This window comes from Histomonas meleagridis (assembly GCF_020186115.1).
Source record: "Histomonas meleagridis strain 2922-C6/04-10x chromosome Unknown contig_1, whole genome shotgun sequence".
Lineage (NCBI taxonomy): Eukaryota > Parabasalia > Tritrichomonadida > Dientamoebidae > Histomonas > Histomonas meleagridis.
In genome coordinates, this window is record NW_027150746.1 from 894,616 (window position 1) to 1,124,191 (window position 229,576).

The window sequence follows — 229,576 nt, forward strand, 5'->3', positions numbered from 1 at the left end:
CAAAATTTTCGTTATCTCAATTTTAAGATCGCTAATTTTCGGGAACACTAATTTCCTACCATCCTTACTTTTACCGTACCAAAGAGCCCAAAGTCGCATGGTGCTAGATCGGGAAATAGGCTGGATGATCTAATTTTAAGAAGTTTGTGGTTAATATCAACTTTTTTTACTTTTTTTGCAGTATGAGGCCTTGCATTATTATAATGAACACTCCATTTTAAACCGTTGGAAAGATAGGTGTCACCAAGACTGCTAGATGCAACAAAAGCAAAATCTGTAACAATAAGATTGCTGTTATTTTTTATTAAGGAATTTCATTTGTTACAGATTTAAATCAACAATCTATACATTATTTCATTTTTAATTATATTTAATATTCTTTTTCTTACTATTATTAAATATTTTTATAAGAATTATTTAATTTATAACAGAAGTAAACAAAATTTCAAATATATATTTTTGATTTCGATGATTATATTTTTTGTTAATACAAAGCAATTATATGAAGCAGAGACAAAAACACTTACAATATCTGATTTCAATGATCTTTCAAAAGAGTATATGAATGTTACAGAACGTGTTATAATTATTAATGTTGGAAAGCTTGAAAATAATGCATTCAGAAAATGGCCTTCATTAACATCAGTAATAAAAGGAGAGTCAGTTGAAACTATAAATAGTGGACCATTTGCATCATGTAAAAAATTAGAATATGTACAATTTCCAGAAAAATTAATGAGTGGTTTTGGAGATTGTGCATTTTATGAATGTATTTCATTAATTAACATTACAATTCGTTGTAATAGCATTGGTGGTAATGCATATTAGAAATGTACAGGAATTGAAACAATAACTTTAGATGTAGGCGTACGAAGTATTGGATCTGATGCATTGAGAGGATGTACAAACCTTGTGAATATTTATATACCAAGTTCTGTTTATTCGATTGGAAATGCATTTTTAGCATGTACAAAACTTCAATTTATTAATGTTTCATATGAAAATATTGAATATTCGAATTATGAAAATGATGGCGTTTTATATAATAAAGAAATTACACAAATTATTAGTTATCCAAATATGAAAAGTAAAACATTTACAATTCCTAATTCAGTCACTTCTATTATGAATGATGCATTTGCTTATTGTCTTAATTTAGAAACAATTTTTATTGGTGAAAATGTTAATTATATTAATTCTTGTGCATTTATTAATTGTATATCACTTAAATGTATTCATTTTAATGGAAAAATTCACCAGAAATACAAAATGACGCATTTGTTAATATAAATGCGACAACAGTTATGACATTAGAAACATATCAAAATGAAACATTTGGAAATATGAATGTTACTAAGGGAACAATACTTGACGAATGTATCCGGCCAACACTCACATCCACACAAAGTAATGCATTCACTAAGTCGAACACTTTCACTGCATCAGTTACTTATTCATCAGATGTAACTTTATCTTTAACACATTCGTTCACTTTAACTCAGTCATTATCTATTACCATTTCGATTACATTTTATAGTAAATATATAAATAGAATTTCATTGTTAACATTTGAATCCACTTATAGTTATTATATGTTACACCAAAAGATAATTCGATATCAAATGAATTGTTAATTGGTATTATATGCCGCGCTATTGTGAAAGTTTTGATAATTATCGACATCATAATTTTTATGATTAAATAACAAAATAAGAAGCGAAAACAAAATGAAGAAGAAATGAATATTTCAGATGAAAATAATATTAAAATTAATGAAATAGATAATACATTTTCAGTTATTAATAATTCAAATATTGAAGAAGATCCATTTGCAGACGATTTCAAAGAAGAAACATTTTTTAGTCAGATATAAATAAACATATTTTAAGAACAAAATAATTTTTCATTTATTTATTAATTTAATAAATACAAATTTTTTTGTTATTTGGCGAATATTATGTTTTCTTCAAAATCTTTCGCAAATGAACCTTATTCAATATGAAGGAATTAATAACATTTTCTGTATTAATATTTATTGATATCATTATCATTTTCTTGATAACTTAAAATCGATTTCGTTTAATTTGACAATGGTTGCGCACCTTATTAATTAATAAATATATTAATTTCTTAAATTTTCTTATTCTGAAAAATGAAATGAATTTCGAACTTGTACAGATGAAAATGATTTAAATATATTTTTATTTCTATTTATTAGCTTTGTAAAGGTTCTTCAAGTAATTCAATCGATGCCAATGCGCTTATTCTCATCTGCTCATTTTCACAATTTGTGTACTCCAAAAGGATATCATGAACACCGAAATCTGCGATGACGCCCAAAATTTCATCTTTCATATTACCAATTAAAAAATTAATTGTTTGAAGGAATGCATTCGAGAATTGAATTGAGCAACAAGAACTCACGAAAGATATCATACCATCAAAAATAGGCAAAAACAAGTTAGAGTTCATCACAGTTTTTTCCTTATCGAAGAATATTATCCTACAAAAGAAAATATAAAAGTCGTCCATCAATTTGAATGGCATTCCATCGTACTCATTCAAAAATTGAATGTGATAATTTTTTTCAATGATATAACCGCTGTATTCGGGAAGAAACGAAAAGTTTGCAATGACTCGATACGCATATTGCCTTATGTTTGGGTTTGACGGACATGAAAAGACCCAATCAATGACGTAAAGATGGTTCACATAGAAGTAATTATCTTTTAACAAAATTTGATTAATAAAGATAAGCTCAGTTGAAAATGGATCAATTTGGATTTCTATTAAGTAATGAAGCATTGCTGGAGTTATGATGATTGCAAGCTGATTGGTCGCAAGCGGTATAAATCGATTAAAACATAAAAGAGAAATTTTAAATGAATTTTCATCTTTGAAAAAAAATGCTGTTTGAAGAAGTTGCATCACTGTGAGCTCGTTGTTGATGATGTGATCAGGAGAACAACTTAAAAGAACATATTTGAGGACTTTAAGAACATTGTTAACGTGATTTGAAGGTAATTTTGCAAAATTGAGAAAATCATAATCATAGATAAGGGAATCTGCAACAGAGGAATCAAGGCCAATTAAGGTAGAAATAATCTCAGCGGACGCATTTGACGTTATGTCATTGTGAAGATGAACAATGAAGGGATCAAGATATTTTTCTAAGGGTAACAAAGGTAAATCACTATCTCTATGTACGATAGCTAGAATACGAATAATTAGTGTGGAATCTTTTTCATTTGAATCCATTAATAGAGATCCTAAAGAATTAATGAAAGGATATTTTTGTGGATCTAAGCAATTAATGATATGTGGATGGTCTTTAACCATTTCATATATTGAATTTAAAACATGATATTTTGTGGTGGAACTCGATAGTTGAGTGAATAAATTTACAATTTTTGAGATTAATGTCATATCTAATTCAGGCGGATTAATTTTTTTTGGTCGCCGAGCCTGTTTTGGTGGTTTAGATAATTTATCAATTCTTTTAAGTTCAATATTTTTTTTATAGTTACATTGCATAAGCTGGCTGTAATATTTTTACTCAATTTTTTTTGACATAAATCATCCAGCCAGGCATATTGAAAAAGCCATGACGAAACTCAATACACATGTCAGTTCAACTTAAGGGGCCCCAAAATCCATCCATTCAATCTCATGAGATATTGCACAAAACTTCAATAAACATTGTTTGTTTTTAGTGCTCCTATTTTTACTACTTTACGTCGCCAATAAAGGATGACATATTATATTCATCATTATGATTTCAAAAGTTTTTGAAAAACAAAAAACGCAATACTAAAAATGATTTACCTTTAGAACATACTATATTTTAATATTTATTTATCTTAGTTACATTTGCACAATGAATTTATCTTCTTTGAAGTCATCTGCAAATGGATCTTCTTCAATATTTGAGATAGATATTCCTGTGGTGAATGTGTTTGTACTTTGGTTATTATCATTTTGTTGTTCTGATATTTCATTTTCTGCAATTTCTTCTTTTTTATTTTTAATTCGTAGCAATAATATAATTAGTATTGAAATTATAATAATAATAATAATAATAACAACAATAATAACGCAAACGATTATTATGATAATTGTCGTTTTGTTGTCATTTGTTTGAAATTCATTACTATATATAAATGTAAAGAAGTTCGAATAATAATTATAATATGTAGAATAAATAATAACTGTGTAATCATAATATATAAATTCCGTTTCAATGTAAATATACGACGAATTAATCGCAATTAGTGAAAGTGATTTTGTTTGTATTTCATAATAAGTAAATGATTGCGTAAATGATAATGTGACTGTTAATAGATATGAAAAAGATTTCGTTAAATCATTTTGAAATGATTCAGTAAATGTATTTGACTGTGAATATGTATTATTACTACTGAATGAATACGGCGCTGAAAATGTATTTGAATTAGAATATGCATTACTTCGACTGAATGTATTTGACTGCGAATATGTATTACTAAATGTATGTGATGCTGAAAATGAATGTGTTGGAATTGGATTGCAGGTCCCTTCTGCGTTTTCTTTGGTAACACCTAAATGTCCAAATTTACTTCCTTTATATGTTGGATATGTGATAACACTTGTTGAAACATTATAAAATGCACCTTCACCAATTTCTGGTTCTGTTTCACCATAATAATAAATGCATTCAAGTTGATAACAATTACCAAATGCTGAACCTCCAATTTCTCTGATTCCATATCCAAGTATTAATAATGTTAAATTAGAACAGAATGAAAATGCTCCACCGCCAATCGTTGTAACATTTCCTCCAAATATAATCGTTTCTAAATTAGAACATGACGAAAAAACATAAATTCCAATATCTGATATAGAATTACCAAAATTTACTGAAACAACTGATGGCCATTCTGAAAATGCACCACTTGGAATTGAATAAATTCCTTCACTAATATATATAAATTTCGTGATGTCTTTATATTGGTCTATATCATCAAAATCATTTAAATTTGTTATTATTAACGTTAAATTATTACCAGAAAATATTTGATAAGAATTTATGAAAAATACAACAAAAATCAAAACATTTTTATGTTTTTTCCTTTCGTTTGTTTTCAATTCGTAGTTGGTCAAAGAAAATTTCTGTGGAAAAAGTGGTTTTTTCTGAAAAAAATTGACATAAACCACCACAATCATCATTGAAAATATAGCGGTTAAACGAACATAAGCATTGAATTTAAATGGTCGGACTTGTTTATCGTTTGGCATCAATGCAAAACAAAGAAACTCATACTGGATTAAAGATATATTCCCATAATGCATCTTTAAAGCTTGTGTTGATATATTGTTTTCAATAATCATAATGGTTGTAAAGAATTTATTTTGTGAAATTGTAAAATATGATGGTAGGAATTTTATTTTGTCATAAAAGAATTGAAGTATTTCTGATGTACACTTACTGTCAGTCAAGAAATTTAAAAATATGCTTGTTTTAAAGAAAGCAGAATTATTATTAAATATATCAAAATTTGCATACGTAATTCCAAAGATTGGGACTTCTACATTGTGTGTATAAGAGTGCCCTTCTTTGCTTAAGTTCTTTTTCATATTTGATATTTTTGTGGTTGTAAAAAATGGTATACCTGGTATTATGTCGGTTGTAAAATGCTTTGTTAAGGCCGAAATGAACAACAAATGAAGAATTTTCATGCTTCAAGATCTAATATAGCTTGAAGGCCTTTGCCAAATACACATCGGCCAATACAAAAGTTAAAAATCATACGGTTAACATGAAAAAAATTTGTTTCTTTTTTGAAGTTTTTCAATTTAACCTTAAATTTGTTTTTTTCAATATTTAAAGACGCCACAATAGATAATACATTAAAATGCTTGCAAAAGCACTTTTAAATAATATAATGAATGAATGTGTTAGAGCGGAGTTTGCTGATTAAAATGATATATATTTGTTGTTGTTGAGCACTTTTTATAGTATTGAATTTCATGATTTTTGAGAGATATGTGTTTTATCCTAATTATGTAACTTTATTTTGTGCGATACAAGTTATGTGAATAAACTAAACACATCCTAAAATAGAAAAGAGATATTTTGTATAATTAAGTGATATAATGTAAGAAAAACATATCATTGTATGTTAATAAATTGTAAATAAAGTTATATCACAAACTTCATATCTTATTGCTTCTATATTAATGGCGATTGTTAATCGATTGATTGTAATTATCTTTATATATAATGTTTTGCAATATGAATGCTTTTCATTTAAATAATTTAGTTTTCCATTAATGTTTTGTACAGTAACTTAATGATTCATATCATTTACATTTAACATCTAATACTTTACGAAAAATTTCTATTGTAAACTATAAATCATTTGTAAATAAATAATATCTGATTCTATTTGATCTTTAGAAAGTTTCATCAAAACAATATTCAACATTTACGATGTTTTCATTGTTAATTATAGCAAAGTGAAAATCGATTAATATTTCTCATTGCGAATCACTTCATAATATTTATTTAAATTAAAATATATCAATTAAAAATATATTTTTATTTTACATTAAATCATAGCCAATTGTCTTCATCTTCTTTAACAATATCTTCAACTAAAGTATTGACATCTTCAATTTGGTTTAAACTTGATGTAGTCGAATCCTTAAATTGTAATGTCGATGTCGATTTTCCTTTTTTATTATTACTTTTGATTAAGAATATAACAATTCCAACAATTATTAATACTGATGCAATTGATCCGCAAACAATTCCAATCAATGCATTAGTTGTAAGTCCATTTGTGTGTAAAATGTTGGTGTGAAGCATTGTAATGAAATTTGAATAATAATTAAAATGTGTTGAATACATAATAACTGTGTAATCATAATAAAGAAATTCTGTTTCGACATAAGAAAATGTTGAATTAAATATGGATAATGAAAGTGATCTTGTTTGCGTTTCATAATAAGTAAATGAATAAGCAATTGTGAGCGTAAGTGTTAATGTATATGAAAATGATAATGTTAAATCGCTTTGAAACGATTCTGTGAATGTATTTGACTGCGAATATGTATTACTAAATGTATGTGATGCTGAAAATGAATGTGTTGGAATTGGATTGCAGGTCCCTTCTGCGTTTTCTTTGGTAACACCTAAATGTCCAAATTTACTTCCTTTATATGTTGGATATGTGATAACACTTGTTGAAACATTATAAAATGCACCTTCACCAATTTCTGGTTCTGTTTCACCATAATAATAAATGCATTCAAGTTGATAACAATTACCAAATGCTGAACCTCCAATTTCTCTGATTCCATATCCAAGTATTAATAATGTTAAATTAGAACAGAATGAAAATGCTCCACCGCCAATCGTTGTAACATTTCCTCCAAATATAATCGTTTCTAAATTAGAACATGACGAAAAAACATAAATTCCAATATCTGATATAGAATTACCAAAATTTACTGAAACAACTGATGGCCATTCTGAAAATGCACCACTTGGAATTGAATAAATTCCTTCACTAATATATATAAATTTCGTGATGTCTTTATATTGGTCTATATCATCAAAATCATTTAAATTTGTTATTATTAATGTTAGATTATCACCACAAAATAATTGATAAGAATTTATGAAAAATATAACAAAAATCAAAACATTTTTATGTTTTTTCCTTTCGTTTGTTTTCAGTTTGTTCATTAAAAATTTAATTTCGAAAAATAATAAAAATACCAAAAGAAAAAAGTTATTCATTAGAAATTGAATAGTTTCAATGGATTTGAACATTTTCTTTATGAAAATATTATTCATTAAAAATGTTAAGTGTTCTTTTAATGTAAAATGATTAAGTACTAATGAAAAGAATTTGAAATAATATTTAACATATGAAATTGGTAATTCTAATAAAGGGAATTGCCAATGATATTTATATGCACTGATATTAAATGGATAGGATTCATTATCTTTGAGAATAATAAAATTTGTTACTTTAATGGATACATTCGCTTTTTCATGGGATGAGGATGTAAGGTATGTATCCTCTTTGGATTTTGAAGTAAGGCAAGTGTAGTGTTTGAAAGTTCGAGAAATATATAATTGAACGCCAAAAATCTTAAAACCTGAATTTTGTGGAGAGATTTGTAACGAACAAAAGAAATGCATGGGGAAAGCCAAGAAGAAATAACACATTCGTGAGAAAACTTGAGAAACTTATTGATAAATCGATCAAAAACGATACAGAGATCTTCAACCGCTTCGCCTTTTAGTTATTTCATTCGTTAAACTTTTGCTGATACATGTTTTATAGGTTTTGCAATCGGAAGTTGTTCACAATACTAAAACGCAATGTTTCTTAGAAGAAACGTGTGGTGGTTTCTTATAAAAAGTGACAGAATGTTCCATAATTAAATTGTATAAAATTTCTGTTATAAATAAAAGAAATAAGAAGACATCGTTCGCAACCAAGAAATTAAAAACGTACAAAAAGTTTATTTCAACATTTTAACAGATCTATCACCATTTCTATTAACAGATAAATCACACTGAATTTTGAATGCAGTATTCTCCAAACAACGGTTTGATTTTAAACCTGTTGAAAAATTGATCGTTCGAAACCATAGCACTTTTAAAAAATATGGCATTTCTTATTTTCTCTGAATTATTTCGTCAATGTTTGGAATCACCGAAATTGAGAGTACTACCATCGAAAAACCAAAAACATGATCGTAAGGTTAATGAAAAATTGAACAACGAACTGAAAAAATATTTTGTAAAGTAAAGAAAATTGACTGAATTTGGTTTTGTTCACCAAAAAAACCGATGAAGAAAATACAGTTTAAACGTACACCCTACGGTCAACTTCAAGAAATTCCAGTGAAAATACAAAAGAAAATTGTGTCAGCATAAGAATCTGCATAGAAAACAAAAAAGAATTAAATAACAATTTATTAACTAAGAAACAATTCATAACGGCTTAAAAAAACTTCTTTTGATGAACAAAAGAAAATACAAGACACCGAAAGTGACTATGGGTGTTTTTGGTTTTGTTGTGTCTTCGGTTCAAAAAAATGAAGATTAATTGGTGTGGTTGATGGACTTAAAAGAGGGTGTGAAATATTGGTTTCTGGGGTGCTTGATTCAGTGTCACTGGTTTTGGGCTTGTTTTTGCATTGAAAAAATTGTTTGAGGTATTTTCTATGGCATTTAATTGTTCCTTCCACCTTTCTAAAAAATCTGTCTTTTATCATCGTTGCCTCTTTGGCAAGACGTGGGTCTATAAATATTTTAAAGCTTCTTTCGAATTCATCTTCGTCAAAATCGTTTCCATGAATTCTTTTGAATGCTTTGAGGTACTTTGCTTTGTCAACATTTTTAAAAATAGGAAAACATTCCTTTGGCTTCATGTCAATTGGTGATGGTTCTTTTTCAGAAGGAAATGGAACAATTAACAAATGTGATCCATCCAAAATGCCATAAAAAGCGAATGTGAAAGCTGGTAGGACTGCTGCAGAATTATATATAATCTTGCAAGGAAAAGGAATTTTATTTTCGATTACTTTTATTGGATCAAGAGACATTACATTTACAATAGCTTCTTTGTTGTCATAGTGAAGGTGTAATTTGATTTCTTTGTTTTCATTTTGAAATAGAGCGTGATTGCTCATGAAATGAAACTTTTGGCGTTTCAATTGGAAACGATTGTACGATCAGTTTTGATTTCTTTATGGAAAGATCGTTTTTCAATTTTGAGTGACTCTTCAAATTTCTGGGTGATGCTGCACAATTTTATTATCGTTTTTTGAGATGTGCGTTCAAAATTCTTTGTAATACACAAATTTAGTTTTTTTCGAATTTTATCCCGAACGTGATTGATCGCACCAGGAAGAAGGGCAGTGCCAATGCGTATTCATGTTAACATATATGCTTGAGCAATAATGACTCAAAGGCAACTTGTTAAGCCTTGTTAAATCACATTACATTTTAAAAAAATCAAATATTATCCCAAACAAGATATTTCTGTCAACCATTTTGATGGTGCTTCTTGATTGAAATCTTTTACTTTAAAGAAAAAAAAATTGATTTTGAAAAAGATGTACATTTTATTATTTTCATAATTTGACTTAGGTTTATCTAAACCAGAAGCAAAGTACTTTCCTTTCCTAATTGTAAATGAATAAATAAATAACATTAATGTTTGTAATTTTGAAGTTCAACACCGAATTTTAAACCGTTTCCTTTTAAAAAAAGTGACAGGCAGTATGGGAGAAGAAGAGAACAAATTCGAAATTGAGTTTACAAGGCACGTTCTTTCATTATTTGGGACCTTGTACGATCAAATGGCATGTCCATATCTTGGTCCTATTAAAGAATACAATGATATTGTTGATGATTCAGATGACATTCCATCATTTGATTCTCATATCTGCGATCTACGCCTTCGTCAAATCTATTCTCAACTTGATCCTGAAGCCACTCGTGATCAATATTTCCAAAACCTAGAAGAGAAAGTTGAAATGCTTGAAGAAAAATCCCATGAGAAAGATCTCGGTGAAATTGTAATTGGCGAGAAACTCGCACCACGCACATCTAGTGGCAAAGTACTCGACAAGGAGATCACTCAACGCCGTAAAGAGACCGAAGAAAAAAGTCGCAAAGCTCAATTCATGCGGAAGACCATCGACAGAGAAAACAGAAGAATGCAACAGAGACAAGAGGTTTCAGCTGACCATAGGTATCTTAAAGACCTTAACAAACAAGCGCGCAAGAATCATGAAGAAGAGGTCAGCATCAATCGCGCATTTGTTCAGGCGAAACGCGAAGAAGCGCATATGAAGAAACAGTACGTGCAAAAGCGTCGGCAAGAAGAACTTCGCCGACAGGAAAAGGCAGAAAAGATGATGAAGGAAGTCCTATCGCGAAACCAAAGAACAAAAAGAAATGAAGAAGACCTAAGAGCAAGAAAGCAAAAAGATGTTCGACGTAAATCTTAGCTCTAAAGAAAAATTATGAATTTTTTTTTTATTGTTTTAAAGATCACAGGAGTAATGGATTTCAATAACATTTATTGTGTTTTTGTTGGAAATCATTAAATATGAAATTTCTTTAAGTTAATAATGAAGAAGATTGTAGTTAGAATTTTAAAATTTATCTTTGACTTTTATATTCTTACGTTTACATTATGAAGGAAAATGAAACAATCATGTTTATTAAATTTGTTGGATTTTTTCAATATTGATTAAGCTGAAAATTGTGATTACTAGTATATAAAAGTTATTTTTGAAAAATAAATTTTTTTTAGGATTATTCATATAACAAATATTCATTATTTTGATTCATTTGGAGTTTGTAAAATACAGTTATTTGATTAAAAAAGGTTCTTACTGATAATTTAAAGGATAAAACAAAACAAGAGATGGAAAAACTAAAGAAATTAAGGAAATAGTTTTTTCAAACTTAGAAAGTATTTTAAAAATGTAATTATGTTTGCAAACAGAAACATCTGAACAAATATTAAAATAAAAAATCTCAAAAATAATTACATGGCGTTGACTGAACCCAAAACCAAATAGAATAGCCATTAACGTAAAATGACAAATGGAAAACATGTTTTCTTTCATTATCCCAAAATAGGAAGACACTGCATTCGAATAACCAGTTCATAGACTTACTGATTCATTTTCGTTTTGAGTTGCACAAGCAGATCACTTTTAAAATATGAATATGAATTTTTGAAAAAAATGGATTTTATTAAAATTTGACACTATGTGATTTTTCACACGAAATGGTGAAGGCCACCCTCAAATATCAAGTGTTTCTATGAAGTAAGAACACATTCTCACCTTATTTTTTAAAGACTGTCCATCGGCTTCAATTGAAATTTCTTTTCATCTAGACGGTTTATACTCAGAAAATTCAGAAATGAACGTTCATTTCACGTTTAACAAAGGTTAAAGAAGCTTCTTGGCAAAATGGATTTTTTTCGCGATGAAGAAATCCAAAAATTAAAAGCAATAAATAATGAACTAAGAATCAGATCTGCAATGAATTCTTACAAAATCCTTGAAAACGTAAAAAAACAAAATAGGGAGATTCAATCAAAAATATCATATCTAGCAAGAAATTCATATACACTCCCTTTTGCATGTTCAAAAAGAACACAAAGCTTTTGTAAATATCAAAAAAAAGATATATTAAAATCTCTTGGTCAACAACCTGACGAAATATTTTTTCATTTCAGTACAGTCGATTCCCAAATATTTTCAAGTCATATTTCCTTTGTGTTTAATAAGTCAGAAGAGTTTGCACGCAAGTTATACGAATATTTTCAGATCAAAAAACAAAACATTTATTCTTTTTCGTCAATAACATTTCCTTCATTTTTTTGCTATTTTTCTTCGTTCGAGTTTTGTTGCAATGCTGCTTCTATGTTACTTGAATTTATTAATTTATCGAAAGACAATTTTTACCCGTTAGTGAAATCATTTCTTCTTTCACAGTATACATTTTTTGATACTCTTTGGACCAACTTTAGCAAAAAAGTATCAAATCTTAATGAATTAACAAATGTTCAGATCTTCAAATTTCTCTCAGAGTCCCTTCAAAACTCTGTTAAACTTATTGAGTTACCTTTCCAACGGATAATTATCGCTGTTTCGCAGATTGACCCTGCATCTAAATCGATCTCATTTCTTATTCGGGTTTTAGTTTATAAGACAGCCAAACTTTATCTGAAATATTCTCCTCTCTTCGTCAAGTTTCGCCACAAAAACACTGTTCTAAGTGTTTTTAAGCGTTATGGAAAGGAGCCAGTAACACTTGAAGCAAATCACATATTAAGTATTTTTCTTTCGGCATCGGATTTATTCATAGAAACACTTCCAACCCTTATAGATGGTATTCATAATGATCATCTTCCTCTACTGATCTCTGAATATGATACAATTGAATATTCACGAATTGCAATTCCTCCTCAAACCCAAAGGCTGATGTTCCTTTCTTATTCGAAAGACATTAGTGAAATTCGAAAGTCGATTTTTTCACTTTTTAATATTGAACTTTATGTGAATAGACGTTTTAGATCTAGTTTCAAAACTTGTATAGTTCCTAAGATCAACGTTGATTGCTATGCTTCAAAGTTTCCTGAGGACAAGCTCAAAGGCCTTGAAGCTGAGTATCAACAAAACAAAGAAAAAGACCAAGCATCGCCCTATCGTTCCAAATATTCAGAGGTTTACTCACTTTACAAATCGTCGGTTGAAATGAATGAAAAAATTGACATCTTAAATCAATCGATTGAACTTTCATTCCAATATCATCTTATGCAACGCTATTTAGAATCACTCAATAGTTATTATTTTTTAGTTCTTTCACATTTTTTGGATAAATTTGAAACACTACCTATCGGCTCCTATAAAGGAGTACGATATGTTCGAGATGAACTTAAATATTTAATATCTATTAAAGGTAATAATACACATTTAGTAATACCATATTTAATTCATGTTTTAAATCAATTTAATTGTGATTTATCCAATTGGGCCACCCCGGAAATTTCAAAGCGTTACATCGAACTCACCTCTAAAAAAACGTTAAAAGAATTCAGTGGATTTCTATCGTCGAAAAGTTTAGACTCGATTCTATCAAATTTAATTTTCGATAAAAGCTTAAGATTAGGAGATCGTATGTTATTATTACTTCAATATTTAAAGGATAGTAATTCTTTCTTTTTGGAAATGAAAGATAAAATTACAGACATTTCACAATTTCATTGTTATATGTTAATCTCATCACATAATGGATTATTACCAGGAACGATAATGATGTTAGAGAATTTAGTGTTTCAAGACTTATTGTTCACAAATAACTTTGATTTTCAGACCAGAGAACAATGGTGTGTAATGTTACAATCATTGTTAAATGTTCTTATGGATGATACCGAACTTTTGATGATGTGCTCTTCAATTCACATCGATTGGGAAAATGTATAAATAAAATTTTGTTATGTTTTTAATTTAAAAAAAATATCAAAATTACAAATTTTATTCATTCTATTTAACGATAATGCCTCGTCAATGCGTCTTTCATCTGATTGAGCCTAAACGGTTTCAGGTAAAATGCGTTTATTCCTGCTTCGATACATTTTTTCTCCATGTCTGCGTTGGAGCACACCGCTACAATAGGAATTGACGCGTAGTGTTTCGGTGACTTCCGAATGATTTTTGCCATTGCAATTCCATCTAAATCTGATTTCCAATAATCCACGAAAACTAAATCGAAGTTTTCGTTGTCTAAATGTTTAATAGCTTCTTCGGCGTTCCTAGCAGTGATCATATTACAGCCAAGCTCTTTCATCACTTTTGTTTGCATATCGCAATTACCTGAAAATAGTAACAAAACATTTCTTTTGATGATTTCGTGATGTGTTATAGGCTTAAACATATCGGAAGATATTGTACCTTTTTGCATTAATTGTAAAATGTTTCTTCTGACTTGTGCTGATACAAAAGGTTTTAATAAAAGTGTTGGACAAGAATTAATTTTTGAGATATCATTTGATACAATGAATAAGATATGGGTGACATTATTTTCTTCAATTTGTGATTTAATAATTTCGAAATTTTCATTTTCATCTTCGACGAATATTAAAGGTTTATGTAATGCGTCGAAGTTAATTTGTTTTATGTCATTAAATTCATAAATATTAATTTTCAATTTCTTTAATTCTTGGATTATTTGATGTTTAATTGTAACGTCACCAACTGAGATATAAGCGTTATAATCCTTAAGTTCGAATTTTTCGCTATTCTTTTTCTCCGCTGATATACAAACGGTCAAAGATTTTTCATTTATGTTAAATGTAAACCATTTATTTTGTGTGCTATCGTTACACAAATTCATTGCGGTTCTTGCCAGCACTGAATTCACTGGTTTATTTGTCAACGTTAATGGTCTTCTAATTTTAAGTCTTGCTAAAGTTTTATGTATTGAAGTTTGACTTGTTACTTTATTGTTAATATTAAAGTTACTTCCAGAAATATTATTGTTTTTTTTGTTAATTCTTTTCTTATTTTTCTTATCTTTAAATGTTTCATTTTCATTTGAAATACCACCAAATAACAACATGAAATCCTTTAAGTCTTTTTGATTAATTTTATCCGAAAAAATCGAAATTTGGATATAAGTAATATGCCATTGAATTGATATGAATATCTTTTTTGGCATTTCATTAATAATCTTTGAGATAACCAAAGAAAGTAAAATGTGTAAATCATATGCATTCATATTAATAACATCTGGGAAATTCCCATAAACTCCAAGTGAAAAGTCGATACCTTTAGACAAACAATACGTCTTAAAAGGTCTAAAAATAGGTTCAATCTTTTCGAAGAAGTTTATATTTAAATCACATCTTTGTTGTTTATAAGGGTATAGCGGCGTTGTAAAGTTGTGAAACAGCAAATGTGAAATGTGATTTAAAATGTGCACGTAAAATTGATGTGATTTTGTTGTTGAACGTAAAGAGAGTAAATCGATACATTCAAACACGTCTTGAAATATTTCACGATAATTCATATTCATTCCTTCAACTCTCGTTTTGACTAAACCTTTTTCTTTAAATAATTCATTTAAGTCGAAACATATTCCATTAACTTTCGATACACCACTAATTTTCCCTTGTAACAATAAGTTCATTGAAGGATTTGTTTCTAATGTTACCAACATATTAAAGTCCGAATTGATACGTAATGCTTGATTCATCTTTTTAGTGAATTCATTACGTTGATTTGGTTTAATATATTTATTAACAAATGTCCAATTCATTTTAAGGATATTTTCTATTCCTGGTTCGAATTTAAAATCAATTTGTTTCTTATTATCTTCGAATTCCCATAACATACATTTACCTATTTGGAATATTTCATTTTGTTTCTTAAATATTTGTAATGCGTTTTTAAGTTTCTCTTTTCGTTTTTGTACATCAATTGCTAAACAGAATAACCAATTTGTATTTGTTCGTGCCATAATTAATCGATACCAACGATATTCACCGCCGACTTTAATTATTTTGATTTGATCTGTCCAGAAATATATTATACCTTTTAATAAATATGAATAATTTGTGATAAATACTTTCTTGTAATCTGCATGTACATAATTCACGAATTTAGAAAATTCCATGTTTTTATCGGTCATTAAAAAGTCCCAAATCGTCGGACAATTAAATACCGAATGTACACTTTCATTCTTAGGATCAACTTCCCATATAAAGAACTTTGATGAGAAAACTTCCATATTATCTTTAACTGGTGAATGTAATTCCATTAAATCATTAATACAAAACAAAAAGCCAACATGTCCATTCGATGTACCACTAAATAATATTAATTTACCATCATTCGACATTAATCGAATATTAACTTTTTGGGAATTCCGTAATAAGTCAAAGATTAATAAGTCTTGTTCATATATGATTTTGTTTAACTCTAAAATTGGTGTTACATAACCTAAATATTTAGATAATGAATCATTCTCTAATATGAATTTATTATCTTCAATATGGAACTTATAATAACCAAATTCTTTCATTAAAAAGTCAAAATCTGAAAGTGTTTCAATTAACTCATTTTCTTTGTTCTTTATTTGTGAGATATCTTCAAGAATTACAGTAATGATCGATTGATTTAATGCACATTTATCAGAATATAACGCATAACCTGTATACCAATGTTGATCATTAGTTTGAAATACTAATTGATTAATCGAGCCTTTGTTCTTTGATATTTTTTGTAATTCTTTATAAAAGATATTAAACTTAGAAAAGAATTCATTTGGATTAATTGAACTATTATTAAAGTTATATGTTAATGGTTCACAATCAATGAAATGTTTAAAATCAGATGTAAATTCAGTGAATATAAATGATTTTAATGTTTTGATCAATTTTGAAAAATGTAAAAATATTAAATTTTGTTGATGAGCTTTAAATAATGTATAAACAACTATACAACATTTTATCATAATAGAAATCATTATCATTACAACTGGACTTGTTTCTTTGAAATAATCAAAGACAATTACACATGTTAATGAACAAAATAATGTCGATGTTCGATAATAAAATGCAATTGAGTTTTCATATGGTACTTTATGTTTAACATGGAAATCAGGACCAGAAATATGTTTCTTGATTTCATTAAATGAATTTTCATCAAATTTCTTAACATTGTCTGATTCTTTGCATAAAAATAATTTGTTGTTCTCCTCAAAAAATAAAACATGTGACCCATCTAAGATTTGACAAAATACTGATACAACATTCGATAAATTGTCCTTCGAAATAGGATTACGTAATAATGTGTTTGACATCCCAAACATGACCATATAAAACTTGACAACAATTTCCCCAAATGGTTTATAGACAGTGATAATTTCTTCTGGGATATAAATCGTAGCTTTACTATTATCAATAAAGGTATAATGTAATGAATATGGACAAAAGTCTCTGAAGTCACGATATCGTAATTTAGGTGTTCCTTTAAGTTGTAAATATGGATCATCAGATTCAAATTTTATGTTGAAATTACATTCGGATGTCTTGGATCGCTCCTCCCAGACATATATGAGATAAAATGGTTCCGAATTCGTGCTCAATTTAAAGGAACAACACCGTTTAAATGATACTGATTTCTTATTTCGTTTCATTTGGATAACGGATGATGATAAATTTTTCTCAAAGCCATTCCTGGCATAGTTGAAGATGCTTTCTATCTTTTTCTTTTCTAATTTTGTAAATTGTTGATATTCTTCAATGTTAGAATTTTGATGAGCAAACGCAACTGAATCAATCATAAGAGGAATTTTGATTCGGTGAGCATGTATTAGTGATACAGTGACTAAAAAAACTGTGAGTATTAATAAAAATAATATTTTATGTGGATTGAGAGTTTTCGTATGACAATAAAGACATATAACTTCCCGGTACCTGCTGGAATAAACATAATATTGAATGGTTAGATTATAAGATATTTTAGATAAATTCGAAAAGGAAATTCTGTACTTGGCACTCGCTTTATCTGAAAGAACCGTACTATAATTCATTTTGGTGAAATAATTAAGCAAGTAAAGTGATCCATTTAAGTTTGGAGAAACCACAATATCTATTGGAGAAGTAGGATCATCATCAACCAAATAAACATCAGGATACTTCGTTTTGTAAATACATTGGAGTGACATGCTGCGAGGAATTCGGTTGTAATATTGATTTATTGATGAAACTTCAATTAAATAAATATCATATCGCCCATTGGCATTACCTCCATTATTGCTGGTAGTTCCGAGCACAGAAACTGAAAGAGAATAGATTGTTCGTAATAAGAATACGAGCATTACTGTGCTTTTAAGTTGCCTTCTGGATCGAAAATTCAATGGATTGAATGTAAATTTGAACGTTACTAACAAAATAAATGTAAATGTCACAATTTTTGAATTGTCAAATTTGACCTCTTTGATTATTATCAATTTTGAATGTGGTTAGTTAAATTCATAAAGGTGTTATAAAAAAATCGAAATGTTCCAAACAAACAAAGATATTGTGCTAGAAGTTAAAAAAAATGGAATTGTCATATAATACAAGATATCACTTCTTTTAGTGAATAAATTTTTAGCTAAATATATTATGTTTTGCAAAATAATGAAGGAATATTGCAAAAGATATCTGACAGAACTGCTTGGATATAAAGCATTGAAAAGTAATTTTTATCACAAATGTGAATTCTTGAAACGTTTTCACTTTTCAAATAATAGTTCGTTTGAAAAACCTGGGCGACCCTGGAACGAAAAAACATCAATTAATGCATAGGAATGTTCCTAAGGAACTAATCAGGCCGTCACAAATCTAATCCTAATGAGGTTCTCCCATCCATGAGTCTCATTTTAATATAATCTGAATTTTTAAATTAAATTATCGTATCAATCATTTTCATTTCTCATAATAAAAACCTGTGTTATGCACAATATTTTTGTTCGCTAGTAAGAATTTTTTTTCTATTTCAAGAATTGGTTTAAATGATTTTGTTTTTGAAAGTTTTGTGATAAACGGTCGTTTTTTGAATTTGCCACGGAAAAACATTACTTTTTGTTTGCATATTTGGTCACTGTAACGTTTTTTGATTAGTTTATCTCAAAAATGACAATATTTAAAAATGAATGCAGATCAAGTGGTATGTTCTATAAATAATCGCCACCAAGCTCGAACATTCCTTAACAACATCACATTTGATAAAAATCCTATTGATAGGCTCGCATCATGGATGATCTTTCTTGATATCTTCAATCCAGACAAAGAGAAATTTAGTGATTGCTTAAAGAGAATTAAAGAAGATTATACAAATCTTCTTAACAAGAAGTTAGGAAATGATTGGAATAACCATGCAAAAAATGTACCTGAAAAAGATCTAATGACCATTAAAGCAGATATCGAACGAAGCATGAAATGGTTCATTGAAAAGGCTGGCTCTGTTGGCATTAAAGACATTGACTCCGAGGAAGCAGAAAAATTATTCAAACGAGTTCTTGATATGCTTTATCATTATGACAGTTATTATTCATATTATCAAAGTTATGACCGCTATGTCTATATCACATATCTTATTACGCTTCAATCGAACTTTAATGATCAACTTCTTCAAGAATCCATTACATTTTATTTAACACAAAGGATCCTTAAAATCATTGCACTTCCCGAACTTTTTGAGCGAATCAAAAGCAATGAAGAACCATTATTTAGTCAAATCGACAAAAACTTGAACAAAATATTACCAGATAAATATCGCAAAATTTCGGAAGCTGGTGGCAATGCATTTCAATATTCGTTGAAATGGCGCATCTTAATATTCTCTGAGGAGCATACCGTTGGGCAGATATACTTAATATGGGACAATGTTTTCACCCGATTAAATGATTTCGCTGAATATTTCGCATGTTTAACATACGCACATTTAGCGCAGGTCGACTTGGATGACGACGAACAATCGCCGATCGAAATAATACAAAAGAACGAAAAATGGGACGGGAAAAGTTTGGTGAAGTACGCAACAAATAAATACAATGAAATAGTCGGAAACAGAAGGAAAAGGACATACATAGCGTTGGCAATGTTGGGCTTGGTCATAGCCGCATTTTACGCAATGCTGTTCAGGAGGGGTTTGAATAAGTAAATTGATATCTCATTTATGTGTTTTGCGTAAGAGACAAATGATTGAGATTACGAATTCATTGCCAAACATAACGAATATCAAAAATAGATTTAAATAATGTTTAAGGAATTTTTATCATATCAATTAATGAGAAAACTTATTTAAAAACCTATAGCGATATAAATTTTTTATATTGATAAATAATTTTAGAGTTATCAATTTTCTTTTTTTTTATGTTAATAATGATAATGTTGTAATTATTAAAATCATATGTGGTATGAGAATCTTTGATGAAAATTTGTTTGTTTTGGATATAATAATCTCGTTTGCTTCTGTTTTTTGTTGGTTGGATATTTTGATTTCTGCTTTGATAATTTTTCCAATAGACCTAGACTTAAGGGTATTCTGATAAAGTGACTGAATTCTTTCTTGTTAGATAGCTTATATGTTTCGTTTAATCTTTGTTATATATAACATATTAATTTCTACAATAATTTTATTTTTATCCAATAAACCAACATTTTTCTAATTGTTTCACAATTTATTCTGATTTTTATTACAAACAAAAGCCCAACAATTAGTAATGGTTTAGACGTAATCAAAAAAACATGCTATTTCTCTTTAGCAAACTAAAAGGGTGAGGTTTTCATTCGAAAGCTGTATATTTGATTATGCCATTATAAAATATTTTATAAAATTATTAAACAATTTAATGTATGATTTTGAATTCTGTATCAATAGGCAAATTTGATAAAATTATATTTTTTTGCATATGCGGACATATTTAAATAAAATATTCCAAAATTTAATTTATTTTTATTAATTCTATAACTTTATTTTACATCATTTACTACCTCATCTAAATCAAGTGACAAAATTTTATCGATTACATTTTGATACTTTTCTTTCTTTTTCTTATTTGGCCATATTTTTACATATTTACTATTTTCCAGTGCATATTTTCTTCTTTCTTTTATTTCGCTAATAATTTGTTGGTTTTCTGTTATGAATTTATTCCACAAAGATCTTGTCCAACACCATTTTCGAGATAAAATACAATTTTGGATGGTTTCATAAGGCCCTGCGATCCTTATCGCGTCTTGTATCATTTCGACTTTCATACGTCGTTCAACTCCGCGATAATATTCAAGAGATGGACGATAATTAACTTCCAAAATGTGCGGTTTTAAATTTTCGTCAAGTAAAATATCAAATCCCAAAATTTGGAAGCACCGTGAAAAAGAATTTGTTGGAAGTTCTTCATCTACCGCCTGCTTAAGATATTTGTATGATGATATTATTGTTAAAAGTACAATATCATCAATTTCGGACCAGATTGATGAGACATCAACACCATTTGAAGATAATTCAGGAAAAACATCGGAGATAAGTCGTGAAGTATCTTCGATTTTGGTGCCATTAGCATTACGATTTAACGCAACATTGGTAATTCGAGAATATCGAGATTTTAAATTAGACTTAAGAGAACAAAATCTACATAAACCATCGCGATAAATATACACGCGAAGTGGTGTAATAGAGGCAATAAGAACATAAATACGTAAATCAAATTTAGTATTATTAATTAAGAAAGATTTGATGTACTCTTGTGCTACAGAGCTGGTAGTGGTTGGGTAGACTTTGGATTTGGAATTTACAATTCGAATTCCATTACCAAATGAACCTGCATCAGGTTTGATGAGAAAATCAGAAGTAGTGGATTTAAGAACTGTCATAAACTGTTTTTCGTCACGAGGTAGAATAAAAGTTTGAGGATAAAAACTATATAATTCTGGAAAATGTGATTTTGCTATATTGAGAAGAATTGAGAGTGGTACTTTTTTGCACAAAACATTGATTTTTGGTATTCTGTTAATGATTTTCCATGGCGTCAGCTTTTTAATATATTCAGGATTTGGTGGAATGATGGAATCAGTCCATATCAAAACTGCTGTTGCATCACCAGCCTTGAACTTCAATCCAAGATTTTCCATTGCTTCTAGAACTGATTTAAAGTGTATGAATCTCGAATCGATGCAAAGACGAGATTCCATGGTCGGATTACTTTTCCATTTTCTTAACGTAAAATAATTCAATGGATATGTGTCCAAGCAAACACAGTCAAATCCACCAATGAATGAGGATGTTGAAGCTCTTTTTAATGCAATAAAAGAAAAACGATTTGATGATGCAGATAGACTCCTTGAATCTGGTGTTGATACTCGCATAACTGATGATAAAGGATTAACACCAGTTGATTATGCACAATTATCAGGGAATGTCGATTTCTTCAAAAAAATTAGTTTCATAAATCGCCGTATAAATGTACACATGATGACAGAAAAATTCCCACAGCTTTGCCAACATTTTTTATCAATTCCAGATTTTCAGATGAAGTTTAAATGGCAAGTTTATTCATGGATTCCTTTTATATCAGCGTTTTGTCCATCGGATACATGGCTTATTTCTAAAGTAGGAAGTAAATTAAGGATTGACACCACACTTGCAAATTGGAATAATTATAGATTTACACGTGGTTCTACATCTGTTTTTTTTGATGCCAATTCGCCAGACATGCTTGATTCCTTTATTGTTATTGATAATGTTTCAGGACAACGATTTTCAGTACTACGTGAAATCATCGAAAGTAATGAGATTGAAAATGACATTGACAACTTAATGAAAATGGATCTTCTTAAAGGTTCGATCAATCCTGAGACCATTCATCATAAGCCATCTAAGAACTTCTTTGGATGGAGGATACGAGATTCTCTTCATCAAAATCGATATCAAGTAACGCCATCGGACCTGTCAAATGTCAAGGTGAAGTTCACTCATTTTCTATGCGATGATTTTGGAAAAGAAAACATTCGGCCATTGTTCCATGAGAAGACTTATAGTGGAAGGTTTTGGTGTAGTAGAGAATTCCCAGTACAGCCATCAATGTTAATCCCTTTCTTTGAAGCATTATCACCATTCAAAGATACATGTCGAAATATCTTAATGTTGTTAGGGATGTTTGAAGATGGAATGCCATTAAAAGCGATAATTAATGTGTTTCCAACTGTTAAACTTTCATTTGAATTTATAGATTTTGAAGATAACACAGAACTGTATCATGATTACGTTAATTTACCTATGAATGAATAAATAAATAAAACATGTTTCAACTTAATAAATCGTTATATATTACCTCGAATTCTTCGATATAATTACTTATTTGTTCATAAGTTTCTTCATTTAAAGAATGATAAGTGTTTAAAAGTTGTTGGATTTTTTCATTTTCTTCATATTGTACAAATAAGTGCTGTTGTTGTTGTATTAAATAAAGTAAAATTTTGGATAATGATTCGATTTCTTCTTCACTAGAAACAAATTCATCGGCAATATCCAAAAAGATCGAAAACAGAATGTTATCCCATTCAATCGAAGGTAATACCAATGAAATCGTTTCGATTATTTTCTTTTCGGTTTTAAATGACCAATTTTTAAATGTCATAAAAAGATAATGAACAAAATCTTGATCCAAATCATCCAAATAAGGAAAAGCAGCATCAAGAAGTGAACAACAGCTATAAACAAATTCTGAATTACATACATCAATTAACTCATTCCATTGAATCGAGTTTGAAACAGAATTTGATACTTTATAACAATTTTGATCAATTGTTATGATCGATGTCAATAAATCTAACAAACAAATTTGAGTGTAATCGTTTCCTTTTTTGATGCAAAGCTCAAACAATTTGTCTGGAAGAGCAATATCACAAAATTTTAAAAAGATTTCGGGATTCATCTGACAAAAAATGACACCTAATTTACAGAGGATACAAAATTCATCCGATTGATTAACTTTGTTCCCATAATTTTTGAATATTTGAAGTATTGGTTCAACTTGTTCGATCGAAGTAAATTGGAAATTCATAAGAATTACATCTAAAAGTTTAAGCATTTGATATGGACAACCATTGTTTCCTTTGGGATTCATGTAAAGAACTGGAATTGCAGTGATAATTTCTTGAATTAAAACTTCATTATCAGGAATAATTGGACTTTGAATTAGTGATTCCAACAAAACCAAAGATGGCATTTGAGTTTGGTCTTTTCGTGTAGAGTTTTGCTTCTGTATTGCATGATTTAATAAATTTATGATAAATTCTTTATTAGTATAAAACTCATTACGCACATTTAATGAACTTTGGTTGATGATCCATTTGTTTATCAGATCAACACCTATTTTATATATGGCAGGTGTTTTTGCTTCATTAACTAAATTAATTAATTTTATTTGAATCTGATGTTTTTGAAGAACTATGAAATCACTTTCAGTAGCATTTATTATAATTTGGTGGAAATGCTTGTATATATCGATTTGATCATTCATTGAATGATTGGATAAATTATCAAGATCCTCATAAAGTTGTTTGGCACTTTCTTCATTCAAAAGATCTTTGTGCTCCCGAAGCCTTTGACTTTTGTCCTTGTACGGCACCGGTGGAGATTTGTAACCCATTTGTGCACAAACATCAATTGAATCAATTTTGATCGGGATATATTGTGGGATTTTTTATAACAAATGAATTTACTTAAATTAAGAATCATTTCTCCAAAATAAGAGTGCATTTTTGCATGTTTTTTAAAAATGTATATTTGATTGGTGATGATAAATTTGTACAAGAAAATCAAATAATACCAAATTCAAAAAATTGAAAAAGCTTTGTATTTATCAGCGAAATATCTTTTTTCTTTGGTATTAAAAAATTAACAAATTGACATCGAAGTGTTAACCACGCTTGGAATAAATTGAATAAAATTTCGATTCGTAAAAGTGCCATTTTGGGCGGTTGCACCGGAACAAAAATCACAAAATTCTCCAAAAATGAGTAAAAACAAAATATTAATGATGTCAGGAGGAGACAATGTTGTTTCATCAGTTTCTTTTGCTTTTTTTCTTAAAGCTATTTTTTCATCTTTACCACCTCCAGATGAAACATTCGAAGTTGATCTTTCACCAGAAGATGTTGACAAACTTTATCTTTGCATGATGCTTTCGAAAATGGTATACGTTGATCCAAATGAACGAGAACTTCCATATCAACTTGGCAGTATAGTCATTGAATCTCAAGTCTCTAAACTTTACGTTATACCATATTTTATCATGAACAGTGAAATTACAGATACAATTTATGTAACGTGTCGTGGCTCTTATTGTTTCAATGATTTTCTTGTTGATTTCATGGCCAAAGCTGTTAAATATAATGGTGGTTATGTTCACGAAGGTGTTTATCTTACTGCAAAGAATTTATATGATGAGATTAAACCCATTATAATCACTCTATCAAAAACAAATAATAATCGAAAAGTTATTATAACAGGTCATTCTCTTGGCGGTGGTGTAGCAGCCACTGTTGTTTCCATGTTTCAAAACGATTTTCCAACACTTGATGTCAGCGGCATCATCTTTGCCCCCTGTGCATCATTCACCAAAAACCTTTGGTTAAACTCAACGAATCGTATCAAATCATACATAGTCGATGGTGACTTTGTACCTTTTCTGTCTTTCCATAACGCATCTGCGATTCCCGAAAATTCACTTCCATTTCCAATCCACGAAGCGATGTTGAAAGTCATTAAGAAGCGAATGAGTATAATACCCTACACGCCACCTGTCGAGAACCTCTATCGAAATCCCTTCGAAATTCCACCTCCTGCGATCGAATCGATTTTGGACAATTCGATCGACTTCTATCTGAAGCCAATGCCATTGTATCCGCCCGGAGATTTGTTCTTGATCACTTTGGTGGATAACAAGAACGGAACTGTCCAGATAAGGAAAATTCGGGACTGCGAATACTTCGGACATTTCGTGAATAACTTAAACGAGTTAAGACATATGATGGGGCTGTACAGAGAATGGATAGAACAGTTTTGTAAAATATATATAGAAAAGCCACCGCCAGTACTTGATTAATTTGTAAAATATTTGATTAATTTTAAAATGTAATCGATTTACGAAATTATTTAAAATTATTTAAAAAGCATAATAAGACATTAGAGTTTAGATGTTTAAAGAATTTTTATATTCAGAACAAATCACTGTATTTAATTTCAACAAAAGTAATATTTACAATGTTGTTCATGAACAAATAAGAAAGAAATATAAATTTAGGAAATATATTTTATGAATGCTGATGTAATGATAATATTATATAAAATAGTTATAATTTTCAGAAATATTATCAAAGAAAAATACATTATCTAAATGCAGATAATTATAATCTATTTTTGAAATTCATTTCATAAATTGACGAGTAATTAAATAAACTTATTTTTTATATGTCGACTTTTTCACAAAAAATATATTATAAAAGATCATAATCAAAATCAAACTTGAGGAATTATTATTCCAAATTATCAATAATAATTATTATATTCTGATATTATATAGGATTTAACTCTATATAAAAGGGTATTATATTTTGATATTTTATATTTTCATTGATTTTATTCAAAATTATCACATGCTTTGATGTTTTATTACTTAAAATATAGTTATTTATTAATTCACTTTTTGGATTAAATAAATAAAAAATTTAAAATATATGCTTCATTTCCATTTTTTATTAAAAACGAAGATTTGATTTTTTTTTAAGTTTTTTAATTAGAATTTTCGTTCGTTCCTATTTTAAGAAGTAAATTTACTATTTTTGTGTATCCTTTTTGTTCTGCAATTTGAATTGCAGTCAAATATTGTTAAAACATATTCCAAATTATGAAAACATATTTGAAATTAATAAAACGTATATAAAATTATTCAAATGAATATTTTTTTCATTAACATCAATTCCTTCTTTATCTAAAAGTAATTTTACTATTATTATATTATTATTTTCAACTGCTATATGAAGTGCTGTTTCAAATTATTAAAACATATTCTAAATTAATAAAGCATATTTCAAATTATTAAAACGTATATAAAATTATTCAAATGAATATATTTTGCATTAACATCAATTCCTTCTTTGTCTAAAAGTAATTTTACTATTTCTATATTATTATTTCTAACTGCTATATGAAGTGCTGTTTCAAATTATTAAAACATATATAAAATTATGAAAACATATTTGAAATTAATAAAACGTATATAAAATTATTCAAATGAATATTTTTTTCATTAACATCAATTCCTTCTTTATCTAAAAGTAATTTTACTATTTCGATATTATTATTTCTAACTGCTATATGAAGTGCTGTTTCAAATTATTAAAACATATTCTAAATTATTAAAACATATTCTAAATTATTAAAACATATTCTAAATTAATAAAGCATATTTCAAATTATTAAAACATATTCTAAATTAATAAAGCATATTTCAAATTATTAAAACATATTCTAAATTATTTAAACATATTATAAATCATTAAAACATATTTCAAATTATTAAAACATATTCCAAATTATTAAAACATATTTCAAATTATTAAAACATATTCCAAATTATTAAAACATATTATAAATGATGAAAACATATATAAAATTATTAAAACACATTCTAAATTATTAAAACATATTAAAAATTATTCAAATGAATATTTTTTGCATTAACATCAATTCCTTCTTTGTCTAAAAGTAATTTTACTATTTCTATATTATTATTTCTAACTGCTATATGAAGTGCTGTTTCAAATTATTAAAACATATATAAAATTATGAAAACATATTTGAAATTAATAAAACGTATATAAAATTATTCAAATGAATATTTTTTTCATTAACATCAATTCCTTCTTTATCTAAAAGTAATTTTACTATTTCGATATTATTATTTCTAACTGCTATATGAAGTGCTGTTTCAAATTATTAAAACATATTCTAAATTATTAAAACATATTCTAAATTATTAAAACATATTCTAAATTATTTAAACATATTATAAATCATTAAAACATATTATAAATTATTAAAACATATTCTAAATTATTTAAACATATTCCAAATTATTAAAACATATTTCAAATTATTAAAACATATTCCAAATTATTAAAACATATTATAAATGATGAAAACATATATAAAATTATTAAAACACATTCTAAATTATTAAAACATATTAAAAATTATTCAAATGAATATTTTTTGCATTAACATCAATTCCTTCTTTGTCTAAAAGTAATTTTACTATTTCTATATTATTATTTCTAACTGCTATATGAAGTGCTGTTTCAAATTATTAAAACATATATAAAATTATGAAAACATATTTGAAATTAATAAAACGTATATGAAATTATTCAAATGAATATTTTTTTCATTAACATCAATTCCTTCTTTATCTAAAAGTAATTTTACTATTTCGATATTATTATTTCTAACTGCTATATGAAGTGCTGTTTCAAATTATTAAAACATATTCTAAATTAATAAAGCATATTTCAAATTATTAAAACATATTCTAAATTATTTAAACATATTATAAATCATTAAAACATATTTCAAATTATTAAAACATATTCCAAATTATTAAAACATATTCCAAATTATTAAAACATATTTCAAATTATTAAAACATATTCCAAATTATTAAAACATATTCTAAATTATTTAAACATATTCCAAATTATTAAAACATATTTCAAATTATTCAAATGAATAGTTATTGCATTAACATCAATTCCTTTATCTAAAAGTAATTTTACTATTTCGATATTATTATTTCTAACTGCTATATGAAGTGCTGTTTCAAATTATTAAAACATATTTTAAATTATTAAAACATATTATAAATTATTAAAACATATTCTAAATTATTTAAACATATTATAAATCATTAAAACATATTTCAAATTATTAAAACATATTCCAAATTATTAAAACATATTATAAATGATGAAAACATATATAAAATTATTAAAACACATTCTAAATTATTAAAACATATTAAAAATTATTCAAATGAATATTTTTTGCATTAACATCAATTCCTTTATCTAAAATTAATTTTACTATTTCTATATTATTATTTTTAACTGCTATATAAAGTGATGTTTCAAATTATTAAAACATATTGGAAATTATTAAAACATATTGGAAATTATTCAAATGAATATTTGTTGCATTAATATCAATTCCTTTTTGTTCTAAAACATATTTCACAAGTTCAACATTTCCTGATTCTGAAGCAAATGGCAAAATATCTTTTGGTATCTGATTATTTTGAAGGAAATATTTAACAAGATATAAATTTCCATTTCTTGCTGATTCATTTATATTATTGATATTAACAATTTCTTTTTCTGCCAAAAATGCTAAAATTTCATAATTATCATTTTTAATACAAAAACTTACCAAATCATTTGTATCTTCAGACATTTTCGGTATTGATTGTATTTTTTCTATTTTATTCTCAAAAATATATTTAAAGATATCATTTTGATGAAATTGAATTGCTGTTTCATATGCATCTTCAAATGTTGAATTATTTTGTTCACATAAATGAATAATTTCTTCATTTCCACCTGCAACTGCATATTTACCTGTATTATTTACATTTGCTCCATTCATAAGTAAATATTTAAAACATTTAACTGAAGAAAAAAATGCTGCATAATCTATTAATGTAACATTCTTTTGATTAATAAATGAACATCTTTCATAAAGTGATGGCTCAATTTCTTGATTAAAATCAAAATTACTTTGTGATGATATTTCTTGAAGTTTTTCTATTTCATCATTTCGAATTATTTTTGCTGTTTCATTTGGATTATGTCCTTCTTTAATATATTTCTTATGAAGCTCCCAATCATTCTTTGAAAGTTCTTCATAATGATCTTTAAAGTATCTTTCTATTGGATCATTTCTATTAGACCCATATGAAAAATGGTTTCGGTTTTGGTTTTCATCTTTTGCTTTATAATGTGCAAAATATTTTGAATCAATGTTTTGAGTGATATTTTTATCAATTAAATTTTGTTCAATCATTTTTTCGATTAAATAATATGATTCTTGTGTGTTCTTTGTGGATATACGTTTGATAAATATTGGTATTAATTTAACGATATTTTGATTAATTTCTTCTTCTTTCATTTCAAATGCTTTTAAAAAATTTAAGTAAATATCGAATACTTGTTTTCGTGATGAAAATGCACTATAAACGATGTTACTTATAATGGCATTAAATGTATTTGGATAATTTAGATCAAAAAATCCCAATGCTTTTTTAAGAGAAGACTGGATGCTTTCTTCAGTCAAATTAAAAATAGTTTTCTCAAGCTCAATTAGGGATTTCAAGCATGTTGATAAATGATTCAAATTTTGATCTCCTGTGTTTATGGTAGTAATATCATCATTATGTGTGTGATTTGACATTGAAGAATTCTTCTGAATTATATGAATAAACGGTTCCCACTTTCAGTGGTGCCGGGCACCCCAAATATCACTTGAGCTTCGAAGAGAACATGGGACAAAAAAAATGGCTTTGAAAATCTATTTATAAATTTAAAATAATACTTTATAATATGATATTTATCTATCAAAAATTCATATCTAAGGATTTTCCGCATAACATTTTGTGATATTTATATTTGAAAAATTGTTGAAAACACGTTACTTTGTTGTTTATTGAAGTAAATTTCATCGTCAAAATCTTAACCCGTTATTTCATTTATCAATAATTTTTCGCCTCCGTGTACAAGAGGATTCCAAAACAGGAATTCACCAGTCTGTAATTCAATTGAGGCCAATTTAAAAGCAAAGAAAAATGAGCAATTGAAAAAAGTTATAAAGATGAACTTCAGCAAAAATCAACTTTAAATAAAAAAAGACAACAATAATAACAATGTAATTAAATCGTTGGAAAATTATCCTTCTATGAACCAACATGTTTTGTCATTGTCTCCGAAAAGATATGGCAAATCAATTAGAAGCGACTACATATTAATGTCAATGATCGGCAAATCAATGTGGGGATTTTTTGTATAAAAAATGGGATTTCCAAGTTACAAAACAGTTAAAAGATTGACAGCAGGAAAATTTACTCGTATAGGTTCATATATGGATTTATTTAATGGTTTTTTACAAAATATTCAAAAGTTATTCATATATTTCATTAACAATGATTTTAAGAATGTCAAAATCGTTATAGCAGTAGATGCTGCTGGGTAAAACCAAATGTAGTGATTAATAAAAAGTAAATAAATTGATGGTTTATTAGATGAAGTGGAAATTGAGCCAGATGAAATAACAGGATCAAAAAAATCACTTGAAGCCTTCAATGCTTTCATCGAAGCAAACAAAACCGATATTATTTATTATTATTTTGTATTTTATGCATGTCCAATTGATTCTAAAAAAGGAGGATTTCCAATTCTTATAAAACCCAAAAACAATGGTTCTGCAGATACTGATCTAGTTGGCGATTCTGAAAAAATTTATTCAAAATGTAGAGAATTGCAAATCGACATCATAGGTCTCGCATTCGATGAAGATTCTAAATATTTAAAATATGTTAAAGGAATTTGTCAAAGTTTAAACCAAATTGATTTATCCACATCCTTACCAAAGTTATTATTAAATATTGACATGCCATCAATATTTAAAGATTCACTCCATCTCGTAAAATGTATTCGTTATCAAATGGTTTCGGGTTCTGGAATATGCATTTTTCACGATAGAGATGATGTTCTTAAAAAAAACGAATTTCAATCAATTAAAATTCCAACTTGGGAATTGGATAACAGCAGTGCAAAAAAAATGGATGATTAACTCTTTTTAATGATGTATCATAGACAAAATCTCTATGATACAATCCTAAAATTAAATCTAAGTTTAGTAATTGCGTTATTGCCTTCAGTTTTATCAATTGATTCAGTATTTAATGAAGATTTTGAAAAAAAAATCGATTAGATTGTCTCTCTTTGTGCTTTGCTATGTGTTATATATATCGAGAATATTATAAATTAAAATCTCAATTAAAATTGCAGCAAACATTCAGTAAAATGAAGGGTAACAATCAACATATGTCGATATACGATCTGAATATGTTGGATAAAATGATTTCACTTTCTCATTCTTTATCAGTAATTATATCGAAGGGTTTTTCATGCCATCTTGGGTCATTTGGAACCCATTGGCTTGAGCATTTTTTTGGTGGTAATATCAGAAGATTCAGCAAAGACAGTGATACACCGGAAATGTTCGAGCATTCAGTTTTAACTCTCATTTACAAAAAATTGATGAAAAGCAGTGTTCTTGATAAAAAAGTCAATGGAAGATCCGACAGTGGAACTTATTTGGAATCAATTGAAACAAAAGATTCAAGTTATATCGAAATTAAACAATTTGGGAGTTATCTCCATGAAGCAACAATCCTTTTGATAGAAGATGTAAATCAATTGTACTTGATAGATAATCCTAACAACTCTCTTTTAAAAATCATGGGATGTTCAATTTTTGAAGCAAGAGATTTTCTTTCTCCAGGTGGGTTGATGGAATTTCTCAGCAAAAGCTTCAACATCCCTGAATATGCAAGTACTACCCAAGCAAGAATGACTGATTCATGTGGATATTCAACGATTAAAAGGAATGTCGAATCTAGTCAAATCTAATATGTAAAAAAATATTTGACTCATAATCATCCAAAATTGTAGATGTTTTTTTAAAACTCGAAATACCATCAATTAACTCAAAAGATCTTAAGATTTGAATTATTTATCTCAACATTTAAATAATTATTTTGCAAAACGTTATGCACGAATTTCCTCAATATTTGAAATTATAATAGTAGAAATTTTGGTATATATATGATTATAAAAATAAAAAAAAAATTGTAGATAAATTCTTGAATTATAGATTGTATTTTTTGCATCCCCTATTTCTTTCACCATTTTTCTGAATTGTAAAATATAAACATTTGTAAATTGATATAAGCCGAAAATAAATCACAGAATAATAAATCAACAATTCTAACACGAATATGAACTTATACATCATTAAAAATTATAATATAGAGTCTCCTAGGCATATTCAATATGATACATAAATTAATTTTGTTGACAAATCGGACTTTAAAAAGTTCCAAATTTAGAAAAAAATAAACGGTCGATGTCCCATGTTCTCTTCGAAGCTCAATAATTTTTGATGATTAGTGACAAGCTATAATTTTTTGTTTATCTCTAGCTCATTTTGCATCTTCTTAAAATTCTTAAAAACAAATTCAAGTATGCTGTTGTGCTTTGGGGATACTTGTTTGTTTGAATTTCATAAATTTTTGAATTCTAATTAGAATTTCGAGATCTCACAGAAAATCACAGAAAATATTGAAAGATCCAGACCGTTTATCTGCTAGCCATTTGAAAAACAAAATTTATGATATCATTACCAATTGATATAAAACAAGAAAATGATACATATATTCCAATTCAAGACGATGGTGTTATGGCTATTAATTTCGAACCAGATTTTGATATTAATTCAATGAGTCCACATGTTGGTGATATATTTCGTTTTTATATTCCGACCAAATATTTTTTAAATTCATACCAACCATTAATCGAACGGAAAGTTTATGGTTTTACGCATTATTCTCCAAATTCAGATATTGCAGTTATGGCAGCACATTTTGGATGCTTATTTCAAAAACATACAAGAAAAATGCAATCCAAAGCGAATTTTAATAGTGTCCGAAATGCATTTGAGATATTACATTGCACAGAAACAGAATATCAAAAACGAGAAGAAATCATTTCATTTCCACAAGATTCTTTTATTCAAGGTGTATTAGTCACTGTTTGTATTGATGAGCCACTTACGCATTATATTTCATTTAATCGTAATGGAATTCGATCACGAGATCTTTCAACGCCCACAAATTTTTCACTTCGAATTTCACATTTTTACTTATTGACAATTTTCGATGAGATTCCAAATTGTGTTTCACCCGAATCATTTATTCGTGGGAGATATATTGTTCCAAAAATTTTATCAACTGAAACATATTATGTTACGATTTCATATGATGCAATTTTTCTTCAAAATTTTATCACTCGAATGAACATTGCACAAGGTTTATTTAATACATATCGAATAGTTTTTACTAATACTAAACGTCAACGAGAACTTTCATTAGTATCTGATAATATTTTAAAAATTAACGAAATTGATTTAACTAAATATAAATATTTGGATATGAGTCGAAAAATTGATAATCAAGGAGAAGAAATCATCGAATTTGATTTTAATCAACTTAAATTTATCGATAAAGGATTACGAATTGGAAACGAACATTTTGAATCAATAACAACAATTATTTTAATAAATATTATAAAAAATAATAAAAGAGGTAAAAAAGATCAAATTTATGAACATTAACAAAAAATCATATTTTTTTATGTAAAAACTTTATAATAAAATATTTTTTTTTTTTTATTTTTAAAAATGCGTCCATTTCATATTATTAAAAAATTTTTGTTTTTGTTTGTATATAAATATTGCAAAAATAATTAAAAAATATCAACATTTACTTACTTAATTCATTGTATTTTTCAAATAACTCATACTGAAGGAAGACGATATAAATATCTTATTGAACAATACAGATAACGATAATCTTACAAACTAAACATATTTTAATATTTAGTTATATAAATTTCCTTTAACTTATAAATTAAAAAATAAAGAACTCAATGGAGAGATATTTAATATTTTTTTATAATATAATTAATTTTTACACATTCACTAATATGTAATTATTTATTCCAAAAACATGAATATCAAACTACAATTTTTTTTAATACAACAATAGAACAGTCTATAATAAGAAATTTAGTGTGACTATTTCAAAATGAATTTCATTTAAAACTAGGAATCTTGTTTATTTATAAAAAATTTATTCGAAAATATTATAACTATAACATTATATTTTATACAATAATTTCAAATTAAGAGATTCCAATAATATATTCACTATTAAACATAATAAATTATTTAGAGGTAATTTTGGATAATATTATTAGAAAAAAACAACAAAATCAAAGGCGCAGTGTACCATTTTTTCCAGGATAAAACCGTTACTTTCCGCCTTTGATTAAGTGACATGTGATATTAAAATAGAACCAATGTCTGAACTGAAGACATTTTGGTCATATACAATAGCTGATGGATCAAATTTAATGCTTGAGCAGCCACAAGATTGTAATGTTGTTATCACCCAAGTTTCTTTACTAAATCCACAAATTTCACAAAGAGTTATTCTATCTGCTTCAATTGAAGCTCTCAGACCAGATAAACCCCCTGTTAATGGAGAACTTGATGCTGATGATCGCGATTTTGTTATTACATCATTTTGCCCAAATGATTCACCAACAAAATTTCTCAACATTGCTTTTACACCCATGGAAATTTGTTATCTAAGTGCTACTGGTGGCGACGTCATTGTGTCAGGATATATAATGAAGAGCACAGTTAAATTTACACGTTTTTCTATTGAATAAATTTTCTTAATTTTTTTTCTGAAAGAATGTAAATATCTTCATCAACATTAATGTTCCCAGTTTAGTAATTTAAGTTCAACAAATTTATTAAATAATTTGAAAAATACAATGATGATGAAAAAAGTTTGCGCTGTAATTGTTACCACTGCCTCAAACTAGGAAACATTTTACTGTGAAATATTTTCCCACTAAAAAAAATGAATAATTGATTCAATTATAATAATATAATTTCATTTTTTCAAAAAAAGCGGAGTACGAATGAGCCCCACGCGTAAAAAAAGTTAACAGCAAAATACAATTCGTTAGCCACTAAAACTTTTTACTTTAAATTTGAGAGAGTTGGCCATTCCTTGTCATCATTTAATGTGCTCTTTGATTTCTGGGAATTTGTTTGCTTCGTATTACCCCATGCTGCGTTTGCCGCTGGTGCATTTGATTCTTTTGCAAGAAGATCAGCAAATGCTGTCTTTGGTTTATTGGCTGGTTTTCCCCAAGTAAAGTTATTTGATGTATTTGCTGGTTTTGTGTGTTGTTGTGGCTTCTTGGATGCATCATTAGTCCATGCTGCAGTTAATGATGAGAATTCAACTTGTTGAGGTTGTTGAGTTGGAGCTGGTTGTGATGGAGTATCACTCTTTACGGTGCACCAGGTGGCAATTTGTTTATCTGCAAATGCAGGTGCGACTTCAACAGGTGCAAAAACGGGTTTGGCTTTCACATTCTTTGCGTTTCTTTGTGGTTTCCTTTGCTGTTGGCCTTTGAATTCAAACCTGTGACCACGGGGCTGAGTGTTTTCTGTCTTGTGTGGCTGGAATGGTGCAAGATCAGCAACACCTTCTGGTTTATTTGGACCAATTGGTTGAAGGCATTCTTCTGAACCAAAAATACCAAAGTCAGCAATGTTTTCTGGTGCTTCAGTTACCTTGAACAATGAGTAAAATTCTTCGAGTGAAATTACAACCTTTTCTTCGGCCATTAAACTCAGAGGCCGAAAATTGTGTATCTCTGTTTGTTTTGGGCGGTTACATCCGTTTAACACAAAGCAAAAAAATGAAAAATAAAAGAAGGGAACTAAACTTAACTCATTAGCCATGATTTCATGTGGACACAGTGGGGTGTTTTTCTATTTATTATATAAAAAGGAAAAAATGAATATTAATAAATTATTGTTTTCAAAGTCTAATTTTTATAAGTTCAAATAGGCGCCATTACAATATTGTAAAATTGTTATCCATTTGATGTAGAAGTGGTTTATTAATCATCTATCTAAAGAAATTTCGTTCGGCCTTTTCCCATTTAAAAAGTGGGGATTTTGGAACGATCCGTAAAATTTATGCAGGTCGACCAGTCAAAACAAGGTTCAGCAGAGATTGGACCATACATTCTTTCTAGAACTCTTGGCGAAGGAATAACATCGAAGGTCAAACTTGCTCGCCATAAAGAAACAGGACAACAAGTTGCAATTAAAATTATATCAAAAAATCTTTTCCTTGAAAACGAAGATTTCAGACTTAAAGTAAAGAGAGAAGTAGCGTTAATGAGGCTTGTACAACATCCTAACATCATGAAATTATATGATGTTTTGGAATCAAATAGACACCTTTACATTATTCTCGAATACGAAGAACAGGGAGAACTTTTCGATTATTTAGTTTCAAACCAGTACTTCCAAGAAGAAGTTGCCATGGAATTATTCAGACAGATTGTATTTGCTGTTGGTTATCTACACTCACTAGGAATTTGTCATCGCGACCTAAAGCCTGAAAATATTTTGCTTGATGCCAACAAACGAATCAAGCTTGCTGATTTTGGATTTGCAAGATGGGTTAAAGAAAATACACAGACAGATACATCATGTGGATCTCCACATTACACTTCCCCTGAAGTCATTAGTGGTCAGCCATACGATGGTCGAATCTCTGATATTTGGAGTCTTGGTGTAATATTATTTGCGTTACTTGCCGTATGTTTTTTGGGCCTCCAGTTTCTTTTTGGAGGTCCGGTAAGAAAAATTCTAACACATAGGGATATTTACCTTTTGATGATTCATCTTTCAGAAATCTTCTTAGTAAGGTAAAAAGAGGGGTATTTTATATGCCAGCTTCTTTTTCACGAAGCGTTCGTGACTTAATTCAACGAATGCTTACTGTTGATGTTTCAAGACGTATAACAATTGAAGAAATAATTGAACATCCGGCATTTAGAATTGGCCTTATGCCATCTTATATACCATCATCTCCTATTCCATTCCCGAAGTTTTATAAAGTTATTGATGTGAATAATATTCCACCAGCAGTAATCGAAATACTAAGTCAAATTGGAATCACAAGTAATGACTTGTACACAGATCTTAATTCCCCTGAGAACAACATGACTAAAGTCTTTTTTGTGATGCTTACCAACCCATTTGTCGACTTAGAACAACTTCCCTGGGAATGTTCCCATTCGGGGCCCCCCAAGCCGGTTATCAGATCTTCACAGTTCGACGCGACCGTTAATTTATCTGGTGGAACATCTTCTTCATCTCATAACGCACGTCATTTATTTAAAAGAGAAGGACATACTCCAGTGCATACACAATCACTTGAAATGTATTCATATGCACGTCAAAGTGACATTAACGTTATAAATGAAGAAACAAGTGTTACTGAATCCATCGAAAAAATATCATTTAATGTAATGTGTACAACTAATTGGAATATTTTTGGTGATATTCAAGAATTATTAGGTGAACAATTATTGCAATGGTTTCATCCGGATCCATTAACGATGTATATTCGAATGGAAGATGCATCGTTTTATATGAGTATAAACGCTGAATATATTACAACATCCGAAATATCACTAACTCTTTTATTGCACAAAGGAGATATCGAACAATTTCACACATTGGCAGATCAAATAAAGGATAAATTCATATAAAATAAAAATAAAATAAAATCATTTTCGTGTTTTTTCATAAAAGTTTACAGTAATGTTTTCGTTTTTGTTTTTGTTTGGGTTTTTCCTTAGAATCTAAAATTTCGATTATTTTGTTAAATAACTCTTCTATACCTTCATTCGTTTTTGCACTGACTTCATAAAAATTTGCATTAATTTCTATTCCCATCGAAATTCCTGCTTCTTCTGTTACTTCCCTTGAGTTAATATTATCTTTTTTATTTCCAACTAAGAACAGTTCAAAAGGTGTTTGAATAATTGTATTTAAATAATCTAAGTAATTTCGAACACACTTAAATGATTTTATATCATCAATAGCATAAACAATAATGATGGCAAATGTATTTTCAAAATATTTATCAAGAAATCTTCTGTGAGCATTTTTTCCTGGCGTGTCCCATATTTGAAATAATGTTGTTCCAGTTTTATTTATGTTTTTTATTTCGAGAGAAGTGAATTTAGGAAATTTAGTGGGTTCAATCTGACTACTAAAGTGCATGTGTGATGCACTCTGAATGAGACAGGTTTTTCCTACGTTTGAACAACCGACAATGACGATCTTTGTCATGCTTAAAACCAAAAATCAAATTTGAAAACATACAGTATTTTTATGTATAAAACAAAAGCTATAAAAATAATTATTTTATTTACACTAAAAAAAATTCAGGAAATGAAGAATATAATTTTTTATGAAATTATAAGTGTTCTTACATCAACATCTTCAAATTGATTATTGGGAAGATATCTCCGAATAATTAGAGGACATTGGTTTTGGTTAAGTTCTAATTCTGCAATGATAATTGGATCTGTAGCACCTTGGGGATCAATCTTTATTGGGGCTCCCATAGAAATCTGTAAAGCTCTTGTTCCAAGGATTCGAGCTCTCTCATATTTAGTTAGATATGGAGTTGTTTTAATTGGATGCAAAAGTTCTGGCTCTTGTTGTTCATCTTCACTCATTTTTTGGGCGAAAATTGTGTGGCCTTATTTTTGTCATTTTATTTCAGAGGAAATAATAAAGTCAAAATATATTTTTCTTGTTTTAAAAGATTAATATTTTTAATAATTTTAAAAAACTAATACAATACTCAGCGATACACTCTTTTTTTTGATTAAACATTATACATAAATAAAACTAAGAAAATTAATTTAATGCAAAAAATTATTATAATTTTTTTTCCAAATTATGCTTGAGCTTTACTTAAGAAGACCAAACAAATATTTTTTAATTCCCAATAAGTTTATATATATAAGGCATTGTAAACAATTAGGATTTGTTATTTATTCATAAATCTAATTTCTGGCGTAACTACAATTGAAATACACAACAGCTATTTCCTATTCAGAAGCTTCTGGCACATTTTTCGGAACATTTGAAATAATCATCTGATCAGATTTCTTTTTGCATTCTTGTTCTACGTGGAATCTAAACATTTGCGTATCCAACAGTGCGTTACAGAACTCTCTTTCTGATGGATCGAATCTTCCCAAAAATAATTCTTTCATGAAAACAGAGTTAACACGAACAGGGTCAGTAAAGTTTGTCATAATACATACTTGAATAGCTTTTTCCATTTTTGACACGTAGTCATTGCAAAATTTCAGTATTTCTGTTGGTGTGTTTTCTTTTCCCCAACAGTGGTTGATATTGTGAACAAAGTCTTTCAAAAACGGCGGTTTGAAGTAATTTGGGAGGTTAAACGATGTTTTGATGAAGTTCAAGTACACACTATCTGGTTCAGGAGAGCCCTTAAACAATGTACCTATGATTAGTGGATTAGGTGAGTTCATGAAGTCTTCAAAATCAGCAGGAAGACATGAAATTGAACCACTGACCCATCTCATAGGCCTAAGAAGAAAATGAAGCGCAAGAACAATCCAACAAATAACATCAATTTCATTAGAATATACTATTATTGTCCTCTCAAGAAATAAGTTGAAGAATAATGAGATGAAATGTTTTGGATTAACAATCTTAGCTAAAAGATATTTCACAGAGTTTTCAGCAATGGACGTAAAACTACCAAGAACACCGTCTTTCTCATCAGGACGCTTCCAATGGAATTCAGGCACATTAACAACAGGATGTTGGATATCAATACACTCTCCTTGGTTTGGGAAAACAAGTCCTTGTAGTTTCTTAAGGACATCCAAAGAATATTTCCTTTGCGTTTCAGCCCATTTACATTGTGAGAAATCTGGTTTTGAATTATAATTAAATATTTCATAAATTTGTACTCTGGATAGAAGTTCAGTCCTCATGAACCATTCGAAAAATAGATCGAACATTTTGTAATATGGTATTTTGGTTTTGAATGCAATACAAATTTTGGTCTTAAGAATTTTGTGGCTTTCAATTGTATTATAAAGTTCGCTAAAAGACTTATTATGCGCAAAGGTGGGGAATGTTAAGGGAGTTACATCAAAATGAAAACAAAAAAGATATGGAGCTTCATAATTTTCAGGTAAATATAATGGAACAAATTCTTTCGAAATAATATCAGTATCATCAATTACATGCTTAGCAAGAAATTCATTGGATGAAAAGGAAATTTTTCTTGGGTGACATGATTGATTATAAGGAAAACATATTTTTGCAAGAGTAGCTTCTTCGTCAAAAGGCTGAGCTGGATATCGGAATAAAATTTTTGGTGTGTGGTCTTTTTCCCATGGATAACACCCGATTACATAAATTGCATTAAAAATTTTTGTAAAAACATCAGCATCAGGAAGTAATTCAACAGCATCATCAGAACGACTGAGTAATATTCCTGCTTTGATCCGCTCTTGGAACTTTCTTGTTAATGTGTCTTTTCGGGGTTTGTGCTTCATCACTGTTTACAAAACCGTAGAAATCCAACAAATTAAAATTGAACGGTTTATGTTATTACTTTTTCAAATGTTATTAACGTTCACGTTTAGGTTCAATTGGCTGGTACTAAAAGAGAAAATGAAAAACTCAATTTTATATTAAGAAGACATGATGTATTAATTTAGTCAAGTGCAATAAATACATTTATGGATCAAATCAAAAATATTGTACAATAGAGAATTTTTCAATAATTAACCATTATTATATTTTTTTTATAAAAACCCGAGTGGAACAATCACACCGCAATGTATTTTTTAAAAAGATTTTTTATTCAAGAAAAAACATAAAATCCAAATTGTTAAATCAATTTTTAATTACAACCACTTAATTAAAAAATTATGGGAACCAGTACTGGTTACCTCAACAATAAATAATTGCTTAGTCAACAAATACAAGTTTATGTTTTGGCTTTTGGTCGAAGATCCATTTTCTCGGAGGATCATCAAAACACACATTATGCCGCATGCTCTTCCTGTAGAGTGCATCAGTATCAACTGTTAGATATGGTTGCTCTGCAATATGAGGTATGTTATTGATAAACGTAATTGTTTGAGGAGCTTTTAAGTCATTAACAACATCTGAAAAACTTAAGATTGGGTCATTTTCAGGAGGTTGACGTAGTGTCCAGAGTTTCAAGTCAATATTTGGATCAAAAGAATGTATAATTGCTCTCTTATCATTTACATCCCATTGAATACATTTTGCCCATGCCTTAAAAAGAAATGATATTGTATTATTTTTAATGTTGAAGATTTGTGATAAGAAAGTGAGATTCAAAGCAATACATTGCCTATAAAAAATAATACCACAGTCATAAAGGAGTTGTGCTTTATTTGTCCCTTTTTCGACAACAATTTCAACAATGTGATAAATATAATTATATAATAGTTGTGCTGCTTTGTCTTTGTTTTCAAGAGAAACCTTGTCTTGAAAACTACTTCTTATGGCAGCTAGAATTTGTTCGTCGGTTGCACCTTCTTCGATTGTGATTTTGTCAATTTCTTCTAAGTTCAGATCCATCCAACTTATTGTTAACGGTCTTTGAGGTGTCCCATTTCATTCACATAACATTTCATAGGACCAAATAATCTCAACGAATGGTTCTCACAAGATATAACACAACTAGTTCATACACACTCCGTAGCACAATGGACGAAATCCTTATCAAACAATTTGCAGCCGTAAAGATATATCGAAGTCGTTTACTTACTATTCTTATCGGATTGCTCAAGATCATTAATGCAGTTGCTTTATTACTCCTTTATGCATGGCATGTTGATTGGGAACGCAAACTTCCAATTTGTATCTTTTTCGTTATCCTTTCTTGTGGAGTTTATGCATTTGAGTTCCTTTTATCAACAGTCTGGTGGCCAAATTTCATTGGACTTTTCTCTAAGGAAAATAGTAATCAAAAGTTTATTGTTTGTAGTGGTACTCCATTTTATTCTGGAAAATATCAAATCAAAATCTATCAAACACAATCTGGCTCATATTTCCAGCGATTACCAGAACCAGTTGTTGATCAAACCTTTGAGTTCACAGATTATTTCACTAAAAGCGGATATATGATTGAAAGCGAATGGAGACATAAATGTGATGAACTCATCAAGAAAGCCCAAATACATTCACATGCAAACTAATGCAAAATAAGTAAACACAACTTTTGGTTTTTATTAGAAGTTTTCGGCTGTCGACATGAGGAAAACATTAATAGGATAGAGATTATCAGAACACTTCATCAATAATTTTCTAAGGTTACTATCTAAAATCATGTTTTTCGAATGTATATGAGTTTGTGTAAAATTCCATTGAATTGCACACATTCTGCAATTTTAGGTAAAAAATTATATATTACAAGTATTCCTGAAATACAATTGTACTTGAATTAATTTTTAAATATTTCAAAATGATCCAATATAAAAGATAATAAATAATTTCCATATGAAATTTTATGTAAAAGCTATTCATAAAAAATTTGTATAAATATGATATTATAATTTTATAAATTTTTATAAGACTTATTTTATATTTCTTCAATTTTAAATGTCGAAATTAAAATTAAGATTATACAAAATTTAACAAAATCCAAAATATAATGAAGATGAATTTAAAAATTAATAAAGATATAAAAGCAAAACGAATAATTTATAAAAGTTTGGATTTATTTGATTCATTTAATTCATATTTCTCATTCTTTTTTATCACATTTAATAATTCTTTGAATCTCATTTATTCATTTGTAGTTAATGTCTTTCAATTAATTGTTGTTTGTGCCTCACTTAGTCATTGTATAGAACCTTTTTATTCTTATTATAAGAAAAATTATAGAGCTAATATTATAATTTTTTCTTAATAATGAAACCCTTAATCTTTTAATTACAAAGTTATCGTTCTGAATAACCGTAATTATAACACAAAATTCCCTATCGTCTCTTATATCCTTTGATTTTGCAGATAAAATAGAGGAACATGAATAAATACCCCGACAACACGATCTGTAACAATTTAATTAGTGTTCCAAAAAAAATGTTTCAATTTTATTGTTAATTTTCTGGAACTGGATTTGTAATGGAACTATTCTTATTTTAAGTGCAATTTGTGAAATTCCATTAAACAAAGAAATAAATCTCAGGATGTATAATTTGCTTCAAGTTACAATTGATGGTGTATTATGCAAAAATTTCAAGAAAAATCCTTAGTGCATGCTTTCATTTGGAAATATTGAACTTTCAAAATGGCATGAGTTTAAAAAAACAATTGGAAATAGTGCATTTTCTTCAACAATCAATGCAGAAACCTAGGCGTTTTAAATAACAAATTAGATACATACTTACAAATATTTATTAAAAATACAAAAAAATAATCATCCGCTAAATTTCATTACAGAATTTTCTTCTAATATTTCCAGCTTCGCAATGCTTTCTGCATATTCTTTAGCCTCATTCAATATTTTCTGTGCACGTTCTCTATCGGCATCTGTCAAAACGTATTTTTCTCCGCTTTCATTTTCTTTTGGGACGATCAATTGCACTAATTGGCTTGTATTTAATGGTGCGATATCAACAGGTGAACATAACCCTAAGTCAACAAGTCTTCGTGCAATGTCTTTGGTCATAGATGGTAATGTCATTAAATTTAATAATTCAGTGCGTGCAGCAAAATTTAAACGTTGACGAAATCTATTTAATGTTGTAGCTAAAAGACAAGCGCCTACAAGTTCACAAAATTTGGATATTTGGCCAGCAAATGACGAACATTGAGTTTGTAACGATTGGATTGTACCTCGTTCTACCCGGAATTTCCTTGTTAGCTCTGTCATTGGGCGTTCATTTATGAGCTCCTTAAGGAGAACAGATAAGTAGATTTTGTCCATGTTAAGATCAATTTTAGAATTAACACGTCCAAGACCTCCATAGATATTTGGAAAGTCTTGAATACGATCAATTTGATTGTTGTCCATTCCAGTTATAAGTTGAATAACATGTTTATGATGCGCTATTATATATTGCCACATCTTACTGTTATATGGTTCTGGCTTAATGGTACCTATAACTTGCGTTGGAATGCAAAGATATAAAAGATGAACTTCATCAAGTAAACAAAGATCATATTGAACTTTTTGTATTGTATTAAACAAAGAAATACCTTCATCAATATCAAGTGATGATCCAGCAATAGCTTTACCTAAAACAGTTGCATCTTTTTTATTCGGGTCAATAAGTTTTAAATTTATCATTCTCTGTATAGCATCACCAATAATTTCTTGATTTGGTTCATATTTAAACGTATTCTGCATAAACTTCTGAAATCCATCTTTTGGATTCAAAAGTTTTGTGGATAAACATTGAAGAAAAAACTTTTCAACATTTCCTGCTTCTCGAAGCCTTGGAACAATGTCTGGAATATTATGTTGTGAAAGAAGTAATATATTTTCAATTTCAGAATCAAGCGTTGAATGTGCAAATATAAAAGCCTCTCCTGATCGATTTGATGTTCGACCAGCTCTACCAACCATTTGCGTATATTGTGAAGGAGGAATTATAGCATTACCATTAGGAGTCCATCTATAAATATTTAAAATTAGAACTCTTGCAACTGAATGAATATTAATTCCAGCACTTAATGTTGTTGTTGCAACTAATATTGAAAGCACTTTTTGTCGCGCAGCATTTTCTATAAGTTTTCTTTCTTCAAGTAAAAGGCCTGCATGATGAATCCCAATTCCATTAATAAGACATTTTTTAAGAGATTCTTCTAATACACCAGATGCTTGCGCAAGCTTTTGGACGAGTAAACGTCTTTCTTGTAGCACTTTTTCAGATGGATGTGGCACTTTTGGAATATTGATGGAAGGGTCGAAAAGTTTAGATGAAATCATCATTGCTGTTTGAAGTGTTTCACTTCGAGTATTAACAAAAATAAGAACTGTCGAGTCCGGTGAATGAGACAATAAACGCCTAATAGGGTCTAATATGTGTAGTGAATCTCCTGGAATGGTTGGTAATGTAGAGATTTTACCTTTGAGTTCTCCATTTGATATTGTATAAAGTCCACCATCATGTTTTATGAGATATTGCTTTACTGCAGATGGACGTGTATCTGAAACAAATGCAAATCCATTGATCCATTTTGCAATTGTTTGGGCATCTCGAGTATTGATTGTAGCTGTGAGTCCTATAACACGTGGAGAATGTTCCATTAGCTTAAGTTTAAGAATAAGAGCTTCAATTACTGCACCTCTATGTTCATCACTCATCACATGAATTTCATCAATAATGACAAGTTTGATAGAATCTGAATACCTTCCAATTTGCGCAGCATTTAGGATTGTGTGAGCTTTTTCATATGTACAAACAGCTATGTTACCTCGGCGAAAATCCGATCCACCAATATTTTGATAAAAAGGACGAACACTAAAACCAGAAAACCTTCTTTTAAATTCATTATATTTTTCATTTGCAAGGGCAACAAAAGGAAGAGCATAAATTGCTTTTGCATGAGGATCTGCTTCTAATAATTGAGCAATTGCAACATCAGATGCAACTGTTTTACCACCGGATGTTGGAACAGATATCATAGCAGACATTCCATTCATCCATTCTTGTCTTGAAAATAAATCAGTCTGCCATTGTCGAAATTTGGTAATTTTTGGAGGAGGAATACCATTTAAATAAGAATACTGAAGAAAATTTGGGATATTGAGGTCATCCATTGTAAGTTCTTCCTGTGATTTAAGTTTAATTTTTTGAGGACCAGTATCATTAATATTTGGGGGTGATGATTTATCTTTACCAAGAATTAGGGAGAAACCAATACTATCTTTTTCATTATAAATTGATGGATCGCTACTTAAATCATACTTTATCATTAATTATAAACGTCCAGGTGACTTAATTTGATGTAAAGTAGCGAAAAATAGAAACCGTTTAAATATGCGCGCAGTCATAGATTATTGCACAGCATTTTTATTGATATCTTCTTCTGCAAGTAAATAAATAATTTGAGAATTTTTATTTTTAGTTGCACATGTTAGTGCTGTTTTCTGTATTTTAAATGATTACCTAATATTGTTATTTAATATTCTGAAAATAAAATAAACCACATTTTATCTTCTGCATTTTATCAATCCCTTTTTGCTCTAGAAGTAATATTGCTATATTTGTATGACCTCTATCACATGTATAAATTAATGCTGTTTTAATTTATTTTTATTAAAATCAAATATTACTTTGAAACACTAAAAAACTGAAATAAGCGCGTAATATGTAAAATATATATCTTTAGCATTGATATCAATTCCTTCTTATTCAATAAGTAATTCAACTATTTCTATATTACCTTGCCTAGATGCAAAAATAAGTGCTATTTTAAATAATTTAAATAATTTCCAAATATTATTTTGAAATGTCAAATTATTAAAATAAATATTATCTTTTGCATTAATATCAATTCCTTCTTGTTCAAGAAGTAATTTAACTATTTCTGTGTGACCATTTTCAGATGCTTTCATAAATGCTGTTTCAAATATTTTGAACAATTAGTGTATTGTTAATATGTGAATTTGCAAATTCAATGTCCTTTACCAAATAATTCGCCGTTATAGAGAGCAACAAATTGGTGAACTTCAAAATATGCATTCGCAAAGTCAATTTTATGATAGTCATCCGGGAATGAGTACATTCGAGAACCCATATGCTATACCACAAAACAACGTGAACCAAGGTAATCCTTATGTTCGAATGACTCCACCTTCGGGAAACACATTTTACTTTTAAACAGCACTTTACGTAAAAGCGCAATATTTTAAATATATTTAAGATATTGTTGAAAATGTTGAGTTAATTTGATAATTAAATTTTTCAAATCAATTTATCTCTTCAGGATGTAAAAAAATAGGTTGATAACAAACAAAATTTATTTTAGGCAAACAAAATAAAACAAGGACCCGTTTTGGTTAGACGAATTTGATCAGCACCACTTGATATAGGGCTCATATTTAACGCTTGCAGATCATTAGTTGGTTCAATTTGAGATAATATATCAAAAATCATTGATTCTCTTTCGAATCCAGGCTGAAGGCTTAGCCAATTAAAAAATGTTAATTGATTTCCAGGAGGCAAAGTAAGAGAGCTTACTCTATTATACACTCTAACCATATTGAACCGACTTCCTTCAAAATATCTTTTTACGTAATAATCTAATTTTCCGTATTTATGTGAAAAAAAAATAAAATCATCAAATGTCATTCCCATAACAATGTCCAAGCATGATCCGATGCCAATGACTTCTGATGGTAATATTCCTTTAAAATTATAATTTGAAATAATTTTAAAATGGATTTTCCAATTTGGGCAATTTTTTTGCTCGCATTGATCCTCACAATATAGAAATGGATAGCAGTGTTTGATTTGAATGGATTCGATTAGATCGCCCATTCCCAGTTTTGGCAGAAGCTTCTGGATAAATAGTTCGGATTTCTGAACGGTTATTAAAGTAAATTCCATTTTCGGGGCACCCCAAGCGATCAGAACCCAAAAACAATTTTCCTAAAATCATAAAAAATTATTTTAATTTATTTCAATTTCAAAAATGAAATCAGCATTAATCATGTTTTGAAGTATGTTTTATTAAAGAGAATTTTACGAATATAAATTTTTTAACAAATTTGTATCTTCGATCACTGCATTATCCTAATTTAGGAATTTATGCAATACATTTCACTACAAAAGAAAAATTATTCGATAAATTTTTATTATAAACCTGTTTTTCTTTCTATTTCATTCTGTATCATTTTCATCAGTTCGCTCAACATTTCGTCCACGCCATCGAACTGGCCGACTACAATTGCGTTTGCCTCATTTTCACATTTCAAAACATTTTTCTCTTCGATTTCGTACACATTTATAGTCTCATTAGTATTTCCCCATTTCCCTGTGACCGCTTCGACCAACTCATTTTTAGAGAATTTCGAAGCGAACTCGAAGAATTTCTTAAACATATCTCTCACATTCTCAGATTTAACATTAATATAATTAATCACATTGTCATCGATATCATTACAAACACAAATGTTCTCGCGAAATTGTAAAACATTCATTTCAAAACTATTTTCATTCACTCCGGAGACAGCACAAAAGATTTTTCGGAGATTTGATTTCGAATTTAAATAACATATTTTCTGACATAATCCAAAATCAAGTTCAATTTTTTGCGGATTACCAAATATTAATCCATAAATTGCAGCTTTTTCATGTTTCTTCATATTATTAATATTTTGTATTAAATCATCAAAATTATAATCATTATATTTAGGATACAAACTCCTAAATTGTATAAGCCGATCTTCAAAACTTAATAATTTATAGTTATTATTTAACAAATGAATATTACTGAAAATTGTTCTGTTTGAATTTTGCGATAACCGCCGAAGTAAACTATTGTAAAACAACAAAACTTTGTATTCAAAAATTGAGGAAAGCGGATTACTTTTGTATGTATCTATTGAAATTTGATCGGGCTCAAAACTGCACAGTAATTCAATTGAGTACAACGGTTTCCATTCAAATACTTGCTTCTTAATTTGATTTGAAATTTTTTCTTCGTTAGCGATAAAAGTACGATAAGAAAATTGAGCTCTTTTAACGTCATAATTATTTGAATTTGGCTTTACGTATATTGAATACGGAGGAAGTATCACAAATGAATTCAATTTTATTTTACAAATTAATTTGCAAAAAGTTGGATCGTTTGATATATCAAATTCATAATTTTCTGTAGTTGTTGTGTCATTAATCGACAAAAATATAAATTCATTTTCATTTTGAGGTGAATTTTGGAAGTTAACAATTTTTTGATTAATTGGAACAATATAAGAAACAAAAGAAGTTGCTTCAAGGTAATTAATAAGATAATTTTTTAATGGGAAATTATTTAATGAAGAATTCAAATAGAAATAAATTTCATCATTATCATAATTAATATTTTGATGATAAATATTGGGATAATTTTTAATAAACCATTCATTATTTTGATCGTTTCCGTTATTAACGTTCTTCGGTAATAAACCGTTTATCAAATTTTTGAGTGAATTGAAATTTGAATTTTCGACAATTTTCTTAATAATTTCTAATTTTTCATAAAATATCTTTGAATCATTACATATATATAACAAGATAGTAATTGTTGATTTAATATTTTCCAAATATAATTCATTTGTTTTTATATGATTTATTAAATGATTAATAAAATCGATAAAAACATTTTCATCATTTCGAATATATAATAAAATTTCTTTAATGAAATTATAAATTTGTAATTTCTTTGTGTTTATATCCTTTAAGTTAATTATTTCTTCATTTATATTTAATTTATTCATTAAACATAACAAATATTTACAAAAGTTATTTAAGTTCTCGACAAAAATTTTTGGATTCTTTGTATAATATGTTAAAATTTTCTCTTTAAAATAAGAAGAAAGTTGTAACTCTGTAATTTCGATATATTTATTTCGATATAATTTCGATATAACATTTGGCATGAATTCAATTCCTTCTTTAATTAATTCGACATTTTTATATTTATTTAAATTATCGATTTCCAAAATTTCATTAATTTTAATATTATAATTTCCAAATGTTTTGGAAGTAATTTCTAAATAGAAATATATCATTTCACATTCGGAATTAATTTTTATTATGTTTTCATTATTTATATTTATAACTTTTAGTTTAGAATTAATGTTTAAGATAAATTCATTTGATATTTCAAATTTAATCGATTTATAACAACAATTTTTAGTTAATTGATTAACAATTAAATATAATTTCCCACATTGTAATTTAATGTTTAATAATAAATCATTATAAGGATGAATTGGAGTTGAATATGTTTCAATGTTTTCCATAAATGATATTATTTCTCCATTGATATCATTCGTTTTAATACTTCCATTTGAATTTGGTACTTTATAATTAAATGAAAATGTTGGAATTTTGATAAATGATATTAAATATGAATTAGTGAAACGTTTTAATATATTAAAAAACTCAAAATTAGTATAATATAATTCATTAATATTAATAATATTTGAATTATTATTTATAAAATTCGTTCGAAATGTTTCATCTTTAATAAATTCATATAAACTTGAATATTTAAATGATGAATTATTTGAGTTATTAAATATATTATAAATTTCAGTATAATATTTCTTTAAATATTTCGCTTCGAATTTGTTCTTTTGGATAATTTTAATGTTAGAAATGTTTTGTATATTAAATGTTTCTTTATTATTATATAATTTAAATTGCGTTGAAGTAATTTCTTTGATTTTACCTTTAACATTAAATCCATTATATAAAAATTTAATGTTTATAAATGGACGGAATACATCAATATGATTATTAGTTATAGCATAAAATGTCATAATGAATTCATTTGTTGGATTATTTAATAACTTTTCGAAATATTCCAAAAATTTCAAATTTTGTTCAATGATTTTATTCTTAAGGAAATTAATTAATAAAAATATACATTGATAATGTATAATATTATTATCTTTTTGTAAGAAATAATTTGTTTTTCGATTTAAATAATTTCCGATTAAATTAATTATAAATGTATAAATTTCTTCATTAAATTCTTCTAAATTTAATACTTTTAATAAATAATATATAACATTATAATCACCAGTTCTAATACAAGAAATATAAAAATTATTTTCAATTTTAACTATTTTAGTAGCAGAAGATATATAAATTTTTAAGATTTTTTTGATTAATTTTTCACGTAATTTATGACCAAATATTTCAAATGAATCGAATTTGATTTCCATTTTGTTTTTATATTTTATTTTTCTTGATATTAAAAACAAATTCTTATAACAAAGTTTTAATTGTTGTAAGTTTAATCCTTTAATTTGTTGTTTAAATCCTGGGTTTTCTATATAAAATATTTCAGGTATAAAACTTTTTAATGGAAATGTTCGAACTAATTTTTGATAATAAATTGTTGGAAGTAATATAAAATATTTTATATTATTCTTAAACTTTTTATATAATAATGATAATATAATTTTTGTTGAATTTTTCATGTTATTATCACATAACATATCAATTAATTTTATTGTAATACATTTATTAGGATCTGTAATTAAATTAAATTTGATTTCATTCATTAAATATTTATATACATTGATAAATAATTGTGGTTTAATTTCATTGACTTTTTTACATTTTTTAATTAATTTCTCTTTTGTAATTTTATTAGAACGATAATAATTAAATAAATTATTCATTAATTCATTAATGTTTAAATCATTTATATAATGATTTTGTATAGTTTCAATTATAATATCTTTTAATTCTTTATCAATTCCAATATCTTTAATATTTATTTCATTAATGTTCATATTTAAAATATAATTCATATTATTAAAATGATAAAAATTATTATCATTTTTCATTAAATGAAATGCTAATAAAAATGATAAATATATTGACTTTGTTAAAAGTATAATTTCATTATTCGAATTATTATTTTTCTTATTATTATTCACATCGAAATTCCCAACATTATAAAAATATGATATTAATTCATATGAATATTTCGTCTTTTTATAATAATGTCGTAATAAATGTACAATCTCTGAAAACGTTTTATATGAAACTGATGAAATAAATCGTTGATAACTCCAATTATCATTTTCATATTGCTTAAAATCAGATTCAAATTGACGGTATAAATAGTCCATAAAGATAATGAATACATTTGAATTAAGTCCTTCTTCACTATTAATATATTGGAAAATTATTTCACGTAATAATGTTAATGCTTCATCATCATGTTCAAATGATGTCTTTAATGCTATAGAACATAAATTATTAATCGATTTCTCAGTTAAAACTTTAACTAAACATCGTGACTTAGGTAAAAACTTGAAAATCATGTTTTCCATGTTTTCTTTCTTTTCATCTTTTTTCATCTTCTCGGAATTCCGTTTCTCTTCTTCATATAGACATGATAATGCAAAGATCTTCTCGAGAATTATTGATGTGAGTTCTTTATCGCCACTACAAAACGCATCTAATGATGATAATATAGTATATGATATTTCATTGATATAAAAACTATAACGTTCATCAGAGAAATAAAGATTAAACTTCTCTAAGAGATCTTGAAGACCATATTTGCCTTGGAAATTATGATTTGAGATGTCAAGACTTTTTAGATAATTATCTAAAAATATGATGATTGCTTGAGATGTGTTCCGATTGTCTCTTTCGATAAACCCGCATAGTATTTTGATCGAATCTTTGTCTAATGGCGTCCATTGATCAGAATGAGTTAATGGTAATTTGGATTCTGAGCCGATGAAACGTGAGGCTAAAACAGCTAATGCTTTACTATAGACATTAACTACGTCATCATAGGTACTTAGTGATGGTTTATCAAAATCTTCTTCTGGAGTTGAAAATCCAACCATCCAAGGTGGTAAAGTAAATAATGAATCCATCATTACAAACTGTTGGTCATAAATTAGGCAATGTGATGGAATAGTCTTATCAAAAAACCATGATTTTAAATTTGGAGCATTTGATAAAACTACATCATGTTGATGAACACCAGTACTAACTAAAAAGATTCTACATATTGTAATATTCTCGGATGTTAATATAAAACTTATATAAGTCCCATTTGTTGCTATTAGAGCCTTGTTCTTAAACCGTTGAGGAAGTAGTTCGGTAAACGGTCGTTGTAGTTTGTTTTTGCCAGGCTTCAAATAAACGTTCTTCACAAACAAGATGCAATCAAGCTCAAGTTTGAATACCTTAAGTTTTGGACTATCGCTAAATAAAACAGAATAAAAAAAACGACCATCATCAACTACAGGAGGTGTAAACTTATCGGCCATATTCATAATATGACCTGCATGTGATATTGGTGTGGAATATGCAAAATTAGATGAATGATCAATTAAAAGTGCAGGAACAGAATCAGAACAAAGAATAAGAGAACCATTTTGGATGGTTAACGAATATGGTTCATCAGGAAAATTAGGTTCTGGTGGAAGAGTTATTTGTCTAATTTCATTAATTTCACGTTGTTGAAGTGGTATGGCATAAATGGTTGGACCTCTACAGCCAATGTAAACCGTTGTTTCGGTAGTAACAATTGCTGTTGTTGAAACTGGAATAATATTATCAATTTTAATTTTTTGTGATTTGGTGGGTGAGTAAACTTCAACATCTGTAAGGGGTATAGAAACCCTTGGAACCACCTCAAAGTTAGGATAAAATAAAGGTGGAAGTTCGGAATTAAGTAATAGCTTAATAGCTTGTAAAGAAAGCTGCTTTTCTTCTCTTGTAAGTTTAGCGCTCCGAGGAGGTGGGTCACTTAATAACTTCAATATCCATGAAAGTGTCATGATATATGTGCAAAAACATAATTTCAATCCATATTGATTATTTGAGAAAACAGTTTGTGTTTGTGCTGAAACAAGATACATTGGGATCATTACAGGTGTAATATTTTGAAGTTTCAAAAAAAATCGTTTTAATTCATCTTTTGAATTTAATGTTTGTATTCTATACGTATTACCTCCCGTCTTACTTAAATTGAGGTTGTCTTGTTCAGAGTTTGTATTTGATGACTTTTCTTTTTGATTATGTTGTAACAAAGAATTAGATGCTTGAAGATTCGATTCGTTATCAAATTTTACAAGAATTTCATAAGCTTTTTTAATGTCGTCGTCGCTTGCTAGTTTTGGAATATTTTCCAATATGAAATCCTCATTTTCTTCGGTCATTTCTTGGTATCAAAGAAAACTGCCAAAACCGTAGATCAATATTCATTTCCATTGACTTTTGCATATAAACGGTTTTTAATATTTCAATAATTTATCCAAAAGTAGGATTATTTAATTCTGATATCTTTTTAAATGCCTTCAAATTCACATTGTAAATGTATAATTCAACAATTAGAATATGTAATATATAAACTGATTTATACGTTGACAAATACTTTCGCTTCGATGATTATACCGATAAAAGATTAACATAAGCATTAACATATTATACATCTGTTCAGTATTGATAATTAAATGATTCATAAATGAAACATTATTTTTTATAATATGATTTATAGATCAAGAAATATTTTTTCTTTAAATGCGAAAATAATTAATATAAGAAATCATTTATTAACATGCATTTATTAAATGACGAAAAAAAATCAATGAATATCTATATGAAGAAATTAATCATGTTTATAAGAAGTTAATTCTGATGTAGAACAACATCGAATTATTTAAAAATTTTACATCATGATGTTCAAATTTGAATTTCATGAAATTCAATATTTTCTTTTGAATTGTTAACAAATTTTTGCGCATAAAAAATAAAGTACGCAAATTTACAAAAATGACATTTAGATATATTTACAAATGACAGAACTGAAGGGATCGAGAACAGAGAAGAACTTAGCAATTTCATACGCTGGAGAATCAATGGCAAGAAATAGGTATACCTTTTTTGCGAGTATTGCAAAAAAACAAGGTTATGAACATATTGCAGCAATTTTCATTGAAACAGCTGAAAATGAAAAAGAGCATGCAAAGCGTTTCTTAAAGTTTCTCAAAGGAACAGGTGCACCAATTCATGTTCAATGTGAAATTCCAGGATCATTTTTTGGATCAACTCTTGAAAACTTGAAACAAGCTGCAGATGGAGAAAAAGAAGAGCACATGCAAGGGTATCCTCATATGGCTGCAATTGCAGAGCAAGAAGGTTTTCATGAAATTGCCGATCTTTTTAGAAAAATTGCAGCTGTTGAACGCGAACACGAAAAAAGGTTTAGAATTCTCATACAACAGTTTGAGGAGGGAACTGTTTTCAGAAGAGATCGTGAGGTTGAGTGGAAATGTAGAAATTGTGGATACATATTTAGAGGATTTGAAGCACCAGAAGAATGCCCTGCTTGCGGGCACAAGCAAGGGTTTTTCGAGGTGAGGGAAGTTCTCGAGTAAACAATCAATGAATTGGGCTTGTCTTTTGATAAGACAAGGAAATAATAAAAACAATAAAAGGAATAAAAGGAAAGTATTATTTAGATAATATTATGTTTTAGTGCTCAACTATTGAGACAGCCAAAAATAATTTAAACGTTCATTTCTTGTCGGTTTAGTTGTGAAGAAAGACTTTTTAGCCCATAATTCATCTCTCGGTAAAGCAAAAATAGTCAAACAAAAAAAAATGTTACAAAATTGTATTTGCTATAAATATATTCAAAGAAATTCTTGTAAGAAAATATCAATGAGATCTAAACGCATATTCAATGATTCCCAACATAATCGAAACTTTATGATGTCTCACAAGAATGTTCATTACGTATTCTAAAAAAATGAAATTAATTTCAAATGTATGCAATTTAATCTTAATGGCGAGATAAAAAGAAAAATACTTTTATACAAAAGTACCACATGATAAGCAAAACAAAAAGCTTGTTTATTTCTAAATCACATCGTCCTGTTGTTAAGGTTAAACAAAATAATCGTTAATATCTTTTTCATTTCCAGGCAGTTGTGACATTGTAACTGCATCTCCGACTTTTGTGAACCATTAAATCCAATTTCAAAGCATTGTGCTTTGTTGTTCTCAATTGATTTTGCATATAAAATTTTACTATATGGGAACACGGTTACATCAGTTGGAGATTTTCCGGTACTGAAAGATACACCACCTGGTGAAGCAGAACAGTCAATACTTTTTGTACGAAGTCCACCTTTATTTTTGAAAGATGCTTCGTATGAGATGAAAGATATTCCTTCCTTGACAAGGCTAGCCCAACTCTCCTTTCCCTTTTGAAGCGAATCATAAAAATCAATAATATCAAAATGGTTATTTGTTGTGAATTTATATTCCATTCCACCTGAATATGAATTCATTTTGATAAGAATACAAGTACCTGTGTTTTCATTTATAGGCATTGGTTTAATTTCAGCAAAGCCTAGATGAATAATTAATAATGGATCTTCTGTTGATTTTTGTGAGATTTCAAGCCAGTAGTCTTTCACCACAGCCCATCTTAAAGTTTGTTTTGTCTTTTTTGATTCACCACTCATATATAGATACCAACCCAACATTGTTGTGGTTTCCATCTCTCAATTGAGTTGTCAAAAAAAAAAAATTGCACTTTTTGAGTAGCGCATCGTGTTAAACAGTTATCAAAAGTGTGGGAAACGTCTAAAATCACATAAAATTCAGATTGATCGGTTTCGTCGTTTTTTGGCTATGTGTTGCAATCTGAAGTTTGCAAGTTTTTTTTTTGGTGTTCATCGTTTCTTGTACTAGGAACACCATATAAGAAAAACTTACACTGGAGCTTCAAATCTATAATGAAGATTCATTGATAATATTTGTTATTTATTAAAATTGATAACCTTATCAAAAGTTTATAAGGTTGACTGTGTTGAAAGAATTGTGTATCCAAATGTCTTCCTGTTGCTCCTATTTTTACGTACAAAGTAAACAATAACTCCCGCTATAACCAATATTGCAACAATTAAAATAAATATTCCAAAACCTGATCCCTTCGAAGGTGGATCATTAAATTTTATGAACCCTTTGAAAGGCATTGATGGTTGTCTGATTTCATTTCCACCTCTTGTTTGAGATGATCCTCTAAGCGAAACATAGTTAGAATCACCAGGATTAGTTATGGAAAGAAGAAGTTTACCTGTTTCCGATGTTTTAGACTCGGCGCTACCTGTGATTGTTTTTGATCCAACTGATAATGAATTTCCATCTTGAAGTTCTACGTTATAGTAGATTGAAAATCTACTTGGTATTGCAAACATTATGAGTGTGTCTTGCTTTTTGTTAAGTTGGTATTCTTTTGGTGAATCCTTTGAAAAAGTTATTGATTCACCTGGAATATTTGTAACCCAACATCGATTGACAATATCTGTTGGAACGCATACTGCCCAAAATGATAAAGATGTTACATCGTCGCCATGAAATTCAATTTGAGCAAAATTCTTTATGAAAATATAAGGAAGCTTGTCAGTTATAGTCCAGGTAGTTGATGGTTCATCTCCCATATTATTCATTTGTGATATAGTTATCTTCATTCCGACGTAAGTTCTGAAAACAACTAATAGATTGGGAGATTCCGATTGAATAACGAGAGGGTCTTGCGGGTCAAACCCTTCTGTGTAGAGTTTCGGAGATAAATCAACATTTAGTATTTGTGAGTAGCAAAGTACAGACAAAAGCAAAAACATTTCTGGTTAAGTCGGTTTTGCCATTTGAAACGCGTCAAATTATTCTATCGTTGTATATAGAACATTGTAACTTTGTATTACCCAAAAAACAAAAATAATTTTCTATGTTATATGTAACATTTCTTTTATTAAAAGTTTTTTTCATCAAGAAGTAATGTTCGGACCTACAAGCATATGCTTTTGTTCTTCTTTGCGTTTCTTCTTGTAATAGTACTATTCTCTACCTTATCTGAAGATGTGAGAACAATTATGTTAACATCTATTAACTGTCAAGCTGTTACTAAATTTCAGATATGTTAATTGTAATAACATTATCAATAAGATTTTTTTGCTTAAATTTTTAAAGAAAAAGAAAATTTCATTAAAAAAACATTCTAATTTTTAATATTATCCATCAAAAAACAGTTTGCAGGCATCCCGTTCATTATGGGGTACACCGTTTACATATTCAAGTATGGTGGCCGCCGATGGCCGGGCACTTTATGGAAGCTGATGAAAAGGGGTTCGAATTTACGGCATCTTTTCTTCCAAAATCTCCAAAGTTACAAAAAGCAATTCGTTTCCCCATCAAGGCAGCTCTCCACCCATTTAATTCAGAAGTAAAACCATTAAATCAAAAATTAGATCTTTGTCCAAGATGTAGATCTTTTTTGTTTAGAGATATAGAAAGACCTAGGATCTGCCCTTTTTGCGAACTTACGATTAATGATTCAAATCAACCAACAAATTCAATATATACTATATCTGAATGGAATGCTTCAGAACCAGATCCTCCTAAAAAAATAATTTTAATTGATGCTTCTCCTGTTTCAGTTGCATGTGGTTTTTATGAGGCGGTTATAAATAATTTATCAAAATCAATTCCTCATGATTTTACCAATTTCGTTATCGGTTCATATTCACAAGATATTGCTATCTTGGATAACAAAGGAAATGTTTTAATATTCCCAACATTTGATGAAATTGAATTTCCACCAGCTGCATTTCATTCCCATGTTCCAAGTGATTTTTCACCACTCCTATCTTTCAAACATCAAAAAACATCAGACCACTTAAGTATGCTTAATTTTGCTCAAAATATTGTTGGGATTCATGGGAAGATTATTCTTCTTTTATCATCATTTCCCAATGGGCATAATCCAATTTCAACAACCCTTGAACTTACTAAAGTTGAAACCACTAATCTCACTCCAGAGTGGTTGAATCTTCAAGACTCATTAGCAGACAAATTTATTCAACTTGACATTCTTGCTCACCCACCTTTTGGTGGATCCATAGACACCATTCTCTTCCACAATCTTGTTAAACCATTAAATGGGAACTTCACTTACATCGAAAGTGCCACAAATATTTTAAACGTACTGCGCAACTTTTTCAATACGTTTGTTGTAGCGGTTAAATTCATCTGCCCCAACTTTATACAAATTGATGGTGGCGAGTCACATGGGTATGTATCCAAGAAAACATTTACCGCTAATTCACAGCGCCTAAATGTTATCTCAATGGAGATTGTAAGTGAGACAAAGCTTCAAGTTGCTCCATTTCAAGCGATTGTTAGTTATCGTAACTTTAATGGTGTTGTTTCAATCCGAGTTTTTACCAAAGTTGTATGCCTTTCAGATGATGTACATGTCCTAACTCAATCAATGAATCAAAATGTAATTATGAGATCAATTGCATATGATCTTTTAGATTGTTATATGACCAAAAACTTAACAATTGTTGACATCAAAGAAAGAGCAGTTACAGCTCTTGCTTCAATGTTTAAAGGATACAAAGAAAAAGGAAAGAAAAAACATTTATTAATTCCAAAATCACTTCAAAAATTACCAATGCTATGTTTAGGCATATTGAAATCGTCTATCTTTTGTTATGGAGTACAAATGTATGAAAGAATTGGATTAATTAGCAAAATGGAAAAAATGTCAGTTGATGAAATAACTGAAATTTGCATTCCGCAGTTATATGAAGTGACCGATTATGTATTGAAAAAATCGGAGTGCCCCAAAAAGTGCCAACTTTCAAAACAAGTACTAAAATCAACAGATATCTTCTTAATGTATGATGGCTTTATAACTTGGGTATGGGTTGGGAAAAATATAGAACAAAATTTATGTCAAAAGTTATTTGATTGTGACGAATCTTTTTTAATTGAAGAATTAAACAAATTAGAAAATGAAGAATCAAAAAGACTCTTCGAATTGATAAAAGGTACAATAAATTTATGCGTAGAAGATAGGTTTGGGCATAGTTCGTTCTTGAATCATTTGATTGAAGATGAAACCGTCGACCAACCGTCGTATCGGCGATTTCTCATTGACATCGGATCGAAACTAAATTTATAGATATATTGTTTGAATAAATACGTATACTAAATCAATGTGTTATTAATTTTTAATGAAAATTTTCAACATTTTTATTCATTTTAATATCATACAAATTTAGAGATTTTTCTCTTTTCTTAATGTATTCCATGAAATCATCAGAAATTAATCACTTTAAACTTCGTATTACCTTCTTCCATGAGAAAAACATTTTCTTTTTATTCACTTCATTATAATATTTTTATAGTTATTATATTTGATACCAAATAGTTATGATGACATCCATTTTAGCGATCATGGCCAACGATCACTTAGCAAACAAAATCTCGTAACGTGCTCAATCTTTTGAATTAATTTTGATCGGCATTTAAAATGGGAATGATTTTAATAGAGGTACCGCGGCAGAAAACGGTTATTGACATTTTGGCCTCATGGCTAGTTAACATGATAAATTATATAAGCTTTATTTGATAAAAACATGCTTTTTCCCGAAATTCGTCCTGACAATTTTGTGATATTTTTATTTTAATACTTGATACGATAAAATAGAAAATTGAACGCATTTTTCGGTTATAAAATTAGAAGCTCTAGTAATGTCAAATTACTAAGGAAGCTCTAATTATCAAAAAAACAAGTAAAATATTAAAAATACTATGTTTTTTACTATTGACTAAATGCTATTAATTTGTATAATATTTGATTACCAGATAAAATTTCAGGAATATTAAAAGTTTTACTGGGATCTTTTAATATTATTTGTGATATAATGCTTATAATCCATATTAATCCAAATTTTAATTCATTATTGTTTTTGAATTCATCAAAACTATGAACCTTTGCAAGAATTTCGAGACTGTTGGCAATTTGCCATAATGATACTTGTGAATCATCAGTTATTTCTTCAATACTATGATGGCTAATTGATGTTCCAGCAATATTCATTCTTGTTTTGATTGAAGTATTTAAATCATTCATGAATGTTACTGATATCGAACTTTTTGCAATATGAGATTTTATTCTGTTATAATCATCATTTCCACACACCCTACTAACATTTCCAAAAAAGTAGTCTAATGGATGTGATGAATGCCTTTCTGTTGCAAAATGATCTAAGCCTTGTTCAAGTAACCAACGAAAAGAAACTAAGGTATTTAATAATTTCATCGAATAATATAGGGTGGCCGATAAGTAACCGGAATTTTGATGTGTGTTGAATTTCGAAAAAAGTATATAAATAAAAAATTATTGTTTATTGAATGTAGTTTCCATTATTATTAGCGATACAGGCTTCAAGTCGACGTATCCATTCAAAAAACGAAGATTTATAAAAATCTTCACTTTTCGAGGCGAAAAATTCTTTAATGGCTTCTGTTAGATCATCTTCTGTTTCAAATTCATTTCCAGCATAAGAATTCTTCATAGTTCCGAACAGGTTAAAATCGCATATAGCTAGATCGGGTGAATATGAAGGATGAGACAGAATAATGAGGCCCGAATGTCTGAGATACTCTATAACGGTCTTCGCCGAATGACAGGGTGCATTATCGTAGTGCGCCTAGAGCTTGTGTTTCATATTTCTTGATTTCTTCATAAGTTCAGAACCTTCGATATTCATTAAAATGTTATTTATAAAATAATTGGCGTCAATTTTAACGTGTGTTGGTTTGACGTCAATTAATTGTACCCCCTTTCCATTGACAAAAATTGTAAACATCGTCTTTTTTGAAAAATGGGTTTCTTCGACCCTTTCTTCTAGATTATCTACATCGACTACCCACTTACTTTTATATTGGTAGCGATAAATGAACCATGATTCATCCCCTGTTAATAAGAATTCGAAGACTGTTGCTTCTTCTTGTTTAATAATTGGGATAAGAATCTTCGCCAATTTTACTCTGCAACTTTTTTGTTCGGGGGTTAAAAAGTGCGGAACCCATCGAAGATTCATACATTTATATCCCAATGTTTGAGTAAGATGCCTTAATATTGTATCATGTGTTACATGTAACTCAAGTGCAATCTTACGAGATGAATAGAATGGCTCCTTTTTGAGATGATCCTGGATTGAGACGATTAATTGTTCGTCTATCGGTCTTCCTTCCTTAGGCAGATTATTTAAATCTTTTCTGCCCATCTTTATTTCTTTAACCCAAAAATACACTTGGGTTTTTGAGAGGGCTTCGTCCCCATATACATCTTTGAGTTCCTTGACTATATCAAGAATCCTCATGTTTTTGCGTAGAAGATACATGATGACGTACCTTTGTTCCATCTGCTTAACGTACAATTTTTAACGTACAGTGGCCGTTTTTAGATTTTTCTCTATGATCTAAAGGAATTAAATTCTCAAACTCATAACAATAAAAATAATTTATACAAGCTATTTATATATATATTTATTTTGTTGATAAGTATTATGTGGGGGGAAATTCCGGTTACTTATCGGCCACCCTATATTTCTATAAATATAAAAACACCTAAACATAAAATGCTCCACTGTATTGTTCATACATTAATAATTGACAAAAATTTTGACGAGTAAATACCCAAGTGGATATGCATCTTTCATTTCACTTATAGGAGAAGAATCTGTTAAAACTTTTCCCAAATTTAAATATTTTTCAAATTCATTTAAAGAAACAGTATCGACAGTATTATTTGGATCCATCGCAACAAAACGTTTTCATAATCTCGCTCTTGCGGTTTTGACTGCATGAAGCATATTAAGAACCCAAAAATCTTTTTTATGATTAGAAATTGCATCCAATATTTCACTTATTGATTCAATTATTCCAAATCTTATAAGTTATTAAATGATATGAATTATATTTCAGTTCTCAATCAGCAATAAAAAATTTTATTTGGATTCCATTATTTTCACATTGAAAAATTATGTATTGTAGTGTTTTTATGATTTCATCGATAGGATGCCCATCTTTCGAAAAACATATATGTAAAACCTTAGTTTTATAATGTTTTTTGTAGGGATTTAACATTATTGCAAAGAAATTTGTATTGATTTTGAATCATATTCTTCTTTTATTGGAATCTCCTCGTTGTTTTTTATACACTCTTCATATAATGCTTCAAAATTTTTGAAAATTTCTTGGATATTTTTGCCATTTTCTTTGATATCTGGTGTCAAGATCATTGAATGAAAAAGCTTTACAGCAGCAGCATCATTACTTATACTTGAAATAATAAGTGGAATTTTTTTTATTCCATTTTGATAAAAAAAATTCATTTATTTTATTATCAATTTTATTCTTATCAACAAGATCATTAATTTCATTCTCAAGCATACCTTTAAAATGTTCTCTTAATGATGTTTGAGACGGAAGAGGAACAACTTGTCTCATGTGATTATAAGCATCTGGCGATAAGGAATTTAAAATATATGCAAATTTATATATGTCAATGTCATAACTTTAGAAATTTATTTATATAGATTTGAATGACAGATGGAGAGAAAATGTTGAAAAAATTCAAAATTTTTAACATTTGGTTTCGATGGAATAGGTTTTTTAAATTGGTTCAAGTTGTTTTGTATCTTTTCTATATATGCACATAATAATTCATATTTGGACTTTAATAAGTTATTTTTTTGTACAAGATATAATAATTGCTTTTTTAAAATTGTATTTTTATGTCTTTCAATTCCTATAATTTGTTCCAGTTTTGATATTTCTCTTTAGTGTTGCGCCTTTAATGATCCAATAAATAAATTAAAGTTGTTTTTTTTCTCCGAATTCAAAAAAAGATGGCGCAAAAAACCGTTTTAAAGGCAAATTAATACAAACAGACACTGTGAAAAAAATGCTTGAATTCGTATCTAAAGAAATCAAAATTTTGGAAAATTGTCAGGATCATTTTTCGCGAAACCAAAATAAATCAAAATAATTGCTATTTTGGTCTATGATGTTAGATTCTTGAATTCTGCAGTCAATTTTTACGGCAGAAATACATGATGCAATATGTATGTCAAAAAAATAATTTTGATAAATTATCTCAATCACTAATTAATTTTTTCCATTTTACTTAGCACAGTGATAGAGTCCAATTATAGAATGATTTATTTCATTAAAAAAAATTCACTTTTAATGAGATTTCAAAAAATTGATCAAAATCATTATTTCTTTAAAATTTCATCAAAATTTGAATTTATGGTATACATATATATTATCATTATTTTATTTAAGATAAGTTTATTTTATAATTTATATCTTGAGATATTTATATTTTAAACATACATGGTCCAACCCACCAAAGGACTTGGAAAGTAAAAAAGAACATGCAATATCTCACCTAGTACCTCAGTATGTTAGATAGTTATGTTGATATCATAGATGACAACGTTGGTTTGGAAGATAATAAATCGCAATTTGTCTATTTTTTTTTATTTATTCTTCAACTTCCAATTCATATTCTAATTCTGTTTATAAAGAGCATTATTCCTGTTATCGTGTCTTTGTTACTCAAACAAGTGAAAACATGCTTGATTTTCCCGATTCATAATTTAAACGGTCGTTTATTATTCGTTTCTGGTAGGTGTGGTTGTCTCAAAAAACAAATTTTCTTCCAACCTTACTGATTATTGTTCTTTGGTATCCTCATCTCCATAGTCTGCATCATTTATAGGCTCATGTTTGCAAAATGAAATGAGTCTGGCTAAGATTGTACAATTGCTGATTAGACTTCCTTGATAGGTTACTTCCAACCTAACACCTGCCGCCTTCCACTGAGCATGAATTCTATTCAACCACATTACAAACTCTGCCAGGTCAGGGCATAACTCAATAGCAGTTTCAAATAATATATCTTCACTTCCAGCTTGTCTCTCCATGACGACATTGACAGCCTCAAACACTTGTTCCATAGTTAGTACTTGGGGTGGCTCCTCAAATACATTGCCCTGCTCTTCAGTAAGTTTCACTCCACCTACATTCATCCTGGTTCTTATGTTGATCTTTCGAGCTATCACAGTTGTCAAATCATCCATTAAGGTGAGACGTGAAAATGCACTCATAATCTTTTCCCAGCTGTGTTTGTTATGACACATAATACGTATTAAACCAAACTGACATTCAACATTATGTGTTCCAAATCTTTCCAGACACAGATCATCAGACCTTGCTCTTAACTCTCTCAAAACACCAATCAATGTGTTCATAATTCGAATGCATTGATTGAGTGAACAACAATATTGCGTACCATGATTACGTTTCACTTGTTGTACATTTGGTGTTAGCCTGTCTAAGTTTTTTGCATGATATGCAAAAATATCAAGTGAAGAACAAAGATAATCCAGTCGTGTTTGAGGTGACAGCGATGAATTACGAATAGCATGTGACCATAGAGCATACGGAAGTATGTAAAACGCCATGTTAATGTGACTAGAATGTAACAATTGGAAGAAGTTTTCCATAGTAAAGATCTTCAAACAATAATGATCCTTCATCCTTCCTTTTGGTGACGTGTCTGGTAATTGAACTCCAAGCTGTAGTACTTTTTCCATATCAAGCGCGGTGAAGGCTAGCTTACCGTTTGTACATATTGAGATTTGTCCATTCAATATCCTGCTTCTAGCATTGTTCAATAGATGTAAGAAGTCGCCAATTATCAATCTATCATTCTGCAGAATCCCAAGTGCATTCTCAATTCCCTTATTTCTAAAAATAGGCCACCACTGGTTGAATCGTTCGCGATGAATTATAGAGTATCCGAAATCACCGTCACTTGCTATACAGCAAACATTGAAACCATTTGCATCTAAAAAATCAGCAGATATCTTAGCCGAATTCTGACATCTTAATCTGCATTGTCCTTTATGTATGGTAACACATGTAAAGGAAGCCATTTATACTTGCATGATAAAGGTTGTAAATGTATTAAAAATGCATTATTGTCCCCTCTCTTTGCATCATAAATTTCTTTTGTAATAGGTTCCATTGACATAGCATCTATACCCAAAACAATATCCACTTTCTCAAAATACTGAATGTTATGTCTTCTTCTAAATAGGTTGATAATGCGGATTGTTTCCGAACATATGGTTAAACACTCCTTCCACGAATTTTGAATATGGCTAAAGTGATTGTACAGCGTCTGTTTACATGGCAATGTTATGACGGAGCGAAGATAGTCATAACACTTACTCCTGAGAGTTCTTAATATGAAACAAAAATATAATTACATTGGGACTCCATTGCCGAGATTTAGGAAAACGATTGGAATTGTTCTGTGATTCAAATGATAATTGTTCCCCAAAAGGTATGGGTTTGTATACGGGCTCGTCAACCGATTTTTATTTCCTCAAATATTCTTCATAGAACTCCCTTTGACCCTTAAAAGATCTTGGTGGAAGTAATGTGGGATCATGATCTTCTATTATTTTCTCGAGTATCTGGGTTCTTTTCTTGTAGTACCCCAATGATTGTTCAAGATTAGAAATATCCTTTTTTAGCCTACCAATTTGCCTGGAAAGGGTTGCTTTCTCTGTTTTTTTTGCTCATTAAATTTGTCAAAATTGATTCAACATGATCATTATGAATTGAAAAACTTATCGTTCATACGTTAAGAAGCAGTGAAAAGAAAAGCTTTTGCACCTATCTCCTTCACTTGCCACTACGCTTATAACATATAAAAGATCAAAGAGTGATGGTGTATCATTCTATGTAATTTTATTGCATAAAAAGCACAGTGTTTGATTGTTAATTTTTATTACCGTGAATTGACCTTCCTAGAATATATAAACAGGAAACCTCACACTTATGCTAAAAGATATTTAATTGCATGCAATTAATTATAAAAAATATAGAAGTTTTATTCTTTTTACATATTAGAATGCATGATGAAATGATTTTGTTATTAGTTTTCTTGATATTGGACGTTGAAAACATTACAACATTGATATATAGTTTAGACTTAGGTTTATAGTTTACGTTGATAGGTGTGGCTAAGCGATTTGTAGTGGTACATCTTTTTCTATAAGTAAATCAAGTTGATCTATTGATTTTTCATGAAAGGAGAGAAAGAATCATGTTAATGCTTGATATATAGAATGACTAGCTACATAGAAATGTTGTTCTTACAGATAATTGAAAATGAACATTTTGAGATTACAGATGCGCATCTGCCAGCATGGAATGATCAAAATTTTAAATTCGATTTTTTGAATGATTTATACTCTACACATAATAGAAGCAATATCACTAAATTTTTACTATACACCTATGGATCGTTTTCGAGATATTTTCGTTTTAAATTTTCTTGGACCACTTATTTTTAAACTAATATACGGTTTTGACATTCTGCCGCGTTACCTCTATTTTAATTATTTTTATATATATTTTTATTTATCTCATTACGCATTCTGTGTTAAAAACATTGCTTTATCCCTGAGCACAGGCAATACATGCTTAGCATCAGATGCCTTTTGATCAACATAAAACGGCTTAAACATTTGTATTACGAATTGTTTTTGCTTCAGCAAAGGCAACTCAAAGTTCACTTTGTCTTCGCTTTCACCATGTTTCTGATAGTTTTTTATTATTTCAAGTTTTTGGAGAGATGTCGGAGTGAACTTTTGGTTTTCAATTTCAAATGTGATGGTATCATTTTGATTTGGTCGAAAAATTATATATCTGATCCTTACGTAGTTAGATTTCCTTCTCCCCATCAGTCAATATGGAGAAATTGGCATTTTTTATGCTTCACTCAAAATTTGGTAAATTTACCATTTAGGCAATTCATTTCACTAAATTTTGGCATTTTTAGAAAATAAAAAGGTGAAAAATCATGAAGAACGTTTTCTTTTGATTTTTGTGAATGAGTTTGTAGAAAACTGAAACGGAAGTGAATTGTTGAGAGGAGCTATGCAACTTGTGAATGAGCTTATAATTTAAAGTTATTGAAGTTCTAAAAATTGTTTAATTAAACAAATCATAAAGATATTTTAAACGACATAAAGATTCTTTTGTTCATATTGCAATATGAAATCATTCTGTTAATGTTAAATTGTCAATAAAAAAGATATATCTAGTTATTATTATTCATTTGTGTAAAATTTGAATCGATATACTTCAGTAAATTTATAATGAATGGTGTGAAAGTACATTTTTGAAACAAATATTTCATATACATATGAAAGCATTTAAATATTTGTGTTCCCTTAAGTAATAATAATTGCTGTATCGGTGTTAATTTGAAGATAATGAAATTTCATTATATTTAAATTGAAGTTCAATACCAATGAAACAAATAACCAAAATTTTGATGTGCTGTAACACACTATATTCTAAATATTAGTTGCGTAACTATTTCCTAAGAAGAAGATAGTTTAATCCATTCGTCAGTTTACATATCGGTTATAGGGCACCCCGCCACAGGTCAATGGAAACAGAAACAAACAACCTTAATGGCTTGGATCCATTGGAAACAACACCATTTCTTGGAAATGGTTCAACTCAACAACCCGATGAAGCTCAACCAAAAAAAGCATGGAATAGATTTATTGGAATCATTATTTCAATTATAATTGGCTTATATGCAGGATATATTTGTCGAACGATGCAAGAAGCATGGGTTTACTCAGCATTGTTCTGTTGTGAAGCAATTATATGCACATTTATATCATCTTTCTTTAAAACATATAATATCAGAAAAACAGTGAGTCAGTTTGCTTTGTACTTCTTACTGTCTGCGATTTCCACTGTAATCTGCTGCTATTTTTGGATTAAATATAATTAAAGTATTATTCTCCTTTAATTTGATTTTCTCGAAAACTTAAACAATCAATCTTTTTTAGGCTTTTTTAATATTGAGATCGTTCATGAAATTATTTTTTTTTTAATTAAAAAATGTTCTTCCATTTTAACGTTCTCCAACAACAAACGTCAAAACCGCATAAGCCCGGATGTCTGCTGTTTACATACTTGATAACAAAGGCCGCGTCCTTATTAATTTTGATTATCGAGGTGAAGTTGACTTATCCATTCCAGATAAGTTCATGACTTATATTCAAATGAATGACAAGATCCTTCCAAATCCTGTCTTTCGCATTGATGACTGGTGTTTTGCATATATTGACCGAGCTGGTATGTACTTCTTCACAGTTACTCGTAATAATAGTAATGTTACTCTTCTTCTTACTTTTCTTTCATCTCTTGCCAAACTTTTTGAAGATTATCTCGGCACATTAACACCAGAAGCTATTATTGACAACTTTTCTCTCATCTATGAACTTCTTGACGAAGTCATGGATTATGGTTATCCCCAAACTCTTGATTCAGAAGCACTAAGTGAATATATCCTTCGAAACAAGCCCAAAGCTCTTAGTGACCAACCCACCAATGTTCCAGTCAATGCCACTGGGCTTGTTACATGGCGCAAACCGAATATTGAATATTCTGTTAATGAAGTATTTTGCGATGTGATCGAGAAAGTCAATATGTTAGTCGCTAAGAATGGCACAGTCATCCACAACGAGATCACAGGCGAGATTAACATGGCCGCATACTTATCTGGTATGCCTGAAATTCGCATTGGATTAAATGACAAAATTTTATTTGACAAAGATGATCAAAACCAGCACCAAACCGATGTATCTCGCCGAGTCTTTGAGCTTGAAGACATTAAATTCCATCCATGTGTTCGGCTATCACAATTTGAGCGAGATCGTTCCATCACATTCATACCTCCCGACCGTGAATTCACACTTATGACGTATCGCTTGTCAGCTGCTATTAAGCCCATCATCCATATCGATTCTACGATTGAAAGATACAAGAATTCAAGAGTCGAAATGTTAATTCGAGCACGCGCACAATACCGACCGCAATCAGTGGCACAAAATGTGCAAATAAAGATACCAGTTCCGCCAGATGTTGATACACCTAAAGCGCAATGCACCGCTGGTCGAATGCGATATAGTCCAAACGAAAACGCATTGATTTGGACTATAAAACAATTCCCCGGCCGAAAGCAGTTCTCGTTAAGAGCTCATTTTGGATTGCCAAGCGTAGAAAGTGAAGAAGAAGAAGCAAAGAGGCCAATTGTGGTATCGTTTGAAATTCCATTCTTCACCGTGTCAGGGTTAAGGGTACAGTACTTGAAGGTGTTCGAGAAAAGTGGTTATCAAACAGTAAATTGGGTGAGGTACCTGACCAAGGATGGAACATATGAATTCAGAACATAAATAAGTAAACAAAAAACTTTTGAATAATAATTGTAGTTAACAATTTGTTTTGTTCGTGAATGGTATTAACAAAAATGATTTATGTTATCATTATAATGAATTCAAATGAGAGAATTTTAAAGAAGATAAAGAATTATAATAAAAAATTTAGCTTCAATTTTTGATGAAGTGAAATGACATTTTTATTATTATTTAACGGTCGTGAATACACAAAATTAAGGTGCCCCAAAATTAACTCCATTGGAATGGAAATGAATGGTATCGAGCACGCTATATTCGAAATCGAAACAGGGCCATCAAAACTTGAAAAAGCTATGAAAAAATTATCTGAAGTTAACTATACAGACGTACCTATTTTGATTGATCTATTATTTTTGATTTTTATGTATGGAATTTACTTCAAGTATAGGCATAGCCTTGTTATATCCTCATTACAGTTTTTCTTTTTATGCACTTTAATATATTATTCACCTTTAATAAATGACTTTTTTCAGGAAAATTGGCAAGATTACAAATTTTCTGCAAATTATTTTGATTCTGAAGGTTTATTTATGTTCATGTTCTTATCTCTTCCATTTTCATTTATTTGTATTTTATTAATTTTTGCATTGTTTCTTGACTTGTGTAAATCAATTGCTGTTCATAGATATTTTGCATCAATCATTTCAAAGGATATCAAAGGGAAAGCTCAAAAAACTCAAGAACCCGTAAAAGAACAACCATTAGAAGAATAATAATTTGTAATATAAATAAATGTCAAAATAAATTTATTCTTTTTCCCAAATGAACAATCTTTTCAAAATTTCCATACTTCTATGCATGTATGAAGCTGGTTCTTCTTCAAGTGTTTTTGTTTGCATGATGTTATGGTGTAGGTACTTCATAATCGAGTTTCAAGTACTGCAATTCACATTTCTTTAAGTGTCTTATAGGAACAGTTAATACGTGAATGTAACGTTTTTGTCTTCGAAATAATATTATTTATTTTTTATACATAATGCTTTTTCGTACTAGAAGTAGATGACTTGAGAACGTTTATTTTGTTTGTTGTTATTGACTTTACTTAATTTAATTTTCAAACAGTAATTGGTCGGAACTCTGCCAAAGCCTAATTAGATGCAATGATCTATAAAGGAAGTTCGGTAAAAACTATTGATTTTCTTGGTGACCTTCAAAGCAGTGTTGATATGTCCCAACCTTTCAAAGATGATGATACTGATGATCAAATAATATCTTTGTTTTTTTACAATTTTTCACAATTTCTTATGAATTTGGATTTACAAAATATAGATGTGATGGTTAATGAATTTTCTAAATTTCGTACTAGAAAGTATTTTACAGAATTTGAAGAAAACAATTTGCCTTATTTGTTAATGCACACCATAACAACACAAGACGACCCAATTTTGTTGCTTAGGTTATATGAATTTATCAAAAATTTATTTATCCAAAATTTCAATTATTGTATTATATTGATCGACTCAGATTTTATTGGTATTTCATGGAATGTTTTTAATGAAGTTTCATGTCTCGATTGTCAAATTCATGTACTAAAGTGTATCACATTGATTGCACGACATTCATTTGAATTGAGAGATATAATTCTACGAGTATTCACTTGTCAATCTATGATTGGTTCGATTATTCAACATGGTGAGCGTAAGGAACTTATTCCAGAAATCTTTTTACTGTTTAATACTTATCTAGAACAACCTTGTCAAGAAGAAACCTATTGTCAAATCATAGATATAGTTATTAAATTGATTCCTTTTGCCAACAAAGTCAACGCATCCAGCTTTGTTTTTACTTTCTATATGCTTTCTCAAAACGGGAAAGTATTTTCTGAATATTACAAAAAGTGCCCGGCACTTTCCCACTTTTTAAATAGCTTTAAAAACTTCCAAAAGAACGACTTACCCATAGATTTATATATTTTAAGTTGTGTTTATGAAAATCTTCCACTATTAGATGAAGATCTTTTTGTTAGAGTCTGTAAATTTTTATATGATGAAAATGATGAATCAATTCTTCTTCATGCATCAGAATTATTATGTGAATTTTTTAAGAAGGAAGAAAGTCAAATTAATACGAATTACATTCTTGGCATCATAGAAAGACTTGTTTCTATCGAAAAGTCACATCGTACAGTAACAAAAATTTCGGCGTCATTAACGTTAATAACTATTTTAATAAGATTTCCAGAATTTATTGATAAGATTCCTCCTCAAGAACTGATGGAACTCTTAATCGATATGCTCGAGATAGAAAATACAAACGTGACTTATAGCGCAATTTATTTGCTGTTACAAATTTTGGATCAAGAAAATAAAATTGGCGAATCTGAGATGTTCGACCTGTTTATGAGTTTGGATGGAATGGACAATGTGTTGTCTTTGGCTGAGGGCGAGAATGAAGAAATTGCTGAATATGCAAAATCAATTTTGATCTTTACAAGTCAAGAAAAAATTGTTTATTTTGATGAATAAAATGTTTTTATATAATTATTCAAAGTGGCCGTGCGCTGTAAGCTAATTTTTTTTTTTATGAAGTGCAAATAAATATTTCCGAAAATGTTGAGTAAAAAGACGAAAATAAACTTTTCAATTCGATCAAGTTTTTACTCATTGAATGATGGAAATTGTGGAAAAAATTCTTGACAAAGAAGTAATGCATTTTCCAAAAACCTGATACTAAGTGAAAATTCTTTTTCTTCGAGAGCTTCCCCTTATTCCATATTGATGCAAAAATGTTTGGGATCCTGATAACTTGAAAACAAAAAAAAAGCCACCGGCGGGACTCGAACCCGCAACCCCAAGATTAAGAGTCTTATGCTCTAGCCGATTGAGCTACGATGGCAACCTATCTAATTTTAGAAATGCTGTACTACCTCCTGAATTTGTCCAATTTTATTTGCATTTTGGTCAAAACGATTTGGAAATGGTATGTATATTACCATATGTGTGTGATTTGCTATTTTGTTTATTGATGTATTTCTTGGTTGAAACAAATATGTATTTATAATGTCGAAATATTAGTCACTTTGTTCTCTGTTCATTGCTTCTCTTTGTTTTTGTAACCTTAGTTGTTGCACGGCGTCCTCGTGAAGTTGGTTCATTAATGCAATTTGTTCTTCTCTTGTTAAGTTATTTTTTTTCCTTTCTTCGTTCTCTAACCTTCGAGCAGAATTTTCTTTCTCGATACTTTTGCTCTTTTCTTGTGCTTTTTCCATTAATGTTTTAAAATCTAATTTTTCAAGTGCTGTCAAAACGTGTTTTTCGCTCATTGTACTCTTGTTTTGTTGAGCACATTCTGTAGCTGCTGTTTGAACAAGCAATTCCATAAACTATTCGTTAGAAAAAAAAATATACTTCATTTGCACAAATACCAAGTGCAACAAGTGCATGGCCTCTTGCTTTTGCATTAGGGAATTTCGTTTTTAATAGTTTTTTCATACTTGGTGTGAAATTTAAAGTTGGAGCTTCAGACATTGATTTTTTTTTTTTTTTGTGGGGAATACTAACAAACTTTGTGAAAATGCATTTGGGGCATCCCTATTAATATCGATAAATGACCAATAATTTTATTGTTGTATACAAAGAAAAAATTAATATATTCTCAGCGGATGAATTTACTGATAAAAATTGCGTTTACTTTTTAAGAAAGTTACTGGAAATTTACAATGATATTAATGGTGATATTTATTATTGTGATTCAAACTTTTCATTTCCGATTATTCCTCGAACTAAACCTCTTAAATCATGTCCACAATTAATTACAAAAATTCCTGATGCTAATTTAATTAAAAATCTTCAAGCAACTCCTAGACTCGAAATCATCTCAAAAGATTCTCCTAAGTTTGGATGTGTTTGTGTTGCTTTTTATCAAAAAACAAATCCAGACAATAATGTTATAATACGATGCCCATTACCAAATGAATCCACAAAACTTGATGAATTAATATCAATGTTTGGAATGTGTTCGAAAAGGTTTACATGGAAGAATTTAACAAATGAAATCGGGAAATCTGTACATGTTTCACCACAGAAGATAAGTATTTATTCTCAAATTGATGGAGTTGAAGTTACTCATTCACAATCAAAACCTGTTTCATTCAAGGACATTCATTTATTTAATGAAGATGGTTCTTTTGTTTTTACAGGAAAATTTTATTATGATATCATTGAAACTCCGATAAGTTCCGAAAGTAAAGCAACTTCACAAGCACCGACCAAAAGCGATTATACTTTTGTTGATACAGTTTCTTCACGTGAAGCATTTTATGAAAGCATTCCAAATTTAATGAAAACTCAAATTTCTCTTTTCCAAGAAGATATAATTTCTTACTTTTCATCTGGTGATTTATCCCAATTTTTTATATTGATATTAACACGTATTACTCGAGAATTTTGTTTTGATTCAAATGACTCGATTTTGATCGTTGCATTGAAATATTTCCTATCGTCATCGTTATCAAGTATTTTTTCAAATTTAGTTAAACTTGATTCTAGTAATCAAATTCGTACATGGAAAGAAATGAACCATGCATTTTTATCATGCAAAAGTAATCCCGTCACAATTTCTAATCAAAAGAAGTCATTAACATCCAAAGAATTTCTGACCAAAGTCAATACATTTTATGCATTATCATTAACATGTTTTGTTGAGCGTATAGTTGATGTCTCATATAAAATCTCGAAATATTTTAACACTAAAACGTATGAAAATGAATATGAATTTTTTGGTCCCATTATATATCATTCCAACATATACATTGATAATGAAATTTATTTATTAATATTAACACGTGGATTTATATTTATAATTGAAGGGAAATCCAAATCGCAAAAGAACTTTGAGATATTACCAACGAAATTTGAGTTTGAGCTTAATAATAATAACAATAATAATTATATTACATTACCATTAGAATCATGGAATATATTATCATTACCTACAAACACAAGTATGTTATGTATCTTATGTGGTCCTAAACAACAATTTACTTTTAGTTTCTCAAGTTCTGAACAAATGTTAGATTTTACTATTTGTTTTCATATGTGTAAAAACGTTTTAGAAATTTCTACAATTAATCCGATAATACCTTTAAACACATCGATGACATTACAATTTAATCAAAACATGATTATTTCGAATGTTACGATGGGTAATTATCATTGGAATATATCATTTGATACTAAAAAAGTATTACAACAAGTACAAAATCTTTCAAATGATAAAAACTCTTTGTTATTAGTTCCAACATTACAAAGTTGTCATATACCATTTTCTAAAAACCAAAAATGTTCTTTAATCGGTTGTAACATTAGTCTTAAGAAAGTAAATAAGTTATTAAATAATAATATAAATTATAATTATAATAGCGAAAATTCATTGGCACGTTCAATCATTTGGGATTTAATATTTTCTTATTCGAAAAGAGCACGATTTGAAGGTTTATATTTGTTTAAGATTAGTGACTTTTCGATTTCATTAACATTTAATTCATCTTTATTACTTAAGTCATTAATTAATTATTTCCCCAATTTCATTTCTGATTTTAAGATCGATGAAATTCCATTTTTACATTATTCATGTAAGAATTCGGATAATTTATTAATAATACAAATATTATGTAAATATGTTCCAATAAACAAATTAGATAAAAATGGAGAAAATGCACTTTTTTATGCAATTTCAAACCCGAATTTACAAGTAATGAAAATTCTAATTGATAATAATATAAATATAAATCAATCGAATAAAAATGGTATTACACCATTAATCAAATGTATCATTAATAAAGATCTCGAAAAAATCGAATTTTTATTGAAGAATGGCGCAAAAGTTAATGATTACTTTAATGGATGTAATAGTGCACTTGAATATGTAATTAAAACTAAAGACATAAAAATGATAAAAATACTTTTGTCGTATGTTAAAGAACAAATTAATATCCCAAACATTAATGGCGCTTATATCCTTCATCAATGTATCATTAATGATTTCCCTGATGCAATTTACTTGATACAAAATTATTGTAATGATTTATTAGAACCGAATTTGTATTCTTATAATTATCCGCATCCTTTATGCTTCTTATTTAATGAATATAAAGAACAAAACATTAAACTTTTAATCGCGTTATTATATATTAAGAAATTAAGAGTAAATGTAAAAATTAATAAAAATAATTTGTTGATTAAAGCAATCGAAAATGGTTACGATGATTATGTGCGAATTTTGGCTGAAGATATTCGATGCGATTTAGATGATTATAATGATAATGGTTTAAGTGCTTTATATATAGCGGTGAAAGAAAATAAAAAAAATGTCGTGAAAATTTTGATTCAAAATGGGGTTCTAATAGATCAGCCAACAGCTAAAGGTAAAACAGCAGTGATGAAGGCAATAAAATCAGAAAATGAGGAAATTCTTGAAATGCTACTGAAAAATGGCGCAAATGTAAACCAATGGTTTTTGGGTGGAAAATTGCCCGTAAGTATTGCATCAAAAAATATATTGAATTTGATTAAGAAACATCAACCAAACTTAAAGTTGTTATCATTTGAAGATGGAAAATAAAATTTTACATTAAAAGTGCAAAACATAAGGTATTTCGGTGTGACCGTTTCCTAGAATCATGCACTTAAAAGTAATTTATATTTATTTACGTTTTCTCGATATATGAATAAAAAATATTAGCAATTTTGGTGTAACTCAATATCAAGAATAAATACTTATCGGAATGAAAAATTTGATTTTGTTGTAATATCCTTGATTTGAGAATTCTCTTTTTATTTCAATTTTCTGAACTTATATGGCTGCTGACCGTCAGTCGAACAATGAATTTTATCGCATGTTCAACCCCCAGTCCCTTATATTCAATTTTCAATGTATGATAAAATGAAATTGACAAGTAGTTTGAACATATGAGATGTGAAATTCAATGCATTGAATTTGTCACAAATCCTATCTAATGATTTTGCTGTTCCCATGTCTATCACTCTCATTAATCGAAATTTCTGTTAATAAAAACATTCATGTAATCGGTGACAACATGAGCCAAGCATATCAAAATGCATTGGTTATCAATCAATCAACAGATTTTTCAGATATTGAAATAATTAATGGTGAAATCATATTTGCAGAAAACGAATATGATGTGTGGATCAAAATACATAGCTTTTCGATTTCAGATAAAGTAATTGCCAATATTGATGATTTATCCAAAATTTTTTCATACTATATGCAAAATGTTTAAAACGTTTCTATAGACATTCCTATAGAAAGTACTTTGAAGTTAAAATTTGAATATTGTATAAATTTGAAACATATTTCATTTGCAAATGTTTCTCGATTTGAATACAACACGTTTTTTAAATGCCCTCAGCTGCTAACGATTGATGCTCCTACTGTAAAATATGTTGGTATATATTCGATAGATATGTGTATAAATATTGAATCACTTTCATTTCCACAAGTTACTGAAATTGATATTTATTCATTTGCGAGTTGTTCTCTATTAAAGTATGTCTCCCTTCCAAAACTTAAGCATGCTGGAAGATTTTCATTTGCATTTTGTCCACTCATATCAATAAGTTTTCCTGAACTCGAAGAAGTTGCGCCATATATGTTTGCTGGTTGTTGCCAACTCGAATCTGCTAGTTTACCAAGTGCCACATCGATTGGTAATTGGAGTTTTTATATTTGTTACTTTCTTACTGATATCTATATTCCAAAAGTTGTTTACATTTATAGCCAAGCATTTGAATATGCATATCGATTAAAAACACTTGACTTACCTTCACTTGAAGATGCTGAAGGTCCATTTATTAAGTCATGCTTTAATTTGCGTAACATTTCAATGCCTAAATTACGTCGTATTCCTGATTCATTATTTTATAATTTCAGACAATTATACATTCCATACATGCCAAATGTGGAAATAATTGGGAAACATGCATTTGAAAACTGTGTTCTTTTAGAAAACATTTTTGAAAATCTTAAAATCAAACAAATCGATGATTATGCATTTGCAAATATGCAAATTAGAGGATATGAAATTTCGTTTAAATATTGTGAACATGTTGGTAATTATGCATTTGATGGATCAACCATAATGAATATATCATTACCAAATCTAAGGTCTTGTGGTGATTATTCATTTAGTCATCTTAATGTTCAAAATTTATATTTTCCTCTTATAGAAAAATGCGGATATTTTTCATTTTCTTTTAACTCGAATTTAGTTAATGTAACATTACCATTGATTTCTCAAATGGGTGATGGACCTTTTGAAGGTTGTACAAAATTACATATAGTAAATTTACCAAATTTAACAGAAGTAAATAATTATTTCATATCACACATCGATATGAAAAATTTCGAATTTTTAAATTTGAAGTATATTGGTTCATATACATTTTATAGTGCTTTTGATATTGTTGAAACTATTAATTTTCCAAATGTTATAAAAATTGGAGATTATTTTATGGAAAACTGTCGTAAAGTTCAATCTATTGAATTACCAAATCTTGAAGAAATTGGTTCATATGCATTTTTAAATTGTAATAATTTATTTAATGTATCATTACCAAAACTTAAATATTTTAAATCTGAATTATTTTGTCATTGTAATTTAATTAAAACAATATATTTACCTGAACTACAAGAAATTGGAAATAATTTTTTATGTAATTGTTATAATATTGATAATGTAAGTTTACCAAATGTTAAAACTATTGTAAATACTGCATTTGTTAATTGTAGTTCATTAAAAGAACTTATTCTAAATAATATTAGTAAAGTTTTATCAGGTCCAATATCAAAAGATTGTAATTCATTAAAAAGAATTCAAATGAATTCACTTATTAAATCACCACCATATTTATTTAGTAATATAAAGAGTTTAGAATATGTTTCATTACTAAGATTAACTGATTCCAAATGTTATCTTTTTTATAATTGTATAAATCTGAAAACTATAATTATGCCGAGACTTAATGCTATGAATGTAACTTATTCAGGTTATGAATTTTCTAATTGTGCATCACTTGAATCGCTTCAATTTCCTTATTTAAGAGAAATATATGGAACTAATACATTTGAATATTGTATATCATTAAAACATATTAATTTTCCACGATTAAATAAAATTGGTGAATATTCGTTTTTAAATTGTATAAATTTATTTAATGTTACATTAAATAGAATAAATGTAATTCCTTCATATTGTTTTCAAAATTGTACATCATTAAAAAATATATCTTTCGAAAATGTTGATACATTTGATGGTGATGGACATTTTTCTGGTTGTGTTAATTTAGAATATATTTATTTACCGAAGTTAGAAACAGTTTCGGAAAATTCAACAAAAATATTTGAAAATTGTAAAAAATTAAATATTATTCGTTTATCTAATAACCCTCCAATAAAATTTAATGATGAAATATTTTCTTCAGCATCTTTAGGAAATTTAAGTCTTTGTTTACCAGAAGATAAATCATATAAAAATTATGCTAATGATTGTAATAGTTCAGAGTGCAAAAAAAATTATTGGAAAGGAATATTTATCCAAACTAATAAAAATTTAATAAATAAATGTAAAGGATACACTGTATTTCCAAAAATTAAATCGACTACAATTATAATTATTTGCACTATTATTGTGTCTTTAATAATAGTTATATTAGGATTTTCTTTATTGTTTTATTTATATAAAAAATATAAAAAAGAAAAAGAAAATTTGGAGAGTTTGCCTCATTTAAGTATTTCTATTGTAGACAATGTAATTTAAATATTCGAAAAATAAATAAACCTTTGTTTGTTAATTTTATAAAGCCTTTGTTTGCTTTCTGATCATATAATTTTATTAAATAATATTTTTTATATTAAGGTTTGATATGCTGATATTTCCATTTGTTTAATCATTTTATTAATGAATATTTTTAGAAAATACTTTTTCTTCAGAGTTTTATTTAAATAAAGTTTCAATTTTTTATTGAATCATTTTCGCATATATGCATATACATTATAATTTAGTAAAGTTTTTGAGTAGATTGTATTTTATGTCTTGTTTTACTGTTTAATGAAATTGGTACAGGTTCGTCTTATTTGCAAACATGTATTTTATTTAAAAATTAAAGCAGACTAAAATATTGTTTAACTTATAATATCCTGAATTGTGAAAGGTATATTTAGTTTATGAAAACCTTATACTTTTTCATCCTATTCATATGAATTTATTATTTTTTACCGTTCATTTTAATTAATAATCAAGTACTAATCTCATTGATTGATTTGATAATATTGGAATGAATCTTTTTTTTGTTCAACTCCTTTAAAAAAATACCAAATGAATAATATTTTATTTAAAAAATATCAGTATTACGTCGTATTTAATTTGATTTATAGTTTTCCAACTCATTCCATTCAGCAGGTGATATTTGTCCTGTTACATTCATTGCGCACACAGGGCTTTCATTAAAGTAAGGGTGCATCAGAGCCTCTTTTGCCGAAATTCTTTCGTTTGGAAATATCTTTAACATTCGCAACAACAAATCGACAGCGGAAGGCGGCTTATCTGCAAACATATCATCGAATGCAGGTTTCCTTGGGTACATCACGCTCTTTAGTTTGTCTCTGTATTTATATTCCATGGGACAACGATTGTATTCAATCGCGCCCATAACTTCAATGATTTTATTAAGTTGATTCGAATTAAATTCGGTCGGATCTTTCTCTTGGATTTTATTAGTGGTCTGAAATAACACTTTGCCTTGAATGAGCTCCGCAAAGATACAACCAGCGGCCCAAATGTCGATCTTTTGATCATAATATGGATCACCTAATAAAAGTTCTGGAGCCCGATACCAAACTGTAACAACACCAAAGTTCCGTTGTTCCTTGGAATTGTCAATAATTCGTGATAGACCAAAATCTATGAGCTTTACAATGCCTGGCATATCTTCAGAGTTGGGTGACATTAATAAAATATTAGATGGAGTAATGTCACAATGTGTAATTGAGCGTTGATGAAGATAATCAAGGGCTAAAAGCAATTGAAAAAGAATGGATTTGGCTACAACTGGACTCATTCGAACATTAGATCGATTGCTATAATATTCAATAACACGTTGAACATTAATAGCACCATATTCATATACAAAGGAAAGCGTTTTCCTGTTCTTGTCTAAAAATATGTCTTTTGAAAACGGATGAATAATATGTGGATAATTGATTTCACTAAGAAAAACTAATTCGCGAAAGATAGATGGGGAAATTTTCCGCTCGTCGCTGTTTATGCTTGATTGTTTTACACTATATTTTTTTTTATCATTTGAATTTTTCCGCTCTGCAAGAAATACTTGTCCATATGTTCCACCACCAATATTTTTTTTGACATCAAAAGAATCTTCAAAACTGGGCTGTTGGAATTGATTCTGATTCTTTATCATTTTAAGCAAAGAAACAGATTTCTTAACGTTCAATTAACAAAGAAGAACAACAAACTAAAAAAATAAAAAGATTTATATATTTCAAAAAGAGTTAGACAACTAAACTACAGTCTTGCCAACAACGATATTTTATGCATTTTACAAAATATTAAGAAGTGTTTAAAGTCGAGAATTTCGAAATCAAACAATATGAGAAAATTGACAAAAAACTACCAACAATTTTATACCATGCTACAACGTGTTCGAATTTTTTTAAAAAATGATTTTATCGAAATTAACTATATTATGATGAATTTATAAAAATAAGTTACTTTTAAAAAAATCATTTTCATACTTAATGAAACAAAAATTACTTGAATACATGCAATGGTAATAACAAGCAGGCTTGAATACCAATTTGAAGCATCCCAATAAACGTTCACAATGATAACAAATTCAATACTTTAAATGGTCGAATACATAATTTGAATCAATAAATGCTCAACCAAAAAATGCCTTCATAATATCATTTTTTTATTATGTCAGCTATAGGTATTGATTTAGGTACAACATACAGTTGCGTTGGTGTTTTCAGACACAATCGTGTTGATATTATAGCAAATGATATGGGTAATCGTACAACACCATCTTATGTTGCATTTACAGAAGATGAAAGACTTGTTGGTGATGCTGCAAAGAACCAAGCAGCCATGAATCCAACAAATACAGTATTTGATGCCAAGCGTATGATTGGTCGTAAATTTAGTGATCCAGTGGTTCAAAAAGATATGCAACATTGGCCATTCAAAGTTGTTCGTGGTGAAGCAGATCGTCCAAGAATTCAAGTCCAATGGAAAGGCGAAACCAAACAATTCTACCCAGAAGAAATCTCAGCTATGGTTTTAGGTAAAATGAAGGAAATCGCCGAAAGCCAACTTTCCAACAAAGTTACTGATGCTGTTGTTACAGTTCCAGCATATTTCAATGATGGTCAACGTCAAGCCACAAAAGATGCCGGTGTTATTGCCGGATTAAATGTTCTTCGTATAATCAACGAGCCAACAGCGGCTGCAATTGCATTTGGTCTTAACGAGAAATCCGATAAAGAGCGTCACGTTCTTATCTTCGATCTTGGCGGTGGTACATTTGATGTTTCATTACTTGATATCGATGGCGGCATGTTCGAAGTGCGTGCCACAGCAGGCGATACACATCTTGGCGGCGAAGACTTCGATAATCGTATGGTTAATTACTTTGCAGATCGATTCCAAAAGAAGTTCAAATGTGATTTAAGACAATCGCCACGTGCATTACGTACATTACGAACAGCATGCGAACGAGCTAAGCGAACATTATCCACAGCCACATCCGCATCAATTGTTTGCGATTCATTATATGAAGGTCACGACTTTATGGATAACATTTCACGTGCAATGTTCGAGAACTTAAATGATGAACTTTTCAGATCGACGATGACACCAGTTGCACAAGTATTAAGGGATGCGAACATGTCCAAGTCCGATGTCACCGATATAGTTTTAGTTGGAGGTTCATCACGTATTCCACGTGTCCAACAATTGTTACAAGACTTCTTCAATGGTAAGCAGCCATGCCGTGGTGTTGATCCAGATGAAGCAGTTGCATATGGCGCAGCAGTACAAGCAGCAATTATCAAAGGCGATACATCAGATACAGTTAAAGATATTTTATTGTTAGATGTTGCACCACTTTCATTAGGTATCGAAACAGCTGGCGGAATGATGACAGTGCTCATTCCACGTAACACAACAATTCCAGCGAAGAAATCAAATGTCTTCACAACATTCTCAGATAATCAGCCCGCAGTTACAATCAAAGTTTATGAAGGAGAACGTTCACGAACATGCGACAACAACTTACTCGGTACATTTGATTTAACAGGCATTCCGCCAGCACCACGTGGCGTACCACAGATTGAAGTCACATTCGATGTTAATGCAGATGGTATTATGAACGTTTCGGCACAAGATAAGTCGACAGGTAACGTGAAGAAGATCACGATTAAGAATGAGAAAGGACGTCTTTCACAAGCAGATATCGACAAAATGGTTGCAGACGCAGAGAAGTACAAAGCACAAGATGAAGAAATACGTAAGAAAGTGGAAGCGAAGAACGCACTCGAAGGATACTGCTTCGGCGTACGCAACTCATTAAATCAAGAGCAGTTTGCTAACGCATTGTCACAATCAGATAAGGACACAATCAACAAGGAAATCAACGACACGCTCGCATGGATCGAGTCTAACCAAGACGCAGACGTCGCGACATTCGAAGCGAAGCAGAAGGAACTCGAAGGCAAACTGATGCCAATTATGCAATCGGCTTATCAACATGCAGCAGGCGGCGCACAGGGCGGAATGCCAGGCGCGAACATGCAAGGAGGAAGTGGAGCATCAGCAAATAATGGACATTCATCAGGACCACGCGTTGAAGAAGTTGATTAAATGAATAAAATGTAATACAATGAATAATTTTGCCTAATTTGAATTTATTAACAACATTAATTAAGTGTATACGAAATCAATAAAATTTGTTTTTAAGATTATAAAAAATAATAAAGTCCTTTCCTTAAAAATACAATGGATAATTTATGTTAATTAAAAGTGAATTTATTGTTGATGATAATACAAAACTTTGATCAGGTTTGGAAGTCATATAAATCTAAATTTTGTTTTTGAGCTGACGATAAAAAATTTATTAAACTTCTTTTGTATGCTGGGCTAGTTAAATTACTTCAAATGCAAAAATGTTTAGATATTTCAGGAATTAATAATATGTTTTGCTTGCAAGAGATGATTTTTCATTATTTCAGGAAATTTGTGTGAAGAAGTCATAAAAATAAAAAATTAGAGTATCAGAATATGCCTTTTATCATATGATGTTTCTTCATTAACTTTATGATTCATAAACTTATTCTTGAAGGAGATTTTTGAAGTATCAATTATGTTTTTCAATGGTTTACGTTATTTGGATGGATAAAAAAAGAAATAATCCACAAAAAAAAGTTTTTGAAAGTTCAAGCGAAACAACAACCGATTACTCAAGTGAAAGCTTAACAAGCCAAAGCAATAGTCCTGCAAATTCATCCTCATCTAATTCAGATACATCGAATAGCAAAGATAGTTCAGATTCTAGTAGCTCTAAATCGCATAACTCAAGTGAATATGAAGAACAAAGTGAAGGAAATTATTCAACTGATAATGATAACTCAAGCCTCAAAAGTGATGAATCTACAAATTCAAATAGTTCAAATAAAAATCAATCAAATAAATCACAAACAAGCGGAAGCTTAATTTCAGATAGAGAACCAGATGCGTTTGTTGACCAACAAAATAATTCATCTGATAATACAAATCATAGTTCTGAAGAGAGTACCACAAGCTCCAAAAGCAATGAAAACTCTTCAGATAACGAATCGGCAAGTTCATCATCAAATAAATACAGTGAAAATTCGGAATCTCAAGAAAGCTCAAAATCAGATTCTCTCTTTTTAGGCGATTCTTTAAATGATGAAGAAGATTCATTGGTTATTTCCATCGGTCCCAAAAAAGCTGATTCTTGCAATGAGGCGAAATTTGTTTGTGCGCCTGTCAAAAACGAAAAAGTTATTGATGGGGTTTTAATTCCAGACTTATCAGATTCCTCATTAATTGATGAAGAATCAAAGGAAGAAACATTTGAAATTAATTATGCTCTTCCGCAATTCAACTTGCCAATGATTGCTCCTATCAATGATGATCCAATCATTAATCAATACCTCGAAAGATATTCTCCTCGTGTAATTATGGAAAAAATCAAACAGACCATTCAAATCTAAACGAACTTTTTGTTTTCAAAATAAACTATTTAATGTCACTTCACATACGATCGTTTTAAATTGAAATTAAGTGTGTTCGTTTTTAGATTTTCCCGGATGCTAAAAGCTGTTGATATAAGCAGAGGCTGCATAGAGTCTTAGAGTCTGGTGCAATCTTCCAAATATCTTCAAATGGAACAAGTCTCAAAATAATTTGTTCATGGGCATCTTCACCTCCAATTTTTCCTTCAAGTTCTTGAACTTTTTCATGTGGGAGAGTGAGGTTCCATAAGAAATATCTTATGTATTCATCAAGTAGTCCTTGTGACGAATAAACACCTGGATACTTCCCTTCATAAGCAAGTTGCGTCATATCAACCAGATCTTCTGGCTTGGCTGTTAGCCCACATTCCTCTTCAAGCTCTCTAATTGCAACGCCTCTCAAATTTCCATTTCCATCAGTCATTCCTGCTGGAATTTCGCGGAGAACTGTACTAGCTGGAACGCGTGGTTGTTCTGTGAGGATTGAGTATTTCTTTTTTGTTTCGGCATCGGTGATAATAACAAGCATAGCAACAGCAGATCCTCTAAGAACAACAATACCAGGGACTTCGATTCCATTACGAAGTATTTTGCAAATCATTTTGATAAATCCTACTCTTCCAGTCCTAAATTTATCAACAGATTGGATTTCTATAGACTTAAGTTCAAAAGAAGAATCAAGAGCGTTCAACCAATCCTTAAAGAGTGACGTTTCAAGTGCATCTGCAGCATTTGCTTGAGGTGCAACTGTGACTGGGATTTTTTCTCCACGGAACCCTATTTCCATTAGCCAAATTAGATACGTTTTTTAAACGATAGAATATTCCGAAGCGGTTAGATAAACAGTTGACCCTTTGAAGGGTTCCCCATTGAAAAAGTTATCATTTGAATTGATATTGATCGGATATGATCACCTACCAGGGCAACTAAGCATTCAAAAACATTTTTCAATACTTTACACAACATGATTTGCTGAAATAAAAAGGTAATCATAAATAAATAGCAGCAGTGTATTACATAGAGACATATGAATCGTATACGAGCAACTAACTGGTTGCAGTAAGAGTTGCTAAGTTTCTTGTAATATTTAAAAACGAAACGATGTTATATATCCGCATTGATATCAAAACATTACTTGAAAAAAGTTTAGTTGTGAAAGTCAAAAATTAGATAAAAAGTGTTGTTTTTAGACAACAGAGATTGTACCCCTCCTACGACCAGTACGACGAGCTGCAACAAGACCAACCTTTTGACCTGGACGAGCGTTACGAGAAACTGTTGATGGCTTACCGATGTGTTGATGTGAACCACCACCATATGGGTGATCGACTGGGTTCATAGCTGTACCACGGACAACTGGCCATGCCTTTCTCTTTGCAGCGTATTTGTGTGCAACTGTACCGGCCTTAAGAAGTGGCTTTTCGAGACGACCACCACCAGATACAACACCAAGGCATGCGCGGCAATTGCTGGAAACAACGACTTTACGTCCTGATGGAAGTTGAACACGTGTGTAGCCATCATCGTTGTGTGTGATAACACGGCATGAATCGCCTGAGCAACGGCCATAGCGACCACCATCTCCTGGATGATGTTCAACATTGCAAACTTCAGCACCCTCTGGGATTTGGCCAAGTGGGAGAATGTTGCCAACGTGAAGGGAAGCTGTTGAACCGACTTGGATTAATTGACCTGTGTGAATACCTTCTGGGGCAATAACAAGATGCCTTTCAAGACCTGCCTTACCAGACTTTTGGAAAACAAGTTGGGCAAGTGGTGCACCTCTTCCTGGATCATGAATGATGTCTTTAACAACACCAACAATTTGTGCAGATCTTTGAGCAGCAGTTAATGGCATAAACTTAGCAGCACCTTTTCTGTGGTGTGTGTGGGCACGGAAAACATTACCATTACCTTTACGTTGTGCACGGATTATATGACCCATCTAAAAAAAGGGATGGCCAAAACCGGAACAACCGCAAGGAGAACGTTATTTATTTAAAGTAACCGCAGAATGGGTCTGGCCAAACAAACCTTGTGAATTGCCAATTTGAGGTTTCCCATGATGTATGCTTTTGTTGCTATCATTCTGTAAAACCACAGACAATATTGGAGATTCGGATTCGAAGTTAATCGTATTTTCATTCGTTAAAGTTCTCCAAAAAATTTTTTTAATCGTCAATTTTTTTTTTAATTTGTTAAAATAATTGTTATTATGAGTTATTTTTATTCTAGTTAAACCTTATAATGACACGATTATGTTTACAGATACCAATGAGTTCATTTGTTGATGGATTTGTGGTAGTAATTCTATATGAAATTTTCCGAGGAGCTACTTTCGTTATTGTAGCTTTTGTTAGAATTGTATCATCAATATAAGCTGGTGCAATATGATCAAGATCAACAAATGCTCCAACAGAACTATGGTTTTTGTCAAGGGCACTTTCAAGCCAATCAGATGACACCAACTCAGAGAAACGCACAAGATCTGATGTTGATAATACATCATCTCCTTGTATTCCAGTTGGATTGTATGTTCTTTTTGGAATTATCATAAATTTGCGTTCCAAAGTTTCTCCAACTTTAAATATTTTGGTGAGATCCATTGTTGGTCGTAAACGAAATCTTTGGAATGAAATTTTGGTGAGCATCTCAATATTTTAGATCACATTTCTTTATACGCCTGTTATGGATCATGACACTTTTTGAGTATACATGACCGTTTAGAGGTACTTCAACTCCCAAAAAACAGATTTTTTTTCTTTTTTTTCATTCCATATGTAAGCATTCCATGAATTCTACGATAACTTATATTTTAATTCAAAAAATTTTATAAACTCATGAAATATATTTTTTAATCGATTTTTTTAAAAATTTATTTTTTATATCATTCATGATTAATTTATGATGAATTTTATATTTTATTTATTTAAGTTATACATTGAACGTGTATGATTTTTTAAGATTGCTTCTTCATAACATTCAACAGACCTTTGAATAAGACTCGTGCTCTTCCCAATATATTCATAATATTCTCCTAATGAACATAATGCATCAGGATTCTTAGTTTTGGCTGATTCAACTAAAATTCTTCCACATTTCCCTAAATCTGGTGGAATCTCTTGCAAATCTTTTTTTTATTAAATAGTTTACATATAGGACTTCAGAATGTTGTGTGATGTGATGTGATGCTTCAAAATTTACCCAAACCGTTAAAAACAATGAAAAAGCCGATACATACCGTTAGTAAAGTCGGACCATAAATAAAATGAAGAAGCAAAAACTATTAAATGATATCGAAGTTCATCAATCAATAATGCAAACCCTCTTTAGGTTGGCTAAAACAAATATCATAGAATCAGCAAATTCAATAATTGACATTTTCGATGAAAATCATCCTATTTCATTCAATTTTATATTAGCCCAAACAATATACACAATTTCCATGTTTAGAATGAATGACTTTGATATTTATTCAAAATTTTTAAAACAAATTGAAATATTTGAAGAGAACAACAAAATTAATTCAAAAATTTTTGATGTATTTGAAGGTATACTTCTTTCTAAATATTCAGAAGAATCAAAGTATATTCTTTATTATCTTTTTGAAAAAAAATTTCTTCAGAGTCCAAAGGTTGATTATAAAAGAACCAATGAATGTTTTGCATATCACATGACGCAAGAAGAAATTAATGAATATTATTGCTATGGAATTAAACAGTATATAAAAAAACATTATGAAGAACTTTCAAAGAATGATTTGGAACTTCATAAAAAATATATTGAGGAAGGACATAATCCAAATGAAATAACAAAAATAATTCGAAATGATGAAATAGAAAAATCTCAAGAAATAACATCACAAAATGATTTTGACTTTAATCAAATAATTGAACCATCACTTTATGAAAGATATTCATTTATTAATCATAAAAAATGTTACATTAATTGACTATGCAGCATTTTTTTCTTCAATTAAATGTTTTAAATATTTACTTATGAATGGAGCAAAATTAGATAACACAGGTAAATATGCAGTTGCAGGTGGAAACATTGAAATTATTCATTTATGTGAACAAAATCATCCATCTTTTCAAAATGCATATGAAACAGCAATTAAATTTCATGATGATTTCATGATATTCAAAATAATATTTGGAAATTATTTAAATTATTTGAAACAGCACTTATAAATGCATCTTATAATGGTCATATAGAAATAGTTAAATTACTTCTTGAACAAGAAGGAATTGATATTAATGATAAAGATATTTGTTTGTTTTATTTGAAATTTATTTTAATAATTTTATATTTCAAAATAATATTTGGAAATCATTTAAATTATTTGAAACAGCACTTATTTGGGCATCTTATAATGGTTATACAGAAATAGTTAAATTACTAAATGAAAAAGGAGATAATTAAAAGAAATTGCAATAAAGCGCGATCCCAATAAAGTGATGACAAAGTGGGCAATCTAATTAGATTTGTTTCAATCACACGAGGATAATTAAGATTTGAAGAAAAAGAAAATAGTCATTAAATAAAAAATTTTGAAAAATATGTTTTCTCGGAAATTTGTATCATCAATCAATAATGAAAATGAAGTCTTTTTATTACACTTTTTGATAATCAATTAAATTATTTACAAATGAATTTCATTAAATTCGTCAGTCCATCCTAAAGCATCAATTATTTGTTTGCATATTTCTTCGCAATCGCCCTGAAGGAAAATATCTCTTCGATTTGTAACATGACCAAACTTAAACAGTTCTTTATGACTATTCTCAGCTAAATCGACCAAAACATTTCGTCTTTCGTCGACGCTGACTTTTTCTTCATATGTCGCAACAGGTTCTTTATTAATAAAGAAAAAACTCGAAGACAATCTTTTCGACAATATCCAGGAAGTAATGAGCATGGAGTAACTTTTAGTGACGTACCAATAAAAATAAGAAGGTCCGCAGATGCAAAGTCATTTGGATAAAGATGATAAAATCGGAAAACAAGAAGAAACAGGGGTGGGTTATATAACCGCTTATTATAACAAAATTAAAAATGATAATATCTATGGATTATGCAGATATATTTTAATAAGACATAAAATTCAATATTACCTACTTGAATATAATAATAAAATTAGATTTAAAAGTATTTATCGATGAATTTATCAGAAATAATGAAAAATCGAAAAAGAGTTTGTTTTCATCTTCTCATTTAATTTTTAACAAAAACAACTAGGTATTTTAAAGTAACAGCAAAGTAGATTATAGTCATGAAGCGCAATTCGTAATAATTTTAACATTGCATTAAAAAATCAAAAAATTCGAAAAAATCACACCTCAATTTGTCACTTCACCTTATTTTGAAACAAAAATTTCTTATTTTTAACAATTTAAATAATGCTGATATATATGTACTTATGAAAAAAATATCACTTATATTAATGCATTAAAAATAAAATCACATCGCCACTCGAAATATAAAGATTCATTTGAATTAACATTGAAATGTTTGATTTTTTCACATATTTTCACTTTTTCTCCAAATAATGAATAAAAACCAAGAAAAAATTTATGATATTTACATTGGAGACCTTGAAGGGTTTTATTATTCCAAAGAATTTTTGAAAATTTTAGAAAAAAGAAAAAAATTGATCAGATCGAGATCTCAAAATTCAGCAGTTGAAATTGCCTAAAAATTTATATTTGAACTCAATACCAGAAGTTGCCCATACATTTTGATTTTCAACGAAAAATTATTGAGGAATTTAAAGTTGAAGTATCTCTGACCGTTTATATCTTTGCCATAAGGAGTTTACTCAATGAGTAAAGAAGAAGTCCACAAAGCAGCAGAAGATGCAAAAAAGACCTACATGGCAAATGGTGATCCTGATCTTCCACAGCAAGCTGTTTTTACAGAATTTGGAGTTCTTGGACATGCAGTTGGTAAAAATGCTGAAAAACTTGGAAACGGAATAGTTCGTATTCTCAAAAATCCTCAAAATGGTCGTTACAGAATTGTCATGAGAGATAAAAATGATCTTAATAACATTTTTATAAATCATTTTATTTTACCAGAATCAGCTCTTCTCCCAAAACCACTTGAAAATGGTAAAATTGTTTATAACACTACCAACTACCCCAATCCTAGTGTTGATAAAATTGGAAAGAAAGAACAATTCAATCTCCGCTTTATTACTCCAGAATTAAATCAAGAGTTCATTGCTAAGTATCAAGAAGCATTAGAAGAAAATAAGAAACTTCTTAAATAAAGAAAATTATTCAACTTTTTTTTTCACTTTATTAAATCCAATCACATCTTTTTTTAAGAAATCAAATATAATTATTATTTTAAGCGATATCATATAAAAAATAATTTTTATTTAATAAAATAATTTGATGCTGTTCAAACAATTCAAATTTAATCATGTGCAAAACCAAAAACCATGGATTACCCTAGTGAATAAATGGCTTTTCTTTAATGGCATTATTACCAGGAAAAAATAAAACCCGAAACATGTCAATATATAGAGCTGATTTGGAAGTAAAGCCCACGACGCAAACAAGAAAAGTGACAACCGCAAAAGTTTTGTTGATTTTTCGGGGCACCCCCAATTAAACCAATCGTTGAGGAAGAATTCGATGGTTGCGATTTCGCCAGTCATCGAAGAACGGCGCCTTGAAGGTTTTTTCCCTCTCTCTATCTTTTTCCATAGGTTAAATAATAAAATAGCAGAAATTCCTAAACATGTTAACGGTAAAAATGGTATAAACTGTAAACTAAATGAAAGTGTAGTAATGAATATAAGAATCCGTAGCTTGGCATGTATGTCAAAATGAAGATTATTGCAATAATCAAGAAATGACTTAATGTATGAAATGGTTGTAGGGTGCCTCGAATGTGAAAAAGATTTCCTTCGAGATCGTTTTTTAACTTTTCTGTTTTCAGTTTCTTTCTGTTCATTTGTACATTTTGGAAATTCACATTCAATAGAGGAAAAAGGAGTTTCATCAAAAGTTTCTGCGGAAGCAAGCTTCGATATTGAACTTTTGAATTGGTCTTGATCTAGTCTTGTAATTTCTGATAATGATCTTAATAAATTAAAGCACTTATATAAAGAAAGTTCTGTTGGAAATTGGAAAATAACAATAGAAGATTCTGTACTTCGGATTGCGATTTCTAGATCAGTTCGTGATCCACTAATGCTATGAATTTTATCAAAAGTTGCTTGAACAAAACTTGGATGTGGAAATGTATTTTTTGGTAAAAACGCCAACCTTTTTGTTGTGAGGTAGAAAGATCCATCAATTATATCTGTGCTCTCTCCATTTATAATCAGAAGTTGAACTTTTTGAAAAACTTGAAGTAACCATTCCTTCTTAGAGTTTCCTCTGAAAACAACAACTGCTTGGCGAAGTGGTTCATTTTCAGGTAAAGTCCACCTATCTCGTACAGCTTTAGGAATTTCCATACTCTTGGATTTAAACGTTCTTTTCACTATGCCATTTTTGAACAGTTTACATACGATGGAATTATTAACATAGTTTGTTTGGATAAAATGCCTCTTGACGAATGCTTTCCAAAAATTGATATTCCAAACTCTCATAAATTGTTTGGAATTGGTGTTTTACTTTCACTCCTTTATGGTATCTATCAGCTTATCATTACATCTCGACAATCTATTTGGAAAGTAAAGTTAGCGATAATATTTGGAGTTTTTATTACTTTTATATATATTACTTTCTTATTAAAACTTTATATCGGAGATTACAGATGTTCAACTGTTCCCAACTCTGTATCTGGTCATACTTTTGTTAATGTATATTTCTTATTAGTATGGTCATTCAATTATTTTCGATCAGGAAAACATAAAAACTTTCTTCACAAAATATATTATTATCTACTAAGCATTTTACTTTGTGTTAATTGCATATTTACATATTTAGGCGGATATCATACCCCGCGCCAGATGATATATGGAGTATTGACAGCTATTGCTGGGGCGTCAATGACTTGGGTTCTCACATCTTTTGTTGGTTCTAAGCTAAGCCTTCTCATGTTATTAATTGCAAATGTTCCAATTGTTCTTTTAGCAAAAGTATTTTGCAAAGTTCCAATTAACATATATAAGTGGAATACAATTTGGATTCTCGTTGATATATACGTTTTCTTCCAAAGAAAGGATATTAAATAAATAAATATTCACATTACCTTTAGCGCTTAAAAATGTTTAGTTGCATAACTCTTTTATTGATTTTTTTTGTTTTTATCCATTTAACTATTTCTTTTCATGTTTTAAATTAATGTATTTAGTTTTTACAAACTTTTCATGTTTTAATGTTTTGAATGTGACAATTAATATTGTAATGAATATTTAACATGATGATTTCATTCTTCTTTTCATGGATAATATTATTTAGCACCTATGTTAAAAAATTTGGTCAAATTCTACTCCTTCATGAAAAACAAAATTATTATTAACAAATTTAATATCTTGTGGACATGATATAAACTTTTACACTTATTGGATATAAATTTGGTGGAAAAAAACTAAACTTATGACTGGTATTAAATCATTGATTTCATAGCAAATACAAGGTTCAAAATTTCTTGAAATCAGAAAATAATTTTTTTAATTTTTCAAATCCATAATTTTATTATTCTAAAAATTGAACATTAACAATCGAAAGCTTTTTTGTAATGACGAATATAATTTTAAAACAAAATTCTAAATAAAAATTTAGACATCTATGATAATAACAGTTCCATCATCGCTTCCTGTTGCTATTTTCCTTGGATTAATAGGATTAGGCTTTGCACAGTTTATATCTCCGATGTGTTTTGTTTTAACTTCTCTTACAACTTTCGTACATTCGGGATCAACAAAATAAAGAATTCGATCAGCTCCGGCAGCAACCCAATAGCCATCAACGAAGACAATAGAATAGAGCGGATCTAATTCCTCTTGAAGTGATATTTGATTGAGTTTCGAATAATTTTCTCCATCAGTACGATAGAGTGTCACTTTTCCGTCTTCACCAATTGTTGCTAAATCAGAGTTTTCTGGATTAAATGCAAGGCTCCAAACAGTACCTTTGTGGTCACAAAATGTTTGAAGTGATCCAAGTTCTGAACTTGGATCCCAAATTTTCGTTGACCCATCAAATGAAACCGAAGCAAATAATAAACCAGAAGGTGAAAATGCTGCATCTTTAACGTCAGCAGTATGTTCACTATTGATTGTAGTAAAATCTAGATCTTTGAATGACCATACCCATGCTGATTTATCTCTTCCACATGTAACAAGATAGTTACCATCAGAAGACCACCTTACTGTCTTTATCTCGTTTTCTTGCCCTTCAAGATTACCAATGTTTTTAAATTGTAAATTTTCTTGAGAAAATTCAAAAATTGTTGCTTTCCCATCAAAGCATGCAATTGCGAGGTGTTGACCATTTGGTGACCATTCACATCTTCTAAGTGACCGACTTTTTTTGAATTGGAAAATTTTTGTGAATTTCTCATTTTCGCATGAAAACACATGCAAAATTCCATCACTTCCAACAGTAGCGATAAAGTTTCCAGAAGGATGCCATGAAAGATCTAGAATTAAAGAATCTCTTTCCTCGACTAAAGCCATCCAAAGTTGCCTAAAACCGCAAATATTTTATCGTTTTTTTCTTTCCATAAAATATTTTCTTCAGAAGAAGCTTTGAATAATAATTTATTTTTACTAACACACAAAGAAGTAAAACAGAAAAAAATTTCTTTGAATTCTAAAAAAAAAAAAATTGATATTGCATTTGCATATGATCAATTTTTTACCGAAATAAAAATGAAACATAAACATGTTCTGATTATTCGCCCATCACAGCAGCGTATAATTTTTTTTAATAAGAGCTAGAGATCATAAAAAAAAAAAATTTATTCATTTATTAATTTTCTAAATATATAAATTCAAACTTAAATGCACTAATTTGCTTGATACACCAAACATTTCCATTGGATGAATGATCAAAATATTCATATTTTGCAATATGATAGTCTGGAGTTACTTCTACAGGTTCTGTAAGTCTATGATACCAATTTTGTTGTTTTGTATGAAATACCCAATCACGTTTCTTGAGTTCTTTTCCAGCAAAAAACTGAAATTGTGTTCCTGGAAAATAATAAAATATGTAAAACAGAGTTAAATTATCAAAATTACTCATGAACTCTGGTTGCAGTAATTTCATATTTGGAATTTGTGGGAAATAATTCGGAACATTTATGGGATTTTGCGGTTGATAATCAGCTAAATCATAAGGAACATTAGGAATAATATCTATTCCTGCGAATAGAGCACGTTCATATTTTTGTTTTAGAATATCAGCTTGTGTTGGAATATTTGGTAAATTGGTTGGGAAAATATCATTTGGAATTACTTGAGGAACAAAGCAAGGGTCTTTTTGAAATGAAGAAAGATTTGGAAGTTCTTCTTCTTTATTTGCGTTTTCATCAATTTTTTGTTGAGTTTGTTTATTCATTTTGATCAAAACCCTTATCTAAAAAGTGACACTGCTTTTCTTTTAGTATAAAAGTTTTCGATTAAAATTCATATAGCATCTAAATATCAAAAATGAATAAAACCTCATTTTGATCAAAACAACCATGAATTTTTTTAGTATTAATCACTTGCAGTATTCATTAATCTGGAAAAATGTGAAATTTTGTAAAATGTTTCTTTTCTTAATGTTTAAAAAAGCTTTAGCAAATTATACCAATGGAACAAAAACAAATAATTCAGATATTCTTTTAGTTATATTAATGATGTAAAAATCATTTTAACGGTCACCGGCATCAAAATCGCATCAAAAATAAAATAAAAATCCACAAAATTTCTTGTTGATTCCAAAAACAACTCAATGGAATCCAAGATTTCCGAAACCAAACTGAGCCATCAACGGTATATTTTGGGCAGGTGGTTGATATCTCTTTAATTGTCTATTTTGAGGTCTTAATTTAGGCAATGGGAAATTATCCGTTGGTCTTGAATTCGTCAAATATCTTTCAACAGGTTGTTCATTAATTGTTGGAGGAGGAGGAGGAAGATTCACTTTGGAAGGAGGAGGTGGCAAATTCGAAGGTGGAGGTGGGATATTCACTTTATTTGCAAATTTAGGAGGTGGAGGGATATTAATATTTGAAGAAGCATTCTTAGTTACACTTACAGGAGGTGGCGGAATATTAATTTTAGACTTAATAGGTGGAGGAGGAATATTCAAATTACCATTTTTAATAGGTGGTGGAGGAATATTTAGATTACCACCTTTAATTGGAGGAGGAGGAGGAATATTTATATTATTATTTTTAACTGTTGAAGGTGGAGGAGGCTTTTGATTTAATAACTTATTAAAGATTGATGATTGTGGTGGAGGTATATCACCATGATGTTGATTCTTATTATCTGTTGGCATTGGCGGAAATTGCATATTATCATCAATTGGTGGAGGTGGAAGATCTATATCAAATGTACTTGGCCTAAGTGTACTATCGATATTTATAGACATTGGTGGAGGTGGAGGTAATTCACTTGATTGTTGATCGAATTTAGGCAAATCTGCTAATGAAAACTTAGGTGCGATATTACCTTTTTGTTTGTTTGATTTCTTATTACCATTAAATCCATCAAATGATAATCCTGTAGAATTAGGTACATATTCATCATCTTTATCAATAGATTGGATCTCATTAGTCATAATCGCTGGTGGTGGTGGTAAATCGATTTTTTCACCTATTGGTAAATCGCCACTACTCATCATAATTGGTGGCGGAGGTAAATCGCCACTACTCATCATCATTGGTGGTGGTGGTAAATCGCCACTACTCATCATAATTGGTGGTGGTGGTAAATCCATTCGACCATCTGAAGGAGGTGGAGGAGGTAAATCATTATTCATTCCCATTGGTGGTGGTGGTAATTCTATTCGTCCTTCTGATGGTGGTGGTAAAGGTAAATCATTATTTACCATTTTAGGTGGCGGAGGTAAATCGATTTTATTTTGTGATGGCGGTAATGGTAAATCATTATTAGTCATTGTTGGCGGTGGTGGTAAATCGATTTTATTTTGAGTTGGAGGTAGTGGTAAATCATTATTTAACATTGTAGGCGGAGGCGGTAAAATACTCATATTACCTTGTGTAGGTATTGGCGGTAAATCATTAATTTCAATTGGTGGTGGAATAGGTGATGATGAACGTTGTACTGTTTCTTCTGGTTCACTCGCAATTATCGATGGAGGTGGTAAATTAAAGTTCATTCCTGGTGGCGGTGGTAAGTCATTAATACTATTCCGACTTTGAGGAGTTGGCAAATCAATGCCTGCTTGTGGCGGAGGTGGTAAATCAAAGTTCATTCCGGGTGGCGGCGGTAAGTCACTAATGCCACTCCTATTCGGTGGTGGTGGTAAGTCACTAATTGCTGTTTGAGGTGGCGGTGGTAAATCTAAGCTCATCATTGTAGGAGGTGGTGGTAAATCGTCGATACTACTTCCTCTGATTGGTGGAGGCGGTAAATCACTGCTACCGCTGCCTCTAATTGGAGGTGGCGGAGGTAGATCTTTAATACTGCTGCCTCTGGTTGGCGGAGGAGGCAAATCCAAATTCATCATTCCGGGTGGTGGTGGTAAATCACTGATACTACTTCCTCTACTTTGTGGTGGTGGAGGCAAATCACTAATACCTGTTTTAGGAGGTGGTGGTAAATCCAAATTCATCATTTTCGGTGGTGGCGGTAAATCACTAATGCTATTGCCTCTACTTGGTGGCGGTGGTAAATCTAAGTTCATCATTCCAGGTGGCGGTGGTAAATCGCTGATGCTACTTCCTCTACTTGGTGGAGGAGGAGGCAAATTACCAATACCTGTTTGAGGAGGCGGTGGTAAATCTAAATTCATCATTTTCGGTGGTGGTGGCAAATCATTAATACCTGTTTGAGGAGGCGGTGGTAAGTCTAAGTTCATTTTTCCAGGTGGAGGCGGTAAATCACTTATATTACTTCCTCTGCTTGGTGGCGGAGGTAAGTCTAAGTTCATTTTTCCAGGCGGTGGCGGTAAATCATGAATACCTGTTTGAGGCGGCGGTGGTAAGTCTAAGTTCATTTTTCCAGGTGGAGGCGGTAAATCACTTATATTACTTCCTCTGCTTGGTGGCGGAGGTAAGTCTAAGTTCATTTTTCCAGGCGGTGGCGGTAAATCATGAATACCTGTTTGAGGCGGCGGTGGTAAGTCTAAGTTCATTTTTCCAGGTGGAGGCGGTAAATCACTTATATTACTTCCTCTGCTTGGTGGCGGAGGTAAGTCGATACCTGTTTGAGGTGGCGGCGGCAAGTCCAAGTTCATCATTCCAGGAGGCGGTGGCAAATTGTTAATTCCATTCGGAGCAGGAGGCAAATCCAAACTCATGCCAGGTACAGATGGTAAATCACCAAATTCAATTGGTGACTTAGGAACATTTCTATTCGAGAATTGATTTTGTTGCATATTTTTATGATCGAACGAAGCAGTTTTTCTTCTATTGTCATCATCATTCATTTGATTAGTTTCATTTTGTAATGAAGTTCTTTTTGGTGGTGGTGGGGGAGTTACCAAAGGGGGTGGTAATATACCTGGGCGAGCAATTTGTTGTTGTTGCTGTTGCTGTTGTTGTTGAGGTGAAGAAGGCGGTGAATTCATTGGTCTGTTATTTCTATTTTTAGCAAGTTCGGGATATAATTGTTCGACTAGTTCAGAAGGTAATTTCGACACATTATTTTCAGGTTTATATTCGCCATGAGTTCTTGTGTCATCTCTATGTGACACATCGACATATATATATTTTGGCTGAGGCGGTAATGAATTATTTTGTATATTAGTGGTTTGAGGTGGCGGCGGCGGTAAATTCACTGGTCGATTCGCATTATAATTCAAACCACTTTTGCCCACTTTTTCTACAGTCGCAGCTGCTAAAGGAATTTCACCATTTTCATCAGCGAAAACAGTTGACTTGAATGGCGGCTTAATGTTTTTGTTACCTTTAATTACTATATCATATGCCTCTTTTAAGTCCTTCATATCATTAGGGTCTATTCTACCTAATGCCTTAATAGTACTTTCAGGCCAATCAATTTGTAACTTAATACCTCTATCTACTAATGATTGGAAGAAGTACAAAATCGATTTAATACTTTCAGCGCCTAAGAAGTTATAATTTAAAGTAGTAATACGTCGATTAGCTAACAACACTTCGCCCATATCTCTAATGATTTCATCATCAAAACGTTGTCCTTTAAATGATACTGTTACCAATGAATAATTACGTTTTAATGAACTGATAATTGATTTAGCATCGGCACTTTTAATTACATAATCATCGTCTTCATCGATAATTAATTCCCTTAATTTCGTTGCTTTCTCGATGAAGTTTGTGAGTCGTGGAATTATACGTCGATCATCTTTCAAACATTCATTAAATATCACTGTATTTAACGCAGGTAAACTATTCAACCAAAAGAATAAACGTTGATCAAGTGGATTATCTGTCCAATTAAATGAACTTAGACATGTATTAACTTGTTTCGATAATCCTTCGAAGAACTTATTCCATGTACCCGTATGAAAACTTGCATTAGCTATCGAAATTGAATACCCGGTACCGGCTGGCTCATGTCCAATTAAAGCTTTGAATATTTCCAAAAAGATTTCAAATTGCCAATCAACTTCATCTAACTTTATATTAGAAAGTGACGCCGGTAGTGATTGAAAGTGAGTGAATTTGATTTTGCCAGAGTTGAACGATAGATCGATGCTTTCAATTTTGTTTACGTGAAAAGTGACAAGCGCCTCTAATACTTGTGATACTTCTAAGTCACAACTTTTAAGTTTTAGATGACGGATTTTACCAATTAATGGGAATAGCTTCTCAACATCAATGCCATCTGTCGATGTTAAGTCTAATGATTGAATGTCTTTGAATCGACTATTTGTATCTAATTTGTTGAAAAATTGACGGCAATAATCACCTTTAAGACAACGCTTTAATTGAAGAGTATGAAGTGTTTGTACAGAAAGAATTTGGACAATGGAATTGATTGTGTTTTCATCAATTTTGAAATCGCGTATTTTAAGTGAATCAATTGGCGATGGTGGTTCTCTTGAAAAGGCAGCAGCTATTGACGAAGTATCGCCTTTAATTGGCGCTGCGAAAATCAATTCTGTGAACGTTGTATTTAATCTGATCAAATTTGCTAATGAACTTGCAATTGCATTTGTAGTTTCGACGTCGATAATAAGAACTTTGATCGAAGGTGCAACGGAAACTGCGTTTAAGAGAAGATCTAAGTAAGGCAGAAAAGATTTGAAATAAGATGCGATAAATGCTTTCGGCGATTTGGCAAAGTATTCATGAAGAAGATCGATGTCATTATGCGAAATGACTTGAAGATCATTGAACTTTTTTGCTAAGAATCGAAGGCCTGGGCTTAGTTGAACATTTGGATTTTCTTTGTTCGGGAAATCAAAGTCTGGTAACTCATTTACCTTGAGAAATGTGCATAGATGTCTTCGTAGCGCATTACCTATTTCATCTACATCGCATTTTGTGAGAGAAAATTTTTCATCATCACATTTGAAATCTAAACTTTTCTTCGGTATAAGAGTAAGCCCTCGGATCGAAAAGTAATTCATCCGCTTGTTGAGTTCGTATTTCTTTCCGAGCTTTGCTTTCGCATAAAAAGAAAAAGAGACTTCTGTCATAAGAAATATTCGTTTGCTTTTGTGCTTTTTATGCCCAATTTTCGTGACTTTGCAGCACGCAATGGGCTTCTCGATGTAAAAGTCGATGTTGTCTTTGAATTGGGAAAGCAATGCTTTGTCTACCAGAGACATTTCTCAATGATGATAACCGTTTGGGGCGGTTTTTGAACAGAAAAACTTTTGTTTTGATGCGAACAGAGTTCCTCAATCTGAGAGTTGCAGATTCTGGGATAAGGAATTTGATGTTATCGAATTTGATTTTATTTTATGTATAACTTATGTGGATTTGGATGCGCTTTGAGTCGGCGATGAATTGTGTTATTGTTCGGATGATTTGTGTTGCGCTGTCTGTGGTGTATTGATGGATTTTCCGGAGATTTTCATTTGAATGCGGCTGTTTGAAATTATTTTAATTTTTGAGAAATTGGAGAAGAGAATTGATTGAATATGTATCGGTTTTTTCTGGATATCAAAATTTCACAAAAAAGTGATTCACATTTGAATAAAATTTTCATCTGAAGTCATTTTATACATTCGAGTAAATCAAATTCATGTTAAATCAGAATGCTTAAATGCATTTGTTTCCTTAAATATAAATTGTAAGCGATAAGTTATGTCGCTTTCGCTTATGATTATATTTTATAATAATATTTGGAATTTATGTAGATTATTTCAAGCAGCACTTATAAAAGCATCTGAAAGAGTTCATATAGATGTGGTTATTTTACTTTAAGAACGAGAAAAAACTGATATTAATGTTAGAGATATTTATTGGTTTCATCTGAAATTTATTTCAGTAATTTGATATTTTAGAACAATATTTGATAATTATTTGATATATGTCAAACCTCACTTATAAGTGCATTAGAAAAAGATATTTCTGATTTAGTTAAATAGATAAATGAGAAAAAGGAGATTAATAAACAATGTACTTAAATGTGAATAAATATTCAAAAATACAATTAAACAAAATTTTATTAATGTATACATATTTTTTAATAATAATAAATGTTTATATAAGTGATAAAAAAACAGACATGAATAATATTATTTGTTATTTTTGATTTAGTGAATAAAACAGGGTTAGAAAATGTATTCGAATAAATGTAACATTTATTTCTTAAAATATCATAAATATTGACATTTAATAACGCAAATATTTACACATCAATTAGTTTTTAATCTAAAATTAAACAAATCCATTTTTATTATACTATATTTTACACTCTCGAAAGCAAAGCTTTTTCGGATACATACAAATTTTCATTATATCGAAGTCTTCTTACAACGACAAGAATCACCACTATTATAATAATAAGGGCGACAGCGCCGAAAGTTATTGCCACAATCAAAATTTTCTTATTATTTTTTCCATTATCAGTAATCACGTTGTTATCTGGGCATCCATTAATTATTTTACCTTTTGTTACATTTATACCACAAAATGTGTTCGAAACATAAACATTTCGAACCATTACATTCGAAACATTTGTATACTCGAACAAAGAAACATTAAAATTCGGCTCATTTATACCATAAAAATAAACACATTTTAAGTTATCACATTTATAAAACGAATATTTTTCGATTTTAATTACATTTCTTCCAATAACAATTGACATTAAATTAGATGAAAAAGAAAATGAAAATTCGGAAATTATATTAACAGAATCCGAAATTTCATAAATTTCATTTTTATTTGCTGATGGATAACGAATAATTTTCGAAAAGTTTTTATTGTAAAGAACTCCGTCTTCATTATAATTGGAAAAATATAAATTATTTTCGGAAACTGAAATATAACTTAAATTATAACAATAATCAAAAACAGAGTTTCCAATGAATCGAACTGTTGTTGGTATTGTAATGTTCAACAAATTTTCGCAATAACAAAAAACATAATTTTCAATAATTTCAACATTTTCTCCAATGATAACTTCTGTTAAAGCTGTACATCTATAAAATGAATATGAACCAATGACATTAACTGAATTTGGAATTAAAATTTTACGTAATTTCGAACATGTACTAAATGTTTCTAATTCAATAATTGAAATTGAATTTGATAATTTAACATCTGTTAATTGCTTACATTTATAAAATGATGAATTTCCTATAGAGAGAACTGAGTTTGGGATGATTATTTCCTTTAATAAAAGACAACTTTGAAATGAACGATCAGAAATAGATTGGAGACCGTTATTTAATTCCACTTTTTGTAAGTTTTTACACTCTCTGAAAGCTGAAGATTCAATGGATTTGACTGAATTTGGAAGTTTTATCTCTGAAATGTTTGATGACGAAAAACAAAATGAATTTACACTCGAAATTTTGCTGTCTTTAAAGATAATTGTTGTTAAATGTTTGCAATGTGAAAAGACACTAGACCCTATGAATGTTACGGAGCTTGGAATTATGATTTGTGTTAATTCATTACAATATGTAAATGATTTGTCGCCTATTGTTTGAAGATTTTCACTTAAAACTACCGTTTCAAGTAAAAGACAAAAAGAAAAACATTCAGAACCAAGTGAAGTAACTGATAATAAATCAACGCTGATTAAACTTGTACATGATTCAAAACAATTGTCACAAATTATGAGTTTGCCAGGACAAAATGTTATTTTTTCTAAGCTTTCACAAAGGCTAAAGGCTGAATTTCCTATTGTCGTGACGGAACTGGGAATTGTGATACTTGAAATGATAGCACTTGAAAAAGAAAATGAGCCAATGGTTTGAACACGTTCACCAATGGCTATGTAACTTAGGTTATAACAGTTGAAAAATGAGGAATTTCCAATTGATGTGATCGTTAATCCGATTGTAACTGATTTCAGAAATGTCCATTCGGAAAATGCATTGGCAGGAATTGTGGTAACATCATCTGTAAATTCGATTATGTTTGTAACATTTTGATACTTTTTATAATTTGTATTCTCAAGATCAGCTTTGCTAAGAATAAGTGTTCCATTTTCTTCAACAAAAGTTTGAGAAGAAATTGAAAAGTAAATTGCAAAAAGAAATGCTAAAAACATTTTGAGTGTTTCAACCTGAAAAAAAATGAATTAAACGGTCGATTAAAAGAAATTTTTCATTTTTCCCTATATAATCAATTATAATTCCTACTACAACATCCAAAAGCATGGAATCCATTTTGTTAATTTTCGGAAAGTATCCTTATTTATTGTAATTGATATCATCAATATATTGAATTATCTGTGTTAAACTCTTCTTGTGTGTAACTAACTTTCCTATTATTTGGAGGTAATATTTCCTAAATATAAAATTCATACATAAAAGAGTTTTATCATTTTTTTTAGTAACTATATTTCCATGGTTTACTTGTTTCATGTTGGAGTGCGTTTAAAAAGTGACGGGATAAACCGCCAAATGGAGACACAAAGGGATTGGTCTCGCAGGCATCGAATCGAATCATGGAATATCCTATACAAATATGCGCAAATAACAAACCAAAAATTTGGTCGTGATATTGTTTCAATGTCACCTTTTCTTACAACAGCCTTTTTATATTTAGCCAAATATTATTCAAATTCAGATATTATCCAAAACAGGTTGGATAGAATAACAGTTCTTTTTGCATCTGTATTTGTTACATCCAAGCAGTTTAAAATAAATATAAAATTTGAACAACATCATATGATTTTTTGCAAAATCATGGATAGACTATCAGAAGAACAAAAAGAATTTTTTGGTAGTACATGTGACATAATAACGCCCAAAGAACAAAACGAAGAAGAATTTCAAAGGTTTAAATCAATTGGAATCCAAGCCGAACTCGACTTCCTCACAACCATTAAATGGGAATTTATTACCGAAACGCCATTCAAATGGTTCAACGAATGGCACCTTCTTATGCGTAATCCTATTCGTCCGAATGATCCAACATTAAGAGATTTCAGAGCAATGCGTGACATTGCGGTTCACAACTTAATTTTATTTCTTGTTGTCAGTGATGACATAGAATCTTTGCCTTTAGATATTGTTTCTGTTGCTGTGTTTCAAGATGCTCTGATGAAACGTCAAATTAAGCAATATTCTCCAGACAAAGATTCGGAATTTTTTTGGATGAAAAGAATCAAAATCGAAATGGACTTTGAAGAAGTAATGTCTTTTGTACAAGAGCTTCATAATTTAGAGATAATGTTCGCTGAGGTTAAAGTTCATTGCATATAGAACGATATGTGGTTTCAATACAACGATACTAATTTTCAATAGAAAACGATTTTTTATTATTGAAATCTTTTTGATGGAGAACTTCTTTGTTTTTTGGCATTTGATCCAATCCGGTTTATAAACAATCTATTTATAAATTATTTGGTAATCAATAGTTTCATGTGACTTCAAAAAAAAAAGAATTTTGCTTTAAAAAAATCATGTGTTTTTATTTGGAAAAATCTTTTATCAAGAATGCACTTGAGTTAGTTAAGTATGATGTTTGTGATAAATGTTGATTTTTTTCCTTGATATCGTGAAATTTTGAAAGACATGTTGAACTTAAATTTTTATATAATTTATTTGAAAATTGAAATTGAAATTGATATTAATCAATTGTTTTGGGAACTTCATGCATTATCGAATGAATTTTCTTCGATTTATCATTGGAGAAAAAACTTATTGTTGAACGAAGTTAGTCAAAATAAAAAATGAACCAAAATCAAGCATTTTTCTCTGTTTTAACAAGAATCATTGAGATGGTTTCAACAAATGAACAAGACCGCAGACAGCTACAAATCAATCTACAAGCATTAAGAGATGATTTAATTTCAATTAATAGACAGGATTCTCATAATTCAGCATTTGATTTACATGGAATTGTAGCATCGGAAAAAGGACAATACATCCAAGAGCTTCAAGAAAACATGACTAATCAAGATGCATGTAATTATCTCCAAAAAATTTTGCCTGATAATCTTTCACGCTCAAACAAATTAACAGAGGTTGCCAAAGCTCTTTCTTCAATGTCAAATGTTCCATATAGTTCTGATCAATTTACTACGTTTCAAGGAATTTACAGCTGGATAGATTCAAATTGGGAAGTTCTTGAGCCTTACACTGGGGAGCTTATGATTATTGATTGTTCTGCTTAAGTTTTGTTCATAATTAAAATAAAAAAGTTATTTTAATAAAAATTCTTATTAGAAGATATTATTTATATTTTGTAGTGTTAACACTAATGGGATAGCTTTTGTAAATTCAATAAAAAAAAATATTTGATAAATGATTAAAATATTAACTCATATATATTTTCTTTGAGAGTTTCAGAACACATTAGAACTTCAAGAAAGAGTGTAATTATTGCTTTTGGATGGTGTTTTTGTGAAATTGTTCTTTGTTTCATTCATTGCGGTTTTGACACAATGGGCGAAGAAGAGAACCTGAAAGAATTCATCAATATTCTTGCCATTCAAGAAGCTGCACTTGATGAGATTGAGAATGGATATAACCAGTGTAGTAAAAATTATGAAGAAATCAATAAAAAAATTGAAATGGTCAAACAACAGATTCAAAATTCAACTCTTTCAAAGCAACTAGAAATGATCTGTGAAAACAAAATAAATGCTGATGGTATAAAACTAACAGAATCAACAAGAAAATATTCAAATGATCAGATCATTGAACTATTTCAACAAATCAATGAATTAACACAGAAACTTAATGAGTCCCATGAAAACGGAATTCAAAGTTTAATTGAAGATTTAAATAATGAAGAAAATCAACCAAGTCATACCAAATCTGAATATTCACAAGAAAAAGAATACGCATCAATTCTCAAAGAGCTTGGAATTGATGTGGATGATTTCTAATATGTTGATTTGTAAACAATATTTAAATATTTACGTAAACAATATCTTTTTTTTTGAAGTTTTTACAAATTAATGTAAAAGTGTCACTAAAAGAAATGTGATGTAACATGTACCAATAAACGGTCAAGATCAGAGTACCCTATTTATTCGTTCTCTTTGAACAAAAGTGTCAACATTTTAATAACTTTATAAATACTTTTTCCAATTTGCAACTTGAGAATCATCTAAATTTTCAGGGTATATTTCTCGTGGTACTAAGAAAGAAACACAAAATAAGAACTGCAGTTGTGATATGTTTTATTTAAAATTACGTTTCCAAATAATGAAAGATGTTTTAATATAAAAAATCATTCCTTTTTGACTTTTGGTGAATTAGTTTTGGCTTTTGCTGCTAGAAGTGACTTAATAAATCTAATGATTAAATAAAATGTTATTTGAAATGTAAAGATAAGAAGAGCAAAATAAATATATGATTTGTTTTTGTATATGAATTCATCCACCATACGAACAAACCTCATTGATGGAAGCATGTTAACATCTTGTTTGTTGTTCATTTTATCAAATAGTGGATCAATCTTTGTTTCCTTGATTGGTTCAGAAGCAAATGCAACATACTGTCCGATTACATTTTTCACGTCGCTTACTGTTATTTCAATAATTTTTTCTGAAATAAAAATAATTTTGAAAATGTAATTGGAATATAAAAAACGAGTTGAGTATTGTGAAAAATCATCTGTTGCAAAAGAAAAGCTGGTTAGTTTTTCATCCGTTTTTGCAATGAAAATTCCAGAATTCTCTGAAGTATATGAAATTTCAAATTGTCCAAAACATGAATCAGTCTTCTTGTTGAAATTAATTTTTGCCTTTTCGTTGCTTTTCCATATTGTTATTATTGTTTTACCAGAAGTCTTGTTTAAATGAAATTCGAAAGAATAAAGAATTTCATTTTGATGTTCACGAGATGTTCCTTCATATACATCCCACTCTTTTACCAATACATTTTGTGCATCAAAACAAAGAATTGCTTGGATAATACTGAAAAACAGCATTAAATAACCGAAAAGTATTGCGGTTTTCTTTAGTTTCTTCCGAACCTTAAAGGATTATGTAATCCATACAGCTAAACCATTGTTTTAAATATAGATAAGTTATTTAAAAATTACTTTAATTATAAAAAAATTAACAGTGAAGCTTTTTCAAATTGTTGTTTACTTTAAGTTTCTTTATTTTTTATGTCATTTACTTTCATATTTAGAAGTTCACATATTTCTGTGTAACCATATTTAGCTGCAATAATATATGCTGTATAAAATAAATTAAATAATTTCCAAATATTATTTTGAAATATTAAATTATTAAAATAAATTTTATCTTTAGCATTAATATCAATTCCTTTTTGTTTAAGAAGTAATTTAAGATTTCTGTATGACCATTTCTAGATGCAAAGATAAGTGCTGTATTAAAAAAATTAAATAATTTCCAAATATTATTTTGGGGTGTTGTGAAATTATTAAAATAAATTATATCTTTAGCATTGATATCAATTACTTCTTGAACAAGAAGTAATTTAACTATTTTTTGTATGACCTCTTGAAGATGCCAAAAAAAGTGCTGTTTGAAATAATATAAATAATTTCCAAATGTTATTTTGAATTAAGAAATTATTAAAATAAATTATATCTTTAGCATTGATATCAATTCCTTCTTGTTCAAGAAGTAATTTAACTATTTCTGTATAACCCTTTTCAGATGCGTACATAAGTGCTGTCCAAAATAATATAAATAATTTCCGAATTAATAAAAAAAAAAATTTCTTTTAGCATTAATATCAATTCCTTTTTGTTCAAGAAGCAATTTAACGATTTCTATATATCCACCTGCTGATGCTAAAGAAAGTGCTGTACAAAATGTTTTAAATAATTTCCAAATATTATTTTAAATTATCAAATTATTAACATTAATTTCGAATAAAACGAATGAATATCTTTAGCATTAATATCAATTCCTTTTTGCTCCAAAATATATTGTACAAGTTCAATATTTCCTGATCCTGAAGAAAATACCAAAATGTTTTTTGGAATTTGATTTGTTTCAAGAGAATACTTAGTATATGGATGAACTCGCCGGTTGACATGATATAGGGAAAAAATGGCCATCGCGAAGCGCTGGCGAAATTTTTTTCCTATATCATGTCAACTCACAGGAGAGAAAAGGAAAAAAGTGGGTAAGTAAATCATTAAATTATTAATAGATGAAATGTCAAAAACACAAAAATAAGAATATTGAAACAAAAATATCATAATTTATAAAAACATCATTTTTTATTAAAGATACACATATTAATAATTATTTTAAAATTGTAATCACTGTAATTTTGTCTATATATGTTTTTTTGGAAGCCTACTTTTCATTTTATATAATATACAAGTATCCCCGAAGTACAATAGTACTTGAGGTGTTTATAATAATTCAAGGAGAAATAAAAAGATAATAAAAAATACATATATGAAAGCTATCAGTAAAAAACTTGGTATAATTGAATAAATAATTAATTAAAAAAGATAATAAGCAAAGCTAATTTATTTTTTTTTCGATTTGATTTTTGCCGAATACAAAAATCGATTCCCAGGTTAAAAAAAGAAAGTTAATCTTCAATTAATTCATATATATGAACTATAGTTCAAGAACCAAGAGGTTATAGTCAAATTTGAATAGTAGGACGAATAAAAATCACACAATTATCTTACATCGTTTCCGATAACGAAATCGTCAATTAGGGGATATTGATTTATTCTAGGGAAATATGTAAAATTGATCATTCTATATGAACTACAAATAATTTCTGTTGTCGATTATAAAATATTTGAAATCTGAATTAAAGACATGAATCAAAAATTACAAAATTCGAAATGAGGAATATTGAAAAAAAAATCGATAAACGTATCTCAAGTCAGTATTCAAGATAATGTGCAAATTGCATTTGTATCGATATTTATTCAATAAAATTTTGCTAAGATAGGAAAATAAAAATAAATAAAAAAAATCAGATAAATTCAATGATCAAGAATCGTTTTTTTTTTTTTCAGAAAAAAATATATGGTTTGTATCAAGATATTTCAAGAATGGATTTATACAGAAACTATTTTATTGATTATAAATTATTAATCAGGTTAAATAAGTACATCATTAAGGTGTTACGAAAATTATCATATCATTCATTTTTTCATTGAATTTATAAATTCAAAAAAAATCAAGATTTCATATAATTATTCGGAGTAAATAACAAATCACAATTCTATGATAAAATTTCAATATTTCTATTTCTTAACAAACCAAGAATCTTTTAATTTGATTGTTTACAAATGACAATGATAGAAACAAACAAACAACCTATCTGATCGAATAAAGGGTAAAATTTTGATAATATTTACCATCATTCAAATTCGCTCCTATCGTCACTTATCGTTGTTGATATCGTTTGATATAAACCATGCAAAAGTCGATTTTTGTCACTTTTTGGAATGAAAGAATAAATTTATCTCGTGCTAATCATAATATAATTCTTAGATTTATATTAATCATAGATGCAACCATGTATATATATTATATATTTATGATATCAAGATCGTAGGATGATCACTATATACGATGGGTGGAAATCGCAAGTCTAGTTTAATATATAGTATTCATTGTGAAACAATTAGAAAAATGTTGGTTTATTGAATAAAAATAAAATTATTGTAGAAATTAATGTGTTATATAAGGTGTACTCAATAGATTTCCATTAAACTTTAAGAGTAAATAATACTATGAATAATAATTAATTTTTTGTTGTTTTGAATTTTTCATCTTTTTTTTCAGTAAAAATTATCATCAAATTATATGAAAATCATACAATGAAATATGATATAAAATATTCTATTTATCAAATTTTGATTCATATAAAAATATTGATCAAATTTCATGTGTTAATGATAATATATGAAAACAAACTGAATTTAGGAAATGTTTATTTCAATATTTAAATATTTCCTCTTTTATCCTTGAGAATCTTTTATTTTTATGATGTCGTCACATTTATGATGTTGAATTTTTTCTGCAAATAATCGAATAATTTCTGCATTTTTCTTTTCTGATGATATCATAAGCGCTGTTTTATATGTTTATAAGTAATCCAAAATGTTTATATGAAATTTCATATTTTTTCAAAATATTTTAAATAAAACAAAAAAACATCTTTAGCGTCTATATCAATATTCTCTTGTTCAAGAAGCAATTTAACTATTTCTGTACGACCATTTTCAGATGCATACATAAGTGCTGTATTAAATAATTTAAATAATTTCCAAATATTATTTTGAAATATTAAATTATTAAAATAAACAAAAAATAAAACAAATAAATATCTTTAGCATTAATATCAATTCCTTCTTGTTCTAGAAGTAATTTAACTATTTCTGTATAACCATTATAAGATGCTAAAATAAGTGCTGTCCAAAATATTTTGAATAATTTCCAAATATTATTTTGAAAAATCAAATTATTAAAATAAATTTCAAATAAAACAAAAAAATATCTTTAGCATTAATATCAATTCCTTCTTGTTCAAGAAGTAATTGAACAATTTCTGTATAATCAAATTGAGATGCTCTCATAAGCGCTGTAAAAAATAATTTAAATAATTTCCAAATATTATTTTGAAAAATCAAATTATTAAAATAAATTTCAAATAAAACAAAAAAATATCTTTAGCATTAATATCAATTCCTTTTTGTTCAAGAAGTAATAGAACAATTTCTGTATAATCAAATTGAGATGCTCTCATAAGTGCTGTTTCAAATAATTTAAATGATTTCCAAATATTATTTTGAAATATTAAATTATTAAAATAAATTTCAAATAAAACAGAAAAATATCTTTAGCATTAATATCAATTCCTTCTTGTTCAAGAAGTAATTTAACTATTTCTGTATGACCATATTCAGATGCTAAAATAAGTGCTGTATCAAATAATTTAAATAATTTCCAAATATTATTTTGAAATATCAAATTATTAAAATAAATTTCATTTTTATCATTAATATCAATTCCTTCTTTTTCAAGAAGTAATTTAACTATTTCTGTATAACCATTTTTTGAAGCATTTGTTAGTGCTAAAAATATTTAAAAAAAAAATTAAAAATTCTTATGAAACGATGAAATATTTTAATAAAAATCTAATGAAATAAGCAAACAATCTTGCTAAAATCAATGTATCTATTGTTAATTAAATAGTTATAAAGTTCCACATTTCCAGAAAAACCCGAAATTTTCAAAAAATCAATAGGAATATGATTACTTTCGAGAAAATATTGAGTAATATATAAATTCCCTGTTATGATTGAAGCAATGAGAATATTTTCATTTATTTCCATTCCTTCTTTAAGTAAAAATGATAAAAGTTCATAATTATCATGTAAAACACATTTTGTTCCTAATTCTTCTAAATTCTTAATTTCTTTTAACTTATTATCATAAAAATATTTAAAGATATCATTTCGATGAAATTCTATTGCTGCTTCATATGCATCTTCAAATGTTGAATGATTTTGTTCACATAAATGAATTATTTCTTCATTTCCACCTGCAACTGCATATTTACCTGTATTGTATAATTTTGCTCCATTCATAAGTAAATATTTAAAACATTTAACTGAAGAAAAAAATGCTGCATAATCAATTAATGTAACATTTTTATGATTAATAAATGAATATCTTTCATAAAGTGATGGCTCAATTGTTTGATTAAAATCGAAGTTTGCTTGTGATGATATTTCTTGAAGTTTTTCTATTTCATCATTCCGAATTATTTTCGCAATTTCATTCTGATTTATTCCTTCTTTAACATATTTCTGATGAAGTTCCCAATTATTCGCTTTAAGTTTTTCAAGGTTTTTGGAGAAATATTCAGAAAATTGATAACAATAATTTAAAACGAAATGTGCTTTAAAATGTGAAAAAAATAAATTTTTCATATTTATAGTAATCGATGAGTTAATTAAACCTTTTTCTATCAACTTTCCGATAAGATAATTAGATTCTTGTGAGTTATTTTTCCGAAGGAATTGAGAAAAGACGTCAATTATTTTAACTTGATTTTTATTTTCATCTTGTTCAATTAAATTCAAAAACTCAATAATTATATCTATATTTTTCAGTCTAGTTACAAACAAAGTGTAAATGAAACGGCAGATGATCAAGTTGAATGAATACGTTCGTGAATTATCATAAAATTTGCGTAATGAAGAAACAGATGTATCAAGATTGTTTGTATTTATGTTATAAATTATTTCTGTAAGTGCAATTAAGTCTGGAAAGGAATTTATCTTTGATGTGCTCATTCCAATGCTGTTAAATAACACTGAAAAAAATTTTTAATGGACATGTGATATGAATTTTTATATAAAATTATAATAAATAAAAACATAGAATGAACTTCATGATGAAATCCATTCACACATTTAATTTTATTTGGAATGCTTAAATTTGAATCAGGTTAATAGGTAATATATGCCCGAATGTGCATTCACATATCGAAAATAACTTATATACAACAATTACATGAATATGCAATCAATATATTTGAATTTTTTTGAGTTTATTAATCTTTTCGATAGGTTTGAAAAATATTTAATATCAGGATTTTATATAATTATATAAAATAAATGATATTTCATCATTGCCCAAATAATTTCTGAATTTTTTATTTCTTAATAATTTAAGATATTATTCCTAGTTTTTTATTAATCATAGATGCAACTATGTATTTATATATCATATATCCATAATACAGTCCCGGACAGCAGAAAATGTCCACAGAAAAAACCGCCATAATTAAAAACGTTCATAAACCAGTCATTTTGATTATCGGCCAGAAAAAGCTAGCCAACGTATTTTTCCACTTTTACGGTTTTGTCATAAAACTGTCCATTGGCCAGAAAAAATGTACATTCCTAAAAAGTGCTAAATAGAAGTGTAAAGATTTGTTGTGAAACAACTGATTAAAATGGAATCTTATAAATATAATGCACGATTTCTCAAAGAAATATAAAAATAACAATGAATATTAATTTTATAATCATTTTTGCATTTATAAAAAACATTCTTTGCAAAGATATGAATTCAACGTATATCTGTCCACTGAAATCATTACAACTTTCTATTATTCCTTAGCATAGATAAGCTTTTAATATGTGAAATAATTATATGCATACGTTTTATTTAATATGTGTTTTATATTATATATGATTTATAATGATAATATTATAATGATTAAACAAATTTATATCCAAAAACGAAAAATACAGCATTGCAATATTTTTTTTGATTCAAACAAAAATATCACAGGAGATGAAAAATAAGTATTGACTGTACCAACAAAACTTTGAATGAATTCATAGAATATAAAATTGATTACACAAATGTAAATTCTGATTCTAGAATAAAGACGATCAGAAAATTCAATGATCAAGAATCGTTTTTTTTTCAAAAAAAAATGTATCGTTCGTACCAAGATATAACAAGAATGGATTTATCCAGAAACTATTTTATTGATTATAAATTATTAATCAGGTTAAATAAGTACATCATTAAGGTGTTACGAAAATTATCATATCATTCATTTTTTCAATAAATTCATAATCTAAAAAAAATCAAGTCATATAATTAAATAATTATTTAAAATTCGTAACAAATCACGATTTCATGATAAAATTCCAATATTTTTATTTCTCAACAACCCAATAATCATTTAGTTTGGCTGTTTACAAATTACATTGATAGAAACAAATAAATAACATATTTTTTCAAAAAAAAAAGTGAAATTTTGATAATATTTACCATCATTCAAATTCGCTCCTATCGTCACTTATCGTTGTTGATATCGTTTGATATAAACCATGCAAAAGTCGATTTTTGTCACTTTTTGGAATGAAAGAATAAATTTATCTCGTGCTAAATATAATATAATTCTTAGATTTATATTAATCATAGATGCAACCATGTATATATATTATATATTTATGATATCAAGATCGTAGGATGATCACTATATACGATGGGTGGAAATAGCAAGTCTAGTTTAATGCTTTGTATTAATAGAATCGCTTTTCGGAAGCAGATAAAAAGTGACAAAAATTGATTGATTTGTTCATTCAAATGGGGCCCTTCAATCGTTTTTCATTCTTAGGATCAAAAATGATATAAGAATTTCGTTTCATAAATTATAATCCGATACATGTTATTTATAATTTATCTACTACTTATAAACAAAAAATTAAAGTCATTGCTATATATGTGGGAGAGGTTCCCATATTGTACCTCGATGTTCAAAAAACATTCCAACTACTTAATAAAAACTTAATATATTCAATTATATAAATTAGAGATGTGATTATTCTTTTGTTTAATACTTCATGTGAATATCATAAAGTACATAGGAATCAGGAAATGAGATTATCACTTAAACTTTTTGAATTCATTATTCGGCTTCAATTTCTTACAAAAGTAATAAATTCTGAGAGAATAAGCAACCAAATAACAATTCAATAACAAAAATTCTTTCATGAAAGAAAAGACATTCAACGTATCCGTCTTATCTAATTTATTGGATGCTATTTACAAAAGCGAAGAAACCGAGTTTTATCCACAATTTTCAAACCCAAGAGAAATTGAATTTTATTCTTCTTCTTCATTTATTCCTTGTGGTATAAAACTTAGCGAAATGAATCAAAGGTCTTTATTCCCAATCGACAGCATCACAAATGTGGAACCTTTTCAAACTGAAAACTTGCAATTTACAAATATTTTTCTTACAGAATTACAAAAACAGGAAAAACTTACAGAAGAGTCATTTGAAAAATTACAGAAGGAACCACAGTTAACACCGAGTGATGCTTATCCACACTCGAAATCAAAACATCAAATAAAATCAGTTCGTGCTCCAGTTTCATTTGACCATCATTCCTCAACGCTAGAAATGCTTTCGCGAAGGAGTAAATCACAGAGATCTTTTGAAGGGTCAATCATTGGATCTCAGCAAATAAATGATACAACATCATAACTCGAAAAACAAACTTTGCTCTTTCACACTTACGAGGTGCGATGATTAAGACCCATTTTTGGATTAGTAACTTTTCCAAAATAACGGTTTTCTTTTGTGATCACAAAAGAAACAAATGATATTAAGTAAACTAAATGTCTTTTTCTATTATTAGTAATGAATGAAATCTTTTATATTATGTAAAATTATTATACTATCAGATAAAATAATTATTTATGGAGGTAAAGGTTATCAACTAACAAACTAAAAGTTATAAATTTTAGTTCTAAATTTCAATTAAATGTTCAGTTTAAATTTCATGTTTTAATATATTGGTTGTCAGGAGTATCAATGTTATCCTGATAAAAATTTAAAGGTAGCCAAATTAGTTTATTTTTTTTCCATGCGTAACTCTGTTGGAGTATTAAAATTTTGGGGATACCTACAGTTTAAGATTAAAAAATTATTTGCACATGCTTATTCACATGATACAAACATACCCATTTCCAATAAAAAAAGATCATGCTTAAATAACCCCTAACATTGAATAACTTGAAAGGAAACTAAATAGTTCTTGTTCTGACTTATGGATTTAAAAAAAATTCATTGATGTATAAAATTCATCAATTCTTTCAAACTACATATCACTGGAACAATCGTTTCACCTATGGAACCTAAGAACATTTAATAAATATGAATAAATTGAAGATCCAAAACCACAAATTAATAAATTTGATAGTTTTTTATAGTGGTACGTAATTGTGCTTTTTCATTTTCGGTTGATTTCTCAAGTTATGTTCAAACATTTTAATTTTTAATTCATATCATCAAACAAAGAAGAAGATCACATTACAGTAATCAAACGCATTAACAAATATGAATTATCATATACAGTAAAAATAATTTCAGCTTTTTGCTTTTAGTCATCAAAAAAATAAAAACTTATTCATTTTTTTATTGATCAATTAAGCTTAATTTCTTTGTGATTAAATCAACAATTTCAAAGTTCCCTTTCTGTGTTGCAACCTTAAGTGCTGTATTCAATATTTTAATGAAACATCAAATATTTTTTCTAAATATAAAATAATTTATATAAATATAAAGTACATTTAACAAATATCTTTGGCATTAATATCAACTCCTTCTTGTTCAAGAAGTAATTTAATAATTCCTAACTGTGAATATTCAGTTGCAACAATGAGAACAGTTTTAAATAATTTCATTAAACTCCAAATATTAATTAAATTCATTAAATTTATAAAACAAAAATTATAATTAAATAAAAAATATCTCTGGCATTTATATCCAAATTCTTTTTAGTAAGAAATAGTTTCATAATATCAATGTTTCCATTTACAGCTACTTTCATAAATGCTGTTTTGAAAGAATCAAAAAAATACCAAATAAAAATTTTAAATATCTAATTAATTATCCAAACTTGAAACATTAAAATCATATGTCTTTAGCATTAATATCAATTCCTTCATGTTCAAGAAGTAATTTAACTACTTCCTTATGATTACAATACGATGCTTGCATAAGTGGTGTCCAAAATGATTTGAACAATTTCCAAATATTATTTTGAAATATAACATTATTATATCAAAATTTGAATATAAATCAAAAACATCTGTATCATTTATGCCAATTCCTTCTTTATGAAGAAGTAATTTTGTTAATTCTGTTAACCCATATTTTGCTGCATTTAAGAGTATTGTATCATATAATTTATTTAAATTCCGAAAATTACTTTGAAACATAATATCATTTTTACAAACTTTGAATAAAATAAATTAACATCTTTAATATTTACTTCAATTCCATCTTGCTCAAGGAGTAATTTAATTATCTTAGTTCCATTAGAGTATGGAACTAGCAATAATGCTGTATTAAATAATTTAATCAAACTCCAAATATCATTTATAAAATAAAAATATTTTAATGTAACATTATACATAATAAACAAAAATCTTGTTCATTGATTTTAATTCCATCTTGTTTAAGAAGTAGTTCAACTATTTCAGTATTTCCTTTTTTAGATGCAAACATAAGTGCGTTCAGAAATAATTCATATAAATTTTAAATAAAAATAATATATATCAATTAATTAAAGCATATAATATTTACATCATTAATATTAAATTTATATTGATCAATAAATATTTTTACAATTTCAATGTTTCCTCCTTCAGCTGCAAACATAAATGCTGTTGTAAACACTTTGAATAAAATCCATTTATTTTTAATAAACAAAAAATAAAATTTATATATCCTAAAAAATTAAATTAAATATCTTTATCATAAATGTTAATTTCCTCTTGCTGAAGTAAATATTTAAATACTTCTACGTTACCACGTTTTGCTGCTTTCATAAGTGCTGTTTGAAATGATTTAAATATATTTGCAAAAATATTTTATAAAAGAAATAAATCAAGTAAATTCATATTTGTGGAATTTACATCAACATGTTTTTCTTCAAGAAGATATTTAACGAGTTCAATATTTCCTGATTTAGAAGCATAAACTAAAATATCACTTGGAATATCATTTTTAAGGAAATGTTTTACAAGAAATATATTACCTATTTTTGCTGACAGATTAATAATATTTTTATCAGTTTTCATCTTTTTGCTTTCTAAAAATGAAATAAATAAATTATTATCATGTTTAATCGAACAAACTCCAAGATCAGCAAATTTTTTGATTCTTGAAATCTTTTTATTATAAAGATACTGGAAAATTTCATCACGATGAAATTCAATTGCTATTTCATATGAACCTTCAAAAGATATTTGCTTTTGTTCACATAAATGAAATATTTCAAGATTCCCACCAGCAACAGCATATTTACCTGTATTTGTTAAATCAGAATTTTTCATAAGTAAATATTTAAAACATTTAACTGATCCAAAAAATGCTGCATAATCAATTAATGAAACATTTTCTTTATTTATAAATGAACAGATTTCATAAAGTGATGGCTCAATTGTTTGATTAAAATCAAAATTTATTTGTGATGTTATTTCTTGAAGTTTATCTACTTCATCATTTCGAATTATTTTCGCAAATTCATTCGGATTATGTCCTTCTTTAACATATTCTTTATGTAGTTCCCAATCATTCTTTGAAAGCTCTTCATAATTATCATAAAAATATTTTCCTAATGGAGATTCAGGTCTTAACCCAAATATTTCATCAGTTGTTTTATAATGTGCAAAAAATAAAGTGCTTCTGTTTTTGGCTATATTGGATGGAATAATATTTGCTTCAGTCATCATTTCAATAAAATAATTTGATTCATTTGTTTTTAAATGAAGAAGAAAATGTAAAAAAATATCGATTATTTTGTAATTTGATTTCATGTCATCTTCTTTTTGATTCAACACTTTAATAAACTGAATACAAATACTGATGTCTTTCATTTGACTCTTAAAAAATTTATAAAGTAATCTTGAAATTGAAAGATTAAAAGAATAAAAAAAATTTTCATCAAATGATTCCAATAAGGATTCTATTGACATTTCAATGTTAAATTCATTTAAAGCAAAAATAACTTCTTCAATATGCTGTATTCCTTGGAGATACTTATTTTTATTCAGGCTTGCTTTGGGAACCATGGTTGACATCGAAAAAATAAATTGAGTAATAAATGATCGTTTATTGCAGCTATGACACGTAGCCGGGTGCTCCAGTGCTTTAAATTTTTTATTGAATGCCAATTAGTAGATGAAACTTGTAACACAAGTTGTATATTACTTCTCACAATGAGCTAATGCATATGTGTTCTAGCCTTTTTTTTCCATCTTGGTTTTTTGTGTTAAATTAAATTATTTCAAAAATTAATGCGATATGATAAATTGCTTAAAAATAATTAATAACTAGGATTTGTTTCGTTAAGTTATCTTACTTAAAATAATGATTTTGGTAAATTCTCTTGCAAAGAAGTAAATGCAAATAGCTGTATTAATTTCAAAAGATCCATCAATAATTGTAATTAAAATGGAATAAGGAGGCCAATATTACAATATTAATAAGTTCATTTTCAAAATCATTAACACAAATGATTATTTAAAGTTTTTATTCAAAAGTAACTGGCTTAGAGATGCGTCCAGAGAGAGTTATAATTGCTTTCTTTTCTGGCTCTTTGACTTCAACAACTTTCTTTGGCTTTTTCTCAGGACGAAGTATCTTCTTTCTTTTGACAGTCTTTTCTGGCGCAATTGAGTTTAATCCTTTATGCGTAAATGTGTAGGAATCCTTTTTTGCTTTCAATAACTTCTTTTCTTTGAGCGATTCAAGAGCCTTCTTTGTTCTTTTAGGTATAACTGTATATAATCCTTTGTCCATATAATCAAGCAAATACTGTTTAACCTTTGTAGAGCTAACATATTGTTTTTCTTCAGTTTTAAGATTGAATATTGCTTCAGCGACCCATTGTTCATAAAGATTTACCTTTATTGCTTTTGAATCCTTCTTGATAACCTTTTTCACTTTCTTTTCCTTTGTTTGAACTTTCTTAACTGGCTTTTTGGATTTGGTATCTGACTTCTTGATGACTTTCTTTGTTGTTTTTGTAACTTTTTTGACAATCCTCTTTGTGGTTCCTGCTTTTTTTGAACTTGATTTCTTTGTTTTTGTATCTTTCTTTGGAAGTTTCTTATCAGCCGTTAATTTTTCTTTTTTTGGGCTAACTCTTGATTTTTTTGTTTTTCCTGTGGCTTCCTTCTTTCCCTTTTGTTCCTTTTCTTCTTTCTTGGCTTTATTCTTTTCTTCTGGCATGAATGTATGAACTGAAATTTGCCGCCATTTTTGAACGCGTTCAATTAACCCGGCAAAAACCACTTTTATAAGAATTTTCTGAAATATATACAATATTGTAAGCGCCGATTTTGTGGGCTCTCAAATCGAGATTATCATTTATGCTTGTTGACACTTATAAAATATTATATTAATAAAAAATGAAAACATAAATTCCTTTTTCTTATACAGTCGAAAAAAAGTTGAATATTAATCATTTGCTTATAGCTGAAGTTTTTTTATAAAAAAAAAGATTTATATCAAATTTATATTTAAACAAATTATCGAATTTTATATTCTTGTATGAAATCATATCCATCAACATTATACTTAATAGTAACATCTTGGTCTCTGAAATTTTTTTCATTTGGTTTCATCATAAATCTTCCTTCAATTATGGTATCTGTTGTTAATTTAACAGGTCGTTCAAGATAAAAAATAGTTTGTGACCAATGTGTTGGCTCTTCAAATGGTGATGTTGATAACATAATTGTTTCTTCTTTACCTTCAAACAATACATCAAACCAAACAACAAAGCCATAAAGTGAAGTGGATTCGAGCGAAGTTAGTGAAAAAGTCGCATCAATTGAAAGATCATTTTCAGAGACTTTGTTTAAATCAAACTCAATGAGCTTTGAGTCATCAGTCACAATTTGTTTCTCAGGACATACCTCAATAACGGGCTCGTGGACAGCCCACTGCTTGACAGGTTCAAGGTTAAAACCGCAGAAATCTTCCCAATATAGGAATTTACGATGGTAAAAAATCTTATCTTCGATACCAGTAATAAACATACTAGCTCGTGTTGGGTACATAGTTCCTCCCTCTTTTAAATATTTATCACGTGCAAAAATAACAGAATTGAGCATAGATTCATAGAGGAGACAATAACCCATCCATTCGCTAATTATGACATCAACCTTTTCTGGGATAGAAGCTTCTTCGATTGTGGTTTGAAGAAGAATAATTTGATTTGAATAACCATTTTTTTCTATAATCTTTTTTGCATAATTTCCGATTGTTGATTTTTCAACTGCATAAACTTTCTTTGCACCACATTTTGCTGCAAATAGTGAAAGAATTCCTGTTCCACATCCAACATCAAGAATAACTTTATCTTTGAACATTGCTGGATTATCTAAAATTGCTTTTTGATAAGAAATTGTTCGAACCTTGTCACTGAGCATTTCTCTGTGTATTCCAAAATGTGCATAACTATCAAAATAATATGAATCCTTTTCTTGTTCCATCCAACTGGAAATGTCAAGTGAAATTTTCCCTGTCACTTTTAAAAATTCATAGGAAAACGTTAACCTTCGAAACAAGAAAAATTAAAACCCAAATTTAAATGAACTTACATAACTATAAAAAATCACAACTCAAATCACGTTTTACAAAAACAAAGGTAGAGGACAATGAGGTAGAAGTACTTGATCAAAATTTAGAATTTCAAATATTTTCTTTTGTCTCTGATTTTATTAAAGCATATGAATCATCTAAAATTAACCTTGAAACACTCACTACAAAAGAGTTTCTCAACAATTTAAACAATTCAAACATGTCAATTCCATTCATTCAAAAAATTGCTGACTCCAATTTTTTTCAATATTGCATAGATACCATTAAGCGACACCCAGATTCACATCTTGTTGATTTAGTTATTCGGACTTTTTCAATATTTTGTGATTCTTGTTCCAAATATTTACAAATTTTATCCAACCATGGTTTTTATGATGTTATTATTTCTACACTTCGCAACCCCCAATATTCTCTTTTTTGTATTCAGCATTCTATTTTTATTTTGAGGAAATTTCTTGAATTTTCATTAAACATTTCTCAACTCACCAAATTTAACATTTCACTTTTTGAACCCATTCTTAAACGGTGTTTAAATCCACGATCTCCTGAGAAAGATAGCTTAGAATGTGTTGATGAAATACTTAGTTTTTTATCAAAGTATTCAGAAAATAAACTTAACGCAGACGTTTCTTCTCTTTGTATTCGTTTTCTAACAGCAGGACTTCATTTTAATAATGAAAATATTCACAGAAAAGTTTCAACAATTTTAAAAAACTTAATTCAACATAGTAATTTCGATATAAATTTTTTTTATGAATCTGGTCTTAATCAATTTGTTGAACAAAAATTTCTAATATTTCCAACTGATTTATTTATATTTTTCGTCGAGTTAAAAACGAAATTTCCAGATTTTATTATAAGTTTTCCAATTGATAATTTATTTGACTTTATTTATGATAATCCAAACTCAGATGAATCACTTTATTCTTTATATACATTAAATATTATTTTAAGAAATGATCAATCAATTCTTAATCATCCAAAAATGGAAAATATTCCAATTTGTATTGTCGATAATTTTCCGATTTCTTCGTTAAGATTTAAAAGAATTTCATTGCTTTTGTTATGTGATATTATTAAATTTAAGCCTGATGTTGTTTTTAATTATGTTGACTTATATTCTTTTACTTCTTTAACAATTGATATGTTGGATAATTGCGGTACAAACGAATTAATCAAATGCGCTTTGTCGGCAATGATTTCAATTCTCGAATATATGCAAAATATTGGAATGCCACATGAAACAATAGAAGAATTTGTTGCTACTGAATGTATACAAACAAGTTACCAAAATTGCTTACAAGAAACAAATCCAATGAATAATTCGATTGACGATTTATTTGTTTCAAAGTTCGCACAATATTTTCAAAGTTAAACTTATCCTCTCAAAAAGTGGACGTTTCTGATCTTTATTAATTTTCTTATCGTACAATAGAAAACGGTCGTTCGAACAAAATGTGAAATGAAATGTTAACTTTTTGCGTGAACGAACGTTAAAATAATGGAAGAGGCCAAAACTCCATACCAAACTTTTGATGAGAAGTGGAAAACTGATGATGAAGGAGTTGAAACATTAACGACAATTTCACAAAAATCAAATGAAAGCTCGATTTTATCATATCTTGAAAAGAAAAGAATAATATTAAAAGAACAGCACATTAAATATGCTAAAAAGATATATTCACGCACTGAAAAGTCAAGTGGATCGAGTGAAACTTTTAGTCTTTGGAAGGCACCATACACTCTTTTTCCTCTTCGCATTCTTCAATATGATGGAGAAGATATGCCACAAATTCTCTCTTCAATAACCAACTATCTAAGATCTCACATTGATATTGATGGAGACTTTTCAGGTATGTATTATGATAATTCACATTTAGTTACAAATTATGGCGTTACCATGGCTATTGCTCTCATTGGAACCGAGGAAGCATACGAGCTTGTGGATAGGCAGAAAACTTATGATGTTTTGCTTTCTCTTAAGCTTCCCAATGGATCTTTCCGAACAACTAAAGGAATGGAAAGTGACATCAGGTCCACATTTACAGCACTTCTTATTGCTTATTCGTATAATATTCTTACACCAGAACTTATTGAAGGTGTTGAAGAATTCATTTTGAGCTGTAAAAATTTTGATGGTGGCTTTTCTCCATGTCCTAATTATGAATCACATGGAGGGTATCTTCATTGCGGAGTTGGCGCCATGAAAATCCTCGGCAAACTTGATAAGCTGAATTTGCCTGCCATCATCAGGTGGATCACCGATAGACAAGTCACTTTTAGTGGCGGTTTTCAGGGGCGCCCCAATAAATTGGTCGATAGCTGTTATTCATGGTGGGTTGGCACTGCAGCTCGTATCATTGCAGATCACCTTGGAATCGAACCATTTTGGAATGAGAGTGCTATGACTGATTATGTAACAATGTCAGCGCAATCTATTTTTGGAGGTTTCTTGGATCATAGACCTTCAACGACTGATCCATTCCACACAATGTATGGCTTCGCTGGGTTGTGCGTTTGTGGGCTTAGAAGTATTGGAGAAGGAGAAGAAAGGGTTGATCTTCCTGAAGTTGATACAATGTTATGTTGTCCAAAAGATCTTGTTGAAAAGATGCATAAGTACTTCTATTCGAAGCCATTCGTCCCTAAAAGTAATCAATAAACTTTTGTTGTTTCAATTATTCTTCATGTTATAATGTGAATTTCCAAATTTGATATCAAAAATTTGTTGAAGTATGGAATCAATTCATATAGGAATACTAAATATTCCTAATGAGCACTATCTAATTAAAATAAATAACTTCTTATACGTTCATAAAACTTTTTTTAGTTTCAAAAGACTCATCAAGTTGGTATATAAAATGATTGAAGTAATGTATCAAATTTTAAAAAACGATTGAATATTTATTCATTTACTGAATTGATTTATGCGCTTCTGTTGGATCGTAAAGCTTTGATACCATTTCAATAACATTTGTGTTGGCAACACCATTTCCAAAATAAAAATTACAAAAATCAGTCTGGCGAACATCAAAAACAAACCCTGGCCAACGCAGGGAGCGCATCTGTATTTCATCATTTTCACCTGTGAATGAAAATGACCATTCTGTCAAATCGATAAGCTGATCTAAAAAATCTGTTGCGGGGTTGGAAAGAGACTTTTCAAGTGGTGTCATTTCCTTCTTTCGTGGACGCCAGTGACGGAAATTCTTGAGATTGTGGACATCTTTGATTTGGATTCCATTCCAAAGAGGATTTAGAAGAACATTGTCAAGAGCTGTTTGTATAACATATCCACGTGGAATCAGAAAACAATTTTCAAATATATCAGAAACAATTGAAGAGAGACGGATTTCTTCGTTTATAATACGACCTGATGATAATGTAAACTCGCTGATAAGCGAACCTGTAAGAGGGGTTTTAAGTTCGATGGCTTCGTTTTTTGTTTCAATATCAACCCCACATAATGAAAACCATGTAATTGTATCTTGAGAACAATAAAAGATGGAAGGAATGTAATTATTAACTTCTGTTGAAAAAGCAATATAATAATCTTTGTCTAAAGCAAGGATTTTACCCAAGAAAAACATTGAATCACTTTTCATTTGATTTTGTAAAAGACGAAGCGAGCACATAATTCGAATGGCTTCAACTTGTGATAGTGTCATCCCTTGATTAGGGATTTCTTCAATGAAATCAGCTAAACGCCCAATTTCCATCTTTAGATAACGTATTAAAGTCACTTTTCATGTTTTCTGGGTGCCCCAAATCTTGAAACCAGTTTCGGCGGTTTTATAAAAAATGTGTGAATTTTTCGCTGCAGGAGATAATACTTATGGGCAACTATGGAATCCAAAATACAAGCTTTGTCCAATTTTTGTTCAATGCACATCTTTTCCATTAAAACCTTCTGAAGAAATTACACAAATTTCAATTTTTAATCAAACACTTGCTGTTCTAATAAATAAGTCAAAAGTTCTTTTTAAGCATGAGGATCAGGAAATTATCTATTTTAATGGTTCTTTCACATCAATAGCATGTTTAGATAATACTGTTTTTGCACTAACAGACGACGGGAAAATAATAAATTTAACAACAAAAGAATGCTATGATAGCTCTAAGTTTGTTTCATTTGCTGTATCACCAACCTACATTGTTGCAATTGATGAAGATCATAATGCAATTCTTTTAAATCAGGATTCCGAACCAAGTAAAATTGCAGAAGATGCAATTGTTGTTGGATGTACTACAGATATCATATTTATTGCCACAAGTGAATCTCTTCTTAAGTATGAAGATGGTGAAATCACTAGCATTAAATCAAACCAAATTGCTGCTATAGCATGTTCAGAGGATGATGTCCTCTTTCTTGACACTGAAGGCACTGTCTGGAAATATGAACTCAATAATCTTATCCAAATGTATGCGCTTCCACCAATCGTTTCTATCTCACTTGGGCCTCAACATGCCGCAGCACTTTCTGTTGATGGCCGCCTTTATACATGGGGATTTAATCCTTCTGGTCAGTTAGGTATCGGGACAGATTTACCTACGAATTACCCATCAATGGTCATTGAAAATGTTATTCAGGTTGCATGTGGAACACATCATACTCTTGCGTTATGCTCTAAAACAAAGAGACCTCTTATTCCTGAGCATATGAAAACAAACCAAAAAATATTTGAGAACTTTACACGACCCTCGACTAAAACAGTCGGAAAAATAACAAGAGCAGAACTCCTTTTTTGATGCAGTAAATGTTATATTTGAAATTTTTTGTAAAAAATGAGACCCCTCAGGAATAAAAGTACATTTTATGTTGGATAAATCCAATTGTTGAGAAGCGAACAAAACCTGAGAATGTGTTTTTTTAAGTTTTTCTGAGTCATTTGAATGCAAGCCCTCATTTCACTTGCAACTAAAACTTGAATTTTGGTTACTCACGTTAAAACAGCTTCTGTAATTGTTAAATAATTGAATGTTTAATATTTAGTAAAATAATCAAAAAGATGTTAAGTCATTTCAGGAAGACTCTTTTGTCTTGCATTAAAAGCAAACATATAAATATTCCAAGCATTAATATCAATTCCTTTTTGTGAAAGAAGTAATTAACTATGAATGTACCCATAAAAAGATGCTAACATAAGTGGTATATAAAATATCTTAAATATCTTTCGCACTAATAACAATATCTTCTTGTTCAAGAAGGTTTTTACCTGTTTCAATATGATCCAAACAAACAGCTTCAAATAATGCTGTCGAAAATTACATGTGTAAATGTACCAAAAATCAAAAAAAAAATTAAGTTATTGAAAAAAACATCAAACTTCTATAACAAAACTCAAGCAAAACAAATATACATCTTTAGCATTGACATCAATTCCTTTTTGCTCACATCAGCACAGACATAAATAATTTAAATGATTCAGTCATCGCACACTGTCAGAAGCCTCATTCGACATTTTGCTTTGAGATAATAAGTATTCAAAAAGTTACTTATCTTTAATAAAAATTGCTAATTATTGTGGCGTAGAAGCAGATTTGGCGATGTAGTCATCGATTTTCTTCATAGCTGCCTCAGCGCCTATGCACGCCACTTTAATGACGTTTGATTGATTCTCTAAGGGCTTCAGTTCGTTATATGCCGTCAGCACTTGTGTCTTCATCATCGTAATCGAGGGAATCATCATTGGGTTTGGCGCCATGTTCGTCATCATTTCGATCGAAGGGAACATCGCGTTTAAGTTGGGAACAGTCCTCGTTTCCGCATTAACAACTTCTGGTGAAACTGCAGGTGCAGCAGGCGGCGTAGGTGGTGCAGCAGGCGGCGCTGTTGGCGCAGCATTATATAATGCAGCTGGAGATGTTGGAACGGTTGGGGTGATGGGGGTGGTTGGGGCGGTTGCTGGGGGACCGTTACTGTTCATGAGTTGGTTTGCATCGTTCATTAACTTAACGAACTCCGGATTTCTCTTCAGCTCATCAATATCACCAGTGAACCTGTTGACTTGATCGTTGAAAGCTTCGAGCGCGCTCTTGAGGCCCACCCTGTAAGCAGCGGACAAATTGGAGTTATTGGTGGCCACTGCTGCTTCCAAATCGCTCATAGCTCTTTTGACGTTCTGAGCGTTGACCTTCATGAAGTCTTGTATTTCGATGTACTTCTTCTCTTTATGTGTTTGCTGAATTATTTCCGAAATTTCATCGATGAGTTTCTGTCTGTTTCCAGTGATGTCCATGTCATCCAAACCTTTCATATCTTTCTTCAGGTTACGTCGACTCGTCTTAAACAATTTGATGTCTTGTTGCTTACGAGCGTTTTCTAGTTCTTTCTTATGCTTCTTGACACTCTTTTCGATCTTATCAAGTTTTTCATCAATGACATCTGTAATAACTTCGACGATTGTATTTGCTTTACGTTCCAATACTTTCTTATAGACATCTTCAAACCATAACTTCTTCGATTTAATTAATTCGCGATGTTTCGGTGGCTGAAATTCTTCACAAATCCATAATAGTCGATTATATGTATTATTCGCTTCACTTTCGGAGATGTAATGTGGATATGCTTTGTATATCAATTTGAGCGTAATGTCTAAAATTTTGTCTAAAAAGTTCGAAATAGCATCAAGTTTTTGTTGGTAATAAAATGAAAAGTCAAGAAGCAATGGTATTGGCTTGGAACCTGGACGATGAATCGCACGATATCCAATGTCCCAAAATTGTTGGAGTTTGAGGCCTAAATCACAATACATATCAGTGACTTGGAAGAAATATATATCTGATTCATATGAGGGAAAACTTTGTCGAATAATATAATTACCACTGTTTTCATCATCTTCATCACATGGTGGTAATATTTCACGCCACTTATGCCCCGTTTCGTTAGCATACTCATTGGCATTATAAACAATTTCGAATTTACATATTTTGTCGGCTATCTCAGTGAAAACTGCTTCGAATCGATCTTCAAGATAAGGGAATAATGTACATACTTCTAAGAATGGATCAATTTCTGATGGCCGAACATTGGAACTGAACTGATCATAAAGTCGTTTAAGATGAATATCGATTACATCACATTGTGTGATAAAAACAAATTCATCTTTAGAAATAATATCATAATCTGCCTTCCAGTCATTATAAAATCCGTAATCTTTCATGAATTTCTGTCCGTCTTCATCGAAAAGATAAGCTACTCCCCAACCATCTTTAGATGGTTTAACATAAGAATCCGCATACCCCCTCCATGTGTAATCATAGAGATGTTCAATATCCTTCATGTATGCTTGAAATTCTTCAAAACATGGGATTCCAGCTTCAAGTTTCGGCCATATGCGCTTAAGTCCATCAAAGAAGCTATTCATAAAATTACAGAATTTTCTATGACTACTAAGAGCACTTGTAATGTGAGATGGATCAGTCAATGTTTTTTGTCCCATCAATGTTTTGCCTAAAACTTTAAGAGCTTTTCCAATATCATTTCTATCATCGTCGACTTTTCTCATTGCTGAATCGAAATAAGGATATGTGTTGAATCGAGGAAAATTTAGCATTAGAAATGAAAGTGAGATGTAAAATAAGCTCAGAAAAAGTGAAAACGATGTTAATAAATTACAACGGTTACTTAATCAGTCAAAAAAATAACGTGCTGATTTGAACGGATAATCGTAACAGTGTAAAAAATAAATCACAGAATTGAAGGTTGTAAAACATCTGCTTTCAACGTTAATACAAAAAGTTTATGTAATTTGTGTTCAAAACTTTAACGGTCATAGAAAACAAACATGTCTGGCCAATCCAAAACGATCATTTCCAAAAGGAAAACTCGAAAACTTGAAAAAATGGAAAATGTTTGATTTTTCGATTTTTGATTAATTGAAGCAATCCCACAAGAAGTTTTCTGCTAATTTTCATATAAGTTTGAAAATAGCATGATGTTTATGTAAAATGTTCAAGTTGAAATTGCTGTGTTTCAGAAATTTCTGTCTCAGATAAAAAACAGAATGTCAAAGTATGAATTTCTTATTATGTTAATTCAGAAGAATACTTTGTTCTGTAAAATAATAATATCTAATTCAATTTCTTCATGATTGAATTCACTTTACTGCAACATGTTGATACAATACATATATGATTGGTTTTCATGAATAAAGAAATGATTTGGCGACATAAAATATTTTTCGGTAAATCATTCAAAACAAATTGAATTTTAATAATTTGAATTTTTTATAAGCAAAATGTAAAGTACCTAAATTAATTACAATTTCGATATTATTCACTGAATCAGTAAATTGGAGTAGCGATACATTGAGAAACATTATTTATGAAATTATTCTGTATTGTTATTGATAATATTTCAATCGAATACATATACCCCTATTGATTGGCGATATGTCTATTATAGGATGCTTTAAATACACTAATGTATATTTTTTTCCGAAACAAATTTCGAATGAGTTATATTTTTTATTATTAACCAGAAAATTTTTTTGGGATTTTTATGTTTTGCTTTTGATTGACACTTTTGGAAACACTGTCACTTTTTGGAATTAAGTTACCAAACTGCTATGATAAAAATTAGGTTGCATCGGCTCATAATATTTAATTGTTTTACAGAAAGTGATCAAAACGATATGACACTTTTCGAACATTCAATATTGATGTATTATATTATTTTAAACTGCTAGAGCTACTCTAGTTTATCAAAAGTTCTATATTTTGATTGCGAGCATAGCCACACAAATAAAATAAACTTCATTACGCCATTACTAGTTTATTCAAAAAGAATTAAATCCGTCATAAATATCATCAAGATCGAAACCATATTGCGATGGAAGTTCAATTGAATCAAGTGTTGAAGCACCTATATGTTTTCGTTCTTTTTTGGAAGAGAGTTGAATGGATCTATTTCTAGCTTGTAGAGGAGTACGATGATCAAGATATGGAACAATGTGAGACCACCCACTTGGATTTGTTTTAAGCATTTCAGTAAGGATATTGTCTTCTTCATCTGTCCATGGTCCCTTATTTATTGATGGATCAAGAGTATTTTTCCAATGTTCACGGCACTGCTTTGAATTTCGTGTTTTAACCATTTTGGAGACCTTTTTCCAGTCTTTTCCGTGTATATTAATCGCTTCTCTCATTCGATCATTTTCATCTGGAGTCCACAATCCATTATTTGTTTTATGGATCTCCCAATTTGAGATAGTAGTATTAATTGTAGTGTTACAAAGGGAACATGAGGAAATTTTATCAAAGTTTTCCGTGCGTTCCATGTATTTTTGTGATGTGATTTTGAAGGCAGTTCAATTCAAATTTTCATTCAAAATAAAAAACATAGTTATTTCTAGAAATCTGAATTTCTTGAATATTGTTTTAGGCGTTGAGGAATTAATAGCTTTCCTGATATATTTTAAATGTAAATATAATTAATATATGGTAATGATTAAAAATGACAGCTTTTGCCCACAAGAAAATTTCGTAAAAAGCGTGCACGCTTTAACACACTGTGTTAAATTGAATAATTGATTCAAAATTTCAATTAACATTCCGAGACATTCTCAATATTGGAGTATTCAATGAACATTCAAATTGAACTTAATAGCATTCAAAAGTGTTTCAACTCGAAGCTATGAAAAAAGGTATCGGCAATGGAACGATCAATAAAGCATACATTCATTGGAGGTTTCTATCGTTGTTGTATTATAAAAAAAATGATTTTTGTTGTGGTTTTGTTTGGATATAATTCTTGTTGACAAAACTTGAACCTCTACGAAAATAATATGTCATCTTAATCAACTAATTTCTTGGTTAATTACTAATGTTAATATCAACAAAACATTATCTTTATTTTCAACTAACTTTTATTATACGTTCTAATTTTTGCAGCTTATTTTGGTTTGCACCTTTGCACTCGTTTTTGCGTATTCAATATCTTTGTTAATCTGTGTTATCAGACCATTGATATCTTTAAAAACTAGCATAGGTCGAATTTTTTCCATAAGCTCAACTGTTATTTTTTGATCGTAAATATCATCTCTGAAGTTAAGAATGTGTACTTCAAATGTTGGCTTCTTATTATCAAATGTTGGGTTTTTTCCGATTGATATAACACCTGCTTTTGTTGGATATCCTTCCACGTCTACTGTTCCACAATATACTCCATATTCAGCTTCTGTAATTTCTTGCCAATAATCTGTTGATATGTTAGCGGTTGGGAATCCAAGTAGAGAATGGCCGCGTCCGAAGCCGTGTATTACAATACCTGAAACAGTGTACGGTAGCTTAAGTGTCATTGAAAAATATGAAGGCTAAAATGGCAGTTTTGATCGAGCGGCCGATATTTATCGGAATTTTCGAACATTTTTCACATCACATGGCATGAAATAAATTCTGGTCAAAAAATTACTTATTCAAAACAATAATTTGATGAATAATCATTCTTGACATATTTATTATATAAAATGCCAATAAATGATGCAATCTTTGTATGTATTTAATACAAAATTAAATCATGCACAGACAAAGATATCTTAATTTTATAAAAAGTTAAGTGAAAATTTCCAAATTTATCGAAAAAATTCAAATCACAAATACTTCTTTTATTCATTTTTTAAGATGTTTTGATAACCCGTTAGACGTTTCACAGTTTCTTTTTAGTTTTCATGTAAAAAAAGTCTGTAAAATATTTTTTTTAAATATTCAATTTGATCTCTTAAAATAGAATAATATCTTAGGACTTTGTTTTCTCCAGAAAATATGAAAAATATATTAGGATGTGTATGTGAAAACCATGATTGTTCGCTTAAATACAAAGGCGATGTAACATGGAGATTTAATAAACCATCCATTCTTAACTACAATTGACTTGTATAATTTAAACACTTAGATAATTTTACCACCAGCTCTACATATATAAAATATATATTTAGTATCAAACCTGGAAACAAAGTTATGTATTATTTAAGATGTTCTTTATACATATATAAGATGTTTATAAGACGATATATTTAAACTTGGAGCTATTAGATAATACAGATTAATGAATTTAACATATCTTATTTAAGAATGAGTAATATAAGAAATAATATAATCACTATTGAAGAATAAGAAATATATAAAAGTGTATATTTAACTATTCAAGAATTTTAAGGGAACTTTAACGCAAGAATATTTAGAACAACTAATTAAAAAAGGAAACCACTTTTTGAATATATTTTCCTGTATTTTAAGTTGCTTTTGATCGTTTAGGTCATCACCCAACCACCGTTTAATAAATCTGCCAAAAATTGCTCATGTCAAAACTGCCAAAAAATTAGGGATGAACAAAAGCTCCATCCACTTGGACTCTAACTTTGAATACTATCGCAGGCAAGAGAAGTTCATTGACTGTGTTCTTCTTTCTGGAGGCAAACGCTACCCAGCTCATCGTGTCATTTTAGCAAAGTTTTGTAGTTGGTTCAAGAAATACTTTATCGAACATCCAAAACAAGGCAATGCACCATTGGAAGTTGAACTCCCAGTGGATCCAACCGATCAATCTCTTGACCAATTTCTCGATATAATTTATCGTGGACGCGCACATATTGATGTCATGAACATACCACCTCTCCTAAAGATGGCCGATTTTTATGATGTTCCAGTTCTTAGAGAGATTATGCGACGTTCTTATACAGCAGCCAATAATGATTCCACACTCATTCATTTTGTCACCGAATTTATCAAACTTGATCTTACCGATGATGCCATTCGTCTTGCCCCATCATTAGCCCGTAACTTTAAGAAAGTATTAGATGGTGAAAAATTAGTCATCTTCACAAAAGAACAATTCTTCAATGCCGTCTCACCCAAAGTTCTTGCTGCTGTTCTTAATGATCAATGCTTCAGTAACAAGACACAATATCCTGATACACTTAAAGTCGAGTTAATTGATGAATTTGTTGGCGACACCAAGATCACTGATATCACTGATCAACGTGCCTTAGCCTCCTGCATTGATTGGACCGAGCCCAACTCGAAGTATCATCTTGTCAATTATCGATGTGATTGGTTACCAAGTGACATTGCATTTCCATTATATGAGTCCTTATTGGTCACACGTAATCGGTCCATCATCAAATTCAACAAATCCATCAAAAGTTCGAAAGATAAATTATCACGTTGGTATCTCTTTGCATGGGCCACCAAGATCCATGACTCACATCCCATCAACACTGATGATCCCGAGTTTGATACCATCAGTTTCATTCGTACATTAGGCGGTACCACGCAACCATTTAATCCACAGCCGTATGGCCTCATTAAGACATTTATCTCGGCCAAACCCATTGCAGATCCACAGTTTGGTCCATCCAATGTGCTCAAGGATGACACAAGTTACTTCATGGCGCAAGCAGATCAGAACGGTCCACCAATGGTCGGCTTAGACTTCGGCGACTGTGCCGAATTGGAGCTTAACGAAGTCAGAGTCGACACTACAACATTACCACGCAAGTACCGACCGAAGAAGATCATCGGCAACCAGTACTACCCGAAGTGCGGCATCAAGCCATTCGCTGAGAAGTTGGGAATATCAGTCGGAATGAGCGAGGACGAGTGCAGGAAGTCCAACCCATTAAACGCGCAGTCTAAAGACGGTAAGTTCAAGGTAAGCTACGAAGGTAAGGGAAAGAAGTGCAGGTGCATATCGGTGATGATGACCGAGCCAAGCTTCGGCGGCGGTAACATCTTAAGAATATCAGGAATCGAAGTGAACGGAGCATTCAAATAAATAAAAAGTGATTCCTTAAACACATTTTGAAGTTTTGGAAATGATAACACGAGAACGAGTGATGATTACGTGCGTCAATGAAATAGAATTTGTTGATGGAGTTAATGTCAAACTCTTAAGAATAATATTATTATTATTTTTATCTAATTTGAACTGTATGTGAAATGGATGCCAAATCGATGGTTTTTATCATGTTAATATGTGTGAACACGTGCATTTTATATAAATAATTTAATAAGTGTCTGGTGTTTTCATAGATAAGTCATTTATCTTTGGACGATTATCGTTAGCTGGATACATAAGTACTGTATCATAATTTAACAATTTACAAATATTATTAAAGATTAAATTATAAAATCAATAAATCTCTATTAATAACATCAATTCCTTACCTTATTTAATCACTTTATGAGAATTTAATCAGTATTAAAAAATCATACAATTAATAATAACAAAATCTATATAAATTCATTAATAATTTAAATGTTTTCAAATAATATTTGTCATTAAAGATCAAATATAAATTTGTTTTTATAATAAAAAATTGCATTTCATTTACGTCCAAAACTTTAGGTGCGGAATGATTAGCATATTATCATAACAAATGAATAGATACAAAAGATAACAATTTTACCAAAAATAAGTAAAAGAATATTTTGGTTTATATAACAATTTTAGTTGATAGGGACAAATTGCAGTTTTTTGGTCCACGATGCTTCATTTAATGGCCATGAAAGAGTTTTCGATGTTATGAAAACTGATTTTTCTGGTTGAGATACACGGAAAGCACGCACAAATATTTCAAGTTCATTAGAAATAATTATGTATTGTGATTTTGGCTTTTGAGAAAGTAAAACGCATAATTCCATAAAACTAAATTTAACAGCATCTTGACCAACAAACAATTTTGTGTTACACATTCTCATTATAGTTTGAAGAGGCATTGAAAATTCTTTTGGTTCTGGTTGTAAAATTAATACATTTGTTGGTTTTATTCCATTTGTTATCTTCATTATTGATTTCCAAATTGTAGTAGGTGACTTTGTTTCAGCACGGCAATCCCATAAAACTATGATCTCTGTCATTAGGAAATTCTAAATATTAAACGTACATTGATTTCACATAACATGTCTGGTTTTATCCAAATGTCACTTTTTTATTTTTGGATGTAATGAGTTCATCCTCCACTTTCCATGTGAATGTAGCAATTCCTGGATATACAATATTAGAACTTTTGGACGAAACCTTAGATTCAATAAATGTTTTAGCTCAATCAAACAAAACAAAAAAGTTATTTTCCATACGAATTTTTAATAATGATGAATCATCTCAAGGACTTATAAAACAAATGATTCGTTGGAATAAAAACATCCAAGAAAAAGATAAAGATGAAAATGGAAAAATTAGATCACCACAAGTTAATCGTTTTTTAAAATATGAAATATTTCAAGATGATTCATCAGAACATTATTTTGCATGTAGGACATTTGTGCCGAGGACAATTGAATTTTTTTGTTCATTTGGTGATGATCTTTTTAATGATGAAAAACATGCAATTTGTCTTCAACTTGCACAAATATATAAATGTCTTAAAAACTCAGATGAACTTTATCCTATTTTCCCATCTCGTCTAGTTCTTCATGATGATTTATTTTTACAACTAACAGATTTTTATGATCCTAATCCTATTGATGAAGAAGCATATAAACTTGGCTGGTTTAACCCAGGCGCAACAAACAAGCAATTTTTTATTAAGATTATCAAATGGATTTGGCACATCAAAAGTAACGAAGCATCAAAACGGTTAAAACTATACAAAAATTTGGATTCAAATTTTCTCGGCTGGGGCGCCCTGTTTATTAGGGCACACCGTCACAGCTCCGATACGAGCGGTTTACCGCCATTAATTTCATTTGATATTAATCGAGCCAAGTCTCTATTAAACGATGCGCCATGTATTTGTTATGCGCTTACCAAAATGACCAATGTAATTGATGGGTTGACAAAACAAATGATTATTGAACGTGCATTATCTGTAGCATTAGAACTAATGACCATTGATATTGACATCATACAAGCTAATGTATTATTATTTGTTATTAAAATCATCGAAAGAATCGGTTTTATATCGAGTGATCAAGAATCACGAAATCTTGATTTAAATCGTTTCACCAAATTTCTTGATAATGTTGCATCATCTAATCATAAATCTGCGCGATTTACATTATATTGTTCACTTCCACACATTGTCAAACTATTGCCGATCGCCGATAGTAAAAATTTAATTGTTTATCTTGTAATATCAGCTGAAAAACACGAATCGTTTATATTCTGCACGCAATTTACGGAAACAATAAATTCATTAAAAGAAATAATTCCAATCGAACAATTTTATGAACTTAAATCATTTGTCTGTCAAATGATTGACTTACTTAAAAAAAATGAATTTCTTTCTGATCCACTTTTACATTCATTAGCGTCACTTAATTCTTCGCTATATAATGTCGACACAGTCCTTTTAAGTATGCCGGAACAACTTCTGACTGTTCCTTCATTGCGTTACTTAATTTCTGTTGTTCGCTATGCTTCGCCGCCATTACGTTTTAGGTTCAACTTAATGTCGATATTAATGCCTGCACAATTATGTACGCTCGCATTAAAATATATCGAAATACTTAAGGAAATTACACCGAAAACAGATTTCGATGCACTAATTCCACCAAATTTAATGGACATAACATTCCAAATTCCGGATGCTCCAACACCAAAAGATTTACGGAAATTAGAATTAATTAAACCTTTAATTACTTCAACAGTTATCCAATTTAAACCTTCATTACCAAAGCAAATATCAATAATTCCACTTTCAACACATATAGTTTTACATATTACAAATTTAAAAGATTTTTCGTTGACATTTGATGGGAAATATTTTGCCTTTTGTACAGGAGATAGCGTCAAAATATATAATTCAAATTTAATATTCTCGTTCAAATTCACTGAATTCGAACAAGTAAAGCTTCCAAAGTCCACTTTTGTATACTCTATTTCAACGTTAAATGACAAAATATTATTTACGGCAAAAGAAGGAAATTATTATTCTCTTTATGAACATATTATTGGAGATACATCACGACCAAAACGAATAGTAAATTATACACAAGAAATATCATTTATCTCAAGTTTCGAAGAAGCCCTAATCTTATTTATAATTTTTTGTAATGGCGATGTATATTATCGAAAAGGTAATTCATTGCCGTATTATTTCTTTAACATCCCAACAGATAAATATGGAACAATTATATCCGTGATAACATTACCAAATACGTCAAGATGTATCTTTGGTACTAATAAAGGATATATTTTCTTATACGATTTAAGATACAGATGTCCGCTTAGACAAACCCGACCATCGAATCGTCCCGCGTATCTTGCAGCAAATGATTCACATTCGTTTTGGGTAACATGTGGACCATTTGTCGCGAAAATTAATGTCGAAATGACAAAAATAATTTTATCGATTTCATATTTGCCGACACATATAATTCGATGCTGTTGCGTAAAAGGATTTTTAATGCTGTTCCATTCCGATTATTCGGTTCACGCAATGTCTGAGAACTCATTAATCGATATGAATACAATGAATAATAATTTGAAATGCGCAAAAGTTGATAATAATTATATAAACATCGAACAACATGATACAAATCATTATCATAAAGAAAATATAATAATAGCAAAAGGTTCACATGGAACTTCTTCGGCTGTGTCTTATGATGAAAGCGGAAGATTGGTGATTTGGCCAAACCCGGGTTACGCGAAATATAAATAATACATATTCTGTTTCTGTTTTTTAAATTATGTGATAATTTTATATATCCGAATAAATATTTTCTTTCAATAAATCCATATAAATATTTTCCTTTAAAGTTCTATAATAACCTTTTATGATTCAATAAAAATGAAATTAAAGAAATATCAATTAACAATTTATTTTTAGAGTTGGCTTAAACAAAAGACAAGTCAACAATTTAATTGACAACTTGTTCTAAATGATAATAACTTAAATTCGGCGTTTTGTTCTCACCAAATGAAAAAGAAATTCAGGCAATGTTGAACAACAGGAAACTTCCAAGAAATTTATCAACACTTGGATGGACTAAATTTGGACAACTTATAAAGCTGTAAGGCGATACATTTATAATTAGTTGCATTAGGAGGACATTTTGTTTTTATATCTGTGTCTGAATATGCATATATTATCGAATTTGTTGATGTTAAAATACTTTTATACGAATAGTAATAAGAAGAAACATGTGTATGCGAACTTGCATACAAGTGTAAGTTCACTTGTGTATATGAAGATGATGAAGTAATCGTGCTTGAATATTGACTTGCATTTCGAAAATTATTGTATCATTCATTAGATTCAGTAATAATTTGATTTCAAGAACTTTATCAATTATTTTGAGCTATTATTTAAATGTCTTTACATAGTTACATAAATTTAATGAATATTTTACTTGTTTTTGCGTTGGGTTCAACTGTGTTGATCAAGAATGGTATTTTTATCGTCTACCTATCGTTTACATATCGTTCTCTATCGTATTCACTTTTTATCGTTATAACAATAGAGAACGATAGCAAAAGTAAACTATACAAAAATCATTTTGTCACTTTTTGAATTTTAAAAGAAATTTCTCTCATCTTAACTTGAATATAACATAACATTTATATTAAATTATAACATCACTTATATACATATATTATATATACTTGATGACTAGATCCTATACTATTCCTGTATAAAGAAGTAATGTTTTTAGCTTTACTCTAGTATTGACAGGGGTGTCCCGATAGTCAGCCGTTTATTTCCACTTTTGCCGCTTTTTCAAATGAAATGTTATGTGAAAAAGATATCTCGGGAGCAATGACTGTCATGAATGATGAGCTCTATGAAAAATGCAATGAAATAATTCAGGAAATAATTGATAACCCTTTAGCAGATATTTTTGTGGATCCTGTTGATACCACTATTGTTACTGATTATCTAAAAGTTATTAAGGATCCTCAGGATTTATCAACAATAAAAAAACGACTAGAAAAAAAGGAATACTACACATTGGATTCCTTTCTAAATGAAACAAACTTGGTCTGGGATAATGCCGTTAAATATAATGGTCAAGGAACACTTTATGCAGAAATAGCAATATATTTTTCTAAAAAATTCAATAAAAAAATTAATGGATTGCCAGGCCGTGGTACTATCCATTGGATAAATAGAGTTAACTTTTTAATTCGTAAAATTAATAATTTGGTCGTAAAAGCTCCAAAGGAAATCCGTCAAACGCCGTACAGGCAAGATCAAAATCCCAAATCGTTTAAAGAGTTTGTTAGAGCTTCAAAAAGGTTTACGTCCAAATCAGATATATCTCAAATTTTACAGATCCTTAATGCTTATGGTATAGATTACAATAAAGAAACAAGTGGGAGACTTGATATAAGGCTGAGTGATCTCCCTCCGGTTGCATTCAGAGCATTAGAAAAATTTGCTAAAGAAAAATATGCTGAACAAGGAATCGAATACCCAAAGGTATGAAGCTGCTTCATCACAACACGTATTTTGTAAATAAATTAATATGTTTTAAATTTTGGATACATTAAAAATGCCGAAAAGTATTTGAATTATTATAAAGAGTTTTTCTATGTAATAAAATTTAAATATAAAATATCAAAAATTATTTTCAAACATCATCTCTTTCATTAACATTAAATCCTTTTTTCTTAATTAAATATTGTATGAAAAAATTTGAAGTATGAATGTCATCATATCAAGGTAGGAGTGATTATAAATAAAGAGGAAATAATTCATTATTTAATGAATTTTCTTATTTAAATTGGTCAACACCTCAAAAGTTTATACATCAATTTTGTTAATAGATGTCGGTATAACAATTTCTGCTCATGAAGTACAATCTCCAAATGCATTATCACCAGTTTCTGTGCGTGTGATTTTGAATTCATCCCAAATTGATGGTACCACCCTAAAAATAAAAATAAATTCAATTTTGAAATGCCTCAAACCATTTTGTACATTTACTTAAAACCGTCTAAAGCGAACTGTAGTAAATGGAGATAAAGAATTCGACTTTTTTATATTTCGATATTGTCTAACAATATAGATTAGATTTTTTTCATCCCTTTAATATTTTGTTTGGTTTGTGTATATATAACACAAAAAAGCATATGATTTGAAGTGCCACCCTATATGTTTATGGATATAAATGAATCTTAAAAATATTTTTTGGTAAAATCGACGTAAAATTTTTTTTCTTGAACTTCAAAAACAAATAAAATAATTATTGACTCCGCTTCAACTCATTTTCTTCAATAAACATATTAAAATTAAAAACGTTTTTTTACTTAAATTTTACATCGATTCATTCTTATATATCAGATAAAGTATAATCATAGCCATTTATCAGCTTCATCAGCAAGTTCTGTATTTAATTCTTGTTCAACAAATTCTGTTTGTTTATCTTTATCATATGATTCATCATGATGACTCTTCATGATATAAACTTTTATTTGATTTTAATGATTTTCGCTTTGAACTATATCGAATTAAGAAAATTACAATTGCAGCAATTAATATAACAAATACAACAGAACCACAAGTAATTCCAATTATAACTTCTTTCGAAAGTTCGAAGAATTGGAAAAAATGCAATTTTCATTATTTTGTGTATGCAGCATGTTTTGAATGGGAAAATGCGATACATAGCATAAATAAGGATTGTGCCGAATGTTACTCGAAAAATTTTAACTTTTCCCATTGTTAGGAGCATATTTTTCAAATTTTTCACAAAAAACCCAATCAAAACGGTGTTCGATGGGCTTTTTTCTGGTAATTTGGAAGTTTTCAGTGCAAATTTTAAGTCAACTTTTATAAAAATGTTAATCAATTTCGATCTAAATGATCTTGTTTAATTTTTTCAGAACTTTATCTGCAACCTATGGAGAATTGTTAATTGTGCAGTTTAAATTAATTTTGAATGCATTCACGAGAACCCGCACAAAAAACCGTTGTTGAACACTTTTTAAGAACATATGATTACTTTTGAAAGAAATTCGATAGTTTGTTCTTAAGGATTTTTGGGTTGAGTAAACTTGTTAAAAAGTCAAAACAAGGCATTGAATTTTCTTTTATAAATTTAGGGCTCGGGATGTTGAATTAATGGTTCAATGATTTGGAACAAGCATCCTAACAAAAACTTCCAGCAAACTACAAATTTGGGAGGTGTGCGGTTGACAAAAAAAATTGATATTTTGATAAAGTATTTTTTGAACTGAAAATACAGCGTTTTTACCCGTGTATTCTTTTTTCTTGTTTCAGGGCTATGTCAATGTGCTACGGTCAACACAATACATTATGCGTTTGCTGGAAACCCCTCTTTCATTGAAATGACTTTTGAATTAATATTTTGTCCAACGGATTTTTGGAACCAGCCTGTGACCGTTAACAAAAAACTTGAAAGCAATTCAGGTGATATTGAATTTTGGTAATGTTAAAAAAAGTACAAAAAAACAAAAAATTCCAAACATGCTGTGAATACTTTTGGTCAAACATTATGATGCATCGTCTCAAATCCTTTCCCAAAGTTTGCTATTATTTTTCTTGAATCAAATAAAATTATGTAAAAATCTCTATTTCATATATGTGTAAAAGTAATTTTTCAGAAGAAAGGTTTCAACCAAGGTTAAATATATTTATAATTTGCAACACCATTTTACAAACAAAGAAAGTGAATTTTTGAATTAAATATTCTGACAATAAATAGGCAAATTTTAAACAACTTTTTTCTGTTAATCTCGAAATGCCAAAAAATATTGAGAAAGAAAACAAATGGCAACTGAAATGACATTCCATTTATGACCGAGTCTGAGAGATTCAAGGAGATAATTGAGAAGGTCAAAAATCAAGAAATGACTAAAGATGAAGGACTTGCTGCGCTTAAGCAAATAGATTATAGTAAATTCAACATGGTTGAAATTAAGAATTCCACTTCTCTTCTTCATGAAGATTGGATTCCTAAAGATTTCTCAGTTGGTGTCCTGAAAGGTTGGATGCGTATGCAAGACCAAGTCCTTCTTCAAATTCGCTCTTTTCTCTTCTTGAAACCCACAATCAGCAAAGAGCAACTTACAGGGTATGCAGTAGGCATCAAGTCTCCATCAAGTCATAACGAGAATGAACTTGTTGTTCAAAACATCATTGAGAAAATTGGTAATGCTGGCGAATCCCGTGAATACATCAATCCATTTGATCAAGGTCTTATCTATGCAGAGGCCTCTAACGCATCTACAGACCAAGCGCACCACATTTCCAAGCTTTTCACCCTTGATAATACCTATTTCTCTTCAGCTCCGTTACAAAATACTTCTTTCACAGTTGCTCTTCCACCATTCCTTACTGCCAAACTCACATCATACACACTTTGGGGCCCACCAAGAATGAACCAAAAGGCTCAAGGAGGACCTTCTTCTTGGATTTTATATGGATCAAATGATAATATAACTTTCCATAAAATCGACGACCAGACAAGTAACCAAGATCTCAACAAAGAGGACGCCTGCGCAACATTTCAAGTTTCAACAAATTCATATTATCGATTTTTCAAATTTGTTATCTCTGGAGTAAGCCACTTGAATAACTGGTCCATTCACTTGAAGAGGTTCGACATTTCTGGCATCCTCCTAATTGCTAATAATAAATAAGAACCTAATTTTCATTAATTTTTTAAATTCAAGCAATTGCCACTTTTCAATTTATGTCACTTTTTTGTATAAGTGATTGGTTGTGAATAACTTTGAAGTTCTCTTATTCCAGCAGCATATTTTATATTACACAGGGAATCAGATGAAATATTTATATTATTTCAAACATTAAATATTTAAGTAAAATGAAAATGTTCAAAGTTTTTTGGAGATCATTCATCGATAGTTCAAACTTACAAAAGCGCAAGCAAACATCTTTTCCCATTAAACTTGGAAAAGGTTTTATAAGTGTTTTGTCACTAAGTAATGCAAAACATTTTACTAATTATCTAAACCTTTTTATTGTACTTAGTTTTGAATTCTCAATAATTTTTGTAGCTTTAACTTTATTTATACAAAGCATTTTATTGAATAAAATTGAGGAAAAAAAAAATTATTTTTCTTTAATGTTTGGTCTGTTTTACATAAATACTTTTCAAACATTTGATGATTCTACAAATACACTTACAATAACAAATGAAAGTGAATTTAATCAAAAAATATATCAAAATATTACAGAACATATTACAGAACATATTTTTTGGATACCAGATAATTCATGTTTTATTGGAAGAGAATTATTTAAGTTAACATTAGTAATTCAGTTTATTATATTGTAAATTCAACATTTTTATCAAGTTCTTAGAAATTATTAATTTTGGTGATAATTTAACATCAATTGGAAATTCAGCATTTTGGAATTGCGATTCATTAAAAATTATTAAATTAAATGAAAATTTAACATCAATAGGAAATTCAGCATTTTATTACTGTTCTTCATTAAATAATATTATATTCCAAATTCATTAACTTCAATTGTAATTAATATATTTGAAAATTGTTATCAACTTGGAAATATTCGAATCAAAGAAAACAATGTTTAATATTTAAATTATCAAGAAGATAGTCAAATATAGATAGTCATTCATTTGTTAATATTTCAACTAATATTGTTTTTGTTCCATTAACATATTTAAATGAAACATTTGGCTTATTAAATATTGTCAAAGGATTAACGAATGAATGTCAAATATTAATTACATACACATTTTCTAATTCGCATACATATTCACAATCGAATACATTTTCTAGTTCGAATACTTTCAGTCAAAGTAATATATTTACCAAATCATTAAAAATAAATTCTTTATTAACATTTGTAAGTACTTTAACATATTTATATTATATCACGCAAACAATATCAATTGATAATAATAATTATATATATAATAAGTTCATTTATATTTTTATACATTAAATCATCACATACATATATTGAATCAGGATTTAATAATTATAATTATACAACCATTTTCTATTCAACTTATTATAGTTGTTATTCTTATTGTTTTACAATTTCATTTTCAAATGATTTTCAAACGAATGAAAATCAACATGTAATTATCATTTCTGTTTGTGTTGTTACTGTCATTTCATTACTTGTTATTCTTTTAGTTAGAATCAGACATTAAAAACATTTAAGTGAAGAACGAGAGAAAGAGAACATTGAACAAAACAATGTTGAAATCAAAAACACATTTCAAAAATACATTCACAACTAATATGGATGAAGACCCATTTGCTGATGATTATAAAGAAAAATTTAGAAGTTAGTAAAAAAAAAAAAAAAAAAAAAATATATATATATATATATATATATATATATATTTTGAATCTAAAATGCTATAACTTGTTTATATATTTTAATATATGCAAATATGTAATATGTGTGAAAAGCCTTCTACCTGAGTGTATATATAAATTTTAGATAGCTAATAGGATGAATGTTGGATACAAAATAATTTTTATCACATAATTGTGAACAAGAATTTAATGATGAGAGATAATTTGTTATATTAAGAAATTTGATGATCTTTTCCTAATAATTTGTTATGTTAAAAATTTATAAAAGTTATTGACATATAATATATTTTTAATCACACAAAGATATATTCGCAATAAAACATTTTATATGAAATTCAGTTAATTTCATCGTTGACTTCTTCGTCCGAATTATTTTCATCACTTATTTCTTCATTTTCTTCTTCATCGGCGTTAACAATTGTTTCGTCAACAGAATGAATTTCGTTTTCGTTTTTGTCCGATTCATTTTCATCATCTTCTAATTGGAGTTGGTCATTTTCTGCATTATCACTTACTTCTTCGATTGTTTCGTCTTCGAAGTTTGCTGTTCTCTGATTTGATTTCTCCAGCACCATTAACTTCTTCGATTTTATCATCTTCTGAATGATTTTTTTCGTTATCATTGTTTTCGCTGATTTATTCTTTTTCTGATTGAATTTCTTCGATTATTTCATCTTTCGTATGAAGTTTGCTGTTCTCCGTTTTGACTTCTTCAATCTCTGATTTAATTTCATCATCGTTTTCTCGTCTGTTTCGATTTCTTCGATTTCTGTTTTGTTTCGCTCTTTTCAATTTGAATTTCATCTATTTCATCTTTGTCAGAATCAAATTTATTAATTTCCGATTTGTTTTCTTCCTTTTCATCTGTTTCTGATTTCTCAGATTTGATTTCTTCATTATCCGAATGAATTTCTCAAATTGATTTTGTTTTGCTCACCACTTTTCGCATAAAGTATTCATTTCAACGATGTAAAACATACAATCTATTTTATTCACAAGTCAGCATTGTTCCAACATTTTATACATTTCTTCAAAATCGGATCCTGCGCTCATTTCATGTTTCTTTCTTATTATCCTGTCACCGATTATTGCAGTTGCTCTTACCACCATAGTTAATAACTTTTCATTCACAAGAGAATCTTTTGGCAATGGAAAGAATTTGAACTCTTGACTCTTTTGATGCACTGCTACTCTAAACAATCCACCTCTTATTGGGTATATCACAACATGTAAGTCATTAAACTGTGAAGAAATAACAGATGTATTATAACCGGCCGAATTTTCACACCAAACGATATGAACATTATCATTTCCGATATGTCTTTTCTTACCTATTAATTGGTCATCATTAATATCTTGTTGAAGTAAAGTAGCCACATGAAAAATTACTTCGACGTCATTATTACTATAATAAACGGCTTTACCGTTTTTATCGCCCAAACCGCCGCAGTACTTTTTGTGTGAAGAAATATCGACGGTGCGCCCCAACGATAGAATGAAATCTTTATATTGTTTTGAACAATTTTCATGAGAATTTGCTAAAATTTCTTGTTCTTCACATTGATGTTGTGCTACGTATATTACTCCTATTTTAATACGTTCTTTAGGAGACATATCATAAATACTTTTAAGATAAGTATTCATTTTATTTGTATGTGTAAGAATGTTTAAGTTAAAATTAGTGAAAAATTGATTTAGAAATTGTTGACTTGAATAACAAATGTTCGAAATCAAATTTTCATCATTTTGTTTATCATTTGAAGGCTCATTAAATATGAAACTTATATTACATAAAGGATCAACTTGAATTATGATGTTATCTGATGATGAATTATTATTATTATCATCAAAACAAAATGAAAATATATCATTGAAGTTATCATTTTCGACTTTTTGGAATTCGAATTTTTCATTTTCTTCTTCTTCTTTATTTATTAATGGAAATGTTATATCATTTTCATTAGAATTACTTTTACTAATTATTGAATCAACATGATAATAAGTTGTTTGATATAATGATTTCGAATATAAATCAAATGAGTCTTTCGATTGGATTTTAATTGATATAATTCGATCTTTATTAATCAAATAATGGAAATCAAATGAATTTATTGGCTTAAACTTCGGATAAATCGTATCATCATAAAAACAAAAAATGAATTTCTCATTAAAATTAGTTTCTTTGTTACTTAAAAAGGATAAAAACAATTTAAACAAAAATGGTATTCGATAAACAAATGTGAAAATACTTGAAATGATTATATTGTCTGAAGTTTCACCAATTTTTTGGAAGAACTCCGAAAAGAATTCGATACTTTCGATAACATTTAAATTCGAATAATCGGAAAGAAATGAAAATATCCGGAAATAATCTGGATCAATATCATTAATATTTAAGTTTTCCAAGAATTTTCCTTTTAACCAATCACTAATTGTATTCAAGAAAATTAATTCATTTGAAAACATTGCTAAAAATATTAAGAAAGAATTTGAGTTTTCTTCTACAAATCGTTGGAACCTTTCGATTAATCCAAGTTTATTTTCATTCATTGAATAATATAAAGCTTCATCAATCAAATATAAGTCATTAGTTTTTTCTTTCCATTTACTAATTACATCTTTTAAATCATTTGGTATTTTAATTGAGTTATTTAACATAATAATTGTATGCGCTGTATATATGAAATCATTTAATACTAAGTCTTTACATGATAATTTGTTTTGTAAGATATAATGTAATATAAATGGTATTAATATATGTGATTCAGGTGAAAATTGTGGAATAGCTTCAAGTGATTGATTAATTGTGGATTTAATATAATTATTATTTTTAGTGCTTAAAAGTTTTAATAAGATTTCAATGTATTTGATATTGTTCTTTTTATCATTAATTGTTACACCTGCACAACTTATAGCTAATCCAATTGCTTGATATGTAGGCGTAGTACATTTATGATATAACATATAATCAAATAAACGTGTAATAAACATATCCCATACAAATCGTCGATGTTTAATTAAGACAATTGGTATAATTTGTTGTATCGATGTAAATGATGTTAATATTGAAATGTATAATGAAAATTGACGCTTTTGTGGAAATGATTTTAATAATGAATATAAATATGATATCGCTGTTTGATAATCATAATCTTGTTTAGTAATATTAATAATACATATTTTATGCGTTTTTAAAACAAGTTCAAAACGTGAATTGATTCTTTGTATGTTTAAATCTGAAATAATATTACTAAAACTATATGGATCTGTAAATATCTCTAAATACGTTTCAACTGGTATTGTCGCTTCTGAATTTCGTTGTTTTCGTTTGTTTAACTTAACAAAATAATTGCGAACTCCTTCTTCATTAAAACCAAAGAATAATGGAGAGAATGTGATGCCTAATATCGTTAAGAACTTTCCACAAATAACTAAATCCGTTTCATTAAACTCTGTGTTACTTGTAAATTCTTTATAAAAATCAGAATCAACAATTTTGGCTTCGTATGAAAATGTTAAAAATATCATTGTTGAAAGCGCTGAATTCTTTTTATAAAATTCGAAATAAATCCTTTGAATGATTAATTTCAAAATTGATTGTTCTAATTTAAGTGATAAAATTGGGCCTTTCCAAATAACATTAAATAAGCGAATCCAACTTTGAATTGTTTTGCTTTGTGGATCACGAGTTATATATAATAAAACATATTTGGCAATAATTTGCATCAAAAATACAAGAACGATAGGACAAACGGTCGCGAAGATGTTCAATAACGCAAATGGCTCAGTTGTATTGTATTGATTGTTAGCTAGAGGAATCCAAAGTGATGCAAACCATTCGAGTACTTGTGTAGAAGTTGTATTTTTACTTTCTTGAAGAATGAAATAAATTAATGCAATGGCATTTGTAGGACTATTCTTTCGAAGACCACATGCATTACATACATTGGGATTATGGAATAATTTGGAAAGGTCTTCAATAATGGATTGAGGACATGCAGGATGAAAACTACTTGTATGCGGAATGACTCCAGAATCATAATTAACAACTGGATATGGTATATAAATAACAAGAAGTGAGGTAGAAATGAGGTCCCACCATAATGATATTGCATCAGGTTTGAGACGAGGAAGATATTCACACAATAATTTAAACTTAATGATTAGAAGATTAAATGTGTCATCTGTTTTGATATTTCGTCTGTTTAGCAAAAATGCAAGTTGAATATGTTTTTGCCAAAAATGAATATTGGAAGTATCAAAAAGATATGTAACAATTTTATAGGTATTAATCCATAGTTTTCTATACAACTCGGAATCCGTAAGAAATGATATCCGGCCAATTAATTCTCGCATTGAATTGGCAATTGATGGCATTTCAAAATTTAAATGAAATACATCGAAAAAAGAACTTTTGAAGCATTGCCTGATAGCACGAAAAGCATTAACAACTGCATTTTCTAAAGATTTTGAAGGAGGATTACCATTGCAATAAATATCACATGTTTTGGTTAAAGTATCAATAATCTTTCTCAAGTTCGTAATAACATCATTTTCATTTTTGTCTTGACATGAACGGTGAAGAATGTTGATTATTTTGTTGATTTCGCCTGGTGTTACGCCAGACATTTTCAATCAGATTTGAAAGAAATTATAAAATGGTTGCGAAACGTAGCGGTTTGGATAGAATTTTCTTTCTAAAAGTAATAACGATAATGTCAATTATTTGATTGAAAAGGTTTCAATCCGGCAGAGAATACGGTTTCTTTCAATTTCTTTTTGACAATTTCAATTGTAACCTCCTGTTTGGATACCCAAAATCCCAATGTCTTCTATTGTTAACGGACGAATGTTTTGGCATATTTGAAATTATAATATTTCGTTAAGCCATACATTTTAAAATGTAAATTGTGTTCAATAAACATAGTTCATTTTTCTAATGCGTGGAGTGCACTTGATTCTATATAATATATTTCCTAAAATCTAGATTTATTGAAAAAAACATTTACTAGATGCAAAATACAGGATAATAATGTAATGAAAAATTTTTCCAATTAAAAAAATGTAAAGAAATAACACAAAACATAATTCATAGACTCATAAACAATTGTTTTGATTTAAATCAAGATGCAAAAAAATGTTTTCTAATTAGAACTGAGATTATTCAGATAAATATATCATATTAATGTAAATTTTATTAATAAAAACAGTTTAATTTATTATTTCTCTATTTTGTTATTATGTTTTTTGCACAATTCTTGAATCAGATCTATAAGGTTTTCCTCATTTCTTAGGACAACACGATCCATTCCATTGATTCCAAATATATTCACAATTTGATCCTTTACATCCGCTTCTTGATTTTCGACATCTGTAATTCCAAAAAGAGATTGGCCTTTTCTCAGCATTTCTTCATGCTTCAATCTTAAAAGGGCTATAGTCTCCTCAAAATCACCCGTATATACTTCCTCATCAATACCGATGCTATTGTCATATGCAAATTTTTCACCAGTCATTAATTTTTGATTGATATTGTATTCATTACAAAGTTCATATAACTTTTCAAATGTAGGACATGGATATTCAGCAAACCATCCAGCATTAATAAGGTTAGATACAATTGGAGGATATGTTGAAGCTTTTTTGATGATCGAACTTGGAATTTTTTTTCCGTCAATAACTTTAAGACTTTGTCCAGAAACAAGATAAAGCGAAAGCTTATAAGAGGGATTTGTTGATATTGGTGTGCCTTTTAATGAAATTTTAGAAACCGATGAAATTGCATGAAAATTTTTAAAATCTGAAATTAACGTATTGTCTGCAATAAATGTCATTAAATTTCGAAGCTTTATAAAGCCATCCAAAGATGCTAAAGAAGTTCCACTGGCATCCAAATGTTTCACAAGATATAGCTGTTTTTTATATTTTGGATTTTGAAAAAAACTTATATCAATATCTTCTTTTGTTGGAATTATAAGTCTTCCTTGTGACCTTAACAAATAGGATTGTTCTTTTACCCATTTTGGAATTACATCAGCATCTTTTTTCATTTTTAAATCAAGCGAAATTAAATACTTTACATGTTATTTAAATACTTTACAAATAATTTCAACGTTAACGGATTTTGGCAAAATAAAGAACAAAACAAAATTTAATGCACTATTTTCTACGAAAATAAATAATATATTTTTATACTACATTTAAAACTACATCATACAAAGTTTACCTCATACTAATTTCATATAAATTTTAATATTTTCTTATAAATTAGATTTTTGATGTAAATGAAATTTTATGATATAAATTATATATTTTTATTTTTTTCATGAATTTAGCCAACTGGATAATAAATAAATAAAATTATTATATCTAATTTTTATTGGAGACTGAAATATGGAACAGTATAAATACCATTTGAAATACCACTTTTTGAGTGCTTTTTGCAGTTTATTTACTCTTCATGAATAAATGGAAAAAAGTAAAAGCAACATTAAAATTCAAATTAATATATGTTGATCTAAGAACTAAGAATGATAGCAAATTTATTTTAAAATGGGAAAGAGGCGATTCTAAAGGTTCAACAGATGAAATATCAGCAAATAAAGAAAATAAACTTCAACTTGATGCAAGTTTTGAATGTCCATGTACCATGTACATCAATAAATCCAATGGATCTGTTCGACCCAAATTAGTTACAATCTTATTAAAAAGAATTGAAAAAAAAGGGAAGAAGAAAAAAATTTACGGCAAATTACTTGTTGATGTAGCCCCGTTTTATGATTCAAAAAATGTATGTTATGTTTCCAAAGAAATGGAAAGCGGTCGATCGACAGCTCCACTTTTACATGCATCATTTTTGCTAGTTAAAGAAGGTGAAGAAGTTAGTATGGAACAAGCAGATATGAATGATGTTTCATTTGTAGGTCGTCCAGATGCACATATACCAATTTCAGCGTGGGATGTATCTGAAGTTGCTCCAATTCCTGAAGAATCCAAAGACCATCACAAAGGAAAACATAAAAAGAAAAAAGGGCATCATAAACGTAGTGAAGTTAATGAACAAGAACAAAGTGTAAATGGTGATGAAGAAGCATTAGAAGATACGCAAAGTGAAACAAAAGAAACAGAAGAAGTTAATGAACAAGAAAATGAAAGTCAAAGAAGTGGAACAAAACATAAAAAGAAGAAAAGAGTGAAGAAGGGTAAAAAGGAACAAAAATCAAATACTGATAATGTAATTGATATTATTGATGAAGAGAATGAGGAAGAAAAACAACGAAAGGAAGAAGAGGAAAGATTAAAGAAAGAAGAAGAAGAAAGACAACGCAAAGAGGAAGAAGAAAAACAAAGAATGGAAGAAGAGCGATTAAAGAAGGAGGAAGAAGAAAGAGCAAGAAAAGAAGAGAAAAGATCAAAGAAAAAAGATAAAAGGCACCGAAAAGAAAAAGAAAAATTAAGACTTGAAGAGGAAGAAAGACTTAGAAAAGAAGAGGAAGAGAAATTAAGACTTGAAGAAGAAGAAAGAAAACGTAAAGAGGAAGAAGAAAGAATAAGAAAAGAAGAAGAAGAAAGAATAAGAAAAGAGGAAGAAGAAAGAAAACGCAAAGAGGAAGAAGAAAGATTAAGACTTGAGGAGGAAGAGAGACAAAGAAAAGAAGAGGAAGAGAGATTAAGAAAGGAAGAAGAGGAAAGATTAAGACTTGAAGAAGAAGAAAGAAAACGTAAAGAGGAAGAAGAAAGAAAACGTAAAGAAGAGGAAGAAAGACTTAGAAAAGAAGAGGAAGAGAGATTAAGAAAGGAAGAAGAGGAAAGATTAAGAAAAGAAGAGGAAGAAAGATTAAGACTTGAAGAAGAAGAAAGAAAACGTAAAGAGGAAGAAGAAAGAATCAGAAAAGAGGAAGAAGAAAGAAAACGTAAAGAAGAGGAAAGAAAACGTAAAGAGGAAGAAGAAAGAATCAGAAAAGAGGAAGAAGAAAGAAAACGTAAAGAAGAGGAAGAAAGATTAAGGAAGGATGAAGAGGAAAGAAAACGTAAAGAGGAAGAAGAAAGAATCAGAAAAGAGGAAGAAGAAAGACTTCGAAAAGAAGAGGAAGAAAGATTAAGACTTGAAGAAGAAGAAAGAAAACGTAAAGAGGAAGAAGAAAGAATAAGAAAAGAGGAAGAAGAAAGTAAACGTAAAGAAGAGGAAGAAAGACTTAGAAAAGAAGAGGAAGAGAGATTAAGAAAGGAAGAAGAGGAAAGATTAAGAAAAGAAGAGGAAGAAAGAAAACGCAAAGAAGAGGAAGAAAGAATAAGACTTGAAGAAGAGGAAAGAAAACGTAAAGAGGAAGAAGAAAGAAAACGTAAAGAAGAGGAAGAAAGATTAAGGAAGGATGAAGAGGAAAGAATAAGACTTGAGGAAGAAGAAAGAATAAGAAAGGAAGAGGAAGAGAGATTAAGAAAGGAAGAAGAAGAGAGATTAAGAAAGGAAGAAGAAGAGAGATTAAGAAAAGAAGAGGAAGAGAGATTAAGAAAGGAAGAAGAAGAAAGAATAAGAAAGGAAGAGGAAGAGAGATTAAGAAAGGAAGAAGAAGAGAGATTAAGAAAAGAAGAAGAAAGAAAACGTAAAGAAGAGGAAGAAAGATTAAGGAAGGAGGAAGAAGAAAGAATAAGACTTGAAGAGGAAGAAAGATTAAGGAAGGAGGAAGAAGAAAGAATAAGACTTGAAGAGGAAGAAAGACTTAGAAAAGAAGAGGAAGAAGAAAGAAAACGTAAAGAAGAGGAAGAAAGATTAAGGAAGGAGGAAGAGGAAAGATTAAGACTTGAAGAGGAAGAGAGACAAAGAAAAGAGGAAGAAGAAAGAATCAGAAAAGAGGAAGAAGAAAGAAAACGTAAAGAAGAGGAAGAAAGATTAAGGAAGGAGGAAGAGGAAAGAATAAGACTTGAGGAAGAAGAAAGATTAAGAAAAGATGAAGAAGAAAGAAAACGTAAAGAAGAGGAAGAGAGATTAAGACTTGAAGAGGAAGAAAGAAAACGTAAAGAAGAAGAAGAAAGAATCAGAAAAGAGGAAGAAGAAAGAATAAGAAAAGAAGAGGAAGAGAGATTAAGACTTGAAGAAGAAGAAAGAAAACGTAAAGAAGAAGAAGAAAGAAAACGTAAAGAAGAAGAAGAAAGAAAACGTAAAGAAGAAGAAGAAAGAAAACATAAAGAAGAAGAAGAAAGAAAACGTAAAGAAGAAGAAGAAAGAAAACGTAAAGAGGAAGAAGAAAGAAAACGTAAAGAAGAGGAAGAAAGAAAACGCAAAGAGGAAGAAGAAAGAATAAGAAAAGAAGAGGAAGAAAGACTTAGAAAAGAAGAGGAAGAGAGATTAAGAAAGGAAGAAGAGGAAAGATTAAGAAAGGAAGAAGAAGAAAGAATAAGAAAAGAAGAAGAAGAAAGAATAAGAAAAGAAGAAGAAGAAAGAATCAGAAAAGAGGAAGAAGAGAGACAAAGAAAAGAGGAAGAAGAAAGAATCAGAAAAGAGGAAGAAGAAAGAAAACGTAAAGAAGAGGAAGAAAGATTAAGGAAGGAGGAAGAGGAAAGAATAAGACTTGAGGAAGAAGAAAGATTAAGAAAGGAAGAAGAAGAGAGATTAAGACTTGAAGAGGAAGAGAGACAAAGAAAAGCAGAAGAGGAAATAAGGAAGAGAGAGGAAGAAGAGCAGCAGGACTACAGCAGCAGCACCAGCGACACATCCGATGCTGACATTTCAGATGGAGATGCACAACTTCAAACGCGTACTGCGCCAACCGAAAATCTTGCACCAGACGATCTTATGCACAGCATCCTCACACACGACTGGCCTCCACTTGCTGCGCCGCCACAGTTTGCGCGCGGCTTTAATTCCACTCGATATATTTTCCCAATTTTCTCCACGATACTTGAAACAGGATTTCTTAATCCAAACAACGAACACTTTGATTCAATTTTAGCCATTTTTACAATAGATTTCCCGACTATACCAGGCGCATCACAAAAAGAACTTTTGGCAACAATTATATGCTTGCAGCATCTTGTTAAACATTACGAGAAAAGATTCGATCAAAATTCAGTCAAAAAGTTTACCAACGAACTTAACCGTCTTCAGGAAACGATACTTCTATCGGTTATAACTCCATGTGTTTCAAGGTCCGAATTACTTGTTAACAGATTTTCTACAGCCACATTTGATTTTGATTCTTTGTTAATTGACTTCAAAGAAATTTATAATCAAAACAAAGATTTACTTAAATTTAATGATCAAATTAATCAATATTTAATGAACGAATACTTGAAGCGATTTGATGTTAACCTCTCCAACAAAATTATTTCGAATCCTGATAGATTTTGTTTCGGTAATTCAATAATTTGGAATTCATTTTTATCAGCATTTGAAAATGATTTAAGGATTTCTTTAACATTTATCAGACAAATTATTTCTTGTTTGGTTATGGCTGGTGGTATATCTGAAAATCCGGAATTGAAAAATGATATTTCTCCTGATGTTTCTAGCGACACTGTTATGTTCATATTAAGTAACTATCATAAAGATCAAGAATTTAATAGCAATATTAACTTAAAGAAATTTAAGAAATTCTTTAAGATTAAAAATGTCCTTAAAGTTCCACCAAAAATTGAGCTCAAAAATTCAGATCAATTAAGCATTGATGGATTTAATGCTAATAATTGGTGTAACATTAAACAAAATGAAAAATGTGTTGATCATTATTGGTACTTCTCAAAATATTTACAAAAATAACAAAAGTCATTTGAAAGTTTCGTTAATAAACATCATATCTTAAAAACGGTACTTTATTCTTTGTGGATCGCAAATCTTTTTTCACATTTTAAGGTTTTAAGTTGATTGCGGAAGCCGAACCCAAAAATTCAGAAGCAAATCGTTACTTCATTGAATTCTTGAATTTCTCGTTTTGAAAAAGTGTTCCGATCACTAATCAAATTACATGAAAACACGTCATCATTCACAATTCTTGGTAATCTCTGTGGCCGTTTGGGAGCATTCAAAATAATCCGTTGTAACAACTTTTTGAAGTGTGAAAACAACACCCTATTGAAATATCAAGGTCATCAAATTTCTAATGCCTTGGTACAGGCTTGATGCGCCCCCAGAAAACCCACAACTTCATCACCAAACCGAACTCGTCCCCAGAAATGATGAACAATATGCTGCTATGCATCTTCCGGTAAAGTATTCTAAAAAAGATCGACTTGTTCAAGTATTACTCTTCATTTTTGGAGGTGGGTGGATAAGGGCTATCTTCTTATTGATAGCTTCTTTAATTGCTATTATTTTGGAATCACCTTTTTACCTAATTGACTATATGCCTTCATTTATTAGAAACCATTTTTATCAATACCAAGTAATTGTTGCAAGAATATTTGTCAGACTTATGCTGTTTGGAGTTGGTGTGTTTAAAATCAACGTTAAAGGAAAACCACATAAAGATGCTCGGAATTTAATATATAACCATACTTCCATTACTGACGGACCACTCATATTTGTCTACAAGCCATTTACAATGGTCATGAAATCAGGCGTTAAAAGCGTACCATATTTCGGAAAATTATTCTCAAGCGTAAACACATGTTTTGTTGACAGAAGTGCAACACACGGAAACTCTCACTTCCTTGTCAAGTGCATGGAAGATCATAATTTACCACCAATAGCTATTGCACCAGAAGGAACGATTTCTAATGGCTCAGCACTCTTCAAGTTCAGAACTGGTGGATTCATAGCAAACGAGATGATCCAACCTGTTACTCTTCAATATCATATGTATTTTTCATATTGCGGAGCAACAATTAATTGGCTTTCAGACAGTCTCTTTGACTTCTTATGGCAAGTACTTTGCTGTCCTTTGATTACGTGTGACCTTACATTCCACGATCCAATTACAGTTGAACAAATGAAAGGAAAGACACCAGCTGAAAAAGCTGTTGAAGCAGAGTTGATAATGGCAAACTACCTCGGGGTGCTTGCTGGAGACAGAACAAGCCATGAAATCTTCCTTAAGAAACAAGAAGATGAGAAGAAACCAGAAGAGAAAAAGGTGTTAGTTGATAAACAAAAATGCAAATCTTTGTGATCAATAACGCCTAAATACTTTCAGCTATTTCATTAAAATTCAACGAATTTTTTTTTTTTTTTTTGATATCAAATGATGAATGGAATCCTAAAAAAATATGCGAATTACATCGCCGGGTGATAGTAATTGCGCAAATAATAATTATTGATGTAATTGAACTATTTTTTTAATATTAATTTGTAATATAATTTGGCTTAAGAGGTTATAAAAAAAATGGTTTTTATAGATCAAATTCGAACAGATCTGTACCATGAATTCATGAATTAGATAGCAATATTTTTTTTTCATTATTGATTTTTTTGGTTTTTTCTTGGGATGTGAACGTTCACAACTTAAACGATGGAAATTTGAATTAATTTTGAGAATTTTCGATTAAATTTAAATTTTTCAATTGTTTATTATTCTTTTTCAATGCTGTTGAAGAAAAAAATGGAAGAAGACGACCCAACCAAAAAGACATATGTAGATACAACTGATTACCATCAACAAAAAATTTGTTACACGGGGATATACAAAAAAACCCTTCCAACATCCGACTCTGTTGTTGTGTCAGCTTTCTATCGAGGAACTTATGTTGCAATCAAATTTTTCAAAAACGATACAGAACACATATCATATTACCAAAACGAGCTGAATGTTCTTCATTGGTTTAGTGATTATCAATATGTTATTGATTGTATTGATACAATCATATCCACTGATAATGAATACATAGGTATCGTAACAGACCAACAAGAGGAAAATCTTTACCAATGCTTTAAAAGGGATCCTTTTGATGAAAAAAAAGCATGTCAAATAATGTATCAAGTTTTAGTTGTTCTTAATCATATGCACAGCTCAAATTTTGTCCACTGCAATCTCAATTATGAGAACATTCTTCTATCATTTTCAAACAATTTACCAATAATTCATCTAACCGGTTTTGCATTTAGTAAAGAAATCCGAGAAAGATTGCCATATTCCTGCAAAGAAGGGTCACACATGTTTTTAGCACCTGAAGTTATCAAAAATAGCCAATATTCTTTTTCAGCCGATATATGGTCTGCTGGAATAATTCTCTTTTATTGTTTAACAGGGCAAATACCATTTAACAGAAATGATGATATTGTTATTACCCTCCAAATATCGAATGGAATTATCATAAATACGATAAAGAATGCGAAAATATCTCCAGAAGCAAAAGATCTTCTTCTAAGAATGACATGCCTTAACCCTGAAATGCGGATAACAGCTTCTGAAGCACTTGAACATAAATGGTTCAAAGACAATCTTATTATTGAGTACGAAATATTTATTAAAGAAAAAGTAAGTAACAAATATAGTTTCATTGATAATGATCAGTATGATGATCAGAATGGGCCTACTGAGTGATGTTCATTTGTTGCAATATCTATGAAAAGATATAAAAAAACGTTAATAATTAAACGGTCGCAGAGTTATGTTTTGAAGTAAAAAATTTATATAAGTATTGCCCGAAATTTTTATTTCTTTTTTTACTCATTATAATGTCTTGCTAAAAACTTTTTAAAATTAACAAAGTTAATTTTTTCTTTCATTTTTGTGTAAGAAGTAATTTAGCAATTTCTGTTTTACCATTTTCAGATGCAATCATAAGTGCTGTATTAAATAAATCTAATGATTTCCAAATGTTGTTTTTAAGTTTTCTTTTATTAAAATAAATATCATATCAAATAAATAAATATTTTTAATATTAATATCAATTCCTTTATGTTCAAGAAGTAATTTAACAATTTCTATGTGACCTTTTTCAGACGCCCACATAAGCGCTGTGTTAAATCATTTAAATAATTTCCAAATATTATTTCGAAATTAGAAATTATTAAAATAAATATTATATAAAACAATTAAATACCTTTAATATTAATATCAATTGCTTCATGTTCAAGAAGCAACTTAACAATTTCTATATTGCCTTTAGAACAAGCCCACATAAGTGCTGTATGAAATATTTTCATTAATTTCCATATATTATGTTGAAAATATAAATTATTAAAACAAATATTATATAAAACAATTAAATACCTTTAACGTTAACATCAATTCCTTTTTGTGCAAGAAATAGTTTAACTATTTCTATATTATTATTTATCACTGCAATCCAAAAGGCTGTGTTAAATAAATTGAATATTTTCCAAATATTATTTTGAAATATAAAATCATTAATAACAATATTAAACAAAACAAATAAATATTTTTGATGTTAATATCAATTCCTTTATGTTCAAGAAGTAATTTAATGATCTCTATATAATGTCTATAAGATGCAAATATAAGTGCTGTACTAAATATTTTTAATAATTTCCAAAAATTATTTTAAAATATTAAATCATAAAAACAAATATTATAAAAAATTATTAAATATCTTGAGCATTAACATCAATTCCTTTATGTTCAAGAAGTAATCTAACGATTTCAATATAACCTTTATCAGATGCCCACATAAGTGCTGTGCTAAATGTTTTAAATAATTATTAAATATTATTTTGTTATACCAAATTATTTAAAACAATATCAAATTAAACATATGAATATTTTTAATGTTAACATTAATTCTGTCTTTTTCAAGAAGTAATTTAACGATGTTTATATTACCTTTAGAACATGCCCACATAAGTGTCGTCCAAAATAATTTGAATAATTTCCAAATATTATTTTGAAATATCAAAATACCAAATCAAAAATGAAATAAAAAAAATAAATACCTTTTACATTAATATCAATTCCTTTGTGTTCAAGAAGTAATTTTACTATTTCTATATAACAATTTGAAGATGCTAACATAAGTGCTGTATCAAATATTTTAAATAATTTCCAAATATTATTTTGAAATATCAAATTATTTAAATAAATATTAAATAAAACAATTAAATATTTTTAGCATTAATATCAATTCCTTCTTGTTCAAGAAGTATTTTAACTATTTCTGTATGACCATATGAAGATGCCCACATAAGTGTCGTCCAAAATAATTTGAATAATTTCCAAATATTATTTTGAAATATCAAAATACCAAATCAAAAATGAAATAAAAAAAATAAATACCTTTTACATTAATATCAATTCCTTTGTGTTCAAGAAGTAATTTTACTATTTCTATATAACAATTTGAAGATGCTTCCATAAGTGCTGTCCAAAATAATTTAAATAATTTCCAAATATTATTTTGAAATAAAAAATTATTAAAATAAATATAATATAAAACAAATAAATATTTTTAGCATTAATATCAATTCCTTCTTGTTCAAGAAGTATTTTAACTATTTCTGTATTACCATTTTGAGATGCCAACGTAAGTGCTGTACAAAATAATTTGAATAATTTCCAAATATTATTTTGAAATATCAAATTATTAAAATAAATTATAATTAAAACAAATAAATATCTTTTGTATTAATATCAATTCTTCCTTGTTCAATCAGAATATTAAACAATTTAATATTCATCAATTCATTAAACAAAAACAAATTTTTAAGTTTCTCAGAAGAAAGTGCAATACCATTTATTTTATTTTCAAGAAGATATTTAAGGTATTCATTTTTGTGGAATTTTACTGCTGTTTCAAAAGCATTTTCAAATGTTGAATGGTTTTGTTCACATAAATGAATAATTTCAAGATTTCCCCCTACTACTGCATACTTACCTGTGTTTTCGACATTGGCGCCATTCATAAGCAAGAATTTAAAACATTTAACAGATCCAAAAAATGCTGCGTAATCAATTAATTTAACATTATCATCATTTATAGGTGAGCATCTTTCATAATATGATGAGAAAATTCTTTGATTAAAATCAAAATTTGTTTGTGATGATATTTCTAGAAGTTTTTCTATTTCATCTTTTCGAATTATTTTCGCAATTTCATTCGGATTATGTCCTTCTTCAATCAATTTTTTATGAAGTTCCCAATCATTTTTTGAAAGTTCTTCATAACTTTTTGATATTAAAGCTTTGTATACTGGAAAATCATACAATTTTGAAATACGATGTGCAAAAAATAAAAATTTATCAAGGTTTGATTTAGTTTGATTCTTATCAAAATCTATTGAAATCATATTCATTTGGATCATCATTTCGATAAGAAAATATGATTCATGAGAATTTAAGGAAAGAAGAAATCTTGTAAATTCATTAAGCAGTCCATTACAGTTTGGGTTTATTTCTTTTTCTTTAATTTCAACTTCATTTATAAATCTCAAATAAATATTACAATCTTTCATTTGCGAAACAAATGCTGAATAAATAAATCTACACATAAAATAATAAGGAAAAGTTGGGAAATAATTACAAGCTAAATCCATTGTTTTTACAACAGAACTATTGATATTATCTTCGTTTAATTTAAAAATGATACTTTCAAGTAATTCTAGTATAAAACTACATTTGATTGAGGGGCTACTGTCTGAAGGATTTGGTTGAGAGGATTGTGCATCGCTAAAATTGTTTCCCATTTGTCAAAATGCAAACAACAATTTCAGAAAAAACAAAAAAGTGACAATTGTCGTAAATTCCTTGGAGAAATAACAACGATTGGAAATTATGCATTTAGACAGTGCCCTTCATTCATAAATATTGAAATTCCATTTTTTATTGCTTTAATTCCAAATTATGCATTTTCTTATTGTTCTTCAATAAATTGCATGAACGATCGATCGTTGGACATTCATTTTTCAAATAATATTTTTCAATGGTACGATAATGAATTGTGGGAAACGAAAAAGTGGTTTTTGTTTGTTTCTTGGATTTTGCATCATGTTTTGTGCTTAAGATCACGTCCTTTCTGTTTTTTTTAATACAGCGCCTTAATAACACAAATAATGTATATATATATCAAAATTTGTGTTTTGATTTTTTTAACCGTGAAAGTGGTCTGTCGACATTGAAATTTATTTTTGAATTAATAACCGTATTGAAGAATGCAGCAGGACATTATCGACATTATCACAAAAGAATATGTAAATAGCAAAATGGTAACACAAGTCATTGTTTTCAAAAAGGCCTTCTTAAGCTTTTCACGAGATAATTATGCTACTGTTTTTGAAGCTTCTCCAGATTATGCCATAAAAATTTTTAAAAAATCTGATAACCTCCTACCTTTCTTTCAAAATGAATTATACGCTCTTAGCAAATTCAAAACATGCAAATATGTCGTTAATTTGATTGATTCAATCAAATCCACTGACGGTGAATATTTAGGTATTGTTACTGACCTAAAACATGAGGACCTTTTTTCCTGCGTTAGAGAGAATCAGTATTTTGATGAAAAAAAAGCTTGCCAAATAATGCATCAAATTTTAAGTGCCCTCAATTACATACACAATTTAAACTTTGTCCACCGTAATATTAACCATGGAAATGTTCTAATTTCAAATGCTGCAACTAATCCATTAATTCATCTAACAGGGTTTGCTTTCAGTACCGAAATAAATCCTCAAAGGCCTTACTGTTTCGGTCAGCTTGGCACATGTGAATTTTGGGCTCCTGAAATTATTCGAAATGAATATTATTCTTATTCGGTCGATATTTGGGCTGCGGGAATAATTTTCTTTTATTGCTTAACTGGACGACTACCATTCAATGCAACAAATCTAAATGAAATGTTCGCACAAATTTTGACATTAAATATCGAAAAAGTTATTAACGATGTAAACATATCCGATGATGCAAAGGACCTCATGATACAAATGCTGAACCTTGACTACCACAACCGGATAACAGCTAGCGAAGCACTGCAGCACAAATGGTTTAGAAATAGCTTTAATGAAACAGAGTTTTATGTGAAAGAAAAAATGATCTCAAATTACCAATTTTTTAATAATAATCAATTCGATGATAAAAATCCCGAAACTTTTGGTTCGTGATTTCTGATATTAATAAATTTAGCTCCTTTTTCGATATATAGTTTTTGGTTTGAAATTTTTTGATTTTATTTCCTCTTTGATATTTTGATCGAATCGAAGTATGCTTACAGCCAATTTTTGCATTTCTTTTGATCGGCTTGACTCCCATATTTCATGTGACATTTCATTAAGAGAGGCCTAAAAATGAAAAGCAAAGAAGAGGATACAGAAGAGTTAAATAAATGGCAAAACGAGGTCTACAAAACACTAGAATCAGCAAAGGAGATTGATAATCTAAGGCAGATGATTAGGAAAGCAATTACAGAATCAAATTGGAGGGATGAAGTAAAAAAACTTAGTAATAAAGAAATGGAACAAGGAAACATCGAAGATATGACACCAGAAGGAATTACAGATGCAATTATTGAAGATGCTATGAATGCGATTCCAAAAAATTTGCAAGCAACAATTGAAAAACAAATTCGAGATTTTCTAACAAAGATGAAAGTCCCGGCACCGCAACAAAAATAGTTGGTGTTCATTTGTTTTTAAAACAAATATTAATTAATTTCCTATTTTTCTACACAATATTTTCATCAAATTATCAGATAACCAAAAGCTTATAAAAACAAACATTTATTAGAAAGTTATTATGAGTTTTTAATAATAATCATTTAATTTATTTATAACTTTTTTCGTTTGGAATTGTTAAAAGGCTTCCTTCGCATGGAGAAAAATCATAGTAAAAAACAGTTTGGTTTAGATTTGACAGCTTTGTAGATATTTCAGTTATAGGTTTAAAATCAGTTTCTGATTCTTTTGTGAAAATTTGAACTTTATCTGGATCAACAGAACCTCCATGATGTTTAGATATTGCATACATCAAATCATAAATTGTCGATGTATTAATATCAAGAAATTCTTTAAATTCCATAAACTCACAATCACGCAATTTCATTGTAAATTCTACAAGTTTTATATCACCTTTAAGAATATTTGGAATGTTTGATGTTATGCTTTTCCTTGGTGTTTGAGGGCTTGAGCTCATTAGTGAAAAAATTCACAGTGCATGTTAAAATCAATAGTCAAATTGATCAGTTAAATCCATCCTAACATTAAGTACGATTTACATGGGCAAACATTAAAATATTTTTAAAGTAGGATCTGCCTATAAACAAAATAAGATTATGATCAATATTCAATCAATCTATTTATCAATTAGAATCTTTTAAAGCAAGTTCTAACTTACCCAAAATTTCATTTATCTGCTCGCTCTTTTTGATGTAGGCATCTAAAGAATATTTTGCTTCATCCACAATAATTCCATCTGTCATATTCTGTGAAATAGGTGGCAAAAACATCATCATATCTTTTGACATAGCTGGTCGTTCTTTAAACGCTTCCAGGATTCGAACAATTCGACCAGTCCCTTGGAGATCTATTGGCGGTTCTAACTGTGAGAGCATAACTGTCCTTAAATCATATAATTGGTCATTGTACGACATAACAACTCCATGCCAAACACCTTCGAGTGACCGTGCCCAAAGAACTCCCATTTCCCAACATATTCCAGATACATCCGATTCTTGAAAAATAAAATCAGAACTGTCATCTCCAACGCGCATGATTCCGTCACTGTCCAGGTGAGCAAAGAAATGGCGAGAACATGGACACTGAATAAGACATTTTGTTTTTGATGCCCAATTCCTGAAAATTCGTTGAGATGACTTATAATATATACGTGTGTAGCGAGATGTGATTAAGCCAAACTCTATTTGACGATTTACATTGATGAGATTTTTGATGAAGAAATCTCTGTATTTAGACCGTTTCCATTCAGAATGTCCAGCCTTTAATATCATAAGGTCAGTAGAATCAGCAAGAACTTTTAGTTGACTTGTATATAAGCAAAATCTAAATTGTGGTTCGAAATTTGAATAATCTTCAAGGACTTCTCCTTTTGAATCATAAAGCTTTGCATGATAATCTTTATCTATTGCAATAGTTTTTTTCTGATAAATTGAAGCTGCAATAAAAGTTTGTTCAATTGTATGCATATCTACTGTTTTAAAAGTTTCTAAATCGATCAAGGCACAGATGCCATCAGTAGTGAACAATCTTAATGTTCTTTGACTTTGATCAAACCAAAAATCGAGAATTTTGTCATTTGCTTCAAAATCAAAAGGAAATGGTCCTGTTCCATTTGGCGTATCAAGCGAAAGATTTCTTGTATCGAGATGTATGAAAGTTGATTTTCCTATGCTGCAGCTTTTTCTCATTAAATTCGAACTTTGGTTCTATAAATCGACCGTTTATTTAATGACCAAAATTTTTGCTAACAACAAAAACTCATATGACTAGACAATTATTTCATTTCTTCAATAAGATCATATGCTCTATTCTTTCTTGTTAATTTTCTTATATTTCTTTTATATGTCTTTAGAACAGCCAACACATGTTCATCTTTTTCGAATTTTTTTTGTATGAGCGGTAATTTTTCCTTTATCTCCAATAATTTCGACTTTGGTTTTCCTTTCAAAACTTCCAAAGGTTCTCTTCCCAAAAAATTATTTCGAAATGATTTCCTGAAAATAATAGAAGATCTCCATTTTTTAATGGTGTTCGTGCATGCGAATTTTTTCACGTCCTCATCTGTGATCACAATATCCCCAGTGTTGTACTTCCCGATGAATTCGGTGGTGTCAGTATCAGTAAACGTATTCTCCAAAATGTCATTGAACGGATCTGCAACCAAAGCGGAGTCCATCATGTAGATCATGAACTCTGCTAGGAGCCTAGACTTTTTCCGGATGTTTTCGACAGTTTCATCCAGGGATTTCCCTGATTTTCTCTTTGCAATGATAGTTATTCCATATTTTCGTGAACTAACATTATTAATGTTTGATGTGATACCAACAATGCTGTAATCTTCACAATGCTTTAGTCGTGGGTCTTGGTTTGACGTTGTAATTAAAATTGGATCAAGATATTGTAATGGTGATAATAATGAAATTGCAGCAAAAACGCCATAAGAAAGATCTTCTGGTGTGTCTGATATGATCATTACTCCTGCACCTGTGATAAGTGCTTTCCAGAGATCAACAAGATTTGAATATGGAAATATTTCAAGTGGATCAAAATCTTCAAAACAAAGATACTTGGATTGTAGATATATTTCTTGATTAAGTTTTGATGGTGAATTCATTGTGAGAATATTCGTTGGCTTGTTAAATCGCCAACTTTGAATAAGTGAAAATGAAAGAGCAAAACGTTCTTTAGGATTACAATCGTTATAGCTGTTAATTGCATCTTGAATGAAATCAAAGTAAAGTTTCGGAATGAATTTGTGAGTAACATAAACAATTGAATAATGTTTTTCTTCATAAACAAAAACCCAGCTGTAACATAACCTATCCTTAGGTACTGTGAATGCATAAACTGCATCGGTTATTTCTGTGTTACTTGGAAATGAATTTAATTGTATGTGAAAAAAAAAATCTTGAAAATCATCTGATGGAACAATTTCTATTGGGTAAATAGCACCACTAGAATACTTCTGAAGTAACACAATGCAATCGCAAAATTCAACAAGCATTTCATCGTAGGATGGTAATTGCATTGGCTTGTGTTAAAAATGTAAACAATTCAAATGTGAAGCTTGATGTGAAGTGAACACAAACGTATTTAAAAATTACAGTTCTAATCAGCTATGTTTTGTTTCTCTAAAAATAAGCAACTTTTTAATATTATATGATACATCGCTTTAAAATACCCTACAATTCCAAATACAGTGATATCACTTGGAATGTGGGGATTTCAAGAATGTCTAAACCTGGAAATAATTGAAATTAATGGTGTTATCTTAAAAATTGGAGATTATATATTTTGTCACTATAAATAAAAAAAAATACGCAAATATGCATTTTTGATATTGTAAAAAAATAATATTCGAAATCGTCAACCACAATCATATTATGTTCATATTTTTCATAAGCTAATAAAAATTTTTTTAACATACAAATACATTTCCCCATGATAACGCATTAATCTCTCTCGAATACATTTTCACAATAGTTGTGTTTTTTGTACGAAAGTACTTTTGGTAACATTACCGAAATTCAATAACATCTGAATTGCTTTCAAATTTTTTGTTGGAAACACAATTGGAGAATCGGCATTTTATTTATGTTCAACAAAAGTTATAAATTAAAAAGGTTTGATAAGAATTGAATATTGCGCATTTGAATTCTGTTCTAAATTGGGAACATTTACATTTGGCAAATCATTAGAAATAATTGGAGCATTTTGCATATGCAAATTGTTCTTCAATAACAAAATTCGCAATTCCAAAATCTGTTCATTTGATTTAAGGCAGCGCGTTTTCATCATGTGAAAACCTTAAATGTATTGAAGTAAATGAAGAAAATTTAAATTTCAAAATTGATGATAATGGAATTCTTTATTCTAAAAATCAGACTAAAATCATTTGCTGTCCACCAGGAATACAAAAAGCGGAATTTGCAACTCCTGTTATGGTTACATCAATTGAAAGTTATTCATTATCTTGTTATTCAGATTTAGTAACAATAAATTTTGAAGGAAAAGTGAATTCGATCGGTTCTTATGCATTTGAATATTGCAATTCATTAACAAGTATATCAATTCCAAGTTCAATCACCAATTTTGGCGATTATGTCTTTAATTCATGTATTAAACTCGAAAATGTTATATTTGAAGAAGGATTAAGAACAATTGGAAATTATTTACTTTGTAATTGTATTAGTGTATTAAATATAACAATCCCAAAATCAGTTTCTTCGATTGGATACAATCCTTTTTATGGTTGTACAAATATTTCATTCATTTCTATAAATGAAGAAAGTTCATTTTTTTCTAATGATGGAAATGATGGAGTTTTATATGATAAAGAAATCAAACTACTTATTAGTTATCCGATAGGAAATGAAAGAAAAACATTTTCAATACCAAATTCCGTAACTTTAATTTCACAAAGTGCATTTGCTTTGTGTCATTTGGAAACAAATACTATCGGAAAAAATGTAAAAACAATTCATTCAAATGCATTTTATGATTGTTTGAAATTAAAATGTATTTATTATTATGGAGAATCGGAACCAGAAATAGGAAGCGATGCTTTTCGTAATGTTACAGCAGTCGTTATGACATTAGAAAATTATCAACAAGATACATTTGGTAATTTAGACATATCAAGAGAAACAATTGCTGAATGTCTCCCGCCAACACCAACATTCACTGAATCGAATATATTTTCGAAGTCAAATACATTTTCTAATTCTAACATTTTAACTAGATCAAATACATTAACAAATTATAATACACTTATAAAGTCAGATACATTTACGAAATCAAATACATTTACAAAGACAAATACACTTTTATATATAAATTCATTTTCTGAAACACTTCAAAGTGATTTAACAATAACTTTTACATGTTCATTTACTCATACTCTCTCAATCACATTAACATTAACTATTTCTGAAACACAAATGAAAACACTTTTATTATTTTATATAAATTCTTCATATAAATACATTGAGACAGAATTTATGTGCTACGATTACACAATTATTGTATATACAGCATATTACAATTATTATTCCAATTTCTTTACATATATAAAAGTAAATAAATTTCAGGCAAATATTAACAATACAATAATAATTATTATAATTGTTTGCGTCGTTGTCGTAGTGATTATTATTGTTTCATTACTAATTATATTATTTGTATATATTCGAAATAAAAAAGAAGAAATTGATGAAAACATAAATTCGGAACAAAATGAAAATGAAACGACAAATACATTTGCAACTGGGATATCATGTCGACATGATATTTCATTATTGAAGAAGATCCATTTGCAAATGATTTTAAAGAAGAAAAATTCATATAGCAAAAATAATAAGTGTGACATTGAATAGAAGCGTTTTGTTATATTATTTGTTTAATAAATTTTGCGTATTAATAACATATTTTTGTTTTTTAAAGAAAAAAAATGTATATATATATAGTAATGTATATTTAACAATTCTATCAATGTTTATAGTTTAAAAATTGTTTCAATATTATATAATTTGTTATCATATAAATAGGAAATTTAGACACATCAAAAGAAGCAATTGCTGAATGTCTCCCGCCAACACCAACATTCACTAAATCGAATACATTTTCTAATTCAAATTAACTTGATCAAGTACATTTTTAAATAAATTTTTTATAAAAAATTAACATAACAATGTCAATATTGACAAAAAAAGAAACGCAAATAAAATCCATCAAAAAAAGTTTTCATTAAAAATATATTAAAAAAAAAAGGTCATAATATTTCTAATATTTTAATAACAAATTTAAATTTCTTGCGTTTCAAGTTTTTCGCTAATTTTTTCATATAAAATCGTAGCTATTTCATTTGATGGATTTTCTATTTCGTTTATAATTATTTTTAAGTTCTCCAAAATTAATTCGAATTCGTCATTTACCAATTCCGGAAATACATCAACGAACATGTTCAAAGCATTTAATATTTTATCCAATTTTTCATCCATAATTACATTCACAAAATCGATAAAAGCAGAAATACATTTATTGTCATAAAGGCTTTGAATTATTTCTTTATCTTTAGTGTTCAAAATCATTTCTGCTAAAGTTAAACACGCCTCATATTTAACAACATACACAGAATCAAAAGCAAAATCGCATAAAATTGAAATAATTTTCGTTCTGCTCAAATATAAAAACGAATTATCCCAATATTTAAATAAACTTGAAAGTATTCTAAAACATAAAATTAAATTTTTTTTATATGTATTATGTATTATTATATTAATACCAAAAATTATTTCTTTGTTACAAATAATTTCTATGAAATCATTTGCAAGTGAAATATTATAAATTATTTTTAATACAGAAGTAACAGTTTCAACTGATAACGAATATAAATATTTAGGAAAATATACAAATGATTCAGTTGAAACAAAAACTTCTAAAAAAAGTTTCGATTTGGAAATGTTTCGACTTACAAATGAAAGAATTAATGTTTCTTCAGATGGTAAACAATGAAAAAGTTTCTGAATAAGTGTTTGTAAGACAATTTGTATGATGTTTATGTCAGTAATACTCTGCGAAATGTATGAAACAAATTTTAGACTTAAAATATTGGAATTATGCCCAAGTAAAAATTCAATTCGTGTTTGAAAATATTCAAGGATTTGATTATTGTTACATAAATTCATAAGAATTTCAAATGAATAAAAAGATGATGTTGAAAATGGACCAATAAAAATTTGTAATAGTAAATCAACTGTAGATTGGGGAAAAAAATCAAGACGAAAATTATTTGGTATGGAAAAAAGGGAAATAGCATAAATAAATTTACTTAAAATTACGTCATTTACTTCATCTTCAAAGGCTATATTTTGAATTGTATTAATTAAGTTCAGAAAAAAAGATTGATCTGTTAAAAATATATCAGGAATTTGGTTGTTGTTTTGAACAACAAAGTTAATAAAAGAATCTATTAAATATATCTGTTCAATTATTTGAATATCATTTTGAGGAAAAAAAATTTGAAAATTTTGATCACCAAAGAATACTTCGTCATCAGTTTCAGTTTTTATAAATCCAATTTTCTTTCTGATTTTCGGGAAGTTGAAACTTTTTTTGTATTGTAACATCAGGACAGGAGAACGTTTAATAATACAAAATACAAAAAAAACAAATCTATTTATTACAAACTATTTTTTCTTTGTTGGTTCGATTTCTTTTAGCTGCAAATATGCGTTTTGAGGTTTATCATTCTTTCTTTTAATTTCATTAGTTCCTAATATGATTGGATTTCTTAATGGAACAACGTTTGGTTTCCAATCTGGTTGTGGAATTTCATTCCCTACTTTCTGTTCGAATGGTCTATGAGTTTCTGTATTATCTCTTTTAATTTTTGTATTTATACTTTGATGACTACTTCTAGATTGAAAAGAACTTGGTGCATATGAATCAGAACTATCCTTGTGTCGATATTTGTCGACATTTGGAATATCATACACTGGAGGAGGAACAAATTTTGGTACATCTGGAAGATCTGGCGCTTCAGGTGATGCTTTTACCTCATCCAAAAGGTGTCCAACTCTTTTATATAACATGTCATCTAATGGGAAAGGATTAACAGGAGGCCTAACTCTTTTTCTTGGTTCTTGAAGCGAGAGTTCTGATAATTCAGAAGAAAACGATAGACTCATTTCGTCAATTTTCGGTTTTTCGGTTTTCCTGGAAACGATAACAACGGGTACCCTATTTTTGACACTTTTCTCCTTTTCCTCTTTGACAGGTTTATCATCTTCTGAAAACGATGCCAATTTTTGAACTTGCAAAATCGGTTTTTCAGGTTTAATCTCTTTTTTGACTTTTTTATCAGGAACATTCTTTTTCTTAATTGATTCAGGTAATTTTTCTTCGACTACTTCAATTTCTTTTTCTTTTTCTTCAACTTTTTCATCATTATTGTTTTCATTTAGATTATCTCTAACAGGGAAATCATCAGGAGTGATATCCCAAAGTGATTTATTATTTGTTTGAGTTTGCTCTTGAGGATAAAACATAGGAATTTGTATAGGCAATTGTACATATGCTTGTGGTTGTGGAATATGCGGTGTGAAATTAAACGTCTGCGGTGCCACTTTTGGCGGATCGACCGTTAATAACCGTAAATTCGGTTTCACTTCACTTTTTGGCTTAATTCGAATTTTTGTTTTATTTTTAACTTTTTCTTTAGGCTTAACGTATTTTTTCTTTGTTTCTTTAGTTTTCTTAATTTTCTTTTTTGGAACTTTTTCTTTAATTTCTTCTTCTTCCTCTTCTTCAATGATTTCATTATTACTAATTCCAGAATTAGTTTGTTCTTTAATTTCCTCTTCTTCATTAAATATTTCATTATTTTGAATTTCCATTTTTGGAATTTGTTTTTCAGGAATTATAAATTCTTCAAAATCTAGTAATTCCTTAGGAACAAATTCGCCACAGTCATAACCCACTAAAGCTCTTGGTATACCACATCTCAACCATGGAATCAAATGTGATACAATTGCCGCAAACAACAAATTTGATTTTGGAATTATATTTTCATCATCAAACAACTTCATAACAAATGAATTAATTCTTGATAAAGTTCTTGGTAAAATTTTTTTCGAGCATTCAACACAAAAATCGTTAAAAAACGGATCGTCAATAAACGATGGATTGTCACTTTTCATATAAAGTATATAAACGTCGTTCATGAAATTGTTCATTGAAATTTCGTTAATTTGTTTTTTCGCCAAATTTATATCAATGAATTCGGGGAATACCAACAAACGTAATGTTGTATTATTGGGTCTTTTTAATTTATTAGTTTCTTTTATAGTTAAATATCTCCATCTAATAAACCATAAGTAACTAAAAAGTTTTATCACTTCGTTACTTAATTGTTGTGGAATTTCATTAATTTTATTATTAAAGAACTTCGAACAATTTATATAATCGATTGTACAAAATCCAATTCCGAATATTGTTGCAATATCATTAACTTCATCGATAGTTTCCGGTGCCAATAATTCGATTGTTTCTTCAAGATTTATTATGTTTGATATACTTTGATATTTATTATTTGGTTTAAATTCTCTAATTTTCGATTTTATTATTTTATTAATACATTTAATGCATTTATATCTCAAAAGTATTTCATCATTAGGCGAAATAGAAATACAATGAATTAATGAGTTATATAATGCTACAATATCATTGTTATACACTTTAGTTATATCATCGTAAATTTCGACGATTTCTTTCGTAATCGATGGATGCTGTATTAATTCCAATGCTTTTTGGAATTGGCCTAAGTTTATCATTAGTTTCAGTAACAAATTCATATCTAAATCTAACTCCAATAGTTTATCAGAGTTCGATTTATATAAAAATGATTTTAATGACGGAAGTAATGTGTCTAAATTTACATCGCGACAATGATGTGGCAATTTATATGTTTTTAATTCTTCTTTATCTTCATCATTTAATGAATAATGTTTAATGTTTTTCATTAGTAACTTGTTCGTTACAGTATAATCTAAATGATTAAGTTCATCAATAAGAATTTTCATTAAATATTTGTCACGCGAATTAGTTGACCATGAAAGTCGTTCAATGATTTCATCATATATTTCGACATCATGATTTGTTAATCGATATATACATCGAATTATAAAATAAGAAAAAATATATTGTTGGTTTTCATATGCTAATTTTGAGCCTTCTTCAAACATTTGTATTAATACATATCTTAACGGACTATAATATTGAAATATATGAAAAAAATCGGTTAGATATAATAACTCACACAATTTATATGGGTCTGAAACGCCATTTTCTAATATGCTTTTAACCGTTGCATCAAATAGTTTTGAGACACTTTGATGTGGAAACTGAAGTGAAATCATGGTTTGAAGATTCAATGGAATTGAATCATTCTCTATCTTTAAAATTCGCATTTTGCCTTTTGTATAGATTACAAATCGAAATGGATCTTTTGAATCAGCTGATGCCATTAATGGCACATCTTTATTTGTAAATGGGGATAATGAACATAAGGAATGTTTTAAGCTTTTCCCACATCTTGCTACCGCACTAATATTTCCTTGAATTGAGGTAATGATAAAAAATTCTCCATTCGATGACCATGCAACACTTGCTACTGTTGGAGAATCACCTGGAAATATCTTTGTAAGTGGAATAACTTTAACAACTCGTAAATATCGTGTGAGTATAACAAGTGATTGTGAAACAGCTATAACTAAAAACTTACAATCAATGCTCCACCATGCACATGGATTTCCTTCACCTTCTACAATTGGAAGTTGAACAGATGAGCGTTCATAAGTTGGAGTTTGTCCTTTAAATTTGCATACTGAAACAAAAATATTTAATTCATTAAATGGCATACATGGAGGAAGATAAGCCGTAAGACAACATACACCACAACCTTCATCAGCATTACTAAATAAACATACGTCTTGATATGTAATAGCACATCCTTGTGGAATAGCTGGGCCGATAGAGGGATGGAGAGTAAACGGCTGCGACGGTTTCATGTAACCGTGAGTGATGTGTTTTGAGTTCACTGGTGACGTAATGTGTGCGTTGGTTGAGAACTGATGATTGGATGTAAGGTCTGTCCAATATCCAATGCCTTTGGTTTCTTCGGGATATTGTTGCCATATCCAAAATTCTTGGTCAATGGATATTGCAATTACATTACAATCTTCACTAATAGCTATCCCTTGAACATGATCACTAAGTGATGGTGTGGATTTGCCTGAAAGTTTTTGAATTGGTTCAGTTATAAGAACTGAATCACCTGTGGGAAGATAAGCATTTGTTGAGGAATCTGAAACAGCTAAGCCTGAGTTACCAGGTAAAGGAATTGTAACAACAATTGAGCTTTCATTCTTTTGTCCATTTTTTTCTTTAGCACTAACTCGATTTTTATGAAATGAAAGATATGGACTTGATTTTGGTAAGTGAAGAGAACTACTTCCACAAGGTGAAACTACTGATCTTGCAATTTTACCATTGAGTTTTGAGACAAATCTTGATTTTACAAAATTGCCATCCGTAAGTAAAAATGCTTTTCCTGGTTTAACAAAAAATATCTGACCATTGCTACTTGTGACCGTGAAGTCTTTTCTTGTTCGTGGGAGTGATGTTGTTTTTTCACCCTCCCACATCCAAAAACCGTTCTAATGACGATAGAATGAGAACTTTATTTACGAACGATAGACCGAGAACGTTAGCCAGATGTATTTTAATAATTTAATAAATTAAATGCTTTCGTTGATTGTTTGGAAGTCTTCATGTGGGATCATTCCTGAATTATTTGTTGGTGAGTATCTGTAATCTGGGAAAGACCATTCGAATCCGGTTAATTTTGGAATTGGAAAAGGATTATAGAATCTAAATGCTCCAATTCCATAAATTTGTCTTATGTTTTCATACTCACCTAAATCATAATCTTCTTTACACCCAAAAATTTCCTCAAGTGTTGTTTCATTATTTTTAACATGATTGAATTCGACTGAATAAAAATAACTCAACATTAACGATGTTATGATTAATGCTATTCCTGTACTAATTTCATTTATTCCAGATGTTGATTTAACGAAATATGTTATGATTGAAATTATACCACCAAAAAGTGATGCTGAAGTTCCCCAATTAATTGTAACAAGAAACGGACGTTGATTTCGAAGAGCAATGCATGTTCCAACGGCTGGACAATGATGGTCCATTCTAAGATGGCATTTATTACACACAGAACAATGATGAGCACGTTGAGGTTTTGGAAGTCCACAACGTTCGCAGCAAGGAAATTGTTCTAAAAATTCTGGGGTTAGCTTATCTGGTCGTCGTTTTATCATTAATTCTGTAGATCCTGGATCTCTTAAAATTGTTAAAAACAATGAAATTAAAATCATTAAAACTGCAAGAAAAATTAACAAAAGCAAGAAAAGCCCAAGTATTTTATATTTATGAATTTGACTTGAAAATAATGGAATGATTGAAAATGAAAAAATTTGGTATGCAAAAACAAAAATAAAACTAGTAATAAAAAGTGGCATGAAAATTCGAAAGAAATAGTGTTGTATCTGTTTTATTTTTGAAGGAGGACGTGGAATCCCAGCAATCCTCATTTAGTAAAATAAACTGCCATCCTTTAGCACGATAAGTATCGTAGAGGTTATGTATTGAAAGTATGTGCTCACTTATCGTTCAATTGAAATCATTGTCAAATAACTGGGGGAAACGTTTATTTTTTACAAAAAAACCTGCAAAGCGTCATGTGAAATGAAATATTTTTCTCCATATGCCACCAAAAATTAGAAGTTTTTCATTTGACCAAAGAAATGAGCAAATTGGCCTTGCTATTCCTAGTGGATTCATCATATATGAATGTTCAAGTGGTGTTGTTGTTTATGAAGCCAAGTTTCCAGGTGGTGGAGCAAATTGTCTTTCAATTCTTAGTGATTCCAACTTAGTTGCTGCTTCAGGTGATGACTCACTTGGTGGCTTTAAGAAATCTACATTAATTCTCTGGGATTGCAAGCATGACAAAGTTATACGTCTCATAGACTTTGAGTGCGACATTGATTTTCTAATTTTCCGATCTGACTGTCTAGTAGTAGTACATGGCGAATACATTGATTTCTATGATTGTTGTGATTTTGAAATCATATATACATCTGTTAATCCAACTCCTGGCAAACATTGTGCAGCTCTCGTTCAATCCAACACTCTTAATTTATGCGCAGTTCCTTCACCATCTGGCGATAATCTTATCATATCTGATTATCATGATCCCGGATACACCTTAGGAGTCATTCCCGTTCAGTTCCAAAAAGTTTCCTTTTTTTCATTTGACTCAAGCGGCGAACTTTTAGCCACAGTTCTTAGTGAAGGCAAGAAGATATATTTGTGGTCGGTTTTGGAACTCAAGTTAATTGCCAAATTTAAACGCGGAATACACTCTGCAAAGATCAGCGGCATTGCGTTTGATCATTTATCCAACTGTATGGTCATCACTACGAAGCGCGGGACGATGCACGTGTTCTCGATCCCGAATCCTGCCGAAAGAGAGAAAACAGAAAATATAAAATCTGTTCGCTCGAAGTTTAACTATGACTTGCCAAAGGGAGTCGACTTCCATTGCCAATTCGATATTGCCGGATTCGTGTTGACCGGAATTACAGATGACGGCATGTTCAAGCAGCTGAGGCTGGATATAGATAAAGGTCTCGTTGTGCCAATATGCGACCGGAAGTTGGAGTTATGATAAAAGTGGCAAATGTGTTATCATAAGCATAAGTAAAAATGAGCTATTTAATGGTTATTCGAATTAGTGATAATTCTTCAGTTGATTTTTTTGATTTCGAGAAAAAAAATTTGGTTTGTTTGATAAAATGCACACTTCCGATTTAAGTGATGTCTGTCTTCTTTTCTTATGATATGATATATAACTTTTGCTTGATGATCTCTTGGCATTTATAAAAATTTAATGTAATAGTCACCCCTATTTCTTGGTAAAGTAAACACAAAAAATCACCAAAATTCTCAAAGTTTAATAAAAATATTAACCAAAATTGCATTACTGTACTATTTGAGTTTATTCATTTTGAGTTTTTTTTTGGAATATATGAGTAATCTTAAGTCATAATCAATTTATCATTTCATAAATTTGTTAAAAAATCACTAAGCATAATCTCACTGTGAAGTAGTCGTATGCATGTGTTTTTATGAGCTTATTCTGCCTCTTTTCCTTCCATCACGAGTTTTGGCCTTTAGCAATTTTAAATATCCGGTAACTATAATATTTTTCTTTCGTTATTATTTCAAAGATTAAAATATATAATTTGTTTTTGAAAATGTATTTTTTGCAGCTTAGGTATTTTGTAAGCCTTTTATTAATCACAAAAAATATAACTTTTGGAAAAATTTTAGATTAACAAAAACAAACAGTTTAAAAGTATTTAATTCAAACAATTTACTTATACAAACATTGTTAATCGCCGAGGTCAGTTGAGTCTTCGTCATTATGTTCCTCATCTTCCTGTACCTGGCTCGCACTTTCGCCATTAATTTGTTTCATTATTTCTATTTTCGTTCTTCTTATGAACTTGCGGCGCACCCTTTGGGTCATTTCGAGCATTTTGGTTTTCGCATCATTTAAGTAGTCAACCAACTCCAAAGGAAAAGGCTGAACTACTGATTGATGCTCAGTGAGAAATATCGATAAATAACAAATTGGGTTTATAGTAAACATTAAAAATTCTAATGAATCAATAAACCCAAGATCTTTAAGGATACAAAAGAAATCAAATGGAATTGCTTCAAGCAGGTTAAAGTTATTCATTTTAAGTGACTTTAAAATTAGTTTGGGATCAAGTTGTAATACATTTGCTAAAAGATTTGGATTTAAACATACACTTGAATCTTCAAAAATGACAACGCCCCAATGTAATAAAAGAAAAATCGGATCATTTGAAAGATATGATGCATATGCTGCGAGTATAAGAAGCTCATCACCAACGTTTGGTGGAGTCTTGGACTTGCTTTGAATTTCTCGCATTTTTCCAAAAAACTGTTTGGCGTGAGCATCAACTGATTCAAGAGGAATCCGCGTTTTTGCGCCTTTCTGGATTATTGTTAAAAATGCAATGGGTGTGATTCGTTCGATTTCATCTGGATTTATGTGTACTAATATGGAATTAACATCTTCGCCATCATTGGGAAGCATAGTTTCTGCCTCATCCAATTGGCTTGGAGGGATCATGCTTTTTCGATATTTTCAAAAATCAATCAGTGGCCGTTAAGTATATTACTTTATTCTAAACGCATGAATGATATTAACGGTTGTTGGAAATTCGTTTTTGATTACTTTACTTTCAAAAGTGATATGAAAGTTGAAATAAACGGCTTCATGTGAGTTTTTTAGCAACCGAAGATTGTAATGCTTAAATTTAATTCAAACTAATTCATTACAAGAAGAGATTGAAATCAATGCTCACTATTTCTGTATGACCATTTAAAGATGCTGAAATGAGTGATGTCCAAAATAATTTAAATAATTTCCAAATATTATTTTGAAATATAAAATTATTAAAATAAATATTAAATAAAACAAATAAATATTTTTAGCATTAATATCAATTCCTTCTTGTTCAAGAAGTAATTTAACTATTTCTGTATGACCATTTGAAGATGCACAAATAAGTGCTGTATCAAATAATTTAAATAATTTCCAAATATTATTTTGAAATATCAAATTATTAAAATAAATTTTAAATAATACAAATAAATATCTTTAGCATTAATATCAATTCCTTTTTGTTCAAGAAGTAATTTAACGATTTCTGTATAACCATTTGAAGATGCACAAATAAGTGCTGTATCAAATAATTTCAATAATTTCCAAATATTATTTTGAAATTTCAAAATATTAAAACAAATATCAAATAAAACAAATAAATATCTTTATCATTAATATCAATTCCTTCTTGTTCAACAAGTAATTTAACTATTTCTGTATAACCATTCCAAGATGCTTTAATAAGTGCTGTCATAAATAATTTAAATAATTTCCAAATATTATTTTGAAATAATAAATTATTAAAATAAATTTTAAACAAAACAAATAAATATCTTTAGCATTAATATCAATTCCTTTTTGTTGTAAAATATATTTAACAAGTTCAATATTTCTGGATTCTGAAGCGAAAACTAAAATATTTTTTGGAATTTGATTCGATTTAAGGAAATATATTACAAGAAAAATATTTCCAACTTTTGCTGCTTCATTAATAATGGATTTATTAATCTCCATTCCTTCCTCTTGCAAAAATGCGAAAATTTCATAGTTATGATATAAAATACATACCTTCCCTAAATTTTTTAATACATTCATTTCTAATTTATTTTCATAAATATAATGAAAGATATCATTTTTATGGAGTTGAATTGCTGTTGCACATGCATCATAAAATGATGAATGATTTTGCTCGCATAAATGAATAATTTCTGTTTCCCCAAGAAAATATTGGGGAAATTGCTTTCATTGTTCCAAGCAACGTTTTTTTTGCATCTCAAAAGGGTAATAAAAACATTGTGAAGTTGCTTCTTGTTCATGGTGGAATTGACATTTATAAAGGTTTAAATATTTTTTGTTTAAAATTAATTTTAATTAATTGATATTTCAAAATAAAATTTGGAAAAAATTTGAAATAACTCAAACAGCACTAATGTATGCATTTCGAAATCATTATAAAGAAAATAAAATTGATTAAAACCATAAACACACGTTTGCATTTTAAAATGTTAATTTTTTTAGATCATTTTCTGATCAAAAAAAGAAAAAATGGTCCCGCAGGGACTTGAACCCTAGACCTTTGCGTTATCAGCACAACGCTCTACCGACTGAGCTACGAGACCTTCGAATATCAAATATATAAAAAGTATATAATCTTTGTTTCCAAAAACATTGTGAGATATTTGTAGCTTTTTAGCATATATTCAAGTGCTCAAAATATACAAAAGCTGGTTTAAAAAGTACACATTCTGATATCTTGCTCTTGTGGATTCTAGTAAAAATCAACAATAAAATGTATTAATATAATATATTAGTTTCATAGTTTAATATTTAATTTAAAAAACTATTTTATATTAATTGTTTAAAGAGATATCATTTGATCAAGCAAATTATTTCTGAAGGCCAACATTATAAAAAAAATTTGGATTTTTTTAATCTGTAAAACTGGATTTTCAGGATCAAATTGGGAAAATGCTAAATTCTTTTTCAGAACAAATTGATGTGCTAAAAGTTAGAACAAATATTAAGAAATATGAAAATAACTGATATCATATAATTTATAAATAAATTTCTTTAATTTACTCTTTGAGTTGTGTACACCGAAATGATAAAGATGTTAGCTAATTTTGTTTGAAACATATAAACGGCCACTAAAATAAGGAAAGTGACATATATTTAAATTGACACTTTTAATTTAAAACTGGCGGTCAAAACGGCAATGCTTTCAACTTGTCACCTCTTTCCATCAAGTCAATCTGTTGTCAACAACAAAGTTTTGCCTTTAACAGTATATGTTCAACCAATGGCTAAAGAAAGCTTTGTTTTTACAAGAAGGTTAAATCAGATTCCGCAATGCTGTCATTGTAAAGCTTATTTTTGTTCTAAATGCAAACGCACTGCAGACTCATGGAAGTGCGCTATTTGTGGTACTGAAATGCGCTCTGAAAAGCTCCTTCCTTCCGATATTCTTAAAACCGATATTATTGAAATTTCTCAAGATGAATGGTCTGCTGACTTATCTCGAGCAATCATTGTGCTAACGAATGAAGAAGGGATTTCTTCAACAGTCAAAGATTATTTAAACTATCTTCCATCAAATTCGCAAATTACGATTGCTACATGTACAGACCAAACGAACAATTATAGTTTTCCCTCAACACGGCAAGCATTGGAGCAATGGGATACTATACAATTTCCCGATAATTTAATTTCAATTGAAACTGTTCAAAAATCCTTAGAATCGATTCTTCCAACTCTTAATGAACCGTGCTGGTGTATTGTTATAATGGATGAACCACAACAAACCGATGACATTACAGGTTTAGAATCATTTTTGAAATCGCAACAAAAGCGAAAGATCAGAATTGATTTGAACATCATTGGTTCCTCTGGCTATTCACCAATCAACGACAAGATCACTCCGCTCATAAATTCTGCTCCAGGTCTTACCAAAGTATATCATCCATTCATGACCCTCAGCGAATTACCCATCAATATGAAGGAAGATCTTGATCGTGACTTTGCCTATGATCTTCGTATTCAAGCCAATAGTAGTGAAAACTACAAATTAGAGTTTCTCCCAATCCAATATATGGCATCCCAATCATATCACACTCTTGCCCGTTTTCCTGTCTTCCCATCCACCGAATCCGCGATTTCATACACTGTCACTCTCCCTGAAGAAGATCAGCAAAATCTTTCGCAAACCTTTCAATTTATTGTAAAGTATACAAAATACAACAACAAAACACATAGATTCAGCAGACAATTAAGAATCATTAACCAGGAATTTCAAATTAGTCGTGAGCCAGATGACTTACTTCAAGAAGTATCTCCATCATTATTACTTTATTCTTGGATGAAACAATCACAAAAACTTCAATTTAACAAAACGGTTTTATATGTCGAAGATAAGATTAAAGACTTTGGACAATTGATTTTGTCCAACGAGCACTTCATCGATCTTGTCAAACTTGGATTCTTTTACAAATCTCATAAGGTCATATCAATCTCATTTTGGGAAAGATTCACAATGTGCGTGCTAATAAACTTAGCATCGCCCGCATCTACCAATTCGTTGTTTTCATTCCTAGTCGAAGTTTGGGAAAATGCAGATAACATGCTATTATGTGCGCATTCAATTAGTAATGAAGATCTTGATGAAAGTAAGATCTATGTTGTCAAGTGCTTCCCATCTATATATGTAATAAGCAGAGATGGCAACTTTACTGTTGAAAAAGGAACAAAAATCGAAAAGTCAATCAACGACTATAAGGAAAAGTGTAAACCATTGAATGTTGAGGTGATTCATTCTGAGCTCTCTTCAAATATGAAGGACTTAATAGATATATACCATGAAGAAAACCTGCCCAATTACCTCAAGGGGCTCGGGCTGGAGTCTCTCGAAGATAAATTTTATCAGAATTAATTAAATGATTAATTTTGTTTTCCTTGAAAGTTTCGCAAACATTAAGTGGATAAGTAAAAGAAAATCAATATCCTAATTTTGTTTAATTAGATATAGAATAAATTTCTAAAGATTATTTTGTATAGAAATTCTATAACATATGACAAGGAACTGTTTTAAAGATTAAAATATTGAAAAAGATCTTTATTATATCGATATAAATATTTTCAGATTAACAAGAGCTCTTGTTAAAAATTTATTCATAGATGGAATGAAAACTTAAATATCATTTCATATCAATGAATCTCAATAATGCAAATGATTTAATTCATTAACACCATTAAAATTAATCGCCCAGCTGACCATCTAAGTCTTGAGTTTCGAGGAAAATTTAACTACAAATCTTGTGATATATTCTAAATAATTTTAGGGATATTTTCTTTAATTTCTTTCTTTTAACATGTCTCGAAAAATAATTCCATTTTTGTATAAAAAAGTAATAACCCTCATCATTTCCTTTGTTATTTATACGAAAAAAATATTAAAGAGATAAAAATAATCAATTATAATAAAAATTCATATATTTTTATGATACATCATATTTAAGATTAACTTACAATGGATATCATTTTTTTTTTATTTGGTAATCTATGGAATAGATGTTGAGAAATTTGAATTCTTTTTGTTTTAAAAGTCAGTTTTTCACCTCACATGGACTGCCCCTGAGATGTCATTCAGTTATGCTATCGGTCATTTGAAAAGTCGTTTTTTTTTAATTAAGAAAATCGAATTTACAATTTTTGAAAAACAACGATACAAATCCAAGGATGGAAGCAAAAGATAAAACCGAAGCAAAAGAAGAAGTTAATGGAAATTTGCAGATAAACCCTACCACACTTGATATTATATGCGATCCAAATCCTCCTCTATCCAAATTTTCGAAAGCCGATCAAGAGAAAATGTCTTATTTGATTGTATCAGATTTAGCAAAAAGCGAATATCAAGATATAAAACCCGAGCATTTTAGCTGGGTTCTCAATTTTTATGAGTATGCTCTCACAATAAAAGATTTTCAATCAAGAAATGAAAATTCATCAATTTCTGGCACAGCATTTAATTTTTATTTTTACCAGATCAAAAAGCTTATAGAAAGTAAAAAACTTCAAGAAAATGAACAATATTTAATTACTCTATTAATACAATTATCAAAAATTTTTTCTAATGATTCATACATAACTGCCCAAAGCATACCAAACGTGTCAAATGCGCAGAACACAGAAAATACCCTCAGCACAAGTGATATTCTTGAACTTTACAAGCTTGCTAAGGATAAAAAACTTAGCAACGCAGCACGTACAATATTCTCATTAGTGATTGGCTCAATGGACTTAGTGAAATTCGATGTAAGCACGTCTAAAGACAAATCCGTTTTAATTCAGCTCTCATCGTCCGACGGTTTTACTCTCAATTTTCTGAATCGTTTTAATCCGTTAATTGATTTTTATATCTCGAAAAGTTCCACATTTCGGGCTCATTGGATTCAAAAATTCACATCAATATTTCTTTCTGTTAAAGATAATCATATCCAGAAACAAATTAATCCCGAAATTTTTGATTCTATAACAACATTAATTGATTATTTCAGAGGAAAAATTGATAACTTCCCAAATGAAGAGAAAAACAAAGCTTTTACTCAAATAATAAGGTCGTGGAAGTATTTAGCTGAAAATAAACGAGGAATCTTCTTCGATTTACCAACAGAAGAAATCAAGACTGACTTTTTAAAGTGGTTTTCGCCTGACTTAGAATGTCATTATTCGTTTCATCCTTTATTTGAACTTATTAAAATTGGGGAACAAAAAGATAATCAAAAGATAAATAATATTGCTAAAGACATAATCATGAAGATATTAGACAAGAAGTATGGGAAAGATTCTGGATTATATCTGAACTTACCATCATTTGCATTTGATTTTTTGATAAGTAATATTGATTTTATTACAGGTGATAATTTTCCAAAATTTACAAACTATTTCAATCACTTAAAAGAACTACTTGGAAATGAAGAATTTAGTGAAGATAGTCGAACTTGTGTTCTCTACTTACTCACATCAATTCGCGAAGTTGTCAAAAAGGAAAATTTTGAACCGTTAACTGACACTTTTATGGTTTTCTTAGAAGAACTTTTTAAGAACAAACAAAAGAAAAAAGTGGCGACGGTTTTATCTACTATTTTTGTTTATTTATTATCATATTATCATATTGATGACAACAAAAATAGTAAAATTTGGTGTTTAATTTCCAATTTCTTTGAAGACAAAAGTTTAAATCAAGAACACAAACATTTATATTGTCTTCTAAATTTAATATTTGGATTTATTCCTCATATAATGTCTAAAGGGAAGTTCATCCCTATGCCCAAATTAATTGAGCAATGTAGTCTTGAAAACAATGGTTTCAATTCTTATGAGATTCAAGAACAGAAATTATTATTGATATCCTTAATGTTATTATCAGAAGGCTCAGAACATTTCCATGACAACATATCATTGTTTAAGAGCATTTATAGGTTTGTTTGCATGCCACCCAAATCCGACGAAAAATTAAATAATTTTTTTAGGATGGCCAAAATCTCCCTCATTACAAGTTGTGGCCGCTTCATAGAGCATAAGGACATTAAATTTAACTTCAAATCCGAGAATTATGTTACCTTACAATATATTATATCTGTCATTGGTCATAACCAAATTGCAATCCGGCATGGCCTTGGCTACAACATCTTTGAAGTAGAGAATCTTACCAAGAATGAATTCAAAATTGAAGATGATCAACAATTTGGAACTTATGAACGAATTGAGCCATACAACATATACAAGTCGCAATGTGATTTTGATGATCCTAATGATGAAAAGAACCTACAAGAAGTCGATTCCTTATTTAATTGCGAAGAAGATTTTTATGAATTAGAAGAGACCACGACAGAGAGCACACTAAACTCAGCGCATTCATTTCTCTGTGACCTAGGCTTCTTATCCAAAGATTCCATTTCTCATACACGAAAAATATACGAATCGAATTTTATGGTCAAAAAAATCGAATCAATTGATCGAAAAGTGTCAACTCCATTAAAAGTGCCAATACTTCAAATTGTCCATAAGAACGAAGACTTTGTTGCCAAGGAAACGAAACTTGCGAAAGAGCTTCTTAAGAACATTGAGAACGTTGGCAACTCGCGCATATTCCACTTTAAGTATTTGACGTATAAAAACTCTGAGAAGAACCAAATCGAGAAGGAGTCGAAGAGGTTGGGCTATGTCATCATATTAAACGAAATGAACATGGAAATCAACTCGAAGGCTTCGATCAATGACCAGTATAAAGTGATACTATGCTTGACACCTATCAATGGGTTTTACGTGGTCAACTTCATATACAAAGAGAATTCGGTGTTCAAGGAAAAGGGACAAATGAAGTTCATCGTGTACAAGGAGTACATCGGACAAATTATTACTTTGGTCTCGTTGTTAATACACTCGGCAGAACCGGACGAGTTCATAATGTGCTTCGAAAGAAGAACAAAAATTATTAAGGAGGTCTTCGACGCAGCAAAAATGGAGGAGCCCGACTTCAGAACGTTCTTCTTCGGCGCATACGAAGACGCGTTCGGAGATAAATGATTTGATAAAAGCGTATTTTGAATAAGTTTTCAATTCGAATCGTTGTTTAAGGCAATGATATGCTCGATGATGTATGCGGCAAAATGAGTTCTTTTGGGCCTCAACGATGGAAATAAGGACAAAATTCAAATAAATTTCGCTTGTGCTTTTAGTGGAGTGATTTCGTCACTTTTATGTAAATTTTCAATTGTTTTATCGTTTGAAGTGTGATAAGAATTCACCTTAAAATATAAAGCTTTTCGAAATGATGAATTAAAAGTTGAATTATACATGACCTGTGAAAATTTTGGTTCATCAGCTGATGAAATCTACCTTGGTTTCATTCCGAAATATATTGTAAATGTTGAGGTGTAATTGTAGCAAATATTCTGAATCTAAAATATTGCAAATATTTATATTTTAAATACATTCAATAAAATTGCTCCTTATTTATATTTGAGTTGTGTAAATAATTAACTATAAATTAATTATAAAATTTGATATCATGAAGGGAATATTTTTATTTTTTACCTATATCAGCATTAGATTGAAAAACTATTAAATTCATTTCAGAATAATGTTTGGAAATTGTTTAAAAAATTTGAAATAGCACTTATGTAAGCATCTGGTAATAGTTATATAAAAATATTCAAATTACTTTTTGAGCAAGGAAAAATTGATATTAATGCTAGAAATATTTATTTATTTTATTTGAAATCTATTTCAATAATTCTTGGAATATTTTAAAATAATATTTGGAAATCATTTATATTATTTAAAACAATACTTATTTGAATATCTTTTCAATATTATATAAAAATAGTTAAATTACTTCTTAAACAAAAAGGAATTGATTTTAATGATGAATATATTTATTGTTTGATGATAATATTTCTATGAAATTTTATGGATATCAAATCTATTGGAAATGAACAGACTGAAGTTATTTAAATATTACTTAAAAATGGATAATATCGATATAAATATGAATGATGTTCATATATTTTAAAAGATTTATTAATTTAATGATCATAATTATTAAATCAAATTCGGAATTTCAATTAAATGAAAGAAACAGTATTTACATATGCAACTAAGAAAGATATCGAAATTATATAATTACTTGAAAAATATAAATAGAAAATTAATCATATGTTAAATTCAAATGTATAAACATATAATTTTTCAATTAATAATATGATGAAATATATATCCTACATATATATTAAAAAAAATTACTCCAAAAATAATATCCGTTATGCATAATTTTAATACTATGATATGGTGTGTAATTACACATTAATTCTAGGATTTATTTTATCGGTACGAAACATTGGAACAGCAGCGGTTGTTAAACAGGCATATTTTATTTCTGAGCTTTACGCCGTTACTTCGTCAACTTATTTTTTTTCTGACATAACCGCCATATCGTCATTACCATGGCCGCTGAACCAAACAACATCCCACCACCAAAACAACAATTAGAAGAATATGAACGACTTAAAAAGGAGGCCTCTATTAAGGCAGGAGAAGATGCATACATTATTTCAGTTAAATGGTTTGATAAATGGAAAGAATATGTTAAAAAGTATAGTGAAGATAGCACACCATGTGGGCAAATTGACAACACATGCCTGTTGAAGGATGGTAAGTTTGATTACAAGAACAACCATGAATCTTTTGATTATGAGATTTTCCCAAAGCAAATTTGGGATTTATTTCATTCTTGGTATGGTGGAGGCCCTGCTATAGCTGTTGAAGTTATTGAATATCATGAAAAACCAGTTGCTATTGTTAATCACATCAAATTTAAAGTTTATTATCAAAAAAAGGAAATGGAAATCGAGACAAACAAGTATGAAAAGGTATTAGATCTCCGACTTAAAATTCTCAAGTTATTTGATTTACCAGAAGATACAGAATCCAGACTTATTGATTATTATAATAAGCATAACTACGGTACAATCAAAGACAAACAACACATTGCTGAGACCAAGCTGTATGAAGGACAAGAGATTCTTTTAGATACCAAAGATGAAAATGGAAAATGGAAACATGAAAAGAAAACAACAACATACTCAACTTCATACACCAATTACTACACAAGTCCTGCCCCAGCTCCAGGTCTTGTTGGTCTTAGTAATCTTGGGAACACATGCTTTTTCAATTCAGGAGTTCAATGTCTTCTTCACACCAACCCACTTAAAGCTCTATTCCTTCACGGTGATTGGGAGCGAGATCTTAACACCACCAATCCCATTGGTATGAAAGGAAAATTAGCTCAAACCTTCATCAAACTTTTTAATGATGTTTGGAGTCCTAATGCCTCCAAAGTTATAGCACCACGTGATCTTAAACATGTCATAGGTCGATATGCCCCCCAGTTTTCGGGCTACGGCCAACAAGATTCCCAAGAGCTCATCACATTTATGCTTGATGGGATTCATGAGGACTTAAACCGCTGCAAAGTGAAACCGCAAACGGAAACCGTCGACGGTGATGGCACCAATGATGAAGAAGTTGCGGTAAAGTCATGGGAGAATTACAAGAAGCGTAATGATAGTATGATTGTTGATACCTTTTATGGTCAATTACGGTCTAGTTTAAATTGTCCGAATTGTCATGCGACCACAGTTGTATTTGATCCATATAATGTATTAAATTTACCAATCTCAAAGCCACATTGCATCCAACTTAATGTTCGATATATCCCATATGATTTCAAAGAGAAACATCTTCAGTTAACAATTGCAATACCAACAAATCCAACAATCGATGATATCTCTAAAGCGGTTTCTAATAAGATTGGCAAAGAAGTTAATGTCGTCATAGGCACCAAAGGTTACACAAATTCATTTACATGGCGTATAAAACAAAGCGAATACTCCACACCGAAGTATTACGTCTTTGAAGTCCCAACGAAAGACAAATTATATATTCCATCATATGTCCAAATGAAAGTTCAGTCGAAATATGCATATGAATATGCGAGGGATGAATCAGTCGCCGGCCCATTCTTAGTTCCAATCGATTTCGCTGACCTCGACAAGGAAAACGTCGAAGAAGAAATCGAAAAATCGGCCAAAGAAAGGTTAAGTTACGTGTGGGAAAGTCCGGGCGACATAGAAGTGACGGAAGAGATCGACAAGTTAATGAAATCAATAAAATTACCGAAGAAGGAAGAATACGAAGAAGAAGGAGAAGGCAAAGAGTTAATTGCGAAAATAGAGAAAACTTATTCTTATGGATACACAAAAGATAAGAAGTTGGACGCCGATAAGCATTTTAAATATATGTCAACAAAAATTGTCAAAATTAAATTGACCGATAGCGCCGTTACGCCAGAAAAAGGATTTTCTTTGATAAACCTCATACAAAATTATGAGCCTGAAAGTTCAATGTACAGCTCAAAAAGTAAGGAAGCCGACGCCGAACAAATTACACTCAATAAGTGTTTTGAATACTTTACAACGGAGGAGACGTTAGACGAACAAAATCAATGGTTCTGCCCGAAGTGTAGACAATTTGTATGCGCTAGAAAGGTAATGGATATATGGACAGCACCAAAGATATTAATTGTGAGCTTGAAACGTTTCATATCTGCTGGTCGTTCTACAAGTAAATTAGGTACATACGTCGATTATCCAGATTTACTTGACATTAGCAAATATGTCAAAGGCCCACATGAAAACCATCCGAGCATGAAATATAGGTTGTACGCAGTGTCTGAACATATGGGAACAATGTACGGAGGGCATTACATAGCACACGCGATTCTATCACAAGAAGACCATTTACATGATGACGATAAGTGGTATTGCTTCGACGACTCTTCTGTTGCAGCTGCTTCTGCAAGCGACGCACATAGCGCAAGAGGATACGTACTATTTTATGAAAGAATTGATCAATAAAAAACTGATTGGCACTTTTTGTATTTTTGACACTGTTTGAATTTATCCAATTTTGAATACTTTGAAACTGCTGCAGAGAAATTTCTGCGCATCGTTTAATGGTAAATGCGGAACATTCGGAATTTATTTTTGAAGATTAGATTTAGTGTTTAGGTGTAGGATATTGTGAAATAAAAAATTAGAGATGAAAAGATTTTGAAAGTCGTAGGAAATGAGTTCAAAGGTTTGCAAACTTTTGTGTGAATACGGTTTAGACGGAGCCCGTTTAATATTGGATGCAGAAAAGCCAAAATGAGCAACTGGATGAAAACTCAATAGAAATCAAAGGTAAAATTAGATGTACAAATTCGGATGTGCAGATACAAACAATAAGTTCGCCAATGCCTCCTAATTCTTCCGTTTTCCCACCTCGTGATGACTTAGCAAAAAAATATCAAAATCTCCTGGCAAAATATGAAAAATTACTCAAGCAAAAACAGGACCTTTTAAAGCAACAACAAAGCCTTGAAAAAGAAATTGACGAAATGGATAAAAAACATAAAAAAATCTCCGGTAAAATATCAAAAGCTAGAGAAGATTATCAGAAGAAACAATACGAGCTATTTCTCGAGTAAATATTTGTTATTTTTGGAAATTTATTTTTCGAAATCTTCACATGATATTCATTTTTTGAAAAATATTAATATCACATTTTTAGCTACGTAAAAAACCTTGGCCATTCTTTAAAACAGCTTTAAATATCGTTTTCGAATATTTTTTGTAAACGACGAATAAACGTATCTCCAAAGAAAAAAAGTGAAGAAACAGCAACAAAAATCAACTACAAAATCATTTTCAACTGACCTTGCTTCGAGTTTAGGGTATGTCAGTGTTAAAGTACCTCAACCAGGCTCAGTTAGCTTGAATCGTTATTCAATTGAACTATTTTTTCATTTTTATCATCGTGCTGATTTATCTTGTATTTTAACATCTAGTCACATAGAATATGGATTTAGAGCTCTTGTAGAGGCATCTCAATTCGAAGAACTTAATCCATTGAAATCATTAATTGACCATTGCTTTATTTTGTCCTTCTGCAATATTATAGTTAATGATGGAAATGAACGTTCTTCTTTATTCCTTGATCGTCAAGCAAAATATTCTTCTTTTTCTGATGAATTTATTCAAAAACTTAGAACATTAAATCCAGAATTTGTTGATGGACATCCAGAGATATCACAATATCTAATGAATCCGACCATTATTGATTTCGATTCAAATTTTTATCACAATCTAAATCTATATCTCAAAGAAAATCCAATACCAGGCTTAATTTTTCTTATTCGTTATTTTCTTCACAATGAAACCATTTCATATGAACCACTACGTCAATACAGTCATATTGATAATCAACCTAATAACCTAAAATACAGATTTGAATCAACTACTTTTCCATTTAATGAGACTAATATACCACATATTGTTTATGATCTAAAAGCTCCTCAAGATAAAAATTCTCGACCTTTAACATTCCTCATGAGGCACCCCGCGCCCAGTTCACCTCACATACCTTCTCTATCGTCAATTGCGCTCCCCCCCAATTCCTACGCTGCCACTTTTTGTCCACTCACTTCATCTGTTTGCTATTCAATTCAAAACGAACTTTTTTATGTTTTAGATGGAAAAGTCCGAAAGTTATATCCACATCAATATATGATATCCGCACTGGCATTTTCAGATTGTGGTAATTATATAATTAGTGGTGATACAATGGGCAATATCCAAATGCAAAATGTTCATACATTTCAAACTATTTCCTATCAAAATGTACGTAATGCGATAACATATATCACATTCAGAGAAAACATTTTTATCGTAGGAACAATTAAAGGAACAATATTTTTATACCAAACAAACTCGACAAAATTTTTGCGCTCATTTTCATTCCATAAAAACTCGATCACATTTATAGAGATACATCCAAACTTGGAATACTTTGCAAGTGCATCGATGGATGGATATATTCGCGTATATTCGATAACATTATGCGCGTGTGTTCGCATCTGGAAGTCGTCCGGAAAGATTCCGCTCTCGTGCCGATTTAGTCACAACGGAAAATGGATTATAGTCACATGCGACGATGGTTTGATGGACATAATCGACGTCGGAGATGCGAAAGTGATTCGGTCGTTGATAATCGACGCGTACACAATCGACGCGTGCTTCTCGCCAAATGATCGCAGGTTCGCTGTCGTGGATCGAACAGGTGGATTCTCGCTGTGGGACGTAGACGACTTGGGAAAGGAATCGCTGACTGTGCTGAGAATAGATAACATAGAGCCGTTCACGGTGCAGTACTTGGAAAATGATGAAATTAGAGTGGTCGGGAAGTACTCAGATAAAAACTATGGAAATGAAAATTATTAATAAATATAAATATATGTCATATGATTTTTGATGAAACAATCAGAATAATAATTTTTGGATTTTTCTAAACATCCGATTTAATTTCCTATAAAAAATCATTCACTGTTGTGAAAAGCATGTAGCCCAACAACTAAAAATGAAAATAAATGATAAATTTCCATATAGAAAGGTTGTTAGCAAATAGAAAATTTTAACATATCTTCTGCCCGGATAAAATTAATTAAAATATGAAAAGAAAATCGAGAAAAGATTGGATTATTGCAAAAATTGCAAAATTAAATCTAAATAATAATAAAAATATGTTCTCCGTGAATAATGCTATAGTATACACATAATTTTTTTTAAGGAGTAAATCTTCAGTTTTTTACACTTCCGGAAGTGTTTTTAGAATATTTAATTACATGATGTATATAAACTTAAAGCCCTCGATCAAATGAAATATTAGAATTAATGCAGATAGAAATAATGAAAAACATAAAGAGAATAACAAATAAACAGCTCAATAAAACATTAAATTTTTCAAACATTTTTATTCTATTTATTCTTTATCTTCCAATTCCATATTTATATCGTTACTATCTCTTCTTTTCTTGGCGAAGAACAATTTTGGCAATGCCTTAATAGCAGTCCACTTCAAGTTCCTCTTTATGAACGCCATGAACTGTTCCTGCGTGCCGAACACGTCGAAGATATGCAGCTCCTGATACTGAAATGGCCGATTCAAGAACTCGCTGAAGACGCCTCTTTTCTCCTTTCTTCTCAAATTTAATTCTGCGTTAAACGAATGGAAGTTAAACTCCTGACAAAACAATGCGTTGTGTGTGTCCGAGTCATTGAGATTATTATTGTCAATAATATTTGGAGTTTCTTCAATATCATTCATGGAGTCAAGATCTAACACTTTAAAGCTTTCTGCGGATGGAAATATTTCGATCAGCTGATGTATGAATGGTATTGGAATACGAATGATAAATGATGAAACTTGTATCTCGATGATTTTGAAGACAGGATATTTCATTAAGTTTGGCGCCTTATCGATGTACAAGCTAAATAATGGCGTTTTAGTAGTTATTAACATGTTCTTAAATAAATCATCTGATGTTTCTTGTGAAGCTGAAATTGACTTTAAGGAAAATGAAATGATTTGAGATGAATCTCTTTCTATCAAATTTTTGAAGACGATTTCATTTGATTTTAATGAGCAAAACAATGAATCATTTTTATATAAACGGATTGAGAACTTTTGTAATGTAAAACTAATTGAATGCTTTGTTTGAATTTTTGTACCTCTTTCCAAATTTAAGAAGTTTACTTGACTGATCAACTTTTTATATATCGAAATAAACATTTCAAAATCAGACGATTTAAATTTGAATGCGACGTTTTCGATTTCAATTATATCGATTTTTAACGTTGTCGAATTTGCGTGATAAATTTTTGGATTTAATATTTCGAAAATCGGCTCACCTGCTAAAGAAGAACCATTAATATTATTCGAAACGAAAGATATTAACTTAGCGTTAGTATCATTTTCATGAATTTCGAACATATTATCTAACAAGTTCATTTGTAATACAGATTCATCATTAATATGAAACCGAATTTTAATTTCTTTTGGATTTAAAATCAATTTCGACATTTGGAAATTGTTATTTAAGTCATTAATTGTAAACAAATCAGGGATTTTTGATTTGATTATTTTTTTTGGGAATTTTGGTATGTTAAATTCCTCAATTAAACTTAAGATATCTAATGATATATCAGCCAAAACAGATTCCGTTATAACTTTAATTCCTTCAATTGATTTTCGAAATGTAAATTTATTTAAATATATCGAAGCTAATACAAAAGAATTTAAGTAAGAACTAAAGTTAAGTATATTATAATCGACGAACAAATTTGTAGTTCTTCGATTATTTGTCAATTTAAAATTATAAAAATTTTGTGATTCGCCGAATATTTTTGCGTTAATTTTATTCTTTAAATAAGAGAATGAAAAAGAAGGTAAATGAACATTAACTTCGAAACCATTTAAATAAGGATGTTGTTCTAAATGTTTAGTAAATCGTGGAGGATTATAAAACTTTATTAAATATTTATTTTCTTTTTGTATGAAAACTTTTTGTAATATTAAAAACAAATTATCCAAATCGATAAATATTGGGATATCATTAAATATTACATTTATTACGATTGTATATGTTATAGTTCGATATTTTTCAAATGGGTCATAATTAGGATCAATCATTTTATAGGAGTTAATAGGTATAAATGTCGGATAAATGTTTTCCGGATTTTTTGGGTTTTTCGAAGGGATTTTTAATATTATTAATATGTTTTTAATGTTACTTACATTCTTATATCCATCATTAGTTAATAATTTTATGTTTGTAATTTCGGAATTAATTTTAAATTCTTTGTCCTCGATAATGAAATTAGTTTCTTCGTTTTGTATTAATATATTATCTTTATGTGAATATGCATGAAATGAATCATTAAGTCCAATTTTGAAATCTTTAATATTAAAATTAATTTTCGTTTGAATTCGAAGTTTACAAAAATCAAAAAAGTTAATTCTTCGATATCTAAACTTTAAAAGTCTAAACAAACTTGTGCCGATTTTATTATCTTGGAAAAACTCTAATATTAAAGGTGTACATTTAATATAAAACTTATCGAAATCACCATTTAAGTTTATAAATGTAACAGATTTAGATGAAATTTGTGGAATTAATATCTCAAGTTGATTATTATCACAAACAATTTTAAAATGATAAAAATCAGAAATTGTAATTCCATTATTTTTCCCAATATAAACAACACCATTAACATTCGAATTAATAAAATTTAAGATTTCTCCAACATGTGGAAGTTTTAATGAAGATTTAAATGATTTAAATGTTATTGGTGCACCTGAAACTTTACCAAATTCTTCATTTTTAATTGTTGGACAAAATTCTTTAATTTGTTCTAACGCTATAAATTTGTTTGCTATTGATGGACCATTTAAATCAACTTGTAAATTTTCTCCTTCGAATATAAACAAATAATTCTCTGATTTAGGCATTGATTTTAATGATTCTCTAAATAATTTCATTAATAATATTTTAGAATTTAATTCGAATTGATCCAAATCAAAATTCTTTGTTTTTTGTGCTTTAATTAATTCAATTGCTTTCGATTGTATTTGTAATAAGTTTTGCATTGCTGATGATTTGGCTTCATTAATTTTGGACATTTGGATTGCTAATTCATTGTTTAACATCGTCACTTTAACATATTTGAACTTAAATGAGATGTTTCGCTTTAATGGTGGTAACTTTTCACGTTCTTCTTTAGGTATTCCATGATAAATGTTGTTGATATAACTAAAGATAGCAAAGACTTCTTGGAAAAAACTATTTTCAGCAAATTGTGGTGTTAACGTTATTTCACATTTATCTAATTTTAAGGCAAATATTGGCTTATAAAATATTATTTGTCCATGTGTACCTTTTAAAATGTTATAATTGATATTTGGAAAACAAATATCACATTTATAACTTTTGGCATTTAATGTTAAATTACGGATTGTCGCTTTTGTGAAATTAAAATTAAAAATATGTGAATCAGATAAACAAAACTTAAATAAAAAAGTATGTGCCTCAAACGATAGCTTTCTGAGAAAACGTTGATCGTTGTCACTTTTTACATTAAATATTTTCGAAATTTTTCGTTTTATAAGTGAAAAGTCGATAATTAATGGCGTTGAGATTGTTATATCTGGCTTTTCAAGATAAAACACTTTTTTCTCAAGTTTAAGAGATAATACATCAACAAATGAACATGAATTTCTTGTAATTACTATATGACCTGTCGTAATTGAAGAATTACAATATGTAATTGTAGAAATTGAACAATTTAAAAGTTTTGTATATAAGGTCATGTTTAAAAGTGTTATTTTAATTGTGTCAATTTCGATTAGACATGAATCATTACTTAAATGATTTGATGTGATTTCGAGTTTTGTCTTTTGAATAGTTATGTGTTCGGGTATCATTGAAATTTGAATGAGCTTTGAAATAAACGTAAGCCCTTGTAAATGATTCATGACAAAATATGGAAACAAACGAGGAGATGAATTAGCTGAAATATTAATTTGAGGGATATGGGCAAGTGGTATATTAATTGTAGGAATAATATCAAATAGTTGCAATTTAAAAATAACTGTATTTTGTTTCCTGATAAATTTAAGTAATAACGAGTTGATATTGATACGAATATTGTTTACATTAAGTTCGATATCTTTGATGAAAATTGATGCACAATTACAAAAAAATAAAAAACAAAAAGATAAAATTCGCTTAAATATCCATCGCTCAAATGAAAAAGATTCGTCATCTGTGTCTGCTTGTTTAAGAGAGTTTAACGAAATGTAAAATTTGTCTGCTGTTAATTGTATAAATGGTTTATCAAAATCAGATAATAAAAATGATAAAGGATGGAATCCAACTTTAAAGTTTACAATATTTATTGACCCATTAGAAGAACTTCCTTCGACATGTTTAATTGATGCCCATGAATCTCCTGGAATAAATGTAAAAGAATTTGGATATAGAATAGATAACTTTTTTTTAGTTCTCCAAATGATAAGGTGGTGTGAGACATACCGAAGTACCCAGACTATAATTATTATAACCAAGAGAAACTTTAGCATGCTCATTTTGGCATTAAACGGGGCACCCCAGATTCTGGGTAAAAAATGAAAACAAAAAAAATCGCTTTCACATACTTTTAAAGCTAAAATCTGTTTTGATTTTGTAAATCTAGTTGTATGTGAATTAGCTTTTTGTTGGAAAACATTTTAGTATAAAATTAAATTAATCTTTATAAATTTATTGTTGTCATTTAATTGTAAATAGCTTCAAAAAATAAAGCAAATACAAATTTCGTTTGATTTGTTTAATTTAAATGATAATTAAAGATTGATGATTCCTTGAATTTGCTAAAAATTTATATTATTGTTAACTTTATTGGTTTCCCAGGAGAACTTATTGTCGGCTTTTCTATCATCAATGATTTTTTTAAGTTTTGTTTGTTAACCTTGAGAAATTTAGCTTTTATGGGAACAACCATCCACATCACATTTTTTTGAAAAGTACAAAATTTTGTACGTTTGAAATCGCTTTTGTATAGTGAAATATTATGTGAAATGCGCATTCATGTCCAAAGCAAATGCGCATTGTTATGATATATTATCAAAATGGTGTGTTCAAAACAAAGACCTTCTTCCATACATAACAATACAAGATATTGGTGATTCAGATTCTTGTCAAAAGCCAATTAATATCCACAAAGATATGTTAAACAAACTTAAAGATTTCTTAAAAGCACTTAAAAAAGAAGAGGAAAAAACGTATAACAAAATAAAAATTCAATCTAAGTTTCAAGGTTTACCACATCAAACTCATATCTTTAACGATAAACGTTATAACTTAAACTGTCATAAATGTGTATTTGCTCGTTACGAAATGCACAATCTTAAAACAACTCTTTTATTGCAAAGACTTACTGACATTGAACAAAAGCGTGCAGAAACCAAGACATTAATATCATTATATAAAGGTAACTTGCCTAAAAATGTTATAATTACAGCTACCAGTTCATTCCGCCACATGAATCACAAATCTAATAATACATATCTTCAATTATCTCATTACATTGAACAGGAAACAAAAGAAATATCAAATTACCCTCAGCCACTTTGGGTTCAAGATTTCCCGCTTTTCTTCGCGGCTCTTATCCGTGAAGCAATGATTGTTATGGATCAAGATTTTACATTTTCACTTCCAACAGCCTCTGAAGCCAACTTATCGCGATGTCTTGTTAGTGGGCGTCTTCCTTTTTCTCAATCCATTCAAGGACTTCTTAATACGACAGATATTTCCAATATTACAGAAGACATAATGAACATTTGTAACACAATAATTTCAACCTTTAACGACTTAACCAAATCTGAGATTACTTTTGGATATCAAATTCTCTATAGATGTCTCTTTGATATCTTTTTCACCAGCAAAAAGCACATTTGGAAAAGTGGCGAAAATTCACAACTTTACAAAATCTATCGTATATCACAGTTGACGCCGAAACATTTTAAGTTTTTTGCGACAATCAAAGACTTTCTTCCTCAAAATCCACAAATCCAAGAAAATGTTACCATCATAGAATATGTCCGAAGTATTAAAGAGTATAAAGAAGCATCTGAAATGTTTTCATATGTAATCTTTTGTTCAAGTCCATTAGATATATTATATTGGACGAGCAAAACATTAAAGAAAATCAATGAAAATTGTTCTAAATTTTATAAAGAAAATCGAAATAAAGATCCGCCATTGAGTTTTGCATTCGATGACATATTTTCGATGTTTTTGATGACATTTATAGGCTCTGGAATTGCAGACGTATTTGCGGTGTCTGATTTCGTGCAGAGATTTGCGCCAAATAAATTGTCGACGCAATTCAACCAAGCGAAAATGCTATTACAGGCGTTGGCTTTGTATTGTGATGAAATAAATGCCGAAAGTTTAGAAAGTTGTGTATAAAATAAATAAATAAAAAATAGTTTTCATGAAAATGTTATTTTACTTTTGTCGAAAATTCAGTTATTTTAAATAAAATTTCATATATTGAATAAAAGTTTTAATAATTTGTAAACATTTATTTCTTCTTCTTTTGTTTGAATTAATAACAAATATTCTAAATAGAGATCAAATTTATTCCTTTGAGAAAAAATGTTGGCTATATGACAAATGATATTGTTGAAAATACATGGTTGAACTGATTTGAATAATTAAGTTGTTTGTTGAACTGATGATTGAAGATTTTCTTCTTTGATTTGAAAAATATCTTGCTGGATATAATTTAACAATTTTATATTTCAAGAAGTAATTTAACTATCTCTATAGAATCATTTAAAGATGCATGCATAAGTGCTGTTTCAAATCCTTAAAATAATTTTCAATCTTATATAAGTGCTCTGTTTGCTAATAAATATAAAAAATACGTAAATAAAATCAAAAAGTTTTAAAAATAATAAATAAAAAAATTAAATACCTTTAATCAAAATATTTTTGCAATTCTTGAAGTCAAATTTAAGATAATGAATTCATTATTGTTTATTTATATTTCATGATAAATTACATAAATAATTACTTTCGATTTGATTTTGTTTTTTATTGGTTTCTGCATTGTTTATAAAATTTTTAACTATTTTCGTGACCAAAAAAGCAAATGCTTCACGAACATTGATTTCTTTAATAGACGATGCTTCATAGAAAATGAGATTTTCACTCTTACTGAACTCAACTCCTTCTTCGAAAGAGACTTCGCGCTTTTCATCAACGTCACACTTCGATCCAATCAGCATAATAACAACTTTGCTATTAGATTGACGAATACTTTTTATCCACTCAGGAATCATCTGAAATGTGTCCTTTTGTGTGATGTCGTAGAGAAGAATTACTCCATTTATTTCAAGACGAGTTAAATATAAATGGTAATTTGGTGGGGGCTTTTTTGGAATTTCAGCTCCAACAAGATCATATAAATGTACGTCAACAGTTTTTCCTTCTACTATCATTTTTTTTGTGTATGAATAAGCTAATGGACTTGGATTTATTCCAGGCATTTCATAAATAACACATGAAACAAAACTTGTCTTACCAACATGTCTACTACCACCTATGGCAATATTGCATGTAAAGTTTGACTCTTGTTGCTTCTCCATTACGAAAAGGATTCGCAAAGATTTATATCTCTATCGTATTTGATCAATGAGAAAAACGGTAAAAATTTATCACTGCATATATTTTTCAAAAGAATTTTCTTGAAAGTAATGTCTGAATGAAATGAAGTTTTTTCCAAAAATTCTCAATAAGCATGAATTGCTTTGAGCATTTTATTTCCAAATGATCACCATAAGAAGATAAAAGTAAAAAGTTTGTTTTGGTGTTTATTAAGCTGCTTTACGTTTAGTGATACTTGCCTTATAACCAGCTTTAATTTGTTGAACCGATCTTTGAGCAGTGCATTGGTTACATTTAATGAATAATAAACGATTGTTCTTCTCAAGTTTTGTATCAGCAGAACCGCAAACAGGACACTTAACATATTGGTGTACATATTGTAATATGTATTTTTCAATTGCGTTCATTTGAAGACGACCTGTAATAATAAGACCTCCTTTGCCATCAATTGAGGCGTCTGTGTTCTGTTCAGTGCAGATGTAATGTTTGACATGCTCTGGGTCTCTTTTAATACTTTTACAAATAGTTGTGAAATTGAGGAAAATAGTTTTCTTGGCCTTCTTTTCAATTTGAATAGCTGGAAGACGGATGCTGCGTGAGGTGGAAGAGGATTCTACGTTTTTGCTGTGCATTAAGTTAAAAGCTCTTTCAATCATTTCGGAATATGGATATAAATTAACTTTAGAACTAGATGAATTGATTCTTGATGATTCCATAACTTCAGTACGAATGTGAGGTCTCTTTTTTAAACAATTAGGATTAAATTCTCCAAGGAGTGGTGTTGCCATATCGATTTTGGTCCTGGAAATAACCGTAAAAGTGACACTTGACGAAATTTACTCACAAAAAATTGATAGGGATATGATCGTTCATGGAATTTCAGAACTTGAAATCGTCCAATCATCAATCTTCCCTAAAATAGGGTTTTAAGTTATGGTAACATTTGGAGAAATATCTTAATTTTTGCATTTTAATATAATAGAAATTTTGTTTAAATTAATTTCAGGTCAGTTTTTAGATGAAATATATAAAATGTTATATTGGTACCAATTTTTCCATAAATTATTATTAAAATTACACATTCCTTTCTTTGATTTTATAATTATAATTATATCAATTTTTTTTTTTTTTTTTTTTTTTTTTTTTTTAATAAAATGATAAAAGTAATTTTAAACATAAACTTACAAAAATAGAAAATAACTTTATTTTATTTTTATTATACGCAAAAAAAGATTCATATTAAACATCCCGTAGTAATTCTAATGTGTCTTTTTCTGATGTTTTGTTGTTCTTTTCTTCTTCTTCAGCTGTTTCCATATCGTTACTTTTAGATTCCTTTAATATCAATTTATTTATTATTAACCAAATCATCAAAACAAATAATAAAATCACAAATATTATGATCAATATAATTTCTTCTGTATTCAAGCCCACATATTCCAATGAAAATTTTGCTTTTGAACTTTGAATTGCCAAACAAGTTATATTTACATATAACTTTGTTATGATATTTGATCCTATTTTTAAGTAAGTTTTAGTTCCATTCAAATACCCTGTTTCTTCTACTGCAAGTTTACTTTTGGAATCATACCCGAAAAGATTATATTTGATTGCAGCTCCACTTTTTGTAAACTGTTCAATTTTTAATTGTAAACTTTCACTTAAGTTTTCTATTACAAAAAACAATGTTTGATAAGGAGAAAAATCTATTGCAATTGTTTTATTATTATTTATATCAAGTGACAAAATTTTGTTTTGACAAAATAAACCAACATATCCATCATTACATATACATCCATTATTAATTTTATATGTGTTCTTTGATATACATAATAATGACCAATTTGTTTTTGTCGTTACTTTTTTTAGATGAGAAAAATTACCAACAATAGCGAGAGATGTCTTTGATGAACAATCTTTCTTAATACATTTACTACTTCTAATATGAAGAGAATAAATTCCATTTTCAATATTATTTTGATCGATAAAAATTCGTTCATTTGTAGAATGTATATCTTCATTAGAATTATATAAAGGATGTAATATATTACCATTTGGTCTAACAACAAAAAGATCAATATCATGAACTAATGGTATAAGTGATTCATGTGATAATACATCATCAATATATGACATAACAATTCTTAAATCACTATTATTAGTTACATCAATTCGATAAACAATTTCATCATTTTTTGAAACATCAAAAGTTTCAAATGATACATTTTTACCACTAAGTTCATATATTAAATTCGTTATATTTATCATACCAAAGCCCCATTTAGGATCAGGAGTTTGTGGATTTATTGGATTATCAGCGGAAGCAATTGCTAAAGCTCTTAATAAACATGAAGAAATATTTTTTATATTAAATTTTTTCTCTAAATATTCACGAATTAATAACAAAGAACCAGAAACAAATGGACAAGCCATAGATGTTCCAAAATTTAATTCAATAATTTTATCCAAATTTTTACTTGCACTAAATATGAATTCACCAGGTGCTACAACTTCAGGTTTAATTTGCCCATAAATTGTTGGACCATTTCCTTGAAATTTTGAAATTTTTGGTTTTTTAATTATTTCATGAGTTGAATAATCATATAATTGACTAAGCGCACCCACAGTTAATACATTTTTAGCATTCGATGGACCAGTCACATAGTTAAGAGAAGGATTATTACCCGAAGAAAAAACAAAAAGAAATTCAGGATATTCATATGAAGTATGATCTAAAAGATATCTAAAAACTTGACCTATTCCTTCTAATTTATCCATTCCCCACGAATTAGAAGATATATATGAATTACATTTAGACATAGAGTTAATTACTATATCAATTATTTCAATTCCTATCTTTGCAATTCCTTTCGAATCTTCAGTATCAATAATAATTAATTTGGCATCAGGAGCTGTTCCATTAAAAAATGAATATTCATTATCTTTTGATACACTGCCAACAGCTATTCCTGATACATGTGTGCCATGGCCACTATTATCATTAAAGTCATCACTATTAATCGAAATATATGAAGCAATTTTCCGATGTGAAAATGAACAAATATTATAAGGAATAGAAATGTTTCTTGAATCATGGAAAAAAATTGATTCGGTATTAATTCCACTATCAACAATTGTAATGACTTCGCCTTCCCCTCGATAACCTAAATCATGAAGAGGGCGTTGAAGTAATGGAAATCCATTTTTAATGGTGAATTGTTTATGTATTCCTCCTTGTAAATATCCAACAGCAACAGAATTAAAAAAAGATATTTTAGTTGGTAAATAAATTGATAACACTAAATTAGAACTTATTAACTCATTAAGCTCAGTGCTGTTTGAATGAAGTTTTACAGTAAATATATCTCTTTTTATAGTTTTAATGATTTGAAAATTTGATTGAGAAAAATTAGGATGAGCAATAACTACAACTGTATCAGATTTTATTAATTCTGAAATATCAGACTTTAATTTCTCTGATTGAGGAATTATATAAATATATGCTTCATTGGTTGAATTAATTGCTGAAATTTCTGATGGTGAGAGAAAAGAAAAAAAGGAATTTTTGGTGATTTGATGATAAAAATCAAAAAAGCATTCATATTTTTCATAAAATGATTCATCTAAAACTTGAATTTTACACCAATGTGAACTTGATATATTATATGATTTTGTAGAATATCCTGTTTTTTCTTCGAGGGCTTTAACTACTTTGGAATTTTGTCCAAAACATTGAATTAAAAAAAGAAGCATTTAGTAAAATCACTTGGGTATGTGATTTAGCTGTTTGTTGTTTTGAATACGACGGGTCTTTTCCAACTTTTTGAATGGTTTAGTATTTTTTGTTTGCGATTTTGAATATAATGAATTTGTCTTCAGGAGATTTACATCGAAAATCGTAGCAGATAGAATGATTTAATGAATTTAAGCATTACCAAAAATATTTCTTTGTTATGGTTATAACAAATTTAACATTCAATAAATATTTTCTGAAATTAATTGTCAGTGTAAACAATTAAATTATTTTATTTTTTCTTTATTACTTATTCATTTTATTTTGACGAAAGTAAAATTTGATTTGGAAACAGCACAAGAAAAAAAAAGCTATTTGATGAAGCACCACAAACGATAGGAAATTCAATGATTAAAAATCGTTTTTTTCTGAAAAAACATATCGTTGTATTGAAGTAGGGAACGTTTAGATTATTTAATCAGTGAAGAGTGCAGCAATATCAGAATTATTTGCAATTGTCCACTTAACATCATTCCTTCCAATGGCTTTTCCACTTCCTGCGTGTTCAGCGGCAATTTGTAATAATTCTGAGACACATTGCTCTATTACAGCAGCTGTGTAAACAGTCGCTTCGCCATGAATTATCACGGTGTGATACTTCTCACGCATTCTAGATAACAAATCATCGAGAGGGAATTCTGGATCAGATGTTTTTCCAATTGGCTGACCTTTAGCCTTAAATTCTGAAAGTGCAGTATCACCAGCAGCTTTCATTTTATCAATCATTGACTCTGGGACAAAATGAGGTAAGGCAAGTATTACTTCCTTTTCATTCATTTCGACGATTGGTGCACAATTACGAGTAATCTTATCGAAAAGGATTAAAACAGCGTTATTAAGATCCATAAGACCCATACCAGAGATTGAATTTGATGGATTAGTTTTGTGTAAAATTCTTGATACGCAAGCGTCGGAAAGAAACATTTTATTTGTTTATGTCAAATAATAATAACCGCCAAATAATTTAATAGTTTATTTTGACGATAGAAATTGTGATACTATTATAAATAAACTATTTAATTTGCATCCAACGATAGAATTGAAAGCTTTGGTCATTCACCAAAATATGGAAACTCCTCGTCCACCTGAAGAGCAATCCAAAGATCTTGAACAATTTTTAGCACCACACTTAGATTCATTTAATTGGGCTGTTACTACAGGTTTACAAAAAATTCCAAGTTGGATTCTTCCACAAGAAATCAAAAGAGAAGATGAGGATGAAATTCTTAGATTCCAAGTCACTGATCTTTCTCTTTCTAAACCTCATGATGCTCGAGGTAAACCAATATTTCCATTTCAATGTCGTTTAGGGGGAACAACTTATGGTGGTTCCCTTCAAATCACCATCAAAGCTACATATGGAAATCTTCCATCACATAAGATCACAATTATGTGTGATAATATTCCAATTATGATTAATAGTTGTCTTTGTCACTTACATGGTTTAACACCTCAACAAAAAGCCGATCTTCTTGAAGAAGAGACCGAAAGTGGTGGTTATTTTATTGCTAATGGATATGAAAAATTACTTCGACTTTTAATTCTTAATCGTCAAAACTATGTATTTGCAATTTCACGTCAATCATATCTTAGCAAAGGCGAATTTTTCTCAACCTTTGCCACTTCCTTAAGGTCATGTGCTCCAGATTGTTCATCAGTCACGACCAATGTTCATTATCTTACAAATGGCAACATGATGGTTTTAATTCCAGTCCAACGTCGTATGTTCTTTGTCCCATTACCCATTATCCTTAAGGCTCTTATTGAATGTACTGATAAGGCAATATATTTATCAATTACCGAAGGCAAAAACGACACATTTGTAAGCGATCGAGTCTTAGCAACACTTAAATATTCAGCTGAGCTCCATGTTAACACTAGTGAAGCAGCACGAGATTATCTCGGTGCACATTTCAAGCGTTTATCCTCAGCCATTGGTGCACCAGCGCATTTTACTAATGACCAAGTCACCCAATTATTACTTGATCGCTATCTATTTCCACATTTAACGGGTAAATCTCCAAGTGCCAAGTATGATTTACTCATTTTCATGACCAAACGACTTTTATCATTAGTCAAAGGCGATGTAATGCCAGATAATATGGATGCGACTTCATGTCATGAGTTATTAACACCCGGAACATTATGGTTAGCAGCATTAAGTGATGGGATTAGTGACTTTTTACGTGGTACAGCATCACAAATCATTAAAGACCAAAACCATAAACTTGAAAACTTCGATAAGTTATCGATGATCTTAAAGAAATCGGTCAGTTCAGTCGAGAGTAAAATGCGCTATTTGTTTAGCACCGGTCAAATTCGAGGTAATTCAACATTAGGTTTATCACAAGTTGATGGTTTATCTATTATGGCCGAGCGTATTAATTATTGTCGTTATTTAGCACACTTTAGATCAGTACATAGAGGCGCATTCTTTGCGAGTATGAAAACTACAGCAGTCCGTAAGTTATTACCTGAGTCATGGGGATTTATGTGTCCAGTACATACTCCAGATGGAGGGTTATGTGGCTTATTAACACATTTAGCACGAATGTGTCAAGTTGTATGTGGAGAAAATGTCGGAGCAGAAGAATGTAAGAAAGTATTAGCAGCGAATGGAATGATACCATTTATGATACAAGGAGGTACGCCATGTATAGTTAATGGTGAAATTGTTGGATGTTTATTAGATATTAACTTAGAAACAGCAGTTAATGCATTAAAGATTGCACGATTAAATGGATTTGTACCAGAAACAGTTGAAATTGCTTCGTTACCAGCTACTATTGGATTTACGAAATCAGTATATGTATTTACTAATCAACAACGTATGATGAGACCAGTATATAATATCAAAGAAAAGAAAATAGAATATATTGGACCACTTGAACAAATCTTTATGTCAATTGATGCATTACCTCTTAAAGAAGATGAAGATGTTAGTATCAGACTTAAGCATCATACACATTGTGAAATACATCAAACTTCAATGTTATCATTAGTAGCATCATTAACACCATTTTCTGATTATAATCAATCACCACGTAATATGTATCAATGTCAAATGGCTAAACAAACTATGGGTTATCCATCACATAATGAATCAGCACGTACTGAAAACAAAACTTATCATGTCCATTATCCACAACGTCCAATCATTCGTAACTCTACACAAGATTCACATGCGTTATTAGACTTTCCTTTAGGTACTAATGCATGTGTAGCAGTTTTATCATATACAGGTTATGATATGGAAGATGCGTTAATCTTAAATAAGAGTTCAGTTGAAAGAGGCTTTGGACATGGTTGTATCTATAAGACGCATAGATATTCTGCAAAAGAAATCGAAACTAATGGTATCTTTTCTAACACAAGAGATGGGAAAATCATTGATGATGAATTAGATAAAGATGGATTACCATTTGTAGGTCAAGAAGTACATAAAGGCACAAAAATATTACGTGTGATTAACCCGCAAACACAAAAAGAAAGAGTTATGCGTTATAAAGATGGAGAAGATGGTTGGGTCGATCAAGTAATTACATCTGGTGATAGTGAAGGTAATATATCATCAGTCGTCATCAAGTTTCGTATGGATAGAACGCCAACTATCGGTGATAAGTTCTCATCACGTCACGGACAAAAAGGTGTGTTCTCATTCCCTTGGCCCGAAGAGAATATGCCATTTACTGAGAGTGGAATGCGCCCTGATGTTATCATTAATCCGCATGCATTTCCATCACGTATGACCATTGGTATGTTGATTGAGTCGATGTGTGGCAAAGTTCAAGCGAATGACATTTGTGAATCATTTGATGCTACACCATTTACATATGATGAAAAGAATCGAGCAGTAGAAGTTATTGGAAAGCGATTAGTTGAACGAGGATTTAATTATTATGGTAATGAAGTAATGTATTCCGGAATCACAGGAGAACAATTTAAGGCTGATATCTTCTTCGGAGTTGTGTATTATCAAAGATTAAGACATATGGTTGGCGATAAATATCAAGTTAGAGCAACTGGAAGAATTAATAATATAACAAGACAACCTTTGAAGGGTAGGAAGAAAGGTGGAGGAATTAGATTGGGAGAAATGGAAAGAGATGGTTTGCTGGGTCAAGGTGTTTCGTTCTTGTTAAGAGATAGATTCATGTGGTGCAGCGATGGTTGCACTGCTTACTTGTGTAGGAAATGCGGTTCGTTCTTGTTCACACATAAAAGAAGAAACGAAAACGATTACGAAGAAGTTTATTGCGACTTTTGTAAGGAGGCAGGAAAAACTTCAACTGTTTTCATCCCTTACGTGTTAAGATATTTGACAGCAGAATTGGCCGCAATGAATATTAGAATGAAATTCGAAGTTGACGAAGATTAAATAATAATAAATAAATAATAAATTTTTTTATTTGGAGTTGTTTCGGTATCTGATCAAAGATAAACAAAAATGACGTTGAATTCGTTTTATCCTATGTTCAAAGGGTAAGTTAAGGACATCTGTATGCAATTTTCATGTGCAAAGGATAGTGCTGTCCAAATAAATATCTTTAGCATTAACATCAATTCCTTCTTGCTCAAGAAGTAATTTTACTATTCCTATATAACCTCTTTCAGATGCTCTAATAAGTGCTGTATGAAATAATTTGAATAATTTCCAAATTTTATTTTGAAATTTTATATTATTAAAACAAATTCTAAATAAAACAAATAAATATTTTTAGCATTAGTATCAATTCCTTATTGTTCTAAAAGGAATTTGTCTGATTCTGTGTGATTATTATAAGATGATATCATTAAGATATATTATAATAAAAATCAGAAGAATTTTGATTATGAAATAAAGTCATCCATTATAATAATGAATTTCAATGAAGAAAAGCAATTATTTTAATTTTGCTAAAAATATAAAATAAATTGAATTTAATTCATTACAACAGCAACGACAATTTAGAAGTATATATTAAATATTTTTTGCATGAAACAAATAAATTAAATCAAGAAAAATGAACAAAAGGTTGAAGCAAGCTTCTTTGTGATGTTGCGGCTTTTAAGTTGACTTTTTTCTCGGAATAACTTTTTGTAAAAAAAAAAAAAATATTTGAAATTAAAAAATAAAAATATCATAAAAAAGACCAATAAATTCACTTAAAGACATGTTACATAGCATTTATTCTCCACTTTTATTAATATTCTTAAGTTATATAAAAATTTCATAGTGTAATTGCTTATACTATTTACAAAAATTACACACTCTATAAGCAAAAATAAACCATTTTAAAAAATATGATAATATAAATGATCATCCTAATTCCATATTAAATCATTTATTGCTGCAGAAGAAATAACACGAACGTTTATTTTATTTATTAACTTTACTTGTTTCAATTTTCAATCAGTAATTGGTCAGAATGTTTTATGCTCACTTTTTCCACATAAAGTGCCAGTTTTTTAATCATTGAATTTTTCTATCGTTCAGAAACCACCTCCCCAAAAACCGTTTGGCGCCATATGTCCAGCGATCAAGTCAAGAGCAATGCCAAGGCTTTTGCTAAGGTAACTGATATCGTTAATCAACACATCGATCTAAATAAAAAATATGATGATATAAAGGAAAAATATGTGAATCTCCAGCAAATTTATTCCGACCAATCTGCAAAAAATCAATCTGTCATTCAAGAGTTACATGAAGAACTCAATGAGAAATTACCTATTTATAATACAAAATTTGATACATATAATGATTTGCTTCAAAATGTTCAAGATGAAAATGATGATCTTAAAGGCCAAATTGATCAACTTTGTGCTCATGTTTCATCCAAAGGCAGAGTTGTTACAACAATTCCTGAAGTTATTCAATATATTGAGTCTACAAATAATAATTCTGTATTTACAAAATTATCCAAAAAATATGGAGTTCCTATCAGTTCTGTCGATGATATTATCTTTATGATTGAACAAAATCAGCATTCATATACATTTGAATTTGATACTAATAATAATGATCAAGATATAAACAGCTTAAAATCAAAACTTAGTACGGCACTGCACCTCAACGAACTTTATGAGCGACAAATTTCAGAGCTTCAGAAAGTACAATCAAAATTTGAAAAAGTATTTCAACAATATCAAGATATTAAGCAAGAAAACAAACAACTCAAAAAAGCGTTACGAGACAAAATCTTTGTTCAAAGCGAACTTAAAAACGCCACAGTTGATTCCTTTGATAGAACGCAACAAGATGAACAAAATCAAAAGCGACTTAACGCTGAAATCGAACATAATGAAGAATTACAAATGAAAATTGCTGAATATGAAACAAATAATTCACAATTACAAATCGAACTTAATGAAGCAAAAGAAACCATCAACAAACAAAAAGAAATGTTAGCGAAAGCAGAGTCCAAATATCAGAATTCGATTATTTCATCTTCGAATGATTTCCAACAAACGATTTCATTATTAGAAGAATTTATCGAAGAGAAAGACAAACAAATTACACTTTTATATAAGCAAAGAAGTGATTTAATTCAAAGTGCTCAAAAGATTGATTTAATTATTGGGAAAGTTGAAGAAAAATATAATAATTTAACAAACGAAAATAATTTATTAAATGAAAAGTCAAATGAATTACAAATACAAATTGAAGAACTTAAAAATGAATCATTTTTAACATCTGAAACATTAAAACAAGAAATACAAAATATATTACCCGAAAACATTGCGGAAGAATCCGAAAAATATCAAAACTTATCATTTAATAATTATATTAAATCGATTATACAACTTTTTACTAAATATAATGAAGCAATTCTCCAAAATTCTAATGATGAAAACAATGAGAAAAATGAAATTTCGAGAAGAGAAAATGCACTTGTAGTACAACTAGAAAATATTATTTCATTTATTAGAACAATCTCAAAGACAGATAATATTGATCCTTATGATCAAACATTAATTTCGATACAATGTGCACGTGTTGGACAATTTATTGATGAAGAATTCGATGGAATACAAATCAATAATTATCCATCATTAATTAAATCAAATGAACTTAAATCAATTATGAAAATATTTTTGGATTTCGTTAATCAAAATGATATTGAAGAAACGCCAATTAAAGAACTTTATATACTTTTCATTATAATTCTTCAAGTTAATTCATTATTGTTTAAACAAACAGATGATTTAATGCAAGAATCAAATAAATCAAAAGTAAATCAGCAATTAAATGATGAAAAACTTCAAATCGAATTGGAATTAAATCAAATGAAAAATAAATTAGAAAAATCAAATGAAATTATTGGTAATTTAATTGAAGTCGATTCATCATTTGATTTCTTTGAGAATTTTAATGATTTCGTCGAGATATTTAATGAAATTAATAAACAAAATGAAGAAAACAAATCGTTAATAAATGATTTGGAAGAAAATAATAATGAAAACAATGAAAGAATTAAACAATTAGAAAACATTAAAGAAAAAATCGAAAATTCAAATAAAAAATTGTTATATGATAATAACGTTTTACTTGAAAAAATTAAAAAAGATAAAATGGAAAATAATGAAAAGATACAAAAACTAAATCAACAAAAAGAAACTTTAAATGATATGATAACTGAACAAGAGAAACAAATAAATGAAATAATAAAAACGAAATCCGAAAAAATAACAAAATTCAAAGAACAAAATCAAAAACTTGAGACGACAAACAAAGAAATGAATTCCAAAAACAAAACATTAGAATTAAATAATCAAATTATATCTAATGAAAACAATACTTTAAAGTCACAAATTAATACATTACTAAAAGAAAATGAAAAAATTCGAAATGAAAATCTAAAACTTCAACAAAAGAATACACAAATTAAAGAACAAAATCAAAAACTTAAAAATATTAATACTGAAACACTTGAAAACATTAAAGAACAAAACAAATCATTACATAAGTTATATGATAATCGTGTTTCATCGCTTGAAACTAAAGTCAATGAATATCAAATTAATAATAAAGAATTAGAAGAAACAATTAAAACATTACAAAGTAAAATAACGCAATCACAAAATGAACTTTCGAACATGAAAATTAATGAACTTAAATTGAAATGTAATATATCGAAATTAAATGAACAACTTCAACTTAATGATAACTTATATAACACTAAACTTAAAACATCACAGTTTGTAACAGAACAAAAAGTTAATGAAAATGAACAAAAAATTAAAGATATTAATAATATGTTATTACAAATTATAAAAAATAATTTTAATGTTCAAAAATTACAAAGTGAAAACTTAAACGAAACAATCGAAAAACTTTCGAAGTTACTTAAAGAATCAGAAATAAATCAAATTATTAAACTTAAGGAAACAATTGGAATTAATTCATTCATCGAATATTATAATGATATCCAAAACGAATTAGATGAGAAAAATTTGGTTTTAATTAACAATGAAAATAAAATTAATAAACTTGCAAAACAATTAAAGAAAATGTTGAAAGAAAAAGAAAACTCCGATAAATTAATCGATGAATGTCGAACATGGAATAAATGGGCAAATTCATTGTACTATCAAGTGACGGATATGAAAGTGTCGCAAAGGATAAATGGTAACGAGTTAAGACATTCGTTGGAAGAATTGGTGTATAATTCGATTGGTAATAGAGCGTTACATAGGAAATTGGAATTGTTGAGAACGCAAAAACAAGTGCTGAAGTCAAATAAGTTCGCGCCGATATTGTACGCAAAGATAAATAGAGAAACGAACTCACTGAGGCCAATAATTCTGACTGCAATGTGCTTGAATAGACTCAAAAAAAGAGGCGGAAACGCACTGAGTAATTATGTTAAATAAACAAAAGTTTCTGAATAATAAAAGAAAATATTTTGAACATTAAATGTGTCAGACAATCTAATAAAGTATGTATTTTCTCCTTAAAATGTTGAATCTCCAGTTAACTGAGTTTCTGTACTATCCCTGAGAACATTTCCATGGTGAACAACTTATGAAATACAAATTAATGTTATTAAAAGTTGATATATATTTTTTTTGTCAAAATGCTTATAATCTTAAAGATATCCGAATATTTCTATTATTCAAACATTAAAATATGTAACAATCAAATACAATTTAATTCCGTAAACCCATTTTTTCTTTGCTCTCTATTAAATGTTTTTTATGTAAAACGTTTAAACTTATGTAAAAAAGGATTACAATCCGAATAACATTTATTTAACATTTATCTTCACCAGTCTTGCTGATCTTGGTGAAACAATGATCGGCTTCGGCGGTTTCTTCACATCACCTACTAAAAAGTGCTGTTTACGATTAATTTCGATACAATTTGATTTGACTGACATGTCACTTTTGTACTTTTCGTCGAGTTTTCTGAGCGCTTCTTCTCTTTCGTTGTTTAGTAGCAGTATTTCTCTTTTGTGTCTATCTGTCAATTGCTTTCTAAGTCTTTTTACGTCTGCGCGTGGAGGTGAATGATGTACTGTTTGCATACGAGATGCAGTTGCAATAGCTCTGACTTTAAACGTTGGTGACGATGTGTATGAGTCAGGAATAACTTTTACGACCTTGGGCGTGGTCTTTACCATGTTTGAAATTCCATTCCTTGTATCAAATGCTTTGAGTTCTTTTGAATGTTTTTCAAGTAATTTTTTGATTTTGATTCTGTACTTCTCTTGTTCACACTCAACAGCCTTTGCCCATGCTTGAGACTCTTTTTCTAAATCTTCTTTTGCTTGAGAGATTTGTGCATCATTTACATTAATTGTTTCTTCAATTAAATTTTCAGGGTGAAAAATAGGAGGCATTAATTTCTTTGTAGTGTTAAGATCGAAATTGGTTGTAAAATTTTTATTTTCGGTTGAATCTTGATAATATGGTTGATAAGATTCTGGATTATCAGAAAAATCTTCATCATCATCTGAATGAGTTATTACATATGATTCATCAGGATAAATATCTTCATCACTATCATCTTTAGTTCTTGGTGATTGTGCAAGAAATTGTGGAGGGAAGAAATGTCTACGATAAAACTCATTAGAATTCTGAGGGACATGGACTTCGTCAATTACAATCGGCCCGTTGGATTGCATTTGCGAGCTCATGATGTGTATTTCTGGAACGGATTTAAACTGACGATTTTATAAATATTTTTTTATATAAATTTTTTGAACTATATAATTGAAAACAATTAGCATTACTAAAATAATAATTATTTCTATAATATAAATTTTCTAATTACTCTAAATATAGATTAATATATATATATTATGTTAAGATAATTCGATTTTGATCAAATCTGACTAGATACTTTTTGTGTGGATTGAATTCAGGTGTAAACCTCACGCACAAAAACCGTCGGAAGTGGACTTTTTTATTTGATAAATTTTAAATGACTGAAGAAGCTGTCTTTCGGATTGCTCCATTACCAACATATGCGCCAAAATACATGACAACAAAAGCAATCACTGTTGGTAAAAATGTTGTAGATTATATAAAGAAAAGTATGGGAGTTACAGTTCCAGAAGCATTTATTCAAAGTTGTGATCAATTAGATCAATTAAGAATTACATTCTCTTCTAAGTATGAAACAATTGAAAATGTTGCTGCTTTTGCAGATTATAATCATTTACTTCGTTCAGTAACAAAAGATGTGAATCTTGAGGAAGCAAAAATTTCATTCAAATGGGATAAAGGAAGTGGTGGCGTTGATTTTGAAATATGTTGCATGGGTTGTAATATTGTTAATGGTCTTCTTGCTTCAGCATCTCAAATTTCACTATCAGAATTAGCAGGATTACAACCATTTGTTTCAAAAATTGTTACTGCTCGAGGTATAATGAACAAGTTATTAGAGATGTATGACCCATCTTTTGCTCCTACTCTCAAAGAAGATTATATCAATAACATTTCTTGTTACATAGACGCTTTTTATGCACACGCAACTGTTGCCACTATAGCTCTGAAGTCACCAACAAAGTATGTACTCTATTCTAGGGTTGCCAAAGCTGCCAGTGAAAAATATCAATTATGTTCACAAATTCCATATTCAATTTATTTCGATGTACTTGCAAATGTTCGTATGTCAGAGAATTGCATTGAAGGATCAGAATATGGCAAAGCAATTGCATATGGCACAAAAGCGCAACAATTAATTCCAAGCACATTATCCAGCAAAGAAAAGAAAACAGCGCAGAAGCTTGTCGACACCATTTTTGCGCCATTTAGAGCCAAATTTGATCAATGTGAGCGTGACAACACACAATTATATTTAGATCCAATTCCAAAAGAACTCGATGAAATTCAACCAGCGGCTAACCAATGCCCACCCAAGTTTAACTGGGAGAGTACAGCCCAAGTATCACCCATCCAAGATTCGATATCTGGATCATCAAATGAAAGGATCAATCAAAAGTTCGAAAACATCAAATCCCAAACCACTAACTGTATGCGTGACATAGATGCCTTCTTAGCCCAATCACCTGCTACTTTCACGCGCGACATTTCCGAAATTCAGCATCAAATGGCGACCGTTAGGAACGAAGTTCAACAAATTGCACGATTAGTCGAAGATAAGCTCCGAGTTGATCACCAACGCATCCAGCAAGGTTATCCTAATGCTTATACACATTATAACACGCTTGCGCCATTACTTGGCGAAGCCGTATCAATTGATCAAATATATGAACAAGAAATTAATCGAATCAATGAAGTCACCAAACGATTTGAAGGCGCACCACAACGCTTAAATAGTGCCAAGAACGATATCCAGTTACAAATTACACATGCGCAACAAATTTTCGACGATGCGATGGGCGCATTACAAAACGAATCGAACGCGCAAGCAATAATGTCGATTGCAGCAAAGGCATGCAATGATTTAGATGGCGTTATGTCTGCGCTGAATCCGATCTTTGACTTTGTGCAAGGATTTTCATGCGACTTGCAAAGGGCTGCCGAAGAGTGCCCAAAGATGGGCGCCGTGGTCGAAGGACTTAAGGGCGGAGTCGTGTGCTACGAAAGGCTGCGAAGTAACTTCTCTAAAATGGTCGGAAAGATTGAATCAGTCTAATAAACGATTTAATTTGGAAATTTTTGACGATAAATTCCGTTTTGTGCACTATGCAATCGTTTGTTGTCGTGATGTGCAAAGATCTGTTCGAAGGAGGTATTGTTGCTTCAGACAAATGCTAATATGTAAACCAATATGTTAAGTGTCCTGTTTGCTAACTGGTTCTGCTGATACAAAACTTAAGAAGAACAATCCTTTATGATTCATTAAATGTAATGGAACTCCATGAGAAAAAAATCCCTTAGATGAAATTCCATATAACTTTGTAGGTCATATTTGCCAAAATTAATTGATGATGGAAATACAAAGTCATCAATTACGAGAAGGAAAAATTTAAAATTGAATATTTTCATTCAAAACTTACCTTAAAAAAACACACTTAAAATATGGATTTATGTAATGAATCATTTTATTTCAAGTCTTGAAAATGTATGGAGAAAAATTGATTTTCATGATTTTAACGTACAATTTTCGACCGTTTATTTATCCGATACATCCCATAGGCAACATTAAATTAAGATGGAGTCAACCAACGATCCTATTTACAGAATTTCTTTTAAATATAAAATTATATGCACAATCAATAATACTGATCATGCTACCTTAAATAACCTTCATACACAATTATACAGCAAAATATTTATATTTTTAATTTTTAGAATTTATTTGAAAATTTTGTAAAAAAAATCATAATTTTGGTTATTCAATTTCCGTGTAAAGTATTTAAAAGTTCAATTGAATACATAAATGGAGTCCCTCATGCTTGAATTGACAAAGCTTTGTTAGGCTGTATTTTATTTCTTTGCAAAGAAAGCTATGTTGTCACACATGACTTCTTCTAAATGTTTTAAGAAAGGTTTTATTATCTCATAATTAACTTTATTTAATATTAGATAATCATAATGTCTATAATAACTCAATATTTCTGGATCATTACTATAAAAAGCTAATCCTTTAACAGTAAATAATAATGTATTTTCAAAATAAATATCCCATAATGAAACCATTTTTATTCTTCTTTTATTTCCTTTTTTTATAATTCTTTCTCCAACAATTATTTTTATTAACTTTTCTTTAGCAGTTCTTTCATTAGTATAACTGACTTTTACATAACAATTTATAGCATCATAATATTTGAATAAGAACACTTCTGGTGTTGAATCACTTACTAAGAATACTTTTTTAATATCTAATATTACATCTGATTTATTCAGATCATAAGGATATTTTTTTCTAATATCATTAAAATTAAAGTTAGAATTAATATCGATCATCCTTTAGTAAAAATAAATTATTTTTTTTTAAACCAAAAACCGTTATAAAGTTCTTTTTAAAGTTCCTTCAGGAGAACCTTTTACTGACTACATTCCTTTTTCATATTTAAGAGCGAACAGACCTGGAGAAATGAGTGATCTTGATATAGAATTCCTTTATAACTTTCACTTCTATTCTGATTTATTTTTACATTACTGACATTACACATTACATGTGTTAATAGTATATATATTTAACAGTTAATTTTTTATTAACGGCTACTTTGTGGCCTATTAAATAATTATTTTTTAAAAGTAATGATTTTCAAATTATATGTTTATGCATTTGAATTTAACATATAATTATTTTCTATCTATATTTTTCAAGTAATTTTATAATTTCAATATCCCCTTTCTTAGTTGCATATGTAAAAGCTGTTTCTTTCATTTGATTGAAATTCCAAATTTGATTTTATAATTTTAATTATTAAATTGATAAATCTTTTAAAATATTTGAACATCTTTCATATTTATATCAATATTATCATTTTTAAGTAATATTTTAATAACTTCAATCTTTTTATTCTCAATCGCTTTGATAAGTGCTGTTTTATAAAATTTAATGATTTTTCCAAATATAATTTTGATATCCAAAAAATTTCATAGAAAAATTATTATCAAAAAATAAATATTTTTAGCATTAATATCAATTCCTTTATGTTCAAGAAGTAATTTGACTATTTCTGTGTGGCCTTTTTCAGATGCTTTAATAAGTGTTGTATTAAATAATTTAAATAATTTCCAAATATTATTTCAAAATAAAAAATTATTAAAATGAATATCAAATAGAACAATTAAATAGTTTTAGCATTAATATCAATTCCTTTATGTTCAAGAAGTAATTTAACTATTTCCGTATGACCACTTTCAGATGCTAAAATAAGTGCTGTTCTAAATAATTTAAATAATTTCCAAATATAATTTTAAAATAGGAAATTATATAATCAAATCTCAAATAAAACAAATAAATATCTTTAGCATTAATATCAATTTCTTTATGTTCAAGAAGTAATTTAACTATTTCTATATAATTATTGAAAGATGCAATCATAAGTGCTGTCCAAAATGATTTAAATAAATTCCAAATAGTATTTTTGAAATATCAAATTATTAAAATAAATACCAAATAAAACAAATAAATATTTTTAGCATTAATATTAATTCCTTTATGTTCAAGAAGTAATTTGACTATTTCTGTGTGACCTTTTTCAGATGCTAAAATAAGTGCTGTTTTAAATAATTTAAATAAATTCTAAATATTATTTTTAAACATCAAATTATAAAAATAAATCTTAAATAAAACAAATAAATATTTTTAGCATTAATATCAATTTCTTTATGTTCAAGAAGTAATTTAACTATTTCTATATAATTATTGAAAGATGCAATCATAAGTGCTGTCCAAAATGATTTAAATAAATTCCAAATAGTATTTTGAAATATCAAATTATTAAAATAAATACCAAATAAAACAAATAAATATTTTTAGCATTAATATTAATTCCTTTATGTTCAAGAAGTAATTTGACTATTTCTGTGTGACCTTTTTCAGATGCTAAAATAAGTGCTGTTTTAAATAATTTAAATAAATTCTAAATATTATTTTTAAACATCAAATTATAAAAATAAATCTTAAATAAAACAAATAAATATTTTTAGCATTAATATCAATTTCTTTATGTTCAAGAAGTAATTTAACTATTTCTATATAATTATTGAAAGATGCAATCATAAGTGCTGTCCAAAATGATTTAAATAAATTCCAAATAGTATTTTGAAATATCAAATTATTAAAATAAATACCAAATAAAACAAATAAATATTTTTAGCATTAATATTAATTCCTTTATGTTCAAGAAGTAATTTGACTATTTCTGTGTGACCTTTTTCAGATGCTAAAATAAGTGCTGTTTTAAATAATTTAAATAAATTCTAAATATTATTTTTAAACATAAAATTATTTAAAATAAATCTTAAATAAAACAAATAAATATTTTTAGCATTAATATCAATTTCTTTATGTTCAAGAAGTAATTTAACTATTTCTATATAATTATTGAAAGATGCAATCATAAGTGCTGTCCAAAATGATTTAAATAAATTCCAAATAGTATTTTGAAATATCAAATTATTAAAATAAATACCAAATAAAACAAATAAATATTTTTTAGCATTAATATTAATTCCTTTATGTTCAAGAAGTAATTTGACTATTTCTGTGTGACCTTTTTCAGATGCTAAAATAAGTGCTGTTTTAAATAATTTAAATAAATTCTAAATATTATTTTTAAACATCAAATTATAAAAATAAATCTTAAATAAAACAAATAAATATTTTTAGCATTAATATCAATTTCTTTATGTTCAAGAAGTAATTTAACTATTTCTATATAATTATTGAAAGATGCAATCATAAGTGCTGTCCAAAATGATTTAAATAAATTCCAAATAGTATTTTGAAATATCAAATTATAAAAATAAATATTTTTAGCATTAATATCAATTCCTTTTTGTTCAAGAAGTAATTTAACTATTTCTGTGCGATCTTTTTCAGATGCTTTAATAAGTGCTGTTTCAAATAATTTAAATGATTTCCAAATATTATTTTGAAACATCAAATTAATAAAACAAGCATAAAGTTTAAAAATTAAATATTTTTAGCATTAATATCAATTCCTTTTTGTTCAAGAAGTAATTTAACGATTTCTGTGTGACCTTTTTCAGATTTTAAAATAAGTGCTGTATTAAATAATTTAAATAATTTCCAAATATTATTTTGAAACATCAAATTAATAAAACAAGCATAAAGTTTAAAAATTAAATATTTTTAGCATTAATATCAATTCCTTTTTGTTCAAGAAGTAATTTAACTAATTCATTTTTACCATTTTCTATTGCAAACATTAATGCTGTTCCAAAAAATTTAAAGAATTTTCAAATAATATTTTGATATAAATCATTTACATAAACATTAAATGAAAGAAATATATAGTTTCCTGATTAATATCAAAAATATTTTCAGTAATTAAGTAATTAAAAAGTTCTTTATTATTATAAATGGATGAAATATCGTAAATATTTAATGGAAATGAATTTATTTTCAGGAAATATTGTAGAATGAATATATTTCCTGTTTCCAATGAAGTAGTGATTAAAAATTTAATGATATTCATTCCATTTTTTATCAAAAATAGAAGAATTTCATAGTTATGATATAGAATGCAAAACCTTCCTAAGTATTCCAAATTATTAAATTTTTCAATTTTGTTTTCATAAAGATAAAAAAATATATCATTTTTGTGAAATTTTATTGATATTTCATACGAGCCTTTAAATGATGAATGATTTTGTTCACATAAATGAATGATTTCAAGATTTCCACCTGCAATTGCATATTTGCCTATATATTTTGTTTTAGCACCATTTATAAGTAAATATTTAAAACATTTAACTGATGAAAAAAATGCTGCATAATCAATTAATGAAACTTCTTCATTAATAAAAGAACATCTTTCATAAAGTGATGGTTCGATTTTTTGATTAATGTTAAAATCACTTTGTGATGATATTTCTTGAAGTTTTTCAATTTCATCATTTCGAATTATTTTTGCAATTTCATTTGGATTATGTCCTTCTTCAATGAATTGCTTATGAAGCTTAAAATCATTTTGTGAAAGTTTTTCATAATTATCTAAAATTTCATTTTGAAATTCGGATTTTGTTTGACATATTTCTTCTTTTGGAATGCGTTGAAGAAAATATATTGAGTTTTTAATTACAGTCATTTTTTCTTTAATTAACTTATTTTCAAGTAATTTATAAAGAATATAATAATATTCTTGTGTTTCAGTACAAATTAGAAAATATTCAAAAATATTTATAATTTTATTTTTTGTTTCTTTATTTTCTTCTTCTTTGATTTGAAGTTGTCTTAAAAATTCACAAATTATGTTAATATTATAATTTCCTGATATGTAATATACATATATCATTTGACATATCAAAAGTTTAAATGAAAAAGGAAACTTATTATTTTCGAATACTAATATTGATTCAACTGTTTTTGAAATATTATTTTCATCCACTTCAAAAATAAGCTTTTCGATTTGTTGTAATACTTCTATAGTGACTTCCGTTTTAACAATTCCTTTGGTTTGAACTTTTTCGTGTGAAATATTTCCTCCCATTTATCATAAATCAGAATTTCAATACTTTACCACAAATTTGGTCGACAATATATATACATATGATTGGTATTCACTTAATGAAATGATAAATTCAACTTTTTCAATCATATTTAAAGTTCTTATGCATGTAATGCTATCTCTATTAGGTTGATTTGATTATATTTTAGGATACTTGTATTCCTATGAATATAAATTGGTCTGTAAATAAAAAAGTTATTCATTAAGTAATTAGCTAATTTTATTCATAATATTAAATTTATACTTACTACCTGTTGGTAAAACATTACAACTTCGGTTTATTATATAAAATTATATACATGTATTATTATTTAAGACTTCTAAGAAAGAAGAAGTATTAAAGAAAATAAGTATTTATTTTTTAGTGAATAAATAGGTTCAAGATTCTTTATAATAAATAATATTGGATAATAATTTTGAGCTTAGACTTTTGTTTAAATTCTGTGAAGTTTTATGTATGAAAAAACAATATGATTACTTATATTTTGATATATAAAATAAATTTTTATATTATTATAACATGAATATCTATTAAATTATATTGTATTTATCGTTTTTATATAATTTACTTAAATTGATTAGTGGGATGTAGAGAAAAGAAATGTTTTCAAAACTTCATAGTCTCCAATAGTTAAAAAACTCAAAAATGTAATCGAGAAAAAGTTTATAATTAGATATTTTTTTTTAACATATATAAAAAATATAAAAAAGTATATTCAGAATTGAAAAATATACTAATAGAAAACACTGTATATAAAGTAATTTCAAGAAGATTTATAAAAAATTTAAAAAAGTGAATTTATCAGATTTATCTGTAAATACATGGTATTAAAAGAGGAATAATTTTAAGATATTCATAAAATGCAATGTATTCATCATGAATCATGATATATCTCTGACTTATAATCAAGTAAAATATTTCTCTCAATTAAAAGCCAAATGGCATCTTTCAAAACATATTTTACGTCTAAATCGATTCCCACAGTTATTTGTGGAGGAAGAATTCAATGTAATGGATTCAATATTTGCTCGAAGCGTCTGGTAGATTTGTATATCAATTGAAAATATTACTCGGATTATACTCAAATCCCGAGAGGGAGGTTAATCGTTCAATCAACCAAAACTCTCAATGGTTTCCTTGTTCGTCTTTCTACTTGCGTTCTATGCTAGATCAGAAGCACTCACGATTTCAGACAATCAGAAAATTGTTAAGGACAATATGGATCACATAAAACTGATTATCTTATCATTTCAAAAGATGTTGAAATAATTTGTGAATATTCATTTTAGCAATTGATAAAAATGTCAACATTAGTGATGATGTTTTAACAACCGAACAATCCGCCCCCTCAAGCTGTAACGAATTAGTATCCATTGGTATTGGCAAAAATTTAAAGACAATTGGATCCTCAGCTTTTGATACTTGCCAATCGTTAATTCACATTAATATACCTGATACTGTTACTCATCTTAGTTCCAGAATCTTTTATTTTTGCACCAAGTTACAAAACCTACAAATGGTCAAAATACTGTGTTATTGCAAACGAAACATTTCATGGATGTGGTTTGTAGCTTTTTACAATTCCTAAAACAGTTAAAACCATTGGTTGGTATGCATTCCAAAACTGTAATCATATGGAAACAGTTATTTTCGAGAAGGAATTGACCTTAAAGAGTTATCACATGACATATTTCATCAATGTGAAGAATTAGTTAACATTAAGATTACAAGCACAGTCTCTTCAATTGGTGAATATACTTTTTGTTCATGCCTCAGATTAAAAGAGATTAAAAATTTGGTTACATCCATTGCTGGCAACACCTTCGAAGAATGCAAACTTTTGACTTCAATTGTATTTGGCGAAAAAGTCGAAACAAATGGAATCGAAGCATTTTCTGGTTGTTCTAATTTGAAGGACATAACAATACCAAACTCCGTTATCACACTAAAGAATACGCATTCCATAACTTAGCTTCAATTACAATTGGCAAAAACGTGAACACCATTGATACAAATGCGTTTTTGGATTGCGGAGAACTCAAATATATTCGCTACAATGGCACTAAGGAGCCGAAGTGCGTCGACAGTTGTAGCTACAACTGTTTACGTCGGCAAAGATTACGAAGATAAAACATTTGGTGGAATCCAAGTTACCATAGACGAAGAGAAAAAGCCGGAACCAAAACCGGAAGAGACAGTGAATGAAGATAAGGAGACAAAAAATGATCTGAAATTATATAGGGGGGACGGAAATGTTTTATCCTAAATATAATAGAATCGAAATAAAAGATTTTAATTATTTTTTTTAGGTTTACTTATGATAGTAGTTACCTTTGTTCTTTATCACCCATTGACATCTTTCAATCCATTCTTCAAAAACTTTTGCTAAAGTATCCTTTGAAATTTCACACAAAATTTCAGTTATTTTATCGTGCAATTGTTGAAAATCATCGAATTTTTCTCCTTCTAGTTGATTTTTTAAAAAACCAAATAAAAAGAAATATGAAGGAGCAAGATCTGGTGAATATGGTGGCTGTGGAGCTCTTTTAAAACCATTATCAACCAAAAATTTAGTTGAAGCATTAGAGGTATGGGGAAATGCATTATCGTAATGTAAAACATATGGGTTTTCATTGGGCTTTTTTCTTTGTGGGTATACAATTTGCTTCAAGGGTTTAATTATATTATTAATAAAATACTTTGAGTTAAATTTTTCACCATCTTTCATAATATCAATCATAAAGAATTGATCAATATTCCAAAAGATAGTTACCATATATTTTATCGTGTCAATTTTTGTATCGATAATTTCAGGTAAATTATATCTTGATTGTGACCACATATGCTTGTGATCATATGATAAGAAAAATTATGATTCATCCCCAGTTATGATTCTATGGAAACCTTTTCTCTTACTAACTTTTAAGAAATCAAGAAGCTCAGTTGCTTTTCGCACTCTTTTTTCTTTCATTTCACATGTCAGTTCATATGGAACCACTCTTAAATTATAATAATGGTTGCCTAATTTATTGAGGTGATCATTTATGGTGGATCGTGGTATAGATAAGGTATCACTTAATGCGGATGTCGAATGAAATGGTTCCATTTCGAGTGCAGCCAAAATTTTTGAATCAATGAAATCAAGTACTGGTCTTCCTGGACTTTGAATGTTTGTTATTTCAGATCTCCCTAATTTAAATTGATGCACCCAATATTTTATGATATTAATATCAAGTGCATCTTGGTGATAAACATCATCTAACTCTTGTTTAATTTGGCTGAGTTTAAAGCCTTTTCTTTTCAGGAAAAATATGACTGCTCTTTGTTCGACTTCCATAAAAATGAAAAATGTTTAGCAAGAATGACAATATGAAAGTTTATTTTTGACATTTTTTCGATATATAAAATATTTCTGATCTCAAAAATTATATCATTATTATTACAGTCTTTTGTATTTTTATATATATAATTTTTATTAAAAAAAAATAAAAGGATCCTATTTAGGATAAAACATTTCCGTCCCCCCTATATATATTGCAATATTGTAAGCTGTTGGAAAACCATAAGTTTTCGAGAGCTTCAAAATATCTTTGAAGAATGAATGGAGATGTTAAACTGGGTCATTGAAAACAATGGGTAATACCTTATCAAATCTAAATCAAATTTTTTTTACTGGTTGAAATCGGAAAAGTGGTTATTATTTATTTACCTACTAAACTTATTTATATTTTTCAAGTAATTTTATAATTTCAATATCCCCTTTCTTAGTTGCATATGTAAAAGCTGTTTCTTTCATTTGATTGAAATTCCAAATTTGATTTTATAATTTTAATTATTAAATTGATAAATCTTTTAAAATATTTGAACATCTTTCATATTTATATCAATATTATCATTTTTAAGTAATATTTTAATAACTTCAATCTTTTTATTCTCAATCGCTTTGATAAGTGCTGTTTTATAAAATTTAATGATTTTCCAAATATAATTTTGATATCCAAAAAATTTCATAGAAAAATTATTATCAAAAAATAAATATTTTTAGCATTAATATCAATTCCTTTATGTTCAAGAAGTAATTTGACTATTTCTGTGTGGCCTTTTTCAGATGCATTCATAAGTGTTGTATTAAATAATTTAAATAATTTCCAAATATTATTTTGTAATCCAAAATTATTAAAATAAATATCAAATAAATCTAACAAAGATTTTTAGCATCAATGTCGATTCCTTCTTGTTCGATAAGTAATTTAGAGATTTTGATGTTACCATTTTCAGATGCAATCATGAGTGCTGTACTAAATAATTTAAATGATTTCCAAATATTATTTTGAAATATTAAATTATTAAAATAAATATAAAATAATACTAATAAATATTTCCTTTGGCATTAATATCAATTCCTTTATGTTCAAGAAGTAATTTAACTATTTCTGTATTCCCATTTTCAGATGCTACTATAAGTGCTGTTTTAAATAATTTAAATAATTTCCAAATATTATTTTGAATTTTTAAATTATTAAAATAAATATCAAATAAAACAAATAAATATCTTTAGCATTAATATTAATTCCTTTATGTTCAAGAAGTAATTTAACTATTTCTGTATAACCTTTTGAAGATGCTTCAATAAGTGCTGGACTAAATAATTTATATGATTTCCAAATATTATTTTAAAATCCAAAATTATAAAAATAAATCTTAAATAAAACAAATAAATATCTTTAGCATTAACATCAATTCCTTCTTGTTCAAGAAGTAATTTAACTATTTCTATATTATTTTTTATAGATGCTCTAATAAGTGCTGTTTGAAATAATTTAAATAAATTCTAAACATTGTTTTGAAATTAGAAATTATAAAAATAAATCCCAAATAAATAAAATAAATACTTTTAGCATTAATATCAATTCCTTTATGTTCAAGAAGTACTTTAACTATTTCTGTATTACCATCAGAAGATGCTCTAATAAGTGCTGTCATAAATAATACAAATAATTTTCAAATATTATTTTGAATTATCAAATTATTAAAACAAATTTTAAATAAAACAAATAAAAATCTTTAGCTTCAATATCAATTCCCTTTTTTTTAAGAAGTATTTTAACTGTTTCTGTTTGACCATTTTTAGATGCCATCATAAGTGCTGTATTAAATAATTTAAATAATTTTTAAATATTATTTTGAAATATTAAATTATTAAAATAAATATCAAATAAAACAAACAAATATTTTCTTTAGCATTAAGATCAATTCCTTTATGTTCAAGAAGTAATTTAACTATTTCTGTATGACCATTCCAAGATGCTAAAATAAGTGCTGTCCAAAATAATTTAAATAATTTTTAAATATTATTTTGAAATATAAAACTATTAAAATAAATATCAAATAAAACAAATAAATATCTTTTACATTAACATCAATTCCTTTATGTTCAAGAAGTAATTTAACAATTTCTGTATAACCATTTTCAGATGCCATCATAAGTGCTGTTTTAAATAATTTAAATAATTTTTAAATATTATTTTGAAATAGAAAATTATTTAAATAAATATCAAATAAAACAAATAAATATTTTTAGCATTAACATCAATTCCTTTATGTTCAAGAAGTAATTTAACAATTTCTGTATAACCATTTTCAGATGCCATCATAAGTGCTGTTTTAAATAATTTAAATAATTTTTAAATATTATTTTGAAATATAAAATTATTAAAATAAATCCAAAATAAAACAAAAAAATATCTTTTGCATTAATATCAATTCCTTTTTGTTCAAGAAGTAATTTAACTATTTCTGTATAATTATTGAAAGATGCCCACATAAGTGCTGTCATAAATAATTTATATAATTTCCAAATATTATTTTGAAATATCAAATTATTAAAATAAATACCAAATAAAACAAATAAATATCTTTAGCATTAATTCCTTTTTGTTCCAAAAAATATTTAACAAGTTCAATGTTTCCAGATTTTGATAAAAAACGTATAATATCGTTTGGAATTTGATTGAATTTAAGTAAATATTTGATAAGAAATAAATTTCCAATTCTTGCTGATTTTTTGATAATTTCATAATTGATCTTCATTCCTTCTTTTAATAAAAATGAAAAAATATCATAATTATGATTTGAAACACAAATTTTCCCTAATTCTTCTATTTGGTTAATTTCAATTATTTTATTATCATAAAGATAATGAAAAATATCATTTTGATGAAATTCTATTGCTGCTTCATATACATTTGCATATAAACGGTTTTGTTCACATAAATGAATTATCTCTAAATTTCCACCTGCAACTGCATATTTACCTGTATCTTCAAAATTAACATCATTCATTAACAAATATTTAAAACATTTAACAGATCCAAAAAATGCTGCATAATCAATTAATGTAACATTATCTTTATTAATAAATGAACATCTTTCATAAAGCGATGGTTCAATTGTTTGATTAAAATCAAATTTTGTTTGTGATGATATTTCTTGAAGTTTTTCTATTTCATCATTTCGAATTATTTTCGCAATTTCATTTGGATTATGTCCTTCTTTAATTAATTGTTTATGAAGTTCAAAATTATTATTTGAAAGTTTTTCATAATTATCTAAAATTTCTTTCTCAAAACTATGTTTTATTTGGTATAGTTTTATTTCGGATATAGTTTTATAGTGAATAAAATAAAATGATTTTATATTTCGTATCATTTTTTCTTCAATTATATTATGTTCAATCAATTTTTCAAGAATATAATTAGATTCTTGTGTATTTAAATGAAATAGAAAATTTGTAAATATATTAATGATATTATTCGTCGTTTCTTTATTTGTTTCTGAACATTGAAATGTTTTTATATATTCAATAATTATTTCAATTTTTTGATGATGTGCCTTAAAATATGAATAAATCAATTGACAAA

At 28.9% G+C, this 229,576-nt stretch overlaps 60 protein-coding genes across 60 annotated transcripts; 28 read left to right on the forward strand and 32 right to left on the reverse strand.

The window, feature by feature from the left end:
- Nucleotides 1-10,287: 10,287 nt before the first annotated feature.
- Nucleotides 10,288-11,019, forward strand: GO595_000249 (inner centromere protein; the record flags this gene model as incomplete). The annotated part of the gene is made up of 1 exon (XM_067915400.1): nt 10,288-11,019. One exon carries the CDS (start codon nt 10,288-10,290, stop codon nt 11,017-11,019), a length of 732 nt encoding a protein of 243 aa, XP_067779704.1.
- Nucleotides 11,020-19,230: 8,211 nt separating this feature from the next.
- Nucleotides 19,231-20,244, forward strand: GO595_000250 (uncharacterized protein; the record flags this gene model as incomplete). Its single annotated transcript, XM_067915412.1, has 1 exon — nt 19,231-20,244. One exon carries the CDS (start codon nt 19,231-19,233, stop codon nt 20,242-20,244), a length of 1,014 nt encoding a protein of 337 aa, XP_067779705.1.
- Nucleotides 20,245-21,056: 812 nt separating this feature from the next.
- Nucleotides 21,057-22,217, reverse strand: GO595_000251 (Tubulin-tyrosine ligase family protein; the record flags this gene model as incomplete). The annotated part of the gene is made up of 1 exon (XM_067915423.1): nt 21,057-22,217. The coding sequence occupies one exon, from the start codon at nt 22,215-22,217 to the stop codon at nt 21,057-21,059; it is 1,161 nt and encodes a 386-aa protein (XP_067779706.1).
- Nucleotides 22,218-22,356: 139 nt separating this feature from the next.
- On the forward strand, nt 22,357-23,373 carry GO595_000252 (ankyrin repeat domain-containing protein 13C; the record flags this gene model as incomplete). Its single annotated transcript, XM_067915434.1, has 1 exon — nt 22,357-23,373. The coding sequence occupies one exon, from the start codon at nt 22,357-22,359 to the stop codon at nt 23,371-23,373; it is 1,017 nt and encodes a 338-aa protein (XP_067779707.1).
- A 1,729-nt stretch (nt 23,374-25,102) lies between these two features.
- Nucleotides 25,103-26,194, forward strand: GO595_000253 (putative lipase containing protein; the record flags this gene model as incomplete). The annotated part of the gene is made up of 1 exon (XM_067915445.1): nt 25,103-26,194. One exon carries the CDS (start codon nt 25,103-25,105, stop codon nt 26,192-26,194), a length of 1,092 nt encoding a protein of 363 aa, XP_067779708.1.
- Nucleotides 26,195-35,336: 9,142 nt separating this feature from the next.
- GO595_000254 (uncharacterized protein) lies at nt 35,337-35,711 on the forward strand (the record flags this gene model as incomplete). The annotated part of the gene is made up of 1 exon (XM_067915456.1): nt 35,337-35,711. One exon carries the CDS (start codon nt 35,337-35,339, stop codon nt 35,709-35,711), a length of 375 nt encoding a protein of 124 aa, XP_067779709.1.
- Nucleotides 35,712-36,030: 319 nt separating this feature from the next.
- GO595_000255 (uncharacterized protein) lies at nt 36,031-36,687 on the reverse strand (the record flags this gene model as incomplete). The annotated part of the gene is made up of 1 exon (XM_067915467.1): nt 36,031-36,687. One exon carries the CDS (start codon nt 36,685-36,687, stop codon nt 36,031-36,033), a length of 657 nt encoding a protein of 218 aa, XP_067779710.1.
- A 357-nt stretch (nt 36,688-37,044) lies between these two features.
- Nucleotides 37,045-38,633, forward strand: GO595_000256 (CAMK family protein kinase; the record flags this gene model as incomplete). The annotated part of the gene is made up of 2 exons (XM_067915478.1): nt 37,045-37,674; nt 37,737-38,633. The coding sequence occupies 2 exons, from the start codon at nt 37,045-37,047 to the stop codon at nt 38,631-38,633; spliced, it is 1,527 nt and encodes a 508-aa protein (XP_067779711.1).
- Nucleotides 38,634-39,338: 705 nt separating this feature from the next.
- Nucleotides 39,339-39,611, reverse strand: GO595_000257 (RNA polymerase Rpb6; the record flags this gene model as incomplete). The annotated part of the gene is made up of 1 exon (XM_067915489.1): nt 39,339-39,611. The coding sequence occupies one exon, from the start codon at nt 39,609-39,611 to the stop codon at nt 39,339-39,341; it is 273 nt and encodes a 90-aa protein (XP_067779712.1).
- Nucleotides 39,612-39,989: 378 nt separating this feature from the next.
- Nucleotides 39,990-40,940, reverse strand: GO595_000258 (DENN domain-containing protein; the record flags this gene model as incomplete). Its single annotated transcript, XM_067915500.1, has 1 exon — nt 39,990-40,940. One exon carries the CDS (start codon nt 40,938-40,940, stop codon nt 39,990-39,992), a length of 951 nt encoding a protein of 316 aa, XP_067779713.1.
- Nucleotides 40,941-41,901: 961 nt separating this feature from the next.
- GO595_000259 (uncharacterized protein) lies at nt 41,902-42,543 on the reverse strand (the record flags this gene model as incomplete). Its single annotated transcript, XM_067915511.1, has 1 exon — nt 41,902-42,543. The coding sequence occupies one exon, from the start codon at nt 42,541-42,543 to the stop codon at nt 41,902-41,904; it is 642 nt and encodes a 213-aa protein (XP_067779714.1).
- A 77-nt stretch (nt 42,544-42,620) lies between these two features.
- On the forward strand, nt 42,621-43,163 carry GO595_000260 (uncharacterized protein; the record flags this gene model as incomplete). Its single annotated transcript, XM_067915523.1, has 1 exon — nt 42,621-43,163. The coding sequence occupies one exon, from the start codon at nt 42,621-42,623 to the stop codon at nt 43,161-43,163; it is 543 nt and encodes a 180-aa protein (XP_067779715.1).
- Nucleotides 43,164-44,386: 1,223 nt separating this feature from the next.
- On the reverse strand, nt 44,387-46,891 carry GO595_000261 (DEAD/DEAH box helicase family protein; the record flags this gene model as incomplete). Its single annotated transcript, XM_067915534.1, has 1 exon — nt 44,387-46,891. One exon carries the CDS (start codon nt 46,889-46,891, stop codon nt 44,387-44,389), a length of 2,505 nt encoding a protein of 834 aa, XP_067779716.1.
- An 8,574-nt stretch (nt 46,892-55,465) lies between these two features.
- On the forward strand, nt 55,466-56,047 carry GO595_000262 (Rubrerythrin family protein; the record flags this gene model as incomplete). The annotated part of the gene is made up of 1 exon (XM_067915545.1): nt 55,466-56,047. The coding sequence occupies one exon, from the start codon at nt 55,466-55,468 to the stop codon at nt 56,045-56,047; it is 582 nt and encodes a 193-aa protein (XP_067779717.1).
- A 489-nt stretch (nt 56,048-56,536) lies between these two features.
- Nucleotides 56,537-57,142, reverse strand: GO595_000263 (uncharacterized protein; the record flags this gene model as incomplete). The annotated part of the gene is made up of 1 exon (XM_067915556.1): nt 56,537-57,142. The coding sequence occupies one exon, from the start codon at nt 57,140-57,142 to the stop codon at nt 56,537-56,539; it is 606 nt and encodes a 201-aa protein (XP_067779718.1).
- A 330-nt stretch (nt 57,143-57,472) lies between these two features.
- GO595_000264 (uncharacterized protein) lies at nt 57,473-58,303 on the reverse strand (the record flags this gene model as incomplete). Its single annotated transcript, XM_067915567.1, has 1 exon — nt 57,473-58,303. The coding sequence occupies one exon, from the start codon at nt 58,301-58,303 to the stop codon at nt 57,473-57,475; it is 831 nt and encodes a 276-aa protein (XP_067779719.1).
- Nucleotides 58,304-65,218: 6,915 nt separating this feature from the next.
- On the reverse strand, nt 65,219-66,010 carry GO595_000265 (uncharacterized protein; the record flags this gene model as incomplete). Its single annotated transcript, XM_067915578.1, has 1 exon — nt 65,219-66,010. The coding sequence occupies one exon, from the start codon at nt 66,008-66,010 to the stop codon at nt 65,219-65,221; it is 792 nt and encodes a 263-aa protein (XP_067779720.1).
- A 3,531-nt stretch (nt 66,011-69,541) lies between these two features.
- Nucleotides 69,542-70,822, forward strand: GO595_000266 (AP-1 complex subunit mu-1; the record flags this gene model as incomplete). Its single annotated transcript, XM_067915589.1, has 1 exon — nt 69,542-70,822. The coding sequence occupies one exon, from the start codon at nt 69,542-69,544 to the stop codon at nt 70,820-70,822; it is 1,281 nt and encodes a 426-aa protein (XP_067779721.1).
- A 3,031-nt stretch (nt 70,823-73,853) lies between these two features.
- Nucleotides 73,854-74,162, reverse strand: GO595_000267 (uncharacterized protein; the record flags this gene model as incomplete). Its single annotated transcript, XM_067915600.1, has 1 exon — nt 73,854-74,162. One exon carries the CDS (start codon nt 74,160-74,162, stop codon nt 73,854-73,856), a length of 309 nt encoding a protein of 102 aa, XP_067779722.1.
- A 7,057-nt stretch (nt 74,163-81,219) lies between these two features.
- GO595_000268 (cyclin-dependent kinase E-1-like) lies at nt 81,220-82,278 on the reverse strand (the record flags this gene model as incomplete). The annotated part of the gene is made up of 1 exon (XM_067915611.1): nt 81,220-82,278. The coding sequence occupies one exon, from the start codon at nt 82,276-82,278 to the stop codon at nt 81,220-81,222; it is 1,059 nt and encodes a 352-aa protein (XP_067779723.1).
- Nucleotides 82,279-82,796: 518 nt separating this feature from the next.
- GO595_000269 (cytoplasmic heat shock protein 70) lies at nt 82,797-84,740 on the forward strand (the record flags this gene model as incomplete). Its single annotated transcript, XM_067915622.1, has 1 exon — nt 82,797-84,740. One exon carries the CDS (start codon nt 82,797-82,799, stop codon nt 84,738-84,740), a length of 1,944 nt encoding a protein of 647 aa, XP_067779724.1.
- A 527-nt stretch (nt 84,741-85,267) lies between these two features.
- On the forward strand, nt 85,268-86,113 carry GO595_000270 (uncharacterized protein; the record flags this gene model as incomplete). Its single annotated transcript, XM_067915634.1, has 1 exon — nt 85,268-86,113. The coding sequence occupies one exon, from the start codon at nt 85,268-85,270 to the stop codon at nt 86,111-86,113; it is 846 nt and encodes a 281-aa protein (XP_067779725.1).
- An 82-nt stretch (nt 86,114-86,195) lies between these two features.
- On the reverse strand, nt 86,196-86,921 carry GO595_000271 (hydrolase, NUDIX family protein; the record flags this gene model as incomplete). The annotated part of the gene is made up of 1 exon (XM_067915645.1): nt 86,196-86,921. The coding sequence occupies one exon, from the start codon at nt 86,919-86,921 to the stop codon at nt 86,196-86,198; it is 726 nt and encodes a 241-aa protein (XP_067779726.1).
- Nucleotides 86,922-87,320: 399 nt separating this feature from the next.
- GO595_000272 (60S ribosomal protein L8) lies at nt 87,321-88,079 on the reverse strand (the record flags this gene model as incomplete). The annotated part of the gene is made up of 1 exon (XM_067915656.1): nt 87,321-88,079. One exon carries the CDS (start codon nt 88,077-88,079, stop codon nt 87,321-87,323), a length of 759 nt encoding a protein of 252 aa, XP_067779727.1.
- A 286-nt stretch (nt 88,080-88,365) lies between these two features.
- GO595_000273 (dihydrolipoamide acyltransferase) lies at nt 88,366-88,689 on the reverse strand (the record flags this gene model as incomplete). Its single annotated transcript, XM_067915667.1, has 1 exon — nt 88,366-88,689. One exon carries the CDS (start codon nt 88,687-88,689, stop codon nt 88,366-88,368), a length of 324 nt encoding a protein of 107 aa, XP_067779728.1.
- Nucleotides 88,690-91,958: 3,269 nt separating this feature from the next.
- On the forward strand, nt 91,959-92,408 carry GO595_000274 (putative Ran-specific GTPase-activating protein; the record flags this gene model as incomplete). The annotated part of the gene is made up of 1 exon (XM_067915678.1): nt 91,959-92,408. The coding sequence occupies one exon, from the start codon at nt 91,959-91,961 to the stop codon at nt 92,406-92,408; it is 450 nt and encodes a 149-aa protein (XP_067779729.1).
- A 2,469-nt stretch (nt 92,409-94,877) lies between these two features.
- On the reverse strand, nt 94,878-95,777 carry GO595_000275 (putative cytosolic iron-sulfur protein assembly protein Ciao1; the record flags this gene model as incomplete). The annotated part of the gene is made up of 1 exon (XM_067915689.1): nt 94,878-95,777. One exon carries the CDS (start codon nt 95,775-95,777, stop codon nt 94,878-94,880), a length of 900 nt encoding a protein of 299 aa, XP_067779730.1.
- Nucleotides 95,778-97,038: 1,261 nt separating this feature from the next.
- Nucleotides 97,039-101,907, reverse strand: GO595_000276 (uncharacterized protein; the record flags this gene model as incomplete). The annotated part of the gene is made up of 2 exons (XM_067915700.1): nt 97,039-100,815; nt 100,978-101,907. 2 exons carry the CDS (start codon nt 101,905-101,907, stop codon nt 97,039-97,041), a joined length of 4,707 nt encoding a protein of 1,568 aa, XP_067779731.1.
- Nucleotides 101,908-105,582: 3,675 nt separating this feature from the next.
- GO595_000277 (uncharacterized protein) lies at nt 105,583-106,101 on the forward strand (the record flags this gene model as incomplete). The annotated part of the gene is made up of 1 exon (XM_067915711.1): nt 105,583-106,101. One exon carries the CDS (start codon nt 105,583-105,585, stop codon nt 106,099-106,101), a length of 519 nt encoding a protein of 172 aa, XP_067779732.1.
- Nucleotides 106,102-120,888: 14,787 nt separating this feature from the next.
- GO595_000278 (linker histone H1 and H5 family protein) lies at nt 120,889-121,590 on the reverse strand (the record flags this gene model as incomplete). The annotated part of the gene is made up of 1 exon (XM_067915722.1): nt 120,889-121,590. The coding sequence occupies one exon, from the start codon at nt 121,588-121,590 to the stop codon at nt 120,889-120,891; it is 702 nt and encodes a 233-aa protein (XP_067779733.1).
- Nucleotides 121,591-121,889: 299 nt separating this feature from the next.
- On the reverse strand, nt 121,890-122,858 carry GO595_000279 (protein arginine N-methyltransferase 1; the record flags this gene model as incomplete). Its single annotated transcript, XM_067915733.1, has 1 exon — nt 121,890-122,858. One exon carries the CDS (start codon nt 122,856-122,858, stop codon nt 121,890-121,892), a length of 969 nt encoding a protein of 322 aa, XP_067779734.1.
- A 1,610-nt stretch (nt 122,859-124,468) lies between these two features.
- On the forward strand, nt 124,469-125,629 carry GO595_000280 (Prenyltransferase and squalene oxidase repeat family protein; the record flags this gene model as incomplete). Its single annotated transcript, XM_067915745.1, has 1 exon — nt 124,469-125,629. One exon carries the CDS (start codon nt 124,469-124,471, stop codon nt 125,627-125,629), a length of 1,161 nt encoding a protein of 386 aa, XP_067779735.1.
- A 250-nt stretch (nt 125,630-125,879) lies between these two features.
- Nucleotides 125,880-126,686, reverse strand: GO595_000281 (radial spoke head protein 9-like; the record flags this gene model as incomplete). The annotated part of the gene is made up of 1 exon (XM_067915756.1): nt 125,880-126,686. One exon carries the CDS (start codon nt 126,684-126,686, stop codon nt 125,880-125,882), a length of 807 nt encoding a protein of 268 aa, XP_067779736.1.
- Nucleotides 126,687-126,768: 82 nt separating this feature from the next.
- On the forward strand, nt 126,769-127,716 carry GO595_000282 (alpha-tubulin suppressor-like RCC1 family protein; the record flags this gene model as incomplete). The annotated part of the gene is made up of 1 exon (XM_067915767.1): nt 126,769-127,716. The coding sequence occupies one exon, from the start codon at nt 126,769-126,771 to the stop codon at nt 127,714-127,716; it is 948 nt and encodes a 315-aa protein (XP_067779737.1).
- A 770-nt stretch (nt 127,717-128,486) lies between these two features.
- Nucleotides 128,487-130,523, reverse strand: GO595_000283 (uncharacterized protein; the record flags this gene model as incomplete). Its single annotated transcript, XM_067915778.1, has 1 exon — nt 128,487-130,523. One exon carries the CDS (start codon nt 130,521-130,523, stop codon nt 128,487-128,489), a length of 2,037 nt encoding a protein of 678 aa, XP_067779738.1.
- A 1,224-nt stretch (nt 130,524-131,747) lies between these two features.
- GO595_000284 (Myb-like DNA-binding domain containing protein) lies at nt 131,748-132,116 on the reverse strand (the record flags this gene model as incomplete). The annotated part of the gene is made up of 1 exon (XM_067915789.1): nt 131,748-132,116. One exon carries the CDS (start codon nt 132,114-132,116, stop codon nt 131,748-131,750), a length of 369 nt encoding a protein of 122 aa, XP_067779739.1.
- Nucleotides 132,117-132,848: 732 nt separating this feature from the next.
- On the reverse strand, nt 132,849-133,268 carry GO595_000285 (Riboflavin kinase; the record flags this gene model as incomplete). Its single annotated transcript, XM_067915800.1, has 1 exon — nt 132,849-133,268. The coding sequence occupies one exon, from the start codon at nt 133,266-133,268 to the stop codon at nt 132,849-132,851; it is 420 nt and encodes a 139-aa protein (XP_067779740.1).
- A 1,025-nt stretch (nt 133,269-134,293) lies between these two features.
- On the forward strand, nt 134,294-135,742 carry GO595_000286 (BTB/POZ domain containing protein; the record flags this gene model as incomplete). Its single annotated transcript, XM_067915811.1, has 1 exon — nt 134,294-135,742. The coding sequence occupies one exon, from the start codon at nt 134,294-134,296 to the stop codon at nt 135,740-135,742; it is 1,449 nt and encodes a 482-aa protein (XP_067779741.1).
- A 4,930-nt stretch (nt 135,743-140,672) lies between these two features.
- Nucleotides 140,673-141,341, forward strand: GO595_000287 (Bromodomain containing protein; the record flags this gene model as incomplete). The annotated part of the gene is made up of 1 exon (XM_067915822.1): nt 140,673-141,341. The coding sequence occupies one exon, from the start codon at nt 140,673-140,675 to the stop codon at nt 141,339-141,341; it is 669 nt and encodes a 222-aa protein (XP_067779742.1).
- Nucleotides 141,342-143,674: 2,333 nt separating this feature from the next.
- Nucleotides 143,675-144,520, forward strand: GO595_000288 (uncharacterized protein; the record flags this gene model as incomplete). Its single annotated transcript, XM_067915833.1, has 1 exon — nt 143,675-144,520. The coding sequence occupies one exon, from the start codon at nt 143,675-143,677 to the stop codon at nt 144,518-144,520; it is 846 nt and encodes a 281-aa protein (XP_067779743.1).
- Nucleotides 144,521-146,538: 2,018 nt separating this feature from the next.
- On the reverse strand, nt 146,539-146,799 carry GO595_000289 (uncharacterized protein; the record flags this gene model as incomplete). Its single annotated transcript, XM_067915844.1, has 1 exon — nt 146,539-146,799. One exon carries the CDS (start codon nt 146,797-146,799, stop codon nt 146,539-146,541), a length of 261 nt encoding a protein of 86 aa, XP_067779744.1.
- Nucleotides 146,800-151,422: 4,623 nt separating this feature from the next.
- Nucleotides 151,423-152,037, reverse strand: GO595_000290 (uncharacterized protein; the record flags this gene model as incomplete). Its single annotated transcript, XM_067915856.1, has 1 exon — nt 151,423-152,037. The coding sequence occupies one exon, from the start codon at nt 152,035-152,037 to the stop codon at nt 151,423-151,425; it is 615 nt and encodes a 204-aa protein (XP_067779745.1).
- Nucleotides 152,038-153,014: 977 nt separating this feature from the next.
- On the forward strand, nt 153,015-156,959 carry GO595_000291 (titin-like; the record flags this gene model as incomplete). Its single annotated transcript, XM_067915867.1, has 1 exon — nt 153,015-156,959. The coding sequence occupies one exon, from the start codon at nt 153,015-153,017 to the stop codon at nt 156,957-156,959; it is 3,945 nt and encodes a 1,314-aa protein (XP_067779746.1).
- Nucleotides 156,960-157,299: 340 nt separating this feature from the next.
- Nucleotides 157,300-158,307, forward strand: GO595_000292 (Acyltransferase family protein; the record flags this gene model as incomplete). The annotated part of the gene is made up of 1 exon (XM_067915878.1): nt 157,300-158,307. One exon carries the CDS (start codon nt 157,300-157,302, stop codon nt 158,305-158,307), a length of 1,008 nt encoding a protein of 335 aa, XP_067779747.1.
- Nucleotides 158,308-158,736: 429 nt separating this feature from the next.
- On the forward strand, nt 158,737-159,678 carry GO595_000293 (serine/threonine-protein kinase D3-like; the record flags this gene model as incomplete). Its single annotated transcript, XM_067915889.1, has 1 exon — nt 158,737-159,678. One exon carries the CDS (start codon nt 158,737-158,739, stop codon nt 159,676-159,678), a length of 942 nt encoding a protein of 313 aa, XP_067779748.1.
- Nucleotides 159,679-165,379: 5,701 nt separating this feature from the next.
- Nucleotides 165,380-166,444, reverse strand: GO595_000294 (uncharacterized protein; the record flags this gene model as incomplete). The annotated part of the gene is made up of 1 exon (XM_067915900.1): nt 165,380-166,444. The coding sequence occupies one exon, from the start codon at nt 166,442-166,444 to the stop codon at nt 165,380-165,382; it is 1,065 nt and encodes a 354-aa protein (XP_067779749.1).
- Nucleotides 166,445-166,530: 86 nt separating this feature from the next.
- Nucleotides 166,531-167,784, reverse strand: GO595_000295 (uncharacterized protein; the record flags this gene model as incomplete). Its single annotated transcript, XM_067915911.1, has 1 exon — nt 166,531-167,784. One exon carries the CDS (start codon nt 167,782-167,784, stop codon nt 166,531-166,533), a length of 1,254 nt encoding a protein of 417 aa, XP_067779750.1.
- Nucleotides 167,785-171,943: 4,159 nt separating this feature from the next.
- On the reverse strand, nt 171,944-175,960 carry GO595_000296 (uncharacterized protein; the record flags this gene model as incomplete). Its single annotated transcript, XM_067915922.1, has 2 exons — nt 171,944-173,235; nt 174,862-175,960. The coding sequence occupies 2 exons, from the start codon at nt 175,958-175,960 to the stop codon at nt 171,944-171,946; spliced, it is 2,391 nt and encodes a 796-aa protein (XP_067779751.1).
- Nucleotides 175,961-177,096: 1,136 nt separating this feature from the next.
- Nucleotides 177,097-178,062, forward strand: GO595_000297 (Autophagy-related protein 18a; the record flags this gene model as incomplete). Its single annotated transcript, XM_067915933.1, has 1 exon — nt 177,097-178,062. The coding sequence occupies one exon, from the start codon at nt 177,097-177,099 to the stop codon at nt 178,060-178,062; it is 966 nt and encodes a 321-aa protein (XP_067779752.1).
- A 726-nt stretch (nt 178,063-178,788) lies between these two features.
- On the reverse strand, nt 178,789-179,559 carry GO595_000298 (uncharacterized protein; the record flags this gene model as incomplete). The annotated part of the gene is made up of 1 exon (XM_067915944.1): nt 178,789-179,559. The coding sequence occupies one exon, from the start codon at nt 179,557-179,559 to the stop codon at nt 178,789-178,791; it is 771 nt and encodes a 256-aa protein (XP_067779753.1).
- A 2,251-nt stretch (nt 179,560-181,810) lies between these two features.
- Nucleotides 181,811-183,520, forward strand: GO595_000299 (uncharacterized protein; the record flags this gene model as incomplete). The annotated part of the gene is made up of 1 exon (XM_067915955.1): nt 181,811-183,520. One exon carries the CDS (start codon nt 181,811-181,813, stop codon nt 183,518-183,520), a length of 1,710 nt encoding a protein of 569 aa, XP_067779754.1.
- A 2,369-nt stretch (nt 183,521-185,889) lies between these two features.
- Nucleotides 185,890-187,176, forward strand: GO595_000300 (uncharacterized protein; the record flags this gene model as incomplete). Its single annotated transcript, XM_067915968.1, has 1 exon — nt 185,890-187,176. The coding sequence occupies one exon, from the start codon at nt 185,890-185,892 to the stop codon at nt 187,174-187,176; it is 1,287 nt and encodes a 428-aa protein (XP_067779755.1).
- A 1,418-nt stretch (nt 187,177-188,594) lies between these two features.
- Nucleotides 188,595-191,066, forward strand: GO595_000301 (Clan CA, family C19, ubiquitin hydrolase-like cysteine peptidase; the record flags this gene model as incomplete). The annotated part of the gene is made up of 1 exon (XM_067915979.1): nt 188,595-191,066. The coding sequence occupies one exon, from the start codon at nt 188,595-188,597 to the stop codon at nt 191,064-191,066; it is 2,472 nt and encodes an 823-aa protein (XP_067779756.1).
- A 1,989-nt stretch (nt 191,067-193,055) lies between these two features.
- GO595_000302 (WD repeat-containing protein 70-like) lies at nt 193,056-193,472 on the forward strand (the record flags this gene model as incomplete). Its single annotated transcript, XM_067915990.1, has 1 exon — nt 193,056-193,472. The coding sequence occupies one exon, from the start codon at nt 193,056-193,058 to the stop codon at nt 193,470-193,472; it is 417 nt and encodes a 138-aa protein (XP_067779757.1).
- A 7,168-nt stretch (nt 193,473-200,640) lies between these two features.
- GO595_000303 (putative ras-related protein Rab-11B) lies at nt 200,641-201,240 on the reverse strand (the record flags this gene model as incomplete). The annotated part of the gene is made up of 1 exon (XM_067916001.1): nt 200,641-201,240. The coding sequence occupies one exon, from the start codon at nt 201,238-201,240 to the stop codon at nt 200,641-200,643; it is 600 nt and encodes a 199-aa protein (XP_067779758.1).
- Nucleotides 201,241-201,468: 228 nt separating this feature from the next.
- Nucleotides 201,469-202,047, reverse strand: GO595_000304 (eukaryotic translation initiation factor 2 subunit beta-like; the record flags this gene model as incomplete). Its single annotated transcript, XM_067916012.1, has 1 exon — nt 201,469-202,047. The coding sequence occupies one exon, from the start codon at nt 202,045-202,047 to the stop codon at nt 201,469-201,471; it is 579 nt and encodes a 192-aa protein (XP_067779759.1).
- A 3,419-nt stretch (nt 202,048-205,466) lies between these two features.
- Nucleotides 205,467-205,976, reverse strand: GO595_000305 (uncharacterized protein; the record flags this gene model as incomplete). Its single annotated transcript, XM_067916023.1, has 1 exon — nt 205,467-205,976. The coding sequence occupies one exon, from the start codon at nt 205,974-205,976 to the stop codon at nt 205,467-205,469; it is 510 nt and encodes a 169-aa protein (XP_067779760.1).
- Nucleotides 205,977-206,118: 142 nt separating this feature from the next.
- On the forward strand, nt 206,119-209,430 carry GO595_000306 (DNA-directed RNA polymerase, beta subunit family protein; the record flags this gene model as incomplete). The annotated part of the gene is made up of 1 exon (XM_067916034.1): nt 206,119-209,430. The coding sequence occupies one exon, from the start codon at nt 206,119-206,121 to the stop codon at nt 209,428-209,430; it is 3,312 nt and encodes a 1,103-aa protein (XP_067779761.1).
- Nucleotides 209,431-214,279: 4,849 nt separating this feature from the next.
- On the reverse strand, nt 214,280-215,158 carry GO595_000307 (uncharacterized protein; the record flags this gene model as incomplete). Its single annotated transcript, XM_067916045.1, has 1 exon — nt 214,280-215,158. The coding sequence occupies one exon, from the start codon at nt 215,156-215,158 to the stop codon at nt 214,280-214,282; it is 879 nt and encodes a 292-aa protein (XP_067779762.1).
- A 299-nt stretch (nt 215,159-215,457) lies between these two features.
- GO595_000308 (uncharacterized protein) lies at nt 215,458-217,137 on the forward strand (the record flags this gene model as incomplete). Its single annotated transcript, XM_067916056.1, has 1 exon — nt 215,458-217,137. The coding sequence occupies one exon, from the start codon at nt 215,458-215,460 to the stop codon at nt 217,135-217,137; it is 1,680 nt and encodes a 559-aa protein (XP_067779763.1).
- Nucleotides 217,138-229,576: the final 12,439 nt, after the last annotated feature.